This window comes from Cervus canadensis, chromosome 4, assembly GCF_019320065.1.
Source record: "Cervus canadensis isolate Bull #8, Minnesota chromosome 4, ASM1932006v1, whole genome shotgun sequence".
Classification (NCBI taxonomy): domain Eukaryota; kingdom Metazoa; phylum Chordata; class Mammalia; order Artiodactyla; family Cervidae; genus Cervus; species Cervus canadensis.
In genome coordinates, this window is record NC_057389.1 from 35,610,518 (window position 1) to 35,865,102 (window position 254,585).

Consider the following 254,585-nt stretch of genomic DNA (forward strand, 5'->3'; position numbering starts at 1 on the left):
ATGTCTAGACTTACAGGCTTGCTTCTCTCTCTGAGTCCTAAAACCCTCTCAGTTTCTATATGGATCACTCATCCAATAACGTAACTTGAGTCTTTATCAGTTCTTAAGACCTTTGATCTCAGTTAACACCAGTAAGCTGGACATTGCTATTTTCAGTATCTCTTTCCTCTGATCTCTGTAGTTGTGTTTCATCTCTTTCTCTCACCTATTCTTTTTAGTGCCAACTACGTCACTTCCCAAATGCTTCTTCATGAATCAGGAAATGTTTCTATTTCATAAAAATTATTTAGGATGTTGTTTAAAAGTATAATCTTTAGGTCAGATGCTCAGGAGATTCTGATTCTTTGTATCGGGATTGGTGTTTGTGAATTTGTGTGACTTAGATTTATTCTGTGACCCTTCACCATCTCCATCAATATTTATTGCCTTCCATCTCCTTCCTGGATCTTACGATACATCAGGTGCATGATTTTGACAAACGACACACATACCTTAGTACCAATCTTTTGTTGTTCTTTTTCAATCATGAAGTGAATGGCATTTTCCTTCACCTGTGTATCAGGTCCCACTACATTGTCTCCTTAAGAATCTGGGTCATCACTGATAAAATTCATTTTCTTAGTCTTCAACCTTTTCTTTTCTTTGTCTCCTTCCCAACGGTATTTAAACCTGTGAAATTCTCTCCCATCTTTAAAAGATTAAACTTTCCCTTCGCCTCTTTTAGGCTCCCTAGAGCTATTTTCTTATCTCTCTCCTTCCCTCCACATCCCAGTATCTTAAAGAAGTTGCCTACAATTGCTGTCTCTATTTTTTTCACCTTGCATTTGTGCTTCAGACACCTCCAATCTGACTTCTGCCACCTCCACTCAGCTGAAATTGTTGTAGATAAAATCACTGTTTACTTCTTGGCTACTAAATTAAATGGGAGCTTCTTAGTCCTAGGTTGAATTAACCTTTGTGCAGAATCTCATCTGTTCATGAACGTCTCCTTGCATCACACTGAACTTCAGAGGGATTGAGGTTGCTGAGATGCTACACTTTTCTTGCTGTGTCCTACTGGGCTTCCTTGTAAGAATTTTCTTTTATTTTAACTCAGGGTTGCTCTTTTTTTTATTCTAAACACTTTCCTTCAGTTATATACATTCCCTGATCTTCATGTACTGTTTTATAGTCTAATAATTTAGACTATACTTTTGTCTCATTTTCCCCTTCTTGGCTCCAATCTAAATATCTCAGATCCAAGCATCTACTATGTTATCACTACTTGGATGATAATACTACTATTAAATATAAAGATCATAATAATTTAGAAATAACCATGGACCAAGCTCTCTGAAATTTCCATTTCTTGAGTTATTTCACCATAAAGTGTCCCCATTTTAAGATGAATAAACTGAGTCTTGAAGATGTTTAATAAATTACTCAGTGCATACAACTAGAATCCAGATATGTTTGATTCCCCATTCCTTACCATTACCCATTTTTAATACTGCTTCTAATGATAAATATGCAAGGGTTTCTCCATAAAAACTCAAATCCAACAGATCCTAAACTGAAATCTTTCATTTATTTTACTATTGCAATGATTTTCCAATCTCCTTCCATTTACTCAAGGAAGAATTTGTGTCTTACAAACCATATCTAGTAAATCACAAATTTTCTAACTTCTCCTTCCTTAATACCTTGAAAATACAGCACATTCTACTTATCCCCATGGTTCAAAACACTATTAACCCTCCCCTGAATTGGTGTAGCAACTTCCTAGCTGGTGTCCCTGCTTCAGGTCATGACCCCTCCAATCCATTTTTCACAATGCAGTCTGAGTGATTTTGGGAAGTCAGATCCAATCATGTCATTTCCTTGCTTACTTCAAGCCTGTCAATGCCATTCTGCTGCCCTCAGGATAATGTCTGCTCTCCTTACCAGGGGATGAAAGGTCATTCGTGAGTGACCTAGCATCTTTAAATCTATTTCTTCTTCTCTGTCCAACTACTTACTTCATTCTAAGCTCCAACCTTTGGACCCTATGTGTAGATCGCTAAGCAGGGTGCACTTTCTTTTCCATTCTAAGATTTTAAAAAGATTTTTTTTCCTCCTGCCTAAAATTTGTATCCTTCCCCCTCCATTCAGTGAGTTAACTGCAACCCATCCTTCATGATTCTGTCTAGATGGAGTTTTCTCTTACAGGCCTTCTCTCTCTCTAACCAAGATCCCCCTATGTTCTTCCAGAGTGCAGAGTCATTTTCCTGATAATAGAATTCATCACCCTGCAGTGTCGTTGCCCATTTTCTTGTATGACTTTGTAACTACACTTTATCTTCCTTCAAGAATAGGCATCATGACTTTATTTTAGCCTTGTTTTCTTTAGGAGAATAGCCTTAGAGAAGGATTATTCAAGTGCAGATAATTTTTCAGGTGATCTTGGGAAAGTGGAGACAATAAGGAAGTGAAATAGGGAAGCTAAGTAGACAGTGAAGAGTTCAAGTGCATTACCACTCTGGATAAGTGGATATTAACATGTTGAGGCATTCTGGGATCCACTTTAAAATCTGTGCCTTACACAGGCTAGGACAGAATTGGCATATTCACATACTATCTTGGTTATGTTACACTTTTAGCACAGGGTAATCCCTTTGTCCCAGATAAAACAGTGTCGTTAATCACCCTGCCACCAGCTCCCCTCAGTTAACGTTTGAAGGTAACTGAGAGGAGGTCAGGGAATTGGAAGAGAGGACATTAATTTCCTAACACTTGTGACCTACCATGTAAAAAACAAAATTAACTCCAATAACCAACCCAAATGCACCCAGGCAAAGAAATTCAGGAGCTGGCAGTTGAAGGCTGGGTAAGTATACAATATGTATAGATCTCTACCTTTGCTATAGGTTTACTGTTCTAGACTTAATGCCTCACAGTGTCTCATACACAGCGTGTACTCAATTAGTTATTAAATAATGAAATACTTTATTTTCTAAAAGAAGAAGCCCATTTCTGTGACTTTATTATTCTGCCCTCATCATGGAACATGACCTCTAGCACTTGTGTGTGTTCAGTCACTAAGGTGTGTCTGATTCTTTGCAACCCTATGGACTGAAGCATGCCAGGCTTCCTCGTTCTTCACTACCTCCCAGAGTATGCTCAAATTCTTGTCCATTGAGTTGATGATGCCGTCCAACCATCTCAGCCTCTGCCGCTCTCTTCTCCTTTTGCCTTCAATCTTTCACAGCACCAGGATCTTTTCATGAGTTGGTTCTTCGCATCAGGTGACCAAAGTACTGGAGTTTCAGCTTCAGCATCAGTCCTTCCAGTGAATATTCAGGGTTGATTTCCTAGAGTATTGACTGGTTTGATCTTCTTGATGTCCACGGTACTCTCAAGAGCCTTCTCCAACACCACAGTTCAAAAGCCTCAATTCTTCAGCGCTCAGCCTTCTTTATGGTTCGACTCTCACATCAGTACATGACTACTGAGAAAATCATAGTTGAGACAAAGCAGACCTTTGTTGGCAAATGGATGTCTCTGCTTTTTAATATGCTTTCTAGGTTTGTCATAGTTTTCCTTCTAAGGAGCAACTGTCTTTTAATTTTGTGGCTGCAGCCACCATCTGCAGTGATTTTGGAGCCCAAGAAAATAAAGTCTGTCACTGCTTCCACTTTTTCCCCTTCTATTTGCCATGAAGTGATGGGACCAGATGCCATGATATTAGTTTTTTAAATGTTGAGTTTAAAACCAGCTTTTTCATTCTCCTCTTTCACCCTCATCAAGAGACAGCAAGAGATTCTTCAGTCCCTCTTCACTTTCTATCATTAGAGTGGTATCACCTGCATATCCGAGGTCATTGATATTTCTCCAGGCAATCTTGATTCCAGTTTGGGATTCATCTAGCCAGGCATTTTGCATGATGCATCTGCATAGAAGTTAAATAAGCAGGATGACAATATATAGCCTTGTCATATTCCTTTCCCAATTTTGAACCAGTCTGCTGTTCCATGTCCAGTTGCTTCTTGACTTGCATACGGGTTTTTCAGGAGACAGGAGGTAGTCTGGTATTTCATTCTCTTTAAGAATTTTCTAGTTTGTTGTGATACACACAAAGACTTTAGCTTAGTTAATGAAGCAGATGTTTTTCTGGAATTCTCTTGCTTTTTCTGTGATCCAGCAGATCTCTGGATCTCTGTTTCCTTTGTCTTTTCTAAACTCAGCTGGTACATCTGGAAGTTCTTGGTTCATGTACCACTGAAGCCTAGCGTGAAGGATTTTGAGCATATCCTTGGTCACTGCCTTCTGTACAATGTTATAAACCTCTCTCCACAGTTCTTTTTTCTATCAGATCTAACCCCTTGAATCTATTCATCACCTCCACTTTATAATCATAAGGGATTTGATTTAGGTCAAACCTGAATGAACTAGTAGTTTTCCCTACTTTCTTTAGTTTAAGCTTGAATCTTGCTATGGGAAACTGATGATCTGAGCCAGCCACAGTCAGCTCCATGTCTTGTTTTTGCTGACTGTATAGAGCTTCTCCATCTTTGGCTGCAAAGAATATAATCAGTCTGATTTCGGTGTTGACCATCTGGTGATGTCCACGTGTAGAGTCATCTCTTGTTGGAAGAAGGTGTTTGCTATGACCAGTGTGTTCTCTTGGCAAACTGTTAGGCTTTGCCCTGCTTCATTTTGTACTCCAAGGCCAAACCTGCCTATTACTCCAGGTATCTCCTGACTTCCTACTTTTACATTCCAGTCCCCTATGATTTAAAGGACACTTTTTTTGTGTGTTAGTTCTAGAAGGGCTTGTATATCATCATAGAACTGTTTAATCTCAGCTTCTTCAACATTAGTGGTTGGGGCATAGACTTGGATTACTGATACTGAATGGTTTGCCTCGGAAACAAACAGAGATCATTCTGTCATTTTTGAAATTGCACCCAAGTACTGCATTTTGGATTTGTTTGTTGACTGTGAGGGCTCCTCCATTTCTTCTAAGGGATTCTTGCCCACAACAGTAGATATATTGGTCATCTTAATTAAATTCACCCATTCCAGTCCATTTTAGTTCATGGATTCCTAAAATGTAAATGTTCACTCTTGCCATCTGATTGACCACCTCCAATTTACCTTGATTCATGGCCATAACATTCTAGGTTCCTATGCAATATTGTTCTTTACAGCACTGGACATTATTTTCACCACCAGACACATCAGCAACTGAGCACCATTTTTGCTTTGGCTCAGCATCTTCATTCTTTCTGGAGCTATTAGTAATTGCCCTCTACTCTTCCCAGTAGCATGTTGGACATCCTCTGACCTGGGGGGCTCATCTTCCAATGTCATATCTTTTTGCCTTTTCATACTGTTCATGTTCATGGGATTCTCATGGCAAAAATACTGGAGTGGTTTGCCATTCCCTCCTCTCTCTGACATTTTGTCATTACTCTCCACTATTTTGGAGAGTCTTTTGGATGGCCCTGCATGGCATGGCTCATTGCTTCATTGAGTTACACAAGCCCCTTTGCCAGGACAAGGCTGTGATCCATGAAGGGCCTCTAGCACTAGTAAGTGCTTAACAAATACTTTGAATGACTGAAAAATTAAATAAAATCCTCACTGCATGAAGTAGATGATTTTCAAGGTCCTTGTAATATTAAAAAAATAAAAATCAATATGCACCTTCCACCGTGTCCTCTAAACACGTCACTTCATTATCTCTGTGTGGGTACCGTGGAGGGCAAAGCACACTGTTTAATCATTCTTAAGCAGTCCACATTAGGGAAAAGGAATGTTTCAACATTATTCCATCAGCCTCACAGCAGAGTAGCTGTGACTAATTGGAGGAGGGCTACCATAACCCAGTTTTGGGGCCCTGTCACCGTAGAAACATTTACCACCACACTGTGGGATGGTGGAACACAGACCGTTGCCACATGAGCCCCCCTAGTGATGGGAATGAGAGGAGAACTCTGATCTCCAGAGCTATTACCCTGGTTCTTCCCTTGAGCACGTTCTGTATTTTTCAGAAAGAGAAGAATGAAAGTGGAGGTGTGAGTGTAGGAAGGGCTGTCTTCAAATAGCTTCTTGAAATGCCATCTGACACAGGAAGGGCCCGGAGAAGAGGACAAAGGGAATGTGTGTGAGCTATAGCAGAAAGTGAATGTGCTCTATTTCTGGTTTTCAGAACATTGAACATTTAAAGAAACTCTTTCTCTTGTATGTGTGGTTTTGTCTGTATGAATATGTATGTACCACTGCAGTCTGCTTTACCAGAAGAGTGTCTTGTTCTCTAAGAAAGTTCTTTTCTAAGCTGACTACATAAAATGTATTTTTAAAATCTAGATTTTATCACAGCAGTTTTAAAATTTAAAGACATCCCTTTTCTGATTATAAGATTAATTCATGTGAATAACTGAGTAATTTAGAAAACTCAGGTGAGGATTTTTTTTAAAAAGCAATAATCTCCAATGCTCTAAACATCATAAATATTTTTAGCATTTTTTCTTATAACTTGTCTGTTGTCTATATCAATCTATCTGTCTAGCTAACTAACTTGGAAGTTATCTTTATGATTTTCTGATTTAAAATACACCAGGTGGTCTACTCAGAACTTTGACGTACCCAGCGTTAGGATCCCAGAAAAGCTGCAGATCCTGATTTGCTTTGAACATACGTGACTTTCACATTTGATTTTGGGATGGGTGGCAGAAGTCTTGATTTTCCTTGGAAAGCTCTCTCTGAAAGCTGACCTTCAAAGTGACTAAGATCTTGGTGCAGCTCAAGGGTCATGCGACTCTAGTCAAGGGTGATAAGGCTTTTAAAAGGTGTTATGGCTGTGAATGGAGAAAACTGATATTTCGGGTCACGTGAGAAAAAGACAATTTTTATGTGCCTAAATCTGGTTGGCAAATGTATATAGCGCAGATTAGGGTAAATAGCATTAAGGGGTTCCTCATCTGGTCAGAGTTCATAATCTCAAGCTAAGAAATGAAGAATGGATATGGATATGCATATATTTTCACAATTTGATTATTCTGTTCAAACATCTTTGTAGAATATTTTCCAACTGCTAAAATATTATTTTAATTTTGTTCTACATGGAATTGTATAGTAAAACTTGTGACCAGTACAAGAACTGCATTTTGTAAAGTTAACTAGTATAAATATAAATAAACATAATAACAGGTCTGCTGATAATGAACTATATCCATCCTTTTCATTCTTTTTCAAAGGAAGTACCAGTACTTGTGATGTTTATGTGAAATTTCATGCATAGTTTATATGTGATATAAAAGGTAAATTGGGAGTTCCATGTGGTCCATATCTCTCATAGAAAAGTTTGAGCCTATTTTCCACCCCCTAAGGTTACAATGCTTGTTTACTTGTAAAAAACAGAGATGGAATAAAATTGATTTCATTTTCTATCAAGATCCTTTATACTGTGCCCCATGGAAACTTCTCATATATTGGATCTGAGAAGGGGTAAGAATTTTGTAATCAGAATCATTAGTTATGCATTAATAATTCTTACCACCTACTGAATCAAATTTAATACTTTTTGGTGTGATACGGTAAACTTTATACAGACAAGGACTATGCCGTGATAGCTCCAAAGCATAGTTCAGTGTTTGGTATACGATGGGTGCTTAATATATTTACTGAATTGAATCACATCTTCATTACTTTCCAAAGGGATCAAGTCTTTTGGGGGGGAAAAAAAATCAAAGAGTGAAAGGGAAGACAGAGTCAGTAAATGTTTAGAAGAGGAAAGGAACTAAATTGAAGTACAATGTAGACTTGCCCAGTCTTCTGTCCAGGAGGGTTAAAATCTGGTCCTAATGAGGACTTACTTCCTCTCATGACTTTCAGAAGAGTGAGGACTCTGCTCAGTGAGGCAGCCATAGTCTTGTACGTGGCTGGACACTAGGCTCAAAGAGCCTGTGAATTTATCTGGTCTCCAAATGGTTCAACTGTAATCACTTTCAGTTAAGTTATGTCAATTAAGTTTTAATTGCCATTTTAATTGTTTAATTTAGTCATTTTGTTTATATAAATAAGACTCTGATTTTGCTATTTTTAGCCTTGAATTCAGAATTGTATCCTTGGGTTCACACTGACTCAGAAGCCTTGCTATTTTAAAACTGAGCAATAGCAAATGAGAAATACTGGATCAGAAGGTCCACTCTCTGTAAAACATTTCCAGGCTGCTTTGGACTGCAAATCACTGCTTGACTTGGCATCCTTGCCATGGGGCTCACCAGAGGGCCATGGCTATTAACCCACATTAACTCTCAAAAAGCAGTTTTCTGAAGGCATTTGCTTGATGGTTGTAAAGTCAGTTGGAAAGTTATTTGTGCTGAATAGAATACATGGTATAAAATATATGGGTCTCTAGAATTCCACTGTGATTCCTTTTAACAATTACTTTTTTCATGCAATAGAAACTATTGAAATGACATAAATATCACCTTTATCATCAGAGAATTATGATAACTAGTATACACAACAAAGAGACTGTGCTATATGTGCTAATTTGGGGAGCAATTTTCTGGATAATTTCCATCCATTCCTCCAGACTGACTTTCTACCCTTCTCACTATGCAGTATGCCCCAGTGAGGCTAACCTCTGTTGCCCGCACTATCTGGGTGGATTTCCTTGTCTTCCACTATCTATTTGGTTTGACCAACTGATCAAATAATGGGCTGCTTTATGAAGGAGAAGAGAGACGTCTAGGTGATTATCCTCGCCCTCTCTCTGTCTGACCACTGTTGGCACTGGCTGTATCATTTGTCCAAAGGCACAGGTCCTGTTGGCTTGTTCTGCAGCATGTTCTTGGTCTCATTACTGCTCCTTCCTCTTGCTCTTTTTAGGACTAGTGAGGTATGACAGGCAGAATGATTGTCCCCCAAAGATGCTCATGTTCTAATCCTCAGAATCTGTGAATGAATGTACCTTATTTGGTTAAAAAAAGGGGGCAAATCGGTTTGTAGGATTGGAGATGAACAGATTTAAATTGTTCAGGATTATTGGGTGCTGGTGGCTCAAACATGAAAGCATCTGCCTGCAATGAGGGAGACCTGGGTTCGATCCCTGGGTAGGGAAGATCCCCTGGAGAAGGAAATGGCAGTCCATTCCAGTATTCTTGTCTGGATAACTCCATGGACAGAGGAGCCTGATGGGCTACAGTCTATGGGGTCACGAAGAGTCAGACATGACTGAGCCACTAACACCAACTGAGTGACAAAGTTATCTCAGCGGTTCTTGCAAGTCAGAGTTCAGAGCTAGAACAGGACATGTGAGGAAGGAAACAGGTTGTACTGATGTGATTGCTAGCTTTGAAGATGGAAGAGGGGGCCACTAGCCAAGAAGTGCAGGAAGCCTCTAGAAACTTGAAAAGCAAAGAGCATATTCTCCCTTAAGAGTATCCAGCAAAAACTCAGCTTAGAAGGTACTTCTGTTGTAGCCGGTGAGACTTCCGCTGTTCAGAGGTGATGATGCATTTGTGCTGCCATTGAGTCCCTCAGTTTGTGGTTATCTGATACAATAGCAATAGGACACTAATTCAGATGGTAATGATGGACAAGAGTTTGAGCAAGCTCCAGGAGTTGATGATGGACAGGGAAGCCTGGAGTGCTGCAGTCCATGGGGTCACAAAGAGTCAGACATGACTGAGCGACTGAACAGAACTGGATGACTTTCCATTCCTGTTAGACGCATGGTACCACCGCATCCTTTTACTGGTGGATCTTAACCTTGCTCATAACCTTGCAAATAACCCCTCCATTCATTTCTCTTCACTTATCTGAGTATACCTTCTGGTTTCTGCTAGGACTCTGTTGAATGCTTATGCCTTTATGTTCAGCAAAGCCAACTGTTGGTATTTGTTCTATGAAAATTCTGGGAAATATGTAGATATACCTGAGATATATGTAGATATTGATTGTAGAATTATTTATAACAACAAAAATAAACAGAATAGGGACTGGCTAAATAAATTATAATATAGATGTATGATATAATAGAATTTCAGAAAATGTTTGTTAATTCATGCCTAATTGTATGAAAAATCAGGCTACAAAACATATCTATTGTGTATTTTTACCTATGCTTCTATGTACCTATTGTATTTATCTATCATTTATCTATCTGTTTAAATACATAAAGAAAACTGAAAAAGGAGAAAAAGATAAAGGATGCTTTTAGAGGTTAACTCTTGCTAGTGGATAAAGGATAACATTTTTTTCTTTGTGCATTTTCATATTTTTCAAATTTTCTACAAGGCTTTCCTTAGTAGCCAGAAAGAATGTTTTAAAGCAGTAATGGGTCCTTCTCACACATGGTGGAATGCTTTGTATTACAGAGGAAATTTCTGATTTCACCCTCAATTAGAACGGTTCCTTCTATCTACAACTATTTTGCACAGCTTCATTATATTTACTTGTATTCTTATCTGACTCCTCTATCATATTAGGGACATTTTGAAGCAGACCATGTCCTGAAATGTATCTTGTCCTACACTCACAGTGACCTGTGTGAGGCTTGCAATATGCATTTATTGAAAGCTTTATACTGAATTGCAATAGATGCTTAATTAAAACTTCTTTGATGGGGCACTTATTTTCAGACCCATAAAAATTACAAGTAACAGAAAAAAAAACCTATGAGGCAAATTTGCATAGCAGGGAGATAGATGGAAGATAAATAACCTGATTTAAGATGCAAATGGATAGTGAATTATTTATATCATATTCTTGTCACAGAACTGTTCATTTAAAATGTGTTTACTAAGAGGATTAGATGAATTTAAGTGCTTAGCTGAGATAAATATTAGGATTAGACTATTCAAAAATCTCATCAAGTATTGGAAGGGATGAAAAAAAATAGCTTATTATACTTTAGTCAGACTGGAAAGACTTCTTGGACCAGGTAGAATCTTTAATTAGTGACTCTTCAGTATGTTGAGCTGAAAAAGGTATTCTAGGAATATGGCACTATTTTAGAGACTACTCAAAGAGAAATAGGACAGATGTGTCAAGATATCTGTATGGAGATATGGCAGAGTTTAGGAGCGTCTAAGTGGTAGATGGTAATCAATAGTATCATACCATAATAAACAGCAGAGGAGTGACAATTAAGACATGTCAGGAGAAGGAACTAAAATTGGAAGAGCTTCAGATGTGACTTAAAATCTCTATTCTTGGTCCAGTGACATTTTTTTCTTTTTTTTATGGGCAGAGCCCTCAGTAGTGATTAATGAGTCCTTAGGTTCATTTCACTAAGGATTTTTGAAACAGCTGCAAAACAATGTATTTGATTTATATTGCAAAAACACTATATTAAGATAGAACTACATATTTATTTATGTTTCACATGTTCATTTAACAGTCTTTTTAGGGATTTAAATATTTTAAGGGAAATCATGTTTAATTTTCAAAAGGTATCAACGTTTGTATCTTCATACATATCACATATAGTGATTTAAATAATATACTGTTCCACTTGAGAATAGTCCTCTGTTAACACTTAGCTCTATAATTTTCTTTATGTACGTGAATTTCCCAAATATGGGATGATAATAATACCACATTCCCACAAAGTAGAACAATGTAGTAATTAACTTCATAAATGACAAGCATTATTCTTAAGCCAGGTAGACTATGAGCCTCATGCTGTTTGTTTTCTGACATTGCATATCTGTGCTAAAGAAAATTACTAACAATCCAATAACTCTTCAGTATTACTTCAGTCACTCCTTGTAGAGAAATTGTTGAATATTAAGTCTTGACAGGTCCAGGATTTGAACCTGTGTAATCTGGAGTAAGAGTGTCTGCCTTTCCATTTTGTTTCAAAAACAATAATAAGGGAAAACTTAAAAAAAAATCCCAAATAGAGAAAAATAAAATCACAACAGGATTTTGTAATTGGTATCTAACCTCAGACCAAATAGTAAGAGAGTACTCCTACCACTTTTCTGATACAGTGGAAAGAATGAGCAGGTAGAGACAAGATATAAGAAACTCTGGTTTTCTATTCTTCCACACACAGAGGAAAAAAAGGGCAACTCTGTCTGGGTCTAGAACTTTTCAGATTCTTGGAGATCCCTTGTTTCAAGCAGAGTTCTGAGAGCAGTGAATAACACTGGAAAGTGACTAGGAATAGAAGAAAATAAATGTAAAATCCATCAACTTAACTCTGTTGCTACATGTTTTAAAATTTGTCTCACTGCAATTAAAATGAAGTCAAGATCAAAGAAAGAAGGCATCTTCAAATTTGGCAGATCTTAAAGCATGAAGAGGAAGATAATGTGTTCCAGATTTGACTTCCAAATCCTAAAACACTGTGAGGGTCAGTAGAAAGTAATGCTTGGGTGGCTGTCCCGTGTTTGCCATTAACTGGCTGTGTGACCTTTGGCAACTCAGTGAGCATTAAAATTATATAGCAGAGCTATTGGTGTAGGTCATTCTCTCTTTCTTCTACATGTTAAACAAAAATCCATAGTGACAAGGCATAGAGATAGCAATTTTTGACATAATCCCCAGTGACCACATCATTTGGCTACATGTAATTTGACCTTCGTTAGAGACAAAAAGCATTGCTACTAGTTAGAATAATACTGAGACTTTAAAAAGGGGATGGAAGCTAAAAATAAAGGCATTGAGTTAGATGGGAAACAAGACCGAAGTGAAAACTAATTTTTTTTTATGTGTCTGGAAGGTGAGAAATAGATGTTTAAAGGATGCAGGAAGACATAAGGGGCCAAGAGAACGATAGCAAGAGGAAGGTTAGGGTAGCTGGGTTTGTAAAGGATTTTGCTAAGTGTTCTGAAGAATTCAGAGGACTTAAAACAAAAATATGATACCGATACCATCTTTGGAGCATGGATCCCTATATTTTTAATTTGAGGGGGTGGTTACAGAGATGGCCTCTTTGGCCTTGAAAATAATCTGTGAGATTTTTCAATAAAGACTTGGATTGTCAGCCTGTAGTATAAAGAAAGGTTTGCAGTTCAGTTACTCTTTCAAAATGAAAAATCATGCTACAGGGCCTCGATTAAGACATTTGAATAGTGCCAGATGCTGTTAGCTGATTTGACGGGAGTGGGAGGAGCCCAGCAGCAGAGCATTGGTGTCACCACATGGGGTGGCCTTATTACCCCTAATTCATAGCTGGTAAAATGGAGGCTTATAAAGGCTGACCTGACAATTGGGAAACAGCTGGTCTCTGGTAGAGTTGGGAGCCCAGTGATGGCTGACACCAATGTCCATATTGTTAGCCTCACCAAAGTTTTAGGCACAGAAGTCTTGAGCTACTCCTTCATGCCATTTCTTTTTTTTTTTTTTTCCATTTATTTTTATTAGTTGGAGGCTAATTACTTTACAATATTGTAGTGGGTTTTGTCATACATTGACATGAATCAGCCATGGATTTACATGTGTTCCCCATCCTGATTCCCCCTCCCACCTCCCTCTCTACCCGATCCCTCTGGGTCTTCCTAGTGCACCAGGCCCGAGCACTTGTCTCATGCATCCAACCTGGGCTGGTGATCTGTTTCACCCTAGATAATATACATGTTTCGATGCTGTTCTCTCAAAATATCCCACCCTGGCCTTCTCCCACAGAGTCCAAAAGTCTGTTCTGTAAATCTGTGTCTCTTTTTCTGTTTTGCATATAGGGTTATCATTACCATCTTTCTAAATTCCATATATATGTGTTAGTATACTGTATTGGTCTTTATCTTTCTGGCTTACTTCACTCTGTATAATGGCCTCCAGTTTCATCCATCTCATTAGAATTGATTCAAATGAATTCTTTTTAATGGCTGAGTAATACTCCATGGTGTATATGTACCACATGCCATTTCTTTATGTCTCTACTCCACACTCCAAAAACCATCTCTTAATTTCTTTGAAGTGAGTATCATGCAAAACATGATCACACTGCTCACAACTAAAATTTACATAAAGGGAAGGCATTATTGGGGAGTGAGACAGAGAAGAGGGATCAGAGAAGAGACAAGCAGAAAGTGAAGTTTGTCTCTTTTAAGACAAAACAAGTCCAACCAACCACTGACCTGATGCCATGGCTTAGAATGCAGCATTTTTATTGTAAAAGTCCACATATTAGGCAGTTCCCTTTGTGAAAAGGTTTTCATATACATAGACTGGGAGCAGCTGATAATTAAGAATTAGATTATATATAATATATATTTATGTTGCCAATACTATGCACACATTGGAAAGCTAGCTTTTTTTCTTGAATGTCCCTGTTAATGGAATACATTTCAAGTTGACAATAATAACATGTTTCTTGTCATCAAAAATTTGCCAACAACTCTCCCAAAGAGTCAACATTTAATATGTTAACAATTCAAAACAAGAAAATAATTCTATTTACACCTGTTTGAGGTTATATACTACAGCAATGATACAGTAAAGGTTTGTAAATTTGGCAGCTATATGTATTTCAAGATTCATCCAGATGACCTGATGATGACTTTACATGGTTTTCTATTAACAATAATACTTTCTCTTCTTTTCTACTCTTTGTAGATTATCTGTAGCTATGATTAAATTCTGACTTAAAGAAATGATTGCCAAAAGGCAGAACTGATGAAGGATGCTATTTTAGAAAAATAGGAATTCAGGATGGATACATGAAAATGGAGCTCAACTCATCAAGTGTGAAGCCTGGGATAGCCACTTGATGTGAGTGCAGGATGCTCACATGAGGACACAGTCATAGGCTTGACCTCCTTGTAAGTCTTTCAGGTTTCTTTAATTTTGTAAATGTAAACTTCAGTACATGTTGCTTTCCCCAGAGCAAAGAAGACTACATTTGAACACCAGTCAGGTATGACTCCTGCTGGGCCTGTCTTACGTCCTCGGTGAAAAAGTGGGTGGGTCAGGACTGACTCACCCCCAGACCTGGAACCACACTACACAGATTCTAATTATGCCCTAGGAGACTCATTTCTGTACAGAAACATAGGACGTAAATACTGTTCTAAAAGGAATATGATCTTTGCCTAAAGAAAATGTGTAATAATGAACAAAGATAGTCAAAGTTCTTTGGATCCTTCTGTTTACTTCTACAAGATCAAATAGCACTGGGTAATGCCTGTATGAAAAGATGAATCACTGGTTCCAGACCAGTTCAGAAAGCTTTACCAGAGGCATCTAAAGCCAGTTCACGTCAAACCACACTCACTGGCACCAGCTGTGTGCCAAGCACTCTACACGGTGCTAAGAACCCAAAGAAGAAATTACAAGGATTCTGCCCACAAGGCACTCACAGTCACTAGAAGCAGATCTTGAGCATAAGTTCTGTGATGACCTATTATCCTAAAAAGAAGAAAAAGTAGCAAGCACGTACATTTATTTATACTCTATGAAACTGGGCATATTTCAAGGTGGCAAATGTCAATTATCCATTCTGTATTTTACTTAGTGTTGTAATACATCTTACAAGGAAAAAAAAAAAAAACACAAAAAACAAGATGTTTGAATCTTCATGCGAGGGAGAAGATTCCTCTCTCCTGTTCCAAATCCAAACCCATATAATTACATTCATGAATAATTTAGAGCCCAAAGACACAGAATAAAAGACAATATGATGTTAACTTCAGTCCACTTGTTTCAGCTCTAGAGAAATGCATGCATTAAACTTGAAGCATTCTATGTTACTGAAATATTTACATCATTGTACATGTGATGTGGAGGAAGTTTCCTTCATATCTTGGAATGGAGATATAATAGGTTTCTAGTCTAGGTTCCTATATTTAAAGCAGGTTGTGATTTTTCTCAAATTAGGGAGATATCCTTTGGGGATCAAATTTACCACAACTTGATCCCAGAACAGAGGGTACACTTTTGGGTCTTGTGCATCTAGTTGTATTTTGAATTCAGGAAGGATACCACCACTGTAAATAATAATGGCTTTCACGACTGCAATTGTTGTAGCTGAAAGAAAAACTTGTTTTGTTTCAGTTTTCTTGCTCTAATTTCACTTTGCCTTGCAGGTTTTGAGACACGGCAAACATTATACTTCAGATTACACTTACCATAGGAGAGTTGGGTGCCAACAGTATGACATGAATACAATTCACCAGGTTGCAACACAGAAACAAATTCAGAGTATGGTGAACTACCCAGGGGGTCATGTAAGTAGATTTAGAAAGGACATCTTCTCTTCGTGAGATTTAGTGAGTAAGACCCACATCAGTAACACCCCTACCTCTTCACAGGTAAAGGTAGGAGACCCAATAAACCAAATTGAACAAGCAGAAAGCAGTGGGGAAGAAGATCCGCGCATAGGAGTCCATCTTGGCAATACGGATATGTATCCTCCCGTGTCTCCAAGCTCCTGTTCGGCAATCTTCAAAACAGCAGAAAAAACTGGCACAGTCCTTGCCATCCAGACACTCATACCCGTATTCTTCATCTCTCTCTTGAAGGTGTGTGGCATTGTTCATTTGAATGGTTGCTGACCGTGGGCGGATGTCAATGGTAGGGGCCTAAGATGGAGTAGGGAAGGAGAGGGATCAGAGTTAGTTTTACCTGATAAATCCCAGACCGTGTCTCCACAATGTCCCCAGTGTGCAAATGATGAATCTGAAAATGAGTACTCAGGGAATTGCTATGACATCATGATCTACAATGGTGAAATTGAACTTAGAAGGATAGCAGTTGCAGATTTCAAATTTTGAGCTTAAGCAGTGCAGCTGAAAATAATACCACCAAGCTAATAAGCTATAGCAAGAAGATTGAACACCAAAAGAACTCAAAGTTTGAAGATTTAAACCAAACAACTACATGGAATCTTATTCTAGTAAATATTAGATGTGAGGTTGGTTACATGAAGGCATTTAATGGTGTTGCATGTGAGTAGGACAGAGAAATAAAAATGAGTCAATTGTGAAATCAAATTTTGTGTACATGCTTATCTATATAGGCAAATAGTAAACCCCATTACACTGAGCAAATGTGTTAAATGCTTTTAACAGAAAATGTTAAGCTATATATAAATAAAGAAGTTTCCTGAGTTTATACCACAATGGTAGGGCTTATACTTTAAAGTAATATAGTACTTTGTCTAACATCACCCTTTAGAAGCTTCAGAATGTCAGCGATATTAAACTACATGTGAGTGAAATTTTTTAAATGTTACTAGCTGTCAAACTCTCTTGAGGATTTGAGAAGAAACTAGTACCAATTAATTAAATGATAATCTTTCCTGCTGCACCAATTATAAAATTGCTAGAAAACTCAATTTATTTAATGTTAATTTGGTAAGTTAGTTTTAGGAATGATATAAATACAAATCCTATTATCTTTGAATCAGCTATCAGAAAGTTCAGCTGAGAATAGAAATCTCATTGAATATTGTATGATAGAGTTAAAAAGGCCCCTGGATAACCCTGGAAGGAAGGGATGGGTGTTTTAATTTAAAACATTTCAAAGACAGCATCATTTTTGTGGAACCAACATGTGGAGTTCAGGCCAATGGAAATTATTATCTGTAGTTATTGAAAAACAATCCTTTTTTGAATTAGGACTTACAGAGTTAAATTTTAGGAAATAAATGGAACTTGGTAGGTACAACCAGTGAAACTGGATTCCATTTTTATCTGCAAAGGAGGGTAAGTCTTGGCTTTGATATTTAATGAGGCCCACTTCAGTAATGACATCTCATAGAGCTTAGAGATTTTTAATCTCATGTTAGGTCAAAACCTCTGAATTAATGTAGGGTTGCTGAATCAACTCTAAAATTCTAAAGAACTTTTTCCATCTTAAATGTGTTATCTCTAGTAGAATGCTTAAATGTCTATTCATAAAAAATAAATAAAACACCATGTAAGCATTAATAGTTAAATCCAGCAGTTGCATGCAGTGAATTTCCATTCCAAAAACATTATACCTTGAAGGAAAACATCCGAAGAAGCTTTGGGTTTGTAGACAGAAAAGAGAATCGCATTTTTTTTTTAATTAAAAGAAGGAAAAAAAGAAAAAAAAGAGACAAAATAAGATAAATTAAAAATACATTTTGAAAACATAGCAAGTGAAATGAACTGAAATTATAAACACAGAAGGACAGTTTTGAACTTGGGATAAAGTATATGCCTAAAGCTAGAAAATGAAATTTTGGAGATTCCTAGTGAAATCTTTGATAAATTAATCTACAGTGATCTAACTGCAAAATTCAGTACTGCCCACTTGTAAGGAAGCTTTGTTGCCTATTTTCCCTGTATAGAAATGCTGGTTTTATTTTCTGATTATTATTAAGGAGGCCTTAACTAGGAGAGTCTTGACATAATGAACCCAAGAACATATTAAATGGGAAAGTGAAATTTTAGCTTCTCAGTCACAACTTAGACTCTAGCTAATTCTGATAAATCATCTAATTGGCTTAAAAGGGAAATGTGCATAGAGTTCTTGGGTAATTTGATCTTTGTAGTTTCTTCAATTCCCTTTCTCCTCTGTCAAGTTTTCTCTCTCTGCCATCCTCAGGACCAGGACCCTGGTCTAAGGAATCCAAGTGTTTCTATCTGCAACAAAATCCACTCTGCAATAGAAAGGGCCAAAGGGCTTTTGTCCACTGTCAGTCCTCACTCCCTTGTTACTACTGGCAGGTAATAATGCTGCATGGCGATAGAATCATCTTTTGGGGGGAAAATGAAATGGCAAGTGAAGAAAGGGGAGGGAACAAAAACAACACAACAAGGAAAATAAACTAAGGATAGAAAAGATGCAAAGGGAAAGAGAGGCCATACAGAAAAAGAAGGGGCTGCACAAAGTGTAGTGATTATTTGGGAAATTGAAGATAAGCATTTATTTTGCATTAATCATTGAAAATAATGATGCATCTTTCTTTACCTGTTATAATGTTTTTACAGTCAAATAACATGTGCCATTTGTCAAATTTCACCTGGGTTTCTGAAGATGCATCAGGATTCAGGCTAGAATCAGTGGTTATAATTCAGCTCCCCAAAGCCCGTGGGTCAGAAAGCTAGCCACTGGCATGGCCCTCAGCCTTTAGAGCAGAAGACCAGGAAAGGCTGTAAATACAGGAGGGTGGGTGAGTTCCTTTGCCCCATTTTTGGAAAGAAATGGACCTTAATTTTCATCGGGCCTCCTGTGAACCAAACATTGGATTTAAGTGGGCAAATGGGTAGCTACATGCTCTTTTCAGCATCCATGATAGAAAAGTTACTTTAGGCTTTTATAAATGTGCTTCTTCAACTCTGTTTAAAGTTTGGTGGCAAGGTGAAATCATCTTACCTGTTTCCAAATCACTGAACTCAATCCAGGTTGGTAACTATATAAATCATCAACATCAGCCATCATCATCAATTATAAATGCCAGGTACTATTTAATGTCTTTTACATCCATTACCACATTTATTTTTCACAGCAGCCTCATAAGATATATATAAAATAATACTCATTTATATATGAGAACATGATAACACAGGGAGGCTAAAAATATATATTTTGAGTATAAAACCAACAGAAGTCCTCTGGCAATGCACACACACACTCTAAATGATTTGCAAAAGTATGGTGATCCCTGAAACTTTAAGAACCTATGGCTTCCTATTGGAAAGCACTGGATGAAGGACTTAAAACATCAATAATTTTAAAATATTATAGTTAAGAATCAGACAGCTGAAAGTCAGTGAAACCTAAACTAACAGCTACTAAAAGATGAATGCAGTTTCCTGTCATGGTTATTCTCCCAGTGAAATGAAGAGAGCTACAGTCTGCCTCAGTGAATCCGGTCTCTCCCGAGTTACTCATGAATCCTGGTAGCCTGGCCAAACTCACACGTGCTATCTTCACCTTGGGGCCCAGAGTGTGGATAACCCACAGACAGACCGAGCAAGGCCAAACCAAAACAAAACCAGATGATCTTTCTGCATAAAAATGTCAAAGGGCCCAATGAGAAATGATACATACAGGGTTTTTCTTCTTTTTGTCTTTGTCCTTGCTTGGTTTCCGGTTGCTGACAAAATAATGCAGAGTACCATACTCCACCAAAGCCGAGAAGACAAAGATGAAGCAAACAGATACAAAGAGATCCATCGCTGTGACGTAGGAGACCTTGGGGAGAGACTTCCTGGCAATGGTGCTGAGGGTAGTCATTGTCAGGACGGTGGTGATTCCTGGGGGAAGGCAGGATAAAACAGATCCTGTGACCACACCAGCACATTGGATCACTGTCTCACTGGTGAGACTAAATGTGTTTTGTGACTGCTGAGGAGTGGCCTCAGTTCTGGGAAAGGAGACTTGACTGGAATTCACTCACACTGTTCACAGATATGTACCTCCTGCCTACCATGTGTCATCTACCGTATGTGCTGAGAAATGTGCTAAGAATGTGCTGACTTTGTGCTGAGAAATAAAACAGACAAGGTCTCTGCCCATATGTCCCTTATGTATGCCCATATGTATTTCAGTGAGAGACACCCCACCATGAATCAAGGAAGCAGAGAGAAGTATAATGACAGATTATGGTATGCCCCGTGCAGAAGGACAGGGGCAGTGAGAACTTAGGTGGAAGGCCTGTTTGAGGAGGTGATATTTAACGTGAAGCTTAAAAAATGAGAAGAAACCAACCTTCTGGCTATTAACGCTAAAGTAGCAAAGAGTTGGACACAACTGAGTGACTGGGCTGAACTGACTGAATTAATTAAGGAGAGGTTCTGAAGAGGGAAACCTGATCTGCTTTTGAATTTTTAGAATACCTGGGATGGGCGGCCAAGTCACAGTGATGCTAGGTAAATAGATCTTACCTAGTTAAGTTATGCAGAGCCTGCAAGTGTAAGGAGAAGCCCTCTAAAGGTATTAAATAGAGGAGGTATTTCATGTGTGACTGACATGTTTTGATGTATAAATTCTTTAGAGACTATTATATGATGAAAATAGGCATCTCAGAAGTGATATAACTAGTATTTACTGAAAATGTCCTTGTGCCAGGCACTATGATAAGTATTTCATGTGCATTCTCTCTTTGAATCTTTACAGCAGATATTTTCATTTTGATTTTATAGTTGAGGAAAAGGAAGCCAAAAGACAAGCTCTGTGTCAGACAGTAAGGTAGTAGAAAGATGTGAGCACAGAAGTTAAATGTCCGATTTCAAAACATTCCTTTTTCCCATTGTACAACAGTGCCCAAGAAAAATAGTTCTCCCCAATAATTATTTAACAACAAAGTTAAGACAACCTATATGTATTCACAGCTGTGTTATTTATAACAAAGGCAACATGGATTCAGTACCTGAATAGGTTCTAGCTCCAGTTATAGTAACTCAATTCACTTCAGTATTCTAGGTTTCAGTTTCTGCATCTGTTTGACTATCTTTTTGAAGACCCATCCATTTCTTATCATGCTATGATTTTAATTCAATATTTCTTATCATGACTGGATGCAACTTTTCTGTACTCCAAAAATGGTCTTCCCAAGCCTTTACCATCTATAGCCTTGTGACTTAACATTTTTGTTGGAGGCAGGGGAGAGGGGAAGTTTCTGTTATCTAATGCTGTGTGTTCATTCTATTACTCAGACCAAGATACTTCTAGGAGAGAGTCAATGTCTCTGCCTCAAAGAGCAGTGCTGGGAAACTCAGAAGGAATCAGACACGAGAAACTTGAGGAGCAGGGGAAGGAAGCTACAGAGATTAAGAACAGTATCACCATACAGGAAAAGAGAAATAGGATTTTCTTCTCTCTTTACAACATGGGTACAGAATACCCCAAAGATGGTTAAGGGGAGCCAGCCACTCTTGAAGAAAGGTTAAGCAAAGAAGGACATTGACTTTTCTCTTCCTAATTGCTCAGGTTTTTTTCCAGAGCCATTTTGAAGAGTTTAGGTACATTTCTACAAACACTTAGCTTAGTATCAGGTTTCTCTAATACATTGCGTGTCCCTGGTGGCTCAGACGGTAAAGTGTCTGCCTACAACGTGGGAGACCTGGGTTCAATCCCTGGGTTGGGAAGATCTCCTGGAGAAGGAAATGGCAACCCATTCCAGTATTCTTGCTTAGAAAATCCCATATACGGAGGAGCCTGGTAGGCTATAGTTCGTGGGGTCGCAAAACGGACCCGACTGAGCGACTTCACTTTCACTTTCTTTCATGAAATTCTAGAGAAGCGAAGGATCATTGTTGGTTAGAAGAACTTCACAGAAAGAAGTAGCCTTTAATAGAGGCCCTCCACAAGGAAACTGTAGTCATAAAGACTGAGGCCTCTCTCATGTTCCATCATTAGCGATTATGGAGTAATCCATCTCTCTGTCTAGTCTACATACTTTGTGACAACAGACAAAACATGGATCTTGATGTCCATTGTAACCCCATAGTGAATATAGAGCTAGGACTCAATATCTGTTGAATAAATAAAACAATTGAAGAATAGTGTATACATGAAAGATCAAAGAGACTCAACCTACATGTGAAAATAGGAATCCATATCGATGATTTGGGAGGATCATTTTAGTTGTACATAACAGTAGCTAACATTTAAGAATCTCTTCGTTTGACCAGGTACTATGTCAAGTACCTGATATGTATAATAATCCCAGAAAACCCTCAAAATTAGGTAATAAGCACTGTTATCCTTCTTTTTGCAAGTGAAAAACAAAAACAAAACTGAGCACATAAAGAGTAAACCAGTAAGAGATAGAGAGAACCTACAAGCCCAGCAAGTCTGACTTTAAATGCAATGCTCTAAACCACATTGTTGTATTTCCTCTCTATAAATAGGTCCATAATGTGCAGGATGAAGTACCACATTCTTAGGGGCTATTAGGGATTTAGCTATCCCAAGTCCCTAGTTTGGGATATGATGTGGATCTGTGAATCTTCCATGTTGTCATGATGGAAACATAAGAGTGGTCTAGCTTCTCAAGTACAAACTGGGGATGGTAGTGACTGCATAAGGTGCTCATGAAGATTAAATTAAATCATGGACATAGGGTGACAATTCCTAGTAAAGTCTCAATAAATATAAGGTGTTATTATCATTTACTTTAGAGAAGTAAGATCTGCTTCTCAAAGTAAAAAAGCTTCACTTATGTTGTCTATGTATTAATTGATGTAGAAGTTCTTGATTATACCTAATCACAGCTGATGTTTTTGTGGGATAATTTCAAAAATTAATTGGCACTTTTGGTCTTCACTCAGGCCTCAAACCACAAATGACCTATGAGAAGTGAAAATGTCAGTATTCATAGCAGATATCATGGATAAGTTCACTTAAGAAAATTTGGCATGTCTGATATTATTAGGCTACATGGAAGTTCATCGCAGGCATGTAAAAGAAGAATCTTGAAAAGTTCCTTCAAGATATTTTCAGGTCTGCTTGGAGCCACAGAGAACAGTGAAGAACGGACAAGTAGTAATTCTAACTGATTCACCAGCAACAAGATAGCCTAATGTGTTTTGTTCGATGTCCAGTTTTGCTAAGCAAAGAAACTAGACTTCTTTTACTTGAGATAGATGAAAAATATCCATAAGCTTTTTTCAGTTCCTTCAGTCTTGGCATGAAGTAAGCTCTTTAGGCATGTTGCTTCACCCTCATCACTTGGGTGAAAAATGCCAAGAGGTATTTTCCTTGTTTAATCCATCATCCTTATACCATGATTAAACCTCACCAGCTACCACCTGTGTACTAAACTATACTCAAGTGTTATAACCTACAAAATGACCTCGAATGCTGTGATCTGCACTTAGAAAGCAGTCAGTCTCTTAGCCACGTGGATATATTTATCTCACTCATCAAACACAGTGGCTGTCTGTTTTGTGGCAATAAACTTTAAGTTCACAGGCAAGTTCAACTCTTGATTGTAAACATTGGAAAAGGTAATTGGACTCAATGATCTAGATCAGTGTTCCTAAACCTAAGCCCAAACCTGATCACACCTTAGAATGACCTGAGGAATTGTTTTTTTTTTAATCCTAAATTTTTTTTATCCTAAATTCCACCCCACCCCTACCCTACTGTGTGCTCTCAAGACATTAAATTAGGCATATCCTGGGGTTGGACAAAGGCAGTTGTACTTTTGAAGGCCCTCTATTGATTTAAATACACAGCTGAACTTAAGAAGCAGTGATCTAGAGACCTGAGACTGCAAAGCTAAAGTGGAGAAACTGGCTCAGCTCACCGCCCCACCTTCTCCCACAAGTGGCCCTTCAACAGGGCCTCACACCCAGAGCCAATCTAGGTCTCATCAGCCAAGGCACACATCTGCTGTCTGCTGGCAGTGGCCTTGTGAGTGCCATTTAACCTTATGGCGCCTCTGCTTCCTTAGCTCTAAAAATGTGATAATAACCTTTGTTTTCATTACAACTTCTACATGCAGTTATTCCAAAGAGTAGGAAGAGCATGAGGACCACAGTGAGGATGACTGGCTGTGAGTAAGAGGAGCACCTACCTGCTCTTGGCTCTGTCCCTCGTCCTCAGCCTACTCACCTTCCTTTCTTCTCCCGCTATGGTCTTTTGCCGGTGAGCACTCAGTGAACAAGTGGTTGGAAATGAGCTAGTACTAAAGCCTTAGGAGAGTTTTTAACCCGCAGGAATCTACACTTCAAGAGAAGAGATTGATTTGAAATCTTTCCCTTAAGATATTTTTGGGATAGGTAGATTGGAATGCATCAGTGTGCTTGTTCCATCCACTCATAAATGCATACATGATTTGACTAATCACAGAGGTGCCTGCCGTGGATCAGGCGCTGTCCTGGGAGTGAAGACGACATTGACTGATACCCTGACGTGACAGACACAGAAAGCAAGTAATGTGGTGCATTCTACTCACGATGACAAGTAATCGTCCTAAAGAGTAGCAACATATTTTGGGTTTGTCTTAGCATGTAGCATTAGACAAGATATTATAATTGTTAAATACAGCCTGTAACCTAAAGTACTGCCTGTAACAGAAAAAATCAAAATAACCTTATTTTGAAACAGATGGGAGACTAAATTTGGTTTGGAGAAGAACAAATATGCAAATGATGTCTTTTTTTCCCAGTAATCATTGCTGCTCTCAGTTTTAATTACCTGGTGCAGATCACTTTGTCAGAAAATGACTATAATTGCTAGTATTTCTGAGGCCCTACTATGTTTTGTGCTCTTTGCATGGAGTACCTTATTTAACCTAATACAAACCCCAACAGTTAGATACAGGAAATGGTACTTCACATGTGAGTAAAATGTGGTTTGTAAAGACTAAAGGATGTGTCTAAGGCCATACCGTGTATGAGGGTTGAAATCCATTTGTTGGACTTCAAAATCCAAGCTCTTGACTATTACATGATACTGCCTCTAGCCAAAGAGTAGACAGAAAATGTGGTCCTAGTTGTCACACAGATGATGAAAGAGGATAGCAGCCTCATAATTCATTTTTCAATGGATTTAGTTAAGTCTTTAGGAAATATTATGTAGCATGAGAATTCTATTCATGGACCTAGCCTCCAGTGTTCCTGTGAGTCTGTGGCTTTGTAATAATCTTTGAATCCTCTTCCTTATGTGAGGAAAATGATGTGAAACTCCAAGACAGGTATCACCGACAAGAGATTGAGCAAATTGCAAATAATCCTTCATAGGTAATTTTATTTTCTCCAAAATAATCTTTTCAACAGCTCTTCTGTAAAGAGCCAGTTATGTATGTGTATGCCTTCAAATGTCATCACCATAATTATGCATGTTGAAATTAATCAGTAGCGAGTGGTGTGCTAGTACATGTGTAACAACTGATTCCCTAGGAAAAAGGTGCCCCTTATTTTTTGTGTTTATCTATTTCCATGTGTTTATCTATTTCCATGTTCCAAGCTACCAAACTGGCATCACTAAACACAGTGTTGGGAAAGGATAAATACAACCAATTCTAATGGGTATACAACTGCCCAGAGACCAAAACAAACAAAAAATCTCCTAAAAAGAAGTTTTTTTAATATTTTTATCCACAGTTAATTTATTTAAAAGCTTACTAGACCTGGAGGTCTAGTAGCGAAGATCCCCTGGAAAAGGGAATGGCAATCCACTCCAGTATTCTTGCCTGGAGAAACCCATAAACAGAGGAGCCTGGCAGGTTACAGTCCATGGGGTCACAAAGAGTTGGACATGTCTGAGCAACTAACACTTTGAAAGCAAGGAGAGAATTTAGCAAAACAGAACTAAGAAGCTTTAAACACTGTTTTAATGTGCTAGTTTTAAATAAATAACATTGCTATGTAATTACTAACTGAATTAAAAGCAAATCAACTTAGAAGGGGGAATAAAGATGAGTGTTGTTCAGTACTTACCTTGGGACACTACAACACAAGAACTGTCTCTCACCTAAAGAAGTTCTGGCTGGAACAGCATCCTTATTGATCCAGAAAGATACCCAGGATAGGACAACAATGAGTGTGCAGGGGATGTAGGTCTGGATGGTGAAGTAGCCCATTCTTCTGCTCAGGTCAAAATAGACAGTCATGACCACATAATCCCCTGGAACAGAACAAAGATGGACCATGAAGACCCTTAACAAAACTAGAAAGCATCTGAAAATAAGTTGTCTATCAATCTCATGTGCACTTAAAAGTTTTAATCCACCTGCATTAAGAACAAAAACAACAAAAAGCAAAACCCAGCCTGTATTCACTGCTGTATTTAAAATGGATAACCAATACGGTCCTGTTGTACAGGGCTGGAACTTTGCTCAATCTTATGTGGCAGCTGGGATGGGAGGGGAGTTTGGGGAAAAATAGATACATGTATACATATGACTGAGTCTCTTCCTTGTTCACCTGAAACTATCACATTATTAGTCGGCTATACCCCAATACAAAATAAAAAGTTATAAAAAATACCCAGCCTGTACTGAATTCTGATCCTTTAAGAAGTAACATGACTACTAGATGAAAGGAAATATCTTTGAGCATATTGTTCGTATTTTCTTCTTTCGGGTGATTTTTAATTTTGCCGTCCCCGCCTACTTAATGCACACAATGTAAAGTTTTTTTAATTTGGTGCAGAGGTAGGGGAATCTTTGTTTTTACCCCGTGCCTCTCTTTCCTGCAATGAATTCTCAGATTTGTTACATTTTCCTCTTGTTCTCAGGACCTTTCTCCATATAAACCAGAGAATCACCCTTGTGCTTGAAACTAATAGATGACTATTCACTCAGTTTATAACCAGATTCCTGTGCTGAGACATTTTCTCATGTTTCTGTTGAATCGAGGGGTTTTCCTTTATAACAGCTGCTTCAGTCTGTAATTTATTGTTCATCCCTGTGGTTGTTTTGTAACATCTGTCTCACTGTTAGCTTGTATCTCCATGAGTCCACAGACTGCGCTTACCCTAGCCCTTCCCTGCCCCTCACTACACTTAGCATCCCACTGGATTCCAGGCAGGCACTCAGTAACATTGGTGAGTACATGATTACATGAACAACGTATTTATATATTTAACTGTAGAGAAAGAAACCAAAAGTCAGGAAGTTGTATTTTGGAACATTTTGGTTATAAAGGAATTTATGTAAATATTCCAGAGAGTAGAGTAATTAAGCAATCCAAGAATAACTATACAGCTCTGCATGAGAACAATGTAATGTGACCCAGTCCCAAGTCTCTGTAATTTGTTATGATCATGATACATGTGTTGTTTTCACTTCCAAGTGAAATTTTTTGAAATTTTAATTTTTGAAGTTAGAAAATATCCTAGACACACCCCAGTTACTATATGCTTCTTTATGGTGCATCCTGGAGTGCTATATAGTACTTTACAGTACAAACTATGAAGTACTTGTATATACCAGATTGTACTTATAGCTCAGACGGATGTAAGAGAACATCACTTTCAAAGACTGTATCTGCTCTCTTAATGTGAGGCGACACATGAGACTACTTTTCAAATGTTGCTTCTTCCTTCCTTATAATTTGTCCTAAAATAAATGGACAGTGAAATCTAGATCATGAGTTTTTATTTTAATTACTTGACTTCATGTCTGTGTTTCTCTACTTACTTAGATGATTTAAATCTGATTTGAAAATAAGGCACTTTAGAAGCTTCATGCTTCTAAAGAGAAGACTGACTGAGCTGGGTCAGTTATTGCTACTTGGCCCACTTCTTCCTTCCCTCTCTAGCTTCACTCCACATTCTTCTAAGCTGCTGAGACAGAAGACCCTTCACTGGGTACTCTTTGAGGGAGTAAAGCTTCTCTGCTAACCCTGGGGTATTTCCTAAGTGGGGTATGATTACTTCCTAACACTGCCCTTCGGTGGACTGACAGACCGTCACTTGTCTGAGTCAGGCCTAGTTAAGGCAGTGACAGTGACCCAGATACTAATTATGGAATTAAGCTCCCATTAGAACATACAGTTCCTGCTCTGAGAGCAGTAATTAGCCGTTATTTAGCAATTCTCTTTGAAAAGTTAAAGGTAGGAATTTTCTTATTGATCATAGATAGATTTGTATTAGTTCCCTGAGATGATGCTTCTCTGCATTGACTTATTTGGATTTAGGCTATTCAAAGTCATAGCATTTCATATATTTGTTTGGTCTCTGCTTTTGTTCTAATCTAGAATATTCTTCAATTACAGCCTGCCTCTATTTATTATAAAGATATTTAATTGGAGATGATCTCTATTAGTGTCTGTCTTTTTCTTTCATGTTTCTTGGACCACAATACCAGAGGCAAATGTAAGTTTCTTATTCTACCTAAGAAACACAAAGAAAGAAAGGGTTTCTTTTTAAATAATCATATTTGGGGGCACTTTTTCTCCCTAATTTTTCAAGTCCTTGAGACTTCTCTGCATGCAAATTATAATATTTTAAATAAATCTAGACAATTTTAGTAACGTCTTTTTACTGCTTATCATGCAAGTAAATGAGAATCTACACATTGGCATTAATGATCTGACTCTTTTAAAGGTGAACTTTAATTTTGCCTCAAGTTAACAGATAATTATCTCAATTCAATTCTCCACTTCCCTTTAGGTCAGAATCTTGACTTCCCTAGCCTATTTATCTATCAATTCCTATTTTAAGGTAATAGCTTCTGAGCATCTTTCATCTTTGCCAACAAATCCGAAGCTTTTCTATCACTAGATTACAGATTCAAACTTGGGAACAGGCCATTTAAAAGCCAAGCAGCTTCACAGTGACAGCCTAACATCTGTCTTATCTCTAAGGCCACATCACTTTTTGTATTTTTAAAAACTCTCAGGATGAGAAGCCCATAAAATCAAATCCCCTGAAAGTGCCGCATCAGTGATTTCCCCAAGTCCAAAAATTTAAATGCCCACCAAGTCAAAGGTGGTTATTCCAGCCACTTCAAATTTATTCTATTGATTTATTCTAACATGATACTTAAAGCCATAGCATCTTAAAAAAATTAGTTTGGGTCCCTGTTTTTTTCCTAATTAAGAAGGTAGAAGGAAATGGCAACCCACTCCAGTGTTCCTGCCTGGAGAATCCCAGGGATGGCGGAGCCCGGTGGGCTGCCGTCTATGGGGTTGCACAGAGTCGGACAGGACTGAAGTGACTTAGCAGCAGCAGCAGCAGACACAGGCTATGATTGAGAAGACATATCATTTGAATAACACCTATTAATGCCCATTTTTTGTAAGATTCTTATGTCTAGTTTTAGGAAGAGAGCAATGTCAGTGAATAATGGACTTCAAAAATTATTTTTTTTAGTTGTCTGTCACATTAACAATTTGAAAGCTTTAAAATTCAAATTTTTTGGAGTGTATAGGCTCTTACACATGAAACTACCTCCTTGTCAAAACTTGATTCCATGGTAAGACATCTGCTCCTCCTGAATGCAGGAAATAATAAAACTGTTTTCAAGTAATGAGGGCCTACTATGTGCAGACACTGGGCTGAATAGTTCACATTTATTTTCTTTAAAGCTCCTAAACATTTTGTCAAAGTGGTGAAAAAACCCAAGATTTCACCTGGTTCCTCTCCCATGATTCTTACTCCACTTAAATATAGTTGAATAGAGTATATATTACTCTACTGGATTAATTTTGAAAGGATAATTAGTGTTGATATATTCTACTTTCCTCTCTCTAGTGTCTTTTTTGTCAATAAATATTTTTAATCACTTTTATGCAAAGAGCACTAAATTAGGTAACATGGAAACTATGATCTATGAAGCCTCACAGACTGATTCTAAATTAAATGGATTAAATGAGAACAATATTATTTCATCTCTTCTACAACTCAGAGAGACAGGTGTTGAGACAATGCAGTGAATTTTCCTTTATCACTCCTTGTTAAACACTTGAATCTGAGGCCTGGTTCCACAGGGCTGGTGTTGACCACAGGAAGGTAGGAGAGTTCACTGGCTGCAGATTCATTTGGGGAAAAGGGTTCTCTGAAATTAGATCTATACCTCACCTAACACACAAAAGTAAATTCGAGATGTATTGAAGATCCAGATTTAAGCATGATTATAAATACCACCCAAGAAAGAAATGTAAGAGAACACCATAATCCTAGTGTGGAAGACGCTTTGTCAAAGCACAACATAAAATACAGAAGGCATAAAGGAGAAAAAAATATGAGTATATCATGTTTAGAACTGTATTGTACTTCTTTAAATAATTTTGAAAGGCAAAATACTGCATTTGAATAAAGCAAAGGCTAATGTCACTGATATGTAAGTAATTCTAATTATTGAGAGAGAGACGCACATTTTTAACTGGGCTGAAAAAATGAATGAACAATTCATAGACACTAAATATAAAGAAAGATTCTCAACTTCATTAGTGATCAGTGAAATGCAAAGTAAAATAATAGTATTTCCTTTTTAGTCTATAATACTGGGAAAAAATAAACTGGTAATTTCCAGTACCACAAAATGTGAATGAAGAGCAAAGCTATATACTCTTGGTAGGGGTGTACACTGATATAAACTGAAAGGTAACCTGGAAGCATATAAAATGCATTTTACTTCTCTGTATTTGGAATAAGCACTATAGAAAAAATGGTTTTTAAATATTGCCTTTCATTTGGCACCAAGTCTTTTTTTCAAGGTTTGCTCTGTGCCCAGAAGTATCAATAGAATTCCCAGCCCTTGGGCAGAATCCCAGTCCCTGAGTGTATGTGCCTAGTGGAATAGAGCATAGTGGAAGAGAAAAAACTTTCAAATTTAATCACGCTGCTTACTTCTATGCTCCTGCTGCTAAGTCGCTTCAGTCGTGTCCGACTCTGTGCGACCCCATAGACGGCAGCCCACCAGGCTCCCCCGTCCCTGGGATTCTCCCTGGGAGTGGGTTGCCTTTTCCTCCTCCAATGCATGAAAGGGAAAAGTGAAAGTGAAGTCGCTCAGTCATGTCCGACTCTTAGCGACCCCATGGACTGCAGCCTACCAGGCTCCTCCTCCTCCTCCTCCTCTTTTCCAGACAAGAGTACCGGAGTGGGGTGCCATTGCCTTCTTCCTACTTCGATGCATGCCACCCCTAAGTATTCTGCATCCATCACTCGCCCACCATTCCCAGGCATGGCTTAGGCCTGCAACTCTTCTGAAATGACACTCAACATTTTTCCAGCAGCTAGGTCCTTGGAGGTCAAGGGAGGGCAAAACAACTAAGCTGTAACCCTTGCCATCAGGCAGTCCTCTGGCTAAGAACGCCGTAGGAATACAGCATCATTGCTCCATGGCATGCGGTGTCTCCTGCATTGGTAGACGGATTCTTTACCACTGCACCACCTGGGAAGCCCTACCCCATGGCCCAAAGACTAGATAAAACATAGCCGTTAGTTTATCTTATACACCCTGATTAGATGAAGTTTCTGGCAAGCATATTTCTAAAAGTTCTGCTTAAATAATGTTAATCTTCACAAACCTTAAAGAGATCCATTCTCTTCACAGATAGTCCAAACTCCTTAGAATGGCCTGCAAGGCTATCTGTAATTTGAATTTAATCTAGGTTTCTCTCCCTCATCATTCCCTTCATGTTCCCAAGGCCCTAAACAAAATAAATAGTTTCATTTCACACTTCTATGATTTTCCTGTCTTTATTCTTCCTGACATCATATCTCTCCCAGATTCCTGCTGCTGTTAAGTCGCTTCAGCCATGTCCTACTCTGTGTGACCCCATAGACGGCAGCCCACCAGGCTCCTCCATCCCTGGGATTCTCCAGGCAAGAATACTGGAGTGGGTTGCCACTTCCTTCTCCAATGCATGCATGCATGCTAAGTCACTTCAGTTGTGCCCGACTCTGTGTGACCCCACAGGACTCTCAGGCAAGAATACTGAAGTGGGTTGCCATTTTCTTCTCCACCCAGATTCCTAGCTTCTCTCTTTAATCCTTTTTACTCATTCCAGCCTTCCAACCACCCCCAGTACCAGCATACACTGCACACACATCCCATACTGTGACTAGACCTGTGCTAGGTGGTAGCAATCTTAAGTAAAATTTAAAATTAAATTTAAAACTCCATTCCCTCAGTTGATCAAGCCAATATTTGAAGTGTTTTAATATATATTTAGAGCTAGTGAGTACTATGGGCTTCCCTAGTAGTTCAGATGGTAAAGAATCTGCCTGTAATGCAGGAGACCTGAGTTCAACCTCTGGGTCGGTAAGATCCCCTGGAGAAGGGAATGGCAACCCACTCCAGTATTCTTGCCTGGAGAACCTCGTGGACAGAGGAGCCTGGCGGGCTATAGTCACAAAGAGTGAGAGACCAGTGAGGGACTAATACTTTCAGTGAGTACTATATTAGAAGAGATTATAAAAGTTACTAAATGATAGAAAGCTCAATTAGATAGTGCTGGTCTAAGCTAATATTTCTAGAAGGCATTTATGCTCATGCCATTCCCTTCCAAGTTTTTTGGAATAAAATCCATACTACTCAACACATGATTCTAGTCTACTTTGCCCTGATCCACAATGAACCATCCCAGTTGTATCTCCCACTATTCATAATCTCTCCATTTTATGCCCACCCAACCTGATATACCTTCTGCACTTCCAAGGGATACTGTTCATTCTTTTGTTCTCATTTGCCTATGTTGTCTTCAATTTCTGAAACACTCTCCACATCTCCAATCATATGATTCACTTATATCTCCAGACCCTTTCATTGTTGCCCATTGATGTTAAAAGCTAAATTAAAAGTTTCTAGCTTGTCCTGTAGGAGTTCTTACGGCATTTCCCTGACTACCCTCCAGCTTCATCTTAAATAGTATTTCTTTACCCTCCAGCTGGGGTTCTTACAGCTCCTGCTACCCCTCACCAGGTGGCGCAGCGGTAAAGAATCCACCTGCCAACGCAGGAGACAGAAACACGAGAGACAGGGTTCGATGCCTGGATCAGGAAGATCCCCGGGAGCAGGAAAAGGCAACTGGCTCCAGTATTCTTGCCTGGAAAATCCCATGGACTGCTGGGCTGCAGTCCATGGGGTCACAAAGGGTCAGATACAACTGAGCGACTGAGCGCGCGCGCGCGCGCACACACACACACACACACACACACACACACACACACACACACACACACACACACACACACACACACACACACACACACACACACACACACACACACACACACACACACACACACACACACACCCCCCCTACCTCTTACCCCAGAGTCTTCTCACATGCTGGCTCCCTCAGCTCAGAGTCTAATATCTCCATCTCTACTTAACTCCATTGTTTCTTCAGATGTAAATTAATGTATCCCATCATCCGAGAAGCCCTTAGTAGGTCAGATGTTCTCAGTAAGATCTCACAGCACCATAGGACTCTCATAGTGCTGATCTTGCTAGGAAGTATGTGATTGGTGTGAATCTTGAATTACCCTCTAGATTATAATTAATCCATGCACTCCATGAATTAACTGTCGCTATTACTCTTCAGTATCTAGTACAGTACTGGTACACACAGAAGGAATCCAACAATTATTTGTCAAATGAATAAATGTTTTAGCTCATACGGCCATGAAAAATATCATGGGTGAACTATACACCCAAAGCATTAAGACCAGGGCAGAAATCAAGGTGGGCTTTTAAAATACTAAATTTTACCTTAGCAATGATTGCTTCTGGAGATATTTCTTTCTGGATACCCTGGTGAACTTAATCTCCAGCAATGTAGATATAAGGTCACAGAGAGCTGTTAGCAGCCCTGACTGCTTGCCAAGAAGAAATGAAGGAAAATCAGCCACATCAGAGTGGTTGCATAAAGCTTATTAGAGAATCAATTGGTGATTTGAGTTTTTCAACCAGATGCAATTAGGGAGAGAAAAGGACAAAGGGGCTTGGCTGCGGAAACAGCTGTCAGTGTCTTCCACATGAAGTCTAACAGGTGTGTTTTCCTTTCAAAACTTGACCATTATTATTTAACCTGTTGCTTGTTCAAGCTCATATGGTGATGAAAAAGAACAACATAGCAATTGGGGAAAATACAATGAAAAATAAAAAGTGTAACTTGTAACTATTTTCCCCTGCTAAATCAATCTTTTCAAGACTTCCTCTGACTTCTCCACTGAGGAATGGGCGCACAGGGTTGTCGTGAAGAACAGGAGACGCTTCAAGTCCAAAGCAAGGAGAAGTCCAGAATTCCTGCCGGGGGGATGTTTGGGGGCTCAGCTACTGGAGGATGAGGAAAGCACACAGGGGCAGGGGGCACCTGCAAAGCATGGATTTGCTTCAGCCCTAGCAGGAGAGCTTCCAGGAGGTTCTGGAACAACATGCCCAAGCAGAGTTAGGGCCACTTGAGGCCAGAGTGGCAGTCGCTTGTCTTCCACAGGCTGAGGTGGGGTGGTCTGAATCTCCAAGTTCAGATGGCCCTACGTTGCTCAAGGACATTTTCCAGAGAAGGGGACAGGGATACACTGTTAGCATCCCAAACTTTGTAGCACCTGGACAATGGGGTGCACCAGCTTAGAGAAGGTGAGGTGAAAGAGGGGACATCAAAAGTGTCCACTGCAAGGACTGTGGTGTTAGGCTGGGCTCAAAGGTTCTAGTCCAGTCACTCACTGGTTATGTAATTTTAGGCAAGTAGAGAAATGATAAGAGACTGTACCTCACAGGGTTATCATGAACATAAAAATAATTAACATATATAGTGTGCTTGGTAAGTTCCTGGTACACAATAAAAGGTCCATTAATTTCAGTTATGAGTACAAAGTAGTTTAATCTATGGAAAATAATTAACAAAATTCTGGCATGTATAAGCATAGAAGAAATGCAGTCCATGGAATTCTCCAGGCCAGAATACTGGAGTGGGTAGTCTTTCCCTCCTCCAGGAGATCTTCCCAACCCAGGGATCAAACCCAGGTCTCCCACACTGCAGGCAGATTCTTTACTAGCTGAGCCACAAGTGAAGCCCAAGAGTACTGGAGTGGGCAGCCTGTCCCTTCTCCAGCAGATCTTCCCGACCCAGGAATCGAACCAGGGTATCCTTCATTGCAGGTGGATTCTTTACCAACTGAGCTATCAGGGAAGCCCGGTTTAATCTATGGAAATAATTAACACCATTCTGGCACATATAAGCAGAAAAGAAATGCTACTAAACATTCAGAAGAGAATAAAAATTAGAAAAGGGCCTAGCATTTATTCATGCCAATCAATTCTATCCTCTCACAGGTTAAACAATTGAGATCCACTGAAAAAGACAGAGTTGCAGACCCAATACTCCTGCCTCCCAAACCAATACTCTTTTTGGAGTAAATAGCCTGCCCATTTTGAGCCGGTGGTGAGGATCATGGAGATAACGCGAAACAGAAAGTGGGATAAAGCAAAACAGGAAGTGGAACAATTACTGAATAGGGTTAATATAGAAAGCTGGTATGGATGACTAGGAGCCCCAACCACAACAAGAAAAATTCCTTTCATTTGCTTTTAAACCTTGTATAATACACCTGTTACTTTTAAGAGAATGGAAACTCTTTTGTCTAGAATTCCAGACTAATAGAACAACCATTCTAGAATTTTCCTTCTGGAGAATAGCTCTAGATGAAAGGAAGCTCAGTATTTGCAAAGCCCCCAGGTAGTGCGATAGGCGATAGACAGGCTCCAGGTTGGAATTTCACAATCGGCCAGTCTCCTCTCTGCATTTCCTGAGGCAGGAGATAGGTGGGCTCCGCCAAGGAATTTATAATCAGCCTTCAGTTTGTTCTCCAAAAGGGAAGTAATAACAGAAACAGGGTAAATAGCCAGTCTTTGTCTCTTGTAAACACCTCAAGGAAATAATCATGGCAAGGACAAAGAGAGGCCAAAACCCTGTCTAAGTAAAGGATGAGGGAGACACAACACAAGCACGAAAAGTCTCTTTAGAGTCAAAAGTCAGGGGATAATTCCAGGTCAAAGTGAGTCTTGCTCCTCCCAGAAGCATTCACTTTGAGATCCATCAGTGTGCATACTGAATTTCACCTGAGCTATTTCAAATTCTAAAAGACGATGCTGTGAAAATGCTGCACTCAATGTGCCAGCAAATTTAGACAACTCAGCAGTGGCCACAGAACTGGAAAAAGTCAGTTTTCATTCCAATCCCAAAAAAGGGCAATGACAAAGAACTTTCAAACTATCACACAAATGAACTCATTTCACATTCTAGCAAAGTAATGCTCAAAATTCTCCAAGCTAGGCTTCAACAGTATGTGAACCGAGAACTTCCACATGTTCAAGCTGGATTTAGAAAAGGCAGAGGAACCAGAGATCAAATTGCCAACATCTGTTGAATCAAAGAAAAAGCAAGAGAATTCCAAAAGAAAACATCTGCTTCATTGACTATGGTAAAGCCTTTGACTATGTGGATCACAACAAACTGTGGAAAATTCTTAAAGAGATGGGAATACCAGACCACCTTACTTGCCTTCTGCAAAACTTATATGCAGATCAAGAAGCACTAGTTAGAACAGGACATGGAACAATGGACCACCTCAAAATTGGGAAAGGAGTATGTCAAGTATGTCATGCTGCTTATTTAGCTTATATGCAGAGTACATCAGGTGAAATTCCAGGCTGTATAAAGCTGGAATCAAGATTGCCAGGAGATGTATAAATAACCTCAGACATGCAGATACCACCACCCTTAATGCAGAAAGTGAAGAGGAACTAAAGAGCTTCTTGATAAAGGTGAAAGAGGAGAGTGAAAAAGCTGACTTAAAAAACTCAGCTTTCAAAAAAGGAAGATCATGGCATCCGGTCCCATCACTTCATGGCAAATAGATGTGGAAACAATGGAAGCAGTGATAGACTTTATTTTCTTGGGCTCCAAAATCACTGCAAATGGTGCCTACAGCCATGAAATTAAAAGGCGCTTGCTCCTTGGAAGAAAAGCTATGACAAACTAGACAGCATATTAAAAAGCAGCGACATCACTTTGCTGACAAAGGTCCATCTAGTCAAAGCTATGGTTTTTTCAGTAGTCACGTATGGATGTGAGAGTGGACAATAAAGAAGACTGAGCACTGAAGAACTGATGCTTTTGAACTGGGACAAAGCAAGATGATTGGCCTGAGGGAAGACAAAGACCCAGAAAACTGACCCTTTATAAAGTATTTAAACTTCCCAAAGCTAGGATTCTCTCTCTCTGAGCTTGCCTGCTGTGGGCCTTTCCGCATCTAATTTTCTTTTCAATAAACTTTTTACTTTCCTCTTTACCCTCTGCCTCCTCACCTGAATTTGTTCTTGACCAGGCAGGTGAAGGCTAGGGGCCCTTACCCCACTGCTGGTCCCTGAGGTCCGGTGATTAGGACTCCCAGGCTGGGAAGCTGAGACTGCTCCAGCTGCCGCTCTCTGCTGCTTGCTGCGGCACCCATCCAAAATCAGCAGTGGTTTTCTCTAGATTCACACGGGATCCAGGTGATTGCTAGGATCTCAGTTCTTTTTCTCTTTTAATAGAACACTTTTTATTACTGTACAGTAAGTCCCCTGCATGTGAACAAGTTCTGTCCTGAAAGCGTGTTCATAAGTTCAGTTTGTTCCTAAGTCTGAAAAAGTTAGCCTGGATATCCAACTAACACAGTCAACTGTATAGTACTGTACTGTAATAGGTTTATAACACTTCTCAGAAATAATACATTAAATAAACAAAAATAGAACATTTTTAATCTTGCAGTACAGTGCCTTAAAATGTACAGGACAACAGCTGGTGCACAGGGGACGGACAGAGGGCAAGCTGCAGTTTCATGCCTGGCATTGATGGCACAGGTCCTGGCTCTTTGCTGGAACCAGGTGGACGTTCACATCTTCAGAGTTCACAACTTGAAGGTTTGTATGTAGGGGATTTACTGTAACAGCTCCTCCTCCTAACCCTCTGAAAAAGCCACTGCTGATTCTTAGCTTAGTGTGGCTTTTGTAATTTTGAGCCCATCATCAAATTCCAACAATGCAGCAAGTGAATCCACCTTGGGATTTATGTAAATATAAATCTGGCTCAGAATTCTAAAGCTGAAGACACAAATGAATGCACTTGCTACTTTGATCCATCTAAAGGAAATGCAGTGTCCCAGCATAATTAAATCTAACTCCTACAAACATCTGACTAGATACTAAAACATGTTTCACATAAGGGCAGAGTCGTTCACTGTAGCAGAAAATATACAGGATCCAGTCCCAGAATTTAAGTACTAGAGATGTCATTACCAGGTGCAGGGATTTGGGTAAGTTGTTCAAATTCTCCCAGTAAAATAGGGATAATCACACCCATCACCAAGGCTCCAGTGAAAAACCATATTTTTAATGATAGGAAAGGTCTTTTGTAAACTTTCAGAGACAATGTATAGATGAGGTAGAAATGAGCTTCCTAAGGACAGTTGTCTTACCAAACAGCTTCTATGACATTGGTAGATAAGCTTCCTGTTCAGTGGTTTTCTCTTTTTTGTAGCTTTTGTTAGAAAGCTACTTGTAACTGTGAGGAATGATAGTAAAGCAGGCAACCTTGTTCTTGCTCATGTGACCTTTAACATATTCACCAAAACTACTGATGCCATCATTTTAATATAGTTTGCAAAATTTGTGTCACAAAGATTGCATATTCTTTTCTGTCCAGCTTGGACTCTGAAGTACAGATAAATTATATAGTAACATGGCTTGAGAGACAAAGGTAACAAAATGCCCATTTATGTGTGGTTACTTCTTATGTAGAGTATTATTGTGATACCACCAGATCTCACAATCTATCTTTTTGAGAAGTCTCATTTCAGGGAAAATTTTTCAACATGAATTTCTATTCCAGTTCTCCTGGCTTTATGTTACTGACTAGAATATTTTTAATAGCTCAGAAGAGAGATACCAATAATGAACACATACCATACAGGAGTCATATCTGTCTGTCAACTCTGATAAGAAAATTAGACTGGTTTAACGGAGGTATCAGTGGAAATCTGAGAAATCCTGAGAACGACGCGGTCATTTACTTCCAGCCAACCTTAGGTACATGCTAGCTGAGGAAGGACTTTATGTTCCTTGCAACCAGTCAGTCCTAAAGGAAATCAACCCTGAATATTCACGGGAAGAACTGATGCTGAAGCTGAAGCTCCAGTAATTTGACCACCTGATGCCAAGAGCCAACTCAATAAAAGGCTGTGATGCTGGGGAAGACTGAGGGCAGGAGAAGGGGACGATAGAGGATGAGATGGCTGGAGGGCATCACTGCGTCAATGGACTTGAGTTTGAGCAAGCTCTAGTAAAGGACAGGGAAACCTGGTGTGCTGCAATCCATGGGATGGCAAAGAGTCAGGTACTACTTAGCAACTGAACAGCAACAACTTGAGTTGTCATATTTATAATCTCAGAGCCACAGAAAGGGAGCCAGTATGTTATATTTTGTCACTCTGGCATAGAAATGATGAGATGATACTTCTCAGGAAATGAGTAGAAATCCTATTTGTGATCTTTGGAAGGAGTATTTTCCAGCAGGAAAAGGCATGGTTCAGAATTGAGTCCCTGGGAATGAAGTCTTTAGCTGTCATCAGTCAGTTTCTGTCTTCTATCACTTTTTCCTGACCTGTTACATAGGAATTTCCACCCTTTCAGAAGTTCTGGAAAGAAAAGATTCCCCTGTGACTTCTTCCCAATTTTTTCATTCTATGTAGTCTGGTTGATGAAATTGGGACAGTTACACAATTTCCTGACCTGTGTTTCCTTCTAACAATCACTTTTGTCTGCTCTCCATTTGCTTAGATATCCTGAGTTAAGCAATAGACTGATCTTTAGAGGTTGATCTAGAGCTTTATCTCCGTCCCTACTATAGGGATGCAGTTGGAGCCAGTGTGCAGTTAAGCAAGTATGCTGGTCTTACCCACGCACCTCTCCTGTGAGTTGGTTAATACCAAAGATTAGATTTGGATGAAATATAGTAAGAATCCCAAGTGTGATTACAAATTCATCCTCTAAACCAATGCTACCAGCAATGAAGATGATATTTGAACTCTGCTGAATATATGAATGCATCTCACAAACAGTTTCTAAGTCAAGAAACAAAGGGAAATATTGATAATTATGTGGCTTAGCCGCTCATTGTAGATACAAAGGCCAGGTTAGACCCCAGTTCGATTCCTGGGTCAGAAAGATCCACTGGAGAAGGTATAGGCTACCCACTTCAGTATTCATGGGCTTCCCTTGTGGTTCAGCTAGTAAAAAATCCACCTGCAATGTGGGACAGCTGGGTTCGATCCCTGGGTTGGGAAGATTCCCTGGAGGGGGGCATGCCAACTAACTCAGTATTCTTGCCTGGGAAATTCCATGGACAGAGGAGACTGGTAGGCTACAGTCCATGGGGTCGCAAAGAGTTGGACACGACTGAGCAACTTTCACTTTCACTTTTATATGTCAGAACCCAGAAAGCTCTTCTGGAGAAATAAGCAAGCAAAAATTCTTTATTTTTTCAATTTTTTCCCTCTTTCAATGGGCCTAGCATAACTTTGCCTTTGAAGCCATCCATACCTGATGAGTCTAACCCAGGCATTGACATTTGCTTTAAAAAATGACTCCACAGAGGCTGAGAAACCTAATGTTACCAGAATACCAAGCTTTCTAAAATGACTTTTAAAGCAGTTGGAAAAAGAACATCTGAATTCAGGCAACTGCAGGCAGTGATTGCAAAAGGTCAGATCACAAAATGTTCCCCAAGATGTCAAATCACTCCTGGGGATACTCTGCACAATTGTAGGCTTAAGAACTTGACTTCACTTGCTCTTTGCTCTGTGCCCAAGCACTGAATTTTAAAGGTTCTGTTTTCTTTTTTTTGTTCCTTCCTACTGGAATTCTCTCAACCAGGAAGTTTTACATTTTGTGATATTCAAGGTAGTTTTTAAATGTCTGTCAAAAGTCATTCAGTTCAGTTGCTCAGTCGTGTCTGACTCTTTGCGACCCCATGGACTGCAGCACCCCAGGCCTCCTTGTCCATCACCAACTCCCAGAGTCCACCCAAACCCATGTCCATCGAGTTGGTGATGCCATCCAACCATCTCATCCTTTGTCGTCCCCTTCTCCTCCCGCCTTCAATCTTTCCCAGCATCAGGGTCTTTTCAAATGAGTCAGTTCTTCACATCAGGTGGCCAAAGTATTAGAGTTTCAGTTTCAACTCAGTCCTTCCAATGAATATTCAGGACTGATTTCCTTTAGGATGGACTGGTTGGATCTCTTTGCAGTCCAAGGGACTCTCAAGAGTCTTCTCCAATATCACAGTTCAAAAGCATCAATTCTTCTGTGCTCAGCTTTCTTTAAAGTCATTACTAAAATAAAAACTGTCTAATACATCATAAATTATATCCATTACATGGAGTTGATTATGAAAGAACTGAATATCTCTGAATCATGACTTTATCTTTTGGGTGGAAAAGCACTAGATTCAAACTGAGTTGACTTGTGTACTAATTTCTCTCTGGCTACAATCTAGTTGTGTGATCTTGGATAACTCACTTTCTCCTCTTTTGTCTTTACAAAATATGAGTAATTCAACTAGATAATAGATCTTAAGGAAATTCTATACCAAACATTAAATATTATTTTAATATTTAAAATGTATTATTAGTGATGTTATTTAAATCTGTGTATTTGAAATGTATGTCCAGATTTCACCAATCAGAATTTTAAAATTTATTTAAAAAGTGAAAGAATGAAGACATTTCATGAAAAAAGAAAAGAAAGAAAAAATACTAGCTATTTCTTAGTTGGACATTCATTTGCTCCATAATCTTGAGCATGTTATTTAAGGTCTCTGGTCTGTTTTCCCACATGGAAACATAGTGATGATAGTCACTCTTAAATCACAGAGTCATGATGAGGATTAAGTAGAATGATTCCTATAGAGTTTGTGATAGAGACTAAGATACAGTAAGTGCTTGATACATGTTCCTGAAAGTTATTACCATTTTTTTTTCTTTTAAAAATGTCTTTACATAACTCAGAGAATCTTATGACTTTGAGAATTTAACTGTCTATAGAGCTTTTCATTTTGATTTATATTTACCGTAGTATTTCTGTTTTTCTCCATCTCATAAAATCGAAAGCAACTTCACTTCTTTCCCCTAACAAACCTCCGTTATAGACAAAAGCTTAAGGCCACAGGGCAGCCAGGTTAGAGAAGTTCCCCGCCCCCCCGCCCCCGGAGGGCAGCAGGCCTTGAGCTCTGGGCATGAGTCTCTGCAGAATCCTTCAAGGCAAGGGTCCACCTCTGCCCTGCCTCTCCTCCACAGGCAGCATGATGGCCTCTGCCTGTCCACCAGAACACCCCTGTTGTGGACTTGATTGTGTAACTGAGGAAAGTAATGTGAAAGCTTGAAAAAGGTCGGCAACTACACCCACTTCCGATTGTATTTGGGATTCAGGCCTCCTGGCTCTCTTGGTTTCAGTTTATATGCCAGAGAATGAATTCCAGCATTGATGTGTTGTCCACGTGGAATGCTGCATCTTTTTCATTCTATACAGGGCAGTCTAGATTAGGGGGCTGAGGCCCAGCATTCTCTGCCCACAGGGAAAAGGAGGATTTTGTTTCTGAGCAAAATAGGCCTCTGGGAGCAACTGCTCTGAAAGATGGATCATGTGAATTATGGTATGTGGTATCTGCTTTCTATCTGATTTCTGCTATGGCAGGAGTGATGTAGGAGATTATCAAAAGCCGTCCAAATCCACGTGGGTTTTTTTGAGTTGGCACGTGCTTTATTTTCGCAGATGGTATTCCGTGTCTAATCAACATCAAGAACAATGGTGTAATGTTCTGCTCACCGAAACTGAACCCGGCCTCCTTACATAGAGAGTTTTCAGTGCTTTCACTGCTGAGTTAGAATTGGGATTTGATCCTACAGTGTCAGAGCTGAAAGAGTTTAAAGATCAGACCAGTCTCTTCATTTTATCAAAGAGAAAGTGGGGCTCTGAGGAGCGCAGCTTCTTCCTGAAGGTCAAGGTTGACACCTGCACCAGGAGCTAGGTTCTTCCTGAAGGTCAAGGTTGACACCTGCACCAGGAGCTAGGTCCCTCAATTTGCAACCCACCCCCCCCCCAGAACTGTTTCGTGTGTCATTTAAATAACTAAACTATGAGTTGTAAAACTGAACTATAGCTTCGTGCATTAAAGATTTAGTTAGATTTTTCTCTCTTCTTTCCTATGTTTGAGTTTCTGAATAAAATTTACAGTCAACCAATCCTTGCTGTAATTGCTTTTATGATTTGCAAAGAAGCACAAGAATGATGATCCTTAATTCTAGAATGTTACATTCTTTGCTAAGCACTATTGTTCTTTCAACATTGAGGTAACAACTCCTAGGCAGCTGACCAGGAGAGATTTCCCAAGGAGGAATTGGTGTTGGCATGAAACTGTAGCCCACTTGGAATCCCAGGTGACTCAGTAGTAAGGAATCGCCTGCAGGAGATGCAAGAGATGCAGGTTTCATTCAGGAAGGTCAGGAAGATTCCCTGGAGAAGGAAATGGCAACCCACTCCAGTATGCTTGCCTGGAAAATCCCATGGACAGAGGAGCCTGGAGGGACTACAATCCATGGGGTCGCAAAGTCAAACACGACTGAGCAAGTGAGCGACTAGAATCTGGCATTAAATAGTGAGAAGATGGAAATCCCTTTCTTTCCATCTACAGCCTTCTTGAAGGGAGAAAATTTTTTACTCATTCTTTTCAAGCAGTTTCTATAGGATGTGTACTTTGTAGTTTATTAACATTAATGTATAACTCATTTGCCCCCAGTTAATTCTGTAACACAGAATGGTTTTTTTTTTCTGTGGCCTGGAAGGAGTAATGGGAAACATTTGTAAACTGGTTTGCAGCTGTAGGACATTATCGAATTAGAAATAGTTGCCTTAAAGTAAATATTAGTATCTTTAACCTTGTTAAAGGTAGGTAAGATATTCTTGGTGATGTTTTAGGACTTATATTCTACAAAAAAGATGATCCCTCTTTTTTTTTTTCTTTGCTATGTGTCAGCTCTAGTGGACAATTTATTATCTACCCCAGTGTCAAAGTCACCAAGCTTATGTGTAGCTAACCTTCTGCAGAAAGATCAAAAAATTGTGGTAACATAAACATTGTCCACATATCCTCATTGTTCTCCTATATAGTCTGGTCATTGATCTTACTAAGATAAGACACTGATAAATAGATAATAGAATATAAATAGACTTCCTTCATCCCTAGTTCTAAAATCATTCCTTTAAACTACTATTGCTTTAAAGTAAGTAAAATATGTATTAAGAGAAAAAAAGATAGCATATAGTTTAGATTACTTAAAATTGGAAGGAACTGTAAGCACCATCTCATTTAGCCATAGCTGGAACTCAGAGACTAAAAATTATACATCCAGGTGCACAAAATGTCAGATCTAAAAGATAAAATTCCAGTAGCTTGAGTCTCAGAAATTTTCTCATACTGAATCTCCAGTGAAGGCATTGCGCCGATTTGGGGGTATATGACATTGAAACAATAGCAAAATAACTAAACCATAGAAATCTGCAATGTTAGACCTCAACTTGTTCAATTCTTTCATCTCATAAATGAGGAAAGTAAGAAAGACCCATCACTCCCCCACCCCTCCTAGAGAACTGGAAGGTCACAGTCCCTCTTCTGTCAGAGTTTACCTTCCGTGTTAGTGGGGAAGAAGGCAGAGAGACAAGAGAGCGCAGGTTCGCTTTGGGGAAAATTGATTATCTGCCTGCTGAGAGCTGGGCTTGGAGCAAAAGTATTTTACAAGTGCTGATGCTTCCTTCCTCTATGTCATGAGAAGAGAAGCCAGGGCAGTTTTAAGCATTCTTCCTTGAAGAACTGTGGCATCCTGTTATGTAAAACAAATCCATACAAGGGAAGGGATGCCAACAAACAGTCTCACCACACTTAGTCAACTGTCCTCCGGGGAGAGATGACAGAATCTCTCTGCCTCTACGAGTAAAAGAATGCCACTTGCTGAATGTAGGTTGAATGACCCAGATGAAAATCTGAGCTGTAATCAATATAGCTCCTCACTGTCTCTCAGCCAAGAAAGAAAATTCAGGAGAGCTAAGCAGAAGAGAGACTCGGCTTGCATGTAGACACGTTTGCTAATCTCCATGAAAGGAAGGGCAATCAGGAAGCTGGACCAGCAGTTGTAAGAAAAGAGTTTCCCTTTTTTCTGCTTAATTCTGAAGCTCTAAACAAAAGCATGATACGATGTAAAATTATTGGGTTGGCCAAAAAGTTGTTCAGGCTTTGCTGTGCCATCTTTTGGGAAAACCCAAACAAACATTTTGGCTCGCATAGTATATCATGCGTTTTCTGTTTCTCAAGTCTTTCTTCTTGACACTCTATCCTGTGTGACTGAGCATGAGGTTTTCACCTACTGCCCAGCTTCATTCAGGGGTTTGGGGCCAGTACTGAGGCCACACCTCAATACTCCTCATGTCTGAAGATGTGAGCTTCCAGTGGCTGGATTACATGATGAGTAAGAATATTCCTAATTCTAAAATCTTACAAAAAGCTTAGGTTTAGTCTTAAACTCTAAAGCAAGTCATATAGGTGATTAGATAAAGAGGACTGAAACATCATAATATGAAGCTATAATAACCTGAATTTTTAGCATAGTTTTAATTTGGGGGGGAGCCATTTACCCCAAATAACTCAAGTATAGGCAGTAGTGAAGAGATGACTTTCATGCCAAAAGAAATGATATTCATATTCAAAAGGTTTGTCAGTGTGTGATTTGATGACTTTGTTAAAAATAATTCCCTAATATGAATCTAGGTGCTCCAAGCTATCTTGGTCCCTTAATCTCCATTACTTCTGTGTATATACTTAAGATTTTTTTTCTTTTATCATTTAAAAGCATTACTGATGAATTCTAATGAGGTAGATTTTAAAGGGGGATAATATCTGGGAATTACATCTGGAATTTTAGAATAGCGAATATAAAAAAATTCAGGAAGATTACTACTGAGAATTAAATAGATTTATAGCAACCAGTGTTTATTGATCACCTGTTATAAGCCTATCCCAGGAGTAAGAACTGATGATGCAAGAGTAAATAAGAATGTCCCAGTGCAGAGTGCCACTTATGCACTCTAGATAAACAGGTGATTTGTAGCTCGTTATAAATGTCATGAAAGAGGAGAATAAAGGAAGAGAGTTGCAAACATTCTCAGAGGTTGCTTCATCTCTACTGAATGATGAAGGGCAAAAAGCAGCTGTCAAGTGAAAAACATAAAAAGGGGACTTCCTGGGTGGTCCAGTGATTAAGAATCCACCTGCCAATGCAGGGGTTATGGGTTCAATCCCTGGTCCAGGAAGATCCCACATGCCACAGGGCAACTAAATCCATGTGCCACAACTCCTGAGGCCACATTGTAGAGTCCATGCTCTACAACAAGAGAAGCCACCGCAATGAGAAGCCCGCACACCACTACAAAGAGTAGCCACTGCTCGCCGCAACTAGAGAAAACCCTCGCACAGCTACAAAGACCCAGCACAGCCAAAAACTGTCCAAGAACATTCCACAGAGGAAGCAGCAAATGCAGACTCCCTGAGGCCCTGAGCATGCCAGTGAGAGACTGACATATTTAGGAAACTACGAACAGTTATTGTGACTATTGTAGAGTGTTGGAATTAGGTGAAGGAGTAGGTAGAGAAGTAGATATTCAGTTTCATGTATGCCCTACTAAGGAAGGCAGAATGAGTCCTCAGTGCAATGTGAAGCATGCTGCAGACCTTCTACCAGTATTATCAGGCAGTGTAGTGAAACTCCATGCCTTCCCCCAAAGTTTCAACTTTATTTAAAGGGGTCAAGTGGAGTCTCACACTCACTAATAATCCCATCCTCCCCATCAGAGGTCAGGAGTGAATCAATGCACTAGTCTCAGACTATGACTCGTCAGGCCTTTTCACTCATCAGGGACCAACTCAGGTGGGAGGTTGGCTTGCACACGGGAAAACATCTGCTTCTCCAGAATGCTGTTCGTCATTGATGGGGAAGACTGAGTTGCAAATAACTCCTCCCCAGGCATACCCTCAGCAAGCACCTCAATACCAGCTACCTTGAATCTACCACGTCTAATCTTAATATGCCCAGATCTGCTTCCCCAAATTCCTTGAAGACTTTTAATCCTAGCTCACTGCCACACTCTGTGACAGCCCTGATATAAATTCTTCACAAAACTCTGTCCTGTGAGTTGCTTGGATTTCTCTAGTCTGATGATGCAGTGATGTTGATCTCAGCACTACTCCTTTCACACACTCGTGTGGCATAGTCAACACCACTTTTTAGAAACGTAATACCTGCATCTTGACCATAATCTCCATTTTATGAACCTTGCTACATGACTCACATCTCATTTGTTTCTACTTAACTCCCTCTGGGAGTCTAGTCCCCACAACCTTTTGGCCTAACAAGGACCCTCAATCCATTGTTTCTGTAACGCTTTTCCTCTACCTCACCCCATCAATGTCCTGTCTGTCCTTACCTGTGTCTATTCTTTGATCATCACAGTCACTCTTTGACTCTCTCAGCTTTACTGCCATTCATTAGATTCATCTGGCCAAACCACCACCTTTGTTAGACCCAAATTTCCTTGTGCTTGATGCATAATCCCAGACAAAATGACCTCTTGCTGTTCCTTAGGCAACACAGGAATCCTTTTGCCTTGGTGACTTTACAGTAAATGCCAAGTGGTGGCTAGAAATCTGGGAATCATGAGGCTCCAAAAAACATGTACAGAACCCCAATAAACCTTACACACCAGTCCTTAAAGTATGGCTGCTATATACATTCATACTGAGGCCTTGGTGTCTGTGTCTCCCATCATGTCGGTGGGAAATGGCTTAGTCACTCAAATTTAGACATTATTATTTTATAACGTCATAAAAATAATTTCAAATGATTTGTAAAAACAGACACTTATTTAAAAAGGATACATGAGGAGACAGCAAGATAACAGTGAATATCTAGAGGATTAAAAAGGACCCCAGTATCAAATACAGTTAGCTGAAGATTCAACCTTTAGCAAATAAACATAAATTCTTGGAATTAAGAAAAAAATACAGACAATAGATTCCTTCAGTTGTTCCTTTACCAGATGAAAGTCTCTGTCATCTTGGAGTGAAGTGAAGTGAAGTGAAGTCTCTCAGTCATGTCTAACTTTGCAACCCCACGGACTGGAGCCTGCCAGGCTCCCCTGTCCATGGAGTTCTCCAGGCAAGAATACTGGAGTGGGCAGTCGTTTCCTTCTCCAGGGGATCTTCCCAACCCAGGGGTCGAACCCAGGTCTCCCTCATTGCCAGCGGATTCTTTACCAGATGAGCCTTTGGGCTGCCCTGGTGGCTAAGATGGTAAAAATTCCATCTTGGAATTCAGCGTGTTTATCCAAAATCTTACCTTTTTCAGATTCAACTATATGAAATACTGAACACAGATGAGGGATGGCTGAAAAGATAGAACGACCCGTGGTGAGAAACCATGTCTTGATGTAAGTTTTCATATGCTTTGGTGAAAATATACACAAATGTCCTTCTAATCCTTTTGGATTAGAAGGGATCTTATTTCTATCAAGACTGTTATGTTTAGAAAATGCTCTTTTTAGGTCACTTAGGAGATCCTTTGAGCTTTTTGCAGTTTTATTTAATTGCCACTGGGAAAATTTAAGAGGAGCTAGTAATGAAGGAGTGAATCTCTACCTTTATGTAAGGTAGAAAAATAGCCAAGGAACTTCCCTGGTGGTCCAGTAATTAAGAAGCTGCCTGCCAGTGCAGGAGACACAGGCTCATCCCTGGTCGAGGAACTGAGATCCCACATGCTGCAGAGCAGCTTGTATCACAATCAGAGAGCCCACGTGCTGAGTACTGAGCCTCTGCACTCTAGAGCCTAGGCTCTGCAACGAGAAGCCCACGCACCACAATGAGGAGCCCTGGCCCCACAAGAGAAGCGTGTGCGTCACAACCAGAGAAAGCCAGCATGCCACAACAGAGCCCACATGCCTCCACAAAGACCCAGGACAGCCAAAAAAAAAAAAAACAACCTGGGGGATTTTAGGTAGAGATTTTCAAGTTGGTCAAGGTAGACAATGCTTCATTGCCACTCCTGATGTCTCCGTCCCTGTGAAGGAACTCTATTAGGGTAACTATTAGCCTCTCTACATCCTTTCAGCCCACCCCAGGGAAAATTGAGTTACTGTGATGAGTATAAAGAGCTTTAGAAGGATAAACAGGACATTCATCATCCAATTAATTCCTGTTCATCCTCCTTCTGGGGGTCAGAGGCCTACAGGGCACATGTATTCTACTCTGCTTACTCTTAATTCTTCTGGGTGGATAATTTTGGTTCTGTGGTTTACTATTTTAATGTTCACTCTCTCACAGGTGTATATGAGATTTTTCACTATCAGCTTTGCTGGTAACAAAGAGGATGCTTTGCTCACTTTCTACTTACCCATGTGTTTAATTTTCCAATTGTTTTTTAACACGAGAGACAAAAATAAGGTGCTACTAACTGAATTCCTTGAACTCGCAACATTCCCAAGTGCTTGAGGAAGCTTGATCCTTCTTTCTGAGCCTTTATCTGTGCTACCACCCTTGCCTAATTGCTTCTCTCTCTTAAGCCTATCAAAACCTCTCTTCAGAATGATCTCAAGCACTGTGTTTCCCAGGGGGCCTTCTTTAGTTTATCAAGCATCTCTGTACCTATACTGGACATTGCTTTAACTTCAGTTAATCCTAATCTTAATTTGCTTATGTGGACATAATAAGAGGATGTATTTTCTGGATTTTATGATGACTGTTGTTTAAAGGCATTCCTTGTAAAACTGGAATTATTTCAAATGTTTCACACACAGAGAAAAGCATTAGTACAGTATATTCCTTAGAGTCACACAGGTCCTAAGGAATTCTCTTGGCTTTGCCACATTCTAGGTGACCTCATCCAAGATTCTTTTTTTTTTTCTTTTTTTTTCAGCCAAGGTTCTTAACCTCTCTGTCTGTTTCTAAATTTTAGAATAATAATAATTCTTCATAGTTCTGTAATAATAGAATGTATAATGCAGTAAGACACTTAGCTTATTTCCTAACACATAATGAATAGCCAATAAATGATAGCGTACATTAGTCTTTATAAATATATCTGTGTGCAAAGACATGTACATGCATATATACATTTTCATTTGTGATATGATTCCCAAGGCATTGAGCTAAACCAGATATTTCCTATTTGTTTGGAAAAGGCATAATTATTTTTTTTATTCATTAATGCCCATTAAATTCCAAGGAAAGCATTGTTAAATATAGGCAAGTATTTTATGAAAATCCCATAATCATACAAAATAGTTAACCAGTGGATAAAAGGAAGTCTCATCTATACATAGAAAATTTTGAAAGATTTCAACAAGCATGACTACATCCCACCCATCAATAATTCCAAATAAACATATCCTTGGCATTCAATATGTGCTTAAAGCAAGAGGCAGCAGAATTTAGAAAGGAAGTAATATTAGAAAGATAATTTTCAGACATTGTATCTATGCCCTATCTTTCCCCAAAGATGGTTGCTAAGGCTTTGTAGAATATCCAAACATTTAATTAGTCATCTCTGAACTAAAAGCACTAAGCACTTTGTTTTCAAATATATAATGATTATCGTGTTCAATATGTTCTAAGGGGTTTTAATATTAGTACTGTCTTCATAGTGCCAGAATCTACTTGCCTGACAGGTATTGTGAGATAACATTGATTTTAAAATGCCTTAACTTTAGACAGATTAAAATGTAAAATAAATATGCACCTTAGAATCAATGAAATAAGATGACTTGTCTCAGTAATATTTTTTGAGAAAATATTTCAGATTCTATGCCAGGGTGTAAAACAGAGACTAATACAGGCAGTTTTCCGGCTCTCGTGAATGTCAGGAAAAATTATATGGGCAATATGTGAGAAATAAAGTTAGGGCTTAAAAGAAATGATTTTTATAAAAAATTTTTATTCATAGCTAATTTTGACTTAATTGTAATTAAAAAGAAAATTCAAAAATAAAATTTTAATGCATGATAATAATAATTAGAGTGAAGAAAAATAATCATACTGACTTCTACTTCAAGTTACAAAGGAGAAGCTTGTATTTCACCAAACTTCTTGACGACATAAAACTATAAAAACTGGATAAAATTTTTAAAAAAGGAAATGAAAACAGATTGCTTGAAGGCATAAGGGAACAAAGGAGGCATCCAGAAGCTCTCTCAAAATGTTAGAGAAGAAAATTGCAGTAGCTCTCACTTTTTAAGTCAATAGTTTTATGATGCAATGGTAGTAAAAGTCAGAGTTACAGGACAGACCTAGAAGATGGGCTTTGGAAAATAACCTATACTAGTAACCCATGCTTTCAGTTAATTTTCTAATTATTGTTTGTAGTATACAGAAATGATTTTCTATTGACATTTGATTTAGTGGCATTGTTAAATCTTTATTCCAATGGAAAACCTTCCAATATTTTACAATGTATAATGTTTGATATAGGTTTGTGCTTTAGATACCATTTCTATTCCCATTTTACTAATAGCCTTTTATCATTCATGAGAAGTAAGTTTTCCAAATGAAGTTTCTACATCCACAGAGATGAGGGTGATGGCTTTGACAGATATTGTCTGAATTTATATATAAATAAATGGCAACCCACTCTGGTGTTCTTGCCTGAAGAATCCCAGGGACGGGGGAGCCTGGTGGGCTGCCATCTATGGGGTCGCACAGAGTCAGACACGACTGAAGCGACTTAGCAGCAACAGAAAAAAAAAAAAAAAAAAATATATATATATATATATATATATATATATATATATATATATATATATAAAGCCAGCCCTGTATCCCTGGAATAAAACTGTCCTTGGTCATGAAATACTATCCTTTTTAGGTAACATTGGAGTAGATTTGTCAATATTTTGATTACAGTTTTAGTTCATGAGCAAGACTGACTGCATTTTCTTATTTCTTGTTCCTCTTCTCATTCTTGTTCTTCTTTTACTGTGTTGTCCTTGTTCTTGCTTTTGTTTTTCTTTTTCTTCCTGTCCTTCCTCCTCCTGCACTCCTCCTCCTTCCCTTCTCCTCTACACCCCCCCAAATCCTCCTCCTCCTTTCGCTTGCCTTATTTTGCTTTGTCTATTGTGATGTCTAATGAACAATGTGTAGTACCTACACACAAACAAATGCACATAGACACACATATGAGTGCAGTCACGAACTAGAGAGTGTGAATGAGATAACACTCAAGTTCTAATTAAAGGGATACAGTATATACCTTGGTCATGGAAGACTCAATATTGTAAAGATGTTAGTTATCCATAATCTATAGTTCAATATAGTATCAATTATAATTGCATGTACTACTTTTAAAACTGATAAGATTGTTTTGAGATTTATATAAAAATCAAAAGAACTAATGATAGCCAAAAGAAAGAATAAAGCTGAGGAATTATAAGGCTAAATATCAAGATATTTATAAATTAGAGTAATTGAGACAATGTGACACTGGCAAAAAGAAAATCAGACTAGATTTCCTCTCAGGCACACGTGCAGTCAGTCATTCAGTGTATTACTAAGCTGCCACTGAGATGCATTGTGGAAAAGACTGTATTCAAAAATTACAGATAGACCTATTGAATATCCATTTGGTAAAACTTATTTCTTGATGGATACATTACTCCTTACACAAAAAATGATTCTAGATAGATCATGGTCACAAATATTAAAGGTCTAACTGTAAAATGTGAATTCTAAAATATAGCATAGGAAAATTTCTTCATGACATTGAGATAGGCAGATATTTCTTAAACAAGGTGAAGAAAACCTACTGCACAAAAACAAACAAAAAAAAGAAAACCTACTGCTAAAAAAACTGTATTGCTTTAAATTTAAGACATTCTGTTCACTAAAAGACATTACAAATAAGAATGGAAGTCAGAGGATAGAAGATATGTATTTATTTGTCAAAAGACATATCCAGAGTACATAAGCAAATTCTAAAAAGAAATAGAATAAGAAAAAGAAGATAAAAATGATGAACAGGGATGTCCCTGGTCAGTCCTGTGTCTAAGACTCCGCTTTCCTGAGGGCCCAGTTAAATCCCTGGTCAGGGAACTATATTCCACATACTGTAAATAAGAGTTTGCATGCTGTAAGTAAAGATCCTGTGTGTGTGTGCATGCATGCTCAGCCTTGTCTGACTCTTTTTAACCCCATGGACTGTAACCCACCAGGCCACTCTGTCCGTGGCATTCTCCAAGCATGAATTCTGGAGTGGGTTGCTATTTCCAACTCCAGGGGATCTTCCCAACCCAGGGATCAAATCTATGTCTCACTAGTCTTCTGCATTGGCAGATGGATTCTTTACCACTGAGCCATCTGGGAAGCCCTAAATATCCCACATGCAGCTCAAAGATTCCACATGTTACAACTAAGACACAGCACAGCAAATCCCCTTTCCAAAAAAAAAAAAAAAAAAAGCCAATGGACAAATTCTTGAGCAAGCACTTCACAAGGAAGATTAGGCAAATGATCAATAAGCACATGAAAAATTGTTCAACTTCACTAGTCATCAGGGAGAGATGTAAGGTAAAAGTACAATGGAATGCACCTATTTAATCATCAGAATGGAAAAGCTTTTTTAAATTAAATTTTTAAAAAGACACTGCAAATCCGAGTATTGCCTAGTATCTTAAACTTGTCGTGAGAGTGTAAATTGATATAGTCACTTTGAGAAACTGGCAGTTTCTACAAAAACTGAGTATTAGCATACATCATAATACAGAAATTTCACTCATGGATAAATATAAATATATATATATATATGGAAAAAATGTATAAATGCACCATAAAGACATGTGCATGAATTTTTATAGCAACATTATTTATAGTACTAAAACCCAAACAAATTCATCATGAGTAGAATAGAATATCTTCATGAAATTGCATATTTCAGTGAAAAAAATGAACTATTGCTACTCAAAATATAGATGCATGCTAAGATAAATCTAAGATACTAAATGAAAAGTTACACATACTATATAATCCTATCTATGAAAATGTTAAGACTAAAAGTCTGCTAAGAAAATAAAAATCAGAATAGTGATGGAGTAGTGATAAGTGGGTATTGAAGATTTATTAGGGAGTCTTCTGTGGGGTTAATAATAAAACTCTGTATTTTTAATCTGGTTAGTGACATGAGTGCATTCCCTTTCTTAAAAATTCATTGAGCTAATATAGTAATCAAAACAGCGCAGTATTGGCACAAAAACAGAAATATGGATTCAATGGAACAGAATAGATAGCCCAGAAATAAACTCACCCTCTACTGTCAATTAATCTTTGACAAAGGAGGCAAAAATATACAATGGAGAAATGACAGTCTCTTCAGCAAGTGGTGCTGAGAAAGCTGGACATCCACATATAAATCAATGTAAAACACATCTTCACACTATATACAAAAATAAACTCAAAATAGCTCAAAGACTTAAATATAAAACATGACACCATAAAACACCTAGAAAAGAACATAGGCTAAATATCCTCTGGCATAAATCACAGCAATGTTATCTTACCAGTCTCCCAAAGCATAGAAATAAAAGCAAAAATAAATAAATAGGATCTAATCAGCTCATAAGCTTTTGCACAGCAAAGAAAACCACAAACAAAATGAAAAGACAACCTATGGACTAGGAGAAAACATTTGCAAATGAGGCAACTGACAAAGGCTTAATTTCCAAAATATACAACCTGCTCATACAACTCAGTAACAAAAAGAACAAACAACCCAATTGAAAAATGGGCAAAAGACCTAACCAGACATTTCTCCAGAAAAGACATACAGATGGCCAATAAACACATGAAAAGATGCTCACCATCACTAATTATTGGAGAAATGCAAATCTAAACTATAATGAGGTATCACATGGATCAGAATGGCCATCATTAAAAAGTCTACAAATAATAAATTCTGGAAGGACTGCAGAGAAAAGGGAACCCTTGTACACTGTTGGTGGGAATGTAAGTTGGTGCAACCACTACGGAGAATGGTATGGAGGGTCCTTTAAAAACTAACAATAGAGTTGCCATATGACCTAGCAATCCCAGTTCTGGGTATATCTATCTGGAGAAAACACTAATTCAGAAAGATATGCACCCAATGTTCATAGCAGCACAATTTATAATAGCTAAGACATGGAAGTAACCTAAATGTCCATCAACAAATGAATGACTAAAGAAAATGTTATATATATATATATAATACACACACACATATATGTACATATATATGTATGCTGCTAAGTCACTTCAGTCATGTCTAACTCTTTGCAACCCTATGGACTATAGCCCACTCCTCTGTCCATGGGATTCTTCAGGCAAGAATACTGGAATTGCCATGCTCTCCTCCAAGGGAATCTTCCCTGACCCCAGGGGTCGAACTCATCTCCTGCATCTGCCCATATGTATGTATACATACATACATATATATGTACATATGCATCACATATCCAATGTATATTGGAATATTACTAAGCCATAAAAAGAATGAAATAAGCCATTTGCAAGGGAGTATAATACTAAGTGAAGTAAGTCAGACAAACAAAGACATATTATATGATATCCCTTATATGTGGAATCTAAAGTGTTAGGGAATCTACAATATGATATAAATAAATTTATTTACAAAACAGAAATTGACTCATAGACATAAAAAATTAACTTGTGGCTGCCAAAGGCAAATGGAGGGGAGGGTTAATTAGGAATTTGGAATTAGCAGAGAAAAACTACCATGTATATAAATAGATTAACAAGGTCTTACTGTATAGCACAGGGAACTATATTCAACTTCTTGTAATAAACTATATCGGAAAAAAAAAATAAGTGATCTTATGGAGCTGAAAAAAATTCACTGAGCTGAAAACATTGTCTTTGCAGTTTTTTCTGTTATTTTCAATAAAAATGTTCATTAAAGTAAAATACTGCTGCAGTTAGAAAAGCAATATGAAGCAAAGTTTTGGAGTGTAAGTGGTATCTAGATCTATTTAATTATTTGACTCTCCTGATTCATAATCAAGAGGTCATAAAATGACATCTCATAGAAGTCATAATAAGACATCTCATTAACTGACATTTATGTCACGGAATTTCCTAGACCCCACAATAAACTTTCAATAATGGTTTCTTAGATTCATTTCTGGAGCTTCTAATACCACTAATGTAAATAAGATTTAAAGTATACAGAGGAACCAGAGATCAAATTGCCAACATTTGTTGCATCATGGAGAAAACAAAGGAGTCCCAGAAAAACATCTATGCATGCTTCATCGACTACACTAAAGCCCTTGACTGTGTGGATCACAACGAACTGTGGAAAATTCTTTAAGAGATGGGAATACCAGATTACGTGAGAAACATGTATGCTGGTCAAGTAGCAACAGATAGAAGCAGACATGGAACAAATTACTAGTTCAAAACTGAGACGAGAGTATGACAAGGCTGTATGTCATCACCCTGCTTATTTAACTTATGTGCAGAGCACATCTGCGAAATGCCACACTGGACAAACTCAAGCTGGAATCAAGATTTCCAGGAGAAATAGCAACAACCTCAGATATGCAGATGATACCCTACTCTGAGGACAGAAAGTGAAGAGGAATCAAAGAGCCTCTGGATAAGGGTGAAAGAGAAGAGTGAAAAAGCTGGCTTGAAACTCAGTATTCAGAAAACTAAGATCATAGCATCTGGTCCAACCACTTTAGGGCAAATATATGGAGAAAAAATGAAAATAGTGACAGGTTTTATTTTCCCGGGCTCCAAAATTACTATAGACGGTGACTGCAGCCATGAAATTAAAAGATGGTTGCTTCATGGAAGAAAAGCTATGACAAATCTAGACAGCATATTAAAAAGCAGAGACATCATTTTGCTGACAAAGGTCCATCTAGTCAAAGCTATGGTTTTTCCAGTAGTTATATATGGATGTGAGTGTTGGACCATAAAGAAAGCTTGAGTGCTGAAGAACTATGCTTTTGAAGTCCTGGAAAAGACTCTTGAGAGTCCCTTGGACATCAAGGAGATCAAATCTGTCAATCCTAAAGGAAATCAACCCTGAATATTCACTGGAAGGACTGATGCTGAAGCTGAAGCTCCAGTACTTTGGCCACCTGATGTGAAAAGCTGACTCATTGGAAAAGATCCCCATGCTGGGAAAGATTGAAGTTGGGAGGAGAAGGGGACGAGAGAGGATGAGATATTCGGATGGCATCACCGACTTGATGGACATGAGTTTGAGTAAGCTCCAGGAGTTGGTGATGGACAGGGAAGCCTGGCATGCTGCAGTCCATGGGGTTGCAAAGAGTCGGACACAACTGAGTGACTGAACTGAACTGACTGAACAGATTGGGCTTCTGGTTGAAGAATTCAAAATATGTACTGCAACATGCTCATGGAAGAATGTTAAGACAAAGACACAGCCAACCAACTTTAAGAATTATCTTTGGAATTTCTTTTAAAAGATTCTTATTTTATACTTCTTAGCTCATACTCCTCTATATTTTGCAATCCATATTGTTGATCTCAGTGGAGTTTACAAATAGCCAGCTTGCTAAACGAATTTATATCTCTTAGCCTGTATTTATTTTTGCTTTGCCATTCATGTTGTTACTGACACCCACAGAGGTTACTCAAAAATTGTTCAGCTACAGCTTCGTTTTCTTGGTGCTAGGAACTTATGCTTGTGCTGTACGTGAGGATGCTCACAAGTGTATCTTGATTTTCCTGTCTCTCTGAAGCTGTTTTGCTAAGAGAATAATTCATTTCTAGACTTAATTCTTTATTCTACACCTCTTTGGGGATAGATATGTTGTAAAGCAATTTTCTAAAAACATTTTACAAAAATAAGTATGTATATGACACAGTTATGGAACAATTCAGAAGGGTCTGGAGCCATAATCAAACATAGTTATGTTTCTTCAGGAAAATGTATGGATGCTCATACTTTAAATGAGATGAAGTCTATGACAAGTTTTCTGTCTTTTCAGGTCAGTTCTTTCTGTCAAATGAGTTGAGATCAAGTCATCTTATTTTTATGACAATGGAGACATTTTTAAATTTTCAAATAAATACTGTAACTTGAAATCAAATATTGTGGATGAGATACTATGGACTGTAAAAACTTCAGCTTATTGAATCCTTAATATCTGCCTAGCATTGTATGTAGTGTTTTCCATATGGTTTCTCATTATTGTTGTTTTCACAGTATTTCTATGAAAAATGTCTTATATGTCTTATTGTAAAGATGAGGAAACTGAAGCCCAGGGGGTTAAAGTGATTTGCTGATTTGCTCAAGGACAGGCTAGTGAGTGGCAGAGTCAGGTTGAGGACATAGCGGATCTGACTTTAATAATAATATTTTTGTTGTTATTGCCTGTTATTATTGCTTTGCTCCAAAGTCCTCCCTTCACAACTGAATTATGAAAGAAAAGTGTTCTTCAGTGGATATGAATACAAGTTTAAAATCTCTTTTCATTAACTGTTAAATGTTTTATTAAATGTATGTTATACTTCTGTAGAGTTCTTTGTGCAGTTCACAAGTATTCTCATTCTCCTTTCTCTCTGGACCACAGCAGAAAACCACTCATTCATCCCCTATAGAGTTAGACATGGCCTGTGATTGCTATGATAGCATCATCTCAAAGGACTAATACAGCACTCATAACCTGCTGTTATCCAGCTTTCTCATTTTGCATCTACATTATTGATTTTAGTTTCTGTTCCTAATCTATAAAGTGACCAAAGTAAACACCAATTAATAAAGCTGTATAATAATCTTGCTATTGAAAAAACCACTGTTTCCTACCATGAGCCATTTCTACCAACAACATATTGTCAAAGGAATACAAGAAAATATATTCTGGTTAAAGTCTGAAACCATAGATTGCTCTTTAATTCTAAGTTTAATACTACATAAGAAATGGTCAATTTGATGTTAACATATTTTTCAATTGATGTTTCTTATTTTTTTTTTTTATTATTACTGGGATTTCATTCTAATATTCTCTGGGCTTAAGCAAAAGAGCACCAATGTTATGGATCTTTACAGGTCATTTACTCACTAGCCTCTCCTTTCCTTTTTCTTTTACCAATTTTCCTAATTTCCTTTGGGAAATTTACTCTGCTACTTTCTCAGCCATTGCATTTGGATGGTACACACCACACTCCAGATCCTAGGATGGAGATTAGTGTGAAGATCCTATTCCTGCACCTAGAGCATTGGATTAGGAATGTGAACCTGACCAAATTTAAAGCCAACAGAAGAGAAATACTAGGAACTCCAAGGAGAGAGTCTGTCTTTGACAGTGCAGTATAAAGATTCGAGGTCTGTTCTCAGTACAGCTGTTTAGTATAACCAAGTGAGAATTTGGATCTCCACAGTGGTTCTGTGTGGAGTCTGAAGATAAAGCCAATATCATGGATAAAAGATGGAAGACATGGAGAGAAGCCAGATCTTTGATAGACATTTTTTGAACTACTGAATCTGATATTTGTGACTTAAATAATCCTGTCTGACACATATTTTGATTCTAAAAATAATTTTTTCTTAGACTACATTGAGACAAAAGGAATGTAAGGATATTTCCGTAACTTGAAAGATGTTGACTGTGTTTCCTCGAGAAGACCCAGTGACCGATTAGGCTTTAGACATCTCCCCAAGAATGTTCTGAGCTTCCACCACAGAGCACTCACAATTGTGCCACAAGAGGAGTCTTTAATACATGGGTTTTCAGTGTATTTACAGTCCATTTGAAGAGGCAAGAAACATGTTTCTTAAATAAATGTGTTTGGAATATAATTTGAAAGTATTGGTACAGTCATTACCTTTAAGTGCTATTGTAGTTTATAATTGTTCCTGAGCATCTCATGATAATCATGTGATGCAGATAGCTCCAGGGGCTTATTTTTTCTTCCAGCATGTTTTATGTTTATTAAACTAGCAACAGTGAAATGTTTGACGAAACACCCTGTTCAAGGCTGTACAGAAACATATGCTGTCGTCACTGATGGTGGGAAGTACAAAATGGCACAAGCCTTTTTGTGGGGAATTTGGCAATCTCTCATAAAATTAAATACGTCCGTACTTACATACTCTTCCACTAAGCAGGACTGAAGATGTACCTCTGCAACACTAAATGATATATATATACATGTTTACTAGTCATGTATTTGTAACAACAAAAGGTTGAAAACAATGCACATTTGTTAACTAGCCACACAGTGGAGTATGATACAGCAATAAAGAAAGACTTTAGGACAAACTCTATGAGTTGCTATGAATTTCTAAGATGTATCAAGGTAAAAAAAAGTCAAAGTATAGAACAGAATATAGTCTGCTACATTTTGTGTATGAAGGAAGGGAGAAGTACCACCACCACCACCCCTCCCCACATGCACACATGCATATGTATTACAGGGGCTTATTTTAGCAAGTTTGTGAACAGTGGTAAGTTCTGGTAAGTACTTTGGCCACAGACTGGTCACAATATCACTAGACCTGGGTTTGAAGGTTGTATGTGATTTATCCATAGAGGCAATGACTGTTTCAAGAAGTGGGATATAGCAGTCGTGGAATGCTAGTGGAGAAACGGACACCACTCCATCATTTACTATCAGTCATGGGGCAAGGCCCATTTCCTACAGTGCGTTCCTAAGCATCTCATGACAATACTGTTTTAAGAGACAATTCTAACTGCATTTTATAGAAGAACAGGGCAATTAGTTTAGTTTTGGTTTGATTTGGTTCTTACACGCATAATCTTGCAGCAGGCTTAACTCTCGTAGTTACTAGGACAAAGGACCTATGAATGGCCCTTAAATATTTAACTTTCTCCTTAGTTTTAACCAGTAAGACTTCCACTTAACTCTGAACAATTCAAAATTATTACAGTTATATAAGTAGATATTTTGTCAGATTATAAAAGAAGCATACGCATCAGAGTGTTTCTTTGTGTGTCTCTGTATGTACCTTATATAGCCAGCAAATATTTTAAGTTCTAGACTAATGAAATATGGAAATTATTAAAATTATTAATAATAATTTATTAAATAATTAATATTTAATTAAATATTAAATTCATCTCATTCAATCCCACAAATTGTACTGTGCTTCTATATATAATTTTAATAATTTTTAATCTGATTTTTGCCTTAAAAACAAAGGCATTGCAATGTTGGGGAGAGCATTAATTTATCCCTGCAAGCATGTATGCTTCCTGTGACCCTTTGATATCTAGCTCTTCCACATTTTGTAGGCAAAAATATTGGAGTGGGTTGCCATTTCCTTTTCCAGGGGTCTTCCCAACTCAGGGATTGAACCTGGGTCTCCCACATTGTAGGCAGATTCATTACTGTCTGAGTCACCACAGAAGCCCACTTTATATGCATTAGACATTCAAGTGCCAAACTAAGATCTTTTTAGCAAAAACGGGAATTAATTTTCCTGATGTCATATTTTGCTTCTCTGTTGAAGACCAACAATTGTGAGAAGTACAAGCCCAGAATGGTAAATCATTTATCTGCTATATGCCTACACATCTTAAATTACATTACACCGTAATCCCTTACTCTCAAGAGGACACACTGATGCTCTTCCCACTCTGAACTAATAGAAGCAGAAGAGATTAAGAAGAGGTAGAAAGAATACACAGAAGAATTGTACAAAAAAAGCTCTTAATGACCCAGATAACCATGATGATGTGATCACTCACCTAGAGCCAAATATCCTGGAGTGTTAAGTCAAGTGGACCTTAGGAGGCATCATTATGAACAAAGCTAGTGGAGGCGATGGAATTCCAGTTGAGCTATTTCACATCCTAAAAGATGAAGCCGTTAAAGTGCTGCACTTAATATGTCAGCAAATTTTGAAAACTCAGCAGTGGCCACAGGACTAGAAAAAGGTCGGTTTTCATTTCAATCCCAAAGAAAGGCAATGCCAAAGAATGTTCAAACTATCACACAATTGTGCTTATTTCACATGCTAGCAGGGTAATGCACAAAATCTTTCAAACTAGGCTTCAATATTATGGGAACTGAGAGCTTTCAGATGTTCAAGCTGGATTTAGAAAAGGCAGAGGAACCAGAGATCAGATTACTAATATCTGTTAGATCATAGAAAAAGCAAGAGAATTCCAGAAAAACATCTACTTCTGTTTCATTGACTATGCTAAAGCATTTGACTGTGTGGATCACAGCAAACTGTGGAAAATTCTTAAAGAGATGGGAATACCAGACCACCTTACCTCCCACCTGAGAAACCTGTATGCAGGTCAAAAAGCAATAGTTAGAACCGAACATGGAACAATGGACTGGTTCAAAATTGGGAAAGGAGTACATCGGGAATGTATATTGACACCCTGCTTATTTAACTTATATGCAGATTACATCATGTGAAATGCCGGGATGGATGAAGCAGAAGCGGGAATCAAGATTGCCGGGAGAAATATCAACAACCTCAGATATGCAGATGATACTACCCTAATGGCAGAAAGTGAAGAAGAACTAAAGAGCCTCTTGATGAAGGTGAAAGAAGAGAGTGAAAAAGCTGGCTTAAAACTCAACATTCAAAAAACGAAGATCATGGCATCCAGTGGCATCATTTTATGGCAAATAGATGGGGAAAAAATGGAAACAGTGACAGACTTTATTTCCTTGGGCTCCAAAATCACTGCAGACATCGACTGCAGCCATGAAATTAAACGACACTTATTTCTTGGAAGAAAAGCTGTGACCAACCAAGACAGCATATGAAAAATCAGACATTACTTTGCCGACAAGGTCTGTATAGTCAAAGCTGTGGTTTTTCCAGTAGTCATATACAGATGTTAGAGTTGGACCATAAAGAAGGCTGAGCAACAAAGAACTGATGCTTTTGAAGTGTGGTGCCGGAAAGGACTCTTAAGAGTCCCTTGGACAGAAGGAAGATCAAACCAGTCAATCCTAAAAGAAATCAACCCTGAATATTCTTTAGAAAGGCTGATGCTGAATCCAAGACCCTGATGCTGGGAAAGATTAAATGCAGGGGCAGAATGGGATGACAGAGGATGAGATAGTTGGAAGGCATCACCGATTCAATGGACATGAGTTTGAGCAAACTCTGGGAGATAGTGAAGGACAGGGAAGCCCGGCATGCTGCAGTCCATGAGGTCTCAAATAGTCGGACACAACTTAGTGACTGAACAACAACAACTGCTCTTTCCACATTTCTATAAAGATTTTTCCTATTTTCAAGGGTTAGTTCAAATATTTCTACCTCCATATTGTTTTTGCTAGCTATCTTCCTTCAATTTTACAGCAGACATTTATGAAGCATCTACTATGTGTTAGGTCCTGTGGGAGCTGCCAAGGATAATGAAGTTGTACTTTATGGCAGTTTGTCTGTCCTCAGTCTTATAAAGGAGATACCCTTTCACCACATAGAAGGGGCTTGTGGTAGATCAGTTAATCAGAAGTGATTTTTATCATGTTTTAACATAGATGATTTATACCATGTTGTAAAATGCATTTTAACTGGACTTCCCTGGTGGTCCAGTGGCTAAGAATCTACCTGCAGGATTCCATCCCTGCTCCAGGAAGATTCCACACACAGAGAAGCAGCTAATCCTGGTCACCACAACTACTGGGCCTGTGCATCCGAGAGCCTGTGCTCTACAATAAAGAAGCCACCACAGCAAGAAGTCTGAGCACTGCAGCTAAAGAACAGTAAGCCCCACACCCACCACGACTAGAAAAAACCTGAGCGCAGCTTAGCTGAATGTGTTAGTTGCTCAGTCACGTCCGACTCTTTGCAACCCCATGGACTGCAGCCCACCAGGCTCCTTTGTCCATGGGATTTCCCTGGCAAGAATATTAGAGAGGGTTGCCATTTCCTTCTCCAGGGGATCTTTCCAACCCAGGGATCAAGCCTGTGTCTCCCGCATTGGCAGGGGGATTCTTTACCACTGAGTCACAAGGGATTTGTAATTATAGAATATGGTTTACCAAATAGAGTATTTCAATTCTTATTTTTAGAGGCATGGAAATCACTGCTCAGATAAGCTAGAAACATGTCCGAGTCCATGAAGCCTGCAGAGATGGCATCAGAGCTCATATCATCTGAATCATCATCTAAAATTCTCTCGTCTACCTCTTAGGCTAGAAAGATGCACTGTTCAATTAAAAACTATGATGATGGAGTGCTGACTGTAACTTCCTAATATTTCCTTTGTACAGAGAAGTCTAGTGGGTATAATTTCATGTTTAGACATGAAATTGCAACACTAGAACAAAGGCTCTCAAAGAGATCTCAATACTGTCCTTGACTATTATCTATTATATTCTCCTAGGCCACAGAAGAGACTTCTTAGGGACTGAGGACAGATTCAAAGGTTGGAAGCAACATCAAATGACTATTGTATCTAAAGCTACAGACACATTAAATCTATCTGCATGCAAAGCTCATGATGGTATTTCCATGGGCCAAAAATGAATGTAAAAGATGGGGGAAGGCAAGCAGAAACCAAACAGCTTCTCACTCAACATTAAGCAGGCAGAGCTATAGAAATGCCACATTGGCTGACGTTTTCCTAAGGGGTTCCCAAGCAAGCCCCAGTTCTCAGAGGGTTGGGATAGCAGTTGGTCTCTGCAGACACCTCTCTCCTACCACCTTCAACTGGAAGGCATCAGGCATGGTGGCGAGCATCCCAACTGCCAGAAAGGGGCGGGTGGAGGTTAACAATTCACTGAAATAAGCCCCAGGAGCAGTCACAATTATAAACTACAGTAGCACGTAAACTGGATGATGACTGTATCAATACTTTGAAATTCTATTCCAAACACACATTAAGGTATTTTAAGATTTGAGGTATTTTTTAGGTAATGGCTTTTTAATTCAGAAAAAATAAGAGTGAGGGTGACATGCTATTGAAGCATATGTGCACTAATGTGTTCTGGTATAGTAACAGATTTTTGTTTGTGATATTTTACCAGGCTTGTTACATAGAGATTCATGTAAGAACTATTTATAATTTGATTAGATCCAGCTCATTGTCACCCCATTGGACTGAGAGCTGCTCAAGGGCAAGGACCATGTCTAATTGCTCATCTTGAGCCCTTAGAACATAGAGTTCTTAGAACATAGGAGGCCCTCAATAAATAACCATGGAGCTTAGTTATTTGGTTAGATTTAGCTGACCCCAAAGAAAGGACCTAATCAGAGCTTGGAGCCACTCCTGGAAGAGTTTGGTGGTGTTGCATAGATGAATACGTGCATTTTGGAGTCTGGACTGAGCCTGAATTCTCGCTATTCAACTCACTGACCGTGTGACCTTGGGCAAGTTATTTATTCTGAGATTCCAATTTTTTAATTTGTAAAATGGCTATATTAATATTCTCTGCATAGACCAAGAGAATAAATAACTTTGCCACTAGGAATCAGTAATCTCCATAGCAGAAAAAAAAAAAAAAAAGGAAAGTCTTTTGGGATTAAAAAAAAAAACAAAAAACTTTTCCCTAAAATTAAGGTATATTTTCATTAAAGCAATGAAACTCCTGAATCAGTTAAAAGAAAAAAGTCTAGAAACCATATCTATCCAATATATTTTGAGTGAGTTTACCCACTAATTTGCATTAATTCCCTAACCTATACTGAGTTTCTATTCCTAGAGTTGGTGAAATTCAGTGCTAAATAAACCTTAGAAATAAGGGAGCACATTCAGGTGCCTGACAGGTGACCTTTACAATTTATCTTTTCATCAATTAACAAATGGTAACAGAACACCATCCTTGAACCTGCCTTCAACATAACCTAGTAGTGTTTTGACAAGTGCCTCCTAGGCATGCTGGTCTCACCTTACAGTGGTTTTTAAATAAATTTTACATCCAGAACTCTTTTTCTTCTTCTTCTTCACTCTCATCCCTCACCAAAGGCATCTTTGGAAAGAATCTTACAGAGCAAGATGTTTAAGAACCTGAAGTTTGTGGCGTTTGATCTGATTTCAAATCCCCTACTTATCTTATTGACTGTGAAGGTTCAGACTAATTTCCTTCAGTAACAGAAAAAAACAGTTTCTTCTTATCTCTGAAAGTAGGGGACTCATCATATCTGCTTTGAGGTATTTATGGGGATACTTGAAAGAGATACTTTATAGAAATTGCCATAGGCACTTTGTTGCACATAGTATGCTTTCAATAAATCACATGATTAATTATTATAACGCTGGATAACTGTGATGTTGTAAAACACAAAATACAGCAATTATCTTGATAGAGGTGTTCAAGAAAGCCATCAGTTCTCAAGAGATGAACATTTGTTTCTCTCAGTCCCAAACAGAACAGAAACTAGCACTAATGCAGAGTGTTGTAATTTTCCTTGCATCACCATGTAGATGCAAGAGACTGCACTGAATGTTTTGAAATGAAACAATAATCCACTTAAAATCTGTTTTCAAATCTCTATGTGAATTTTCATTTCAAAATATTTTCCATCCTACATTCCTCATCTCAGAGCTGAACTTTCAAGCCCCAGGAAAGTTAAGCAACTGAATGTTCCTTGCTCTGCTCTTCCTCAAATCCACATGGACTTTTAACACTGTCAAAGCTTCAGGGCTCTTATTGGCTTCCAGTGAAAGCCAGGGGTCATCCAAACTCCCAGGATGAATCCTGAGGGTCACCCAAATTCCTTCTTTCTCTGTCTTCCTGTGAATATAATTCCCTTCATCCTTTCATTTCCACTTTTTGCCTTGATCTTTTAATAGCAGAGTTGGACACAACTGAGTGACTTCACTTTCACTTTTCACTTTCATGCATTGGAGAAGGAAATGGCAACCCACTCCAGTGTCTTGCCTGGAGAATCCCAGGGATGGGGGAGCCTGGTGGGCTGCCGTCTATGGAGTCGCACAGAGTCGGACACGCCTGAAGCAACTTAGTAGCAGCAGCAGCAGCCCTCTCAAGAGTAGCAAAAAAGAAACAAAAAAACTTTTATGTGTCTTTAATAATATTCCTGATTGTTATTAGCTTGTCCTCCTTATTAGGTTTGGTGACAAAACCTGATCACAGGAACCCAGGAGTGAGAAGCAGGAAATTGAGTCACATTCCCAGTCTTGCACCTTCTGGAACTGGGAGGAATGATTCGTTTTTCTCATGTCTCAATTTCCTTACTGGTACAAGGGTGTGTCTGTGTATATCTGAACTCTAAGGCATGACTTTAGAACTTCAGATGTAAAGGGTCCTCATGGATTGTTATTAAAGCAATGTTGGTGATGTTTTGCATGTGCTGCATGCCTGACTTGATTGTGAAGAATGTTCACACTCATTCTCTAATTTCACATTTGATTCTCTCCATACTTTTCTGAAAAAGGACTCCAGTTAATGCCATGTATATCTGACAGATAAGAAACTGACACACAAATGTTTTTGGTGAAGGATGCAATGGAGCCTGTTAGAGACAGGCCTGGAAATAGCATCTAGGTTTTAAGACTCTCTACTCTAGCTTTCTTTCATCACTCCAAGATATTTCAACTAATACTGCATAGTTACAAACACTATCAAAAATGCTGAGCCACAAGTACCTTACTCCTCAGAAAGCAACGACTGCCGACATCTTCCAGAAAACACAGAAAGTAGACACAGGTCACCTTTTAACTCAGTCATTCTTTCTCTCTCAATTTTTATTTTTCTTCCATTTTCTTCTATTTCAATATCTGATGCAAGAGAGAGGAGCTGTCAAAGTAAACTTTTGAGTTATAGAACTTAACAGAGAGGCTTAGATGAGATCTGGAAACCAACTGTGAGATGCTTCATTTCCTATGAAACTAGCTGGGAGAACTTAGGCAAGCCATTTCACTTCTCCGGGCTTCGTTTTTTTTTTTTTTTTTTTTTAATTCTAGGGAGTAAGGTAACTTGATTGGGCAAGTCCAGGGTGTCTGTGCCGTGCATGGTTTTGTCTTTATTATGTAACCACGGCACAGAGTATTGTTAGAAATGTGAAATGAAAAATAATGAACTCCTCTGATGCATCTGGCAAATGTGTGTGTGTGTCAGACATTCCAGATTAGTCCAGGTCAGTCAACAAAGCAATTGAATCATACCTTCCCAAATCCTCCAGCACTTTTCTTTCAAGGCCACTCTGCTGCTGCTGCTGCTGGTAAGTCGCTACAGTACAGCTATTAAAAGAGCACTCCCACTCCCACTTCTGCCCCTTTTTGGACACAATTCAGCTTTCTTCCACTTCCGTGGTCTCACTGGAAGTTTACAAAACAAGTAGGAGTGGATCGCTGAATCAATCACTGAAGGGAACTGAAGTCACTCAGTCGTGTTCGACTCTACAACCTCATGGACTAGCCTACCACACTCCTCCGTCCATGGGATTTTCCAGGCAAGAGTACTGGAGTGGGTTGCCATTTCCTTCACTACCTTCTACAAATTTTCAATAAATTATAAATAACTTTCCTTTTCTCAGAGTCATTAAATATGCCTAGAATTTTCATGCAGAAACTTTTTAATTACAAAAGTTAGAGAAAGGAATGAGAAAGAGGAGAAAATACAATTATTTTATGATCACATTGTCATCTATTTCCAAAGCTATTCACAATTTCCTGTGCATTTTCAGATGCTTACCTCAGTTAAGTCTCATACCAACTCTGATGGGGCAATCATAATTCTTCTGTTTTACAGATAACCAGAGTAAGGTTCAAGAGGTTAAATGATTTGCCCAGATGTATGTACCTATTATAAGGCCTGTTAGGACTTAAGGCCAAATCTTCTTACCCCTAGCCAAGAATTGTTTCCCTTCAGATTTTACTAAGAATGATGTTTTACTAATATAGTATTGACATAATTATATCCAGAGTTTTCCTTTCTGTCATAGTATTTTTGGTACTAGGAAGCATTTTGCCTAGTCTTCTTCAAGATACTTCTATTAGTTCCTCTTCTTATCTTTGTAAGAAAGAAGTTGGACTGACCAGGATAGTCAGTTATCAACATTTTGAATATCACCATCAACTTGAATAACAAAACATACCAGGTTGTTGCAACATGCAAACGACATAAGGTACATTAAGAATATATGTTCTTTATTACGTTACACACATATACACATGTTACACACACACACACCTGTTTATGTGAATAGCCTTCTTCCTTAATGAAAACGAAATCACTGTTTCCTACCAATGGGACCCAACAGAAACACTATGGCCGTCCATCAGAGCATACATTCACATCCTGGCTCTGCCACTTACCAGCTATATCATCAGGGAAATAACAGTAAGATGTACCTTGTAAAGCCGTTGCAGGTTTACATAATCTTGTAAAGTACTGAGTATAGCACTTCTCATATGTGAAATGCTCAATGAAAGCTGTTTTTAATGTACACATCATCATATCATTATCAACTCTATTTATTTCTGTGTAGATTAGTAGTGGCAGATTTTTAGAACTAAAGAAAACATATCCTACTACTCACTAATTCAGTATCACCCAATGAAATGAAAATTTATTTTTATATTAGCTTAGTCTTAGGTAGTGGCCAGGATATAGTAGCTTGGGGACATAAGATGCCCATTGATTAGCTCTAGTTCTACTAATAACTAGCTGTGTGGAAGTGTTTTAAATTATTGGTAGCACTGTATTTTATGTACTTCATCTATAAAACAGGAACAGAATTAATTTTAAGACTGTTTTAGAGAGGAAGTAGTTAAATTATAGCTCATTGAAACTGCTCTGTTTATACTCTTTTCTTATATAGCACCATTAAAATATTAAGGGTATTTTTCCTTGCAAAAAGTTACAGTAATCAAGAAAGCTTGAGCTTTTCATCATTTTGTGGCCATTCATTATTAAATCATGTTCAATTATTTACTCCTCCTGACAAGAGGGTGATTCTAGTTAATTGTTTCTTAGAAGTTACCCCTACCTAATATCTGTAAAATTGAATTTAGCATGGGACCAATATTTATAGACTTGTGCTTTATTATAATTAATAAAGCTGTCCCAGAAGTATAGCAAGAGATATCTTGCCCAGATATATAAAACTTGACAGTTCCCATCACCCTACAATAATTTTCACATTAACATTGTGTATTTTTACCTGCTCCTTCTGAAGCCAATTTCACATAAATAGGACGCATGACTCTAGGTCACTGGCAAAGTGAAGCGGGCTTGACAAAAATTCCCTTTTCAAGAGGAGAATTCTCAGGATATGGGACATTTTTAAGCCTGGGCTCTATTTTCTTTGGGAGTAAGTCATTCCTTTCCCTTGCTGGGGTGTGACTTATCCTGACATGTGATTTTGAGCTACAGGTACTTACCAGGTGGGCAATGTATAGCATGAAGATTATAATAATGGTAAGTTTGGTTACAGTTTTGTATTTTTAAATATTTGCTGTCTTTTACTCCCAAATCCATTGCTATAGAAGCCTTCAGGTGGCCCTTTGTGTAAGAGAAGTATGTATCCCACCTTATAGACATCAGACTTGCTCATGTGACTTGTTTTGGCAAATTGAACAAATGACATATACCTATCGAGCAGAAATTTTAAGAATCGTTTTATCTTCTATCATTTCACCCTTTGGCCCTGAGAATGGCAGGCCACAGAATGAAAGAGCAATAGCAGAATACACATATAGTGGTATGTATACATTTTAAACTGCTGAGATTTATTCTCTTCTATAGCATATTCTAGCATATGACAAATGCAATCTGATTCTACCTTACTTGTATGCAGTCAGCTTTAGATAGATGCCATGGCAATAATGAGAAAACAAATTACGCTCTAGATAAAACAAAAACAAAAACTATAGCCAAGGACAAGTCTTTCTGCAAACACAAATTCAGAAATAGCTCAATCATCACTAGACTGGAAAACTGACCTCTCAGGAAACATGGGTGTCCGTTTAGTAACCAATTCTATGGTTTTGAACATCTCTACCCTATCTGGATACTTTTCTACAAGATAGGTTGTACATCATAATGCCACCTGGAAAATGAGCATCACCTTATAAAATTACTGGGAAAAGTGAATGAGATGATGTATATAGAAAGGGCTTACAGATTCTAGTACATTATATTCTCATTATTAGAGTTGGCAGTATCAGTACTATTTTAATGGACTGCCAATTCATAGCAGCCTGATTTATATAATGAAACACAAAATGATAAATTAAGTTTATACTATGTACCTTCGATTGCAAGTGTTCTTTCTGTATGAGGATACCCAGTGTCTCTCTTTTCTCCTCTCTGAAAGCCATGTCACAGCCACTGTCCTATCTTTGTCCCTTTTACTTTCTCATTCACAGTGAATTCAATGAAATTCCACCCTCACTCCTCACACCCACAGTGGCCCTATTTTTCCCAGGCCAAGTTCATTTATTCACACCTTAACTAATTTACCAACCATATCTATGGCAACCCTGTGAGCCCCTTGCACCACAGTTGCTAGCAGAGTCCTCAATACCTGACAGATAAAATAAACCTATTAATTTCTGAGTTTTATAGAGTAAGAAAACATGAAAAATTCCTGTTAGGAACTCATGGGAACAAGGAAAACCTAAATATCCGCCATACGTTTGCATTATGACAGAACTGCTAAGTATCAGGAAATACAGAAGAGCATATTTTAGGGGACCTTTACACTTAATCTAGTTAAATTTTCTATTTGGAGATGAAGATATCGAGCATCAAAAGAGAAAATGACTTGCTCAAGGTCATTCAACTTTGGTAGCAAAACCACAAAGGGAACTCTTAAAAGGAATCATAGTTTTTGTGTGTATGTGCTATATCCAGCTGTCTCATTTCATCAAAGAGGATAAAAGGAAAAGTGTTAATTGGTTATGCAAGACTGCTAATGAGTAATGTGCAGGAAAATTGCAACAAAGCTTCTAGCTGCTTAGATATAAGCTGAAAGGACAGAAAGAAGCAAATAGAGTAGACCAGATGCACAGATGTCCATATATTGTGCTTCACAACTCTGTTTATTTAAAATCCATTTTCCGTGAAAACTCATCATAGAGATAAACTGAATTAACTTAAAATCTGTTTGCATTGCATATGCTAGTTATTTATGATAAACAAACCCTTTTGTAGAATGTGAAAAGCAATTGAGACCTAGGTTGGCTAGGTTCTGACACTTCTGTGCAACTTACTATCCTCAGTAAACTTCTGTTGACTAACAGTCTTCACCATTTCTTACTATTGTTTTTTATTGTCTTGTGACAGAAATTCTCTCCTATTAAAAGTAAATGAATATTCTGCATTTCCATAGAGACATATGTGCTCTCATTTGGAAACTGATAATCCTTCATTTCCCACTATATTGAGTGAGATATAGATGCATATAGTTTTCCAAGATAAGGTAACAATGATGATCCAAAACTTATGGGATATAGAAAAAGCAGTTCAAAGAAGGAAGTTTATAGCAATACAATCCTACATGAAAATAAGAAAAATCTCAAATAAACAACCTAACCTTACATCTAAGACAACTAGAGAAAAAAGAACTAAAAAAAACCCAAAGTGAGAAGGATAGAAATCATAAAGATCAAAGCAGACATAAATGAAATATAAATGAAGAAAAAATTAGCAAAGATCAATTAAACTAAAAAGTATTTCTTTGAGAAGATAAACAAAATTGATAAACTGTTAGTCAGATTCATCAAGAAAATATAGGGAAAGGACTCAAATCAATAAAATTAGAAATAAAAAAGAAGTTACAAATGACACCACAGAAATACAAAGGATCATAAGAGACTATACAGGCTACTATGTGCCAATAAAATGGACAACCTGCAAAAAATGGATAAATTCTTAGAAAAGTACAACTTTCCAATACTGAACCACAAAGAAACAGAAAATATAAACAGATCAATTACAAGCAATGAAATTGAAACTTTGATTAAAAATCTTCCAACAAACAAAATTCCAGGGCCAGATGGATTCGCAAGTGAATTCTATCAAACATTTAGAGAAGAGCTAGCACTCATCCTTCTCAAACTTTTCCAAAAAAAACTGCAGAGGGAGAAATACTCCCAAACTCATTCTACAACACCACCAGGATACCAAAACCAGACAAAGATATCATAAAAAAAGAAAATTACAGGCCAATATCGCTGATGAACTTAGACATCAAAATCCTCAATAAAATACTAGCAAACTGAATCATTGAAAGAAATATACACCATGATCAAATGAGATTTATCCCAGGGATATAAGTAAGTAAATAAGTAAGTGTTAGTTGCTCAGTCATGTCTGACTCTTTGTGACTCCATGGACTGCAGCCCACCAGGCTCCTCTGTCCATGAGATTTTCCAGGCAAGGATACTGGAGTAGGTTGCCATTTGCTTCGCCAGGGGATCTTCCCAACCCAGGGATTGAACCCAGGTCTCCTGCACCTCAGGCAGATTCTTTACCAACTGAGCTACAAGGGAAACCCCAGGGATATAAGGATTCTTCAATATATGGAAATCAGTCAATATGATTCATCATATTAACAAATTGAAGAATAAAAACCACATGATCATCTCAATAAATGCAGAAAAAGCTTTTGACACAATTCAACATTCATTTATGATAAAAAAAACTCCCCAGAAAGTAGGCATAGAGGGGAACCTATCTCAACATAATAAAGGCCATATAAGACAAACCAACAGCAAACATCATTCTCCATGGTGAAAAATTGAAAGCATTTCCTCCAAGATTAGGAACAAGACAAAGGTGTCCACTCTAACCACTACTATTCAACATAGTTTTGGAAGTTCTAGCCACAGAAGTCACAGAAGAAAAAGAAATAAAATATCCAAATTGGAAAAGAAGAAGCAAAATTGTCACTGTTTGAAGATGACATGATACTATATATAGAAAATCCTAAATAGGCCACCGGAAAACTAGTAGAGCTAACCAATAAATTTCATAAAGCTACAGGATAAAATGTGAATATGCAGAAATTACTTGCATTCCTATACACTAACACTAAAAGACCAGAAGGAGAATTCAGGAAACAATCCCATCGACCATTGCAATGAAAAGACTAAAATACCTAGAACTACATCTACCTAAGGAGGCAAAAGATGGGCTTTCCTGATGGCTCAGTAGTAAAGAATCTGCCTGCAGTCCAGGAGATTCGGCAGGAGTCACAGGTTCTATCCCAGGTCAGGAAGATCCCTGGAGTAGGAAATGGCAAACCACTCTGGTATTTTTACCTGGAAAATCCCATGGACAGAGGAGCCTGGCAGGCTATAGTCCACAGGGTCGCAAAAGAGTCAGACACAACTGAGCAACTAAACAACAACAAAGGAGACAAAAGACTTGTACACAGAAAACTATAAGATATTAATGAAAGAAATCAAAGACAACACAGACAGAAGGAGAGATATAATGTGTTCTTGGATTGGAAGAATCAATATTGTGAAAATGACTTTATGACCCAAGGCAGTCTAGAGATTTGATGCAATCCCTATCAAGTTACCAATGGCATTCTTCACAGAATTAGAATAAAAAATTTTACAATCTGTATGGAAACACAAAGGACCCCAATCGCCAAAGCAATCTAAAGAAAGAAAAATGGAGCAGGATGAATCAGGCTCCCTCACTTCAGACTATTCTACAAAGCTAGAGTAATCAAGACAGTATGGTACTGGCACAAAAACAAATATAGACGAAAGAAACATGATTGAAAGCACAGAGATAAACCCAGGCACCTATGGTCACCTAATCTATGGCAAAGAAGACAAGAATATACAATGGAGAATAGACAGATTCTTCAGTAAGTGGTGGTGAAAAAACTGGACAACTGCATGTAAAAGAATGAAATTAGAACATTTCCTAACACTATGCACAAAAATAAAATCAAAATGTGTTAAAGACCTAAGTGTAAGACTGGATACTATAAACTCTTAGAAAAAAACATAGGCAGAATATTTTGACATGAATTGCAGCAAGATAGTTTTTGACTCACCTCTTAAAGTAATGAAAATAAAAACAAAAATAAACAAATGGGACCTAATTAAACTTGAAAGCTTTTGCACAGCAAAGGAACCCATAAACAAAATGAAAAGACAACCCTCAAAATGGGAGAAAATATTTACAAGCAAAGCAACTGATGGGGATTAATCTCCAAAATATGCAAATGGCTCATGTACCTCAATAAAAAAAAAAAATCAAAAAATGAGCAGAAGACCTAAATAGACATTTCTCTAACACATATAGATGGCCAACAAAGCATGAAAAGGTGCTCAACATCACTAACGATTAGAGAAATACAAATCCAAACTATAATGAGGTATTACCTCATACCAATTAGAATGTCCACCATCAAAAAATCTACAAATGGTAAATGCTGAAGAGGGTGTGGAGAAAAGGGAACCCCTTTAAACTGTTGATGGGAATGAAAATTGACAAAGCCACTTGGAGAATAGTATGAAAAGTCCTTAAAGAACTAAAAATAGAACTACCATATGACCCAGCAATTCCATTCCTGGACATAAACCCAGATAAAACAATTCAAAAAGATATATGCACCCAAGTATTCATTGCAGCACTATTTACAATAGCTAGGACATGGAAGCAACATAAATGTCTATCAACAGAGGAATGGATAAAGATGTGGTACATGTATACAATATAATATTACTCAGTCATCATAAAAAGGAATTAAACAGTGCCATTTGAAGAGATATATGGACCTAAAGACTGTCTTAAAGAGTGAAGTAGATTCTTCAGTATTTGCAAATTAATGTGATATACCATATTAACAAATTGAAAGATAAAAACCATATGATTATTTCAATAGGTACAGAGAAAGCCTTTGATAAAATTCAACACCCATTTATGATAAAAACTCTCCAGAAAATAGGCATAGAAGGAACATACCTCAACATAATAAAAACCATATATGACAAACCCACAGCAAACATCCTCAGTGGTGGAAAATTGAAAGCATTTCCTCTAAAATCAGGAATAAGACAAGGGTGCCACTCTTACATTACTATTCAACAGAGTTTTGGAAGTCCTAGCTGTATCAATGAGAAAATAAAAGGAAATAAAAGGAATTCATATTGTAAAAGAAGCAAAACTGTCACTGTTTGTGAATGACATAATACTTTACATAGAAAACCCTAAAGATGCCACCAGAAAATTAATAGAGCTAATCAATGAATATAGTAAACTTGCAGGGTATAAAATTAATACACAGAAATCCCTTGCCTTCCTATATGCTAACAATGAAAAAATCAGAAACAGAAATTAGGGAAACAATCCCACTCACCATTGCAATGAAAATAATAAAAAACTTGGGAATAAATTTACCTAAGGAAACAAAAGTCCTATATACAGAAAATAATAAAACACTGATGAAAGAAATCAAGTATGACACAAACAGAAGGAGAAATATACCATGTTCTTCGATTGGAAGAATCAATATACTGAAGATGAATATACTACCCAAAGCAATCTACAGATTCAGTGCAATCCCTATCAAACTACCAATGGTATTTTTCACAGAACAAGAACAAATAATTTCACAATTTGTATGGAAACACAAAAGACCCTGAATAGCCAAAGAAATCTTGAGAAAGAAGAATGGAACTGGAGGAATCAACATTCCTGACTTCAGACTATACTACAAAGCTACAGACATAAAGTTAGTATGGTACCAGAACAAAGACAGAAATATAGATCAACGGAACAAAACAGAAAGTCCAGAGATAAATCCACACACCTATGGACACCTTATCTTTGGCAAAGGAGGCAAGAATATACAATGGTGGAAAGACAATCTCTTCAACAAGTAGTGCTGGGAAAATTGGTCAACTATGTGCAAAAGAAAGAAACTAGACCTCTTTCTAACACCATACACAAAACAAACTCAAAATGGATTAAAGACCTAAACGTAAGACCAGAACCTATGAAATTCTAAGGAAAAAACATGGGTAGAACACTCTCAGACATAAATCACAAGACCCTCTATGACCCACCTGCCAGAGTAATGGAAATAAAAACAAAAATAAACAAGTGGGATTAATTAAACTAAAAAGCTTTTGCACAATAAAGGAAACTATAAGCAAGGATAAAAGACAGCCCTCATAATGGGAGAAAATAATAGCAAACAAAACAACTGACAAACAATTAATCTCCAAAATTTACAAGCAGCTCATGCAGCTCAATACCAGAAAAATGAACAACCCAATCAAAAAAATGAGCAAAAAACCTAAACAGACATTTCTGCAAAGAAGACATACAGATGGTTAACAAACACATAAAAAGATGTTCAACATCACTCATTATTAGAGAAATGCAAATCAAAACCACAGTGAGGTATCATCTCACACCAGTCAGAATGGCCATCATTAAAATGTCTACACACTCATACAGAAATCACTTATTTAACACTTACAATGAAAAATTCCTATAAACTTACAATGAAAAATCAGAAAGAGAAATTAAGGAGTCAATCACATTCACCACTGCAACAAAAATAATAAAACATCTAGGAATAAACCTACCTAAGGAGACAAAGACTGTATACAGAAAATTATAAGACATTGATGAAAGAAATCAAAGATGACATAGACAGATGGAGATATACTCCATGTTCCTGTGTTGGAAGAACCAACATTGTGAAAATGACTAAACTACCAAATGCAACCTATAGATTCAGTGCAATCCCTATCAAATTACCAATGGCATTTTTCACAGAACTAGAACAAAAAATGTCACAGTTCATATGGAAACACAAAAAACCCCAAATAGACAAAGCAGTCTTGAGAAAGAATAATGGAGCTGGAGAAATCAACCTTCCTGACTCCAGATTATACTACAAAGCTACAGTCATCAAGATAGTATGGTACTGGCATAAAAACAGAAATATAGACCAATGGAACAAGATAGAAAGCCCAAAAATAAACCCACACACCTATGGGTATCTTTTTTTGACAAAGGAGGCAAGAATATACAATGTGGCAAAAATAGCCTCTGCTGGCCGCTTCTCCTCCTGCCTTCAATCTTTCCCAGCATCAGGGTCTTTTCTAATGAGTCAGTTCTTCGCATCAGGTGGCCAAAGTGCTGGTCAGAATGGCCATCATCAGTCTACAACAATAAATTCTGGTGTGGAGAAAAGGGAAGCTCTTGCACTGTTGGTGGAAATGTAAATTGATACAACCACTATAGAAGATGGTATGGAGATTCCTTTAAAAAACTAGGAATAAAATCACCATATGACCCAGCAATCCCACTACTAGGCATATACCCTGAGGAAACAAAAATTGAAAAAGACATGTACCCCTATGCTCATTAGAGCACTATTTACAATAGGTGGAACATGGAAGCAACTTGGATGTCCATCAACTGATGAATGGATAAAGCTGTGGTACACATATACAATGGAATATTACTCAACCATAAAAAGGAAGGGATTCCCTCATAATTCAGTTGGTAAAGAATCTGCTTGCAATGAAGGAGACCCCAGTTCGATTTCTGGGTCAGGAAGATTCCCTGGAGAAAGGAAAGGCTACCAACTCCAGTATTCTAGCCTGGAGAATTCCATGGACTGTATAATCCAGGGGGTCTCTGGACACGACTGAGTGACTTTCACTTTCACTTTTCACTTTCATAAAAAGGAATGCATTTGAGTCAGTCCTAATGAGATAGATGAACCTAGAACCTATTATACAGAGTGAAGTATGTCAGAAAGAGAAAGATAAATATCATATACTAATGCACATACATGGAATCTAGAAAGATGGTACCAATGAATTTATTGGTAGGGCAGCAATGGAGAAACAGACATAGAGAACAGACTTACAGACATAGGCAGGGGTGGGGAAAAAGAGGGTGAGGTGAATGGAGAGAGTAACATGGAAACTTACATCACCATATGTAAAACTGACAGCCAATGAAATTTGCTGTATGGCTCAGGGAACTCAAACAGGGGCTCTGTATCCACCTAGTGGGGTAGGATAGGGAGGGAGATGGGAGGGAGGTTCACAAGGAAGGAGATACATGTATACCTGTGGCTGATTTATGCTGATGTTTGACAGAAAATAACAAAATTCTGTAAAGCAATTATCCTTTGATTAAAAAATAAACAAATTAAAAACAATAACAACTAAAACAAAAGATGTCTACTAACACTAAATGCTGCACAGCATGTGGAAAAAAGGGAATCCTCTTACACTGTTGGTGGGAATGCAAATTGATACAGCCACTATGGATAACAATATGGAGATTCCTTTAAAAGTTGGGAATAGAACTATTCTATGACCAAGCAATCCCACTGCTGGTCATGTACCCTGAGCAAATCAGAATTGAAAGAGGCACATATACCCCAATGTTCATTGCAGCACTATTTACAATAGCCAGGACATGGAAGCAACCTAGACATCCATCAGTAGATGAATGGATAAGGAAGCTGTGGTACATACACATGATGGATTATGACTCAGCTATGAAAAGGAAAGCATTTGAGTCTGTTCTAATGAGGTAGATAAAACTGAAGCCAATTATACAGAGTGAAATAAGTCAGAAAGAGAAAGACAAATAATGTATATTAACACATATATATAGAATTTAGAAAGATGGTACTGACAATCCTACATGCAGAGCAGCAAAAGACACAGACATAAAGAAAAGACTTTTGGACTCAGTGGGAGAAGGCAAGGATAGGATGATTTGAGAGAACAGAACTGAAACATATACACTACCATATGTAAAACAGATGACCAGTGTGAGTTTGATGCATGAAGCAAGGCATCCAAAGCCTGTGCTCTGGGACAACCTAGAGGGATAGTGTGGAGAGGGGTGGGGGTGGGGTTTGGGTTGGGGGGGGAACACATGTATACCTATGGCTGATTCATGTTGCTGTATGGCAGAAATCATCACAGTATTGTAAAGTAATTATCCTCCAGTTAAAATAAATTAATTTAAAAACAGAAAATAAATTCAATAGGAAATCTTAAAATCAAAACATATCTTGGTGTTTAAATTTTACTTAAGCATAGGCATGCTAAATTACTACCTATAGATATGATGTTTCTTTCTATAAGTCCCTCTTAACCTTCAATGTTGATTTTCTATTAAAGTTAGTTCCAATTTGTAGATCTATCAAAAAAAAAGAGTGGAGCAACTCAGAAAAATGAATATTGTATATTAACACATATATATGGAATATAGAAAAATGGCATAGATTATCTTATTTGCAAAGCAGAAATAGAGACACAGGTGTACAGGTAGAGAACAAGTGTTTGGATACAAGGGGGTGGGAAGAATTGGGAGATTAAGACTGACATATATATACTATTGATACCATGCACAAAATAAACAAACAATGAGAACCAACTGTATAGGACAGGGAACTCTGATCAATTCTCTGTGGTGACCCAAATGGGAAGGAAATCCAAAAAAAGAGGGGCTATATATAAACACACAGCTGATTCACTTTGCAACTATACTCCAAAGAAAATTAATAGGCAAACAAGGAAACAGTAATTCAAGAAGAAAATCATATAGTCCTGAAAATACAACAGGGGTGGTAGGAATTTTGTTAAGGGAGATTGTGTGCCTCACCCACTGGGAGAAGTGAGAATTCAGCTCTACCCAATCATTTTCAAATGCAAACAACAAGCTAGATATTTAGGGTGTAAAGATGTTTAGATTTTCATATAAAATTTCTCAATTGTTCAATGTTGATGGAAATAAAATTTAACCCTGTCCATGTTTAATGATCTGCACTCTAGGTTAGATTTACAAAAAATTATTTTACCTCTTTGGAGTAATTACCCAAAGTCAAATTACAGTTGGTCTTAATCTTTCATACTTAGCCCTAAAATTTTATTTTTCTATCAATCTAATTCTATTCTCAGTCACTAACACTGGTAACAAGAAATCAAAAAAAGAAAATATAATCATTAGGCAGTTACAATTAGTGATGTGATTACATTATCTCTTTAGCAAGGAGGTATTGCAAAGCTCATAATTTACACATGGCCTTTTATATTACAAAGCTCTTCAACTCTTAGTAGTGAACAATAGATTTAATGATGAAAATCGAGATGCACAATGATGTAAATCATATGAGTAAAGGCAGATTAGAAATCATATTTGGAAACTAAGTAAACTCAATTATCTACATTGAAGCTTTCATCTTGTTATCAAGGTCATTTATTGTACTTCAGTATTCACAAATAAAGTTGCCATCTTATAGAGCTGATAGAAAAATGAAAGTAAAAGTTGCTCAGCTGTGTCTGACTCTTTGCAACCCCATGGACTATACAGACCCTGGGATTCACCAGGTCAGCATACCGGAGAGGATAGCTTTTCCCTTCTCAAGAGGATCTTCCCAACCCAGGGATTGAACCCAGGTCTCTTGCACTGCAGGCGGATTCTTTACCAACTGAGCTATCAGGGAAGCCCAAAGTGAAAATCACTCAGTTATGTCCAACTCTTTGTGACCCCATTGACTGTAGCCTGCCAGGCTCCTCTGTCCATGAAATTCTCCAGGCCAGCATATTGGAGTGAGTAGCCATTCCCTTCTCCAGGGAATCTTCCCAACCCAGGCAATCAAACCCAGGTCTCCTGCATTGCAGGCGGATTCTTTACCATCTGAGCCACCAGGGAAGCATGTTTATGGGACAAGAACTAGAGAAAATGCTATGTTTTATTGTTTTCTTTTATCTCCCTAAGAGATGTTGTATAACAAGGAGTAATTTGGGAATGGATCAATTTAAACTTTTATTATGTGGTTTATATGTTAAATTTGAAATGTTGTCAGTTTTTGAATAGCAGAGACACCATACATAAAAGTAAACAAAAAATAATATACTGAGCCATGTTTAATATATGGGTCAATTCTCTAGTCCTTGGGCTTTTCTGATCTCTTTCTGCTGCTCTGAAATGGATTAATAAAACCAGCTGTCCTTGATTTTCCGAAAGAGATAGATTACAGAAACGGCAAGTGAGAACAGTAAACAAATTCTGGTCAGCCCCAACTTGTAAACCCCCAAAATTCTTTTCGGGGTTATTATGTACTGTAACGTTCTGTGACCTTCAAAATGACCTCCTTTTGAAGAAAAGAAAGTTAAATATAAAAAGAAAAAACATTATTTTCCTCCTTGCTATTTGACGCACTTTCCATTCTGTGACATGCCTAGATTTGCATGTGTGCAATTCTGGGCAGCATTATTTTCTGAAAATGCAAAAATGAGATGAAGGAAATATGTGACTGCATCAAACACAGTGAAAGGAACCTTCAGTGATGTCTGTAGTCAGTCTCCCTGATTCACATCTTGATATCTTTTAAAATTATTTCATCTTTTACATTTACATGAGGACAGCAACTTAACAGGAGGGTTCCATTAGTTAGACCACTCACATTGATGAAAGTATCTTTTAAACATAGCAAAAGAAGAATTTCAATTGAATTAGGAAATGCCATATCTTGGACAAAAATTAATGCTTTCTTGACCTGACTGGTTTTGACAGACAGTCAGAATAAGATATCAGTCCTCAAAATTACTGTAAATAGTAGTCATGCAGTCCTTCTATTATGCTTCTTTCTGATGATATTTTTCTGCAAGTAATACATTTACACAAATACGCTGGATCCAATAGTTTCTTAGTTAAGGCCAGATTTGCATGGTGACCCATAGGTTCATTCAGCAAGTGAATAATATAAGCAATAAATGTGTTTCTGAAAAAGGAAAATATATTGTCACTAAATTGTTTCTCACTTGAGGTTTTTGCTCTATGTAAATATAATTGCTATTCCTATAAGTTAAAACATTTTATTAATAGTGATATCAATACATGTACATAGTTATCATATTATGTGTACTACTTTATTGCATTGTCTTGGTAAAATTAGCTGTTATCAAGCTGAGGAATAATTTTTATCTTATTAATTCACCTCTTTATCTCTTGTGCTTGTAAGAGGCAGTGTGGTAAAAGTTTGGGATCTGGGTAAATAACTCTTATTGAATAGTCCTGAACAAATTACTTAGCCCTTCTAGATTTAAGGTGCTCCATCTGTCAACTGAGAAAAATATTACCTCTTTGAGAAGCTTGTTGTGAGGAAAACAATGATATCATGTATGTCGCACAGATGCTAGAAAGTTGTAAAACCTACTGTCCCTTCCTAGCACACAACTGAGTTGACACTTCACAGCCAATCTGATCTCCACAGTAACACACAGCTGGTTCTTGTCAATGGAATATAAGAAGAAATGAAGTGTGTCACCCTGGAACCAAACAATTTTTCTTAGATTTTCTTCAATTTCCTATGACTTCTCTATGCAGCCCCTCTCCACCTCTAAAATGCTATATCTTCACTAGGTACTGTCAGAGAAACCTTAGAATTTAAAATTCAAATGTGGGATTTGTTTTAATAGTTAAATCATTTTTAAATTGAAGTAGGGGCTTCCCAGGTGGCACTAGAGGTAAAGAACCCACCTGCTAATGCAGGTTAGACTTCGAAGATGCAGGTTTGATCCCTGGGTTGGAAAGATCAGCTGGAGGAGGACACGGCAACCCACTCCACTATTCCTGCCTGGAGAATCCCATGGACAGAGGAGCCTGGCAAGCTGCAGTCCATAGGGTCTCACAGAGTTGGACACAACCGAAGTGACTTAGCATGCATGTGTAGTTGATTTACAATATTATGCTAGTTTCTCCTGTACAGTGATTTTGTTATATATATACATACATGCTGCTGCCGCTAAGTCACTTCAGGCGTGTCCAACTCTGTGCGACCCCATAGACAGCAGCCCACCAGGCTCCTCCCTCCCTGGGATTCTCCAGGCAAGAATACTGGAGTGGGTTGCCATTTCCTTCTCGATATATATACATATATTAATATTAATATATCACAATATATATTAATATAGATTCTTTTCCATATTCTTTCCCCTTATAGATTATTACATGACATTGAATATAGTTCCCTATGCTATACGGTAGGACCTTGTTGTTTATCTGTTTTATATGTAGTAGTTTGTATCTGCTAATCTGAAACTACTAATTAATCCCTCCACATTTAACCTTTGACAGCTAGAAGTTTGTTTTCCATGTCTGTGAATGTTTCTGTTTTGTAAATAAGTTCATTTTTATCATGTTTTAGGTTCCTCATGTAAGTGATATCATGTGGTATTGTCTTTCTGTTTTAACTTATCTTAGCATGATCATCAGATCCATCCATGTTGCTGCGAAATGCATTATTTCATCCTATTTTATGGCTGAGTAACATCGTATTGTATATATGTACCTCATCTTTTTTCCCTTCATCTATTGATGGACATTCAGGTTGCTTCCATGTTTTGGCTATCATAAACAGTGCTGCAGTGAACACTGGGGTGCAGGTAGATTTTCAAATTAGAGTTTTCTCCAGATATACCCAAAAGTGGGACTGCTGGATCATATGCTAGATCATAAGAAACTCTAATTTTCATTTCTTAAGGAACCTTCATACTGTTAAGAACCTTCATAATGTTTTCCATGATAATCATACCAACTTGCATTCTAAAGTGGGATTTTTAAATGTAGTATATTAATTAGTTCAGTTCAGTTGCTCAGTTGTGTTCAACTTTTCAACCCCATGGACTGCAGCATACCAGGCTTCACTGTCTATCATCAGCTCCTGGAGCTTGCTCAAACTCATGTCCATCGGGTCGGTGATGCCATCCAACCATCTCATCCTCTGTTGTCCCCTTCTCCTCCTGTCTTCAGCCTTTCCCAGCATCAGGGCCTGGTCTCTTCCAATGAGTCAGTTCTTCACATTGGGTGGCCAAAGTATTGGCGTTTCAGCTTCAGTATATTAATATTCAGTATAAATACAATGTCATATCACTAATAACAGGTCTTTAAATGAAGTAGGAATGTCATCTTTTTTAAGTTAAAAGTCTAAAGGAGTATATTTTTGCATTTGACTCAGTTTGAAAATGTTGAAAACTTGATGAAGCGAAACATTCTAGGAAAACATCAACTATAAAGAAAGTTGCTCCTACATTGAGACATCTATAGTGTAACCTTGGTTATATCAAAGAGTATAAATTAGTCTAAGGACTTTAAAGAAGCATCTAGTCAAATACATTATCTTTATAAATAAGGAATTTTCATCCCAGAAAGGACAAATGACTTCTCCTTGGCCACTCCTGGCCCAGCACTCTTTTCATAATGCATTCATTTTCCTCTACTGAAACCAAAACTAATTTTCTAAATTGAAGGCTAAAAATAAAAATCTTTTACTTTGCAGTCTTTCATACTGATTTAATTTAATAAATTAGGTTGCTTCAAGTAGTTTGAAAAGCTTATTATTGACTAAAATGGGCTCACAACTTACTGTGACTCAAAAACTGAAGACTGTAGGACTGGTGCTGAAGTTGTTTATTTCTCTTCTATCATTTAGATTTAATTATTTTGTTCATTCCAAACATTCTTAATGAAAAAATTACCATTAATTTTTTTATGTTTTGATTTCCCTTTTTATTTCTCCCAAAATAGTTTACTTCAGTGATGTAAAGTTTACATGTGTCTCCTTGGTTTGCCAAAGACATATAAATTAAAATACAGCCTAGAAAGTGGGAGCTATTTTTCTCTTTTTCTATTTGGAGAATTATCTGGCCAGTAGGTATACACTAATATTAGCAGAGAAGTTTAAATTTGAGCTTAGTATGAAGAAAAAATAGAGCATTGAGATGTGAAGTAGGTATAGCCCATCCAAAAAACCTCAGGACAGTCAAGGGCATGGTGGGAGAATAACGGACACGGTTTGAAGGTATAGGGTAGATTACATACACTTTAGAAACCAAGCAACTAACATGAACTTCATCCTCAAAGCTGGCTTTCTAAAAATTGTGGTCTGCATACCACTCTTGAAAAGTAAGATGAATTTAGCAGTTCACAGTTGTTGTTGTTTTTTTAACTTTAGCATGTATGCATTTCTTCTAATAGAAATCAAGAAAACATAACTTGCACATGAAATCAAAGCCAGGAAAGGTGGATTAAAGACAAAAAAGAGGCAAGTAATATTTAATGTAATGGGAATACCAAAAAATTATGAAGCATTTGTAACATTATGTAGACATAATGTTATGAAACATTTGTAAACATTATGTAAACAATTATGTTTACATTTCTAAATATGATACGGAAGATTTAGTGGTTTTCGAGACTTAACATGGTGATCATTTTGAAATGTGTAGAAATATAAAATCACTGTATTGTGTACAAGGAACTAACATAGTGTTATAGGGCAATTATACTTTAAAAACAAACAAGCTCATAGAAAAAGAGATATTTGTGGTTACTAGAAGTGGGAGGAGGAAGAATTGGACGAATGTAGCCAAAAGGTACAAACTTTCAGTTATAAGATAAATAAATACTAAACATGTAATGTACAATATGACATATAATTAACACTGCTATATGTTAATTATAGCACACAAAAACATGTTATATTTACAAGAGAGTAAATCCTATGAGTTCTCATCACAAGAAAAAAATTTGCTTTCTGTTTCTTTAATTTATTATATGAAATGATTGATGTTCCCTAAAGTCATTAGGATAATCATTTCATTTCATGATCTATTTATAGCAAATCACTGTGCTGTATACCTTAACCTCATACAGTGTGCGCTCAGGTGCTCAGTCATACCCGACTCTGCAACTCCATGGACTGTAGCTCCCCAGGCTTCCCTATCTATGGAATTTTCCAGGCAAGAATACTGGGGTGGGTTGCCATTTCCCTCTCCAGGGGATGTTCCCAACCCAGCGGTCGAACCTGTGCCTCTTGTGTCTCCTGCATTGAATGGCAGTTTCTTTACCATTGGGCCACCTGGGAAGCCCTAAACTTATACAGTTCTGTATGTCAATTTTATCTAAGTAAAACTAGAAGAAAGAAGATCCAACATTTTTCTAATGTAGTAACAACATGATACATTTCTTTTTGATTCATAATAATGGCAATGGGATCCCAAGAATGTAGGCTCCCCTAAGAAACTCATTTGCCTATTTTTCTAGCCCACATTTCAAAACACTAACATTAGGAATAAAGCCCTGCTTGATACCATATTGATATCACATAGATAATTTGGTGAACTGGCCATGGCAATATGACTAGAAATAACCAGATCTCCAACTTCAAAGCAAACAATGAGTAATGGAAAAAATCAATAAGAGAGTTCTGCATTGCTTATTTAATTGGGAGAAATTTTATGGCTTTGTCAATATAATTGTCACAAGCAATCCATTTTATAATTACCTACAAATCAACAACTCTAAGCAAACCACCAGACTAGTAGAATCATGGATACAAAGACAATTATAAGAAGGCGTCCACTGGGAAGACTAATTGGAGTGAGAGGGCAGAAAAGAGGGAACAACTGTCCAAAAAATACAAGGCAGAAATTATGTTTTTATAAGATGGGTAAAAATGCTCTGAGTTTGATAATGATGATGGTGCCCTCTATTTAATGAGTCCTTTCTATGTGTTAGGCACAGTTTTAAGTATTTGTAATGGATTATTTTACTTATTCCTGAGAGTAACCCTGTAACCTTGATGGTATTAAATGCAGGTGTGTTCAATAATGTATACAAATCAATGTTGAAACCTGAGTTGCCAGCTCTAAAAGTGCACATTCTTAAAAACTGTTTGGGGTTGTTTAGGCATTACCATCTGTAAAGGCCTTATCGAAGAGAAATCATTTATTTATGTTTTAAATTCATAAAGAAAGTAGGGATGAGCTGACAAGCCATTCAAAAGAGAAAAGATTGAAATTCAACATGTATATAGGATTGGCTATTTATATTCAGGAAAACATAGAGTAGTTCTGTTAGCAGCTGAGAAATTATCGAAAACCAAGCTGGGAAGTTCCCAAGATCTCAGGGGCTTATATATTAGGAACAAAATTTATTGTTGTTTTCATTTAGTCACTAAGTCACGTCTGACTCTTCTGCCATCCATGGACTGTAGCCTGCCAGGCTTGTCTGTCCATGGCCTTTTCCCAGCAAGAATACTAATGTGGGTTGCCATTTCTTTCTCCAAGGGATCTTCCCAACCCAGTGACTGAACCTGTGTCTCCTGCCTTGGCAGGAGGGTATTTTTTTTACTGCTGAGCCATCAGGGAAGCCCATGATAGCTTGTGCTTAATTGAATCTCCCGAATTCTTGGGATATGAGGAAAGTTGTGGTTCAGGAAGACTCACTGGGCCACAGTGCAAATAAAAATAGTGCAGTGACTAAGAGCGTGAGTCTGAAAGCAAACCACCTGAATTCATGTCCCAGCTGCCGTATCTGATCCCTGTAATAAACGAACCCCTAGAATTCCATTTCCTTATCCACAGTGGTACCCTCAGTGTTAATGACACTAAGAATGACTGTAGTTATAAGAATTAAAGTAGGTCATTTATATAAAGTGTTTGCTATGGTACATGTAGTTAGTGCTCAGTAAGTGCTAGCTTTTATGATTAATGTATAAAGGATAGGCTGGAGGAAAGAGACTGACAGCAGGAACGTGGTTTAATAGGCTCCCAACACAGTCCAGATGAGAAAAGACAAAATCGTGAACTAGGACAGTGGCAGTGGCAATGGAAAAGAGGACAGTTACACAAGATATTTCAGAGGGCTGAGTGCCTTCGTGATTCATTAGATGTGGGAGGCAGGCATGTGACTCTGAGTGTTCACGCCTGGCTCACTGGAACAATGATGGTGCTGTTACCAGATATAGAACAATCAGGAAGAGATGGTTTGCAGAGAAATCATGGATCCAGAATCTATTTTGATGTATTGATCATGGAGTCTAGGTATTCGTCAAGCCTTATCAATCCACCACCAAGGCAATATTTTTCTCAAGAGTGATGCAGATAAGTGATAAAGATGATTCAGGTGGTGTATATAGAATTATCACACAGCATTGAATTATATGTAAGAGAATTCCTTCCTGCTTCTTCTATCCTCCAGTTTAAATCAAAGAAGTGTTTTACTTTGATGCTAGTTATCTTTTCCCTTTTCTCTTTCTTCTCTAACATATTCAGAGTCTGGGAAACACAAATATGTGCACTTAAAATTTAAGAGCATTTCTTTATTTTTCATTATATTGATCAATTTCTATTTATGTCAAATGCTTCTGGTTTTCCAATTATGGTCCTAATATGAACTTCCTTTTAAAAAATTCATTTTATTAATAACAAGGAATCAATTTAAAGAAAAAAATACTAAGGAACCCACAGAATAATCATTACTTAGATATAACAAAATCATGAAAGGTGAACTTGAATGAGAGAAGGTTAGAAATCCATACAGTAAACTAGGTCAAATTTCAGGTAATATTCTTGCCTAGTTTTGCCAGTTTTCTCAAAAGAAGACACACTCGCTGTAAATCTAAGAGAAAACCACATTGTTGTAATGACCAGGATTCAAAAATCTATAATTGTGATCTTCTGATAACTTCCCAAGAAAGTTGTTAATGTAACTTCCTTGTAGGTATTAACTAGTTATGGAGCTATGCGCTGAAGATAAGAATGGCATCAGAAATAAAACAAAGGAACACACAGAAACTTTGGATCATTACACAATCAACTGTTACAAGAATCAGGATGCTCCTCAGCATTGGTGTTAAGTTTCAATTCAGTCCGTTTCCTTCACAGAGGCAACTGAAACGGTACCACACACAAAAACAAGCCAGCAAGAGCTGGGAGTGGACAAAAAGACCAAGATGGAGGCTAACTTCCATATTAAATTTCATAAGGAATTGATGCAATCAATAAATGATGCTATTCAAAATCAACTCTGATATCAATACAGGTTTGCTTTGATTTCTCTAGGAAGAAAAATAGCCTAGTGATACCTTGATAAATTTTCTTGCCATGCTTTAAGTAAACAGATTATTTTCTTTTGGAAGTATCTCTTATTAGACAGTAAATACTCCTCATTCTCAGTATGAGACTTTGGGGAGGGGATACTATTAAACCCTATGATGTCAAATCAACACTTCCCTTACTATTAGCTGGTTTTAAGGCCATTCTGGGCTCAAATGACTAAATAAAATATCTGCTAGTCATAAGTTTGTGGGTTCTGTTTTAGGGTGCTATAATAACTATAGAGATATGAATACACAGCAGAATTTAACACCCTTTTTCTTGTTCTGGAAGCATGCAGACTTAGAGAATATTTTTACATATGTTCTTTCACAGATGGAAGACCTGTTCTAAGACAATCCTGAATCTGTTAATAGGGACCAAAATAAGGACTGTTCTAGTACTTGATGGTCAGGATTTCCAGTGAATAAGAGAACATAAGGCCACGTTTTTAAAAATAGACTAGAGCAGTTCTTTGATTTTCTTTCAGATTCTATTTGCTACTTAAGAGTGTTTTGTTGTTGTTGTTGTTTTTTTAAAGAAATCTGAAAATGCCAAAAACAGTATTAGGGCCAGATAGCTTTGATTTAAAGGATGGTATTTATGAAGGTAGAATCTTAAATTTCCATTTTTGTCTAGGTTTTTGTTTCTTTCTGTACAGTAGACCAAAGCCTTTTAGTCAACACAAAAATATGTCCTATGAATTTCAGGGGAAGAAAAATTAGTATGTGTAAATAAATAATCAGGAAGCGACTTAACTCAAGGAAACAAATACAAAAAGATACATCTTAATAGATGGTAAGTTGTGAACACGATGTTTATATTTGAAATTAGGAAACATTTAAATTCACATAGCTTTCAAAAGCAGTAGCTGTAGTAATTTTTATGGAGTTTGTACTCAGCATTGCAAAGGGTTTGTATGAACCTATACCCACCCATGAGATAGATATGGTCTAGAAATATGTCTGATTTGTCCCATGTGTTTTTAATACTGTTAAAATTATGACAGTTGATATAAGATTATAGATTTTTAGTTTTTCTTGAAAAAACTGAAGCCCTGACCACATTAGGCCCCAGATCTACTTGATAATTATAATCAATATTATTAGGCACTACTACTTATTGAATATTCAGGTTTTATTCTAAGCATTTTGTCTGTTTTTTTTCATACATGCAATATGCCTATGAGGCAGATCTTTTTGTGCACACTGTTTCTCTGAGAAATTCAGTAATTTCTTAAAATTTATAGCTGGTAACTGATGGAGTTGAGACTTGAACCCAGGCCTGCCTGACACCAAAACCCAGTCCCTTATTCACAATGAGTCAGTTTAAAACATTTCATTACTGAATAGGGAATTAGTCCATATCTACTATGGCCACTTTTCTGCATTTTTGAAAAGTTAATCTTCCCCATGTGATACTTTAAATGCAGCTATTTCAATATATTATGAAACATATTTCTTAAAAGAAACATTATATCTATGCCTAAGAAATATTTTCTTCTTTTTAAATAATAGACATTGATTTTTCTAAAGAAAATTAAGCAAATGATTTACTTATCCAATTTGAATCTAACTTGCTTTAAATTGATAAAATCCATTTATGTTTATGTATCATGCTAGAATACCAATTATAGTTGTCTCTAGTAAATTAAGACATTTAATTGGCTGAATATCATTTCTAGACGAATACTGAAAGCTTCTAAATTATTTACACCAGAATTTAAACTCTGGAACGGTCATTCAGAATTATTTTCAAGTGCATCTTACCAGAGGTTGTCTTCACTACTTCAGTGGTATTTCTCAGTCCAACAAATGAAAATTGATAAAGTCTCCAAGACCTTGTGTCACCCACTTCAACAGAACTACGCTTCCACTGATAGACAATTTCTTCACGTGGATAGCCATCTGCCATGAGATAGGAAAACACATTTAAAATTATTAAAAATGAATATACGTAGCAACCACTTTCTATGAACTGAGGGAGATAACCAAAGAAATAGTTGTGACTTGGATGATGACCCTGTATTAAAGAGCATTACAGTAGAGAAAATAAATACAATAACATATCCTAACAGGGAAATCAGATTTTAAAATCATGAGGTCAAAACTACCTGTGAAAAAGCATGTAAACTGAGTATATGGTATACTACACAGTGTTTCTATATACTGTATGAATACTTCACATTGTCTGGGGTAAGATATAAATAGCATATAGTAAATACTATATACTATATCATATAGTAAATACTACATATGCAGGATATTGTTTATGGTGAAAGGGAGTCAAAAGGGTGAGATTTTGAGTCATGTAGAAACAGAAAATAATGGAAGAAGTATCTAAGACGTCCCTAATGGCTCAGCGGTAAAGAATCTGCCTGCTATGCATGAGATGTGGCAGGAGCCACAGGTTCAGTCCATGGGTGGAAGGAAAGCAGATTCAAATCCCTCTCCAGGGCATGTCCTTGGAGTAGAAGGTGGCTGGAAAAAATTACCTCAACTATTCATATTATTCTCACTCTCAATTTGTTGAGGCTTCTTTTTAATACATAACTACAATTAAAAGTAGTAAGTAGAAATGCCAAGGGGAAGATCCCTATGAGAACTATGTCGATTCTTTAAGGTTCAGTCATGTTCAGTCAAACCAACAGAAAGCATTCGTGAAACAAATGTTACATGGATAATGTAGTGATTATTGTTTGGTACCTTTTCCTTGCCATAATACCCTAGACAAGTTTCTCAATTTTTCTTCCAAATTATTTGTTTAACTATGGCTGTACTTACATGGGGGTGACTGTACTTATTTTGTGGAATTGCTGGTCAATATGTATTTGTTGAATGGATAAACATTACTATTAAGTAAAGTGTAGAGTAAACTCAAGTAAAATAGATAGACCACAAAACTAGAAATCTTCTCCACTGTATGTCTTCTAATAATTCTGTGGAAAGGTAAGTTTTGATTATGGAGGCTGACTGACTCCTTGGAATAAAATCCCTTGTCTCTTTTATCCTTTGGTTTTGGTCCAACTTTTTGTCCACTATATTTATTAATTTAAAAGAAAGAAAGCAGGATCCCCAGGTTGCTATTGAGAGGGTGGTGGCAGGGTGGTAGGGCAGGATGTGATGGAAACTGAGAACTTAAGAATGATATTAAGGAACTTCCTATGGAGAATATGTTGGTGATTGAATTGTTGTGATAGCAATAAGTAATACTAAGTTGATTTTGGGTTCAGAAGAGAATTGTCAATCAGCAACCTGATGGCATAGAAATCACTGTTTCTTAAGTTTTAGCTAACTCAGGAAAGGAGTAGCCTCAGTTGGAAAATTAAAAGAAAATAAATCCCATATCCTAAACCTTAGGGGAATTTTCACTTAAAAATGTTCTATCCTTGGACAAAGGAAAACATATGGAATAAGAATTATAATGAGAACTTTTTTCAATATGTATAATACACAATGAATTTTTCCTTTGGCGCCCTCTGTTTTACTTTTCTGTTTTTTTTGTTTCCCTCTGGAAATGTTTATCAAAACAGGTGATTGCTTTTCTTATCTTTTTTTGAAAGTATTGTTATTATGATTCAGTTTCTTTTTAGGCATCTCCATTACTCCTGGCTGATAAATTATACATATATTAAATTTTTAAAATTCATAGTTTTTCATTCTACCCAATATGTACAATTGAGAGTTCAGAAATAAGGAGGAGGTACACAATCTAACATGAATACAGAAGAGTGAGGCAAATGTGGGGGAAAATGAAGCTTGTTTTTGATTTAGGCAGGAAATACCTATGAAGGTTACTAAAGCTTAATTCCTATTAGAATCATCAAGGATCTTCTTGCTATAGGCTATTATCTCATGATAACAGTAATAATCAATAAAATAATACAGCTTTTGATTGAATCTTATTATGTGGGAGGTGGCATAGGCAGACATTTTACATATATGAACAAAATAATATTGAGGTGAGACAGCTCTTATAATCTCTATGGGCACCTGTGTTGTGGACTCATTGAGAGAGTCAATAATTTGTTCAAGTCTGTAGTGATGGGATTGGGATTTTAACTGGACCCAATAGGGCTTCCCTGATAGCTCAGTTGGTAAAAAAAAAAAAATCTGCCTGCAATGCAGGAGACCCTGGTTTGTTTCCTGGGTCAGGAAGATCCCCTGGAGAAGGCTACCCACTCCAGTGTTCTTGGGTTTCCCTTGTGGCTCAACTGGTAAAGAATCTGCCTGCAATGCAGGAGACCTGAGTTCAATCCCTGGGTTGGGAAGATCCCCTGGAGAAGGGAAAGGCTACCCACTCCAGTGTCCTGGCCTGGAGAATTCCATGGACAGTCCATGGGGCCACAAATAGTTGGACACGACTGAGCTACTTTCACTTTCACATGACCCCCAAATCAATCTTTTGCTCACTGGCAGATAACTAGTTTTAGACATTACTAGAACTCCAGACGGAGGAGGTAATTTTTGATTTTATTTTGCTGTGTTTGTTCATTTGCTCAGTCATGTTCCACTCTTTGCAACTCCATGGTCTGTAGTCCACTGGGTTCCTTAGTCCATGAAATTCTATAGGCAAGAATACTGGGTTGGGTAGCCATTCCTGTCTCCAGAGGATCTTCCCAACCCAGGGATCAAATCCGAAGTCTCCTGCACTGCAAGCAGATTATTTACCATCTGGGCCACCAGGGAAGCCCACATAGGGAGAAAACAACTAACAAATGTACTGTTAATCTTTTCTGGGCCCATGAAAGAAGTGATATATAATCCACTATTACCTCTTTCTATTGAGACAAGGCCAGGCTTTACAATCCTTCCCAACATAGGCATTCAGGAACTCACTGCCAATTTATTCCAAATTTATGCCCCAGTGAAGTCTGTTTGTAATTTCTGATAAAATAGATCCTATTCTTAATGATGAAAGGGATTATCAGAATCTTCAAAGTCAACAACACTGCATAATGCAATTTTGCATTCTAAGTTTCCCAATTAACTGATATTGCAATCAGAAAGACTACTGGTGAGCAGGGATACAGAATACAAAATGAGTAATTACTTACAACTGGAGAATTCCAGGGGGCAGGAATGTTCATCCATTGGAAAATTGTGCAACTGTAACTGGCACTCAGCATCAATTGTCAGTCTAAGTAGAAAGATATGATGCAAAGGTTTTAGACAGTTTAAAAATTTTTAAATATGTATTAGTACACTTTCAAATGACCATTCATTTTTATTCCTGGACAGTATCTCACCCATTCTTCTTGATAACACAAGGTGATCCTCACTGAAGAAATTCACCAAGTCCAGGATAAAATTGTGTAAGACTTAATGTCAACTTATTTTCCCAGACTAAACAATAAATTCTCACTGACCTCAGCTTCACTTATTCAATACTTATTATCCCATATTTTTTTTTTTTTTGGCAAATTAACTGCACACATGGGATTGCTCAGTGAATTCACTTAACTTACTTAATAGAACAAACTCTTTTAAGAACTTAAGCTCATTTACTGTTTGCATGTAAATGAATGCAGATAATTCTCAGAACTTATCTGCTAATTACAGCAGAATCTTCTACGTTGTAAGTACTTGTTAGCTGTTAGCTTTAAATTACTGTATGTTAGTTTAAAAATACCTGTGTTTCACAACAGAGTATTAAGCGTTCTTACAAAGGAATACTATAAAGCCATTATATAGGATGTTAAAGAGTAGAAGAATATCTAGTAGGAATCAGATGTTAAATACGTATGCACAGATGTATCAGAAAATGTCTGTCATGGAGTCCCTGAGGTGCTTATTAAACATACAGATTTTCTTTCCCAACTGAGGCTAGAACTCTAGGAAGGATAAAATTTAAAGGAGTCCTAGATGTTTTGGCCACATTTGGGGAAGTATGACTATAATGTTAAATTGTGATGGTGACAGGTTAATGATATTTAAAATTCTGTATTTGTTAGCTATATTTCTTATAATTACAAATATCAATCTTAACGTAAAAAATTTTATTTTATAAACATTTTATATTAAAAGTTCAGCATAAATTTAATTTTTCTATGGTATAATAGAGCAATTACTGGTCCTAAGATATAACTAATCATAATTGAGCCCTTAATTGTTGGCATGGCACTAGGTAAGGTGAATTTTTCTCTCATTTAGTAAGTGTAATTATGGCTTTATTATACTTGGACTTGTCCGAAGTGACAAAGCTAGCATCATGGTTGAGATGTGAGCCCAAAACTGTGTCTCCAAAGCTGGAAGTTTTTATCACTGTCACTCAGTAATTACATGCTCTTCCAAAGAAAAGATAAGCTTTATTCATAAGTGAAATTATAATTAAATTTGATATTTTATTAGTATTATTTCTCCAATTTAAATTGGAATTGTTAAAATTGAAGATAATGCAGATTGCAGATAGTTACACAGATATATATCTATGCACATATATACACATTTGTAACTCATTATAGACAAGCAACAAGAATAAAATCATCTCTTTACATAGATTAGCAAACTCATTCAAATCTTGAATGAATCTCATGAGTGACAATTTTGAGGTGGTTTCCATAATTAAATATTGTATAGTGATTCTCCAAGTTAATAGAAGTGAAAAAATAACTATAATATTATGGGAATGATAAAGGGACTTCAGATAGCATAACTTTACTTAATACTTCAGAAGCTAGACTGAGCTCTTATTTAGCATGCAAAATTTGATTTCCACTAGATTCTAATTCCAATCATTACCTCACATATAATTTAATAAAACCCATTATGAAATCAAAACATATGCAATGAGTTTCTTTTGCAATTGTGGCTATTTTTCCTACTAACTGATGTAACTCTGATGACAAGGGCTATGGATCCAGTTTAAAGTATTGAATTTTATATCTTGAATATTACATATGGCATAAAATATACATCAGAAGGGCATTTAACATGAAATATTTTGAAACTATAAGATCCTGGATACTAAGATCTAGAAGAATCACATTATTCATATTTATTACTGAAAATATATACAAATAATTTAAATGTCTGCTTGTGCTTACATTTTTATTAGGTTCTATGTTAAACACTTTGCATATCACCCCATTTAGTCCTTACTACCACTCTAAGGTAAAAATCATTAACTCTATTTTATAGAAATTTAAAATAAATGAAAGGTGCTCAATTGTAGTACTGGGGTAGGGGCATATGTCATGGCGGTAGAGGTGCCTTCTTTGCCACTAATCCCCATCAATTCTCACCTCATTCCTCTAAATAAAAATGTAACTAAGTAAAAACATCAAACTTACCATACAAATAAAACTTTGAGATACGTCTAGCAGCTAGACCCCTGCTACGAGATAGCTGCCTCTAGTTCTGTACATATTCTGAAGCCTTGCCACTCCTGTAGAAATCCTGGAGAATTGCCCTAATACCTACAAATAATACGATTCAGGAGCTTCCCAGGTGGCCTTATTGGTAACAAACCCGCCTTTCAGTGCAGGAGATGCAGAAGACGTGGCTTTGATCCCTGGTTCAGGAAGATCCCCTGGAGGAAGGCATGGCAACCCACTCCAGTAGTCTTGCCTGGAGAATCCCACGGACAAAGATACCTGGCAGGCTACAGTTTGTAGGGTTGCACAGAGTCAGACACAACTGAAGCAAGTGAACACAGCACAATGTGATACAGAGCTAATCATCAAAGCCAGATTTGTCTGGTTCTTAAGTCTGTGTACTTAGCTATTATGTTGACTTCATACCAGACTCTCACCTATGAGAAACTTCAACATAAAAAAATTAACTATGCAATTATGAAGTGCTAAGATGATGGCGTTAATTTAAGATAAAAACCTGTCAAATGTTGGCTTAATATTTAAGTTCAGAAAGTAAATGATACTTCCTTTTAAAGTTTTCCCCAAGAATATCTATTCCAAAAATAGCACACACACACACAAAAAAAGAAGTCAAACAGCCTATCAATGTAGTGGGGGGTGGATGTTGGGAGATGGAATTCATTCTACTTACACCATTGTGCAGCTAAAAAGAAAAGGATGTACAGATTCCCACATAAAAAAATTCTCCTTTAGTAATGGTTTCCTTGGAAACAGAAACATTTCCAAGCATATCAACTCCTAAGGATTACTATTTTTTAGCGTGCATATTTTAAAGTAGCAGGACATACACATAAAAGCCAAGACTGGTGTAAAGGTCAGAAGATCTCACAAAGGCAAGGGAAATTTCATATCCCTGTGAGAAAAGAGTTCCTATGTCAGTCACAGAAAATGTTTTACCTATATCCTTAGAAAAAGTTCATTGATAAGAGAAAAAAGAAAAAAACAACCTAATTTTGTAGCATCACACACTATTTTGCTCAAGCACACCAATCCTGATTTAGGTTTGACATCTTAGCTCTTTTTGTTCTAAGAGAACATAATTGACCTTTGTTTTATTCCCAAAAATTACTCATTTCCTTTTCCAAAAGAATACCTTAAAGTGTAGAGCACTCGACCATCATTCCAAATTCTCAGCATCCTATTAGGAGTGGTTATCCAGTGTGCATCTGCCTTTTTGGAATTTCTGAAGAAAGTGTCTGGAATCCAGATTTTCCCCACCATGTTGCTATTCAGTCGGAGGACTTTAATGGTGCTGTTAAATTTCAGACGTCTGTCATACCATGTTTGGGCAAAAAATATATCAATTGTATATTCCTGTTTTAAAGAAAAAGGTGAAATGGAACATCTTTAATATAGTAGGATTGTATTATAGACCATTTGTTTATATTTATCAATTATGACTTCACTGCCAATACAAAGCAAAGCTACTTTGGGTTTGAATGATCCAAAAGAAAGCAAAAGCTTGGCTAAGGAGACACACCCATCTTTTGCAGACAAGTTAATACATTATGAACAAACAGACCTGTGTAAATGAATTCTGGCAAAAGATCATAGCCTTGGTACAGTTGTTTGCATTTGGTATTTATGGAGAAGAGCTTCTCATGTTATTTTTGGCCAGCTAAAATTGTTGTGGGGGCAATTTTGTGTATTTTAGGGTGTTTACTAGCATTCTTAGCTTCTACCCAGTAAGTTCCAGAAGCACCAACAAAAAAATCCCGCCCCCAAGCGGTGACAACCAGAAGTGTCTGCAGACGTCGCCAACTGTCCTCTGAGGAAATCAGTCAGGTTCAAAACACCACTGCCTCAGAGTAAAACAGAGTCCGGAACACGCAAAAACGGGTCTAACCTGGAGCTCTGCAGTTTAGGTTGCCTCACAATAAATTGAGGACACCAGAAGATCTAAGCAGCTTGAAGATAGAAAATAGGAATACACCCTATACAAAAATCACTTTGTGCCCTGTCTGGCAGATGGCAAAGACTCAGTGCATGATAACTAATTTTATTCTTTTACTAATACAAATGTCTTTTTTCTAAACAAGAAGAAATGCACCAGTTAAAATATAATCTTTATTACTGTAATAATTTGTCACAGTTTATTGTGAGCCACACAGTCAAAAAAAAAAAAAAAACTGTGACAGATTAGTAGAGTAATAAATATTATATTTTAATTGGTGCATTTCTTCTTATTTAGAAAAAAAAAAGAAAATTCTGAAAGAGATGGAAATACTAGACGACCTGACCTGCCTCTTGAGAAGCCTGTATACAGGCCAGGAAGCAACAGTTAGAACTGGACATGGACCAACAGACTGATTCCAAATAGGAAAAGGAGTACTTCAAGGCTGTATATTGTCACCCTGCTTATTCAACTTCTATGCAGAGTACATCATGAGAAACGCTGGGCTGGAGGAAGCACAAGCTGGAATCAAGATTGCCGGGAGAAATATCAATAACCTCAGATATGCAGATGACACCACGGTTATGGCAGAAAGTGAAGAAGAACTAAAGAGCCTCTTGATGAAAGTGAAAGAGGAGAGTGAAAAAGTTGGCTTAAAGCTCAACATTCAGAAAACTAAGATCATGGCATCTGGTCCCATCACTTCATGGCAAATAGATGGGGAAACAGTAGGAACAGTGGCTGACTTTATTTTTCTGGGCTGCAAAATCACTGCGGATGGTGATTGCAGCCATGAAATTAAAAGTCAGTTACTCCTTGGAAGAAAAGTTATGACCAACCTAGATAGCATATTAAAAAGCAGAGACATTACTTTGCCAACAAAGTCCGTCTCATCAAGGCTATGGTTTTTCCAGTGGTCATGTATGGATGTGAGAGTTGGACTATAAAGAAAGCTGAGTGCAAAAGAATTGGTGCTTTTGAACAGTGGTATTGGAGAAGACCCTTGAGAGTCCCTTGGACTGCAAGGAGATCCAACCAGTCCATCCTAAAGGAAATCAGTCCTGGGTGTTTATTGGAGGGACTGATGCGGAAGCTGAAACCCCAATACGTTGGCCACCTGATGCGGAGAGCTGACTCATTAGAAAAGACCCTGATGCTGGGAAAGATTGAGGGCAGGAGGAGAAGGGGACGACAGAGGATGAGGTGGTTGGATGGCATCACTGACACAATGGACGTGGGTTTGGGTGGACCCCGGAAGTTGGTGATGGACAGGGAGGCCTGGCGTGCTGCGGTTCATGGGGTCGCAAAGAGTCGGACACGACTGAGCAACTGAACTGAACTGAATCTGTCACAAAACATACTCAAAAAGTGCTATGATGACAAATGACTCTAACGATTACTCTCATGTACATGATTGACTTTAATCAAAGAAAAGAAAGTTTGATGTGATTTAGACCTGGAGCCATAACACCCAAGATCTATTTGGCTGTCATATTTAGATTTTATTTAGTATTATTTTACAGCTTGATTTTAATCTGTATACACATGAGAAAATTAATGGGAAAAAACCCTTAGTGTTCTTAGAGCATGACCCTAGTGTTCTTAGAATATGAGAGCTGAAGAATGGAAACTATCCATATTTCCTAATCTAATCCCCTTAACCCATCACCATTTATAATGAAGGATACACACCAAAAAAGAAAAGAAAAGAAAAAAGAAAAGACAAAACACCACCACCAGGAACCACAAGGAGATTATTTGTTTGCCTAAGAAACACAGCTTCTCAGGATCAGACTAGAATCTTCTTCCTTTGCCTGATTTCTGTTGTTCTGGATTGTATCCTTGCACCCCTGCCCTGTACCTCACTGGAATTGGCTGCATTTCCACTGGGTTAAGTCACACCACTTTGTTTACAATTTAATTCTATATTTGTAGTCCACAAGTAATGAAAGGAGAACCTGTTGTGCTAGTAGATAGAGTAACTCAGTAATTTCTGACCTACATTTTGGCTAACACAAACACGTTTTAAAAGTCTTTAAACCATCATTTCATAAACTATGATCCTGGAACAGTAGTTCTGGGTACCAGTATTCCTGAAATTACAAGTTTTGTGTTAAAATAAACTACATGTATAACTGATTCTTCTTAGATATTCACAATCTTCATCATAATTCTAAACAGTCTGAGAAACATGTTGCCATTTGTTTCATGGTTAAACAAGCAAACCTGTTTGCATGGAGGGTGCAGGTGGTGGTACAGTTTTTTTAATCAACCTCATTGAGAGCAATAAATGGTTTTCATATCTGACTTAGCAGAGTGTCCTTATTGCTTATTTGGTAAATGGCCTTTTAAAGTTACACTATCACTAATGTTATGTTACATTGTTTTACTCTATTCTACTCTACCCTCTTCTGCTCCAAGCTAATTTGTTATTTCAGATTTGGATAGAAAGCTTTATAAAAAATAAAGTTACATTTGTTGTTAAATCTAATGCACTATTTCTCCTCTGAGAAACAATTCTGATTTGAAGTAAAGTGTGACCTCTCCACACCATGCATATTCTAAAACATAGTAAAGCACTATATTTTATTTTATAGTAAGCAATACCTACCAAATAAGCAATGAGTGTTGAATTTTAAGATTATGGCATTTTACACAAGTTAATTTTATACACATGATCACATTTCATTTTTAATACAAATCATTAAAAATAATTATATTACAAGAGGGAAGAAATATATGAAAGGTTCTCTCTCTTCCAAATTTTTTGTAAGGATAGTCCTTGTTATTTCCATGGTAACACACTACCTCTCTAGTTTGTTAATGAAATAAACAATTAGAAACTTACCATATTGATAGCGTTCACTGGACCAATGCTATTCACATACATGTCTGTGTGAATTAATGTTGGTTTCACTGTAAAGAGAACCATTGAAATATATGCATATGAAGAGGCATAATGTTTTAATGCTTTAGTCCTTGTTATTCTAGAAATATTTATTTTGCTACATTAGAAGTGATTTATTCACAGCTAATGTGGAGTTAGTGACTAATTCACTACATTTAGCTATTTGCTTTCAAAGAAATGTTTCCTTTTAAACACATTAAGGCATTAACTAAGCATAGCACAGTTTTGAAACTGATTTTCTTTTTAAGACTATATAAAAATGAATAAGTAACACATATATATGGAATTTAGAAAGGTGATAACGATAACCCTATATGCAAAACAGAAAAAGAGACACAGAAATACAGAACAGACTTTTGAACTTTGTGGGAGAATGTGAGGGTGGGATATTTCAAAAGAACAGCATGTATACTATCTATGGTGAAACAGATCACCAGCCCCAGGTGGGATGCATGAGACAAGTGCTCCGGCCTGGTGCACTGGGAAGACCCCAGAGGAATCGGGTGGAGAGGGAGGTGGGAGGGGGGATCGGGATTGGGAATACATGTAAATCCATGGCTGATTCATATCAATGTATGACAAAACCCACTGGAAAAAAAAAATAATAAAAAAAAAAAAAAAGAAAATACTGCACAGATATTCCTCTTCTTCAGATATCATGACTTTTATTATTTTTTTCTTAAAGCTCTTGAATCGATTTGGGCATTGTAACCTAACATGCCCCATATAGAAAAATAACTAACTATTGTGTAACCTAGAGAATAAACTGCATTAGAAATATGAAGTAGACATAAAAAGCAACAAGTATTATGAATTGTTATTGAAATATTGCTCCCTGTTGATTCCTTTTATGACCACTTTATCCTCATTCACCTCTAGCCAACACAAAATCAATCTTCCTCAATGATTTAATGAATTCTGTGACTCATCAAATGAGAAACCATATGGAAACCCAATACACACCTATTTGTCAAAGAGGACTGATAGTAAGAATCATGTAGTATTACATCCATGGTCTAATGAATGCACTCCATTTTCATTTAATATTTAATGAACAAGGATTCATAACATCATTCTGGGCTTCAATTCAATAAGTACATCTCTCTCATCTTTATCCATTTTCCTTGAAGTGCCATGCTCTATTTCTCTGTGGGGATTGGACTCTTCACCTATATCCTTGCCTTCACATTAGTGAGGCTGCTTCTCGGACTCTGAACTTTGAGCTTAACCATTTGATTCACACTGGTTAATAATATATGGACAAAGGTGAGTGTGCTAGCTCTAATTCCAAGCATTAAGCCTTACGAGCTTCTATTTTTTTCTCTTGCTCTTTGCTATCATCATGAGAAGGATACTCCTAGCTAGTCTGCTGGTCCCAGGAGGAGAATGAGAGTAAAGCTTTCTTAAATGAGCAGCCTCAACCTGGCTGACCTTAGATGAGGCCACCCCCAGCAAAGTGCCGAATAAATGCTTATTACTCTATACCTCTGAGATTTTGTGCTTGTTCCACAGCTATAGATAATCAGTATGTCTTTCCTTTCTTTTTTTAATTACTTTTGATTGGAGTACATTGATTTCCAATGTGGTGTTAGTTTCTGCTGTTTCACCAAGTGCATCAGTTATACATACAAATACATCTACTCCTTCTTAGATTCTGTTCTCATTTAGGTCATTACAGAGTGAGTAGAGATCCCTATGCTATACAGTAGGTGTGTACCTGGTTTTGGTGTTACTTCATAAAGAAGCTGCCACTTTTTTATTCTCTATAGTCTCTCAGTCTAGGAAATTTTAAATTCCTATTTCTCAAGTTAGCTTGAAAATCATCTTTCTTCATTTTGAACTTATCAATGCTCCATCTACTCCCAGACTTGAATGCAGTTTATTCATTATTTTTACATTTAGTAAAAGTATCATTTATATCCTTCTATTTACTGAAAGAGGCTGATGCTTTCGTCTAATGTGGTAGGCCTCTTCATTTGTATAAAACCCACATCACAAGAGGCTTTGACATACCTCCTATATCAGGTCGAAGTTTATTATCGTATCCTTCCAGGAGGTTGTTTAAGATGACTGTGACATCACCCTCCGGAACTTTTGGAGTCAAGACCCATGTTTTGTTAGAAGCATAATCTTCATAGTCATCATCAGATTTTTGTCTAGTGAGGCTAAGGAAAAAAAAATATTGATCAAGAATCACATAGACTCCATCCAAGTTGACTTTTGGTCACAGACTGTTGGTGGAAAATGAGAAACAAAGTAGGATGGTGGGAATGTGTTACGATGGATTGCAGTGAAATTCTCAGCTGAGGTTTAGCCTAGCTCATTAAACTTCACAGAGGTAGATTACAATCTATTCAGGTGTACTCTGCGGTTTTCCAGAATGCTCTGTCCTCCCATCTATAAATATACCATGCTTTAGCAGTTATCTTTGCCTTTTCCTAAGTTGATGTTCTTCCTGTCCACCTGCCCAACTTCACAAAGCACTTATTAAGAAAAAAATTACAAGAATTTTGCTGAAAGCAATGCTTAAATGATCATAACTAGTCTAGGCGTTCAGGCATAAGGTCTACTTCTTTCTCTTTTGAGAAGTTAACTGGTTCCAACCTATTAATGAAAGTAAGAGACTGATAATTAGATTCACTCCCACAAGCCACCAGACAAAGCTCTTCCTCCTCAGCTGAGCTACTAAAGAGATCTTCAGCCTTGCTGCGTTTTCTGCCTCTGGGGTGTGTGTATATGTACTTTTCTCCCCTCACTTGCACCAAAAGCAAGTGTGGTTCATTTATCCTTGATTGCTAGGAACCTGATCCTATGAAGAAAGATGTAGCTGTAGACTTTAAAACACTCTTTATTATAGTATTAGAGTATTAAGTTCCTAAGCTGGAAATTCATACTGATGGTTAAGGTACTATTTATATAATCATAGAAATCAAATTATCTATTTTGAATGATCAAAAAGTGACATAGTATTCTGTGATTCAGTTTTCTATGCCAAAACCTGTCAGAAAACCCACAACTGAACCCGAAGCTAAGGCTGACTTTGGAAGGATACTGAAATTCCTATAGTTTGCCTCCTCCCTGCCCCAAACTCCATCCCGCCGCCCCCGGCACGCACAAACACATAAGATGATCATAGTTTCCAGACCTAGTGGGAATGCAAAACCTTGCCATTTTCATTTTCATCAATACTCAGTAAATATTGGTTACTTTTGATGTTTATGGTGAAATTAAAAATTATAAAATACTTTCTCATACCAATCCTTATCTTCAGTTTATTTTCTTAAAGATATGGTAAGAATGAATCTTGTCAGAAATCAAATCACTGTCACATTATCCTGAATATACATCATATTCTCAAACCATGTATTATACTCAACTGTCAATATAGATATATATAGATATATATATATATATACAGATATCTATTTGTATGTATAGACAGACAGATGACTAAAGATGGTAAGCTGATTTTGTGATTAATTTGGTTTGAGAATGAGGATGGGAGATGAAGTTTTAAAAGTAATCACTGGCATGGATCAACTTAGTAAGTAAGTAATCTTTTTATCCCTTCAAAGCTTTACAATAAGACACATAAAAACTGATTCACACACTCGCATGAAACCTAACATAGCCAATCTTAAATCTTGCACTTCAGTTAGCATAAGAACTTAAACAAAATTTGAATTTTATAGATCATCCACAGAGGGTATGTGTGAGGGGCTGGACAAAGCTTCAGCCAGCACTCAAAACTACTTCAGTGCAGGCAGAGAGCAGTTGTCTGCAAGGAAAATTCCTCTTAAGCCTCAATTCATCGTTTCTCTGGAGCACCGATGAACCCTGTGTAATAGAGTTCTAATCCTATGACCTGAATCCTACTAGTTTAAGAAGGAAAAAAAAAGTTATCTGATAAAGAAAATTTCAAATCCCTCTCACAACTCATTGAGAAAAGAATGTAGTTGACCCATTGGATGTTGGATGTCATCATTATGAAATTTTATCCCTGTTTAATTTGTTCAGGCAAAAGTGCCTTTTCAAAAGAATCTCAACCTCTTGCTTCCTTTCCCCTGAAGCTTCTCTCTCTCCCTCCTTCTTTCCTCTCTGAAAAAAAATGTACCCTATCAAAGTTTCTTCAAGGAAAGGAAATACATATTAAATAGCTATGTTTATTCACAGTACTTACTCATACTAGCAAATAAATAATCCAAGTATGATGGTGCCATGTTACCTTTATTACTATTTTCTGGAAAACCAGGAGGAAAAATACATTAAGTGAAAAGAAAAGGGATACTTCTTTAAAGGAATACTACTGTCTAGAATTTCACCTAGTAATTCTCCTAGAGTCATCAACTGTTGGATGCCAAAATAGTAATCAAATAATTATCTCAGGTAAAAGCCTCAGTGACAGATTTGGGCATACTGTGGGATGCCTACTTAGCCACAAAGAAGTAAAGTGGAGTAGAGAAATCAAGAGCATATACTCAGGAGTTAGAAAGTACCAGGTCTGACTTCTGGCTTCATATCTTGCCTGTCACTTACTCTTTTATGACCTTGGGCAAATAATTTAATCTTGCTAAGCTTCACAAAGTTCTCATCTTTAAAATAGAGTTAATACTAGTATTCTATCACAGTTTTTTTGTGCAAGGTTAAGATAATGCTTGCTTCCCTGGTTGTCTGGACAGTAAAGAATCTGCCTGCATTGCAGGAGACCCAGGATCGATCTCTGGGTTGGGCAGAACCCCTGGAGAAGGAAATGGTAACCCACTCCAGTATTCTTGCCTGGAGAATCCCATGGACAGAGGAGTCTGGTGGGCTACAGTCCATGGGGTCTCAAAGAGTTGGACACAACTGAGTGACTAACACTTTCAAGCTAATGCTTATTAAGTGCTTAGCACAGAACCTGACACATAGCCCTGAAGGTAGATTTATATAAAAAGTTTCAACCTCATAACTAAAACCTGAATCTTCAGACACCGCTTCCAGGCTTTGATCTAATATGGGCCGAGAAGAACTAAAAACAGATGTTATCCAGGAAGAAAAATAATGAACCCCTACATTATAAATAAATGAAGTTTTTATTCTTTAGTGTGTTCCCAGCTGAGGTCTAAATTAATGGAGCTGATGAATAATCTGGGATTGTTTCCAGATTTGTTTAAAAAAAAAAAAAAAGAACCTCTCTCATTCAAAATTGGCTGTTTCTCCAGAATTCTCTGGAGTCAAGGCCTCCTCACTTATAGATGGGAGCTCTAGTAATAATGACAATTAGATAAGGCATTCTGTGGAACTGTGAACTCCATGAAAAAGCCTAGGCAGAAATAGGTTGATAATGATGCAAGAAAACTGATTAACAGTTGCGTGGGCTGAGAGCAAACTTGAACTTCTGGCTAAAGGCACCTACCTAAATGTAATGGCCTATGGAAGTGATTATTTCTTCTTGTACCCTTTATAAACTAAATATAATCTTGCAGAGGAAAAGGACTGAAATTAACATTACTCTTAACTTACCATAATGAAAAACATTTTGTTGTTGTCTGAGTGATAAGTCCTAAAAGACAGTGCCAGAAAAGGTTGTGAAGTTTTCATCTTTGAAAACTTTCAAAAAAAACCTGTTAGAAAGCCATCCAACCAAGAGCTTTGGACCAACAGCATGAGAATTTCCTGGGAAATTTATAGAGAAGTAGAACCCTGGGCCAACCTGGACTCTTGAATCAGAATCTTTATTTTAACAGGATCTTCAAATGGTTCATATGCATATTAAAAGTTGAGAATCTCAGTCACAGAGTGAACCAGGGGTGCTTACCCTCGAGTGTTTGTGTGTATATGTGTGTGTGTATGTGTATGGTGTGTTGAGGTAGGCTCTATAAAAAAGCACAGATTTCCAACTTCCTACTTCAGCTTTTCTGACTGAAATTCTCTGTTATAAATTAGAATATTACTTTTTATTTTCATCTTTACAGTTACATGCATGATTTGAATGTAATGAGTTCATATTTATAATGAGAAAAGTCAGTTTAAGAGAAAAGTGACAAAAAAATATAGTGAAGAGATGAGAGGTTGCTCTCAATTAGACAGTAGATCTTAAATATCTGATTGTTGGTACATATTTTGGAAACTTGACACTGTGAAGATAATCATGAAGTTTATACACTTTTAAATTTTAATCCAAGTACTTCATATTTTCACAGATTCAATAAAGCTCTCAGTTTTGTAGGAAGAAAAACCTAGTCATTGTACTTTCTTAGGGCCGTATAAGAGCACACGTTTGGATGAGAAGCAATAAAAACATTTGTCTTCTCCCTTGGGTATCTTCACATCCACTGGTATTTGGCAGGATAAATACAGGGTATATATTTTTCTTTCTCTGCCTAAAATCTCTTCCCTCCACCTCCCAAAGTGGAGCATGGCTTATTCCTTATAAGCTTTCAATTTTCAACACAGAAATCACCTTCTCAGTATCAGCAGAGGTCATTCCTTATTGGTTTCTCTGCCTCTGTCACCCACCTGATCCTTCATATCTTCTCATCAGTCCTTCGACTGCTTCATAGCGTTTGTCAAAATGTGTATTTACTGATTCGCACATTGCCTGTTTCCACTACTAAACTACAAATTCCATGAGTGCATATGGAATTCATAATTAAAATTTATGAAAAGAATAATTTTTTTCTGACTAGTTTTCCTAAGGTAAATAATACCAACACTGGCTATTGTTATGTATTCACCATGTTCTAGACATAAACTTTAAGGACTTCACATACATTCTCCCACTTTTACCTTTAAAACCCTGAAGCTCCTATAAATATCTCCATTTTACAGATGAAGAACAGTGATATTTGCCAATAGTTGTTTAGTTTGCCAAAACCAACATGTTTAACCATTATACTGCAAGGGTTTGAGAAAGGAAATGGGGCCAAAGAATCTGCGATTTTACACTTATCAGAAAGTAAGATCATCTAAAACAAACGGTTGCTCAAGCTCATTTTCCCTTAGGCCAATAAATCCGTTTATGCCTGAGTTCAATAAGAGTATGGCACCTTCAGCACAAAGTTAATAACATTCAAATCTCATAAACTTGCCATTGCAGATACCAATGATTTGATCTTCTCACACTGAGGAATAAAAGTGGAGCTCGTAATTTAACTTAATGGATGTGATCAACTTACTCTCTTAAGTTCTTTCATGACTTGGAAAGCAGTGCATGCTGCAGTGGTAAGGCATGTGTATTTCAAAGACTGTCCTCTAGCTACTGCAAAAGGTGGGCCTTGGTATGAAGTGTAGGAGCAGCTATGCTAGGTAAGTATATATCCTCAGGGGGTCGAGGGGACTTAGAATCTGATCATAGGAGGAGGAGACTTCATTCTGTACCTCCCTGAAGGATGAGGGATTCTTGAGAAACACTGTGGTTTAGTGAGAAGGAGAACCGGGGCACAAGCTGCTCTTTCATATGCGGCCTTTAGTGGCCAATGGAGTTCTGTACCTCCTAGGGAGAACATGTAAGAACCTTTAGGAAGGGAGATCTATGTACAGGTGTGTACGTGAGTGTATACATGCATAGAGGCTAGAGTAAGGGTAGGGGTGTATCTAAGGATCAATTCTGATGAACTGTTCTACTTACAGTGACGGCCTGTTAGCTCATACCATGCTCAATTTTTTGATAATTAGGTCAGTAGCTGTTGGTAAGTGTGTTTATTTGACTAAGTCAACTATCAGATGTATATATTCCAACGCACAAAATGCAAACTATTTATTAACAATTGCTGAAGACCCATATCAAATAAATGTCTGAGGGGTTTTATTAGCAAAGATGAATTTTATTGCAAGTATCAGAATATTTGGGCTTCCCAGGTGACTCAGTGGTAAATAATCCATCTGCCAAGCAGGAGATGCAGGCTCAATCCCTGGGTCAGGGAGATCCCCAGGAGAAGGAAATGGCAACCCACTCCAGCAGTCTTGTCTGGGAAATTTCATGGAGAGAGGAGCCTGATGGGCTACAGTCCACGGGGTCACAAAGAGTTGTGAACAACTTAGTGACTAAATAGCAAACAGCATCAGAATATTCAGACTAAATTAGGAGGGATATATAATTTTAAACCTAGTGTAGTATAAGCTTCCTGGTGCTTCAATTCAGCTTCTCATCTATGCATTTAACAACTTGGATTTTTTCTGTCTTGTCTTTCTGTCCTCCATGGTATCAGCTTCAACCCAAAGATGGCTTAATTGTATGATCAGAACTGAAATGAAAGTCGCTCAGTCATGTCTGACTCTTTGCGACCCCATGGACTATACAGTCCATGAAATTCTACAGGCCAGAATGCTGGAGTGGGTAGCCTTTCCCTCCTCCAGGGGATCTTTCCAACCCAGGGATCGAACCCAGGTCTCCCACATTGCAGGCAGATTCTTTACCAGCTGAGCCACAAGGAAAGACTATATGGTCAGAAGATGCTAACAAAATCCTCTCTCTGCTTCCTTATTTACATCCATGAAAAGAGATAAATTCTTCTAGATGTTTAGTTTTCTAAAAGTCCCTAGAAGTTTGCATTTTGTGAATCACTAGCCTGAGTACATATGAATTCATACATAAGAAACCAAATCTATAGCTAGAGGATGGGACTACGTTCATTATTTTGGTGTAATTATATATCCTACCACTAGTATCAAAGATGAAATCGTCATCCCCAATGACATATGGAATTCAGAAACCAAATGAAAATTGGGATATTTAAGGTAAGGAGAGAAAATGTGGAGAAGACAACCATAGCATTCAGTAGGAACAGAAGGTGTAAACAGGAACAAAAAAAGTCCATGTCAGGTCATATTCGAGGCTTATTATTAAAGTCCATTTTCTTGGGTTAGCCCCCTCACTGTGGTTTGCTGTTGTTGTTTATTTGTTAAATAAAAGTGAGAGAATATGGACCAGCTAGGGCTCATGCACAGCTAAAAGGAAAACATTTTGGCATTATCTGCTAATGATGAACACATGTGTATCCTATTACCCAGAAAGTTCATTACTCAATTTAATCCAAAAAGAAATGCATAATGTATCTAGTACAAGACATGGATAAGAATGTTCAGAGCTGCATTATTGATAATAGAAATTCATATAACATAAATAAATAGCAGAATGCACAAATAAAATATGGCACATTTACATAGTGAAGTGTTATACAATACAAATTAGTGAACTGCTGCTATGTGCAGCAAAACAAATCTGAAAAATTTAGCAGTCTCACAAGCACAGCAAAACCATAACTCTCTGCGGAACAACCATAGCTGAAAAGGACTGGACACTATCATGGTGCTTTTCAGGTCTACTATATCCATCTGCTTTCCTGTATATTCATTCTATTAATTTTTGAGGGTCTGATATTGAAACTCCAACTAAAATTTTTAATTTATCTATTTAAAAAGTAAGTACTATAGTGGAACTATATGTAACTTTGTTCTGTATTTTCTAAGTCTCATGTGAATGTATTATTATACTATCATAATTTAAAAAAGAAAAAAGAAAAAAAAAAAAAAAGACTAAATCCTACCAGAAAAGATCTTCTCCAACTAAAGACATAAAGAAAGAACCACAGTGAGATGGGTAGGAGGGGTGGACTCACAATTTAATCAGATCCACAAATTGGAAAATAATTGTTTTGCAGAGATTCTTCCACAGGAGTGAGTTATGAGCCCCGAGTCAGGTTTCACAACCTGGTGTCCTGGTAGATGGAAGACAAGCCCAACAGAGCATGTGGCTTTGAAGGCCAAGGGGGCTTAACTGCAGGAGCCTCACAGGAGTAAGGAAAACTAGACTTCACTCTAACGGTGCACTCAAAAGCCTCATGCACACTGGAACCCAAGGGCAAAATCAGTAATTTGTTAGGAGCACGGGCCAGACCTAACCTGGTCTTGGAAAGTCTCCTGGTGTGAGCTGTGCCTCACTTTGGGGACACAGAGGCTGGCATCAGATGGATTGCAGAAACACAGCAGCTGCCGTATCAGCTCATCAGTACCGAGACCTGGCCCTACCCAGAAGCCTGTGGGTGCCAGTGCTGGGATGCCCCAGGCCAAACAACCAACAGGGCAGGAACATGGCCCCACCCATCAGCAGACAGGCTGCCTAAAGTCTAAATAGCCCAGCAGCATCTGAACAAAGCTGGGCCTGGCAGCCAACCAGACTAGGGACCAACTAAGCCTACCAGACCATCCACATAGTCAGATGCCACAGCAGAAGGACCCAAGCAGACCTCTTAGGGGAAACTCCTAAAGTATATAGCTTGGGTGACCAGAGGGGACTGCTCTGCTGGGACTCATGGCATTTCTCCAAGGTCAAGAAACTGAACTATTCTACCACAGACATAAAAATACAAACAGTAACTTAGACAAAATGAGGCAACAGACGAAGGAACAGGATAAAACCCCAGAAAAACTAAGTGAAATAGAGACAGGCATTCTATTGGAGAAAGAGTTCAGAAAAATGATCTAAAGATGATTAAAGAACTCAGGAGAAGAATGGATACAGAGAGTGAGAAGTTATACGTTTTTAACAAAGAGAAAATATGAAGAAAAACTAAAGAGATGAAGACTACAATAACTAAAATGAAAAATACACTAGAAGGAAAAACAATATTCCCACATTCTTGCTTGTGTACACTTTGCTGCAAATAGGAAGCCGTCTTCAAAACCTGAATTATTTGGACAAAACTCATCCTGTCTACTATACACCAATGGAGAATTTTTAGAAGGCAGTTAGCTGACGTGGAGCTCCAAGTATGTTGCTCTTATGCACCAAAAATTTTTCTACAAGGTGGTAGAACTTAGACACTTTACTTGCATTGTTATTGGACTGTGACAACATGGTGATAAACGAGGCCAACACAACTTTGGGGGTCACTCACCCTTACTCTAGAAACACATGTGAAGTTTCCTTTTCTTGCTATTTTCTGACTACTGACATCCAAGACCAATTTTAACCACAGAAGACAGCAAACTATAAACTTAATATTAGAGAAGAATATAATTATTTACCCTAAAAAAAATAGTTCAAGAAGGAAATACTCTGAATTTCTTCATTTATATGATGAGTGTCATTCACTAGGAATGTAAAATGTCCAGCCTACACTGAATGTCTGATACTGGATACGGACCAATTGTTCTCACTCTGGCAGCATGTTAAAATTACCTGGAGGGCTTAAAAAAGTAACAGTGCTGAAAGCTTACTGCTTAAGATACTAATTTAATTAGACTAGGATGAGATGGCAACAATGATATTCACCAACTCTAAGGTGCAGCCTGGATGAGGAGCTACTGCAAGAGTGTGACAGAGCTCCCTGGACTTCCTTTTCTCAATCAACAGCATGTTGGTAACTGCTCGTAAGCAGATCAAATAAATGCCACTTACTACAGTGTTTCAAGGTATACTGAAAATTCAAATTAGCATCATTTTGAATCAAGATCCTATGTCTTATTAAGATCACTTTATATCAGTGCTTCCCAAAGTCTGAGACCCTAGCTGATAGTACCCAAATATGACACATTTTAAGTGTCCTATATACACAGTGTCAAAAGACACTGAAATCTATAATTAGAAATTTTTCCTCATTTCAATTTTTTACCTGCTTATTAAATCATATTAAAGATTAAGTCTCAGTTTATCTGTAATGTGTCTTTACCCACATTCTTCAATTCACTAACCTACTTTCTCAAGAGGAGCACCAACAAGCTTTACACCTCTGGTAGACAATACTGTATAATGAAAACTTAATAACATTGTTCTGGTTTCACTGTATTTACTTTACAGTTTTCTTCTATTATGAAAAATGAAACCAATTTCCTGGGTTTAATTACTTTTGTTAAGTTTATTAAATAAAATAGTTAGATTTAAGGGCTTCCTGATGGCTTGGGCTTCCCTGGTGTCTCGTATGGTAAAGCATCACCTGCAATACCGGAGACTTGGGTTTGATCCCTGGCTTGGGAAGATCCTCTGGAGAGGGGCATGGAAACCCACTCCAGTATTCTTGTCTGGAGAATTCCATGGACAGAGGAGCCTGGTGTGCTACAGTCCATGGGGTTGCAAGAGGAGGACATGAATTAGCGACTAAGCACAAGTTAGATTTAAAAGACAATGCTTTATGAAAAATAGTAAGCAAAAAAATAACCTAGTGTCACTGAAATGTGGCAAAAGTCACGAAGGTGGTGGAATTTGGAATATAATGCCTTGTAAATTTAGATTTCTCTATCCTTCAGTTAATCAGCCTGTATTTGAGAATCTCTTGTGCAAAGTACCATTGCAGATGGAAAGATGTGCAAAACACAATGCTGATATCAAAACACTTCTCATCTATTTTGGGAGACAAATACCTGAACAGCTAGGAAAGAAAATGCAACTTTAAATCACAGTGCAAGGCAATAACAGAAACATTGTCACATGGTATAATGTGACTGATCTCTGTCTGCCAGCACCTCCAACTTGATATGAAGTGTTATTTCTATCAACATGCCTCTGTAATCACTTCCACATCTCCCTTTCTATGGTAAGAGTAATATTTTTCTCTAGAGCATAAGATATTTGGGGGAACTGATAAAACATCTATTTCTGCTTTATTGACTATACCAAAGCCTTTGACTGTCTGGATACCAATAAACTGTGGAAAATTCTTCGAGATGGAAATACCAGACCACCTGACCTGCCTCTTGAGAAACCTGTATGCAGGTCAGGAAGCAACAGCTAGAACTGTTGCTTAAATGGAACAACACACTGGTTCCAAATAGGAAAAGGAGTACGTCAAGGCTGTATACTGTCACCCTGCTTATTTAACTTCTATGCAGAGTGCATCATGAGAAATGCTGGGCTGGATGAAGTCCAAGCTGGAATCAAGATTGTCCGGAGAAATATCAACCTCAGATATGCAGATGACACCACCCTTATGGCAGAAAGTAAAGAAGAACTAAAGAGCCTCTTGATGAAAGTGAAAGAGGAGAGTCAAAAAGTTGGCTTAGAGCTCAACATTCAGAAAACAAAGATCATAGCATCCAGTCCCATCACTTCATGGGAAATAGATAAACAGAGGAAACAGTGGCAGACTTTATTTTGGGGGGGCTCCAAAATCACTGCAGATGGTGACTGCAGCCATGAAATTAAAAGACAGTTAACTCCTTGGAAGAAAAGTTATGACCAACATAGCATATTAAAAAGCAGAGACATTACTTTGCCAAAAAAAAAGTCCGTCTAGTCAAGGTTATGGTTTTTCCAGTAGTCATGTATGGTTGTGAAAGTTGGGTTATAAAGAAAGCTGAGCACTGAAGAATTGATGCTTTTGAACTGTGGTGTTGGAGAAGACTCTTGAGAGTCCCTTGGACAGCAAGGAGATCCAACCAGTCCATCCTAAAGGAGATCAGTCCTGAATGTTCATTGGAAGGACTGATGCTGAAGCTGAAACTCCAATACTCTGGCCACCTGATGCAAAGAGCTGACTCATTTAAAGACCCTGATACTGGAAAAGGTTGAAGGAGAGAGAAGTGGACAACAGAATATGAGATGGTTGGATGGCATCACCAACTCAATGGACATGAGTTTGAGTAAACTCCGGGAGTTGGTGATGGACAAGGAGGCCTGGCGTGCTGCATCATTCCATGGGGTCACAAAGAGTCGGACACAACTGGGCAGCTGAACTGAACTGATAAAACTCTTGCTTCCTCGTCTAGCAAAACAGAAGGTAATAAACGTGAACGCTCAAAGCTGTCCTCTCACTTACAAGGGGGCAACAGGTGGATAGAAGAACTAATGTGGATTTTCTCATGGTCCCTGAACAAGAGGTCAAACAGCTCCAAAGTAGTATACAGGTCCTGGAGAACCAGTTTATAAAAATGAAGCCTGGTTATATTGTATCCATTATCAACATGTATTCAGATATGTATTCAAATATACTTTAGATGTATGGAACATTTATATTGCTATAGTTTATGTTATTCTGTCATAGCAAGAAATGAAATATTATCCTCATTTTGTTAATATACAGATGTTGAACTATGGAGCAAATTTGTTTAGGGGACTGACTGAATTTTCATTTTCACATGGAAATTTTACCAATATGTATACATCTGAGTGACCATGAGTCTGGGAATTTTTCTTTAGAGAACGAAAATTTTCTTTTTTTTCTTTTCTAAAATTGTCCTATAGTCTTTTAAGTTCAAGTCATGCAAATTTGAAATTTGTTCCTGTGGTGTGACCACCTTTAGAAGACTATTCTTAAGTTTTCATTATTTGGCTCTTCCTAGGTAAGCACTTTCTCAAAATCAATGTGTTATCAATCACTTAAAAAAGTTAATCAAGTTTTAGGTTTCAGTTTTGTTGTTAGTATTTTTCTTCCTCCCCTTCCCTCTCCTTCATTACATGAATAGTCCATTCTGTCTGTACGCCACATCATGTAAATTTACATAATTAAGAATTATGAATACTCCAGATCACAGAAGTTGTGTATTTATTCACTCATTTGTGATTATTCACAGACATCGTCTATGAGCTAAACAGTATTCTCAGCACTTGGAAATATTACATTTTTTGCCTATGAAAATATAGTAGATGTTGTTTTAAAAAGTTCCATGCTGGCAGTGAACATAGTCCAAAATTACTTTTGTTCTTAGAATTCTGGAACAATGTAAAAGAAATTCCCAGTGGAATTTGAAATAGCACAGCTTCACCCAAAGCTTAAAGGTGTTTTAAATCAGCATGCTGGCTTTGTAGAGAAACTAAAAGTTTATATGATAGAAAAAAGGTCAATTTGTGTCATTTATATTTTTAGAAATTTAGATCCTTGTCACGCAATAGATTGACTGCTTTATCGTTGTCATTATAGGATAATGAATTCATATTGCAAAGAATATATGTCTTAAGGGAATAACTTACTGTCTTTTCTCAGTAGTGAATTTTTACCTTTTTCAAGAGATTGCAAACATATTGCACATATTAAAAAAGGAGCTCCCACAGAATCAATGCTTCTCTCTGCATTACCTCTATCATTATTCTATCCAGTCTTTCCAATATCCTCAGGTACATGGTCACAAGTAGAATCAAAGCAGATCATATAACCATTAAGAAATGTATCAACTCAATCAAGAATGTATTCTCAAGTCAAATAAAGGAAAACACTATTTTGTCTGGAAAACTTGAGATGATCCTATTTATGTAAGCATTTCTGAAAAAAATTATCACATAAGTATAAAATCCATTATTCTAGAACATAAGTTTTCAATTCTTCCATGCAAATCAGAGTGAGGTTGTTCAGTAATGTTAGATATATGCTTAGTCTTATACAAAATTGCCAAATTGTTCCCCGTTTTTATTTTTTTTGTTCCCTGTTTTTAATTCTCACCAGTAATGTATGAGAGTTCCATTTGGTCCACATACTTACCAACCCCTGGTCTTGTCAGTACTGGTTTTGTTTTACCCATTCTGGTCGGTGTGTAGTGTTAAAAACCACATTGTGGTTTTAGCTTGCATTTATCTCAAGGTAATGTGGGATTTATTTTCATGTGCTTATTGACACCACACTAACTTAACTGAATCTCAAAGGCAGTATGCTGAACCTACATATATGACGTTCCTGAAAAGAAAACTACAGTGATGAAGTAGTAGTTGTTTCCAGGAGTTAAGAGTGGGGGAAGGATGTGGCTACAAGGGGTTCCAGGAGGAACTTTTGTGGCTGCTGGTAGAACTGTTCAGCGGCCTGATTTGGGATACTGAATTATAAGAATTTACATGTGTGTTAAAATCCATACAACTGTACACTGATACAGGTCAGTTTGCTGTCTGTATGTTAACTTAAAAATAAAACTATTATGCTGTAAAGTAAATCACTGAATTTTTCAAAATATTCTTTGACATGAGACTTTTGTGAAATTTCCTAAAGTATGAGGTGAGTCTAAGCACTAAAAAATCTCCTGGGGAAAAGGAAACTTTTTATTAATAAAATGGTAGTTTTTCTTTTTTCTTATTTGATGTGTATATTTTTATATATCTTTCTTTTTTTTTAATCAAAAGATCTTTATTTTTTTTTTCATTTATTTTTATTAGTTGGAGGCTAATTACTTTACAATATTGTAGTGGGCTTTGTCATACATTGACATGAATCAGCCATGGAGTTACATGTATTCCCCATCCCGATCCCCCCTCCCACCTCCCCCTCTACCCAAGCTCTAAGAAGTATTACCTTCTGTGGTTCTATTTTATGTAGATAAAGTTCAATAATATATTTTATGGATAGGAATAAACGTACATTTGTTAATGTTCCCTGTGAGAATCTGTTAAAATTTAAAAATCATTCAGGCCAATAACTGTTTCCCAGAAAGCCTATTAATTTGGAATTAAACTATCTTTTCCATTTTTTAGATGCAAAACATTTATCTTTATAAAAATATATGTTTAAACACACAAGTTAAATATAGTATAATCATTTCATAGTGCCATAATTTTATGGCATTCATAATGATGCCAAAATAATACCATGTTTTAAGTAATTGATATAATAGCAATTCAATTAGTTCATTTTTTTTCCTGCTAGGATTTTGCAGCAAGATGTAGAGCAACACTATATATAATTTTAAGGAAGCTATAGGTAAACAGTTTAGTTAATTGTCAAGCAACTGAAAATTATTAGGCAAACTGCAACTCTCACCATTCCCCAAATCATAGAGGCACACTTCTTCCATAAGAACAAAACTGATGGTATTATTGTATGAAGTATTTTCCTGAATTTAAAATATTCACTATGGCCACAAGACTGTACCATACAAAGTAGCATGCTGCCTCCCAAATCCTATATCCTGACCTCTTCATCCATGATCACTGTCCTCTAGACATGTGGGCTATTTTTATTTCCTGACCCACACCAAATTTTTCCTCTATCCAAGGCCCTTGAACCTGCTGTTACCCATACTAAGAAAGGGCTTCTCTTCAATCTTTTCATGGCTATTTTTTTTTTAAATATGCTTACAATCTCAACTTCTTATCCATTACTCATATAGGACTTTCCTGCGTTTTCTAATATAGATTGTTTCTTTTTTCATCACATCACACCTTTTAGTTATGTAACATTTATCACAATTTGAAAAGTTGTTTATTTACTATCTGCCTGTTCCTAGATTGCAATGTCTAAGAGGATTAAGAAGATGTCTATTTTTCCGTTTTAATCTCAATCCCTAGTACATTGCCAAACAAGTATTAGGAATGTAATAACTATTTATAGCAAGAAGGCAGGAGGCAAGAAGGAGGAAATTTGTCTACTTTGCATTTATTTTCATTCTGCATTTAACATAGTACTTGAGAGCTTGACTCTTTTTTATGTTCATTATATTGAAAACTAATATATGTGTAGAGATATACACATAGGTGGTGGTTTTCCTGGTGCATACATTTGAGAAAATTTTAACTCTACACTTAAATTCTTAACAGTTTATTGAATCTAAATTACATCTGTATTTAGGAAAATACTTGTTAGGAAAAAAGTTTCTCTGCTGTATGGAGAATGAATCAGAAGGCAGCAAAACTGGCATCAGAAAAGTACATTAGATGGCTGATACAGTAACCTAGGAGACAGATGGAGTTGAATTTTACCCTATTATCAGATCCATAAGGGACACACAAAAAATGAGGAATCAGTCAAAAACTTGAATAGAAAAATACAGCTCTCTCTTCTTCGCATATAGTTAAAAAAACTGTCTTCAGGAAGAAGTCCCATGTGTCAGCACATATTTCATTGTTATTGGGACCTAGTCCATACATAATAGAAATTTTATTATATATAATGTTGATCTAAAATGAATGAACAATATGGTCATTCCAGAAACTTAGGGGGCTTTATCCAATTTTCTCATCTTATACAAATTAAGACAGGGGAATAGAGAATCACGGAATTTTTATCAAGAAACCCCTCTCCTGTACTTTCCCCAAGTTCAAAGTTTAATAGGGGTGGAGAGGCTACTTGTGCCTCTTGGGATATCCCAGGAAATAAATAATGATCCTGTAGTAGTAAAAACAATAACAACAACATATAAGAGAAGCTTAATACATGCCATGTTCAATGTATTATGTCAATTACTACCCAAAATAAGCTTAGGAGGAATTATTATCTTCTTCGTTTTTATACAAAGAGACTAAGGATGACTGAAGTTAAGTAAATTTACTGAAGGTCATCAAGTAGTGAGTGTCAAGGGTAGAAATATGAATACCTGTCAAGTGTAGGTCCATAACTTATGCTCTTAAGGACTGCGCTATACTGTAGGACTTGCTTTTTTGTTTTGGTCACCAGCCGTGTATGCTGAACTTAGTTGCTATGGAAAAGATGAAAAGATTTTTCTAAAAGAAGATAAATTTCAGGGAAAGGGATATGCCATTATTATTATTTAATTAAACAGTAATTACTGAACATTTATTAGAAGCAAGGCACTTCTCTAAAAGTCTGGAGTATAGCAGTGGACAAGACAGCATCTCTGTTCTCGTGCATCCTGGATTCTAGCTGAGTGAGACAGAAAGTAAAAAATTAAAATACTAAATCAGTAGGTGTCATAATACAAAAATTTTCTAATTACTGAAGACTGTAAATACTGGGCAAAGGGGAAACATAGAAGAGAACTGGAGTTATGAATATAGGATTGAGGGACATTTGCAATAGTGCATTGAATGATCAGTGTAGGCATTGAGAAGGCAATATTTGAGAAAGATGTGAAGAAGGTGAACAAAGTAGTGGATATCAGGCAGGGAGAAATGAATCAAATAGGGAACATAATACTAAATATATTTTCTTAAATACTAAAAAAAAAGTGTTACCATAACAGAACTGAGAAAAAATGAGAGATGTTATACTCTCATTTAACACAAATGTGGTGGATTCCCAAGAAGAGGCAGAACTTGCTAAAGCAAAAACCAGTCCTGCATTCTTTCTCCTTCACCCAGTTTGGGATCATATAATGGAAGTTAAAAGACTGAATGAGAAAGCAGTTCTTGTGGAATAAGGTTATTGGCCTAAGTGCAGAAAGAGCTGCAGCAGTTTCATGTTCCCTCCTCACAGTGACATATGTTCCACTTCTCCCTCAAGGCAAGTGAAAAGCAAAGTCAAGAAACTTACTCATAGATGTCTACCATTTAGCGAAGACTAACAGAGATAACTGCTATCTCTACCCAAAACAGAGAACTTGCATTATTTACTTCTTAATGCTGTTTCAGCACAGCGTAGACAGAGAATTCTTAGCAAAATTTGGCCTGTGGTCTCTATAATTTAAGCAGCCCAGGTGACAAATGTAGCTTGATTCTTTCCTGAAAAAGTCTAAAGAAGATAGGCTGGTTTGAACAATCCCTATAGTGAATCTGTGTCAGAAAAACACCATTACTTTCAGAAGCTGACAAGTAATTTTTCAGAGTCTGTTTTTCATTCATTCATTCTTCCTGAGCTAAATGGATGCCAGAAAAATAGTCATGCTGGAATCATCTTGAAAAGACTGTTTATTTAGAGCTTATAATGCAACTCTAGTAAGAAAATGCTAATAGAAAGTCAGAGTGGATGTATTTTTGGAATGGAACGAAGGACTGTCGTGAAACATCAAGTCCCTACAGCATGACCCATGTCAGGGAATAGTGCAAGTCTCAAGGTTCCCAGGGGGAGGAAGGAGGAGGGTTAGCTTCACGGAACCCGTATAACTCCCCCATGAAGGAATGACTCGGCATGTAAGCATCTTTCACCCAGAAAGTACAGTAAGATCTTTCTGCAAATGTAACCGTCCTCCCTAGCTCGACCCTAATCTTGAAAAAAGCCAAATGCAGCGTAATAAAAAGAGGAGGAGCCTTTACAACATGATGTAATAGGTGGGCTGCAGAAATCTTAAGTCAGGCCTAATGAGAGAACAGAAAAAATAAAAAAAATAAAATAAAAAAATTAAAGTGAGTGAGAGATTGAAGGATCAATTTAGATGAATTTAATACCTGAAAATGAGATTGCAATCTCTAAAATGAATGGAAAATTTTGACATTAGATATATATTGTCCAGATGTGGTGTCGGGGGCAGGGGGAGGGGTAGATTCAACAGATGATGTTTAAAAAGAAACACAATTTCTGGACCATACTATTTAATTCCATCATGCTCAATAAATCAGTTACAGAGAAATTCAACCATATTTTAAGTATAATTTCATAATAGAAGGCACACAGTGAAAGATGTTTAAATTAATAACATTAAATCTAAACATGACTGTATTTCTGTTACCATTCACTCTCCCAATTATTAGGGGTGAACATCATCTATCACAATATATCAATATCAATTAAATATCTTACAGATATAAAACAAATGGTGATTATAGGGTTAAGGGACTTCCCTGAGATAATTTAGTTTACAAATTATACCATACACAAAAATAAACTCAAAATGGATTAAAGACCTGAATGTAAGGCTGGACACTATAAAACTCTTAGAGGAAAACGTAGGCAGAACATTCTGACATAAACTGCAGCAATGTCTTTTTCAATCTATCTCCTAGAGTAATGAAGGAAAAAACAAAACAAAACAAATGGGACCTAATTAAACTCAAAAGCTTTTGCATAGCAAAAGAAACCATAAGCAAAACAAAAAGACAACCCATGGAAAGGGAGAAAATATTTGCAAAGGATGCAACTGACGAGGGATTAATCTCCAAAATTTACAAACAGTTCATGCAGCTCAATATCAAAAAACCAAACAATCCAATTAAAATATAGACAGAAAACCTAAATAGACGTTTCTCCAAAGAAGACATACAGATGGCCAAGAGGCATGTGAAAAGATGCTCAACATTGCTAATTACTAGAGAAATGCAAATCAAAACTATAATGAGGTACCACTTCACACCAGTCAGAATGGCCATCATCAAAATGTCTAACAATAAATGCTGGGGAGGGTGTGGAGAAAAGGGAACCATTCTACACTGTTGATGGGAATGTAAATTGGTTCAGCCATGACGGAAAACAGTATGGAGGTTCCTTAAAAAATTAAAAATAAAACTACCATATGACCTAGCAATCCCACTCCCGGACATGTGTATGGAGAAAAACTTGGTTTTAAAGGATGCATGCACCCCAGTGTTCCTTGCCACACTGTTTACAATAGCAAAGACATGGAAGCAACAAAATGTTCATCAACAGATGAGTGAGTAAAGGTGATGTGGGACATACATACAGCTGCATATTACTCAGGTATTAGAAGGAATGAAATAATGCTATTTACAGAAACATTGATGGACCTAGAGATTATCATACTAAGTGAAGTAACAGACACAGAAACATAAATATCATATGAAATTGCTTATATGCAGAAAGAAAGTGAAAGTGAAAGTCACTTAGTCATGTCCGACTCTTTGTGTCCCCATGGACTCTATAGTCCTTGGAATTCTCCAGGCCAGAATACTGGAGTGGGTAACCTTTCCCTTCTCCAGGGGATCTTCCCAACCCAGGGATCGAACCCAGGTCTCCCTCATTGCAGGCAGATTCTTTACCAGCTGAGCCACAAGGAAAGCCCAAGAATACTGGAGTGGGTAGCCTATCCCTTCTCCAGCAGATCTTTCTGACCTAGGAATCGAACCGGGGTCTCCTGCATTGCAGGCAAATTCTTTACCAACTGAGCTATCAGGGAAGCCCTTATATGCAGAATCTGATGCAAATAAACTTATTTACACACCAGAAATAGATTCACAGATGTAGAAAATGAATTTACAGTTACCAGGGTGGGAAGGTCAAGGAGGTGATAGATCCGGAGTTTGGGATTGACACATACATACTGCTATATTTAAAATAGATAAGCAACAAGGACCTACTGTATATAGCACAAGGAACTCCGCTAAATATTCTGTAATAACCTAAATGGGAAAAGGAATCGAGAAAGTATAGACACTTGTATATGTATAACTGAATCATTTTGTTGCACACTTGAAACTATTGTGGCATTGGTAATAAATGACACTCCAATATAAAGTAAAAATTGTTTTAAGTTCTAAAAATTAAAAAGAGATTAAAAATTACCTTGATGTAGAATAAGCTAAAAGTGTCTAAATTTTTCTAATTTCTTATAATTTGACTAATGAAATAATGGGTTTATGAAGCTTATAAAGTAATTATTTAAGTAATTTAAGTAATTAATTAAATATATGTTGATGAAGTTAATGAAGAATAATCAATTTCAAATGTACACTTCTTTCAAATTTGGAAGTTTTTTCTGAAAATTATTAAGAACTAATTTTAAAATAAAGAATGTAGGTGTTTATTAACAAAGTTAAAGGGAGATAATTTGGTTAAATGATAATTTTTACCTGGAATTATAAAGATATTGCTATTGACTTTAAAAATCATCACTTTGAATTTTCCTTCTAAGAACTACTATGGAAAATTAGTTTTCCATTAAAAATAAGAAATATATGATTATTATCTCAAATTATTACCACCACCAACCACCACCACCTCAAATTTAAAATGTCTTATTCTTTATTTTGAATTATTTAAGAACATGTATTTACTCAATTTCTCTTATATAATATATATTTCATAAGATTAAAAAAGGCATTATCCAAAGTTGCAGGTTTGTGTGTACATGCATAAGTATAGGACACCAGGCTTTCAGAATGATGATTATTTTAAAGAAGTTAAATATATACTTGCTTATTCTAAGACTAAGATGAAGGGAGGAGATGCTAGATTAAAACAGGTAAAATAGATTTTAAAAACTGATAATTTATTAACATAATTCCTAGCATCTATTCTTTTGCTGAAAGATTATAGTTTATTATTATTTAAAAGTAACTGAGGGAGTTCCCCAGTGGCCAAGTAGTTAGGATTCTGGGCTTTCACTGCCATGGCCCAAGTTCAATTCCTGGTCTGAGAACTGAAATCCTACATGCCCCCCAGTCTCCTTCTGTACATATTTTTAAAGGTCATACACAGTACATTTTGCACATAACTTTAAAATCTTCAAAACTCTCACTATATTTTTTACCATATTGTATCCAACTCTGAAATTAATTGATGCTCAACAGGTATTTATATTTAAGATGGTTGTGTGTGTGTGTGTCTGTTTTTCCCCATTTGACGTAGTTGACTATATTGGATTGACAAAGAATCAGGGAAGATGCCTCAGCTGGAGGCAGTGGTAGGAGAATAAATCTACTTTTTCGCATCTGTAACTTGAAGACCTACTTACTGGATGGGGTGAGTAGAGCATAAGTCCTTCAACTGGCCATTGACAGGTAAATTTAGTTTGTGTTAAAATTATGGCACAAATGATGTGTTACATTATTTAATTATCCTTAATATAGTTCTAGTCTACTGCATAACTTTTAAATAGCAAAAAAAGAAATTGTTTTTAGAACATTAAAAAATTTTCACCATTTTTCTTCCAAAATATACTACTCATTTTCAAGTGAAAAGACTTCTTCAACTGAGGTTAAAAAAAAAAAAAAAAAAAAAACCAGCAATAACTATTATAACAAAGAAAAGGATGTTACCAACAAATTAGATCAGTTTTAGCTAGTTTGTGGATCTACCTTAATTTCTCTGTCCTATGCTTTCACCAGTTAGAAAACTGTCATAGTCTCTCATAGCACCATGTGCCTTTGCTATGTAGTATTTATCTAAGTTAAAGCTTAGTAAAACTTTGATCATTGCCTGCCACCCCATGAAACTGCAAACTCCATGAGGACAGAATTATGGCTTTTGCTACCCCATAGTTATATAGTTACTAGCATAGAACTAGCTGAAATACTAGTTACTTCTATAGCTTATATCTAGAGTTTTTTCCTTACTTATTGTATTTCAAATGTGTTTTCAAAAGCAATTTATAAAAAGGGACTGTTAACCTGCACAAAAGAACACAAATAATTCATTTATTTCTTTCTACCAAGGTTATATTGACAAGTTATATTCAGTTTGTTTTGGCCATTTAATTTAAATGTGCCTAAATAAATTACAGAACTTGTTATTTATCTGTCTCACTACATAGACTTTGGTGCTACTATGATACTCGTGTTCATGGCAGGGTTTCAGTTATTACAAAGGACCTTGGCTTAAAAAGCACCTTTTGTTTTCCCCACTATTATGTTATTTGGTATTCATAAGGTTTTCTTTATATCAGGACTACTTATTTACATATTTATGTATTATATTATTATAGTACTTTATCTTGAGAGTTACATAACAATTTCATAATAATATAGAATTATTACCATATTTGCCCTCTTATTTTATACTGTAGGGATTAATGTGATTTGGAGTTAAATTTTATTTTGACCCTAAATCACTAATGTGTAACTTTAAAGTAGTTTTTTTAAAATTTCCTTTTAAAAGATACATATTCTCTAGAATACAGAAGAAATGAATAGCAAATAACCTTCCCAGTAAAGCAAACTGGAGAAGTCTTTTACATCTCAAAACAATCCAAGTATTTTTCTTATTTTTACAGAGAAAAAGAGACAGGTGAATGGTGAATGGTGTGGTGTATTACACTAGAAATATATGACTGGGGAAATCTTAACCCCTACTCCACCACCAAAATTCAGAAGAGTTGGGCCATTTTCAGAACTGCTCTATATCTTGTTTTTAAGAGTCAGAAAAGTAAAATATTATTTTCCTCATCTAACTTACAAAGCTATAGAAGGAGAAAAAGTGTGCATGCCAATATTCTCAGGAAAAAAAAGCCCCAATATCTAGAAAGTGTAAATTGTTTTCCTCCAGAAATGAAAAAAGCTCTTTAAGTTTTCACATAACAAAGAAGTTAATCAAGCTGTTGCTTGTATGATTGAGGTGATTAAAACTGTTAACTTTAAATATCTATACACTGAAGATAAAGATATCCAGATATTGAAGCAGCAATATTTTTTTCTACTTTCATTGTCAGTATGATTGCCTCAATATAGAATTTTTGTAGGACAACTATGTGACAACAATCAACAAGTCATCCTATAAATTTTCTCAATAGAAGACAAAGTTTTTTTGAAAATGGGATGACAAGGAGTGGTTAACTTTCTGGGTAATGACTGAACTGCAGATTAAACTACTCTTTAGTTACACATAGCCATTAAGAAAATACACTTTCTAAACATTTTTCCCAGGTATTAATATCATTTAATATGTTATTAAACTAATAAAATAACAATACTGGATTATTTCTAAGCATATCTTTTAGAGCTTTCAATCAAAAGTGCAAGATAAATTTTAAAATGGAGTGACTAATGCAGACTGAGGACCTCAAGCCACACTACTAGGTAAATTCAATCTTTAAAGTTATTTAGTGGGCTAATAGAATGTATATCCATACTAGCTTCCATTGTATGATGGTAGAATCAGATAATTATAAAAATTAAAATTGATCAGTTAACTACACTTATAAGCAAGCAGTACTGAGCAAATGAACCTGATGAAAAAAATCAGAATAAAAAAACAAAATAGAAAACAAAATTTGGAAAATAGTGACAGATATAAAATGTAGCCAGTTATCATTACCATGTATGAACATATAATTCTAAAATATTTTTTGAGAGAACATGCCAAGTCACCTTTTATTTATACAGAAAAGTTGTATTTAGCAAAGGACACATCAAGGTCAGAGTGGCTATGGCCCAAGAGACAAGGCAGGGAGGTGACAGGCCTTCTGAGAACCTGCTTCAGGAGAAGGGGTCTGGGGCAAAGTGATGAGATGATAAGTGGTGAGTGCTGGCAGCCACAGGAAGGAGAAAGCTCCAGTTGCATCAACGAGGTTGGCAGGTCATGCGTGGAACTCACATCCACTCACTGATACTAGTAGGGCTGGGGCGGGGAGGAGGGTGGGGGAAATTAGTGCTATTAACTGGAGTGAGAGCCGCACCCTGGTTCCTGGAAAACACCCACCAAGAGACACAGGAACGAACCCCAGGATGGTGTGAAGTGTATGTAAGTGTGCACATTTATCGTTATATATCTCTATATCTGTCCACATACATACCTAATCATTATTTTGTTACTTCTAATTATCTGTTGCTTTTAAGCAAGTCTAGTGTCTCTATAATCTTGGTTTCCAAGTCAAATGTTGTTGACAAAAACTACTTAACAAATGTTGGTAAAATTTTGTGTGTGTGTGTGTATATATACACATGATATAAAATAAATATATTTTATACACTGAAATAGATTGCATAACTTGGCATATGTTCATTAAAATCTATATTATATATTAATATTTATATGTAAAATCTGGTTCCATGTATGTGTACACATGACACAAGTGGATTGGAAAATCTGAAATTGATGTTTCATTGTAACTATTTCTGACTTTGAAGAAGTCACATAAGTCTTTTATAACTCACATGGATTTCTTATAACCAGTAGCAGGAAGATGAATTCTTTCTTTCATAATTGCCTGAATAAGAAATGTGCCCATCACAACTGAAATCCTGTATCTTTAAGCACTTAAATTGTTTGGATCTGTGATGGTCAAACAGTTCCTGAAATGCACTAACTATAAAGTTTTTCCCAGTCTTCCAAGGTCTGTGATTTTAGCAGAAGTACTTTGGACAGTCATGTAGGGGAGGAAAATAATTTCCCTTCTACACTTGTAGATTCTTGGTTGAGACATCATTGCATTAATAAGATTCACAAGAGAGAGAAGAAAAAAAAAAAAAAGCGAACAGAAATGTAGTAACATGTATACTTTCTGTATACACAGGAGATACCCAGAAAAGCTAAGTCCTTCAAATGGCCCAAGCCACCTCCTTATATCCAGTGTCTGGTTAAAGACAAAAGATGTGAGCAGGGGGAGCCAGTTGAGGGCAGTTATTGAGTAAAGCACTGTCAACAAGGGGATGGTTGTTGGGCAGATTCAAGTCTCTGCCTTCAACATTGTAAGTTTTGAGATATTTACCCAAACTCTTCTTTCTGGTACAGGGATGGAGATACTCATAAAAATGGAGATTTCTGGTATTTGAATGACTCTTACAAAAGGAAACTTCCACTCAGTTTTAAGCTTCACACCTGTATGTGCTGTTTGTTAAAAATAATAAGCCTAAAATAATCCTTATGCCGAAGAGGCAATGTTGGGTTGGCAAATTCTGCTTCTTTTCAACAAATATATGTCATTTCAGTAAAGCCCGTGAAAGTCACTCAGTAGTGTTCTCCAGGCCAGAATACTGGAGTGGGTAGCCTTTCTCTTCTCCAGGGGATCTTCCCAACCCAGGGATCGAACTGGGGTCTTCTGCATTGCAGGCGGATTCTTTACCAACTGAACTATCAGGGAAGCCCTGGTAAAGCCATTGGTACTTAGATTGTGGAAAGTCTGTCTTGGAATTACTAGGAAGTTATTCTAGTCACGGTCCTAGCAAAATAATATTTACAACAAAGATAAAATCTCTAAACTCAGTCTTACATTCTTCCAGTTTGAGGAGAAATCCTTGTTGATATGATGCAAATTTTAAAATGTGTAGAACAGAGGCCTCTTTTGCTAAATAGTCTGTAATTCAATTACCTTGAGGAGATTATTCTAAACTGAGTCTAAGATATCAGATGCATTTATGTAACTAAATTAAAAGCTGATTTTTAAATTTCTGCCTATCATCCAGATGTTTTGTCTAGAAGGCAGTAGGCAGCTGGATCCTGGGAAATACTGAGTGATAAATATTTCTCTCTCTCTTTTTTTTTTTTAACAGATAGATGTTTGTCTCAGGGTAGACACTACTTGAAATGTTATATCTATAACTAAGCAAGTAAATATGCTGAGGAAGTGATTTTGATTCTTCTTTTCTAATAAGGCCAAGTGGAAAATCTGGAAAGATAGGAAACAACAAGCTTGTTTGGTTCAAGAATCATACAAGTTTATAAAGTTTCCCAGATGATTCATATGATAGCATTGTATAAAAATATGTGACAGTTTAGATAGTTCAGAAATTAACTATCCCCCACATAAGAGATATTAGCTATAAACATCCTCATACCAATGATTCATATTCCCCCTTGTTTTACTGTTGTAGAGACACAATCTAATTAGTCATTTTTAATTAGGGAAATTTACTCTTTGAAGTTATGTAAATAAAAAGTCATTAATTTTTTTAAATATTCCTTCAACTTTCTGATTCTACTACCACTGTTTACCCAAAAAGCCTTTTTTGAATTTTTCCTAGAAACTCACATTTTTCTAGTCACTTGCTGTCCTTCTTCAGGATCAGCTTCAGAGATCAAAGCTACTATTTTCATCCAGTTCTATTCAGCCATTCAAATGGCTTTTTTTTTCTTCTTTTTATGGGATTGCAACAAACTAAAACTCTGATCACATTCTCTGCACCAAACTACAATGACTCCATTCTCTGTCATTACTGAGAAAATGTGAAAATCCTCCTATTAAAGAGTTTTCATGACACATAACTCCCATTATTTAGAGCTCATCTAGTTACTATGCTAAGAATTGAAAATTAAAATGTATCCCTAAGTATTAGTTTTTATATAATATTTAGAAAGAAAAGGTAGGACTGTTGCTGTAAGAAGACATCTTAAATTTGATACTCTTACAAATAATAAAATTGCATGTTTTGGTTAAAATAAGTCCCTTGGAGATAAAATACATAAAAATGTACTCATCTATTTAATTATAAAGTTGCTTACTAAAATGAATATAAGTGTGTGGGAAGGAAAGTATATTTTAATCCACAGGTTTCATAAATGGTAGGAACATGAGAATGATGTTTTTCTATCAACAAGTAACTATAAATTCTCCAATTTTTGAAACAAATTAAAGGTTACATACTACATTAAATAGTAAAATATGTGTAAGTTTAATTAAAAACATTGTTTTTCCAGTATGCCACTAAAATGCATAACACATAAACTATTTTCAGTAAAAGGCCCTCTTCTGAGAAAGCTTCTTAATCTTACACTCTTAAAGAAAATGCATTCAATTTTTATAGTAATGGAGGAAGGTATGAAAAGTACTGGTAGTTTAAGCAGGCCCCTCTGTCTACTTAGAAACTCCAAAGAGAAGACTTTCACTCCTCGTTTTGCTTGGGTCTCCTTTTTATGGAAATCTTTTCCTCTCATTATCTACTCTAGAGAATGGAGGACCAGCAAAGTTAGCTTTTCAATACAATAAGAAGTTATTTTAATCTTCATCTCATTTATCTCCCTTTATTACAACTACTACATAACAGTATCAACTCCCAGGAATACCCTAGGCAATGGCTTGGTTTCTTCTATAGCTAGTTTCTCTTCTTTTCTTTCTTTGAGTAAGGGTTAGGGGTAGTATTTTTAGAGTTTTGTCTCAAAGTGACAGTAAAGAAGAGTGCAACTAATATAAGTACAATAGACCTCTAACCTGCCTTTAGATCTGGCTGGAAATCCTGATGGTGTGTGTTGGGTCAAGGGGGTTGTTTTTGTGGGTAGATAAATGATGAACTATATGTGAACTATATATATAAATGATGAACTATATATATTTCCTTGATATCTTTGGTGCAATGAAGTTTAAAAAAAAAAATAGGTGCAAAACACTTCACAACACAATCCTTTCCCATCTTTTCCATTCAGTGCAATAAGGCTCTAAGACATTAATGCTTAACTTCCCAATTTGGCATCACATTTACCTGGCTCAGCATATTTTTCAACACCGCAGCAAAGCCAACTCTTTCCCAGACCTATATCCCTCCATGCATTAACTACATTCTCCACCCCATGCCCAACAGTGCTCTCCTATCTCAAGGAGGGGGAACGGATAATCAAAACAGGGTCCCCAGACATCATCAGTGCTCCTTTGCTCCATTGGCATTCTGTCTTCACTATGACAATGTCCGGTGTAAATATAAAGTTGTCTTATGGGATTAGACAAGCTTCTTTGCCTTTGGCCCCGACAGGACTGCTGTCCCTGGTGCTGAACTATGTTACCCCACCAGGGAGTCTGCTGCCAGGTCAATGGGGCTGGATGGAAAACCTGGCTCACTGATCTTAAGAATGCTCAGGTGCAGAAACAAGAGATACTTTGGTCACAGGAGCAGAGCCCATCCCCCAACACACACACACACAAACACATCTGCCGGGTGTATGCCAGGACCCCATCTGTAGTGTTCTCTCCCAGACCCCCACCCAAACGCCTCCAACATGGCCTCAAATGACAGCATGTATCGGTAGAGCCCACCTAGACATCGGATTGCAGTACTATCAAAATGCTACTCCCCAAACGCAAAGTCTTTATGACGTTAGCTTTTCCATTCTAAAATAAATAAATAAAACCCATTAAATAAATAAATAAAAACGAAAGTGACCTTCCTTTTTTCTCCCTCCTTTTCTTGCCCCACATATTCACATTCTCCTAAATAACAAAGCCCCAAACCTCAGAACAGTCTTTTAAATCTGGGTGGTCTCCCTAGTTCCTTGGTCCCCACCCCTTCCCCCACCTCTCTGAAACAAAACGACGCCGAAAAGGGCATCTCTTACCCCGGGTAGAGCGATAGCAGGAGCAGAATCCACACCGTCATTTTCTGTGAAAATACAGGAGTCGAGTAGACTGAGCTTCCTGTGCTCCATATATTTGTCAAACTCATCGTTTTTTTTTTTTTTCCTCCCCTGCCTCTAGCCTCTAGGTTGCAGAAGAATCCCTCCCCTTTGTATTATTATTATGCTTATGATCTGATGGTGGCTCCCCCCACCTGCCTCTAGTAGGTCCGTCACTGGGGAGCTGTATTGCTACCAGCTTCGGGAATTAATATTCAGAGGGCAGAAATAACATCAGCACAAACGCTTGCAGATCCCATCAAAGCATCAGCTCACGGAGCAGCTTTCAAGTCTGGGGGAATAATATAATTGAGGCAGGGGGAGGGTACAGGGGGAGACGCACAGGAGACAAATAAGAGAATGAGAAACGCGGGCACACTCTCACACAGATTCATGTCCCCCCCGCACCACCACCACTCACACAGACTCTCCCAGGTCCATCGTTTTAGGTTTGTTTATTTGTTTGCTTTGTTTTGATTTTTCTTTTAGAGGGCAGCAAGTATGTATGGGTGTTGGGGGTGTGTGTATGTGTTTAAAAGAAATACTCGAGTCTCTGCGTGATTAACTATCACGCAGATTAACTATGAGGTCAAAGTGGAAGCGATGCGTGCTGCTGCAGAAGGAATTAACACATGCGTGGTATCTTTCCAGCGCTTTTTAACTCTTTGGTGCACACACACACGCATGCAACGAGAGGCTTTCCTGGAGACAAGAGATGCTTTAGTAATTTATATACTGTATCACCAGTGACAGAAGGTATCTCTTCAGATCTGCCAAGAATCCTTATTTAAAATCATGCAACATTAGAAATCATGGTTACATCGTAGGGGAAGGGAGAGCACGGGGTGGGGGAGGAGTGGTTGTTTCTCTGTAAACCACCCATTAAGAAAACAGATTTGGTGAATTTTTAATTTGAATGAAGAGAGAAAACATTGATAGAATTACAAACAAGAAGAATCTATGCTCCTCAGTATTCACTCCTCTTTCTGCTCTCCATCCCTAGTGAAAGTGTAAAGATACAAACTACTTGGATATTAAATAATATAAATATAAATGCATGAAAATAGCTGCCTAAAGCCTATAGGGGCCTGCTTCTTGAAAGGATGGTGGATAAAGGAGAAGGTCAAGATGACATTAACAATGTAAAGGGAATTCTATTTGCTCTGTGGGATTTGACTTTTGTTGTTGTTCTGCTTGGTGATAATTCTGAAAATTTCTGGAGTGGAAGAGTGGTGTTAGCATGCTGCTTTCTTCTCTAGAATGTTACCATGGATACTGATACATAGGAGATATCCTTTTATGTCAACTTAGTTCATCCACTGCAGAGGAAACCCCATTCACTCATCATGGAGAAGCAAGTGGAGGAGTGTTTCAAGGTTCCTGCAAAACTGAGACCATAGCAAAGATGTTCATGTAAAATTCCAAGTGAAGAGGACCAATCAGACCCCTTCCTGGAACACAGCAGAGAGTCAGTCCAAAACCAGTGCCTTTTCCACAATAAAGTCTTCCTGGTAGGGAACTTGAGTAAACAGTCCAGGATGCATAGGAATAGAGCATGGGATGAGTAGATGCACACTTCATCTGCAAACATAAAATATACTTAACGACAATAGAGAGAACTGTTGGCTTCCTTTAGACTGAGGAAACATATTCTGACACTAAAGCAAAAAACACCTGACAGACATGCCTGGAAACCTGCATGCCTTCAGAACTTAGACAGTTATTTATGGCATTTGAACAAAAGCCAATTAAAACAACAACAGTATTCACATGTAGTAGTCAACTTTTTTTTTTTTTTTGGTGGTGGTGATTAAATTAGAGACAGAAAAAAAATGAAAGTCTCTTCCTTTGCAATTTTCTTATTCCTTACTGCACTGTAAGGAATTTTGGCCCTCCTTATATTTATCTTTTTTTTTTTTTTTTTTTTAGAAAACAAGTCTATGTTGTTAATAGCTGTGTATTTATTTTCAGTTAAGACATTCTATCATATTTTTGTAGGCCAAAGCTTACATGTTCACATGCCTACAAAAACAAAGCAAGTGAGAGGAGTGAGAAAAAAAAAGAAAAAAGAGCTAGTTCTGAATCAGTATAGTAGTGGAAACCATGCATACTGGGCTGGTTGTACCCCATCTGAATGGAGTTGCCACTGTTCTGTTCCAGTCAGTTGCCAGAGGAAATAGGAATACAATTATGAGAAATATCCTAATTTTTCAAATACAAAGGAGGCCAAACTGAACAGATATACAGACCATTAAGTTGCAAATAAAAACTGATGTGACAATCCTGTCTTCTACCAAATAGAACACTTCCAATTTTCCAATTTAAGTTATTTTTTTCCTTTGAATTTAGTGACAAGCATAGTGAAGCAGTGAGAATGAATGCTATCACATTCACACAGTAGTAATTCAAATTTGATTCCTTACTGGTATCATAATGATCCCTGTAAATTATAAATTATTTCAATAATGGAATACATGCCAGAATATTAAGAGAAATCTATAGAGAAAATTTTACTATTTATAATATCTGGGTACAATTTTAACTGTGCTATTCCTGGCTTGCAAGTTGCAATTTGCCTTGGTGGATCTTTCCTATCTGGTGGCTGCTATTTGAAAAAAAAAATAGTATCTTAATATATTTTCTAAGATTTAACCACATACATATTCACTGGTATTTGTAAGAGACTTTGTCTAATAATTTTTTGTAATCACTTTCTAGTTATGAGTATAATCGCCTTTTATTTTTGCCCATTTTTAAGTTTATGTTTGATGCATATTTAAACAACCATTATTTGATAAACATTATGTTCATATTTTCACTGCAAACAATATATATATTGCTGAATGAAAAGTGAAAGTGAAGTCACTCAGCCGTGTCCGATGCTCTGCAACCCCATGGACTGTAGTCCGCCGGACTCCTCCATCCATGGGATTTTCCAAGCAAGCATACTGGAGTGGGTTGCCATTTCCTTCTCCAGGGGAATCTTTCTGACCCAGGGATCAAACCCAAGTCTCCCGCATTGCAGGCAGACTCTCTTCCATCTGAGCCACAACTTACACTAAAATTTTAAAATTATTAAAAAGTAGAAAGAAAAAACTACCACCTGCATGTTCTTATTCAAACAAGCCATTGCCAATATATTGGAAATTGTTTGGTGGACTAATTTTATCTGAATGAAGATTATTTTAATTTGATATTGTGTTATTATTACTATTACTATTATAATTACTATACCCAGAAGTGAATTATGAAGTCTAGGGTTGGATCAATTTGGTTGTCAACATCAAATCTCTTATCACATGTAGAATTAAAATAAATTACTTATGTTCTAGTTCTGCTAATGATGAAGTAGGCCAACGATTATGCAGATAACATTTATAACTTGTGGACAAATCATTAAATAAAAACTATGTAAACTCCTAGAAAGTTACCAAAAATGGGCAGAAAGTGATGAAAATTTGACCATAAAAAGAGGAAACTGGATTGGATGAGGTCTACGGTTTCCCCGAGGTCACTTAAAAGATGATGAAATTTTCCTCATTTGCTGGAGACTTCTCTGGTTTTAGCATGGAAAGTTTCATTCTAGGAAACGGTTGCAGAGGTATAGGATGATTAACATAAGCAGAAGGCAGCAACCTTAAATAACTCTTAGAGCAGCTCAAATTAAGGGAGAAATCAGAGAAACAAAGTAACAACAGAAAGGTTAGAGTCCAGGTCTGCATACAAACTTTTGTTTAGATACCTGTTTTTGAAGGGAAAGAGCAACAAGGCAAAAAACCTAAAATAAAGCAAAAACGGATCAACAAAATTGAGGTCAGGAAACAGTGGATGATCATATTAATGTGCTAAAAATAAACTATACATAGAATCAAATATCCAATAGATAGATCTGTCAGAAAAGTAAGGGGGGATAAAAGACCTTTTGAAATAAATGAAGGCTGAGAGAATTTGTCATCAACAAAGGTGAGATAAAAATAATGCTAAGGTAAATTCTTCAGGCTGAGCAAAGTGATGCCAGATGGGAACCCAGACCTGTGACAAATGAAGAACCCTGAAAATGGTCAACATATGAGGAAACTATATATACATTATGCAGTATTATATACATTATATATATAATGTATTTATTTGTTCTTTTAAAAAGCACCTAACTTTTTAATAGAAAAATTTTAACAGTGCATTTTGGCGTTTATAACACATATATATGTATAAAATACATGTCAACAATTGCACAAAATATCCCAGAGTTGGGGGTAAATAAAATTATACTTTTATAATTGCTTGGTTATTTCAAGAAATAATATGACAACTATACATAGAGTTTGATAAGACAGAGGTGAATATGGTAATCTTTAAAGCACCATTAAAAGTAATATCAAAAGCTATAGCTAAAAATCATTTGAAAAATACTAAAAAAAAAAATTCATAAATAAAAAGAAGGTAGAAGATACCAAACAGGGGCAAAAGAGAAACAGAATGCAAATAGCAAAATTGTGGCAGAATACCAACATAACCACAAGGAGTATCACAAGAGATAAAGAGGTGTTCTTTATCATCACAAAAAGATCAACTCATCAAGATGACATAAGAAGTATAAAATTTTCCACACCCAATAAAAGAGCTTCAGACTAAATAGAAGCAAAAACTGATAGAACAGGAGAAATAGATAAATCTCACAATCATAGTTGGAGATATTAAAAGTCCTCTAACTTAACATTTATAGAATACTATACCCAACAATTGAAGAGTGAAGTAAAAAAGGTACATCATTTTCAACTGTTAATAAAATATGCCTCAGTAAGTATCAAATTTTTGGAAGCTTACATAGTTTCTAATTACAATAGTATTCATTAGAAATCAATACTATATGTAGGAACATTTCAAAAAAAGTTAAGTAATACTTCTATTTTTTTATTTTATTTTTTTTCATTTATTTTTATTAGTTGGAGGCTAATTACTTTACAATATTGTAGTGGGTTTTGTCATACATTGACATGAATCAGCCATGGATTTACATGTATTCCCCATCCCGATCCCCCCTCCTACCTCCCTTTCTACCCGATCCCTCTGGGTCTTCCCAGTGCACCAGGCCCGAGCACTTGTCTCATGCATCCAACCTGGGCTGGTGATCTGTTTCACCCTAGAAAATATACATGTTTCGATGCTGTTCTCTTGAAACATCCCACCCTCGCCTTCTCCCACAGAGTCCAAAAGTCTGTTCTGTACATCTGTGTCTCTTTTTCTGTTTTGCATATAGGGTTATCATTACCATCTTTCTAAATTCCATATATATGTGTTAGTATATTGTAATGGTCTTTATCTTTCTGGCTTACTTCACTCTGTATAATGGGCTCCAGTTTCATCCATCTCATTAAAACTGATTCAAATGAATTCTTATTAATGGCTGAGTAATATTCCATGGTGTATATGCACCACAGCTTCCTTATCCATTCGTCTGCTGATGGGCATCTAGGTTGCTTCCATGTCCTGGCTATTATAAACAGTGCTGCGATGAACATTGGGGTGCATGTGTCTCTTTCAGATCTGGTTTCCTCGGTGTATATGCCCAGAAGTGGGATTGCTGGGTCATATGGCAGTTCTATTTCCAGTTTTTTAAGAAATCTCCACACAGTTTTCCATAGCAGCTGTACTAGTTTGCATTCCCACCAACAGTGTAAGAGGGTTCCCTTTTCTCCACACCCTCTCCAGCATTTATTGCTTGTAGACGTTTGGATAGCAGCCATTCTGACTGGCGTGAAGTGGTTCCTCATTGTGGTTTTGATTTGCATTTCTCTGATGATGAGTGATGTTGAGCATCTTTTCATGTGTTTGTTAGCCATCTGTATGTCTTCTTTGAAGAAATGTCTGTTTAGTTCTTTGGCCCATTTTTTGATTGGGTCATTTATTTTTCTGGAATTGAGCTGCAGGAGTTGCTTGTATATTTTTGAGATTAATCCTTTGTCTGTTGCTTTGTTTGCTATTATTTTCTCCCAATCTGAGGGCTGTCTTCTAGAGCTAATTAACGAATATAGTAAAGTTGCAGGATATAAAATTAACACACAGAAATCCCTTGCATTCCTATACACTAACAATGAGAAAACAGAAAGAGAAATTAAGTAATACTTCTAAATGATACATAGATCAAAGAATAAACCACAGGAAAAGTTATAAATGCTTCAAAACAAATGAAAATGAAAATACAACATATCAAAATTTGTTTTGTGGAGTTAAAGCAAGCCTTAGAGGAAAGCTTATAACTATAAAATACATAGAAAAAGGAAAGGTTGGAAACAATAATGTAAGCTTCTGACTTTAAATGCTAGAAGAAAGAATAAAGAGTCCTATATATATTCATTTGATTTTCAGTAAAGGTGAGGCATTTCAAAGGAGGAAGATTAATGATTTAAAATAATGATGCTGAAACAAATGATTAGATTATTTTTAAACAGCATAATGTTGAAAATAACATTTGCCCTTTATTTCATCTCATGCCAAAGCTAAAATTAATAATTTTAAGAAGAAAAGAGAATATGTTTATAACGTTGGGATAGACAAAAAATTCTTAGAGCCAGCATAAAGAAGAAAACATAAGATATGACTAATAAATTGGTCTTAATAAAAATAAAAAATAAACTGTTCATCAAAAGACCACTGAAAAACGAAAAGGCAAGTCACATACAGGCAGATTTTGTTTGCATTATAAATAATAAAGGATTTATATCCAGAATACATGAAGAAATTCTTCATTTTAATAATGAAAATTCAAGCAACCCAATAAACCCAATAAACCCAAAGTCCTCGAACAGACCGAAAAAAGTTGTATGTATCTAATAAGAACATGAAAAAGCTCTCATCAACAGCATTCATTAAGAAAATTCAAAATGAAACCCCATTGATATCTTTTCCTATGGACTGTAATGGCTAAAATTAGGAGAAGTGACAATATTAAATTTTTGAGGGCATAGAACAACCAAAATTCATATTTCCTAGTAAGAATATAAAATGGTAATTGTATTTGCAATGGATTATGACATTTTCTTTCATGTTAAACAGTCACATACCACATGACCAAGTCACTTTACTTCAAGATATCAAAGAAAAATAAAAGTATGTGTACTCCAAAAATCCTTGTGTAAGAATTGTGTAGTTTATTCAGATTTGAAGTAATCTTAATATCATTAATAGAAACATGGATAATCATATTTAAGGGTATATATTAAAAATGAAAAAAAAAACATGATTCAGGATAATCTTATGAATAATTTTCATAAACATATACATGTATAAATATATGATATACATATATATACACACACACATACATATGACAACATGCTTGAATCTCAAAGCTATTATGTTAAACGAAGCTAGGCAACCACAGTACATACTGTATGCTACCATTTATGTGACCTTCCGGGGAAGCTAAAGAAAACCATGTGTTTAAAACCAGAATAGAGGTTGCTTATAATGGTTGAATCACAAGAGAAATTTCTGGGGTAAAGGAAATATTCTTGATTAGGAACGTTGTTACCCAGGCTCATATGCTAGTAAAATTCATAAAAGCATACTCAAGATCTGATCATGTCACTGTGTATTAATTTCACATTAGTAAAGTTATTGATAAAATAAATACTACCCTTATCAATAAGCATGATCTGTGACAGACAAAGCACTGTATATGACAGGCTTTATTTGATCATCATAAAAAAAAAAACAGAAGGCAAGCCATATTATTTTCAAATTTTTGCACATGGGAAGTTTAAAGTTTAGAGAGACTAAGTTTAGTCTCTTGTCCAAGATAACCCATAGTGTCCACTATAGTCTATAGCAGAGCAGATTTTAAACCCAGTCTGTGATTTAAACAACGGAACTCTTAAGCATGGTTGCATACAGTTTTCCAAAAAGTATGACTGTGGTAATAAATAACATAGTTATTAATTGATTTCCTTAATCATGAGCTACAATAACATTTTAGAGGAAACATGATGTAATACAAAGATCATAGAGTCTGGAGTCAAAAACTTTAGTTCTGTCATTACCTTTGTGGCTTTAGGGAAATTACTTCATTTCCCTAGATCTTATTGTCTTATCAATAAAGTGATTGGTGATACAGGTGATATATAAGGATCTTTTCAGTTCTAAGTATTCAGTAACCTATAATTTGAATAAGATCTCCTTGGGAGTGAGGTGGGAAGAGATATTTACAACTTCTTCAAATAAGTTAGCTTCTTTAGTTATAGCATAACATAATAGGGTCAATGTCCATGTTATTGCACATTAAAATAAACTGAAAAAATAAGTTTCACTCAGTCATCTAGACCTTAGTCTCATTAAATCTTATGGGAGAGTTAAGGTACTTCACTGTTGACGATATTAGATGAGTCTGTCAGAGTCTATTTTTCCTGCTTTGAATTTGTGCTGACTTTAGGATTTGCTTTGTCCATTGGAATGCACAAAATGTGTCAGTTCTGAAGTCTGGGCCTCAAAGAGGCTCTTCACTTCCATCTTCATCTTCTTATAATGCCCCTGCCATCATGTAAGTACATCAGTTCTTCACAACAGTGTATTGTTGTGAAGATCCAATGCTTTTCCCCAGCACCTAGAAGAGGGGAGGGCCTTAGTTCAGTTTGGTTGCCCAGTCGTGTCCAACTCTTTGCGACCCCATGGACTATAGCACGCCAGGCCTCCCTGTCCATTACCAACTCCCAGGACTTATTCAAACTCATGTCCGTTGAGTTGGTGATGCCATCCAACCATCTCATCCTCTGTTGTCCCCTTCTCCTCCCACCTTCAATCTTTCCCAGCATCAGGGTCTTTTCTAATGAGTTAGTTCTTCGCATTAGGTGGCCAAAGTATTGGAATTTCAACTTCAGCACCAGTCCTTCCAATGAATATTCAGGACTGATTTCACTCAGGATGGACTGGTTGGATCTGCTGGCCAAGCAAGGGACTCTCAAGAGTCTTCTCTAACACCACAGTTCAAAAGCATCATTCTTCAGCACTCAGCTTTCTTTATAGTCCAACTCTCACATCCATACATGACTACTGGAAAAACCATAGCTTTGACTAAAGGGACTTTGTTGGCAAAGTAATGTCTCTGCTTTTTAATACACTCTCTAGGTTGATCACAGCTTTTCTTCCAAGGAGCAAGCATCTTTTTATTTCATGGCTGCAGTCACCATCTGCAGTGATTTTGGAGCCCAGGAAAATAAAGTCTATCACTGTTTCCATTGTTTCCCCATCTATTTGCCATGAAGTGATGGGACTGGATGACATGATCTTGGTTTTCTGAATGTTGAGTTTTAAGCCAACTTTTTCACTCTCCTCTTTCACTTCCATCAAGAGGCTCTTTAGTTCTTCTTTGCTTTCTGCCATAAGGGTGGTATCATCTGCATATCTGAGGTTATTGATAACCTGAGGTTATTGATAACCCAGCAATCTTGATTCCAGCTTGTGCTTCATCCAGCCCAGCATTTCTAATGATGTACTCTGCATATAAGTTAAATAAACAGGGTGACAATATAATATAGACTCTTTGACTATTTGTTCAAATCTAAAAGTTGAGTCTTGGAATGTACCCTCTGGAAACATTGTGTCAGTTTACATTGGCAACACAAATGCATGAATGCCAGTTTGGCCATTCTTTAGAAGCCACAAGAGATTTATATACACACACACACACAGAACACACACACTCACACATTTGTGTGTGTGTTTCTCTGTGTGTGTGTCGAAGCTAAGGCCTGCAAAACAAAGGCATTCTCAATATTGACTCAGTACACAGTAAAAGACTTTTCCCAGGCTAATGTCTCTCAGTGCTAATGAGATGCTTCCAGGGACTTTGTTTCAGACTTTGAGTCACAAGGGTGTCATTTATTGTGACTATTACTGAATGGGACTGGTAGGAAGATAGGCCTGGAACCATAGTATCAATTTCCCCCTGTTGGCTTCAGTATCCCTTCAAGTACCCAATAAAAGAGGATTTTAAACTGTAGGAGAAGGTTGGATGCATGAGACAAGTGCTTGGGCCTGGTGCACTGGGAAGACCCAGAGGGATCGGGTAGAGAGGGAGGTGGGAGGGGGGATCGGGATGGGGAATACATGTAACTCCATGGCTGATTCATTCAATGTATGACAAAACCCACTAAACATTGTAAATAATTAGCCTCCAACTAATATAAAAAAAAAAAAAAAAAAAAAAACTGTAGGAGAAAATAAAGGACAAGTGAAAATGACAGCAAATGATAATTTATGGCATTCTTAGAAAAATTAATTTCTTTTTGGGGGGATTCAGTTAAAATGTGAATCAGTTCTTAAATGATTGATTTCCTTTATTAAAACATTTAATTATAAAACAAATATAAATAAAATCATTATTGTAGCCATTACAGTTTATTTGGCACAGTTTACATCAGAAGAAAAAAATGTAAAAAATTAGAAAATATAACATTTTATTGAGGAAAATAATTTCAGCACCTCAAGTTAATACTTAAAAGAAAACATGGCTTCTTTCTACTTACAGAAAGTATGTAAAAATTTCTATTGCCTTTGTCAAAAAACAAGAGGTTTCAGCAAGAAAAATTAATCCATTGTAATTTTTAAGTTTTATCAGAAATTTTAAGTTTTACATTTTATCAGATATTTTATGATCATGCCTATGTCACAACTGATAAAGATTTTTTACATTTTACAATTGTCTCATTTTCATATGAGCAAACAATACTAAACTCATAGAGCTGTGTATATTAATATATATATAAACAATGTATATAATTTCTGATCCATATTGAATATTCATTATAATTATTATGTGTTTTTCTATTATTCAACAACACTTACCAAAATTTATTAGCATTTAATAGCTACAAGCCTCAATCTAGGCATCATTTAAACAAAGCTGCATTAAACACATTTCCTGCCTTTGAGGAGATTATAGTTCAGTGACTTAACTTTCTACCATTCTCACTAGAACACAATGTAATAAACCCTTTACCAGTGCTCATCGATTTTTCATAAATATATATCTGACTGCCTTGTAGACCCCTTCAGAGTCTCCCAGAACAACAAACTCTGTCTATCTGAGACATAAGTTCATAAAAGGGCTTTCTCATAAAAACTCATTTCAGGTCTCTGTAGACTCCTTCTTTCTTCCACATGAAATCCCAGGCATAGCTCACTGTTTTCCCTGTCACTGTAGCTAACAGATGAAGAAGGATTTACCAGTTCTTACAGGTAAAGTTCAACTTAACTTAAAACTCTAAACACTGCAATTTAAAACATTTCTGCTATACCAAAAAGATTTACTTCAGGATAAGAAATCTGAAAAGGGAAGGGGAAGACTAAATGACATGTCTGAGTTTTCTTGGTATACCTTTCCCCTCACTTTTCCCCTAACACAGAAACAATCCCACACACTCACACACACATGTGCAAACACATAAATAAGTATGCACCCTATAGCTGCTTTTTAACAAGGGGAGGAGGTGAAGTGGAGATACCACTTGACTGGTACATTAAAATCTGATGTCAGAACTTTAGATACACAGTTACACTCTTTTATGAGGCATTTTTGAGATTTCTCAAGAGATACCCGCTAAGGGCTACCAAGAAGTTTCTTGGTATAGAAAATGTCTGAGTGGAGGTGATGATCTCAGTTGCTGCATCTCTGGGAGATGCCAGTCTTTTTGAAATGAACAGAAGTTCTTTATGTGAAATCTTTCAAGATGGTATACAGCCAATCCTCTTTCCTGGGAGTCACATATGACTCATGGAAAACACACAATTTTTTTGCCAAGCTCTGAAAGTACAGAATGTTTCCAGTGTACCCAGTCTTTTCCTCTATTACCAGAAAGCTCTAGTCATAGCCTCTTGCCTTTATATTGTTATAATTCTGAATTATGTATAGGTCCCTATGTCCTCCAAATTCTTTAAGGAATGTCTGTCATTCTCTTTAAGTAGTTCTCTTTAACTCCACACCTGTGGCTCAAAGTGAGAGGTCAATTCACAATATCTAAAAAGTGGAAGCAAGCCCAGTGTGCATCAAGAGATAAATGGATAAGCAAAGTGTTGTGCATATATATGCACAATAGAATATTATTCAGCCTTAAAAAGAAAAGAAAGAAAAGAAGGTGAAGTTGCTCAGTTGTGTCCGACTCTGTGATTCCATGGACTGCAGTCTCCCAGGCTTCTCTGTCCATGGGGTTTTCCAGGAAAGAGTGGGTTGCCATTTCCTTCTCCAGGGGATCTTCCTGACCCAGGGATCAAACCCAGGTGTCCCACATTGCAGGCAGATGCTTTACCCTCTGAGTCACAAGGAGATTCTTAAATATGCATAGAACAGATGAACTTTGAGGACATTATGTTAAACGAAATAAGCCAATCACAAAAAGATAAACATTGCATGATTCCACTTATATGAGATACTTATTGTTGTTTTTCAGTCACCCAGTTATGTCCAATCTTTGCAACCCCATGGACTGGAGCATGCCAGGCCTCCCTGTCCCTCACCACCTCCAGGAGTTTGCCCAAGTTCATTGCATTGGTGATGCCGTCCAGCCATCTCATCCTCTGATGCCCTCTTCTTCTGCCCTCAATCTTTCCCAGCATCAGGAACTTTTCCAATGAGTTGTCTGTTCACATCAGATGACCAAAATACTGGAGCTTCAGCTACAGCATCAATCCTTCCAGTGAATATCAGGTTTGATCTCCCTTAAGATTTACTGGTTTGATCTCCTTGTTCTCCAAGGCATCTTATCCAGCACCACAGCTTGAAGGCATCAATGGCTTTGGCATCCTGCCTTCTTTATGGTCTAGGTCTCAGAACAGTACAAGACCCCTGGGAAGACCATAGCCTTGACTATATGGATCTTTGTCAGCAGAGTAATGTCTCTGCTCTTTAGCACACTAAGTTTGTCATTGAGATACTTAAAAGTATTCAAAATCCTAGAGACAGGAAATACAATGGTTGCCACCATCAGCAGTGACATGGGAATGGGATCTTACTGTGAAAGAGGTATAGAGTTTCAGTTTTTACAAGATGAAATGACTTACGGAGATGGATGGTAGTCATGGTTATACAATATTATGATAATAATCAGGGGAGAAAATTCCTTTGACATTATCTTCTCAATTAATATCAGTAAAGCAGCTATTTACTTATAATTTATTCCTACTTGTTTGAATCCTATTTCTAATAAAAAATTTGAACTAAATTATGCATAAACCTAGGTAAACAAGTATGCTTTTAAGTTGGTTTATCAACTCATGCATTTAACAAATACTGTTAATTGTCAATGAAAGAATCAGACACTGTGCCAGATGCTAGAGCTCTACAGGTGATTAAGCCGTGATCTTTGTCCTGAAGCTCCACACAGATTCACGAGGAAGGCACTATGTGTACATCTTGGAAAAATGATTCAAGATGGTGAGACAAAAGGTGACCGTCTGAGAACTTAAACATGGCTGGCTGTGAGTACTTGATATTGGATGGAGTATTAACTAAATCTTTGTGAATTACTGTAGCTCATCGATATTATGTTTGTGAAATTAGATAGTATTAACACTTTTATTGGGTTTTCCTAGTAGCTCATCTGGTAAAGAATCCACCTGCAATACAGGAGACCTAGGTTCAGTCCCTGGGTTGGGACGATCCCCTGGAGAAGGGAACAGCTACCCACTCCGGTATTTCAGCCTGGAGAATTCCATGGACAGAGGAGCCGGGCAAGCTACAGTCCATGGGGTCACAAAGAGATAGTTTAAATACCTTTATTACTTCAGACATTTTCATTAATCAGTACTAAATTAATTACTCAGTGAAAAACTATTCAATGTAAGAGTTAAAAGTGACTTTATCCAACCAGACCTTGTCTTTGTACTAAAAAGGCAAATCAGGTCCAGAGGGGTTTGATGACTGATCTGAAGTTACCCAGCTGAATAGCAACAGAGCCAAGATGGGCAATGCAGACTTCCTAAATGGGCTTCCCAGGTGGCACAGTGATAAAGAATCTACCTGCTGATTCCAGGGATGCGGGCTTGATCCCTGGGTCGGGAAGATCCCCTAGTGGAGGAAATGGGAACCCACTACAGTATTCTTGCCTGGAAATTGCCATGGAGAGAGAAACCTTTCAGGCTACAGTCCATGGGATCACAAATAGTTAGACATGACTGAGCGACTGAGCCACACATACAGATCTCACCTCTACCTGTGACCCTTTCCTCTAAGGGAAAAAACAAACCACCAGACAAACTCTAGTTTGCAGGTTAAGACAAAGATGAAGATTATCACTACAAGTAGTTTTCTTTTCAGTTCTTTTTATTGAATAATCTGCACTTTATGAGATAATTTCCTGTTTATTTAATCCAGTCACCAAAAGATCATTCACTTTTTGAGTGCTGACATGTGACTCAATATATTAGAACACGATTTATTATTTATAACGCTGGAGATACAAAAGAGTGCTGGGGTTGGAGGGCATCCAGTGAGGTAGTTTTGGCCACCTAAGAGTTTATTTTAATGATAGAACTTGGTTTGAACCATTGAGTTGGTGACAGTCTCAACCTCCTACTCTTCCCTTCAGATTGTTTTCCTTTATTTCTTCCTTGAAATCTCAATTCTACCCAGGTAATTACCCAACTGACAGCCAACTATTTTATTTTGGTTACTTTGTAAAAAGTACTTTGTATACAGGAGGTCCACAGCAATATAAGTAGTGATTATAAGTTTTATTTCTATTTGAGAAAAATTTGTTCATTTCAGCTAGGTTACCATAAGGCTTTCGGTATGAGCAAAGAAAAAGGAAAAACAAAATGTTCCCTTCTAACATAAAAACTCATACTTTTCAAACATTTTTCATTTTCCTTTAGACCATATTAACCTTGTCATCTCCAGCTGCCTGGGGAGAACATGTTTAGTCATTTATCATTTTGTTTCAGACTTTGGGCTTCTGTCTTCAAATGGATGGAAAATTCTTAGAAAATTCAAACTCCAATGTGACATGTAGCTACCTAAAGGGACTATTCTTTATTAAAAAGCATAGTTAATTATAATAATAAATGCATGATTTAGTGACTTGTTTGTGCCTTACAAAATCTTGACTATGCCAACATTATTTCTGAGAAATATGTCTTTATATTTTTATAATATTCATTTTTTGCTAATTGTAAAAGGAACCCAAATTTTAGGTAAAATGTTTGGAAAAGAAATTGAATAAAAATCTTTGCAGTTCCCTTTTAATGCTATTTCATTGGTCATCACATATTTTTTGAAATCCTTGTGATGACTAGATAATATTTCATCATTTTCATATTCCAGTTTTAACAGTCCTTTTATTGTCATCTATGCTATTTCCAAATATTTTTTGTTGTTATTCAGTCTCCACCATTATAAATAACATAGTAAGAACATTTTTGTAGATAAAGCTTTGATTGCCTCTCTACTTAATTTCCTGTGATCATTTCTAGATATCAAGTTTTTGAGCCAAAGGACACAAGTGTTTTTATAATTCTCAGTTTTTTGATCAACATTGCCAAATCATTGGAACAGGGCAGTAACCAAACCTTAGGAATGGTCTCTCCAAGGTAACATCTCCTTTCCTCCACTTGCTCAACTGCTTACGTCTCTATATTCTCATGTTCTTTTCCTCATGCGATACCTCCTGACTTCACCTTGTGTAAATTACTGCACTTAATACACACTTTGGAAAACCTATCATGTGCCAAACAATGTTCTCTAGATGTCTGGAGGGTACACCAGTGAATAAAACAAGAGGGGTCCATTCCTTCTCTGAGTTGGTTTTCTAGTTTGGGAAATAGATATTAAAGAGAAAAACACACTAATAAATATGAACTAACAAGTTGTAATAAGAACCATTGAGAAACTAAAGAAGTTGCACAGACTTAGTAAGAGGGTGGAGGATATATTTATATTGATATGGGGCTCAAGGAAGGCTGCATTTAGTCCTTAACAAGTCCTGCTTTCTGATGCATCATTTATTCTAATTAAGAAGTGCCTAGTGGCAACGTTCCCCCACTTTATCATAATATCTTACATCAAAAGATATCAAAGCAAGTAAATACATTAGATTTTACTTCCATAGTCACAGAAAAATATTTTATAGCTTAAAACTTAAGACAAAAATCTAGAATCCATAAAGGAGGGTGAGGGGAAAAAGAAATCTTCATGACAAAAGTGAACTGTAAATTTAATCAAAGTTGAACTATAGACTATGAATTTAAAAGAAAATTGCCTCAAAAGTTGTTAATATATTATTCCACAAAGAGCTCCTATAACTGATAAGTAATTTCATCCCAACAGAATAACAAGAACAGGCTATAACCGTTAACAAGTGAGGAATTGCAAAAGGACAATAAATGCATGAAAAAAGGCAATAGTTTTTTGGGGGATCTTCCCAACCTAAGAATTTAACCCATGTCTCTTATGTCTCCTGCATTGGCAGGCAGGTTTTTTTTACCATGTAGCCACCTGGGAAGCCCAATGTCTACCATAGATATTTTCTATCTTGAGGGGAGAGGCTGCATCAGTTTAATGGATATAATGGTATCATGTGGTTGTTTTAATATGATTTTTCTCTGGCAACTGTTGCCAGAGGTGGAGGAAAAAAACCCAAACTCCTGCATTCAGTACTACTGTGCCGTGTGAGAATATCTTGTAATCACCTTGGAGAGTTCAGGAAGGATGATCTGATAGCAGAAGGGGAGAGAGACTTGGAGACAACTGTCTTCACCATCCAAATAAGAGTTACACAAGACTATGGTTCTATTTAAATAAACTGAAATTGACAGTTCCCATTAGTTGTAACTCAAAGTAGCCTGATAATATGCAAACACTATCAATGGTAACAAATTATGAAAGTATATTTGGATAATCATCAACAAATAACTGTAAGTAAGTTGAAATGTTCACCTCTTGCTATTCTAGCTATCAATACTAGAAACTATTAGGAATATGTCCAATTTAAATATAGTATATATCTTGTAACCTTAATTTAAAAGCAAAGTGATACAGACAAAGCCAAAAAAACCAAAAGCCTTTGCACAGCAAAGGATACAAATAAAACAAATGAAAAGAAAACCCACAGATGGGGAGAAAGTATTTGCAAATGATGTGACTGACAAGGGATTAGTCTCCAAAATTTACAAACAGCTCATGAAGCTTAACATAATCAAAACAAACAACCCAATCAATAAATGGGCAGAAGACCTGAATAGACATTTCTCCAAATACATTCAGATGGCAAACAAACATATGAAAAGATTCTCAGTATCCTCTGTCCACAGCGATTCTCTAGGCAAGACTACTGGAGTGAGTTGCCATGCACTCCTTCAGGGGATCATCCCCAACCCAGCGGCTGAACTCAGGTCTCCTGCATTGCAGAAGGATTCTTTACTGTCTAAGCCACCAGGAAAGCCCAAGAACACTAGAGTGGGTAGCCTATCCATTCTCGAGGGGAACCTTCAGACGCAGGAATCAAACTGGGGTCTCCTGCATTGCCGGAGGATTCTTTACCAGCTGAGTTACCCGAGAAGCCCCACTAATTATTAGAGAAATGCAAATCAAAATTATGAGATATCACTTAATATCAGTGAAAACGGCTATCATAAAAAAATCCAGCATTTATTAATGCTGGAGAGTGTGGAAAGAAGGGAACCCTCCAACACTATTGATGGGAATGTAAATTGGTACAGCCACTATGGAGGACAGTATAGAGGTTCCTTAAATAAAACTAAAAGGAGAGCTACTATATGATCCTGCAATCCCACTCCTTGGCATATGCCCAGAGAAAAGGATGGTTTGACAGGATACATGCACTCCAATGTTCACTTCATCACTGTTTACAAAAGCCAAGACATGAAAGCAATGTAAGTGTCCATCAACAGAGGAATGGATAAAGATGATGTGGTGCCTATATACAATGGAATATTACTCAGCCATGAAAAAGAATGAAACAATGCCATTTCCAGCAACATGGATGGACTGAGAGTGTTTCATACTGGGTGAAATAAGTCAGACGGAGGAGAAATAACATATGGCATCCCTTATATGGAGAATCTAAAAATAAATTATACAAATGAACTTATTTACAAAACAGAAAGAGACAGACTTAGAGAACAAACTTACAGTTGCCAGGGAAAAAGAATGGGGGGAAGGGATATTTAAGGAGTTTGGGGTTGACATGTACCCACTGTTATATTTAAAGTGGATAACCAACAAGGTCCTACTGTATAGCACAGAGAACTCTGCTCAACATTTAATGCAGCCTGGAAGGGAAGGGAGATTGGAGGGAAATGGATGCATATATGGCTGAATTCTTTTGCTATCTACCTGAAACTATCTCAGCATTGATGATAAGCTATACTCCAAAATAAAACAAAACACTTGGAAATAATAGAAAGGCCCTTCCAAGGACATATGACTAAGAAAATGTGATACATTATGGAGTATCATCGAGTTCTATGGAAGTACTTATAAAACTTTAAAATGTAAAAGGTAGATCTATAATACTTAGGTTAAGCATTAATGTCAGTGCAAGTTATTTATCTATCTGCTTATCTATGCTTGTTCGTCTCTCAGTTGTGTCTCTTTGAAACCCCATGAACTGTGGCCCACCAGGTTCCTCTGTCCATAGGATTCTCCAGGCAAGTATGCTGGAGTATGCTGGTTGCCATTTCCTTCTCCAGAGGATCTTCCTGACTCAGGGATTGAACCCAGGTCTTCTGCATTGCAGGCAGATTCTTTACTGTCTGATATTCATTCGTGTATTTATTGTAATATCCCATTTTACAAAATAATCATGTATTAGACCAAGTTTACGGAAAGGGCAATGGCATCCCACTCCAGTACTCTTGCCTGGAAAATCCCATGGATGGAGGAGCCTGGTAGGCTGCAGTCCATGGGGTCGCTAAGAGTTGGACACGACTGAGCGACTTCACTTCCACTTTTCACTTTCATGCACTGGAGAAGGAAATGGTAACCCACTCCACTGTTCTTGCCTGGAGAATCCCAGGGATGGGGGAGCCTGGTGGGCTGCCGTCTATGGGGTTGCACAGAGTCGGACACGACTGAAGTGACTTAGCAGTAGAAGCAGCAGACCAAGTTTAAAATTATATTCTTAAGCAGAAAGGGAAAACTATAATGGAATTTTGAATAGTGTTTAATCATCTTAAAGATCATCTACTCCAACCTTCCTATTATATGAAAAGGCCAACTGAGTTCTGAAAGCGGGTGTCCTCAGATCTCACAGACAGAAAATAATCCCAGCATCCTGAATTTTACACCTATTAATGGATAAATTTGTCTCTGATGATCACTGTCTCAAATTAGCCTTATGTACAGGGGAGATCACAACAATATTATTTCAGAGTTTCAGAAAAGTCCTCTTCTACATTAAGTGATGCTGCTAGTTTCTTTGGGGACAATATGCCTCAGCGCTTACGACATTAAGTGCTGGAGTCAGAAACATTTAAACTGAAATTCTGAACTTGTCATTTCCAGTTTTTCAATCTTCCTTAGTTTACTCAATCTGAAAAATGACTTCTTGCTTCATATAATGCAAATAACCAGAATAGTCTGTAAGAACTACTTCAGAGGCTTAAGAAGCACATTAACATATGAAAAATATTAGAATTTACCATCCTACAATTGTGTAGTGCCAAAGTTCCCCTAATCTTTTTAAGAGGCATACTTTATACCAGAGATTTCTAGTTCTCAGTCTGCAGAGCAGTGCACAGCACAAGATAAAGAATGTTAGGGAATGTATCATTCCCTTACCTTTTTCTACACATTGGCAGATGCTCTGATCTTAACACTTGACTATCCTATGCTCATGTGGAAGTTGCAAGAGTCATTATTAAATATAATTGCCAACTGAAGTTTAGCCAGCAGCCGACATTACCACCAAACTTCCAATTTCTGAAGGCTTCACAGCACAAGCTTGGGTTGATGCTGAATGGAACACAGATGGGTTATGTTGAGTGCTAGCTTTCCAGTTTGACACAATTATAAACCTCATCCAATCAACAGATCAGGAATTATGGAATCAAATAGTCTATCATCTGCCTTATTTGTATATTTGTTTACTTTATCTCTCCAGCTTCTGCATGCCATATTGTGTCCTAGTAGGCAGGGTTCTACTATCCTCTATTATAGATCAATGGGCTATAATACCCCTCACCCCATGCCCAAGCAAATGGGGACAAGCAGTGGACTCCTCGTCAGTCTGCACACGCAACCACATTCAAATCAAAGATGAGTGGTTGATTTAGAAATTGATTAAGGTGGTAAATGTGGTTAGTATCAAGACTATTCTTGAGATATGATCTTTGTTGTATTCCCTTTTACCATTATTCCCTGATGTTACTGGACAAAAGTTGTGAGTAGAAAGAACATTATCACAGGATAGAATTCAACAGAGTTAAATTAATGCCTGTTCACACCATATCCTGTGACTATGTAGGTTGTCTAAATTTGCTGTGTCTTGCACATCACTAATCATCACATAAAAACAAAAATAATAATCCTATATATTCACAACCTTGAAAAGGTTGTGAAGGACACTGGAAAGTTTGAAGGACTTCTCAAAGTTACTTAGAAAACTGAAAATCCATAAGGCATTAATAATAGTGTGATAGGTTATTTTTTCCCCAATTCACACTTAAATAAAACTCCATATGGAGTGTTAAATAATTTTTTTATTCCATTTCATTCAGAGCATTCCTGACTTTTCTCACCTTTTGGTCTTATTCTTTTATGAGGCCTAGGAATCTAAAAACAACCAAGTAGGATGTGGGTCGCATGATTTTTGTAGAGAAACTTCAGTGAGACATACTTCTATATTTAAAGTGAAAAATCTTTGGCCTGATTAAAGGGAAGGTGAACCTATTCAAAGACTCATTAAAAAAATAACTCATTAAAAAAATCTGGAGGCCAGATTAATATTTTAGGGTCTAGATCACTGGGAAAGAAAGGTATAACAGGATTCTGCCACCCCATAATAGATTCTAACAGTCTAATGATACAGTCTAAATTCTTCAGATACTATTTCTTTTTTGGAAAGGGTAAAGCACAGAACAGAATAAATCTTAGCAATATTTTTCAAAGTCTATTATACAAATCCCAAATCCCATGAGATGATACTTCAAGAGAAAAAAAAAATATATTATAATCAAATGAATTTGAGGAACAATGTGGCAATGTCTCCCATTTAGAGGAGAATCAAAAAAGCAGTTTAGAGATTTAACATCCTCTAAAATGTTCTTAAGTTAAGAAACCTATTACCTTTGGCAATGTATTTCCCAAACATACTTGCTAGTGGAAACATTTTGCAGAACTCTGTATTAGGTGGAATTAATGCTATGGTGTTTAAAGATCTGAGTACTGGTGAAACCTGCAGCTGTGACCAGACATGAGGTGTTGGAGAAGGACTGATGTGGACCTTCGGCATTTGACATGTAACACAGGAAGATGAAACCTGTCTGAGCTGATTTTAATACTTTCTAAATTCCACAACTCTTTTTTGAAATCTGATAGCTTGATTTCCGTTGTGATGGACAATTCACAATGGAATAATAGTGATATATCCTTCTACAACCAGATTCTATTCAATCCATCAGACATACTTCATAGCTCCTGAAAAAAAGGTATCTCAAATGCATGAAGTGTTGACCTGGATTTAGTGTCTTGCTGTGCACACACATACGCACACTCACAAACACAACACACATATGAATACCTACCTCCAAGAAAATGCATACTAAAAACTTGGCTAAGAACTTGGCTTCTGTGAGACTCAAAATGATACAGCTCTTACCAGTTTTCTTTTTTAATGTAGTATGTGCTAAAAATAAGATGCAAAGCCTGAGTCCTCACTTTAATCACACCACAGATGACAAATAGGTGATGATAGTGGCTAATGTCAGGAATCTAGAGTTATACTACTTTGTTACATCTCTTTTAAAATTTTGTTTGGGGGTTTTAGTTTTTATTTAATCCAAACAATACCTATATTAAATACATATTTAAAAATGTCTTATTCTCATGAAGTGATTTTTAAATTATATATAAAAGATTACTTATAAAATAAATGTAAAGATAAAGATACAATGATTCCCTATGGGCACAACCTTCAGGTTATTTAAAAGATTATTATCATTTTCCTGAGGCTCTTTATGTACTCAATCCTTTCCCCATCTCCTTTACATCCTTAGAGGTCACTGTATTGAATTTCTTTATTGTTCCTTTTCTCTTCTTTCAGTTCAGTTCAGTCCAGTCACTCAGTCGTGTCCGACTCTTTGCGACCCCATGAACCACAGCATGCCAGGCCTCCCTGTCCTTCACCAACTCCCGGAGTCCACCCAAACCCATGTCCATTGAGTTGGTGATGCCATCCAACCATCTCATCCTCTGTCGTCCCCTTCTCCTCCTGCCCTCAATCTTTCCCAGCATCAGGGTCTTTTCAGATGAGTCAGTTCTTTGCATGAGGTGGCCAAAGTATTGGAGTTTCAACATCAGTCCTTCCAATGAACACCCAGGACTGATCTCCTTTAGGACGGACTGGTTGGATCTCCTTGCAGTCCAAGCATTAGGGTTATTAGCTGCATACATTTAGATCCCTAAAAATACCCTGTTTCATTTGGAATATATCTTAATGATATATATTCTTCATTATTTTTAGTCAGTTCAATCTTTATTCATCCATGTTGTTTAATGTAGCTATAATATAGTAATTTTGTCTCTGATGTGGGATAGTTTATTGAATTAATATATCACATGTTATTTATCTGTTCTAATATTTTGTTGATATTTATGGTTATTTGGATTATCATTTTTTGGTTACAAACTACTCTTTTATAAGCATTCTTGATTATATCACTTCTGGTGCACATATACAAGGGTAGAAAATATGAAGCATATACTTAGGGATGGAATTGGTGCAACTCAAGTATGTGCAATTTTATCAGGCAAGGCTAAATTATCTTTTAAATTCATTATATCAGTTTATCCTCCCAACAGCAATATATTCCAACAGCTCAAACTGTCACTACCAGTTGATATTATCTATTCATGATTTTTAAGAGGTATTAAGATTACCACTTTATAGTCTCTAATCAGTGATTAAGTACATAAATCTTATAGTTGCTAATCAGTGATCAAACACAGAGCCCTTATCCTCTCATTTAGAAAACATTTACATTCATGAACACATTGCTCAAAAAAGATTCATATATATATATGAAGTTATATATATGAACATATATAAAAACATGAATTTATATATGAATATTTATAAATAGCTGAGAGTACAATGAAGCTAACTTCCTATGATATGGTTTAAACTTTGTAAAACCACAATTGTGATTTGTTTATTCAAAAGCACAGATAAATAAGTATAGATAAAATTTATCTTTAAGTATGGTTGTATAAAAACCCACTTGCACACCTCCCATTACTCAAAGTTTTTTGGCTGTCATTGGGCAGAAAGCATTACATTTCTTTAGTGTAAATTTTATATGGGTTGAAAGTTTTACACTTAAAATGTACATTCCTAATGAATAAACATTATGTTTTGGGGCTTCTCAGGTGATGCTAGTGGTGAAAAACCTATCTGCCAATGGAGGAGATGTAAGAGATGCAGGTTCAATCCCTGGGTTCAGTATACAATATATTAAATCCCTAGCATGCATGTACAAATATGAATATGTGCATGCTAAGTCTGTTTGAGTCTTGTCTGACTCTTTGTGTCCCTCTGGACCGTAGCCCACCAGGCTCTTCTGTCCATGGGATTCTCCAGACAAGAATACTGGAGTGGGTTGCTATGCCTTCCTCCAGGGGATCTTGCTGACCCAGGGATGGAACTCGTGTCTTATGTCTCCTGCCTTAGCAGGCAGGTTCTTTACCACTAGAAAACATGGATTGTATTTACTATGGAAACAACTTGAATTCTCCAGGCAAGAATACTGGGATGGGTAGCTACTCCCATATTCCACATGTATTTTGGAAACATTTCAAAGCTTTCTTCTGCATGGATATACCTCAAGCAGTTACAGCAATGAATGTCTCTGTGCTAACTTAGTATTTATTGTAACTTTACTTGTATCTATACATACACACACACACACACACACATATATATGATTTTATACTTTATTTCAATAAAATAGATCCTTGGTGTGAGTAGCTAGGTCAAAGGAGGTATACTTTTTAAAATATTTAAATTTACTTGCTTACAATATCCAGAAAATGTTGCAATAATTTACATCACCATTGATAGTGTTTGAGATACAGTATGAGGCTATTTGGGGCTGGATGTTAACAGACAGTGTTTTATTTAAATAAAATAAAATTTCTAATTTCTCATAAACAGAGGTCACAGAAAAAAAGGTGCTCTCCCATAATAATAAAACTATTTAAATTATATTCAAATAAATACCTCAGGTGCAAGTGTTAGTTGCTCAGTCGTGTCCAACTCTTTGTGATTCCGTGGACTGTAGCCTGCCTGGCTCCCCTGTCCGTGGTATTCTCCAGGCAGGAATACTGGAGTGGATTGCCATTCCCTTCTCCAGGGGATCTTCCCAACCCAGGGATCAAATCCAAGTCTCCCTGACTGCAGGCAGATTCTTTACCATCTGAGCCACCAGGGAAGCCCCAAGAATACTGGAGTGGGTTGCCATCCCCTTCTCCAGGGTACCATCTCAATTCCCTACTATATTTACAGGATTGAGATTCACAGCACAGTATTTTTTCTTCAATATCATTTGTGAATGTGAGCATAATATTCTTTTTTCTTGAGAGGTGGGAGGAGGGGATAAAAGTTCAGGGATGTAAATAGACGATTTTGACTGAGCTGTTAAATGTCATGTTTATCAAGCTCCTTGACTTGCCTATGCCCCACTGCAAATACTCCAGTGCTCACATGTGTTGTGAGAGGTGAGGGAGAGGATATAAGGAGGTGAGTTTTCATGTGAATTATGATAAAATATTGAATTAACTCTTGGGATTTCATGTAATTAAATAAGTTAATAGAAGTTACTTGGTAGGCAACTAAAGTCACACTCAATTCTCAGAAGATTCTTGGAAAAGAAAGCAGTGCTATTTATCACTATTACAAAGAGACAGCGAGAGGGGAAAACAAATATCCATTCCTCAAATAGCCATCCCTGATGGACTTTATAAAAAAGGGTGCTAGAGAAACAGAGGACTGAACATCTGAGGAACAAAAATTCAGGAGGACATAATGATTGTTCAGACAAGGTATAAAGGAATTAACAAAAAAGGAATTCCGGTTACCACATCTTGCCTTCAGCAAAGGTTCTCTGTATGTGGCACCTGTCACATCTTGTATCTTTTATACATTTTGAGCTTTGTTTTGGAAACACAGATATTTCAAAACCATGCACACAAGTCACAGAGAATTCAGATTTGCCTGTGCTTATACAATAAGACTTAAGCTCTAGTGAAGTGAAATTCTTTGCAATAAATCTTCAGTAACACCTTGTCAAAGCTAACACAAAATAATTAAAGGAAGCAAAGAGAGCAGATGGCTCTACTTTCACCTTTAGAGATTCTATCATTTCAATTAATAGAGGCCAAAAAATATGCCATATCTTTTTTGGTAATAAGAATATAAATATTCTTTTAATCATTATTTGGCCATAGTAAAACAATATGTAATTACAATTTACAATGCTATTTCTGAGTTTAATAGGTGCTATCTGGTTTGCCTTTGTTTGTCCTCCAAACAAAGAATTTTCTTTATGTCAAAAGTCAGTGGTACATTTTTCCCCCATATAAGGCAATTTTCTACCTGCCTTGGCATAGAGAGTTTTTATTTGATGCTATCAGAAAACATTACAAATGAAAATTTAACTTAGAGGTTACCCTAGTAAAGTTCAGTTCAGTCACTCAGTCATGTCCACCTTTTTGTGACTCCATGGACTGCAGCATGCCAGGTTTCCCTGTCCATTATCAACTCTTGGATCTTATTCAAACTCATGTCCATTGAGTCAGTGATGCCAGCCAACCATCTCATCCTCTGTTATCCCCTTCTCCTCCTGCCTTCAATATTTCCCAGCATCAGGGTCTATTCAGATGAGTCAGTTCTTTACATCAGGTGGCCAGAGTATTAGAACTTCAGCTTCAGCATCAGTCCTTCCAATGAATATTCAGGACTGATTTCTTTAGGATTGACTGGTTTGATCTCTTTGCAGTCCAAGGGACTCTCAAGAGTCTTCTCCAACACCACAGTTCAAAAGCATCAATTCTTTGGCACACAGCTTTCTTTATAGTCCAACTCTCACATCCATACATGACTACTGGAAAAAACCATAGCTTTGACTAGACGGACCTTTGTTAGCAAAGTAATGTCTCTGCTTTTGAATATGCTGTATAGGTTGGTCATAACTTTTCTTCGAAGGAGCAAGCATCTTTTAATTTCATGGCTGCAGTCACCATCTGCAGTGATTTTGGAGCCCCCCAAAATAAAGTCGCTCACTGTTTCCATTGTTTCCCCATCTATTTGCCATGAAGTGATGGGACCGTATGCCATGATCTTAGTTTTCTGAATGTTGAGTTTTAAGCCAAATTTTTCACTCTCCTCTTTCATTTTCAAGTTGGTGGTCAATAAATGTAACAGTATATTACCATGGTGCTAAGAATTTTGTGGCCACTGATTCACTTAAATTTTTTTAGCCTGAATTGTTTCCCATTACATTATAAACAAGAAAGCATTTGGTTCATACAAGCTGTAAACAGTTATTCAATTCAGGAAAACGAACTATATGGTAGTGCTCAAATAGCTACAGGGTATTCTGACTACATTTCTCCCATTCGCCTGGTTGATTACTGCTATTGCTAACATTTTCAGGAAGAAAGAAAGTGATTACCAACCTATGGATTGACATGCCCCTTCCACTAAGGCAGATCACTCTCCTCTCACTATTAGAACCATGTACAAGTCTCACAATGGCAAAGAGGCCTTTTGAAATAGTAAGGAATAAGAATTAGAAAAAAATAATCTCCCTTTTTTTCGAAGTTATCCTACCACAGGATCCAATTATTCTTTCAATAAAATGTCCTTACTATCAAGCAATATCTATGATTAAAAAGAATATTAGCAATAGAAGGATGCATCTTCACCTGAGGAGCTCCATGACTCTTCCGCTGAAGCAGTGTTAAAGAAATGGAGAGCAAATCTGAATTTGAATTAACCAAACTCAAGGCGTGACATGTATGAAACTGGTGCAGCTGAGCTGTGTATTTTATTAAATCCAATGTTACTTCCACAGGAAAAGAGCACCTTAACCATGCTAAGTTTCATTCCATTTCTATTTATTATATTTCATAATATTCATAGAACTTATCACTATTAGAAGTTCTTATTTCCTTTTCTTATTATGCTTACTGTCACTCTTCCTTACCAGAATGTGATTTCCATAAGGCAGGATTTTATCTGATTTGTTTTAAATTTCCACTGCCCAAGTGAAAGTGAAAGTCGCTCAGTCGTGTCCGACTCTTTGCGAACCCATGGACTATACAATCCATGGAATTCTCCAGGCCAGTTTATTGTTCAGGGGGACTGCATTTAATAAATATTTGTTAAGTGAGTTAACAAATGAGTGAGTAAAATAATTAAAATGAATACCCCATAGAGATGGAGATAGATTAGAAGTGGTCTTACTCTCTTTGAGCTTGTTATTCAGTTGTTTAGCCAAATGGCAAATAGATGGGGAAACAGTGGAAACAGTGGCTGACTTTATTTTTCTGGGCTCCAAAATCACTGCAGATGGTGACTGCAGCCATGAAATTAAAAGACGCTTACTCCTTGGAAGGAAAGTTATGACCAACCTAGATAGCACATTCAAAAGCAGAGACGTTACTTTGTCAACAAAGGTCTGTCTACTCAAGGCTATGGTTCTTCCAGTGGTCATGTATGGATGTGAGAGTTGGACTATAAAGAAAGTTGAGCGCTGAAGTATTGATGCTTTTGAACTGTGGTGTTGAAGAAGACTGTTGAAAAGTCCCTTGGACTGCAAGGAGATCCAACAAGTCCATCCTAAAGGAAATCGGTCCTGGGTGTTCATTGGAGGGACTGATGTTGAAGCCAAAACTCCAATACTTTGGCCACCTGATGCGAAGAGCTGACTGATTTGAAAAGACCCTGATGCTGGGAAAGATTGAGGGCAGGCGGAGAAGGGGACGACAGAGAATGAGATGGTTGGATGGCATCACCGACACAATGGACATGGGTTTGTCTGGACTCCGGGAGTTAGTGGTGGACAGGGAGACCTGGCATGCTGCAGTTCATGGGGTTGCAAATAGTCGGACACGACTGAGTGACTGAACTGAGCCAAACACTTGAGTTAAATTTGCATAACTTCATATTAGCTCAAGGGCAAAATGGCAAAGGCATTGAGTATCTCTAGTTCTGGATCCAGGAAGACATAGGGTAAATGTGGCTTTGACACTGACTAGCTCTCACAATTGTGACAACTTACCTAACCATCAGGGTCGCACTTTTATTTACTACACAATGGGGATAATAGTTTGTAAAGTGTTGGGATAGTTACTACAGATAACCTGCGTGAAGTGTTTGACAGTATATTGAGTACTCGGTGAGTGGTAGTTCTCAGGATTTTTATTAGGACTCTGTGGGGCTCCTTTCCATCAAGCAGGTTTGTTCACAGGTCATCAAGGGCAACAAATGTCAAATAAAATTTTCCTCAATGTCCTTTAATCTTTAATTCTAGATGTCAGAGTTTATATTTAGAATGGGAACATCAAGTTATATGACACGTAAGGAGTTGACACTATACTTAGGGAGATTTCAAACACATTCTTCTAAGAGGCAATTTAACCACCTATTTTTTGGAAATATTTCAAAGCATGAATATACCTCAGGCTGTTACAGCAAGGAATGTCTCTTTGTGCAAATTTGGTATTCTTTATTTCATATTGGATTGAGCTCACTGGAGGTAAATGAAAAATCAAGGACATTTATTTGCAATAGGTTTGTGATTTTACAAATGCAATTCTGGTAAATACAAATGACTTGGCTTTATTTTTAACATCCACAAACATCACTTCAGAGTGGAGAGAAGGATGTGAGTTGAATTAAGTTAAAATTTGAATGTCTACATGACCTTGAGACATAAGGACTATCTTTAATTAAGCTGTGTTTTTTTTCTCTCTCTCTCTTTTTTTTTTTTGCTTGCTTGCTTGCTGCTTAGGAAAAATGCCACTTATTTTCTTTTCTCTGAGTTTGGAAAACACATTTTTGAAGGAGAATAACTTCTATCTTAAGGTATTTAAGTTTTAAATTAAAAAACTCCCTTATGTAACGTTTTGTCAAGTAACATTATTAAGTCCCAAAGAACTGCACTCTCAGAAGAAATCTTTTTTATGTATCTTAAATACAGATAATAACAGCCACAACAAAATGAGTACCTCTTAATTATACATGTTAAGGAAATGGGGCATAGTTCCAAAAATTTCAAACTTAAGCAAGCTTCAAATTATTTATATGTCTCCCTGATCAGAGTACATCTAAGATATATGTAAATCAAATGAGGAATGACTCAAACCAAATTTAAAAGCTTTAAGCAAAAACACTTGTGATTTAGTTGAATGTTTGCTCTTAGAGATAGACAATGTAACATGGTTTCATATATATATAAATATATATATTTTATAAATTCTGAAGCACAACAATAAATAAAGATTCTCCCCACCCCTCTCTTTATTTACCTTCAGTCCAAGTATCCCACTCCCTCACTCTCTAAACTTTATGCCTCCTATCTGCCTTTCCAGTTAGCAGAGAAAATTTACCATGACAATATAGGTGGTATTTGTTTGTTTTTTTTTTTTTGTAATTTCAAAAGTGGAAGTAACAATAAGAGATAACTATTGATTCTAACAAAGATGGAGTAGTTGTCATTAGATCATTGCACTGATTTTTTAAAAAGAGACTATAAATGCTGTATAGGATTTTTTTTTTTTAAAGTCAGTTGTTTGCTGTTTTATATGTTCTCAATGACAGGTAAAATTACTGAGTGAAGGGATGCATTATTACAGGTAAAATTCTGAGAGAATGGATGCATTGGAGTTGGACTCCATCTATACTTGAGCTTTTACCTTGAGAGCATGTTGTAAACAGCGATCAGTAAACCACAACCTAACCCCCCATTAAATTTTTTATAAACTCCTGTTCTAAAATGTGGTTCAGGGAAATAGGTTTTAAGCAGAGAGCAGAGGTAAGTCAGGCATAGAGCATAAAGTTGAAAATGAGGACTGTCCAGACAGCTGGGATTTGGGAAAAGTGACCAAAGAGAGAAGGAAGCAGAGAGGAGCTTCAAAGTCCAAATAAGTGAAGAGGGAACAGGTAATGTACTTGGAAAAGAATTCACATAATGCCAGTATAGGCAATACAAAATGGAAACAGAATGAAGGTATGGATGCAGAAAATATAAGAAATGTTTAATAAGGACCTAGAACTAAAGAACAAAAAGGCATGCACAACACAATAACTGAAATGAAAAATACACTAGAAGGAATCAATAGCAAAATAAGTGAGGCAGAAGAACAGATTAGTCAGTTGGAAGACAAAATGGTGGAAATACCTACTGAGAAGCAGAATGAACAAAAAAGAAAGAAAAGAAATGGGACAGTTCCAGAGGCCTCTGGGACAATATTAAATGCACCAACATTCTTATTATAGGGGTCCGAGAAGAAGAAGAGAAAGAAAAAAGAATCTGAGAAAATATTTGAAGAGGTTACAGCTGAAAATGTGGTATTGGAGTCTCTTGGACTGCAAGGAGATCAAACCAGTCAATCCTAAAGGAAATCAACCCTGAATATTAATTAGAAGTACTGATGCTGAAGCTGAAGCTGTGATATTTTGGCCACCTGATGTGACAAACTAACTCATTGGAAAAGACCCTGATGCTGGAAAGATTGAAGGAAGGAGGAGAAGGGGACAACAGAGGATGAGATGGTTGAATGACATCACTGACTCAATGGACATTAGTTTGAGCAAGCTCCAGGAGTTGGTGGTAGACATACAAGCCTGGCGTGCTGCAGTCCATGGGGTCGCAAAGAGTCAGACATGACTTAGTGACTGAACTGAACTGATAGTTGAAAATGTCTCTAACTTGGGAAGACATTCAAGTCCAGGAAGTGCAGAGAGTCCCACACAGAATAAACCCAATCAGAAATACACTGAGATACATATTAATCAAACCAAAATAAATTAAATGCAAGGCAAAATATTAACAACAAGGGAAAAGCAACAAATAATTTACAAGGAAAACACCATAAGTTTATCAGTCGATTTTTCAGAATAAACTCTGCAGGCCTGAAGAGAGTGCAGGATATACTTAAAGTGATGAAAGAGAAAACCAAGATTAATCTACCCAGCAAGGATATCATTCAGATTCAATAGCGAAAGCAAAAGCTTTACAGGTAAGCAAAAGTCAAGAGAATTCACTACCAACAAACAAGTTTTACAAGAGATGCTAAAGGAACTTCTCTAGGAGTTAAACACAAGAATATAAAAATACCTACAAAAGCAAACCTAAAGAAATTTAAAAAATAGTAATGGCAATATATATATTGATAATTACCTTAAATGTAAATGGATTAAATGCTCCAAGTCAAGACATAGACTGGCTGAATGGATACAAAAAGAAGGCCCAAATATACGCTGTTTACAAGTGACACACTTCAGACCTAGAGACACATATAGACTGTGAGGAGGTGGAAACGTAAGGAGCTGGAAAAAGATATCCCATGAAAATAGATATCAAAAGAAAGCCAGAGTAACAATTCTCATATCAGACAAAACAATTTAAAATAAAGATTGTTATAAGAGACAAGGAAGGACACTACATAATTATAAGGGGTCAACCCAAGAAGACGTAGCGCTTATAAATATTTATGTACCCAACATAGGAGCAACTCAACACACAGGCAAATTCTAATAGCCATAAAGTGGGAAATTGTCAGAAACACAATAAAAGTGGAGGACTTTAACACCCTACTTACACTAATAGATCATCCAGACAGAAAATAAGGAGACACAAGGAAACACAAGATTTGGCACATCAGACTAGATGGTTAATTGACATATGTAGGACATTCCATCCAAAAGCAGAATACACTTTCTTCTCAAGTACGTATGGAAAATTATCCAAGATAGATCCTATCTTGGGTCACAAATCAAGTCTGGGTAAATTTAAGAAAGCTGAAATCATATCAAGCATCTTTTCTGACCATAACATTATGAAATTAGAAACCAATTACAGGGAAAAAACTTAAAAAAACACAAATACATGTAGGCTAAACAATATGCTACTAAATAACCAAGAGATCAATGAAGAAATCAAATAAGTAAAAAAAACACATAGAAACAATTGACAATGAACATGTGATGACCCAAAACCAAAGGGATGCAGCAAAACCAGTTTCAAGAGAGAAGTTTAAAACAACACAATACTACCTTAAGAAACAAGGAAAATCTCAAATAAACAACCTAACCTTGCACCTAAAGCAATTAGAGGAAGAACAAACAAAACCCAAAATTAGTAGAGGGAAATAAATCATAGCAGAAATAAATGAAATAGAAATGAAGACAGCAATAGCAGAGGTCAATGAAACTAAAAGCTGGTTCTTTGAGAAGATAAACAAAATTGGGAAATCTTTAGCCAGAAAAAGAGAGCAGACTCAAATCTATGAAATTAGACATGAAAAAGGAAAAATTACAAATGACAATGCAGAAATAGAAAGGATCATAAGAGACTACTACAGGCAACTATATGGCAATAAAATGGATAACCTGGAAGAAATGGAAAAATTCTTAGAAAAGTACAAATTCCAAGACTGAACCAGGAAGAAATAGAAAATATGAACAGACCAATTGTAAGTGATGAAATTGAAACTATGGTTAAAAATCTTTCAGTGAACCAAAATCCAGGACCAAATGGCTTCACAGGTGAATTCTCTCAAACATTTAGAGAATAGCTAACATCAATTCTTCTCACTTTCAGAAAGTTGCAGAAGAAGGAAAATTCCAAAGCTCATTCTATGAGGCCGCCATCACCTTGATATCAAAACCAAACAAAGATACCACAAAAAAGAAAATTACAGACCAATATCACTGATGAACATAGACACAAAAATCATCAACAAAATACTAGCAAACAGAATCCAACAACACATTAAAAGAGTCATACATAAGGATCAAGTGGGATTTATCCCAAGGAGGCAAGGATTCTTCAGTAAACACAAATCATTATGATACACCATATTGACAAATTGAGGAATAAAAGCCATATTATCAAAGTAGATGAAGAGAAAGCTTTTGACAAAATTCCAACACCTGTTTATGAAAAAAAAAACAAAAAACAAAACAAAACAACACCTCTCCAGAAAGTGGGTATAGAAGGAACTTTGTACTCAGTAAGTTTTATCCAACTCTTTGTGACCCCATAGACTGTAGCCCACCAGGCTCCTCTGTCCATGGGATTTTCCAGGAAAGAATTCTGGAATGGGTTGCCATTTATTCCTCTAGGGGATCTTCGTAACACAGGGACCGAACCCATGTCTCCTGTGTCTCCTGAATTAGCAGGTAGATTCTTTACCACTGAGCCACCTGGGCTTATTTCAACATAATAAAACCTATATATGACAACTCACAGCACATCTGAAAGGTCAGGAACAAGACAAGATGTACACTTTCACCACTATTATTCAACACAGTTTTGTAAGTCCTAGCCACAGCAATCAGAGAAGAAATAAAAGGAACCCAAATTGTAAAAGATGAAGTGAAACTGTTACATGTGCCCCAGTGTTCACTGAAGTACTATCCACATGAGCCAGGACATGGAAGTAACCCAAATGTCAATCAACAGAGGAATGAATAAAGAAGACATGGTACATATACAAAGGAATATTACTCAGCCATAAAAAGGAATGAAATTGTGCCATTTGCAGAGAAGTGGATGGACCTAGAGACTGTCATGCAGAGTGAAGTAAGTCAGAAAGAGAAAGACAAATATCATATATTAATGTACATATGTGGAATCTAGAAAAAAAATAGTATAGATTAACCTACTTGCAAAGCAGGAATAGAGACACAGACATAGAGAACAAATGCATGGACATTAAGTGGGAAATGTGGAGATAAACTGGGGGTTTAAGATTGATATATACACTACTATGTGTAAAATAGGTAACCAATGAGAACCTATTGAACAGCCCAGAGGGAAAAAAGGTACAACCTGTTAACCTAACATTCCAGTATATAGTTCTGTTGTCATTAAGTCACGTCCCACTCCTTGTGACCGCATGGACTGCCACATGCCAGCCTTCCCTTCATTCACTATCTCCCAAAGTTTGCTTAAATTCATGTTCATTGAGTCAGTGATGCTACCTAATCAATATATAGTGTGTGCAGACAGATACTGTTTGATTCCCCTTATATGAGGTACTTATTATAGTCAAATTCATAAAGTAAGAAAGTATATTGGTAGATGCCAGGAAGAAGGGTAGGGAGGGCGGATGGGGACAGTTTCAGTTTAGAAAAGTGAAAAGTTCGGGAGATGGATGATGGTAAGAGTCATACAAGAATGTGAATGTACTTAATGGAACTGAACTGTACAGTTAAATATGGTTAAAATAGGATGTTTTATATGATGTGACTTTTACCTCTATTAAAAAACTTCAAAAAACAGTCTGTATAAACCACCACATTTTTTTCATGATGCCCAATGCACATTAAATAAAACTATTGAGAAAGGAAAAGTAACAGGAAAACAAAAGAGAAAAGGGTTCGGCTATAGCATAACCAGAGATGACCAAGATAATGATTGCAGATAAAGTCATCAGCATAACTGTAATTATACGTTAAAGCCCACTGAGGAAAACATGGGCAAATGAAGAAAAATAGAGAATTTCAAAGATACAGCATTTTATTTGAAAACATCAAATGGACATTCTAGGATTACAAAACTGGATATTTGAACTTAAGAGCTCTTTTAGTGCTTTTTAAGAGCAGAAGGGAGAAAAAAAGAAAGCAGTATTTGTGAATTAAAAAACTAACTATATGAAAAGATGCATCTGGAGAGATTAAACAAATTGCCAGAATCTAAGAAACATGTAAAGCATAGTCAAAATTTGTAACATACTTAGAGTTTCTTAGAAAAGAGTAACACTAGAGCATAAATGATATTTAAAGAAATACTGTCTGTTTTCCTAATATGATGAAAAAAATCAATCAACAGCTTCAAGAAGCTCAGCAAATCCTATATGACATACAAAGACACCACATCTAAGCATATGATAACCAAAAAGCAGACATCTTAAATAAATACAGCCAGATGAAAAATACATAAACAAAAGAGAGGAAAAATATGACTGAAGGCAAACTTTTAACAAAATCTGTCAAAGTACAAAGTAAATCTTTTATAGGACTAAAAAGAAAAGAAAAATACTGCCAACTCAGAATACAGTAAAAAAAAAAAAAAGTGTTTTTTTCTTTTTTTAAGATTAAAAAAACTGATATGTTTGGATAGCTTATTGGCAGCAGTGCTAATCTCCAGAAATTTGAAAAAAAGATGTCTTCAAACCAAAGGAAAATGATCTCAAATGGAAGCAAAGAATTTGAAGAAATAAAGAAAAACAAACTAGAAAGGTAAACATGATCATAAATGCAAATGAATATTGGCTATTTAATAAAAGAAAAATAATATCTTGTGAAATTTATAATGTTTTAAAATCATATGTAGGACAAAGAATAGGAAGCAGTAAATAAAAGATAAAATGCTTTTTTTAAAATTCTTTGGGAAGTGGTAATGAAATACTTCTAATTCAATCAATAGTACAAAATATAGGATGCATATTTTCATCTATGGAGTAAGCACTAAAAGAATAAAATGAATAACCAAAGAAAGTGTTGGTAAAAAGCTAACAAAGACATAAAATGTAACAGTTAGAATAGTAAATTAATTCAAAAATATGTAACAAAAAATATAAACAGGAAATACAACTTATGGGAAACATGGGAAAAAAACAGTAAACTTAAGTGCAACTATGTCAATTATCATGTTAAATGTACATAATAGTTGTCTTTCAGTTTCTGCTCAATTATATATCATAAATTATAGGGATCATTGTTTTTAAAGTATAATTGATGTGCTAAAAGAGGAGACAATTGGAACCATATGAAATTTTTTTATTAAAAACAGAAGGGACAAAAAGTTTTTAAAAAGCAAAGAACAATTATAAAAAATAGAGAACAGTTTCAAACATGGTAGATGTTAATTAGAAAATAATCACTTTAAATGCAAATGGTCTAAGAGCAAGAGACGCCTGAGTAAAAAAAGGATCCAATTATACATGGTCTAATAGGAACTCATTTTTACCATAAAGGTTTAGCTAAGTTAAGAGTAAAAAGAGAGAGGAAGACAAACCATGCTAATCATAATCAAAGAGAGCTGAAGTATGTTAATTTCAGACAATGCAGACATCAGAACAAGGAAACTTATCAGAGATCAAGAGGAGCAATGCATATAATAGAGAAGTAAATTATCTAAGAAAACATAGCAATCTTAAATGCGCATACACCTAGCAATAGATGTTAAAGTACATGAGGTAAAAAAATGAAAAAAGAAAAAGACAAATCCACTAATAGGGATACGGGCTCCAGCATCTACTCTGTTAGTAACTGATGGATCTAGCAAGCAGAAAATTAGTAAGTATAAACTGATTGATCTAGTTTTATACTACTAACCAACCTAATACTACTTTGTTGTTGTTTAGTTGCTAAGTTGTGCCTGACTTTTGTGACCTCATGCACTGTAGTCTGCCAGGCTCCTGTCTATGGGATTTCCCAGACAAGAATACTGGAGTGGTTGCTATTTTCTTCTCCAGGGGATCTTCCCAACCCAGGGATCAAACCCAAGTCTCCTCCTTGGCAGGCAGGTTTTTTTTTTTTTACCACTGAGCCACCTGGGAAGCCAATTTAATACAATACTACCAACCAATCTAATTGACATCTATATAATAATACTCCAGTTCACAACAGTAGGATACACATTCTTCTCTAGCTCATGTGAAATACTCACTAAGATATTAGATGCTAGACTATACAACACACATTAACAAATAATGATAGGAATCATACAAAGTAGGCTCTCAGACAAAAGTTGGAGTTAAAATAGAGATTATTATTTTTTTTAATGGCTGGAAAACCCCCAAATATTTGGAAAATAAACAACAAACTAAGTAACACATGGGTCAAAGAAGAACTCCCCAGAAAAATTTAAAATCATTTTAAACTAAATGAAAATGAAACTATAACTAATGAAAATTTGTAGGGTGCAATGAAAAGAATTCTTAGAGGAAAATTTATAGCTTTAAAGGCATACATTAAGAAAGATGAAAGATCTGAAGTTAATAATTTAAGCTTCTACATTAGAAAATTAGGGAAAAAAGAATTTAACCTTAAAGCAAGAGAAGAAAAGGAATATTTAAAACCTATGTTATAATCAATGAAATTAAAAATAACACAATAGAGAAAATAAATAAAACCAAGGCTAGTACTTTAATTAATGAAATTAATAAATCTCTAGCCAGGCTAACAAAGACAAAAAGAAATAAAATATACTTTCTGTATCAGAAATGAAAGAGGAACTCTTATTACTGACCCTGATCTCACAGGCACAGCAGTGAGCAATCCTGAAGAGAGATCTTAGCTCTAACCAGGAACAGACCCTGGGCAACCTGGATGAAAAACAGAAATCCTAGCTACTAGACCACCATGGGCTAGAGGCTAGAAGAAAAGGCCCTAGCTCTTTCCCCCAGTGGGAAGCAAGAACGTTTCAAGGAGGCATAAATGATAAAAACAGGTACAAAGTTTATTAATAGAGACACGGCCCATATGGGAGAGCACACAGAGAAAATTTAAGGCAGAAGCGAGGCAGAAATACAACCCAGAGACAAAGGGTATAGACATCTTCTCTGATGAGGAAGGAGCACAGTAAGTCAGAAGCCAGGCAGGGATGCACTCCCAGAGAGCAGTGTGGGCATTCTGAATGAGGAGCAGGACAGTTAAAAAGTGATTAAAATCACTTATATAAGATAGTCCATCCGGGACTTTGTTTACCTCCATTTACCTTTATCTTGTTTCTTTTTTCACATGTGACTGGTGAATGGACCTTCCCCAAGATGGGTGTGCAACTTTTTTCTAAGATGGATCCCACAGGAGAGGCCTGTGGGTGCATGTTCACCCTTGTTATAGAGTGGAGCTCCCCCTCTTTTGACCCCCAAGAAGCCTTCCTGTGCATGTGCAGACAGGGAAGTCTTCCTTGACCTCAGGAGTAAGCACTTTACTCTTTACTTTGGCAGAGCTCAGTTTTTGCCACTAGCTTTGTCCTTGGAGTGTCTGGGTGAGAACAAAGCTTGAATTTTACTCCACTTGACGGACACCAGCTGTCCAGCCTAGGGGCACATCTATCTCCTACCTCAACCTCATGAACATTAAACAGATAATAAAGCAATACTAACAACAACTCAATGGCCACTGCTATATTTAAAATGGATAGCCAACAAGGACCCACAGTACAGCACAGAGAATTCTGCTCAATAATCTGTAATAATCTAAGTGGGAAAAGAATTTGAAAAAGGATGGAAAAAAATAATACATAAAAATTAAATAACAGAAGTGAATCAAAAATTAAAACACTGCCCACCTTCCCCCCAAAAAACCCACATCAGACCCAAATGGTTTCACTGGTGAATTTTACCAAAAATTTAAAGAATAAAAATAATACTAATTCTCTATAATCTCTTTCGGAAAACAGAAGCAGAGAGAAGGCATACCCAACACATTTAATGACAGACTAGATGCTTTTACCTTAATCAGAAACAGCGCAAAAATGTCCTTTTTTTTTTTTATTTAGATTTGTTACTTCTGTTTATTTATTTATTTATTTATTTTTCCAGTGGGTTTTGTCATACATTGATATGAATCAGCCATGGATTTACATGTATTCCCCATCCCGATCCCCCCTCCCACCTCCCTCTCCACCCGATTCCTCTGGGTCTTCCCAGTGCACCAGGCCCGAGCACTTGTCTCATGCATCCCACCTGGGCTGGTGATCTGTTTCACCATAGATAGTATACATGCTGTTCTTTTGAAATATCCCACCCTCACATTCTCCCACAAAGTTCAAAAGTCTGTTCTGTATTTCTGTGTCTCTTTTTCTGTTTTGCATATAGGGTTATCGTTATCACCTTTCTAAATTCCATATATATGTGTTAGTATGCTGTAATGTTCTTTATCTTTCTGGCTTACTTCACTCTGTATAATGGGCTCCAGCCTTCATCCATCTCATTAGGACTGGTTCAAATGAATTCTTTTTAATGGCTGAGTAATATTCCATGGTGTATATGTACCACAGCTTCCTTATCCATTCATCTGCTGATGGGCATCTAGGTTGCTTCCATGTCCTGGCTATTATAAACAGTGCTGCGATGAACATTGGGGTGCACGTCTCTCTCTCAGATCTGGTTTCCTCAGTGTGTATGCCCAGAAGTGGGATTGCTGGGTCATATGGCAGTTCTATTTCCAGTTTTTTAAGAAATCTCCACACTGTTTTCCATAGCGGCTGTACTAGTTTGCATTCCCACCAACAGTTGTCCTTTTAAATTCAACATAATTGTAGAAGTCTTATCTAATCCAATACAAGATCAAAAACATAAAAAGTATATATTAAACATAAAAAGAAGAAATAAAGCTATCTTTATTCAAAGATGACAGTGTATTTGTATAGAAAATCACAAAGAATCTACAAACAAAACAAAACCATTGGGAAATAATAAGCCGGTATAAGATTAAAGGATACAAGTCTCATATACAAATATCAACTGCTTTCCTGTAAGCCAGCAGTGAACAATGCAATTTTAAAATTAAAAATTCAATACCATTGATGACAGCAACAACAAAAAGGCAGTACTAAGATATAAATCAAATAGTATATATAATCCATATATATAGAACATTTAAAAGAAATCAAAGATCTAAATAAATGGAAAGTTATTCCACTTCATGCATTTCACTATGAATTTATCCCAAATTAATCTGCAGATTAAGCACAATCCTAAACACAATCCCAATCAGAATCCCAGCAGTTAGAAATTACTTCTGTATTTTATAAGAAAGACAGAGAAACTAGAATAACCCACATCATACTGAAGAACACTGAAGAATCACATTCTTATTTCAAGACTTAAGCAGAACAATAGATATACAGTTCAATGGAACAGAACCTACTCACAACAGATCTATATAAATATTGTCAACTGATCTTTGATAAAAGCACAAAATTCAATGGCAAGAGGATTTTTTTCAACAAATGGTGTCTATATCATGTAAAAAAAACAAAAAACAAAACAACAAAAAAAACTAAAGCCCAGACATAAACCTTACACCTTTCCTAAAATTTATCTCAAAATGGAATGCAAAATGGGCTTCCCAGGGGGCTCAGAGGTAAAGAATCCACGTGCCTATGCAGGAGCTGCAGGAGACACAGGTTCTACCCCTGGGTTGAAAAGATCCCTGGATGAAGAAACGGCAACCCCTCCGGTACTCTTGCCTGGAGAATCCCATGGACAAAGGAGCCTGGCAGGCTACAGTTGCAAAGAGTCGGACACGAGTGAGCATGCACACATGGAACACAAAACATTAAAAATTCTGACAGAAAACATGAAAAAATTTACAAGAACCTGGGTATGGCGATGAGTTTTTGTGTATAAACCCAAAAGCAAATTTCATGAAAGAAAAACAACATAAGTTTGACCTTATAAAACTAAAACTTTCTGCTCTATTAAAGAAGATTGTTAATGAAATGAATAGTCACATACTCATGACCAGATATTTGCAAAATATATTCAATAAAGAACTCATACACAAAACATACCAAGAAGTCTAAAAACTCAAAAATAAGAACATAAACATCCAGAGCTTAAAAACAGGAAGAAAAACATTTGATCAGACATCTCAAAGAGGATATAAAGATGGTAAATAAATATTTGAAAGTATGTTTAACATCATTCATCAACAAGGAAATAAGAGTTAAATGAAGTCACTACAACACGTATAGAATGGCTAAAACCAAACTGACAATATCAACGGTTGATGAAGAGAGTTCTGTGATCTCTCATCCATTGCTCATTTGAGTACAAAGTGGCACAGTAAATTTGGAGGACAGTCTGCTAGCTTCTTAGAATGATAAGGTAAGTCTTACCATGTGTTTCAACAATCACACACATAAATACCCAACTGATCTGAAAACATGCAACCTGCATGTGAATGTTTATATATCTATAATTTTCAAAACTAGATGCCAAAATGTTGTCTTTTGTAGGTGAGTAGAGAGTAAACTCCGGGAGTTTGTGATGGACAGGGAGGCCTGGCGTGCTGCGATTCATGGGGTCGCAAAGAGTCGGACACGACTGAGCGACTGAACTGAACTGAACTGAGAGAGTCAACCTATGGTGCAACCATACAATGAAATACTACTCATTTGTAGAGTGTAACAGAGTACAACCGAAAAATTAAGAAAGCAAAATGGCAAGCCCTTTGTAGTCAAGAAAGATTAAAAAACAGTGAAATCTACTAAGTAATAAAAAAGATTTTTTTTTTTAATTAGCCAAAGCCTCAAACGGGCACTTCTCAAGGTTATCAACTGATTAGCAACCAAAATTGATCAATGATATTAACTGTCAGAGAAATACTAATCATGAACATAATGTAATACAAATATGCATCCAAGAAAAATGACTAATAATAAGATTGACAATACCATTGTTGCCAATGTGCTGCATGTTACAGTTGCCAGTAAACGGTGTTGCCACTTAGAAAACTATATGACAGTCTAAGAAAAAGTTAACTTAAAAAAGTTAAACACATGTTTAACTTTTTATACATGTATACATATGTATGTATATATATACATATAGCTGGGTATACTCTATACCCAGCACAACTAAGTATAAATTATAAATTCAAAGGTTCCTAGGTCCACTGAAAGATACATACATTATGTTCAAGCAGGTTTATTTTCCCTTGTAACAGTCTAAATTAAAAATAGCTCATATGTCTAATCAATAGTTGAATGCATATATAATGTGCACATGTGACTTGTACATACACATACATCTGGGAGTAAAAACATCAAGATGCTAAAATTTATTCTCTGTGAGTGGTGAATTATGAATAATTTTTTAAAAATAAAATTCTCTATCTTCTGTTTCCTAAGCTTTCTGCAATGAGCATGTACTTTTTAAAATTTGAAACATACATACAACCCAAAAGATGTTATTAAAAGCAAACAAAGAGAAACTGTGAGGTGATGCTTTCTTTAGAAAACTCTTGACTTTATCAGTGTCACGAGAAAATTTCAGGAAACAAGAAATGGCACCCAGAAACTGAGAGCATTACGTTTACAAATTAGCAGATACACTTCCGTTTAGCTTTGAGCAAAATAAAAGACCTGAAAGGATTTTTACACAAATTCTTTTAAGCCCTTGAGGAAAGTCTCAAGCCTCCCGAACCCTGAGGCACTGACAGATGACTACCCATACTGATAGATGACTACTAAAATTAGAATCTTCCCTTTGAAGATGCCACAATGACAGCCTAAGTGAATTTTGCTTTCTCCTGAGTAAAAGCTAGGAACAAGGTACCATCTGGTAGGTGTAAGTACACATGTCAGTGTGTAAGAATGCATCATGTCCTTTTGAGAACAGTAAAGTGACTACAAAATCAAAAGTTCACATTTTGAACAGTTATTTCATGTGTCTACTTACTTTATAACCCAATGGTCTTCCTGATATTTTCTGGACTAAAAAACAATGGATTACAGAATACTTTTCATGACATTCTAATCATGTTGATAAACTGGATTTATTTTATTTTTTTTAATTTTTTTTTATTTTTTTTATATTAGTTGGAGGCTAATTACTTCACAACATTTCAGTGGGTTTTGTCATACATTGATATGAATCAGCCATAGAGTTACACGTATTCCCCATCCCGATCCCCCCTCCCACCTCCCTCTCCACCCGATTCCTCTGGGTCTTCCAGTGCACCAGGCCCGAGCACTTGTCTCATGCATCCCACCTGGGCTGGTGATCTGTTTCACCATAGATAGTATACATGCTGTTCTTTTGAAATATCCCACCCTCACCTTCTCCCACAGAGTTCAAAAGTCTGTTCTGTATTTGTGTCTCTTTTTCTGTTTTGCATATAGGGTTATCGTTACCATCTTTCTAAATTCCATATATATGTGTTAGTATGCTGTAATGTTCTTTATCTTTCTGGCTTACTTCACTCTGTATAATGGGCTCCAGTTTCATCCATCTCATTAGGACTGGTTCAAATGAATTCTTTTTAACGGCTGAGTAATATTCCATGGTGTATATGTACCACAGCTTCCTTATCCATTCATCTGCTGATGGGCATCTAGGTTGCTTCCATGTCCTGGCTATTATAAACAGTGCTGCGATGAACATTGGGGTGCACGTGTCTCTTTCAGATCTGGTTTCCTCAGTGTGTATGCCCAGAAGTGGGATTGCTGGGTCATATGGATTTAAAATTACATACATCTTAAAATCTGAAATGGAGTTTCAATATGGGTGACCACACATATTCCTAAATATATTTATTAATAATTGGCATTTTTATAGTAAGATGATGGAGGATGGCCTGTGACTTTTAAAAGACTTTCTACAGAAAAACAAATTACTTTACAAAGAAATAATTTAAATAGCATTTGACCACTTATATTTATCTAATATATGTTCATTTATTTATATTTATATTATCTATTCCAAGTTTATGAATGCAGCAATATTCTAACAAAATGGCAGCAACCTAAAACCAACAACTTAAAATGAATAATAAAGTTACAGGGACCACAGAGGGTGAAGAAGGTAATTTAACTTTAGAAAAATTAGTGTATTAATTAAGAGATGAAAGTAGAAAATCCACTGATGTTAATAGATATTTTTAAGTTTGATAAAATTCACTGTATTAGCAAGCTAATAATAGAAAAGTCCTGATAAATTTCTATCAGATTTCTACTTCTAAGTAGAATATATAATTGTTACAGGTCAAAGCTTTTACTGAATCATCAAGATGAAGCCAAATGTACTATAAAAATTGTGTTTTTAAAGATACCAGAGGACAAAGTGGTGCAATGAAGATGGGGAAACTGAGGGCAAATCACCTTTCAGAGAGGAGAGCATCTTTCTGAAGTGAGGGTATAATTTCCAGCTGGCCAACTGCTTCTCTCGCTGTTTTTGTTGTTTTTCTCCCTTGGGAGATTTTGCTAATTCTTGGGTTAGGTTGAGGCTCTGGTTTATCCCAGGCAGATGGCTTATGTTGGAAACTATGAAAGTTTTAGTGAGAGTATGGGGCTATGATAACAAACTGGAAATATTGTAGTCTGAAATTCATGGCTAAGCTTCCCCAGGAGACATTTTCTGCATTTGACGACTGCATGGGATTCAGAGGATCTAGGATCAAAGCCGAGTGGAACCTCTGGAATTTTCACTTTGCTTAGAAGACAAAGAACTAATAGAGGTCTGCCTCAGACTCCCAATTTGTCTCAGTCTCAAGGTATCTGCCAAAAGTTGAAGCTTTCTAGGACAAGCAGCTAAAAAACTAGGCTCAAAAGCTCAATAGAGCTAAATGGAATCTCCTGGGTTCATTTTTCTTTTATTATAATTTTATTCATTTGTTTATTTTTGGCCGTGCTAGGTCTTCATTGCTGTGCAGGCTTTTCTGCAGTTGCATGAGAAGGCGGGCCTCTCTTGCTGTGGAGCGCAGACTCTAGAGTGTGCAGGCTTCAGTAGCTGCCACATGTGGGCTCAGGAGTTGTCGCTCCCGGGCTCTAGAGCACAGGCTCAACAACTAAGCGATGGCCTTCATTGTTCCGTGGTGTATGAGGTCTTCCCGGATCAGGGATAAGAACCAGCGTCTTCTGCATTGGCAGTCAGATTCTTAACCACTGAGCCAACAGGGAAGCCTTCCTGGATTCTATTAGTGCCAAAGAGACAGAGTCTCAAGCTCCCAATAAAAAGCCAGTGGGGATGGGCGTGAGTGGCACATACTCAGAACAGGAATGATTATCACAGAACTCAGAGTAGTGATTACCTCCAGGAATGGAAGGATGCTTTGAGTGAAGGAGGGAGGGCATCAGGGCTCTTCTAAGAAACCTTTAATATTTTTTAATAGTAGCTTGATGAGTTTTTCAGCTTTTAATTAAATATGAATTGTGAATAATTATGAAATATGAATAAATATGAATACCGACACATTTTATATGGTAAAAATGTCAATAAAAGGCATATTTTAAATAAATAACAGGTTACAATAACAATCAGAAATACAATCAACCTCAAGTCAACCACATAACAATTTTAGATAATTTATAGGTAAGTAACATAAAATGTTAGAAAATTAATGAAAATTCTTTCAATTTCACAGATAAAAATTTGAAATATTTCAGTTGGCTTGTAGTTTTGCAATATTCTGGTTTTTTTTTCCCTCCAAAATAACTTTCCAATAAAGACTAGGAACAATATTGTAAGAACATTTAGTCATAAATTAGCAAAATAAAAATAATCATTCAGAAAAAACAGCTTCTCTTATTGTCATCAACCTCACCTTAACTTTTGTCAGTAGTCTAAAGTTACTTGGTATTGGTACATCTTTTAGTCTGCTGGAGCTCGCATTATAAAACACCATAGACTGGATATGCTTTCTCATGGTTCCGGAGGCTGGAAGTCCCAGATCCAGGTCCAGCAGTGGGGAGAACTCTCTTGCTGGCTTGCAGATGGCCACTTTGTCCTCATATAGCCTTTCCTTTATAAGTAAGCTGGGAGACAGAAAGTGAGCTTTCCTGTGCCTCTTCTATTAAAGACACTAATCCTATCATATCTGGACTCAACCCTTATGACCTCATTTAATCTTAACTACCTTCTTAGAGGTCTCATTACCAACTATGGTCCCACTGTAGGTTAGGCTTTCAATGCATGAATTTGGAAGGTGCACCAACATTCAGTTTGTAACACCAAGACATAGATATTTCCCCTTTTATAAAAATAAATATACTGATAAATAAGGATAAAGTCCTTAAGCCAAAGTATCTGTTCACATTTTATGAAGGATTGGTTGCAGATCTATCCTGAGGGAAGATATTTCATATTCACACTTCTTTTGGTTAAAGTTTACTATTGGTTAAGAGTATTCACTCTCTTGCTTTTTATTAGCATATCTCTATAAATATATTAGGGGGAAACTTGGCTCATGTGAATTTCAGTTCAGTTCAATTCAGTCGCTCAGTCGTGTCTGACTCTTTGCGACCCCATGAATCACAGCATGCCAGGCCTCCCTGTCCACCACCAACTCCCAGAGTCCACCCAAACCCATGTCCATTGAGTTGGTGATTCCATCCAGCCATCTCATCCTCTGTCGTCCCCTTCTCTTCCTGCCCCCAATCCCTCCCAGCATCACGGTCTTTTCCAGTGAGTCAACTCTTCGCATGAGGTGGCCAGAGTATTGGAGTTTCAGGTTCAGCATCAGTTCTTCCAATGAATACCCAGGACTGATCTCCTTTACACTACTATAAAAAAGAAGCTGTAATTGGATCTCATTATGGACTCATAGTCTAAACAATGGACTTGCAGTGTATAGAGCCTGCCAGGGTCTTGGGTATGAGAATTTGGTGGTTATTTCCTTCTTACAAGCAAATGCATTGGCAGCTATGAGGTCCTTGAACTTCCAGAACATTGACAATATTCACTTCCAAGTAGAGACTTAAAAACTAGAAGAGTAATATGAAGAAATAAAGTGGGCAATTATAGCCAATTAGGCAGATCATGTGAAACTTTTTTTCACTCTGTGTATGAAGTCCTGAAATGCCTGCCTCACTGTAATTATAATGAATCAGAGTAAGGTCTATCTTACAGCATGGACTTCTCTTCCCTGTTCAAGGACCCCAATATGAAGGTGGATTTTGAATAACACTTTTCTAAATTTCTAGTGTTCATCTTTTTTTTTTTCAATTTCCATTCTTCTTTACATTGTTCAAGATGAATAGAAAGGAAAATTATCAATTTCATGCTGTGATTTTACTTAAAGTGCAGGAGGGGAAAGAGGAAAAGATGATTGTAAAACAATTATACACCAATAAAAAAAGTATTCACTTTTCACATGGTAAAGTCACAATGTCGTGTTATCTCAGATCTCTCTCCTAAGAAGACATAGATGGCCAAGAGGAACATGAAAAAATGCTCAACATTGCCAGTTATTAGAGAAATGCAAATCAAAACTACGATGAGGTTTCACCTCATGATAGTAAGAATGGCCCTCGCCAAAAGTCTATAAGCAATAAATGCTGGAGAGGGTATGGAATGGGTATCTTACACTGTTGATGGGAATGTAAATTGGTACAGCCACTGTGGAGAAAGTTTCCTTAAAAAGCTAACAATAGAAATATCATATGATCCAGCAATCCCACTACTAGACATAAACCCTGAGAAAACCATAATTCAAAAGGACACATGTAAACCAATGTTCATTGCAGCACTATTTACAACAGCCAGGTCATGGAAACAACCTAAATGTCCAACACATTTTTTTACAATCCTTTTTCCCTTAAACATTCATCAATTTTAGAATTTCCAATTCAATCTCTAAACTATGAAAAATGCTTTAGGTAGTTTGAGTAGTCCACCAAAACACTGACATTTTCAAATGATGTTTAAAAGACTCTCTAACTTGAAACTTTAAAAATGAACCATCAATTTTCAGCTCACTGTTGTTTTAGAACTGCAATTAAACATGCCATATGTTAGCTAATCTGCAAATAATACATCTGTGATCATTTGTGGAATTTCCCTCCCCCGGACTTCTATTCCAAGCTCCACGGAAGCAAAGAAGTGCCTTGTGAGTTAGTTACCACACTTCCCTTCTAGGGGCTGAAGATTTTGAAGGCCTCCATTTAGCCATGCAAGATCTGAATTTAGCATAATAAGATTAGGTTCATGGTGGGGGGGCGCGAAGGGAGACAGAGGGAGACAGGACTTTTATCACCTTTTTATCAATAGTAAAAAAAAAAAAAATAGTCTTTATTAAGTATCTAGAATTAACAGTTCTGTTATGATTCACACATAATACCTGGTTTTACCCTCAAGATGTGTATCATATAATTGAAGAGACAATGTACAGACAACCACACAGAACCACAAATTGTATGGAATAATATATTAATGGGAATAACGTGTAGATGAATCTACAGTTAAGGGGAAAGAAAAAAAATTCACTTTTTTGCAATTCATCTTCTCTCCTTCAGGAAACCACTTTTCAAGATTTCACTTATTGTTACTTCATCCATATATAATTTTCTGCCCTGCCCTTGGCCCTCCCCACATCCACAGACAGATGGAAATCATCCTTCTCCATGTTCTCACAGCACTTAGCACAGATGGGTAAGACCTTTATGTTCTGAGCCTTCCCCTACAGCCTGTACATAAAGAGGATTACAACTTCACCAAAGTTGTTCTGTTTTGTTAGTTTTACACAATGGGTAGGAAAGTGTTGCCCGCTTTCCTTGGGTGGGTGGGTGGGGGCTAAGTGGTTTTCTCTTGAAGAATCTAGAGCAAAGGAGGATGGGAGAAACACCAGAGGTCTTGGACCAAGTTCAAGAGGGAATGTCTATGTCTATGCCTAGATATTACAAAGATATACTAACAAATTTTCTAGGCAGTTATGAATCAGACCATCTGTAATGGCCTCTAGAATCACAGATCCATGGCTTCATGGACATTTGGCATAACTATTCTACTTGTCACAATACACTGAAATAAGTTTATTTTTTTTGTTGTTAAGTTGCTAAGTCACGTCCAACTCTTTTGCGACCCCATAGACTATAGCCCACCAGGCTCCTCTGTCCATGGGAGTTATGTAAAAACAGGCTGTGGGAGTTGATAGGGAAAGATTATCTCCAACAGTTACACTATAGTGGAGTGATATTATGATAGAGATATGTTTCCCTATCAACTCTCCCTACCCTCATCTTTTTACGTAGCTTGTCACATTAAAATAGATCAGAGTGATGAGTCAAAGGCACAGGAAGAAAAAGTAAAACAAACAATAAAACCAACTCTTGAAACTTTTTGGAGAGAATTTTATCTTGAAAATAAAATTTCGTTTATATGAGCTTGCTAATTTAGAATTCAAAAGGCTAGGTTTTGAAAGGAGTCTATACCATAAAAATAGAGTTGAAATAAAATAAAGACAATCAAATCTGGTCTAATCCTTAAAGCCTAGAAATGGCACTCAACAAGGTTAGAGAGTTTTGTGGAACCCTATACAAAGATAACACAGATTGTGCAGGGACATGGAATGACTGTCCCAGGAGTGAATGGGCATCTGTGGCATACCCATAGACATCAGTGAGCACCATCAAATGCTCATATGGAGGTCACAGTCCATATAACAGCTGCTAGTCGTCATTAGCAGTAAGGATGTATGTCTGTCATGCCCTTTCCGAATTAATTCATTGCAAACAAGGTTGTTCCTTATTTTTTCTTAAGGCCCTTCCTTTTGTCAAGAATGTAGAACACTAAAAACATCAGTGCAAACAAAGGAGGGCACAAAAAAAAAGTTATGATAAAACAAGAAGCGGAACTTGAGATACCTAGAAGACAGGTGGTAGTCTGAGAGTAGAAACCCTCAGATTGTACACATATATGGGACCATGTCCAAGGTAAGAGAAACCTAAGACGGTAGGTGTTGCGAGAGGGCATCAGAGGGCAGACACACTGAAACTATAATCACAGAAAACCAGCCAATCTGATCACACAGACCACAGCCTTGTCTAACTTAATGTAACTAAGCCATGCCGTGTGGGGCCACCCAAGATGGTCGGGTCATCATGGAGAGGTCTGACAGAATGTGGTCCACTGGAGAAGGGAATGGCAAACCACTTCAGTATTCTTGCCTTGAGAACCCCATGAACAGTATGAAAAGGCAAAATGATAAGATACTGAAAGAGGAACTCCCCAAGTCGGTAGGTGCCCAATATGCTACTAGAGATCAGTGGAGAAATAACTCCAGAAAGAATGAAGGGATGGAGCCAAAGCAAAAACAATACCCAGTTGTGAATATGACTGGCGATAGAAGCAAGGTGTGATGCTGTAAAGAGCAATATTGCATAGGAAGCAAGAATGTTAAGTCCATGAATCAAGGCAAATTAGAAGTGGTCAAACAGGAGATGGCAAGAGTGAATGACAGCATTCTAGGAATCGGTGAACTAAAATGGACTGGAACAGGTGAATTTAACTCAGATGACCATTATATCTACTACTGTGGGCAGGAATCCCTTAGAAGAAATGGAGTAGTCATCATGGTCAACAAGAGAGTCCGAAATGAAGTACTTGGATATAATCTCAAAAATGACAGGATGATCTCTGTTCGTTTCCAAGGCATCCATTCAATAACACAGTAATCCAAGTCTATGCCCCAACCAGTAATGCTGAAGAAGCTGAAGTTGAATGGTTCAATGAATATCTACAAGACCTTTTAGAACTAACACCCCAAAAAGATGTCCTTTTCATTATAGGGGACTGGAATGCAAAAGTAGGAAGTCAAGAAACACCTGCAGTAGCAGGCAAATTTGGCCTTGGAGTACAGAATGAGGCAGGACAAAGGCTAATAGAGTTTTGCCAAGAGAATGCACTGGTTATAGCACACAGCCTCTTCCAACAACACAAGAAAAGACTCTACACATGGACATCACTAGATGGTCAACACTGAAATCACACTGATTATATTCTTTGCAGCCAAAGATGGAGAAGCTCTATACAGTCAGCAAAAACAAGACTGGGAGCTGACTGTGGCTCAGATCATGAACTCCTTATGGCCAAATTCAGACTTAAACTGAAGAAAGTAGGGAAAACCACTAGACGATTCAGGTAAGACTGAAATCAAATCCCTTATGATTATTCAGTGGAAGTGAGAAATATATTCAAGGGACTAGATCTGATAGACAGAGTGCCTGATGAACTATGGATGGAGGTTCGTGACATTGTACAGGAGACAGGGATCAAGACCATCCCCATGGAAAAGAAATGCAAAAAAGCAAAATGGCTGTCTGAGGAGGCCTTACAAATAGCCGTGAAAAGAAGAGAAGCGAAAAGCAGAAGAAAAAGGAAAGATATTCCCATTTGAATGCAGAGTTCCAAAGAAGAGCAAGGAGAGATAAGAAAGCCTTCCTCAGTGATCAATGCAAAGAAATAGAGGAAAACAACAGAATGGGAAAGACCAACATTTCATGCAAAGATGGGCTCAATAAAGGACAGATGGTATGGACCTAACAGAAGCAGAAGATATTAAGAAGAGGTGGCAAGAATACACAGAAGACCGGTACAAAAAAGATCTTTACGACACAGATAATCATGATGGTTTGATCACTCACCTAGAGTCAGACATCCTGGAATGTGAAGTCAAGTGGGCCTTAGGAAACATCACTACCAACAAAGCTAGTGGAGGTGATGGAATTCCAGTTGAGCTATTTCAAATCCTGAAAGATGATGCTATGAAAGTGTTGCACTCAATATACCAGCAAATTTGGAAAACTCAGCAATGGCCGCAGTACTAGAAAAGGTCAGTTTTCATTTCAATCCCAAAGAAAGGCAATGCCAAAGAATGCTCAAACTACCACACAATTACACTCATCTCACATGCTAGTAAAGTAATGCTCAAAATTCTCCAAGCCAGGCTTCAGCAATACATGAACCGTGAACTTCCAGATGTTCAAGCTGGTTTTAGAAAAGGCAGAGGAACCAGAGATCAAATTGCCAACATCTGCTGGATAATCGAAAAAGCATGAGAGTTCCAGAAAAACATCTATTTCGGCTTTATTGACAATGCCAAAGCCTTTGACTGTGTGGATCACAATAAACTGTGGAAAATTCTGAAAAAGATGGGCATACCAGACCAGCTGACCTGCCTCTTGAGAAATCTATGCAGGTCAGGAAGCAACAATTAGAACTGGACATGGAACAACAGACTGGTTCCAAATAGGAAAAGGAGTACGTCAAGGCTGTATATTGTCACCCTGCTTATTTAACTTATATGCAGAGTACATCATGAGAAACGCTTGGCTGGAAGATGCACAAGCTGGAATCAAGATTGCCAGGAGAAATATCAATAACCTCAGATATGCAGATGACACCACCCTTATGGCAGAAAGTGAAGAGGAACTAAAAAGCCTCTTGATGAAAGTGAAAGAGGAGAGTGAAAAAGTTGGCTTAAAGCTCAACATTCAGGAAACTGAGATCATGGCATCTGGTCCCATCACTTCATGGGAAATCGATAGGGAAACAGTGGAAACAGTGTCAGATTTTATTTTGGGGGGCTCCAAAATCACTGCAGATGGTGACTGCAGCCATGAAATTAAAAGTCAGTTACTCCTTGGAAGGAAAGTTATCACCAACCTAGATAGCATATTGAAAAGCAGAGATATTACTTTGCCAACAAAGGTCCATCTAGTCAAGGCTATGGTTTTTCCAATGGTCATGTATGGATGTGAGAGTTGGGCTGTGAAGAAAGCTGAGTGCTGAAAAATTGATGTTTTTGAACTGTGGTGTTGGAGAAGACTCTTTAGAGTCCCTTGGACTGCAAGGAGATCCAACCCCGTCCATCCTAAAGGAGATCAGTCCTGGGTGTTCATTGGAAGGACTGATGCTGAAGCTGAAACTCCAATACTTTGGCCACCTCATGTGAAGAGTTGATTCACTAGAAAAGACCCTGATGCTGGGAGGGATTGGAGGCGGGAAGAGAAGGGGGCAAGAGAGGATGAGATGGCTGGATAGCATCACCGACTTGATGGACATGAGTTTGAGTAAACTCAGGAGTTGGTGATGGACAGGAAAGCCTGCCATGCTGTGGTTCATGGGGTCGCAAAGAGTCAGACACTATTGAGCGACTGAACTGCACTGAATGGGACTATAAGGAATTGCCTGAAATCTCTTCCTGTATCTTTGGTTCTCTACCAGGACAATTTTGTCCTTTCCTTCTGGAAACATCTGACCACGTTAGAAACATTTGTGACTGTCACACCTTTGTAAGAGGGATGTACTGTTGGCATCCAGTGGGTAGACTGCCCAGCAATGTCACTAAATATGAAGGGCACAGAACAGACCTTCATAGGAAATAATTACTCAATTATTTGGTCTAAAATGAAGTTTGAGAAACCATGCTCTATAGCATGACCTAGTTAAACAAGATTTTGTTATGCTTACTCTGTGTTAAACCATAACTACTGGAGGATACCTAGCAAATTTTATTGATCTTTGTCTAGATATTAAGGATAAGGAGAAAAGTATTCTCTGTAAGTGGGAGAGAAAACTCTTAAGATATTTTCTTTAAATTCTTAATTAAAGAAACAGCCAACATACTATTTTAAGAAAATATAAAATACCTATGAAGAAGTACCTGTATATATTATAACAAAAGTATTTTTTATGAATAACAATATCAAAACTTAATGACTGAAAACAGAGATTTATTTTTTCATAGTTTCTCTGAGTCAGAAATCTGGGAGTAGTTTAGCTGTTTTCCTCTGACTTAACCTCTCTCATGAAGATTCAAACAAGCAGTCAGATAGGGCTGCAAACTTAACTGGGGCTGAAGGATCCACTTTCAAAAGGTCACTCACGTGATTTCCAGGCTTTAATTTCTTACTGAATGTTGAACTTGACTGCCACAACTCCTAGTCACACAAAATGGGTCTGTCTGCACTGTAGCTCACAACAGGGTGGTTGGCCTTCTCCATAGACATGAGCCAAGGAGCACAGGAGAGAGAGCAAGACGGGTGAGGGGGAGACCATAGTCTTCTACAACCTAGTATCAGAAATGACATTATATCACTTCTGCATTATGCTATTCATTAGAACAGAAGAGAAGAGAAGCAATGCTTTTAGCTCACTCTCAAAGAGCAGAATGTGTGGTGGTGGTTTAGTCACTAAGTTGTGTCCTGCGCTTGCAATCCCATGGACTGTATCCCACCAGGCTCCTCTGTCCATGGGATTCTCCAGGCAAGAATACTGGAGGGGGGCTGCCATTTCCTTCTCCAGGGGATCTTCCCGACCCAGGAATCGAACCCAGGTCTCCTGCACTGCAGGCAGACTCTTTACCAACTGAGCTATGAGGGAAGCCCAAGGACAAAAAGACCAGGAAGCTTACTTGGTGGCTCAGTTGGTAAAGAATCTGCCTGCAATGCTAGAAACCTGGGTTCCATCCCTGGCTTGGGAAGATCCCCTGGAGAAAGAAAAGGCTCCCCACTCCAGTATTCTGGCACAACCCATTTTATTGATCATGATGCTGAGAATTCAGTAAGGTTCAATAAATCATATCACTATAAAAAGGGATCTGATGTTTGAACCCAGGACTCTCAAGACCATGTAATTAGTTCTCTTTCAAAAACAATTTATTGGAATAATTGGAGTGCATTTATGAGATCATTTATTATTTTAAATTATTAACAACACCTTGGTATATTTTCTACCTCTGGACTTTAGGTAAGTTTAGGTTTAACTGCATAAACAGCAAGCAACAACAAAATTACAGCAACAACCATGTTAGCAACATGGAATTTTTCTCTCTCACGCATAAAGAACTCTGGAGGAAGACAAGCCAGGACAAGTAAGAAACCTCTACACTGATTCAGGACTCCAGGTTCTGATGGCTCTGTTTCAACATTCTAGCACAGAGCTTCTGTTTTTATTTTAAGCTCACCTCACATTCCAAGATGGCTGTTGGGAGTCTAGAAATTCATTGCTTGTCAAAGGAACATGGGAAAAAAACTGCTGCATTTTTCCCAGCTGAAGTTAATACCTAAAGAGCTTTCTGAAAATGTCATACAATGCTTTCCCTTACACTTCCTTGGCAAAAGCTAAGTCATATGACCACGCATAAATGTAAGACTGACAGGGAGATACAGTCATTTATTCTGTGCAGCAAGATGTTTGTTCATAGTTTAAAAAAAAATTCTAATACTGAAAAGGAAGAAGTGAATAAATACTGAGATAGGAAAATGACTGTCTTTGCTTCTCTGAATTATAAAACTGATGCTTTCTCATTAAAGACTGTGTGGATAGTAGAGAAATGTAGAAAAAGAGATAAAACATCACCTATAAGCCCATTTCCTCCAGATAATCTGTTCTTTACATCCTTGTATACTTTCTTCTCTTGGATTCCGCAATATATAGTTTGTGGGCTGCTTCTTTTTTTAAAATTCCATATGAGGGCATGAGGATTTGCAAAGGTGGGGATAAAAAGAGTGCTGTGGGAGTGGAGAAAGGACAGCTAGACTAGCTTTGAGGGTTTATATGGGAACAATGATTGTTAATAAGGCCTGAGAATAAAGGACATGGAAAATAAATAGGATTGTTTCCTGCATTTGGCAGGATGGAAATTTTTTCACAAAATACATCTGAGGACTTACTTTAGGAATTTCAAGATGTTTAGAATATTTCAAGGAAGGAAAAGACTAGAAATAATAAGTTGAACAAGCAAGTATAGTGACAATGTAGTCCTGAGATGACAATACCCTAAAGAATGGTACATAAAATGAAAAGGAATAAACAGATGAGGCAAAGTAACACTGCACACATAGAAAATGCTGCAATGTGATCTGAGCTAGATAGTTAATGTTAAGATTTCTCTTCCTCATTTCAGAGTATGAATGTAATAAAATAATGGGTAGTAAAATAAGGCTAGGGTTCCCAGGTGGCGTGGTGGTGATGAATCCTTCTGCCAAAGCAGGAGACTCAGGAGAGACGGGTTCAATCCCCTGTACCAGGAAGATCCACTGGAGGAGGAAATGGCAACCCACTCCAGTATTCTTGTGTGGAAAATCCCATGGACAGAGGAGCCTGGCAGGCTACAGCCCATCGGGTTGCTCAGAGTTGGACACAACTGAGCATTCATGCACAAAAGAAAACTACAAGAGGGAGAAATATAAACCAAAATACTATTTAAGGTGATTTGGGATCATAACATTTATAAAAACCTGAAGCAGCATCCCCAGTTGAGATGGATATAGCAGGGGAAGGTGTCAGAGAGGTAAGTGATAGCAGCAAGGGCAAGCATAATTACACATGGATAGTATTCAGAAAATCACAATGAGGAGGAGGCAGTGCCAGCCAAGGTCAAACACCCCAGGTGTCCGGAGAGATGAAGAAAAAGGCTTAGGGGCCTGCAGGTAAATGTGATTTGGAAAACTTGAGGAATCCTGGAAAACTTGAAGAATCAAGAAAGGTCAGTCATGCACTAGAACCAAGTTTGGTTGTCTTGGGGATTTTGTTTTTTATTTGTTTTAATACTCTTTGTTTGATGAAACCACTTGAAAAGTGACTGCAATATTTTGGCTAGTGAGATTCAGTGTTGGATGCTGGTTTGAGTTAGTGAGTGCATTATTTTATTTATGCAGAATATTGGCTTCATCTTTTTAAAGGTTCATCAAGCTCCTACCATTTCCCAAAAGTTAAGTGAATGAAATTCTCCCTTGCCAAATGCCAGATGTCTGGTGTCTTATTTGTGGAATTAAAAATAATTAAGTAAATCACACTCTAATTGTTTTGCTCCATCTCCAACCCACAAGTCTATCTAGGTCTTTTTTCCAGACAATGGATATATAAACACATGCTAAACTTTTTCATTTCCTTATTTAAACTGTAGACCACAATTCATCCTGCAGTCAGAATTTGAGGCTAGTTTTGCCAACAAGTTATTAAGCAGCTGTCATAGATCTGGCCTTTTCCATTACTGCTGAAGAAGGGACAGAGTGAAAATACAATTATTTCATTCTTAGAAATGTATCCATTTTTAATTTGTATATTCTACAAGTAAAAAAGAAAGCTGATTTTGAGTCCAAATTCTGCCAAATACAAATAGACATATGGATATCTGTCTCATAGAGCTTTGGAAAGAGATAAAACCATAAACAAAGTTTGTAGGATAAATCACCAGATTGGCATGTTGTATATGCCTGCCCAGTAATACCTAGTAGCTATAATGGGATAAATTAGCCATCTTATTTTTATTATATATGAATCACATATTTTTCTAAGTCCAAAAATAAAGCATGCCAAGTTTGCTCTAGAAATTAGAAACTAATGCATAGTGTGATAAAGTAAAATTCCCATGGCAAAATGGCTAGTAGGGGCAAAACTGAGATTCAAACTTAGATCTGTCCAACTTCAAATTAATTGCTCATCTCAGTATGAAACTAAATCTCGTATTAGACCTGACTTGTAAACTTTACTATTATTAACATTAACCCCTAGTTTATCCATAATGGTAAATTCTTAACTTTAAGTAATTGCTTAACATGGCAAGAAAAAAATACTAGTTATATTATACTTTATTACATTCTTCTCTAATATAAGCAAAATAACAGATTAGTTCAGTTAATAAGTGTTTATTAAGCAACTAGTATGTCTTAGGTTCTGTACTAGTTCAGAAGAAAGGTGAAAATTAGGATAAAATTTACAAATTCCCCAAATTTAAAAAGCATAATGAATTTAAACAGTGGCAGAGTTATAGCAAAAATGGTAATGGATTGCTGGTATTACAAATTAGCAAATTAACTTTGAACAGTAAAATTGAACAGTAATTGTGTATTATCTACTAAAATGGAAAATATTGAGTATGATTCTACTTTAGATTCACAACCCAGATATTCATTTGCATGTGTGGAAGGAGACACAGAGAAGAATATTTATTTCAATATTATTTTCAGCATACAAAATAGATTATACCCTAAAGTTCAATAGTAAGGTGAATGGTAATATCTATGCTCTGAAATAGTCATATGAAGTAGTTACACAGATGAGGGAGATTTGTATCTACTTTTCCAGAGAGAATTATAAGACACTGTGGACAGAAAAATGTCTCAAATAAAGTGTGCTAATATTCAAAAGCACAGGGAAATTTTTATTTCTCTCATTTTGCAAAAGACAAAACTATCTGCACAGAGAGATTAAACAACTTTTCAAGGCTCATTCAGATCCTTGAATACAAACCTAGATTTATCTGGTACCTGTAGACCTTACTACATACATCACTACAGTAGGCCATACTACAGACCACACTCTTGCCGGGAGACAGCGTTTCCCAGTCACCTGATAAGGCTTTTAGGAACCCAAGAGTCTCCAGTTTCTGAAGGGACCAGGCAGAGACAAAAGAAAAAGCTTAAATTCTACCCACAAGTATGTTTACCAAATTGTTGTAAGTCATAACTAACTTGAGAGGAAAGATTTCCATGTGTCTGGCAAACACAGATCAAAACCAGTAATATTCCATACAAATGAAAAATTATAGCCATATCCACCTATTCACCCAGTAACCAACCCTTTTAACTTTTCATGAAGTCACCCAGTTTTTCCTTAGTATTCTCTAATTTCTTACCCAGTTCAGTGGTATAATCTGAAATTTATCACAGACCTGTACTTATCAAAAGGCCCTTCCTCGAATCTTCTTAAAGATGAAGCACCTTTGCAAAAGTTTCAGGGTGCTATAACAACTGTCTATAAATGACAAAAGACTAAAAAGCACAGTTAAACACCTGATTACAATGTAATCAATAAAGTAGCTTGGTTACAATAACAAGAATTATGATTAAATATAATCAGAACCCTTAAACATCTTTATGCTCAAGCTCAGTCCTGTCCCACTCTTGCTGACCCCACAGACTACAGCCTGCCAGGCTCCTCTGTCCATGAGCTTTCCCAGACAAGAATACTAGAGTGGGTTGCCACTTCCTTCTCCAAGGGATCTTCCCAATCCAGGGATCGAAACAGGGTCTCCTGATTTGGCAGGCAGATTCTTTACCTCTGAGCCACCAGGGAAGCCCCAAGTAGCTTCAACACCAGGCATCAATTCAGTACTGATATTTCCCAGATCACATGAACCTGAAATTCATCTGGGACAGAGAGCTGACGTGGATCATTTATAACTCAAAGTCGCAGAAAGAGAAATACCAGTTCCTTCTAGAAAGCTAAGGGCATATGCAAAAACAAACAAACAGTTTTATAGTGTCAAAAGAGGCCCATCTTGTCCATTTCCAGGGATTTTTTTTTTCAATTTCTAAAGAGTGGATTCAGTTTCAACAAATAACAGTAATAGATAAAAATACAAATTATTCACTCACATGCTTCACTTTTAGAGAAACCAGAATCATCATTCAAGCTAGCTTACTTCACCTGGACTGTCAGCTCAGCCTCTGTGGCTTTTCCTAATGCAAGAAGCAACAGCTGTGGCCCCTTCCCCACCTCCCTACCCTTCCACTGAAAAGGCAGCCAATATCTCCCCAGCAGCCTCAGGGGTGTCTGTTATTTCTCTGTACTCCCTTGGTAGCCCCTGTTCATCAAGGACAGCCACCACAGAGCCCCACAGACTAGTGCGGGCCACCCCAAGTTTCCCCTGCAGCTTTGGGGAGAGCCTCTGGAATTTTCAGGCCCCACCTGCTAGTGGACAGTCACCCCGGGAGTAAACCTGCAACTTTCAGGTCCTACCTTCATCCATGGCCCACCCCGGGATTACTGCCTGCAATTTTCAGGTCCCACATGTTTGTGGACAGCCCACAAGTTCCCATCCCCTATCTTGACTTCCTGACATCTTGGCACTCACCGAAGCCCCCTCGGTCTCTGGGGTGCTCTGCCAACTGCTGGGCTGCACCATGAGTCCTACAAGCCCTAAGCCCTGTACTTGCCAAACCTGAAGACCCACGAAAGAGCCTAGAGTCAGTGACAGAGACATCTGTGGTTTAATAGACGGAGTAACTTACATGTCTGATGAGCAAGGTCCTGCAGCATCACTCCACTGTGAGCAGCAGACGCAGGCAGGCCGCGGCCTCAGTCTTTACTCCCAGTTTTCACTGCAGAGAGGAGTGGAAGGTTATCAGTTACGGGGGAATTGCGGTCAGGTGGGCTCATCCATGGCCAGGGAAACTAGCAGAAGGCCACGCCCCCACTCCTCTTTGATAAGCCATCACGTGGAGATGTTCTAATCTAAAGGTTAGAACGGTCACCAGCTGGGGCAGGGGCAAGTATGTTGGAAGGTCAGTTATGTGAGCAGGTGTGGGCAAAGCAGGGCCTGACTGAGCGGGGGATGGAGAGAGAGCAAGAGAACAGCCACCCTGAGCGACATGTTCATACAATACTCCGGGACCAGGAAGAGTCAGTTACTAGGTGTGAGAGAAACCTAAGATTGTTGAGTTCAGTGCCTTGTCCCCTATATACCTCAGGGCCTGAGAGGGACCATGAGGATAATGAGAGGCTTGGCTTTTGCTCTTCCCTGACACTACTGCCCATTTCTACTTTAACAGACAAGTTGTAAGTTATTGTGAGTTTTCATTTAGGAGTTTGATGGGAATTTTTTAAAATGTTCTATGAAAACACCCATATGAAACCAAATACCTCAAATTATAAACAAGGAGGGCTTCCCTGGTGGCTCAGTGGTAAATAATCCACCTGCCAATGCAGGAGACTGGGGTTCAATCCCTGGTGCAGGAAGACCCCACACACCATGGAGCAACTAAGCCCATGTGCCACAACTACTGAGCCTGTGCTCTAGAGTCCAGAAACCACAGCTACTGAGCCCACGCCCTAGAGCCCATGCTCTGCAACAAGAGAAGCTACTGCAATGAGAAGCTCGTGTACCGCAACTAGAGAATAGCCCCTGCTCACCTCGCTGCAACTAGAGAAAAGCCTGCTCAGCAACCAAGACCCACGACAGCCAAAAATAAATAAATAAATAAAAATAAGGAAACTGAAACCCAGAGAGGCAAGCTAGGTTGCCCAGAGCCACAAGGCAAAGAGCCATAAATCAGCTCCATCCCCCACGTGCAGAGTGCCTTCTAGGTTACCACGCCGCTTCTATGCATTCTCAGATCTTAACCTGAATGCCTCAGAACTATGAGAAAAAGTCCCTGTTGGAAAAGGCAATCATTCAGAAAATTATCTTAGGAAGGCACCAAAAACCAAACAAATGGCGGCTGGGCCAAAAGATGGAAACTAAAGCTGCAGATGGATAAGAAAGGGTGACGAGAATTGCTTCAAAATGTTTTTTGCTTTCAACATACGTTTTCAGAGGTTCTGCTTTTCTCCTGGAGCTGGAATAAATTTTCAAAGGGGACTAATTGCACTTTCTTAAGGGGAAAAAAAAAGTAATTGCTTTGCAGTTTAATTGAATGAGGATAGATTAGTTTCCGCCGATGGTTTGTCTCCTTTTAGTAATGGAGACTCGCTGAAAATGAGCAGTCGATGAGCAGAGGAAACCAGCTCTCAGGGCCCAGTCTGATGGGCGCCCAGAATATAAACACTGGTCTCATTTTCTCTGTTGAAATTTTGGGGCATGTTAGTCTTCTTTTGTTCATACTTCAGCGTTAGTTCCTGTAGCCTTCAAAAGTCACCAAGTAGTTCCTAACCTGGAACTACTTTATGATGTTGAATGAAAAAATACTGGTCTAGAAAACAGGACACCTGCCTTAAAAAAAAAAAAACAGGAAAACTCCTTTTAACCTTACAGTGTCTCCTTTTTGCCATCTATAATGAAAACTAAATAAAATTAATTCATTCCAAGAATATTTATCGATTAGTATTTAGGGAGTAATGAACTCTCACTCTAGATATTTGCTTTCATATGAAAAGAAGTCAATTCATGTACATATTGGCTTCTCTCTGCCTCTCTACATACTGATCTGCTGAGAGGACAGTGACCTTATTTGATTAAAATAATTGAAGAGAATAAACTGGCCAGCCTTAGTTTAGCTTCTTCCAAGGAATCTGGCCTGATTTTCCAGGGGTACATTCTTTTGTGACCTTCCTTGGTGGCTCAGACAGCCAAGAATCTGCCTTCAATGCAGGAGACCCAGGTTTGATCTTTGGGTTGAGAAGATCCCCTGGGGAACGAAATGGCAACCCACTCCAGTATTCTGGCCTGGAGAAGTCCATGGACAGAAGAGCCTAGTGGGCTACAGTCCACGGAGTTGCCAAGGAGTCAGACATGACTGAATGACTAACACTTTCACTTGTCATATTTTTTTCAGCAGGCTAGTCTGGTGTTGCCTGAGATACAGAAGGAGTCAGCTAATTCTCCAGTGAGTTGACCCACTTGGTTCTCATTCTAGCTTACAGCCAGTAATGTAGACTGTGCTTTTACCCTCACCTACCACTCTTGTTCATTCTCTCTCTCTTTTTTTGGAACACATATGGAGAAGATCTGGCCTCTCAGAGACTGTGACACCTTCAGCATGTCAGCTGCTCAGCTAGATCTGGTTTGCAGTGGTGACATGCACAGAGAAAGACTTTTCCCATGGAGCTTGCAGTCTAGTGGAAGACATAACATCAAAAGGAATAAACACATCTCTAAGATAGTTGTTTTATAATGATCTTATGAGACAGGTTACTTCAAATAAGTAGTAGTGGATGTACGAACTGGGTCTGAATAGAAAGAAATAGGCAAGTGAGTGAAAATGTGGGGGGAAAACATCAGATAATAGGAAGAGAAAATGAAAAAGACCTTAGCATGTTCAAGGAATAGGCGAAAAAAATGCTAACATGACTGGAGAAAGTGATAGATGGGGGAAAGTAGGGCTATTAGAATAAAGTGATAGGTTGAAAACATATCTGTTAAAGTTAAAATAATGCAAGACACACTTGGAATGTTTTTGGCCATCCAGTGGTTAAGACTTTGCCTTCCAATGCAGGGGGCACAAGTTTGACCCCTAGTTGGGGAGTTAAGATACCACATGTCTTGCAGCCAAAAAAACAAAACATAAAACATGAGCAATATTGTAATAAATTCAATAAAGACTTTAAAAATAGTCCACATCAAAAAAAATCTTTAAAAAAAAGTAATGCAAGAAACATCATTTGATAAAATATCAGAGACATGCTACTTTTTTAGGTGAGCATAGGGAGCTAAATTCAGATCTTTTCTCAAAGTGAAATTTGAAAGTTTACAATAACAAGGAGTTTCATTATTGAAAGAAGATTTAAATGGATATTCTGTTTGTTTTCATTGTTTTACTTATTTTTTCATGCCGAACCTCATTCTCCATGTCCACATACAGATCCCCGTGTGAACATGCACAAAAATAAGGAGCCTATCATTCTGTCACCTCACTGCGTAACATGAAAACACATGTGCGCGCGCACACACACACACACACAGAATCTGAGAGAGAGAGAGAAAGAACCTATTGGAAGTTTTCAAGAGATAAGTGACTGACAGCTGGAAGTCACAACATCTGGGTTGTTTTAGGTCTATCTCTGACATTAATTGCAGAATAGAACAAGCCCCCTTGATCTCAATTTCTTCATTTAGTAACAATCAGGAGAATCTTGACAATCCTTTCTCTCAGCTATCCAAAGGACTTTTCTATCTCTGAAACCTTTCTTAAATTATCTCTCTCCTTCTTTCTCATGTTATTATAAGTAGACAGAATCATTCTGATATTCCTGATTTTTTTTCTATACCATTTGTCTCTTCTTCTATTTTCACAGTTTATAGAAGTTGATTAACAACACAACAAAGAAAGCAGAGTGCAAAGAGAAATGATGAAAAGCAAGATTAAAGTATGCAGTTCATTTATCTAATGAATAGCACAAAGCTCCTGTGAATTTATTCATTCTAGGAACAGCAGGTTGAAAAAGGTGGAGTAAACTCACTTAATTCTGCAGTGTTGACATTAAGTAGGAGCCAGGGCATTGAGCTATTTAGAAAAGCAGACCATACATGGATAACATAAGAAATATTGTGTGCAGCCCACACAGCTGTTTTCTTTAATAGATTAGATGCTAAGATTTACACAACATTCAACTACTCAGTCTCTCTTTAAAATTTGGAAGGTCTAGCATATATGGCCTATATGTTTGCACTGTAGCAATTATCTGACACTAATAGAAGCTGTCCCCTCTGGAGAAGACACGAATACTTGGGCTTTGTTCATCTACCTTGCTCACTTCATGAATTTATATTGCCTGCCTTGCTTCTATAAGCGGTAAAATTTATGTCTCATGACTTAAGCCAAGACAATGCAAGCTGATGTCCCTAAAATTGTAAGGTACTTAGATTAGGCAAACCTGGTTCTGAGTATGTGATCTGTACCTGTCCTGTGGCCCTGCACAAATCCCAAATCAGCTTCAGTTTCCTCACTTGCAATATGAAAATGATAATATTTACCTTACAAGGCTCATATGCAAAAAAAGTGCTTCGAATTATTTGAAAGCACAATAAAAAGCAATTTAGAGTTTTCTTGTTATGTAGGTATTGCTGAATAAGATCCGACAGGAATTGTAGGTACAGTGCTGGAGTGTCTATAGTAAGAACTAATGAAGGGATGGCAGCAAATGGGCATCTATTTTGGAAATGCTCCAGGCATCCTTACAAACTTCAAGTGATAGCATGTTGATTTTTTTTTCCATTGGAGAGCAAAGACTTCCATAATAACAATCCATTTGATTTGGTTCTGGTGGTATCAAATTCACCTCCAGCTTTAGGAGTAGTAGTATGACTCAGACTGGACCCAATTTAAAATATTGCAACCCTCTTCCTCTGGCCTCCTTCATTCATGGACAGTGATAAGCTCAGGGGTGAGCAACACTCAAACCAGAACTAGTGTCATAGATGAGGTAGCCCTGGGCTTTTTTTGAGGTGATTACAAGAGTGTTTTTTTCATACCTTGTCCTTGAAGTTCTGAGGATGTCACTTTGGACTGGAGCCACCTAGTGGAAAGAGTTTGAAAGAAAGTGTATCTAAAGAGTCAAACAAAACTGGCTGAAAAATGGTTAGATAAGAAACAAGAAGAGACAAAAGACCACATGATATTGTTTGGACTGGGATTAAGCTGTTTGTGAATCTAGCCCTTCACTTTACAGTAAAATCTTTCTTCTCCAGTGCCTGCTTGGTCGATGAATATATTTGAAAATTTCTTTTGCTAGTTGTAAATAACACACTACTTATTCTTTATTGATATCTATCTATCTATCTATTGGGGCTTCCCAGGGGGCCCAGTGGTAAAGAATTTGCCTGCCAATGCAGGAGACACAGGAGGCATGGGTTCAATCTCTGGGTCAGGAAGATCCTCTAAAGAAGGAAATGACAACCCACTCCAGTATTCTTGCCTGGAAAATCCCATGGACAGTGGTGCCTAGAGGGCTACATTTCATGGAGTTGCAAAGAGTTGGACACAACTGAGCACACACAGGCACACACATATCTTCAATCAACTACCTATCATCTCTAGAATTAGTCATTTCAACATCACTGTTTATTAAAATGGGTCACTTGGAAAGAACCCACAACATTTCTCAGTATGTTTTGTATCCCCTTCCCCCAAATTAAGATGTATGAATTTTCACTTTAGTATTCAATTCAATTTTAGTGCTTATCTAAACTATGTGGAGGAGGAAGCAATAAATAGATATTAAATAGTCTAGGTCCCTCTAGGAACTTTCAGTGTCTTTCAGAGAAGAACATATAAGGTCAAGAATTTTGAGGACACTTTGCCACCTCAATCTCAGTGAATTGCATTACCAGTCAGCCCTTTTTTGGAGCAGCCAGAAAAATTTCAATATGAGCGCTACATTTGATGATACAGAATTATTAATATTAGGAGGTAGAGTAACAGTGTGTTGATTAAATAGACAGTGATCTACATTCTTAGGTGGTGCATGTTGGAGTGTTTAGAGATGAAGTGTCACGATGTGTGCAAATTCATTTTTTTAAATATACAGGTATGTATTGATGATAGCATCTTTTGTTTTGTGAAATTACTTCTCTATCATGATCAGTTCTTATGTTCCATTTTCCATCTCCAGGAGTGCTGGACTCAGACCTGACTGTATGCCATCATCCTCTTGTCCACAGTTATTAGTTCAGGATGAGCATGAGACTCAAGATCAATGAGACACATTCTTGGGATTTTGGCTTGCTAAATTTTGAGTCAGGAGATGCCAACAGCAATTTCATCAGTTTGTAGCCAGGACCTCCATGAAAACGAAGCCAATACAGAAAAAAAAGATAGAGAAATAGAAACTGATGATTGATAAGAATTCTTGGACTCCCTGGATCCAGCCATGCCCAATATCTGCCTTGAATCTTTTATTTACATAAGCCAATACATTCATGCTTTTAATTTCATCTAATTTGAGTTAAATTTTGTCATTTATAGCTGGATGACTTCTCATCAATAGACTGCAGCTTCAGCATTTTATGCCTTGATACTGAGTTTTTAGTTTTATAGTCCATTATATTAGTCATGAATGACTCATACCAATTAGTATTCTCTAATTCACCCCAAAATGAAAGTTATTTAACAGCATAAATCACCCATACCTTATACCTCTAAAATATCTCCCATTGGACCTTTACATATTATCATATAGTAGATACTAAGTATATGATGGCTGCTAATACATATTTGTTGATTGATGAGGAATAAGTGTGGATGGTTGCTCTCTGTTAAAATACATTTGATCATGAACTAGTGATACAAAAGGAGAAACCTGCCTTCCAGGGGTGGAGGGTGGCTTTAAATACTTTCTATCTTCACCAGTATTGTTCAGAAGTTCAATTTGGCTTATTTATATTTTTGTAGTCAAGAAGCACTATATTCATAATAATTGCCTAAGAATACTAGTGATATTGATAATACCTAAAGTTAATTGAATAGTTTCTATATGCCAGATACTCTGCAGGCTACTTCAAGTGCATCATCTAATTTTATCATATAACAACACTATGAGGTATTTAACTTAGCATTGTTCTCACTTTGGGCTTCCCTGGTGCAAAGAATCTGCCTGTTACACAAGAGGAACTTGGAATTGATCGTGATTAAAGACTTTTCCTAGCATCTTAAAATAGTGGTACTAGGACTCCAACCCACATGGATTCCAAATATTGTGTGTTGAAGTAAGTCCATGAATATTTTCACAGGAGAACAGGAGTTCAGTCACCAAAGATGTACACTTCATCGGGTAAGGAAAACATGACTTCAAGTCAAATAATTCAAAATGTTCTTTCTTGTCTGATAAAAACCTAACTAGACTTTTTGCGTAGTCTAGTAAAAAAGAAATACTAAAACCCATTTTTAAAATTTGTATAGATTTACTAGAAAAAGGGGGCTTCCCAGGTGGCACAGTGGTAAAGAATCCATCTGCTAATGTTGGACACACAGGAGACATGGGTTTGATCCCTGGGTCAGGAAGATCCCCTGGAGTAAGAAATGGCAACCCCCTTTAGCATCTTGCCTGGAAAATTCCATGGATAGAGGAGCCTGGCAGACTACAGCCCATGGGAATACAGAGAGTCTGACATGACTGAGCACGCATGTGCAGACTGGGAAAAAAATCTAAAAAAACAGGATCTCTCTGATGTTATACTCTGTTTCGGCAAAAATTGGCAAGGCGTAGTTTTTCAGGAAACAGTGTCTTAGTTAAATCATCCAGACAGTAACTGTTCCCCATGTCTTGAGAGCACCACATGGACCTCGCGTCCTTTACAGGACATCAGCTTAAAAAGTGAGAGTTCATTAGTTTTCTGATAAATTAGAAACATCTGTGAGTCTGATAGATTGCTCATCTAGAAAGGACAAAGTAAAATACTATTAATTCTTTAATAAGGAACAAAGAAGTGTCAACATTTCCAGAAAAACTGATATATATATTCAGCTAACTAATGGTTTATATTCACTAAATGTGTTGGATGCTATTTTTTAATGTAAGATTTAGTTTATGCCCCTGTGATTGGCTTTTCAGAAATAAGTAAACGTTGTTTCATTTATTAACTTCTAAGTATGCATTCTTTTTTAGAGGAATTTAGATCAGTTTTCTACTACAGGATGTATCAGTTATTTAACCTTGAAGAAAGAATATAAGATATAATCACTACATAAAAATTAACAATATTTTAAAATTAAAACACACAAAAAGGAAATAAACAGATTTCTATACCCAGGAAAGTTTACTCTGAGATATTTTAAGAATTAAATCTTCTTTTCCTTCAGCTTCTTTAAAGAACAGTTGGATCTTGAAACAGAAAAATAAAAGGATGGCCTAAAATCTTTGAATCTTAAAATGTCAAACTTGATCTTATGAAGTTATTTTTAGCTGTGCTTTGTAATATCTTTAACAATCAAGAAGAGAGAAGACTTATGCTTTTACTCTGTCCTCAGATGATACAAAGATCAAGACCTGGTATTAGATTTTTATTATTAATTATGTATAATGTGTATTTATAAAGTTTCTTGTCTACCAAGTATTCATAATGAAAATTTCCAGAGCCCATATAAGAGAGCTGAAATGAAAAATATTGGAAGAGAAGGATCTGTAATCTGTTTAACTTATTATCATAAATTGACTTTGGTTGTAATACCAAAGCAAAGAATTTCTTAATGAAGCTTAGACAGATTATGGATTCCTTAAAGATGCAATTAAACCTATTTCATAGTCTAAGGTCTGAGTGACAAAGCTATACTGTGGTACAAGGTAAGACAGCCGACATTTAACTAAGGATAAACGCCACAGATGAAACAAATGCCCAAAGATGAGTCCTATCTATGTAAGCCTTGGGTAAAAGGATTATGACATATGTGCCACCTGTATTTCTGATTTGGGAGGTGTTTACAAATGTGAAGAACAACATTATTTCTTACCAAGAATATGCATTACAAAGAGATCTGTGTTCTTTCCAAAACAGCTTGTAGATATCTTCATGAGATGACTAGGCTCCAGATTCAGTATCTCCACTGTGAATATAAGAAAACCTAACAGGAGGATGAATGGGTAGCGATGTGGATCAGATATCCAGGCTAAGAACATGTATATGAAAGTAGCCCTGGGAATTGTCTAGAAGAAAACCAGACAAAACACTGAATCCAACCAGTAGAAAATTATTTTATTTGAATCTTTTAAGGTTTAAATTATTTCAATCTCTAGGTGAACATCTTCTTTTAGTTAAAATAAGACCCAATAGAGTTGGAATCAAAATAGTTACACAAATAGGTAAAAGTACTTGTTTTATAGAATCATTTTAGTTTAATAGCTAAATTCTTCAATATCATGTTAGACTCAAAGTCAACTCAATTTACACACAAAAAATATATGCATATTTTTCAGAACCAAGTCTATTATCTTCTTAATAGCTGCTAATAGTGAGTAATGCATCGGCAGAAGACTCTGTTTAAGCATGTAACATTATATATGTATAGCAATAAGTTACACAGTCATCACCAAGTAAAGTGGGTACTATTATTTCTTCAACTTAATACACTAGGCACAGTAAGTTTGAGAAACTTAACCAACTAGTCCCCTCATAATTGGTAGGAGTGAGATAGCACAAAGACTTGTTCCAGAGCCTATGTTCTTAACCATGACACTTCACTGTCTCTCTCAAAAGGGGAAACACTCATTAAAAAACAAACAAAAAACAAAGGTTTAAGAGACTTGCTTCTACCTAGCTGGTAGTTGCTAGAAACAAACACCTGTGATTAAATACAAAGAAATCTTATCTTCTCAAGATGGCTGTGAAAGTCCAAAATATCTAGATATTTACCACTGTTGCTACTGTTCAGATGTTAAGTCATGTCTGACTCTTTGCGACCCCATGAACTGCAGCACACCAGGCTTCCCTGTCCTCCACTATCTCCCTGAGTTTTCTCAAGTTCATATCCATTTCCAGATATTTACCATTTCATTCTCTAAATCTTTAATCCTTTATGTCCAAAACATCATCATATCTCACCTGGAGAACCTCTTGCAAAATACTTCTGACATATTTGCTTTCAATTTTGCTCTCAGATAATCTATTATCCACACAACAGTAAGAAGAAGGTCTTTTAAAATGTAATCTATATTATGTCAGCCCAAGTTTAAAGCTGTCAATGACTTCTCCCTGCACCTTATATAAGATCTGAGTCTCCTTCCTTTTCCAATACCACTCCATGCAACATTAACCCTCATTCAATATTGTCCTGGAATACTGACCTCCTTTCTTTTCCTCAAAGATTTCAAGGTCCCTCCATCCTCCTACTTACTGCTATTCTTTCTGCCTGTTTGAAGTACTACATTCAAACTAACCCCCTTCTCCAACTCACAATCATATTCAAATCCACAAATGACTATCTTTTTCATCCTTCCAATCTAAACTTAGATATTCTCTTCTCAAAGAAGGCTTTATTTTTTTCACTGTAACAGTGCTATGCACAGTTCTTCAAATCCGCAGGTGCTTTCACAAACTGGGAGTCCACAAGCACCTAACACACGAGGCACATAGAGTAGCTGCCTAACTCGGAATTTCTCCTGAGAAAGCGTATTTTCCAAGACCCATTTCTCCAGTCTCCTGGCTGGCCTGTCATTTGTCAGTTTGCAACCTTTGGAATTGCTGGGTATAATCTTTAACTATACACAGAGGGCAAGTAGAGACTGAAGAAAGAGGCAGATGACTCCAGACTGGTAGGTTTAAAAAAGCATATGAGGCAACCATAAATGTCCACATCCTTCTGCCAGAATCATCAAGGTTTTTGTAGAAATCTTAAGAGTTCAGTTCTGTACACAGTTAAAATGGTCCAACAAGACCATACTTTCTCATGGCTGTGTCCTTGAAATAGCTCCTGGTGAGGGACTGGTGTACAGAATGTACTTATTCCAAGGACAGAGGAGGGGACGGGGGGATGTCCATTGCTTGAGTCCAGCTCATGAGTTGACTGGCAGTCCCATCTGCTGGATGACCTCCTCCAACAAAATATAGCATTTATTACAGAAAAATGATGACTTCTGTCCACTCAAAAACTTGTACAAGAAGGAGAGGAAACTCAGCAGATGCAACAAATGGGATAATTTGCAGTCTAAGAATTGTAACAGAAGAATCTGAATGTAAAAGAAGTATGTTAAAATGTTCAGAGAGCCAAAAAATGTTCAGAGAAATAAGGGGAAGACTAGAAACCATAAGGCAAGAAAGGACAGTATGGGAAAAGAATAGGGGAACTTGAAAAAAGAACCTTCATTCCAGGTGGTTTTCTCAAATTTATTTCTCTGTTTTTCACCCCCAACAACTGTCTCTAGTATTGTGATCCTAATTAATTTAGGTATTAAATAACAGAAACACTAAAGACTCATTGTTTTACGAATAAAGATTTGGGTTACCCCCTGGGCTCAAATGGTAATGAATCTGCCTGCAATGCAGGAGACCTGGGTTCAATCCTGGGTCAGAAAGATCCCCTGAAGGAGGAAACAGCAACCTACTCCAGTATTCTTGCCTGGAGAATTCCATAGACAGAGTAGACAGGTGGGCTATCGTCCATGGGGTCACAGAGAGTCAGACATGAGTGAATGATACACACTGAGGTCTAAGGAGCTGACCTAGGACAAGGGGAATGTCCCCTCAGAAGAGAGGGCAGTCACCAGTGAGTCACCCCAAGAGTCACGATCAGTTGCAGAAATAAGGAACATACCCTCCACCACAATCCTGGAACTATTTGCCCACCATCCTCCAAGTCATTCCAGTCTAACATCAGTATGCCTCACAGGTTTGTCCCATTGATTTCATGAGGTCTGGATCTCAAGTGGTCACCTACCATCATCTCCTTACCTAGTGTTCCTCTTCCCAACACTTCCCCAGGTCTTCCTTCAATCAACACATTTTTTTTTTTTAATATAAGCATTTTATTGGAATCTTTGCTTCATCTCTTCATCTTTTATTTTGGTTATTGTTATGACGTATAGTTGATTTACAATATTGTGTTAGTTTCAGGTGTATAGCAAAGTGATCTGGTTATCTGGTTATACATGTGTACACATTCCTTTTTTCCAACTCTTTTCCATTATAGTTTATAACAAGATATTGAATATAGTTTGCTGTGCTATACAGTAAATCCTTGTTTATTTAAAAAAAAAACTGTACAAGATTGTCATAGCAACTTTATGGAATAGTAAAAACATGGAAATGACCAAAATGCCTTCTATGTTAGTTGTTCAGTTGTGTCTGACTCTTAGTGACCTTCAGTAGGTGAGTACTTAAACAAACTGTCATACACCCATTACTTGAAATACTATTCAGCAAGAAAAAGGAACAAATGATTTCATTCATGGTGAAAAAAAGAGTAGTCTTAAAAGGTCATATACTCTCATATACTCTATGATTTCATTTATAGAATTTTCTCCATAGTCTAAAACTATACAGCAGACAATAAATTCGTGGTTACTGTAGTTTAGGGATATTGAACTGGAGGAGTTCAGTGTGACCATAAAATGGTACTACCAGGGAGATCTTGTAGTGCTCAAAGAGTTCTGTACCTTTCATCTGGATGGAGGTCATACATGTGATAAAATGATACAGAAGTGTTTATGCACACTGTACTAGTGTCAAATTCCCAGTTTTAAAATCATTCTATAATGTGTCCATTAGCTGGGCGATAGGTACACAGCACCTCTCTGCTGCTTTTCATCTTTCTGTGAATCTATACTTATTTCAAAATAAAAGGTTAAATAATTAGGTTATATGTACTAGAGGAAAATGCTGAAACATTTAAAAGGTAGATTGACAATGTCTTGGGGCACAGGGCATGTATTCCTTACAACTAAGACATCCTATCATGTTTTCTACCTGAAACTTCCTCACAAAAGTAGCAAAGGAATGCTTTTTCTGAGACTGTGGTCATGGCAGTATATTTGCATGTAAGAGTAGCGTTATTGAGGTTTGACTGCAGTTATCCTTTCATGTGTATTTCTAGTCAATAAATTCAAAAGGCCTACATCTTCTCCCTGATGTTTGATTTTCTAATACATGTCCATTCAACATCTAAGTGACCAATATGTAATTAAAGATGTTCAGTAACACAGCCTCGTTAAATTCAAAGTTGACATCACAAGACAGACTTTAAGTTACCATGTTATGCTCACTAGACAGCATGAAATTTTGGCAAAAAAAAATGATAATAACAAAGGACAAACTGACTTATTATCAGACAAGAAAAAAAAATTAATTAAAACCCTTTGTACCAGAAAGTAATTCAATTAATACTAACTTATCTACTGTGATTCCTGGCTCTAAGTAAATTTCTAACGACATGGAGTAATTTTTTACTACACCATTTTTCCAGTTTAGCAGCTCTTCCCTGTGCACTTAAATTTATTTCATATTTTTGACCATATATCCCTGAGCACTTGAAACTTGGGCTTTGCAGTACTTGATATTCAATAATCACTCAATCTTTAAACTTATACCCATTTACTTGTTCAGAACTTCAAACAGAATTCAATGTTCCTACTGAGCATGAACAGCAAAACAGTAAATATAAAAACTTGGCCCCTGCCCTCGCTCACAGGTTAGTCGGGAAAGACAGAACTAAAAAGGCAAGGACAATGCATATGATAAGGACTATAATGCATATGATAAGGACTATGATGGGGAAATAAGAGCATCACAGGAACACAGGGAAGGTCACTTGTCAAAGGCTGGCAAATGGAGAAGAGAGGAAGTATTAACTGCACTGATACTGGATGATCAATAAAGCTTTCCCTATGGAGACAATTGAAAGTCATATTTCAGGCTGAGAGAAGAGCACACCTGGTGGTCCAGAGCCAAAAACCTTACCATCAGTGGATACTTACTGAAGTGTTCTAAAGAGAGGGAAAGATCTGGTTGGTTTGAAGTTAAGAAAGAACAGTTTTGTCTGGAGAAGACAAGATCAGAATCATGAGACAGAGCCAGAGGGCTGTGTTAGTAATCTGGGTATAAAGAAGAAAAAGCAGTGGGACTGGAAAGAATTGCATGATTCTAAAAAAAAAAAAAAAAAAAAAAAGAATTGCATGATTCTGTGAGATGGTTAGAGAAAAATCAAAAAGATATTATGAATGTTTAGATATGATTGAAGAGGCTTAAAAGGTTTCAAGGATGATATTCAGATTTTTGTTATGGCATCTGGCATGCCTATTGGTTTGAAGGTCAAACTAAGATTATTCATGGAGGATGGAGAAGTCACGTTAATCATTTTTGGAAACAAGCAAGCAATTGTGTATGTGTGTGTGTACACACATGTACATGGTAAACAAGCAAAATACAGAGATAGAGATAGACAGTATTTTGTTATTAACCTGATAGCAAATGGTTGGAATATGCAAGGGACAAATAAGGGCTATAGGAAGGTCCATAGAAGAACAGCTTTGTTCTCATTGCTTTACTCTTTCTAAATGCTCTTGTCTCCTCAATAAGCCTGAGATGTTTGCTTGAGAATGTTCACTGACTAGAGAAACGTGCAGTTTGGACACAGAGCAAGCTGGAATTACTAGGAAGTTAATGCCCCAGGAGTTACCCTCAATCAATGTGGGACAGAGCTGGTAGAAAAATAAACCAGTTTCTGACTTCTTTGTTGGGCTTAGGACACATATATGTAAGCCACATGCCTGGCACAGACCAAAGGCAAATATAAAAACATTTATACTATATAAGAGGAGGAATTAGCTCCTCTTTCCATTTTAAAAATATAGCAGGCTCAAGGTCCATCCACATCTCTACAAAAGTTCCAATTCCATTCTTTTTTATGGCTGAGCAATATTCCATTCTACATATATACTGCATCTTCTTTATACTTTCATCTGTCGATAACCAGTTAGATTGCTTTCATGTCCGGGCTATTGTAAATAGTACTTCAGTGAACACTGGGGTACATGTGTTTTTTTACATTATGTTTTTCTCAGGTTTTATGCCTAGTGGTGTGACCCCTGAGTCATAGGACATAGATGGGTGGGATAGGAGGAAGGAGAGGGGATATATATGTGTATGTATAGCTGATTCACTTCATTGTATAGCAGAAACTAGCACAAACTTGTAAAGCAATTATACTTCAATTTTTTTTTAAAGTTAAAAAAAAATATAGAATGTATGGGATTAGTAGAAGTGTGTGAGCTCTGTTTAGTAACCTAACTACATACATTGGCTGAGGCTTGCACTTCACTTTTATTCTAAAGTAATTTTAATATCCACTAACTGTTTTGTTCAGTCTCTTTCCCCCTGAGCTTCTATGATATAACTGGTCCTGCTCCAAAAGAGCAGTAGATGGCCATTTTTTTTCCTAACCAATTTCAAGTCCATTTCTGTTGATTTTCCTGTAGCTAGTGTTCTAGCCTCCCAGAGTCTTGGGTATGTTATAATTTCCTCACTCGGGTTGGACTTCCTCTTGTCGGCAGAGTATTTATCTGTTTCCCACTATCATTGGGCCTCCACTCAGTATAAGCTTGAGAGCAAGCTAGGCCAATCCTGGGCACTTAATTTCTTACTTACGTGTAAATCAACAGTAGTAGTGTAATTTAATTTGGTGGCACAGTGGTAAAGAATCTGCCTGACAATGCAGGAGACTCAGGAGACGTGGGTTCAATCCTTGGGTCAGAAAGATCCTTTGGAGTAGGAAACGACAACTCAGTCTTGTATTCTTGCCTGGAAAATTCCATGGACAGAGGAACCTGGGGAGCTACACAGTCCTTGGGATTTCAAAGAGGCAGACACAACTTAGCATGCAACTGACTGACTTGACACATAAGTTTATGATTTTGTTTTTGTTTGGAATTTCTGCTTATGGATCAGCTTGTAAGGTTATTGAAAAATATATTTTAATTTAATTAACTGTCATTATCCTATGAATCTGAAAAACCCACATTTAGGAATTTTGAAGCTTAGCTTAAGGAATCTAAAAGTCTACTCATTGCCAATCTGAGATATCAAACAATGAGACAATAATCTCTGGGAAAAAATAGAATTGGGCACCTCTTAGTATCAAAAATGAAAGCAAGAGTAACAAGTTATTTTTTTTTTCCTACTTTCTCTTTATGTTCCCTTAGTTGATTATTATTGATTATTTCCCCACTCTAAGTGAAGAAAAATGACAGTGGGAGAGTTCTTGGGGGAAAAAAAGTCTGTTAACATTTCTGAATAATTATTATGGCTATTTGATGGAAGCCAGATTTCTCCCTTTACTATGTAACCTGTGCAGGTTACATAATTTTCCATTTTAGTTACATCACAATTACTTAGAAATAAATTAGATAAGTTATGGCAAATCCTTAGAACATTCCCTGTACATGGTAAGAGTTCAAAATATGGTAGTTATAATTGTTTAAGAGAATCAGAAATAATTAAATTACATTTGAGTAAGTCATTCCCTACTTAACCGGCTTCTCAAGTTTCTGCCATTTCTTTTGCCTGTAACTCTGCCAGTATCATCTCTAAGTGCTCCAGAAAAACAGATTTGGCTCTTTGTTGAGCCAGTTTGTTTAAAGAGGGCCTCTTTGCACATATCCACAGAACTGAAGCAGCATGTAGATTCTGAGATGCATATATTAAAAGAGAAAAAAAGAAAGAGAGACATTGTGATGTTACATGGGGAGGAAAAGGACAGGAAGTACATGTGCTCTGGTTTTAAAGTTCAGAGTGTTTTGCATCACTGTGAAAATGACTAGTTTCTGAGGCTTGCCAAATTAAACCCTGCTGGACCAAATACTGCTAGAGCTCCTCCTAATGGAGGTAACTGATGAAGGCGGGCAACTGGTTGGTATATTATCCTAATGTCTACATGACTAACTAGTGAAAACCTAACATTTTTCCTATTTGCATTAGTGGGATGGTTCAGAGCAAGACAAATATTTCTTTTGGAATACTAGAAAAAAACCATCTCGTTCCAGCGATGAGGAAAACTGTCCAATTATTTCTCTGGATATGGAAACACAATTGCTTTTAACTGAAAGAGAGCTGATCGAGTGTCATCTTAATATAATTATGGGCATTTTTCTCACCTAAATCATTCCTTAGCAATTCATGTACAGAATATTCCTTTGCACAGTAATAAAAATATCTGTATTCAGAAAGCATACACATTCATTTAAACCATTAAAGACTGTCATGTTAACTTTGATGTGGGGCTCACAATACAATTTCAGAATTTCCTGTTCTACTTTAGAGCTAACACATGTCACGACCTGTTGCTTCAGTAAGAGTGACAAACAGTCTCAAGTTAATAAACCATTTCTTTTCCATGAAAATATTAGGGGTATTATTTACAGTTAATGCAATGATACATCTAGATTTCTATCTTTGTAGGTAAGTATTATTTATCCCCCTAATTAATTTAGATGCCTCTGTGGGTTTTTCCTTTGAAAAGGAAAAAGTCACCTTAAAATATTTTTGAAATAAATTGTTTTAAGGAAATGAATTGCTTTAAGACAATAAAACATAAGGGTTTATTATAGTCCTGTGAAATATTCTTAAATGGCTATCCTGTCAGACGAGTACAAAAAAGCATTAAGCAAATGAAAGATAACAAATATGTATATTATATATGATGAATAAATAAGCATTTTATCCAAAATATTATATTAATTGCCTTTCTCTTTTTATTTACAAAGGAAAAAAATGTTTGCCTCAGTGCACAAATCAAAAAGGATATTAATTTAGGAGCAAGGACTTTCAGAAACTATTGAGAGGTATATAATGCTAATGCATGCATTTGGCTATTTGTCACCTTGGAAAAGACCTATCTGATTGGTTATAACTGAGAATGAAGTTTTCTTCTTAAGAATAAAACACTTATCCATATAAAAGTGGAGACTATCTCTCCATTTTATCTATAACAAAGAAGTATATCAATAGTGTATAATATTTATTGATTCTGGATCTTAGAAAGGTCAAACTACCTGATAACAAGTTTTTAAATGTCTACATTTTAATTTGAAAGAGAGATAATCTCCATGAAAAAGATGTCAATGATGTATCTTAATATGCTCCTCTCTCCTTTTAAGGGAGGACAAATATTAATTTGAAACTAACTAATAGAAATCAGTAAATATTTTGACTGAATAAAATCAATGCTAAATATTAGGTTAAATGATAATTTGAATTCTGGACTTATAAAACAACAACAATACAATGGTTCCTTCAGGGTAGGGACTGTTTTTTATTAGTCTGTATATTGTTGATGCCTAACATGTACCTAACATATAACATATGTTCAATAAAGATTTATTGAATGAGTAGATAGTGGGTCAAATAGATTCAAGTTAGACTGGGCTCCAGTTCACACTTTTAAGTTTTGGGAGACTAGACTAGTGAGAAACACTAATGTCATATTCTTCTCTCATTGTTAAAAAATAAGATCTTTTTAAAATTGTACTTGCTGATTTATTTCTTGTTCATAAAACTGACTGAGAATTCATCCTTTGTCCATCATATCTGATATTCATACTCACTGTCAGACACTTGCTAAGTAATATTGATGATATTTTATAAAATTTAATTGGGTTTAAAATATACTTGGTCTGACAGTCTAAGAAACTTAAGTGATACTTAATAAAGTACATTTCTTTATAGTGTGATCTAGTGACCTTGCTAAATACTTCCTCCAGATTCTCCCAAATTTAAAAGGAAATCTCAAGTTCTGCTTGCTTTCTGAATTAAACTTTAGAAGGAACATGCAGAATCAAATTCACAGATCTTTAAATATTTAAGTAACAATATGGTATACTTTTCAAAAATGCCTCACATGCAGTAGACCCTCAAAAAACATTTTTGAGTAAATTACAAAATGTGTCAAAGAGAAGTTGATGAGGTTATAGGCTGACTTACAGAATAAAATACATCTGTCACAATGGTGATGCAAAATTCAGCCAACTTTAATATTTCATTTTCACTGTTAAGTAATTCATCTTATTTTTTTCCATTAAATTTTAGCCTGCATTTCTGTTATATTTAATTCTTTAAGGAATCTTAAAGAGAAAGGAAAAATTAAAAAATCAATGGTAGATTTCTTATTGCAGAAATAAAAAATGGTACACTCATCTGACAGATTATATTGTGCTAACTGAGGATAATGGCTTCTTATAAAGAAAGCCCCTTCTCTTAAAGGCTCAGCATCAAAGACAATTCAGTTCAGTTCAGTTCAGTCGCTCAGTCAGGTCCGACTCTTTGGGACCCCATGGACTGCAGCATGCCAGGCTTCCCTGTCCATAATAAACTCCTGGAGCCTGCTCAAACTCATGCACATGGAGTCGTAATGCCATCCAACCATTTTATCCTCTGTCATCCCCTTCTTCTCCTTCCTTCAATCTTTTCCAGCATCAGGATCTTTTCCAATGAGTCAGTTCTTCACATCAGGTGGCCAAAGTATTAGAGTTTCAGCTTTGGCATCAACATCAGTCCTCCCAATGAATATTCAAGGACTGATTTCCTTTAGGATGGACTGGTTGGATCGCCTTGCAGTCCAAGGGACTCTCAAGAGTCTTCTCAAGCACCACAGTTCAAAAGCATCAATTTTTCGGCACTCAGCTTTCTTTATGGTCCAACGCTCACATCCATACATGACTACTGGGAAAACCATAGCTTTGCCTAGATGGACCTTTATGGATAAAGTAATGTCTCTGCTTTTTAATATGCTGTCTAGGTTGGTCATAGCTTTTCTTCCAAGGTGCAAGCATCTTTTAATTTCATGGCTGCAGTGATTTTGGAGCCCAAGAAATTAAAGTCTGTCACTGTTTCCATTGTTTCCCCATCTATTTCCCATGAAGGGATGGGACTGGATGCCATGATCTTGGTTTTCCGAAAGTTGAGCTTTAAGCCACTTTTTCACTCTCCTGTTTCACTTTCATCGAGAGGTTCTTTAGTGCTTCTTCGCTTTCTGCCGTAAGGGTGGTGTCACCTGCTTATATGATGTTGCTGATATTTCTCCCGGCAATCTTGATTCCAGCATATGCTTCATTCAGCCTGGCATTTCACATGATGTACTCTGCATAAAAGTTAAATAAGCAGGGTGACAATATATAGCCTTGACATACTCCTTTCTTAATCTGGAACCAGTCCATCGTTCCATGTCCAGTTCTAACTGTTGTTTCTTGACCTGCATACAGATTTCTCAGGAGGCAGGTAAGGTGGTCTGGTATCCTCATCTATTGAAGAATTCTCCACAGTTTGTTGTGATCCACATAGTCAAAGGCTTTGGTGTAGTCAATAAAGCAGAAGTAGTTGTTTATCTGTAACTCTTGCTTTTTCTACGATCCAATGGATATTTGCAATTTGATCTCTGGTTCCCTCTGCCTTTTCTAAATCCAGCTGGAACATCTAGAATTTCACAGTTCATGTACTGTTGAAGCCTAGCTTGGAGAATTTTGAGCATTACTTTGCTAACGTGTGAGATGAAGGCAACTGTGCAATAGTTTGAACATTTTGGGGCATTGCCTTTCTTTGGGATTGGAATGAAAACTGACCTTTTCTAGTTCTGTGGCTACTGCTGAGGTGAATTTAATTCAGATGACCATTATATCCACTACTGTGGGCAAAAATCCCTTAGAAAATGGAGTAGCTCTCATAGTCAACAAGAGTCTGAAATGCAGTACTTGGATGCAATCTCCAAAATGACAGAATGATCTCTGTTCATTTCCAAGGCAAACCATTCAGTATCACAGTAATCCAAGTCTATGCCCCAACCACTAATGCTGAAGAAGCTGAATGGTTCTATGAAGAGCTACAGGACCTTCTAGAACTAACACCCCAAAAGATGTCCTTTTCATCATAGGGGACTGAAATGCAAAAGTAAGAAGTCAAGAGATACTTGGAGTAACAGGCAAATTTGGCCTTGAAGAACAAAATGAAGCAGGGCAAAGGCTAACAGAGTTTAGCCGAGAGAATGCACTGGTCATAGCAAACACCCTTGTCCAACAACACAAGAGACGACTCTACACATGGATATCACCAGATAGTCAATACCAAAATCAGATTGATTACATTCTTTACAATAAAAGACAGGGAATCTCTTTAATATCTCCACTACCTAAAACTAATATCTGTATGTCCTTTTTCTAACATTCAAATAACAATGAAACAAATTTTAAAGTAATAATTAATTTAATATTAAAATGATTAACATTCCAATTTATGCTCTAGAAAGCCACAAGGTAATTTTGCTTATTTAATCTTGTCAGGTGTGGCTTTATAAAACAAATAGTCTTTCTCTTTGAACACATCTCTGTGAAACTCTGTTTGATCATTATGAATTATTTCAGTCTGTTGTGATCAGGAAGCAGTATAAAAATTATAATACATGATTCTTATTGAGCATCATTAATTGTGCTCTCTCCTAAAGTACTATATTTTAGAAGAAATAATTCCTTTATTCCTAGCAACACTATACAGCAAGAATTTTACTACTGAATTTTTATAGATGAATAAACTGATACATAGGAAGGCCAAGAAACTATTCAGTTGTGACACAGTTAATAAATAGCAGTTAACAAGCAGCGGAGTTGAGATATGAACACTGACAGCTTGGCTTCTGAATGTCTTGTAGTTGTATAAAACAGAAGCTGAGATATGGTAGATAAAGTTCTGGTCCTAGTAGTCTTGGACAAGGTTTTTGACTGAGTTCCTCAATTTCAAAATAGAAATATTATTTATTCTCTATGGCATAATACAATGTTTGAGACCATAGATTTTGGAGCTACACTGGATTTGAAGCCAAGTTCTACTACTCGCCAGCTGCATCACTTGAGCAAGTCATGGAGCCTATCTGCGCAATGGTTTCCCCACTGAGCGACTGAACTGAACTTCCCCATAAATACTAAGGAAATAGTAAAATGCGTACCTCATTGATGTTCTTAGAATTAAATTAGTCTCCCTCTCTCCTTCCTTCTTTCTCTCTGTCTCTCTCTGACTTGGAGAGTCTGGTAAATGTAAGCACTTTAAAAGTACTTGTTAAATATCATAAAAAGACTAAATTAATTTGAATAAATAATGGCTGTAAAACCCCAAATAGAAACGAAATAGGAAATAGGCATTGTTGTCTTCAATAGAGTATAAATACTCAATAGATAATATCTCTATTTTCATGTTTCATCAATCTTATCCTTGGATTTTGTGCTTTATTCTAAGTTAATTGTAGTTACTATAAAATTCCAGTATTTCTTCTCAATGCCTGGCCTCTATTTGTTCCCAATATCTGTCTCAATATCTTTTCTCTCCTTCCTTATTGCTCTCTATTATCATCATTATCATGCGCTGTGCTTAGTCACTCTGTTGTGTCTGACTCTTTGGGACCCCAAGAACTGTAGCCTGCCAGGCTCCTCTGTCCATGGGGATTCTCCAGGCAAGAATACTGGAGTGGGTTGCCATGCTCTCCTCCAAGGGATCTTCTCAACCCAGGGATTGAACCCAGGTCTCCTGCATTGCAGGTGGATTCTTTACTATCTGAGCCACCAAGAATACTGGAGTGGGAAGCCCATCCCTTCTCCAGCAGATCTTCCCAACCAAGAAATCGAACCAGGATCTCCTGCTATGCAGGTGGATTCTTTACCAGCTGAGCTACCAGGGAAGCCCTAGTCATTTTCATTATCATCATTATGAAGCCCTCAGTCTCTCTGGGAAGGGTTCTCTGGCTTGTTCAAGATCAGTATGGAGCCCTCACTCAAGTATGTTCCTATAGCTCCCTATGTTGTTGCTGTCATAACACTCACCATCAGTCTACATGACAACTGATTTCCTACTTGCCTGTCTGTTACCTTCAATTAAGCACACCTTAAGAAATTCTCTATCTCTCTAGCACCTACCACACTTCCTGATGAAGCATTTTGTTCTGTATGTATACTGAGTACCTGGAATCTTTCTTTTCAATTGATGGGCACTAAGGTCTAAAGCAGTGGTTCCCAAAAGATGGTGTGTGGAAATATTTTCTCAGCCAGTGAAAATAAATAAATAAATGTATCTGGTCACTTTTCATAAAGATACATTTATTTACTTTTTTAAAGTTCTTATGTTCATGATTTTTATAAAAATATTATCCATTAAATGAATAGGTTTATTTGTAGCCTTTTAGAAAATTAAAAGCATTCAACTTATTAACCCTAGAATCTTTATTTCTTAAAATTTAACTAAACCATCAAATCTAAAATTCTGGTGTCAACAGAATGAGGCATAGAAATACGGACCTAAGTGGGTGATGTAGAAAAGTATGATGGTGAAGAGATTCTAAAAAGGATATGTGGTAACTTTTTTTTTCATAATATTGCTTAGAATTAGTGTAAAATATACTGCAATAGTCATGAATTTTAAACTATTTATTGTAATCTAAGTGAATATTCTATTTGCTGTACCTGTCCCAATACCTAAGTCTCATAGATGGAAGTCATAGAGTTTCTGCATTTCAGTAAGGCATTTGATAGAGTTCCAAGAACTATTATTGGAACAGGTATAGAAATATTTCATATCTGATGATAAAAAAAAGCATGAATTCATAGCCTTTAAGTGATGGATATATGTCAATGTCAGCTTGAAATGTTATGGCATTTTCTTTGGCTCAGGAATATTCAAAATTTTATTATTGACTTGGACTGAGGTCACTGATAGCTTGCCTATTTAATCTTGGTGTGACAGGTATTATAAAGAAACAAAGAGAAAATAATAGCAAATGAAGAAACAGACAAAGGATTAATCTCAAAAATATACAAGCAACTCTTGAAGCTCAATTCCAGAAAAATAAATGACCCAATCAAAAAATGGGCCAAAGAACTAAACAGACATTTCTCCAAAGAAGACATACAGATGGCTAACAAACACATGAAAAGATGCTCAACATCACTCATTATTAGAGAAATGCAAATCAAAACCACAATGAGGTACCATTACACGCCAGTCAGGATGGCTGCTATCCAAAAGTCTACAAGCAATAAATGCTGGAGAGGGTGTGGAGAAAAGGGAACCCTCTTACACTGTTGGTGGGAATGCAAACTAGTACAGCCGCTATGGAGAACAGTGTGGAGATTTCTTAAAAAACTGGAAATAGAACTGCCATATGACCCAGCAATCCCACTTCTGGGCATACACACTGAGGAAACCAGACCTGAAAGAGACACGTGCACCCCAATGTTCATCACAGCACTGTTTATAATAGCCAGGACATGGAAGCAACCTAGATGCCCATCAGCAGATGAATGGATAAGGAAGCTGTGGTACATATACACCATGGAATATTACTCAGCCATTAAAAAGAATTCATTTGAATCAGTTCTAATGAGATGGATGAAACTGGAGCCCATTATACAGAGTGAAGTAAGCCAGAAAGATAAAGAACATTACAGCATACTAACACATATATATGGAATTTAGAAAGATGGTAACGACAACCCTATATGCAAAACAGAAAAAGAGACACAGAAGTACAGAACAGACTTTTGAACTCTGTGGGAGAAGGTGAGGATGGGATGTTTCGAAAGAACAGCATGTATATTATCTATGGTGAAACAGATCACCAGCCCAGGTGGGATGCATGAGACAAGTGCTCGGGCCTGGTGCACTGGGAAGACCCAGAGGAATCGGGTGGAGAGGGAGGTGGGAGGGGAGATCGGGATGGGGAATACGTGTAAATCTATTGCTGATTCATGTCAATGTATGACAAAACCCACTGAAAAAATAAATAAATAAATTAAAAAAAAAAAGAAACAATAATGATGGAGAATCAGATACAAAAAGTAATTGACCATTTTAAGAAAAAAATATGTTAACTGATAATACAAATATATACTTGTATGCCAAAAGGAAATTCACAAGTTTACTCATTAAAAGAAAGGTAGACGAGATGTAGGAATTTTAATTCAAAATGAGCTAATAGTATGAAAGACTTAAAAATAGTTGTAATTTCCTTTTGTATTAATAAATTAAAGGGTAGGATAGGCACAAGGGAAAAAAAACAATTATTTGCTTTTGAGTAGTAGACAGATACCACAATGCAAGATGTTTTGATGAAGGCAATGCATATAAAGATGAGCTACCAAATGTTGAAAAGAATCAACCTGAAATTAAAGAAGATTTAGAAAAATTTTGTCTGTATTTTCAAATATTTATTTAACTTTTTTATTCTGGGGAGTATGTGTATAGTGCATGTGTGTGTATGTGTTTATACGTTGTCCACACTTACAGATTATAGAAAGGGATCCAAGAAGAAAAATGCTTTTCATTTATTTACAAAAATATTTCAGATTATATAATGTCAAAATAAATGTTTGTAGAGGCAGTCTATTATAAATGAAGTAATAATGAAGTCACTTTCCTACAAGTAAAGGTCAAAAATATAAGTATTTTACATCCTCCAAGCAACTGCTGAAAAATGCAATTACTTTTCAAACTTATTTAAATATTGAGAGCTGTGAAATATACATCCATTGTAATAAACTTGCATTTGATTTTTGCAGATAGGTAATGTCATAAGTGAGGTTGTGAGCAATATTAGAGGATAATAAGTCAGATTTTAATACCTTTTATACATTTCTTTCTCTGAAAATGCATTTTATTCATGTTAATTAAAGAGAATCAATAATAGAGTGCTGAGAAAATGGCTTTATAAAATACATTTGGTCAGTGTTGAACAGACATTCTGTCAGGGTACTGAACAAGAAGGAATGGAGTCAAATATGTCACGCTAGATGCTTTCTTTCCCCAAATATGGTTCTTGCATCTTGTTCCCACTTAGTCTACTAGGCCTATGGGGTAAAATAAGCATAGAGGTAAATTTGGAGTTACTGTAGGAGAGGAATACTCTTTAACTTGAATAAATGGACTTTTTTTCTTATTCACTACTTTTCTTTTACTACAGATGTCACACTTCGTTGATCCAGCCTACGGCCAATGTGTCATCATGATGAATGCCACCCAGTTCTATGAGACAACAGTCCAGTGAAATGAGGGCTTCATGATGAACTGTAGTTCATTTCTGATTTTCACATAGATTGGTTGAGTGACCTTGAGTAAATTGGGTCATGTCAGCATATTGGAGTTTTTGGCGGCATCCTTGCTTGCCTCATATATAATGAATGTATTGCATGTGGTAACCTTTCAATATGAATAATCAAAGTTATTAATAAGATGTAACAATATTGTACTATATAATTTATCTCAATAGCTAGTTTCTTTATTGAGATTATAGGAATGCTTTTCTACTTGTGTGTTGTATAATTTCTTTAAAATATTTGAAAAATTATTTTTCTTTATGAAGATATAATTGAAAGATAAATTATAAAGTATTTTAAGTATATAATATGATATTTTATGTATACACTGTGAAAAGCTTCCTCCCTACTGAGTTAATTAACATATCCATCATCTCACATATTTATTAATACAGTAGAAAGAGGATATCTTTGATAAGGAATGCACTGTTCTTCAGAAGCTCTAACTAAAATAAATAAACTGTAAAGGGAAAAACTGGTAATTTCCAAAGAGGAAAACAGGATAACATGAGAGATGTTAGAAACTTATAGACAGCCTAAAAATTAGAGTTGGATTTAGTTGCAAGTCATGTCCGACTCAGGACTGCAGCCTACCAGGCTCCTGTGTCCATGGAATTCGCCTTGCCTGAACCCAGACTTGCCTGAAAGTGTCCAGGAGTCTCCAGCAAGGCATGGATAGGCAGTGGCCTGCTGCAGGGCTGGGGACACCAAGTGTAGCAGTGCATGCATAGGACCTTTTGAAGGAGGTCGCCATTATCTTCATTACCTCCACCATAGTTTCAGTTCATTTCAGTTCAGTTGCTTACTCATGTCCAACTATTTGCCATCCCATGGACTGCAGCACACCAGGCCTCCCTGTCCATCACCAACTCCCAGAGATTACTCAAACTCATGTCCATTGAGTCAGTGATGCCATCCAATCATGTCATCCTCTGGCATCCCCTTCTCCTCCCATCTTCAATCTTTCCCAGCATCAAGGTCTTTTCAAATGAGTCAGTTATTTGCATCAGGTGGTCAAAGTATTGGAGTTTCACCCTCAGCATCAGTCCTTCCAATGAATATTCAGGACTGATTTCCCTTAGGATGGACTGGTCGGATCTCCTTGCAGTCCAAGGGACTCTCAAGAGTCTTCTCTAACACCACGGTTCAAAAGCATCAATTCTTCGGCGCTCAGCTTTCTTTATAGTCCAGCTCTCACATCCATGTGTGACTACTGGAAAAAACATAGCTTTGATTAGATGGACCTTTGTTGGCAAAGTAATGTCTCTGCTTTTTGATATGCTGTCTAGGTTGGTCATAACTTGTCTTCCAAGAAGCAAGTCTCTTTTTATTCCATGGCTGCAGTCACCATCTGCAGTGATTTTGGAGCCCCCCAAAATAAAATCTGACACTGTTTCCACTGTTTCTCCATCTATTTGCCATCAAGTGATGGGACCGGATGCCATGATCTTTGTTTTCTGTATGGTGAGCTTTAAGCCAACTTTTTAGTTCTTCTTCACTTTCTACCAGAAGGGTGGTGTCATCTGCATATCTGAGGTTATTGATATTTCTCCTGGCAATCTTGATTCCAGCTTGTGCATCTTCCAGCCAAGCGTTTCTCATGATGTACTCTGTGTATAAGTTAAATAAGCAGGGTGACAATGTATAGCCTTGATGCACTCCTTTTCCTATTTGGAACCAGTCTGTTGTTCCATGTCCAGTTCTAACTGTTGCTTCCTGACCTGCATACAGATTTCTTAAGAGACAGGTCATCTGGTCTTGTATTCCCATCTCTTTCAGAATTTTCCACAGTTTATTGTGATCCACACAGTCAAAGGCTTTGGCATAGCCAATAAAGTGGAAATAGATGTTTTTCTGGAACTCTAGCTTTCTCCATGATCCAGCAGATGTTGGCAATTTGATCTCTGGTTCCTCTGCCTTTTCTAAATCCAGCTTGAACAGCTGGAAGTTCACGGTTCACGTATTGCTGAAGCCTGGCTTGTAGAATTTTGAGCATTACTTTCCTAGCGTCTGAGATGAGTGCATCTGTGCGGTAGTTTAAGCATTCTTTGGCATTGCCTTTCTTTGGGATTAGAGTGAAAACTGACCTTTTCCAGTCCTGTGGCCACTGCTGAGTTTTCCAAATTTGGGGACATATTGAGTGCAGCACTTTCACAGCATCATCTTTCAGGATTTGAAATAGCTCAACTGGAATTTCATCACCTCCATTAACTTTGTTCATAGTGATGCTTCCTAAGGCCCACTTGACTTCACATTCCAGGATGTCTGGCTCTAGGTGAGTGATCACACCATTGTGATTATCTGAGTCATGAAGATCTTTTTTGTATAGTTCTCCTGTGTATTCTTGCCACCTCTTCTTAATATCTTCTGCTTCTGTTAGGTCCATACCATTTGTATCCTTTATTGAGCCCAACTTTGCATGAAATATTCTGTTGGTATCTCTAATTTTCTTGAAGAGATCTCTAGTCTTTCCCATTCTATTGTTTTCCTCTCTTTCTTTGCACTGATCACTGAGGAAGGCTTTCTTATACCTTCTTGCTATTCTTTGGAATTCTGCATTCAAATGGGTATATCTTTCCTTTTTTCCTTTGCTTTTTGCTTCTCTTCTTTTCACAGGTATTTGTAAGGCCTCCTCAGACAGCCATTTTGCTTTTTTCCATTCCTTTTTCTTGGGGATGGTCTTGATCCCTGTCTCCTGTATAATGTCATGAACCTCTGACCATAGTTCATCAGGCATTCTGTCTATCAGATCCAGTCCCTTCAATCTATTTCTCACTTCCATAGTTTGGCCCCAGGTAAATAACAGGGAGGGAACACAGCCCCACCCATCAACAGAAAACTGAATTAAAGGTTTACTTAACATGGCCTTGCCCATCAGAACAAGTACCAATTTTCCCCTCAGTCAGTCTCTCCCATCAGGAAGCTTCCATAAGCCTCCTACCCTTCTCCATCAGAGGGCAGACAGACTGAAAACCACAATGACAGGAAACTAACCAATCTGATCACAGGGACCACAGCCTTGCCTGACTCAATGAAACTATGAGCCATGCCTTGTAGGGCCACCCAAGACGGACAGGTCACGGTGGAGCGTTCTGACAAAATGTGGTCCACTGGACAAGGGAATGGCAAACCACTTCAGTATTCTTGCCTTGAGAACCCCATGAACAGTATGAAAAAGTGATTATTAACCCTATATATAACACCAAACATATTAATAGGAACTTATATAAGTAAGGAGAAGGATATGGCAACCCACTCCAGTACTCTTGCCTGGAAGATTCCATGGGCGGAGGAGCCTGGTATGCTACAGTCCATGGGGTCGCAAAGAGTTGGGCACAACTGAGTGACTTTAATACATAAGTAAACATCAGTGGCACAATCTGTAAAAGGCTGGTAGTTTAATTATGCCAACCTATCCTGTAAGTTTCTGAAAACAAATGTGTTAGATGATTACATATAAGCCTTTGCGTATTGGATTATTTATTATTTCTGTCATGAGCATTCATTCTCCCTTCTTTTGGAAGAGGATATTTAGATGGGTCTGAACCCACTTTTGTCTTCTAGGTACCATATGATTCAGTCCAGGGCAATCAAAGCATAATATTCTCCATCTATAGTTATTAGTCTCAAGATAGACACGTGACCCAATCACAGCTAATTCTTGTCTCCATGTATAATGATTTTTCAAGAGAGAGACATTCTTTTCCCTATAGTCTTAAACCTCTCAATGTAGATACTGTCCTGCAGGCAACTATTTCACTTTCATGGGGAGGAAGAGAACAAAGCCAACATGTCTGAGTATTTGAATCCAACATGTGAAAACCTCCTCGTTTTTTATACGCTTAAGCTGATCATCCCCCCTGCTTTCTTAAATCGTTCCTGTTTCTTTGTCAATGTCTAGTTCAGATGTGAACAGCTCTCTTTACTCAAGTTCTTATTTGAATTCCCAGAGCTCATATGACCAAGATAACACACATTTTGGGCACTTCCTTCTAGTCTACCTTGGACTGCTGCAGCTGAATTTTTCCTGGGCCCATATCTTACCATTACCTTCAATGCTCCCCACCACAGACAAATGTACACACACACAGAACACTCACATACAAACATATACCTCGTTCAAACAGTATGGGGGAATGTACTTGTACACATTCTCCACAGATTTAACATATGTTACTTTTTCCTGACCAGGTGCTTAGAAAACACTAATTGATTTACACGTATTTCTCAAAATTTCTACAAAAGACACACAAAAAAGCCAAAATTATGAGCCTGATCCCATTGAGAGCTTTGATATATTCAGAAACCTACATTATTTTATAAAAGGGAATATGTTCTGATATTAAGACTAACTTGACTTGAAGAAATGAGAGTATGTCATTAAATATTATGCCAAATATGATATCCATACTTAGAGAGAAACCCCTCGGGCAAAGGCATATGTATGGCACCAAAGATAATTAGGAAATACTCTTTGAAATGTATCTGGGGCAAGGAAGAAAATTTAGATCCTAAGAACTATTTTGGAATTATGCTACAATTGCAAATATCAAAGGATCTATATTGCTTTTAAAATGAAATTTAATATGTTGAAACATTGTTTTAGACAGCTTTTGGAATCAATAAACATGGAGAATGAAGAGGCTGAGAATGCTACATAAGCATTTGTGTCACCAACATATGCATTGTCATGCCATGAAAATCAACTTAAGGATAAAAAATATATAGCAATATTAAATATATTTAGGCTTAAATGTACTACATCTACTAGCTATTTGAAAAGATCTTAGCTGGGAAAAAAGTATTCTGCTTTCTGTTTCTTTTTCCCATTTCTTTGATCTTTTACCCAGTAAGAGGTAAGCATTGATCAGTAGCCCTGATTATAGCCATACCTTTGTATTAGATATATGTTTATTAGATCTGTACATATCATTGATATCTTTTACAGCTACCTAATTTTAGAGGTTGCATTTGAAGATAACCCAGAAAATTGAACATCATTTTTTAGATGATACTGTTACTTTTTCCTTCAAAAAATCCTAAAGAAAACCAATTTATGCTTCATCATATTTCTTTGAAAAATACATGTGATTTTACAGAAATTACTGGTAAAATACATCTTAACATTATGCTTGCATGAGAAGTCCAAATACTGCAGAAAACATGATTTTTCTTGTATTGGTTTAAAACTTTGTATTCTGTCACTTTTATTCTACTTGATTTTAAACATAATTTATTTTAAACTACATAATAATTATTCCTAAATGATTTGCATGTTCTTCATTTGGAAACATTTAAAATGTTATTTTCCAATGTTCTTAGCCTAAATTTAATAATATGTCATCCTTTTTTGATTAAGGTTTTTCTTTAGTGTGAATCTAAGTAAACATAAGCATGAGAAGATTAATTAGAATTAGTTACCATGGAGAATGTGTAATAGCAAATAATTAACAGGAATATATTTAGCAGTCCAAATATAGGAAGAGTATCTTCAGAACACATCTTGATAGTATATGATTTGTTCTTCATGCATATGAGTCATAGTACTAACATGCATAAATCTTTTATCATCACTTGTCCTACAGTGGTATAGAGAATGCTGTATCAGCATATTGGAGGTTGTATTTTGTTCCATTACAGCTATTATCTTTTAAAAGATATTTTTCTGTACTGTCTTAAATAAAGTCAATTCATTATTAATACATTTTGGAAAAGGTACACAATATATTACAAATATTATTGTACCTTTATACAAACAGTTCAGTAATTGCATGGCCATTTTATGTGTCTTTTACAAAATATGCCTTTAAGTTTTATATTTTATCCTAACACCTCAGCTGCTTTGCTCTTAAGTCTCTAACTGAAAGCCATTTCAAAGGTAGGGCACTGTATGGATTTAGATATTAATCTTATTAAAGACAAAAACAATAGTAATAACTCTCCAATTATTACATGATGTACCATAAACAAAGTATAGTGCTAAGTAGTTTTATGAATAATTTCTGTGGTTCATACAGCAACACAAAGGACATAAGAGTACTCTCCCAATTTAAAAATTGAGGAAATTTTGAACTAAATAGTTTTAGTGACTTAAAAGATACTGCTGCTAATTAATGGCAGAGCCAGACTTGAGCGGTGTGACTGGAGACTTGAATGGTTATAAACGGAAGACATGTATCAGGAGTATGATGGAGCTTTTCTTTGTAACAAGTTATGAAGATGAGAGCAGAGCAGGGCACATAGAAGTTTAAGAACATTTCTTTCTTAAGCTAGTAAATGGTTCTTAATTTTTTAAAGATGAAAATATAACTGTATTTTAAATAAGTCTCCTAGTCTAGAATAAGATTAGAGGTGAAATATACTAGCTGTATAGTTATATTTTAAATACGTATAATTTTTAATGAATATCGGAGACCAAATGAATTGTACAGCTGATGATTTTAATCCAGTGTGAGTGGGAAACAAATAGCATATGAAATGATGACCCCATCATTTTGTTCATGCTCTTCTGAGAAAGAACCTTTTCACTCTCTGTATATTAGGGGACATGTTAACCCAATTATACCAACTTTAATGGATTTTTATCAAAATGTGTTTTTTGATAGTAGCCCAATTAAGCAAATATAAGTCTTTTATTAATATTATGAACAGGACAGTTTAATACAATTTACAATGAAGATTTGCTTAATTTACTGAATTTCTGTTTATTTTGTGTCTTGATTGTAGTTTCTATGCTTTTGTTTCTTTTCATCTCATTGTATTTTATTTTCTAAAAATGAAATTGGTAATACATTAGTCTCATAAAGAAACAGTCCACAGAAAAACAATTTTTTTCAGGTATACATTTTGTTAGTAAGAATTGATTCTTCTGGCAATTTTAGGCAATGAAAACTTTACCAAGCAGTTTTAGAAACTGAAGTTTTACTCCCTGTTGATTGTGTTGATTGTGTCTGCAAAGTCATCTTTTACTGGGTCAGTTAGTGTTACTTTTAAATGGTATTGACATGAATTTTCTAATTGCTGTCAAATTTTCCTTCCTGAAGTGCTAACTACTCTATTTTACTTTAGGTTGATGTTCTTATGTATGATATGGCCTAAGATCTGAATAAAAGATTTATGATTTGTATTTTATTACTCAGATAATTTATAAAACTATCTCATACATTTCAATACTGAACTACGATTCAAGGTGGATAAATATTATTACTGTACTAGTTTTTCTTTGTATTTCTGAGCACTTTAAGTCTGAGGGGCTTCCCCAATGGCACAGAGGGTAAAGAATTTGCCTGAAATGCAGGAGACACAGGTTTGATCCCTGGGTTGGGAAGATCCCCTGGAGGAGGAAGTGGCAAACTGTACTGGAAATATCCATGCTATTTTCAAAACAAAAAGCAATTGAGTGAGAAGATCAAAATGCCTTCTTAGTAAACAGGTTCTTCTGACCAAGTTAATGTAGATAGAAAAGCAAAGTCAAGATTTGACTTTAATGGAAAAATGATACCAAAGTATTCAGAGTGGTTCACCTCTATCTGTGTGGTGCCGGTATGGGTAATTTTATCTTCTTCTTTTTGATAATCTGTCTTTCAATATTTTCTGTAATAAACATGTATTACTTTTGAAATAAGGAAAAGAAATGAGACAAGAAAGCAAGCAAACAAGCAGAGACAAATGATATATGGAGTTAGAAAGGATTTCTGGGTGTTCTGTAAAGTTCTGTAAATGGCAGTCAACACATCACAATTGCAGAGGCAGATTCAAGTTTTGAAAAAAAAAAATAGCTATGTGTGCAGTCCCTAGAAAATGGACCATTGTGGAGGCTAGAAGCTCCGTTAAGTAGGCTATCATGGCATTGTGGGTGAGGAATGATGAATTCTTGAACTGAATAGGGCATGAAGATGGTGCAAAGTTAGCAGAGTAGCAAAGAGTTATAGCAGGAGAAAAACGTAACCCAGTATAAATAAGAAGTAACGTCCAAACGGAATGAGTTTCAGCCTTAGGCCATCAACTGACTCTCAATGTTAAGAAATAAACAAAACACACACACACACAAGAAGAAATAAATGGTTATGTGTTAAGAATCTTATAGGGAAAATTATTCATGTCTCTGGAAACTTTCATTCAAGTACGGGTATATCTCTAGAGAAAAGTTATTCAATCCAACCTGGAATGAGTTGGCTGGAAGTGGAAGCTGAGGCTGCCACTCCATGCCTGGATGGCAGCCTTTAGGGAATGAGCAGAAGAAAAGGCTGGGGATGTCCCAAGGTACAGTATTTTTACTTTATGTTGCCTGCAATGTCGTTTGGTAGGTTCCCCTATAAAAAGGCAGACCTTTCTGGTGTTTCTCCTCAACTCTCACTCATTCCATTACCTGATCAGGGAACATATCAGAGGGAACCAACTGTGCCCTGCACCACCCCTTCTTCTCTACCCTTTGGGAGCCAGCCTGACCACAATCAACTTCAGGTCCTCTGTGTCATAAATTTCACAGTGGAGAAGTTTACAGGAGAAGCCGAGAGCTTCAAAGTTCTGAAATGATAAAGTAGGTAAGTCAGTGTAATTCCTCAGAGAAAAGTAAGGAAGTCTATCTTTGTTTCAGATCTAAAAGCATAACCTATCAAGTGGTGTCTGCTCATCATAAAGCTTATATTTTGATGTCCACCTACCTGAAATATGTCTATATCTCAAATTATTCTAAACTCAGATAGGAAAGAAGGTTGTCATTTATTAGGATTTTTCAAATCCCAAAACCACTATTGTTGGGATGCTATCACACCTGTTTCTTGGTGCCCCAGGGTGGAGCTTACCAGATTCAATTCATCCAGAGAATAAATCTACTGTCTGCCACTGGGTTGGAGAGCTGGCTTACAGATGTAAGTGAATCAGGGAGAGGGAGGATGTGAGTCATGAGATCTAGGGTGGAAAGTGGAAGTCATTCAGTCATTTCCAACTCTTTGCAACCCCAGAATACTGGAATGGATAGCCTTTCTCTTCTCCAGGGGATCTTCCTAACCCAGGGATCGAACCTAAGTCTCCCGCATTGTAGGTGGATTCTTTACCAGCAGAGCCACAAGGGTGGAGGGGAGGTCTAAAGCGTCTTAAATAGTTTTCCAAGGCATTCAACTTTTTTGGTCCATTCCTCAAGTCCTACAGTTATAAGTATCTGGTATTTCCAGTGGAGAACCTTTTCTTTTTTAATTGAAGTATAGTTGATTTATAGTATTATATTTGTTTCAGGTATACAATATAGTGATTTAACATTTTTATAGATTATACTCCATTTAAAGTTATTAAAAAATAAGGACTTCCCTGGTGGTCCAGGGGCTAAGATTCTCTGCTCCTAATGCAGCAGGCCCAGACTGATCTTTGGTCAGGGAACTAGATACCATATGCTTCAACTAAAGATCCTGCATGTGACAACAAAGATCCCACGTGCTACCACAAAGACCTGGAGCAGCCAAATAAAATTTTTAAAAAATGAAATTTTAAAATAAAATTATTATAAAATAAAGGCTATATTGCCCTGTGTTGTACAATATAGTCATGCTGCTTATTTATTTTATAAACAAAAGTTTGTGATTCTTAATCCCATACCTCTATCTCTCACCTCCCCACATCCCTCTCTCTACTATAAACCTCTAGTTTGTTCTCTATACTTCTGAATCTTTGTTTTGCTATTCATTCATTTCATATTCATTTTATTTTTTAGATTCCACAAACATGTGATAATGAAGTTTTTCTCTATGTGACTTATTTAACTTAGCATTATACTAGCTCCAACCACATTGTTGCAAATGCAAGTGGAAGAATGCTAAGTAATACTCGTGTGTGTGTGTGTGTGTGTGTGTGCGTGTGTGCGTGTGCATGTGTATTTGCCAAATCTTTACCTATTAATCTACTGATGGGCACTTAGGTTGCTTCTATATCCTGGCCATGATAAATAATGTTGCTATGAACATTGGGGCACATGTATCTTTTCAAATCAGTTTTCATTTTCTTTGGATATATATCCAGCAGTGGAATTGCTAGATTATATGGTAGTTATATTTTTAGATTTTGAGGAATCTCCATATTATTTTCCACAGTGGCTGCACCAATTTACATTCCCACTGACAGTGTAAAAGAAGTTCCTTTTCTCCACATCCTCAAGAACAACCAAGATGGCAGAAAAAGATGCTGCACTCACCTTCTCTCACAAGCACACCCAAACCACAACTGTCTGCAGAATAACCACTGATGAAAAAGATGAGAACCTATTAGAAAAGACATTCTCCAATATAAAGAAGGAACAGCAATGAGACTATGTGGGCTTCCCCAGTAAAGAATCAGCCTGCAATGCAGGAGTCACAAGAGACCTGGGTTCCATCCCAGGCTTGGGAAGATCCCCTGGAGGACAGCATAGCAACACACTTGGCCTGGAGAATCCCACGGACAGAGGAGCCTGGCGGGCTACAGACTATAAGGTCACATTGAGTCAGATAGGACTGAAGCAACTTAGAACACACGCACACAAGGAGACCATAGTGATGTAATCAAATCCCATCCCCCACTCCAGGTGGGCAACACATGCATTAGAGAATGATTTATTGCTGATGTTCCCCTTAGAAGTGGGAGTTCAGAGCCCCATGTCAGGCTCCCCAGACCAGGGGTTCGGCACCAGGAAGATAAGCCCCCAGAGCATTCGGATTTGAAGCCCAGCAAAGCTTAACTGCCGGAGCCTCACAGGACAGAAAGGGAAACAGAGACTTCACTCTGAATGGCGCACACAAAACGCCAAGACAAAAGTAGTCGTGTGATAGGAACCTGACTGGGCCAGACCTACCTGCTTGGCTGGTCTTAGCGAGCCTCCTGGAGAGGCGGGAGGCTGTCACTCACCCTGGAAACGTTCCATTTCAGGAAAGCGGCGGCGGCCATGTTGACTCCTTAGCATCCGCACTCCACCTGGCCCCGCCCAGCGGCCTGTGGCGCACGGCCTGCGGTGGGATGCCTCCCGTCACACAACTAGAGGGGCGAACACAGCCCTCCCATCGGCAGACACGCCCCTAGACACGTGAGGGCTCCACGTGAGGGCCAAGCCCCAGCTCATTCTACCAGGGGACAGGCGCCAGAAGCGAGAAAACTAGGACCGGCCACGCAGGTCAGACCCTACCCTGGGGCCTGCTGGGCTCTGGCCCTGCCCACTAGTAGGTCATCCCAAACTTCCCTGACCCCCCATCCCTTACTCAACTATATCAGCAACTCTCTCCCCACCCCCACCCAACTCACCCCACTCTGACCCGAGGAACAATCCAAAAAGAGCTCTGGGCTCCCAGACCTGCAGCCAGACCCCAGGGAACAGCCCTGCTGCCAGTGGTCTGGCACTAACCCCAGGACCTGGCTTCACCTGCCAGTGGGTGGGCAGTAGCTCAGCGTCTCCCCACCAGTAAGCCAGCACTAGCCCTGGCACCCCCTGACAAAGTGAAGTGAAACCACTAGCCACTCAGTTATATCCGACTGTTTCATGATCCAGTGGACCATAGCCCACCAGGTTCCTCTGTCCATGGGCTTCTCCAGGCAAGAATACTAGAGTGGGTTGCCAGTTCCTTCTCCAAGGGATTTTCCCAACCCAGGGTTTGAATCTGGGTCTCCCGCATTGCAGGCTGAGTTTTTACCACCTGAGCTACCGGGGAAGTCCCCAGGGTTCCTCAACCAGCCATCTCTACATCCTTGCCAACATTTGTTATTTGTAGACTTTTCGAAGATAGTCAATCTGACAGGTGAAAGGTGATATCTCATTGTGATTTTGATATGCATTTCCCTGATTGATGGTTAGTGATATGGAGCACCTTTTATTATGCCTGTGAACCATCTGTATGTCATTTTGGGAAAAAGGCCTGTTTAGGTACTCTGCCCATTTTGACCAGATGTTTTTTTCTTTAGATACTGAGCTATATGACGTCTTCATATTAATATGTTTGGAATATTAACCCCTTATTGGTTGTATTATTTGTAAACATTTTCTCCCATTCCGTAGGCTGACTTCTCTTTTTGTAGATGATTTCCTTTGCTGTGCAAAAATACTTTTAATCTCATTAAGTCCCATTTGTTCATTTTTGTTTTGTTTCTTTTGCCTTGGGAGACAGGTCCAAACAAATATTGCTCTGATTCAGGTCAAAGCATGTTTGGTCTGAGTTCTCTTCTAGGAGTTTTTTTTATTTTAGGACTTATATTTAGGTCTTTAACCTGTTTAGGTCTTCCCAGATGGTGCCAGTGGTAAAGAATCCACCTACCAGGTGGATTCTTGCTATAAGAGACAGAAAGAATAAAATGGTTCAATCCCTGGGTCAGGAAGCTCCCCGGAGTAGGACATGGCAACCCACTCCAGTATTCTTGCCTGGAAAATTTCATGGACAGAGGAACCTGATGAACTATAGTCTATAGGGTTGCAAAGAGCCAGGCTAAGCATGCACATACATCCATTTTGAGTTTATTTTTGTATATGGTGTGAGGAAATGTTTTAATCTCATTCTTTTATGTGTAGCATATGGCCTGTGCATAGCAGAGCTTCTTGCTGAGAAGTCATGGGCTTTCTCAAGTTCAGCTTTCTCTGCATTGTCATGTCAATTACCACTTGACCATATGTTTTCTATCTCCCAATGTTTTGTTGATAACTCTAAGCAATATTTGTTTTTCTTGCATACATTTCATCATTTTAGGTATGTGCCTGTATTATTGGTTTAGGGAGATTTTAATGGAGGTATAGAGCGGGAACAGTGTTGATAGACCAGTGTTAAACTGGCTATATCTTACTGGCAGTTCCCAAGTGCCATTACCAGGTGTTAGCTAGCCAGAACTGAAGGTACCAACTTCTTCTACAAATAATCATTAATTATTAATAAATCTTAGCAATCATTTTAATTAGTTTATAGAAATGGTGGTCAGATGAATTTCTATTTCTTATTTATTAGTCTAAAGTACATTCTGAGAAGAGTATTACAATTATGATGTATTGAAAAAGGTATTTAAGATAAATAAGAGAAATTTTGAGGAAAGAGTGCTGGTCTTGTAATAAGAAATCCCAGATTTCATCCTGGTTCTGTTTACGGACTATTTTGTAGTTTTGAAATGCTGGACCATAATTGTGCTGTGAATTGTAAAATGAAGGTGGGGAAGTGTTAGAATAGAGTGGATCTGCACTGACATTTAGTTTAAAATTTCTGTTTTCTTCCCTTTTAAATTTTAGTAATCATGCCTAAATCAAAAGTTTGAGTGCAAGTTACATGCCCATTAAAAACAAAAGGTTAAATAATTCAAAGTAACATGTATACACTTATTATTTACTAATGTTCTGTGTTTCAGTTTATTTGGGCTGCTGTAAGAAAATACCGTAGACAAGATGGTTAAAACCGCAGACATTTATTTCTCAGAGTTCAGGACCCTTGAGTAGTCCAAGATTAGGGTGCTGCATGGTAGGATTCTTGAAGGCCCTCTTCGTGGCTTGCAGGTAGGTGCCTTCTCCTTGTGTCCTCACATGGTGGAGAGAGGACGAGCTCTGGTCTCTTTCTCACTTTTAAGAAAGCTAATCTCATACAAGGGTTTCCCAGGTGGCTCAGTGGTAAAAATCTGCCAGCCAATACAGGAGATGAAGGTTCCATCTCTGGGTCAGAAGATCCCCTGGAGAAGGGAATGGCAACCCACTCAAGTATTCTTGCCTGGAGAAGCCCATGGACAGAGGAGCCTGGCAGGCAACAGTCTATGGGGTCGCAAAGAATCAGACATGACTTAGTGATGAAACAACAACAATCTCATTTAGGTGGCTTTGCCCTCATTAAATCATCTAAACCTAGTTACCACCCAAAAGCCTCACCACCAAATATCACATTGGCGGTTAGGGCTTCAACATAAAAATGTTGGGAAGACACATACATTGGGTCTATATATTATGTATTAATTTATTAATTTCTATACCAAAACTATGGGACTAAGATCCTTTAATATCTCCCTTTAGAAGATGAGGCAATTAAGGCGCAGAGAAGTAGAGTAATCTGCCCTAGATCACACAGCTAGAAAAGCTTGTACCAGAAATTCAAGTTACAAAACCCATATTCTTAACCACTGTGCTGTATAACTGTGATGGATTAAATATTATGTAACTGCTCAGTAAAATAAGTTAAATCTTTATCTTTCTCATTAATTTTTTAATAATATACTGTTTTATTCACTCAAACAATTGATTAGTTTCAGGAACTGAAATGATCCTTGCTGTTGAGTATGCTGTGAGAATAAATTCTAATTCTTATTCTGATCTTTGTGCTTTTCCGAAATGTCCCAGGTAAAGTTAACAATAAAGTTTTCCAAAGTAATAGATTTTATGTTAGAATATAAAGCTCAAAAATGAGAAATACCACTAAATGCCACTATCCCCCCACCAAAAAAAAAAAAAAAAGATTCCTGTAATTCTGCATGAAAAAAAAAAAAATTAAAGACAATGAATTCCTAATAGCTAAAAAATGTTTAAAATGAGTTTGCATTTTATTAGCTTCATTCTATTCTCTCTCTGCTTCCCTCTCTCCCTCTCCATCCCCCTTCCCCCCTCTCTTTCTCAAAGGACAATTTTCAATTTTGTTATATTAATTCCCAAGTCATTCAGTCTGACAACTCAATTTACCTTTAAGGAAAATGTGGATATTACATGATTTTGTGTATTGATTTTTGGAAAATGCTTCATAAATGATTTATGATATAATGATGATTTTTTTTTTCAAAGCATTATAACCAATGATGGAATCTGGAGCACTAGAATAGGAATAAAAATAAATAGTCAGTTGATGCTACAATGAGTAATTGGCAAAATAAACATTTAAATTCACATAAAAGAGGCAACCCATCTCCAGGTGCTTGTGTATAGGTGCTCCATTTCTAAATCTTACTGTTATGTCAGTTATGTCTGACTTTTTGCGACCCCCTGGACTGTAGCCTGCCAAACTCCTCTCTCCAAGGAATTCTCTAGGCAAGAATACTGGACTAGGTTGCCATGCCCTCCTCCAGGGGATCTTCCTGACCTGGGGATTGAATCCAAGTCTCCTGAATTGCAGGCAGATTCTTTACCATCTGAGCCATAGGAGGCAGATATTAAAACATAGAAGAATTGAGAAAATAGTAAGTTTACAAAAAAAGAAAGCAAAATATTAATACAAGAAATTGGTATTAAATATGATTAAAGAACTAAACATTTTATGAGAATAAGTAATGCAAATTCAGTTTTAGTATTCATATCTCACACAACTACAAAGATATATTACACATGTATGTAAAGTGAGTCACGAAGTGTGAAATATACTTGAAATCAATGCTGAAAATAAGTCTCATCATTTTAGAGGAGGGACTATAAACATAATTGCTACTGGGACCAGCAGCTGAAGATTAGTTACAGTGTAAGAAAAACTATAAAGTTTTATTTCAAGATAAAATTCCAAAATATTAAAGCATTCAAATCAGTTCAGGTCAGTTGCTCAGTTGTGTCAGACTCTTTATGACCCTGTGAAATATAGCACGCCAGGCCTCCCTGTCCATCACCAGCTCCTGGGGTTTACTTGAACTCACATCCATTGAGTCGGTGATGCCATCTAACCATCTCATCCTCTGTCATTTCCTTCTCCTTCCGCCTTCAATCTTTCCCAGCATCAGGGTCTTTTCCAGTGAGTCAGTTCTTCACATCAGGTTGCCAAAGTATTGGAGTCTCAGCTTCAGTATCAGTCCTTCCAGTGAATATTCAGGACTAATTTCCTTTAGAGTGGACTGGTGGGATCTCTTTGCTGCCCAAGGGACTCTCAAGAGTGTTCTCCAACACCACAATTCAAAGGCATCAGTTCTTCATCACTCAGCTCTCTTTATAGTCCAGCTCTCACATCCATACATGACTACTGGAAAAACCGTAGCTTTGACTAGATGGACCTTTGTTAGCAAATTAATGTCTCTGCTTTTTAATATGCTATCTAGGTTGGTCATAACTTTCCTTCCAAGGAGCAAGCATCTTTTAATTTTATGACTGTAGTCACCATCTGCAGTGATTCTGGAGCCCCCCAAAATACTCTGTCATTGTTCTTTTTCCCCATCTATTTGCCATGAAGTGATGGGACCAGATGCAATGATCTTAGTCTTCTGAATGTTGTGTTTTCAGCCAACCTTTTCACTCTCCCCTTTCACTTTCATCAAGAGGCTCTTTAGTTCTTCTTCACTTTCTGCCATAAGTGTGATGTCATCTGCATATCTGAGATTATTGATATTTCTCCTGGCAATCTTGATTCCAGCTTGTGCTTCATCCAGCCCAGCGTTTCTCATGATGTACTCTGCATATAAGTTAAATATGCAGCCTTGACATACTCCTTTCCCAATTTGGAACCAGTCTGTTGTTCCATGTCTAGTTCTAACTGTTGCTTCTTGACTTGCATACAGATTTCTCAGGAGGCAGGTCAGGTGGTCTGGTATTCCCATCTTCTTAAAATATTGCACAGTTCATTGAGTGTGTTACATACATTAACTTATCATATGCTCACAATATTTCATTGAAGTAGCTCTGATCATTTTCCTTATTTCAGAAATAAGGGACTCAAATCAAGAGTTTATGGAAATTCGTGGAGAAGAATTTGAACCCCAGATATCTGATTTCATGTGACATTGTACACATATCTCTTTGGGCTAAGCTTACCCAAAATCTGCCAGATATTGACCACAATTGTTGTCTTAATTGATACCTCCACAAGTCAGGTTTGAGAGTTTATGATTCTCCACATTTTTATCTATAATTGCTATTTTCAAACATTTTACAAATTTGGTATAATTGCATTTCCCTAAATCTCAGTAAAGTTGAGTATCTTTTCATATGCTTATTAGTTGTATAATATTTCTTTAGATTTTTCACATTACATTTTAATTAACAATATTAAAGTAAAATTTAAGCAGAACAAAAATATATAGATTCAACAAATTATGATAAATTATGCAACTCTTTAACCTCAATGAAGCTCATTTTCTGGTATTAACTCACATGCTTGAATACAGGCAAACCCTGACATGCTTTCTGTCTCTAACAAAATTTTCTTTTCTAGAATCTCATGCAGATAAAATTATATAGTATCCAATCTATTCCATTTGACTTCTTTCAACATATTTTTGACTTTCATGTATTATGTTATATGTATTATTACTTTCTTCCATTTATTTGTAAATAGTGTTCTATTGAGTAAATGTATTAAAACATTTTATCTGTTCACTTGTTGATGGACATTTGGATTGCTTCTCAGTTTTTTGTTTTGTTTTCGCTATTTTAATTTAATTTATTTTTTTTAATTTACTTATTTTACTTGGAGGCTAATTACTTTACAATATTGTAGTGGTTCTTGCCATACTTTGATATGAATCAGCCATGGGTGTACATCTGTTCCCCATCCTGAACCCCCCTCCCAACTCTTTCCCCATCCCATCCCTCTGGGTCACCCCAGTGCACCAGCCCTGAGCACCCTGTCTCATGCATCGAACCTGGACTGGCAATCTGTTTCATATATGATAATATACATGTTTCAATGCTATTCTCTCAGATCATAAAACTTCTATAGCATCATATTGAAGTCTTCACATGGATATGTTTTCACTTCCGTTCAGAAAATCTCTTAAGAGAGCAATGCTAAATCATATGATGAATCCACAGTTGCACTCATTTCACATGCTAGCAAGGTCATGCTCAAAATCTTCCAAGCAAGGTTCAACAGTATGTGAACCCAGAACTTCCAGATGTACAGGGTGAATTTAGAAAAGACAGAAGAACTAGAGATCAATTTGGCAACATCATTTGGATCATAGAAAAAGCAAGAGAATTCCAGAAAACCATCTGCTTCATTGACTACATTAAAGCCTTTGACTGTGTAGATCACAACAAACTGGAAAATTCTTCAAGAGATGGGAATACCAAACCACCTGTGCCTCCTGAGAAACCTGTATGTAAGTCAAGAAACAACAGTTAGAACTGGACATGGAACAACAGACTGGTTCCAAATTGGGAAAGGAGTACATCAAGGCTGTATATTGTCACCCTACTTATTCAACTTACATGCAGAGAACATCATGTTAAATGCTGGGCTGGATGAAACACAAGCTGGAATCAAGATTGCCGGGAGAAATATCAGCAAAATCATATATGCAGATGACACCACCCTTATGGCAGAAAGTGAAGAAGAACTAAAGAGCCTCTTGAAGAGGTGAAAGAGGAGAGTGAAAAAGCTGGCTTAAAGTTCAACCTTCATAGTGCAAAAGCTTTTAAGTTTCATTAGGTCCCATTTGTTTAGTTTTGCTTTTATTTCCAATATTCTGGGAGGTGGGTCATAGAGGATCTTGCTGTGATTTATGTCGGAGAGTGTTTTACCTATGTTCTCCTCTAGGAGTTTTATAGTTTCTGGTCTTACATTTAGATCTTTAATCCATTTTGAGTTTATTTTTGTGTATGGTGTTAGAAAGTGTTCTAGTTTCATTCTTTTACAAGTGGTTGACCAGTTTTCCCAGCACCACTTGTTAAAGAGGTTGTCTTTTTTCCATTGTATATCCTTGCCTCATTGTCAAAGATAAGGTGTCCATAGGTTTGTGGATTTATCTCTGGGCTTTCTATTCTGTTCCATTGATCTATATTTCTGTCTTTGTGCCAGTACCATACTGTCTTGATGACTATAAGTAAGGAAAAGACAGCCCTCAGATTGGGAGAAAATAATAGCAAATGAAGAAACAGACAAAGGATTAATCTAAAAATATACAAGCAACTCCTGAAGCTCAATTCCAGAAAAATAAATGACCCAATCAAAAAATGGGCCAAAGAACTAAACAGACATTTCTCCAAAGAAGACATACAGATGGCTAACAAACACATGAAAAGATGCTCAACATCACTCATTATCAGAGAAAATGCAAATCAAAACCACAATGAGGTACCATTACACGCCAGTCAGGATGGCTGCTATCCAAAAGTCTACAAGCAATAAATGCTGGAGAGGGTGTGGAGAAAAGGGAACCCTCTTACACTGTTGGTGGGAATGCAAACTAGTACAGCCACTATGGAAAACAGTGTGGAGATTTCTTAAAAAACTGGAAATAGAACTGCCATATGACCCAGCAATCCCACTTCTGGGCATACACACTGAGGAAACCAGATCTGAAAGAGACACGTGCACCCCAATGTTCATCGCAGCACTGTTTATAATAGCCAGGACATGGAAGCAACCTAGATGCCCATCAGCAGATGAATGGATAAGGAAGCTGTGGTACATATACACCATGGAATATTACTCAGCCGTTAAAAAGAATTCATTTGAATCAGTTCTAATGAGATGGATGAAACTGGAGCCCATTATACAGAGTGAAGTAAGCCAGAAAGATAAAGAACATTACAGCATACTAACACATATATATGGAATTTAGAAAGATGGTAACGATAACCCTATATGCAAAACAGAAAAAGAGACACAGAAATACAGAACAGACTTTTGAACTCTGTGGGAGAAGTGAGGGTGGGATGTTTCAAAAGAACAGCATGTATACTATCTATGGTGAAACAGATCACCAGCCCAGGTGGGATGCATGAGACAAGTGCTCGGGCCTGGTGCACTGGGAAGACCCAGAGGAATCGGGTGGAGAGGGAGGTGGGAGGGGGATCGGGATGGGGAATACGTGTAACTCTATGGCTGATTCATATCAATGTATGACAAAACCCACTGAAATGTTGTGAAGTAATTAGCCTCCAACTAATAAAAAAAAAAAAAAAAGTTCAACCTTCAAAAAACTAAGATCATTGCATATGGTCCCATCGCTTCATGGCAAATAGATGGGGAAACAATCGAAACAGTGAGAGACTTTATATTCTTGGGCTCCAAAATCTCTGCAGATGGTGATTGCAGCCATGAAATTAAAAGATGCTTTCTCCTTGGAAGTAAAGCTATGACCAACCTAGACAGCATATTAAAAAGCAGAGACATTTCCTGACTAAGCTCTGTATAGTCAAAGCTATACTGGTCAAAGCTATACGTGACTACTGGTTTTTCCAGTAGTCACGTATGGATGTGAGAGTTGGACCATAAAGAAAGCTGAGTGCCGAAGAATTGATGCTTTTGAACTGTGGTGTTGGAGAAGACTCTTGAGAGTCCCTTGGACTGCAAGGAGATCCAGCCAGTCCATCCTAAAGGAGATCAGTCCTGGGTGTTCACTGGAAGGACTGATGCTGAAGCTGAAACTCCAATACTTTGGCCACCTCATACGAAGAGTTGTCTCATTGGAAAAGACCCTGATGCTGGGAGGGATTGGGGGCAGGAGGAGAAGGGGACGACAGAGGATGAGATGGCTGGATGGCATCACTGACTCGATGGACATGGATTTTGGTAAACTCCAGGAATTGGTGATGGACAGGGAGGCCTGGCGTGCTGCGGTTCATGGGTCACACGAGTCAGACACGACTGTGCGACTAAACTGAACTGACTGATTCTTTGGAATTTGAAGAGTTCATCTGAATTCCAACAGTGTATCAAAACTGCCCTAACGATCAGATTCCTTAATCAAGAGTAAGTTTCAATTGTTGAAATAGATCATTTTTTCCCCTTTGAGGTCAGCTTGTTATAGATGGAATAGCACAGCGCTATGTTTATGCTGAAATGGATTTTTGAGCTGTGCAGGAGCAGAGGTGGTAATACATGGCATGATTACATTTAATTTGTATTTCAATTCTGTGTCTCTTGAGTCTCAGGTCTGCTTTCTCATTTTCTTTTTTTGTGACAGTGGTGCCTAGGGTGATGGCTATAGATTTTCATGAGTAACCCCCAAATCCCTACTCACATCGGTATGCATAAGTAGGCCTTCTCTTTAGAATGTTTATGTTTGTTTTGCTTTGGAAACTTGGTGATTTTCTTTATTCCTTGTTCATTCCTCTCTGCTTCTGAAAAACAAAGTTATCTGAAATTTGGGCTGCCATTATATTAACATATAAAAGTCATTAAATAAGATTATATCAAAATTTATTAGCATCTGTATCTTCCAATTAATTGCTGTCAAATTCCATGTGCAGATAAAATTATTTTTGTATTCTCAGAAATGAATAAAGAACATTGATGTATTTGTTAAAGTTGTGGAAAAGAGAGAAGCTGAAATCTGAGTTTTGTAAAGTTGCCATCATTACCAAACCTAGCTTGTTAGGACATTTATCACAATTACTCTTACATGTCCACTTACCAAGGCTTTATATTCGTCTCTTGAATTTAAAGCAAAACCTGCAAGATTGGAATACTATTTTTTTCCTATCTTTATCTTCACAGATGAAGATTCTACTTGAAATGAAATAACTTCATTCTCCCTATGTGAACTAGTACATGCTACCTATAATTAGGCAATGCAACTATAAAATTGTGGTATTAAAAGTCATTATAATAAATGATATGAAAAAGGAAGAAGTTAAAAAACCTTGGATATTATGTTGCACAAATATGAAACTGTACTAAGCACCTTCTAAGCCAGAGTCCTGCATTTAAGTCATATCAATAGGTTTTTACTCATCTCCTGCTTTGTTCCTGGAAATATGCTGGCTACTATGAATATAGCATTCTCTTGTCTTTTTCATTCTACAGGACTAATATCTCTTAACCAATTTGCTCTTGTCTGTCCCTTCTATGACTTCTTTTGTACAGATCTCCATTCATCATCTTATACCTGTATGTCCTCAAACCCCCAGAATGGTCCACCCCAAGCCTCCTTCCTTGTACATTTCCTTACATACAGACCTGCTCAGAGCATACTTCTGTAGAGTGTCAATCCATTGCCCTCAGTTTAGCATTCAGAATTTTCATCGTGATATAGTCAGTGTCTCTTGAGTTTGTTGTTCTTTATTGCTTACATCTCCTCTTGCCAATATGACACTCCTCCCCATGCGTGTTTGTTTTGGGGTAAGCTACCCCTCCCATTTCATAGTGCTCTGTTAGAACCACCACCAATTGTATCTCTCCAAGGAGTGAGTACCTGATCCAAACTGGACCAACCAAAGTCTTCTAAGAATTTAATCCAGAGTAGAGTGCCAAAAAGGAACCAAGGTGGTTGGAGCAGAATCAGTGCAATCATAGTGTCTTAAAGAAAATGTCATAAATTTCTGCTACTGAGTTCTTCGGGAATATCTTAGTTCCTATCCTGTGGGCTATATAGCTTTTCTAGCAATTTTGTGATTTAACCAGTTCAGTAAGTTCTTTCATTTATAAAAAGTTATACATAGTTGATTTTGATGGCTTCCAAGGGCATTTATTAGTAGACCTCTCCATAGATCTTCAACCTTTATCTCTTATCATTCCCCCACCTTGCATCTGAGACTTACTGAATTTAGGGTTCTTTGTTAATTAACCAGATTCATGTTCTTGTTCTCATAATATACCACAGTGGTTATCTGATTCTGGATTTTAGCTCCTCATGCCTCCTCTCCAAAGAAGTCTCATTCCTTGTATCTGTACTTCTCTAATTCCTATGTATCCTCTAGAATTCAGCTTTACTTGCTACAGTAAGACTTCTTTCATGTTCTAGATGCTTCTACTGTGTGGTTCCGAGTCTCATTTATTATGTTTTTCAGTTGTTGCTAATCTGCTATAAAATATGGAGTTTCCTAAGTGTAGAATCTGTGTCTTTATTCATATTTCATTCTTAGTACCTAGCTCAGTGTCTAGTATGTAAAAACAAATTTGAAAATATTTGTTGAATAATAAGTAAATTAATGAACCTAAGAAAAGCTCATTTAATTCTATAAAAACGTTGTATAACCATGATCCAAATTAAGTATAATCAAAGTCCAGGCAATGAGCCTTCTGGCAAGCAAGCAAGAAATAAAACGAAAGGAGGGAGGAAGTTAGGAAGGAAGGAAGGAAGAAATCATTGCTGGTCAGGTTACTAAGGAAGGATGCAGGAATCACACAGGGCTTTATTTGGTCCATGAAGACAGGAAAGATCCAAGGAGTTGCAAAAAATGAGAACATTTGACCCAGCATTGCAGACTTGATGCTTCAAATTGGTGCTTGTGAAATGTGCAGCAGTTTTCTAGGGTAGCCTTTCATCACTTTGTAGATGTGTTGGCAAGTAAGTTTTATCTCATGTATCACTTCTGACTTTTAGTGAGATAGTGAGTCCTCATCCAGTCTTGGCATGAATGAGTGTGGTGATTGAGTAGCAACAGATCTCTTGGAAGAGGAATGAGGTGGTTTGAACAGGAGTGATAGGTGTTTTTCATTCATGGGTGGTATTATCCATCTAGGTGCCTTTTTTAATTAAAAGGTTCCAGAAATTTCCCAGGGAGATATCGAAAATACTAGTTTGAGAAATGTGTTGAGGGCCTATATAAAAATTATGGAAACATGAAACTGTTAAGATGTCTTGAACCTATCTATTCACTTTACAAATTTGGAAGTCAAGATTTTGAGAGGATAAGAGAACTTGCTCGAAAATGCCCATCAGCAAGAACATTATTTTTTATATTTCTTGGTTTGGAGTTTTCAGGTTACATAATTCAACTTAAACTTCCTTTTTAAATTAAAAACTCTATAAAAGTCTTCAATCACTATGTCTACTTCCAACACTAACACAATACTGTAAATCAAATGTACTTCAATTTTTAAAAATAAAGTAAAATACAAAAAAATCAAAGACTGAATTAATAAAAGTAACTTATTACTTGTGATCTGTCCAATTTGTTTTAGCCCCTCTATGTTTAAATAAGTTACTAATTTATCAGCAGCTGGATCATATCATATCATATGGATAGTTATTAGTGGCATTAATATGTGGCACAGTGTAAGAAATTAATTACTAGTTGATATTTTCATTGTGATATTTCAGTTCAAACATATTTAAGTGATTCAACTTCCACATTTCTTGAAAGAACGTGGTATCAGTTTTCAAGCCTTGATAAAATCAACTGTGTTTAAGGAGTAGGGCCTCATGTTGTAAAGGGTTATGCATTCCACCATGACTTCCTTATGAAATCTTTCCTTTACTTCATAAAGTGCAGTGATGAAGACAGTCTAAGAAAGTGTAGCTGGGACTTGGGTTATAGAGGGGAAAGTGGAAAGGAAAACTGAGGGACAGAATGTCTATACAAAGAGAAACCATGGAGAGACCAGAGTGCCATGTATGATATTGTAAGCCAGGTTTTCTCTAATCTCATCTCTTTTGTAATCTGGTGTTCTATGTTCAAGGTTAAGCTTTCCTTTTCTGAATATAAATTTTATGGATTATTACACTTTCATTTGTGCAAGCAGAGGCGGTGACAATAGCAGGCATGGCTTTGAAACTTTGCCCAGGAGTCTGAAGCCAAAGTTATTATCCTTAGGAAAATAGTGATTAACAGAGTTAGGCAACAGAGAGTCCTGGGTATAGTTCAGGCACTGACCTAATGTTTATTTATATTATTTTAGTTAAATATACCACAGTAACTCTATGAGAAATATGGTATCCATTTTATGGATAAGTAAAATTAAATTTGCCACAGTTAACTTGCAACAACCAAGTGTAAAAATACAGAAACTTTGTGTCTCCAAAGTCCACACTTTGAACCATCACAGCAGACTGAATCAAGCCCTGTACCTCCCTCTTCTTTCTCTTTATGATTTGCAGACAGAAGGTAACGTTTGAGTGCACCATCCACACAGTAATCAGGGTGGAACAAAAGGCAGATCCTTGGGAAACCCTCCAGTCTCAGCTCCTGTCCTGGCTGGGTGTACTCCAGGTACATCAGTTGGCTGGGCTGCTATGAACCATGTGAAGCCTTGGCACCTGCTGTTCCTTCTGCTGGGAAGATCCCTCCTCCATCGTGCCCTCTTTGTTATTTCTATATTTTGGAAAGCTTACCTGACCTCCCAGGTATGAATCAGGTAAGCTCTTCAACACCTCAGCCCCAGGGGCTGCTCACTCCACCTGAGCAGATCCAGGGCCTTTGTACTTAACCTTAGTCACATTTTGTGTGAAAGGGTTTTGAATTTGTTGCCTAACTTCCCACTTTCTTCCATAGGTAATGAAATGAGAACAGGAATCAATTTTATTCTGCTTTTTAAAAATTGAAGTATAATTGATTTACGGTATTGTGTTAGTTTTGTGTGTATAGAAAAATGATTGAGACATACATAAACATTTTTTAGATACTTTCCCTTGTAAATTATTATAAATTATTGAATACAATCACCTGTAATATACAGTAGGTCTTGTTGGTTATATAAGTATTTTATGTATAGTAGTGTGTATATGTTAATCTCAAACTCCAAATTTATCCCTCTCCCCAGCCTTTACCTTTTGGTAACCATAAGTTAGCTTACTATATCTGTGGATATATTTCTGTTTTGTATATGTTTCCTTTGTATCATTTATCTTAGTTTCCACATATAAGCAATATCATGTATTTGTATTTATCTAGTTTACTTCTCTTAGTATGATAATCTGTAGGTCCATGTATGTTCCTGCAAAGGGCATTATTTCATTCTTTTTCATGGATGAATAATATTCCATTATGTGTATGTATGTGCATATACATATATATAGATAGATAGATATAACTTCTTCTTTATCCATTCATCTAAATGGATGAACAACCTAAATGTCCAACTTCAATGGTTGTGGCTATTGTAAATAGTGCTGGAATGATCATTGGGGTGCATGCATCTTTCTGAATTATGGTTTTCTTCAGTTATTTTCCCAGGAGTGGGATTGCAGAATCATATGGTAGCTCTATTTTTAGTGTTTTAAGAAATATTGATATGGTTCTCCTTGATACAGAGTGGCTGTACCAATTTACATCCCCACCATCAGTGTAGGAGCATTACTTCTTCTCTGTACCCTCTCTAACATTTATTGTTATAGACTTGTTAATCATGGTCACTCTGACCAGTGTGAGGTCATACCTCATTGTGGTTTTAATTTGCATTTTTCTAATATTTAGCAATGTTGAACATCTTTTCATGCACCTTTTGGAGTAATGTCTATTTAGATCTTCTTCCCATTTTTCAATTGAGTTTTTTTTTTTATATTGAGTTGTATGAGCTGTTTATATTTTGGAAATTAATCTCTTGTTGGTCACATCATTTGCAAACATTTACTCCCATTCTTTAAGTTGTTGTTTCATTCTACTTCTATCCCTAGTGCGCAGCACATCAAAGAGAGCCTAATAGATTCTCCAAAAATGTATTACATGACTAAAAAATTAACAATAATTCCTGAATAATTCTATGTGCTGGGCAGTGTACTTAATTTTTCCATATACTACCTCATTCAATTTTTCTAGTCAATCTGGAATTTAAATACTATATCTACCCTAAATCAGAAAACCTAGGCCTAGAGAAGATACAGAGTTTACCATTGTTCACACAGGTAGTTAGTGCCAGAGGACATTTGAATTTTGGTTTCTCTAATGTAGTGTCCATACCCATAAGCATTTTATTTTACTGTATCCCTTCATGAATGGAAATAATACAAACATCAAGACACATGACTTTAGAACAGGATCTCACAATGTAGGTTTCACTCTTGCTCTCCCATTTTTCTCAATGTTCTCATAATATGCCCCAGCTGTTTCTAACTTGGTACATTTGTCCTTGTGCAGTCCTTTTTGCAATCTTCATTACTTCTGATTTACTTATTCAAACCTAACCTCGCCACTTGGGAAGAAGGAACATTCTTCCCTGATGTTGTGAGCTCAAAGGGCTCTACTTACGTCTGATCTCACAGTGCATTTTGTCTCTTCCATTTAGTCCTTGTGGTTTTAGTAAAATTCTGTTGAGGATAAGAGCAGAGTCTTTGGATAAATGGGAGTTGAGTTTGTCATTGACTCAAAGCACACTAGCTTGGTCTTTTGGTTAATGTTGGATCCCTTTACATGTTGGATCCCTCCCTGGGGAGTCGCTGGGACAGGAGCAGTCCCAAGATCCTGGGATGGGTGGAGGCGTGAGCAGGTAGTGAGGCTGTGGGTGCTAGCAAGGCACATGAAGGCTGGGTTGTCAGCAAAGAGAAGGAGGAAAGTGAAAGACAAACTTGCAATTACATGGGATGAAGTAAGAGTTAGAAATCTTTCTAAAACAAAATTCCTGCCACAGAGGTTGAGGGAGAATTTCGGGTGGTTGAAGTGTAACCTTTAATTCAGATACTCATAGGAAGGTTAAGTTCAGTCCAGAGACTTAACCAAGCCCATGCAGGAGGCAGTCCTCTCCAGGGCAGGAAAATATGTGAAAACCACACATTCTGTTTGTAAGAGCTGTAGAAAATCTTTGACCTTGTGATTCTCTGCCCTTTTCAGCTTCTGACAAACAGGCTCTTTTTGTTGTTTTGTTTAATTTTCCCTTTTAGGTTTGTATTTATTTATTTATTTCTTACAAATACATACGTGCTCAGTCCCTCAGCAGTATCCAACTCTTTGCGACCCCATGGACTATGTAGCCTACCAGCTTTCTCTGTCCGTGGAATTTTCCAGGCAAGAAAACTGGAGTGGGTAGCCATTTCCTACTCCAGGGGATCTTCCCAACCCAGAGATTGAACCCACATCTCCTGCATCGGCAGGCGGATTCTTTACCAGTGAGCCACCTGAGAAGCCCTATTCTTACAAATAAAAAAAAAGGAAGTATTTGACTTGTCCTTAAAAGCAGGTCCCCTTTGCTCCTGGGGACACTTGTATGGAATGAAAAAAGGCCAAATGGAACAGGTGGAAAGGGAATCTTCACTTACTTCCCCCGTGTTGTACTAGGACGCCCCAATCTCCACACCACCTGCATCGTTTAGCAGTCCTGATTAAAGGGCACAGGGCCTGGCAGTCTGTGGAAGGCTGCTGCCTGGTGCTGCCTGGACCGCCACAGGCTGCTCGCAGCCTTATGGTCTCCAGACAATCTGTCATTTCTGCTTTGTCCCAATAACCTTTTGGCAACAACAAAAGCAAACAGGTATCTGAAAACCAAGGATGCCAATGTAGAGAGTTTGCTCTTCATTTTAAAAAATGCAGGTGTCATTGTACCGCACGAAGTCATTGGCTCTTGGGAAAGTTCATTTAGAATCTAGATCTCCTATGGGGTTGCTATATTTCTAGATTAAAAAAATAAACCAGCATGTGATCACCATCTTCTTTATACTTTTTGCCCTCTCTTCCCAAATTCTGCAAATAGGAGGAAATATTTGGGGAGGTAATAACTAAATATGTATATGTGTTTGTGTGTGTATCTCTTTTTATCTCTCTCCTTCTGTATTTATCTGGCTACAACTGGAAAGAGAGGGAGAAATACAAATAGACACACACACTGCATGACACATGTACAAGTACACATACATATGTATTATTTCCCCAAAATGTGAGAACAAGGAAGTTAAAAATCCTAGGTAATTGAAGAGGACACTGCATGCAAAAGTCTAACAGCTGTTTCCATTGAAATGTGGAGTTTTATAGTCCAGGGGCCCCCAAGTGCCTATAAAGTTGAGAAAGATAATCTCAATGAATGAAGCTGAGTCTCAATTTCCTACAACCCTCTGGTAAGCCCCACTGGTTTTCAAACTAACCAGCTTATCTTCTCAGTGCCAGACCCCAATGCTGGGGCACCCGATATGGAACTTGACCTCCTTGCCTTTTAGGCAGGATTCCTTAACCTGTGGTATGCTCCTTCTCTTCTGGGTCACCCAGCAAGGATGTGGGTCTAGACTAGATTGCTTCTTTCCTCCTACCAGGCTCTCTGTGGTTCTTTCTTTATAACTTTGGTTGTAGAAGAGCTGTTTTTGTTCTCACAGAAAGTGGCTCCATATGTGATTGTAGTTTTGATATGTTTGTGGGGCAAGGTGAGCTCAGGGTTTTCTAGTCCATCATCTTGATCTCACTTCCACCACTGGCCCTTCCTAATTCACTGTTGGCAGTTTTTTTCTAAGAAAGACTAAGTTTATAACAAATTACAATCTGTACCTACAATTTTCCATATATCCATTTCCCTTCTCACCACTTACACCCATCTCCTGACATTAGACAACCAATAGGAAACGAATAAAATTCACATGGTAAAACATACCTAAACAGAAGACATACTGGTTAAGTTATTGTTCCAGGAAAAATTAGATTTCATAGTCAGACACAATAATCTCATTGTTGAGTTTTTCAAACTGGAAAAATAGGCTTTTTTTGTTTTTTTCAAGGTGTCATTAAAAAAATGTGCACTATAATCTTGAATCTACCTTTAGCAGGGAGTTTATCCATTATGACTTTCACTATTTATTATTTATAAAGTAAAATAATTAATTTATATAACCTTTTAAGTCCTTCAAGTTCATAAAAAGTGACCTAGTTTCAATCCTGTTTTGAATCCTGGTTTGGCATATTATATGGACTTCCCTGGTGGCTCAGACGGTAAAAGCATCTGCCTACAATGCGGGAGACCTGGGTTTGATCCCTGGGTCAGGAAGATCCCCTGGAGAAGGAAATGGCAACCCACTCCAGTATTCTTGCCTGGAAAATCCCATGGACAGAGGAGCCTGGTAGGCTACAGTCCATGGGGTCACAAAGAGTCGGACACGACTGAGTGACTTCACTCACTCACTTGGCATATTATAGCTACACAGCAGTGGGTTAGTTCATTCATGTTTTAAAACCTCAGCTTTCTCATCTGTAAAATGGGATTTTCATTACAACATCACAGAAATATGAGAATTAAATAAAATAATATGTGAAAATGATATAGTGTAATTCTTGTCACTATGACAGCAATATAGTATTTTTTTACTTTTTCTAGTTAGAGTATAATTGCTTTACATGTTGTGTTACTTTCTGCTGTACAACATGAATCAGCTATATGTACACACAATCCCCTCCCTCATAAGCCTCCCTCCCACCTCCCCCATCCCTCCCCTCTAGGTCATCACAGAACACTGTTCTGAGTTTGCTGTGCTAGGAGGTAGCTTCTCACTGGCTATCTGTGGTACACATGGTGGTGTATATATGTCAGTGATACTCTTTCAATTCAGCCCACCTTCTCCTTCTCCTCACTCCCTGGTGTCTGTAAGTTCATTCTCTACCTCTGTGTCTTTATTCTTGCCCTGCACAAAGGTTCATCAGTACCATTTTTCTAGATCCCATATATACTCATTGATATACAATATTTTTTTTTCTCTTTCTAACTTAGCTTCATTCTGTATGACAGACTCTAGGTTCATCCACATCACTACAAATGACCCAGTTTCGTTCCTTTTAATGACTGAGTAATATTCCATTGTGTTTATGTTCCACATCTTCTATTTATCTGTCAGCAATACATTATTGGGAGCTATAAATTAGTTTATTTTCCCATGGAAAGTTTTCTTTAGGATCCACAGAATACATAGATGTGAATGAATATCAAGATTTAACTTTTTAGGGGCACAGCACCCAAAATTTGTTGGGGAGAAAAATCCCTTTTCTTTGGATCACATAGCACGTTAATCTTACTTTTGAATGATTCTTTAATTAAGAAAAAATTTTTGAATCACAAATGTTCTTGAGAATACTTCTTTAAAGAGTACTACTTTGGCCTTGAACTTAAAAACTGTTTCTGTTTTAGTGGTGGCCATGAAAAAATAAAGCTGAATTTATGTGGACAACTGACATACAGATTTGTGGGTTCAGTTTCCACATGGCTAATATACCAGCTCCCAGTGGTGGTCTGTGCAGAAATGGGGTTTATGAGGAGCAGAGACTCACCAATATTAACAAAAACAATTTTAAATGCATACCTTTTAATAGTTGAATATCTTTGTTAAAGAGAAATACTCAACAATAGCCTGAGTACCAGACCCTAATGAGTACTCAACAATATTTTGAGTAAAAGACCCTAATGCACCCCTCACCTTGAGATAATTGTGATGCCAGAAATCCAAATTATATTCAACAATGTAGTTTTGTAGCCATCAGTGTTATAAATGTCTAGGCAGTGTTTTTGTTATTGCATGCCAGCTCTAAAACTAGACCATTCTGAGCAGAAACTATACTTCATCTTTCAAGATTATACAAATTTATAATAATTATAATATCCACAGAGTTTTCCCTGCTCTTCTATCAGTTGTAAAACTAGAGCTGGTGGCCAAAGTCAAGACAGCTACAAACAGCAGGAATGAATGTTTCTGCTTGACCTACGAATTGCTGTGCTGTACTGTAGGGGGAGAGTATAGTCTCATTTATGATGTCTGAAATTGAGTTCCCTCTTTAAAGGACAAAGCAATTTAACTTTCCAAAATATTTGAGTTTTACATAAATGAAAAACCCTCTGATTTAACAGGTTCATTGAATTTTATTTTTTCGTTGAACTTGTATTCATTCTTCCTTTTATGTGGGAAATTTATTATAGTTACTGGTTTTATACTGAATGAGAGAAAATCTCCAAGATTTATTTTAATGAAACTTTGAACTCCTTATCATTGTCAGTAAAATGTATAGCCTTTCCCTAGTAATGCTACAGCTTACTGTTTATATCTCCAGTCCTCCCTCCTTTTTCGCTTGCAAGTATTGTTACTTTAGTTTCTGATATAAAACCGATGAGTCCAAAAACATAGGATGTGGGTAATGTTGAAACCTTATGCAAATAACTAAATGAAATCTCAAATCTGCTTTTGAGCTCCTCTAGTAAAACTTACTCACTTCAATTATTCTTATTTCCAAATCCAGATTTTTCCTTTAGATTTACTTTTCTAATGATATCTATCTCTCTGCTGAGAGTCTGTATTTAATGGAATTTTTTTTAAAAAAATGTATCTATTTTGGTTGCACTGGGTCTTCGCTGATGCGTTTGGGCTTTCTCTAGCTGTGGTGAGCAGGGACTATTCTTCCTCGAGGCTCCTCATTGTGGTGGCTTACTCTTGTTGCAGAGCACAGGCTCTAAGGAGTGTGGCCTCAGTGGTTGCAGTACACCAGCTTAGTTGCCCTGTGGCATAGGAGACCTTCCCAGACCAGGGATCAAACCCATGTCCTCTGCCTTGGCAGGTAGCTTTCTATACACTACATCACAAGGGAAGTCAGAGATTCTGCACTTAATGTATCATTGTTATAATAATTTTCTTTATTATTTGAACACCACGTTTTTCATCTTTTAACACATTTTTATACTGGTTTGAAATCAGCCCACTATAAATGGTCTTTTTCCCTTGTTAAATTTTCTTTTCTGGCTCTTCTTCCAGTTATTTGTTTGCTTTAATAAGGATTGTAACTTCTGGTTACCCTCAGTATTGGCTTTCCTGTTCATTTGCCTACAGATTACTACTAATTTCATGGGTATACAACTTTTGCATACTTTTTTCCAGTTTAAGTAAGACACTTACCCCACCCCTGCCCCAGTGGTAACAATGCTTATATACACAGCTCTCCTTCACTGGTAACATTATTGTGAAAATGGAGCTAAAGAGGCCATGAGTGCAATTGCAAATTTTGAAACATTACATATAAACATTCTTACAAAAGCTTCAGTAGTTTGTTGTTGTTTTTTTTTAATAAATACTCCTTACTTTGTTGTTCATTTCTAGAATCTTGAAATTATTGCTTCAGAAAATTTATCAAGTTTTACTATTGACCTTGAGGAGTGGGACTGCTCAGATCCTTACTGTGTCACTCTAGAAATGTCCACATTGACTACTGTTAATCTTGTTTTCTTCATAACTGAAGCTCAGAAGGAACCGTGCAATGGGTCAAGTCAGTATTTGCGGTGGGATCCCTGACCCCAGTGGCCATGCTTTTTCTGTTACAATGGATAACAAAGAATGTGCTGACCACACTCATCACCTCTAACTTTTTTCAGATGACTTTTCCTTTGACCTGAAAGGCCAATTTTTTTCATGTTTTTTTTCTTTATATGATGATTAACTTTTCAAATAAAACATAGACTACTAGACAAGGAGATCCAATGTAAGTTTTTTAAAAGATGAGTTTTGAAATTATCTTTAAGATTAAGTTCAAATTACTTTCTTAATCTGACAAAATCACTTACACAGTGTTTTAAACAAATCAATTGACTTATACGAATTTCTTCTTTTGTAACTAGCCTATGGTAAGATCAAAGAAGGTAATATGCGTAAGTTATATTTTGATGGACTATTAATTAGGACATCATCTTTTCTGTAATAACACATACTACATGTTATAGAGAAAGGCAGGTAAATTATCAATCAGAACAAAAAGAATCTTTATATTTTACAATCCCATGGAAACTTTGACCTCTTTTTAAACTATAAATGTTTTATTGAAAAATAATGTGGCTTTTGAAAATGTAGTACATCAGCATTCGTTCACATAGAGTTTTGACATTTGCTAACTAATACAGGACTCTTGAGAAGAGTCCCTTGCACAGGTAGGAGATCAAACTAGTCAATCCCAAAGGAAATCAACCTTAAATATTCATTGGAAGGACTGATGCTGGAGCTGAGGCTCCAACATTTTGGCCCCCTGATGCAAAGAGCCAACTCATTGATGCAAAAACCCTGATGCTGGGAAAGATTAAGGGCAGGAGGAGAAGAGAGTGACAGAGGATGAGATGGTTGGATGGAATCACTGACTCAATGGAAATGAGTTTGAGCAAGCCCTGGGAGATAGTGAAGGACAGGGAATCCTGGCTTGCTGCAGTCCATGAGGTCACAAAGAGTCAGACACAACTTAGTGACTGAACAACAACAACTAATGCAGAGAAGGACAGCCTTCCATTTCTCTCTGAAATCTTAACACCAAACGTAGTATAGCTGCTTAAGTAATGATTACCAAATGAGTGTGTGGATTTGTACAGATACTCCGAAAAAAAGAGCTCACTATTCAGCTGAATTACAAGTTCGACTGGCTGACACATTGACATGTGACAAACAGTAGTTTCAGAATGAGAATTGAAAGGAAATTCAAAATCAAATGTTTGGCTTTTTGTTGTTGTTACATTGGAATACATAGCAATGTGAGGCTCCTTTCCCCACAAGGCACTGAATATCTGGAGCTGAGGCTAAAGAAACTGGACATGTGCTGTTTTCCATAGTTCCCATTGCTTCCCTTAATGTGATGTTCTACTTTACGCATACATGCTAGTTCCCTGGCAGTAGGCTTTGTGACTAAGTTTTAATGTGTTATCATCATTGAATAAAAAATATGTCCCTTATCACAGGCAGCCTCCCCAAGACTAAAGTGAAAGAAAGTGAAGTTGCCCAGTCGTGTCCAACTCTGCGACCACATGGACTTTAGCCTACCATCCTCCTCCATCCATGGGATTTTCCAGGCAAGATTACTTGAGTGGATTGCCATTTCCTTCTCCAGGGGATCTTCCCAACCCAGGGATCAAACCCAGGTCTCCTGCATTGCAGGCAGACGCTTTACCATCTGAGCCACCAGGGAAGCCCTCAAGACTAAAGTGCCTGATAAATGTTGAATTATCTTTCAAAACCTAGCTCACCAAACACCCCACCCTCGCCTTCTCCCACAGAGTCCAAAATTCTGTTCTGTACATCTGTGTCTCTTTTTCTGTTTTGCATATAGCGTTATCGTTACCATCTTTCTAAATTCCATATATATGTGTTAGTATACTGTATTGGTCTTTATCTTTCTGACTTACTTCACTCTGTATAATGGGCTCCAGTTTCATCCATCTCATTAGAACTGATTCAAAACCACTACAATATTGTAAAGTAATTAGCCTCCAACTAATAAAAATAAATGAAAAAAAAAAAAAAAAGAAAACCTAGCTCTGCTAACACTTTCATCTGAAGACCTTCCTCATAACACTTTCCAAGTATAAACTCCCTCTACTGGGCCCATTTATTCGTAATTGTACATCATTTTTAGTGTTATAACTTGGAGTTCACTTGCATTCTCTATTAAATGATGAGCTTTCCAAGAGCATACGGTTATCTTCATCTCTGTAATCTCAGTACCCACCATAGTAACTGAGGGATTCTAGGGTGTCCCAACTGTTTAGTCAGTGGTTAAGTGGTTAACAACTCACAGGTTGGTATTAAGTCCAAGGCCACTGTCTTATAGTGCAGGACCACTTCAATTCCTCTTATATTTCATCTTAGACATTATTAGTTCCTATAGAGTCAATGAGCTAGCCTTATGAAGAGTGGCAAGATACCCCTGTTCTGTGTTTCATAGCATCCTTTACTTTCCTTATAATATTTTTATTATTATTTTTGCCTAATTCTTTGTTTTCTTCCTCTGTCATAGCTTTTATTTCCTTAAGGATAGAGAACATGAGATATTTATCTCTACATCTCTACCAATTAGCACAATACTTAACACAGGGTAGAGACTCAGCAAATGTTAGTAGAATTTAGTTAAATTAACATTCAGAGTTAATTTATTTGAATAAATCATGGCTGTAATGTAATCACATCAGCTGACTGTTCTTGTTGGTCACAAGAGTGGGATGGATGTTAGAAAACTCAAACAGAAGGTCTTAATGAACAGGTATAATTAAATTCAAACAGATGGTTAGTCATAATGCCAAGTCCATTCTTATTTTGATTCCTTAGATAATTACTATGGTGAGCCTTGACATGGATGTAGTTTGATAGCCAAAATAATCATCATTCACTACATTCATTTTTATGAGAGCCAAGAAATCAATGAGTGTGATTGTTCACCTAGTTTACATGGGCAACTTTATTTGACTTGAGTAAGTCATTTCATTGAACGATTTTAAAGTATTAATTTTTCTAAATCCTGAATCATTTTTTAAGAAGATACATGTTCCATTTGTAGAAATATAAAAAAAGACACAGAAAGATTTTGCCTCACATGATCTTG

General features: G+C 37.2%; 1 protein-coding gene across 2 annotated transcripts; it reads right to left on the reverse strand.

Annotated features, from left to right (window-relative positions):
* Window positions 1-14,056: 14,056 nt before the first annotated feature.
* GABRG2 (gamma-aminobutyric acid type A receptor subunit gamma2) lies at window positions 14,057-133,225 on the reverse strand. 2 transcript variants are annotated; one of them, XM_043464779.1, is made up of 10 exons: window positions 132,868-133,225; window positions 104,450-104,601; window positions 102,377-102,444; window positions 98,728-98,948; window positions 95,316-95,398; window positions 92,029-92,166; window positions 26,320-26,472; window positions 19,945-20,150; window positions 17,906-17,929; window positions 14,057-16,502 (listed from the first exon to the last, which is right to left on the reverse strand). In XM_043464779.1, exons 1-10 carry the CDS (start codon window positions 132,972-132,974, stop codon window positions 16,227-16,229), a joined length of 1,428 nt encoding a protein of 475 aa, XP_043320714.1. In that variant the 5' UTR covers window positions 132,975-133,225; the 3' UTR covers window positions 14,057-16,226. The 2 variants fall into 2 exon arrangements, with proteins under 2 accessions (XP_043320714.1, XP_043320715.1); XM_043464780.1 differs by lacking the exon at window positions 17,906-17,929 and having other exon boundaries at window positions 132,868-133,223.
* Window positions 133,226-254,585: the final 121,360 nt, after the last annotated feature.

Coding starts and splice junctions, on each gene's coding strand:
- GABRG2 (XM_043464779.1), bottom strand. CDS start 132,974: ATGAGTTTGACAAATATATGGAGCACAGGAAGCTCAGTCTACTCGACT. Junction 95,399..98,727: donor CGAGTGCTCTACACTTTAAG/GTATTCTTTTGG, acceptor CTTTCTACTTAG/ACTGACAATTGATGCTGAGT. Junction 92,167..95,315: donor CCCCCTGGAATTCTCCAGTT/GTAAGTAATTAC, acceptor ATCTCATGGCAG/ATGGCTATCCACGTGAAGAA.